Raw genomic sequence first — 288,358 nt, forward strand, 5'->3', positions numbered from 1 at the left:
TGAGAGAGAGAGAGACAGAGCTCGAGAGGGGAAGGGCCAAAGAGAGAGGGAGACACAGAATCTAAAGCAGGCTCCAGGCTCTGAGCTGTCAGCACAGAACCCACGAACCCCAAGATCATGACCTGAGCCGACATCGGACGCTTAACCAACTGAGCCATCCAGGCGCCACAGAATGTTTTAACTTTTTAAAATAATTTTTTTAATCAAAAGAATGAGACTATTTCTTAATCTGCAAAAATTATGTGAACTTCAAATACCAACGTGTATAAATACATTGTTTATCAGCACAGTGTCAGTTCGTTTGTTTATGGATTTTCTGAGGCTACTTATCTGCTGCAACAGTAGATTTGAGTAGCAGCAATGGGGACCAAATGGCCCATGATGTCTGAAATGTTTACTGTCTTGCCTTTTATCTGTAAAAGGTGTGTAAGGTGTGTAAAAGGTGTAAAAGGTGTGCCAGCGACTGGTCTAGAGTTTCACTTTTATTTAACCATCTATCATTAATATCTCTCAAAATCAAGGGAGTCCAAGAACTGTAGGATTCATAGAATTTAACATCATAACTTGCTTCAAATGCAAGATTTTTTTTATATTTTTCAGATACCTCTAGAGAAAAGTGGAGTTTTGTCTTCAGAAATGTATTTTGGGGCTCCTGGGTGGCTCAGTCGGTTAAGCCTCTGACTTTGACTCAGGCACGATCTCGCAGTTTGTGAGTTCGAGCCCCGCATTGGGCTCTGTGCTGACAGCTCACAGCCTGGAGCCTGCTTTGGAATCTGTGTCTCCCTCTCTTCATTCCTCTCCCCTACTTGTGTTTTGTCTCTCAAAAAGTGAATAAATGTTTAAAAAAAAGTTTTAAAAAGAAATGTATTGTGCCAAAGGAGATATAGGACTTAAGAACATAGGGACACCTTGATGGCTCAGTTGGTTGAGCATTCAACTCTTGGCTTCAGCTCAGGTCATAATCTTGTGCTTCATGGGTTCCAGCCCTGCACTGGGCTCTGTGCTGCTGGTGTGGAGCCTGCTTGGGATTCTTTCTCTCTCTCCCTCTCTCTCTCTCTCTCTGTCTGCTCCTCCCCTGCTCTCTCTCTCTATCAAAATAAATAAATAAACTTAATTGTTTTTTAATTTTAAGAACATATATTACCACCTTTAGATGACAAGGAATCCAATAGAAAATCAATAATATGAATATTCTGAAGTCAGAATGTGTTTGCTCTGAAAAATCTGAGTGAAGTCTTCCTCAGTTGAAGGCCCTAAAGGTACGAACACACATATGTCCCCTTACAGTATATGCATTCCCCTGAAAAACTTGTGCTTAAAATCATTAACAGTGAGTTGAATGACTTCCACACAAGGAACAATTGATGTATTTGGTTTCTCTCTATTTTTTTTCATATTATATACAGTATTAGTTATTTCATGTTGCTTTACAGATCATCATAAACTTAGCAACTTGAAACAACACACATTTATTATGTCACCGTTTCTGTGGATCGGGGGTTCCTGCAGAGCTTAGTTGGGTTATCTGCTTCAGGGTCTCAGAAGCCACCATCAAAGCGCTGGCCGGGGCTGCAGTCTTATCTCAAGGTTCGGGTGGGGAAGGATTGGCTTCTTTGCACATGTGATTGTTGGCCAAATTAAATTCCTTGGGACCCATTAGCCTGGGGGCCTCAGTTTCTTATAGACTACTGGCCAGAAGTTGCAATCACTTCCTTGTTACGTGGTCCATTTCTTAGAGAAGCTACAATCACTTCCTGGTTACGTGGTCCATTTCTTAGAGAAACTACAATCACTTCCTTGTTACGTGGTCCTTTCTGTACAGAAGCTGACAACACAGCGGTCTGCTTTCTCAAGCCAGCGGTGGGGACGGTCTTCCAACTAGACATGTTTTCTCCTGTAATGTAATCATGGGAGTGACATTTCATCATCCTTCCCATGTCCTGTTAGTTCATGCAGGGACAGCTTTTGCCCATATTTCAAGGGAGAGGGGTACACAGGGTACAGATACTGGGAACTGGAGCAACTGGGGGCCATCTCAGCCATGGTCCATGACAAACCATTATAGTCTTGTTTCTACAGATGGACCAGGAATGTCTTCAAGGAGAGGTATGCAAATGGGAGACTTATGAAAGAAAGGGCCCAAAGAGATCTATTCATCTTCGTGTTCACTTTGGTAACTTTTTTTTCCAGTGTTTAATGATTAAAAAAAACCAAAAACCAAAAACCAACCAAACAAAAAAAATATTGTTGAAGCTTGCCTGGCTGACCTGAATTTGACCTCCTTAGTTTTCTCTGCCCACCACTGGGCATCCCTCTCTCCCATACTAATGCTGACTGACAAACAGCAGCCCTTCTGGCTCTCTCACCATAGTCGGACTCCCTTAAGGTCGGAGACTTCTGCTTGATCACTGCAGTGCTACGTGGTACAAAATAGACTCTCAGTAAGGGCTTCCTGAGTGTGTAAATGCATGAACGAATCAATGATTCAAACTTCACATGACTTTTCCCCTTTGATTCAACTCTTACAATAACCTGGCATGATACAAATAGTAATTTCTTCATATATTTATTTCGTATATTCTTCATGTAAATTGATATGTCTTTTTCCCCAAACATTGCATACTTAAAACATAGAGCATCCATAGGTTTCTCAAGGCCAGAATTTAAAACCAGTGTTTTTAATTTAAATTCCTCATTTTTCCTCTTAGAGCTGCAACATGATTCTTGACCTTGTCTTTGAAATGTTGACCAACTGACCTTGATTCTAAGGACAATGTATGCCAAAGCACATGTGTTCCCCTAAAGTGTGGTATAAAGCAGCAGGCAGGGCCACAGGGCATCAGGCCAGAGAGTTCTTTGATGGAGGTGGAGGGTGGGAAGGGTGGACGCACTTCTTTTTTACTTTTTATTTTTTATTTTTTTTTTAGTCAGAATCCAGAATGTTCTGAAATGTACTAAAAATAAATTTATTTAGGCAGCCCCTTTGCTGGGATAAGGAATGCTGGGGTTTTTTTTGTTTTTTTTTTTAAAGAACTTGGGAGGAATGTTTTGGTGAACTTGTATACTGTACCATAAATATTTTTGCTAAAATTATAGAATTGTCTGTTTCCTTTCAAATTGCATCAGGACCCAAGCAAGAGCGATGAGTTTTTAATGTGGAAATTTCGTGCACACGTTTCAGCTTCTTCCTTTTCTTCTTCAACTTTGCCAAGTCTCATTTCTGTTTAGTAAAGATTGATTTATTGGTGCTTTTTTGGCCTACCTGATGTGTTATGCAATTTCTCAGCAAATGCAGGGACACAACCATCAGTTTGCAAACTTGTTTAGTTGTAGCCAAAAAGAGGTTTATTAGGATTCAGTCTGATTTATTTACTATGCTAAATGGTTTTTGCATGGCCTAAAGGCTGATCTTCTCTTTGCCTCCATTATTTCTTCAAAATAAAAGAAAAGAGAGAGAGAGAGAGAGAAAGAGAGAGAGAGAGAAAAGAAAAAGAAAAAATTTAGTCAGACACAGTGAAACATGTTCTGTTCCTCAGGGTACAGAGAAAAGATTCTCTGCTCTGCTGCTGTTCGGAAAATGATAGAAATTGTTGCTTTGGATGGCCTTAGAGAAGAAACTCCGGAAGCTTGATTTGTTTTCCCCCCCAATAAAACATCAGTGAGGCAGAAAAGAGAACCCAGCAGGATAATCTGTGAAAATGAATATGCTCCTCTTGGTGACCGTAAATGGCAGAGGAAGGTGTTGAGAGGCACTGTTGCTTTTAAGTGGAAAACGCAGTGACCAGGGTCACCATGCCTGGCCACCACACTGTGGTTTACCCTCTGTGGAGACACTTCAGATGTGGTTTCAATCCCATTGAGTGTAATTGACATGAATGTTTGTTGGGTGAACGGCCCCATAATACCTCCAGCCTCTCCTTCTCTCTGGGCATCGCCAAGAATGGGCTTCAGTTCAGCACAGAATGAGTTCGCTCCAAGTTCTCATCAAACATAATTTCCACTTGTTTTCAAACTGATAAATCCGGAAAGGAGCCTGTGCTGTTCACTTTGGTTTCCTGAGATGACTGTTCAGCTACATATGTCTTTGCTTTGCATCTGCACAACTCGAGCTGGATTTATCATCCAAAGTATCATCTCATGTTCAATAGCACATGTTTGAGTGAGTCAGGAACCTCCTCATACTGTTGAGCAAGAAGGAATTTTAAGTTATTGAATCATGAAAATGGGTAAAGCCCCTCAGGGATGGCTGCTATGGGCTGAATTACGTACCCCCCTACCCCAAATTCATATGTTGGGGCCTACCTTCAGTATGTCTGAATGTGACTGTATTTGGATAGAGGGTCTTTAAAGAAGTAATTAAGGTTAAATGAGATCACTGAAGTGAGCCCTAATCCAACCTGACTCCTGTACTTATAAGAAGAAGAGATTAGGACACAGAAAACACGGACCAAGGGATGACCACGTGAGGACACAGAGAGAAGATGGTCATCTACAAGCCAATGAGACAGGTCTTGGAGGAAACCAATTCTCCAACACCTTGATCTTGGAGTTCCAGTCCCCAGAACTGTGGGAAAATGAATTTCTGTTCTTTAAGTCACCCAGTCTGTAGTAATTTGTTACGGAAACACCAGCAAACTAATACAGGGAGTTTCTCTTCTAGTGAAGTCACCCTCTTCAGGCAAAATTACTCTTTCTGGGTGGAATTCAAGTTAGATATCAGCTGATGTGGCACGTGGCTTCTCTTTTCTATGGCATGGTTTATTTGTGCAAGTGATTTGATATGTTAACTCACATGGTTTCCCTTGACTCTCTGTATTTATTCCGGCATCAGGACTGTGTACTGACTCCTCTATGGGTATAAGAAAACGTCACAGGAGGCCTAGAGGACAGTTTTCTTTGAGGAGATTATATTGATGAAAATAAGAACAATTTGGATGTAAAAGAACCATTGTTTTACTGCCTACGTTGATAGGCTTAAATCACATTACTTAAAAGCCCTTTCTCTTCAGTGAAGAGGACTATTTAATACAGTAGAAAAAGTATTAAACTGGAAGCAGGCAATACATGTTAAATGGCTTCAAACTTATGAAGGTCACAAAGTGCTACACGTGAGTGTAGTCTGATCTTTGGAATTCACCTTGAGTCATAAGTGGGGCTGGTCTTAGCCACTGCCATTTTTCAGCTAACGAGACAAAGACTCAAAGAATTTAAGAGATTTGCAAATAAAGTACTTAAACACCGAATTCAGGAATTCTGATCTGGAAGTGTATCCATTTTCTATTCCTCCACACTGAACCCTGTAGATTTAGTACATTCAATGAAGAAATGAGTGAAAAGCATATATCATGTATCTGTCACATCGAAAATAGTCAGCAATGTTACATGAGATTAATATTGATATTGTAGCCCAAACCTCAATTAGGAAGCAAGATATGTGTAAATGATTGGTCAGTTTTAGTTCATTTACCACTTAATGAGGAATCTTAAATCTAATATTTCCTTTCTTAGGCATTCTTGATGAGAATTATTGAAAATGCAGTACTCTGTTTTATTAAATCGTATAGTGATATATGTATATATATATATATATAATTTGTATTTTATTATATTTATTAGTCATTATAAATTTCATTTTAAAATTTGCATAACAGGATAGACCATTTTGGAAAAGTATGAGCTGTTTGGAACCTATTCTGACCTAGAGTTCTACCTGAATTAAGCCTCTTTGATTTAAGAAAATTAGCAAATGCTGTGCAGGCATTTTGAAGTCAATGAAGTTTAAGATTAATTTTTCCATTTAATGGGAATGTACTGAGAACTTATTATGTTCCTGGCCCCAAGATATGCAACAGTAAACTGTGTAACAAAAATAATATTTCAGGAAGTTGAATGTGGAGCCGTGAGAAATATGTATGGAAGGAAGAGATAAGGAGAATTCATTATGAGGCCCTGTGTAATTTAGTTTTGATAGGAGTGTGATCATAATAACATTTTATTGACATTTGAGGAAAGTTTCTTATAGACAGCATAAAATTGTGTCATATTTGCAAATCCATTCTAACAGTTTCTGTCTTTTAAGTGCTATATTTAGACATTTACATTTAATGCAATGGTAGATACACAGTTGTTGATATTCGAGTAAGTCTAACGTTAGTTTTACATTTTTCTGTTTCTGCCCTCTGTTCTCTCTCCCTGCTTTCCCTTTCTTACTTTCTGTTAGGTTATTTGAATCCTCCCCATTTTTTGTATTCCATTTTAATGTATCTGCTGAGATTTTGATTATACCTTTTGTATGGTTATTTTAACGATTATTCTAGGGATTACAGTTACAGACTTGACTTGTGTCCATGTACTTATAATCAAAATTCTACTTTAAGTTGAACATGGAAACCTTATTACCCAAAAGGTTTTTTGATATAGTTGTTATATGTTACCTGCACATACTTCAAAAACCCCATTGGACATTGTTATGATTTTGTTTTCAACTATTAAACCTATTTTAAAGAACTCAAGAAGATCATGTACTTTCTTGATTGCCTCCACCCTCTTGGGATCACAGTGTACTAATCAAAGAGAAAAATTCTTATTATTTTTACCCAGACATTTACCATTTCTGTTGCTGTTCCTTCATATTCCTGATGTTCCAAAGTTCCCTCTGGTATCAGTTCCCTGTAGTCTAAATAACTTAATTTAGCAATTATTTTAGAATAGACAACACATCTCTTAGTTTTCCTTCATCTGAGAATGCCTTTATTTCACCTTCATTATTAAGGACATTTTTGCGGAATAAAGATTCAGGGTTGAAAATTATTTTTTTCTGTCATCATTTAAAAAAAACATTTTGCTCTTTCTTTCTGGTCTTTATTGTATCTGATGAGAAATCTGCAGGAATAGAATCATTGTTCCTCATAGATAATGTACACTTTTGCTCTGAATTCTTTCAAGGTTTTGTTTTTGCTTTAGTTTTAAGTAGCTTAATTATGATGAATGTGGGCCTGAGTTTCTTTCTTTACACGTATCCTTTGGAGAGTCAAATCACCTTCTGGAAACTGTGGGCTTATTTTTGCCAAATTGGGAAAGTTTTAGCCTGACTTCTTTAAATGTATTTTTTCCAGCATTACCTTCTTTCTCTTTCTGATAAGCTGAGGACACGAATATTAGAGGATGTTATTGTCCTACATTTTCTCAAACGGTTTATTCTCTGATGTTCAGATTGGATATTTCTTATTGGTTTATTTTCAAATTCATTGACTCTTCCCTCTGTCATTTCCAAACTGCCATTGAACCCATCCACTGAGTTGTGTTTATTTTTAGTTTTTTGTTTTTTTAATTTCAGTTCTTGGTTCTTCTTTATATCTTCTATTTATTCACTAAGACGTTCTATTTCTATTTGTTTCAGAGTGTTTACAATTGCTTATTAGAGCATTGTACAATTGGCTTAAAATATCTTTCACATAATTCCAGTGTCAGTGCTATGTTAATTATCTGCACCTGTCAGTTATCTGTTCCTATTGTGAGTTGAGATTTTCCTAATTGGAATATGCTGAGTTATTTTGAATTATGTGCTATAGATTTTGAATAGTATATAATGAGATTCTGTGTCTTTTTCTAATTCTATGGAAAATGTTGATATTTTTGTTTTCGTAAGAAATTAACCTTGTTAGCTTCAAGCTAGAAATTATTTTTTTAAATGATTGATTGATTGATTGATTGATTTAGAGAAAGGGAGTGCAAGAGAAGGAGGGACAGAGAGAAAGGGAGAGAGAGAATACCAGGCAGGCTCCATGCTGTCAGCACAGAGCCTGACACAGGGCTCAATCCCATGAACTGTGGGATCATGACCTGAGACAAAATGAAGAGTTGGATGCTTAACTGAATGAGCCACCCAGGTGCCCGACAAGCTGAAAATTCTAACCCACCTTCTATAGGCTGTGGTTCCAAAGTGAATTTGTTTTTCAAAGTCTTTAAAGTGCCATTTGGGCCTGTCCCATGTGTGCCATGGCTTGCTGTTGGTTCAGTTCCCAGAGTGCCCTAGGACTAGCATAAGATCTACGAAAACAAGCCATGGTTATCCCAAACAGTTCACAGTTTAATGGAGTCGCTTTCCTGAACTTTAACCTATCCACCGTCTCTACTCTCATCCTTTCTACTTTGTTTTTGTTTTTTGTTTCTTTGTTTGTTTTGTTTTTGCTTTCCTCTGAGGCTCACCTTTTTATTCCTCCAACCAGAAAAGCTGGAGCTTTAATATCTCTATCCCTTCATGTACTTTCTTGATTGCCTCCACCCTCTTGGGATCACAGTGTACTAATCAAAGAGAAAATTCCCTTCTCCTAGAATTTTGGTTCTTTCTGGCCTCACCATTACTGAAGATACTGAATTGTTTCAGGGCTGAAATGTACAAGTATGAAGAAAAGGTGAAATAAAACCAGAGAGCGATTTCTGTACTTTCTCACGGTCAGTTCTCTTTCCTGGAGGCAGGCCTGGAGGGCATCTTCTCTAGCTTTTCTGTCTGTGCCAAAGCCCACTCTGGTGTCTATGCCCAATTTCATTCAGGTTGGAGGACTGTAAGAAGACTGTTTGTAAATTCACAATAAGTTCAACGGTGTATTGAACTCTTGTTCTCCACACCACCCCAATTTACCTTCTACTGACTTCGCGTAGTTTTCAGATAGCTGCTGCATATGATCTGTTCAAGTTTTGCATCTATAGTAAATATAAGAGACAAACAAACAAACAAAAAGAAACAGAGTGTTGTGTACTTACTCCATCTTACCGGGAACCAGAAACTTAGTAGAGATTTAAATGGATTTCTAATTATCTTGTGTTTGGAGGTGACTGATGTATTGTTGTATGAAATCTGTACAACGGAGCAGCTTTGTTTGTACAGGTCACATAAATATTGGTGATCACGACATATATCACTTGGTTATCAGACATAAGATAGGGCAGGCATTGTCAGTAGCATAGCTGTATAATCTCAGCTTTTCTTGACACTATAAACACCTGAGATTTTCTACTCAAAGGCTATATTTAGCTTGGGCACAAGGCAAGCTAGAAGTGTCAGAGAAATGAAGGTCCCCAGAATGAGACTTCAAACAATGACAGAAGTTATTGGGTGGCCAGTTCAGAGGTATTCTAAACCAGTCTCCTAGAGTTCTTCAGCAGGACTGGACTCACCTGCTTATAGTGAGAACAAGCTTAATCATGTACCCTTGATTGGTTTTCCTTTTCCTGCCTTACTCTTTCCCCTACTAGAGTTTGATAGCAACACCTCCCAAGCCACGTTTACTCAAAACTTTTTCGTAGGAAGCCTGATTTCCAAGACATCCAAACTATGACCAACTTGAATAGGCTTTTTAAAGGAAAATTTCTGTATAAATTCAAATGATTTTTGGTTACAATATCATAAATAGCTCAGGTAAAATAAGTGGGTAGTCTTCAAGGAACATGGGGAAATACTTTACAGATCTTAAGAAGCTTCAGTGACATTGGAGATTTTATAGATAATTAAAATATAAAATAATTCTGCTCTTATCAGAAACAATGTATCAGGAATCAATCCTGATATATTTATACCCTGATATATATCCTGGTATACGTCAATATAGCAATATACTGATTAATAAACTATTTCTCATAGATGTATCCATAATGGAATTCTCATTTGGCACAAAAGAATACCAGATTTGATTCTAGACCAGTGGCAACCTGGTTACAAAGTAGCTTTGTGTGATGGAGACTCTGAAGATTTAGGAATCAGATACCCTTTGTTGTCTGCCTTTGGGCATAGTCTTTGTTTCCATGGGATTCATTCTATTCCTTCATATACCCAAGGTGTTGGAATTAAACAAAATTTTGTGGTGTTTGACTGATGGATTTCTACTGGGTTTATGCATGGATTTCTAACAGCAAACTGCTGAAATTATTGGGTATGTCAATGTCTGTGACTACCAGCAATTCACAAGCTCTAGGATTCCAAAGCACCTTACCATTCTATTATTCTGGCTATCCAAGATGAAGAGGAATTACTGTGCAAGGTTATCCCAAGATAAGCATTAGGTCAGAATATTATAGATCAAAGTACACATAAGGAATAAGATTATAGGCATAAGACCAAGTCTAAGAGAAAGTAGGAAGCAAAAACAAATCACATGTAAAAGTTGTAAAATATCTTCTTGCAAACATTCCCTTTGGTTTATTTAAGGTGATTTTGCAGAAAAAGGCTGTAAAGCATGTGACAGTTTATAAATGACTCAACCACAGGCAATTTCCACATATAATTTATTCTTTTGCTAATGAGTGAATAGTGAGTAAAGCCGTTGAAGCGATCACATCTGTTAAATATTCTAGGTGCCAGAGCAGAGAATAAGAAAATAAGAGTGTTAATTTTTTTAACATTTATTTATTTTGAGAGAGAGAGAAACAGAGAGAGAGAGAAAATGAATGGGGGAGGGGCAGAGAGACAGTTGTTGAGTTGTGGGAGTTGTTGAGCAAAAGGGCGATAAGAAGGGAACAGGTGTGTTAAGTTTGAGAGCAAGAGAGAAGGCCAGTGTGGCTGATCATGGTGGCCAATGTGAAAATTCATAGAACATGGGGTCAGAGAGTAGGCAGGCACTAGGTCACGATGGTGGGACCTTGTAATTCAAGGTTTTATTCTGATTCCTATTGGAGAACATTTGCAGCATTTTCAGGCAAGGATGGAAATGATCAAATATTTAAAAGCTCACTGTAAATACTGTATGAATTGAGTATCTACTCTATGTGAGCCATTGTCTTAGCTTCTTGGAATGCAAAGATGAATTAAGAGGTTCACGGTTGAGGGGGCAAAGCAGAGGTGTGATCATACAATTACAATTTAGAATAAAGACATTTTAAAGCATGTAAATAATTACCTCTAAAATAAATCCCTTCTTCAATGATTTGTGTGTGTGTCACCCATATCCCTAACACAAGAATCCTCTTTTTTTTAAGCTTATTTATTTATTTTTTGAGAGAGACAGAGAAAGACAGAGAGAGAGAGCATGAGTGGGGAAGGGGCAGAGAGAGCGAGAGAGAGAATCCCAAGGAGGCTCTGTGCTATGAGTATGGAGCCTGATGCAGGGCTTGAACCCACAAACCTTAAGATCAAGACCAGAGACGAGATCAAGAGTTGGACACTCAACTGACTGAGCTGCCCAGGCACCCCTAGAATCATCTTTACTTTTTTAAATACTCTGCACTAGATTACAATAGAATCTTGTTTGGGATTTAGGGAGAAGATAAGAAAACAAACAGCAAGAAATTAAGGTCTCACATTCATTCATTCCTTTTTCTTCCCCTCCGAAGCATGAGCATGGAAATTTCAAAGTTCATTTCATCCTAGGTGAAATAACAGCACTAGTAGAAATAGTAACAGTAGTAGAAGAAATCATAATAATATCAATCACCCGTTGTTCATTTGTATCATGCTGTTTATATGATGTTTTTGTGCATATCCATTTTAGTTATCCTTTTCTTTCCAACACCACATGGCAGAACAATAAAAGCAGACATTTTACCTTCTCTTCTGTTAATGAAAATATACACAATGAAAGGCAACTTGTAAAAAGACAACCCAGGGTAAGAAATACATGTTGCTTTGTAAGATGCTAAGCACATATATAGCTATATACTGTATAGTATATCTGAAATACAATTTCATGAGACAGTACTTTCCCTTACAAAGCACTCTCCTATTTTATATCTATTCCATATTATGACATTCTATTCCACTTTTAAAATGCTGATCACAACCAACTAAATTGATAGGTTGCATCCCACAGTATGAAAAACTTTAGATCAAGTGTTTGCTTAAGATCACACAGCTAGTAAATTGCGTGTTTGAGGTTTAAATTTGTGTCTCTGCGTTCCCCATCTGATTCTCTTTCCACATAACTAACCTCTCTGGTTCTTCATTTTATCCACTCTGATCCAACCAGCAGACTTTTGCCATGTTTATCTTCCTAAGATACAATAAAACATTTCAGTTCTTTTCTTTTTTTTAAATTTTTTTTTTTTAACATTTATTTGTTTTTGAGACAGAGAGACAGAGCATGGTTGGGGGAGGCGGGGGGAGGGGCAGAAAGAGAAGGAGACAGAATCTGAAGCAGTCTCCAGGCTCTGAGCTGTCAGCACAGAGCCGGACGTGGGGCTCAAACTCACTAATCCTGAGATCATGAGCTGAGCAGAAGTCAGATGCTCAAAGGACTGAGCCACTCAGGCACTCCCATCAGTTCTTTTCTTTAAAAAAAACAAAAACAAAACAAGCAAAAATGACTTTAGTGGGACCACCCTGCCTATTAGATGCAGATATACAGAACTTCTAGAAGTAGAATAGAACCCATGTTCTTCCCCTTGAGTCTATAGATTTCTAGCAGGTTTGTGAAAGAGCTTCCTGGCATCAGTGATCCTTCTCCCCTGAATTTTATGCCTGCTCTCAAACATCCCTCATGCCTGTATGATGCATTATGTACAACATGTTTCTTGGCATTCTCTAAAGACATCAAACACGTTCCTACCTCAGGCACATTATTTGTAGTGTTCCTGTTGCTGGAAATATTTCATTATCACATACCATCAAACACCCCCATAGACTAGTAATTATCTACCTCTCAGCTTTCTCTGTGAAATAGAAGTTATTTGCTTGGTTTAAAGTTACAACTAATATATTTCAGAACATGAAATTACACTGGGCCAGTGGTAGCACAGAAGTGTGAATACATAAGCTAGGTCATTGAATGAGTGTAAGTTCATCAAGGTAAACAGAGTAAGTTTTCCCTTTAAGTGCCTGGTTGTTCCAGAACATGAGAAATGATAGTGAGGGACAAAGCACAAATGGATATAAGAAGCCGGAAAAAGTTTGCAGAAAGGGCATTTTTATTTGCTTTGGTTTATAAGACCTGCAAATACTGAGTCTGAAAAGAAATACTAAAAATGTGTTAGAACTTTCCAAAATTGGCTCTGGTTAACGGGTTTATTTAAGAGAAGGGAAAAAAACTGGTGAACTCTTTATTGTCAAACAATTATATTAAAGCAATATTCAAACTGTTTTACTCAGTTTAAATGGATAAATTGTTCTTAGAGCTCTTAACAAGCAGGTGTTATAAGTTGAATTTACTTTTCTAGTTTTATTCAGATATAATTGACCTACATCACCACATAAGTTTGTACCTATGTTTTCTTCTAGGAGTTTTATGTTGGCAGGTCTTACATTTAAGTCTTTAATTCAATTCGAGTTAGTTTTTTGATAATTTTTTTATTGTCTGTGTAATCTGCCCAGATAGCAGAGATTCCATATCTTATAATAATTATGTGATTTGTCTCCACTTCATCTTTCCTTTAATTATCTTTTATAACATCCTTCCTTGTGATAAAGTTCTTTATAATCATGTTTCTTTGCCATATTATTTTTAGAATAGCTTAATGTCATTTTATTGTAAATAAATAACCAATTATTTTTTTTTCTCAGGCCCTGATAAGCCTATTGCAATTAAGTGCCAAACTTTTTGAGTTAATGCGTTTAATTTTGTCTCCCCAAGATCAGACCCTAAAAGTAGGGAACAAAGTCAAGACATCTTTCACACCTAAAACTCTCTTTAGGACTTCTTAGAGGACTCCTGGAAAATCACAGTAGTTTGTTCCTTCATCTTCTAAAGAGAGATGCTAGCAATAATTACGATTGTCTCAGATGCCCTATGCTTCTTAATTAACTCAACGCTATTATAAAAGCTGCACAGGAACAACTGTCAGATTAGAGGGGATGTTCGGCCTTTTCTAGATTAAGCCAACGTAGCTGAAATGCAATTATTCTGTGTGTGTATCTCTGTATTTATCTTTATCTATCAATCACCACATATATAATACGTATTATGGTAAAGCTCTATATGTTCTTCAGTGCTTTCTCTGTTCCTAAAATATTCTTTTTTTTATCCATCACCTATTTCACCCATCCCCCACCCACCTCCCCTCTGGTAACCATTGGTTTGTTCTCTAGAGTTTAGAGTTGGTTTCTTGGTTTGCCTCTTTCTCTCTTTCTTCCCCTGTGCTCATTTGTTCTGTTTCTTAAATTCCCATATCCTGTTCATAATATATTCTTATCCTCAAGGATATCGATTCCTCTCCATAAAATGTTTTAGAACATACTCCAATAGAATTTGATGTCCACCATTATATTTTTGTTTACTGTAGTAAATTAACCACAGCCTTTCATCTCAGTATCAAATTGCTTTTTGTTTTCCTGTGGTGCTTGCCTGAAGTCTCTGCTACAGAAATTTGTGTCTTCAAAAGGGGAATCTCACAGTCCTGTAAAGAGATTATCTGAACTTTTGATATGTCTAAGAACGCACTCTTGGTTAGGTTTCTAAGCTAACATCGCTTAGACAATTTTCAGAAGGCTTTAGTAGGCTGAGTCAGGATTTCCAGTGTTCTTTTTAGTCCAGAAGCAGACATACTTCATGAAAGCAGATGATTCACTCCCAATGTCCAACCCGTGAATATATTACATAGAACATAATGAACTAATAAGAAAAGCTTACTTGTTTAAATGGAATATAATTTAGCACCATTTTTTAATATTCTTCTGTATCATTCTCTGGATATCAACTTAGCAGGCATTTGTAAGCTGAAATAAAACATTTTTAAGTGGTGTTACACCTCACTGTCTCTCATAATTCAGGAACCAATACTTTTACTGAGCTTCATAAAAATCTGTCCTCCTTTGTACCAGGTCACAATTGGACAAATGAATTGTGCAACCAGGATCACATAGAAGTGCCATGTTTGAGAATGAGTCTCATTTATTCAGGTCTTACAAGCCTAGTATTCAGGAATAAGAATTGACTTTATGTGTGGAACCAATGCCTGTAAAATTTTTCCAGGAACACGGACTCAGGCTTGGCTCACAGGTAAGAAAGGAACCACTTCCTGGAAGGTCAGGAACTTTAGAAGAATTTGCAGACTAAAAGAAGAGAGAAACCCACCCACATTCATAAGTACTATGAGTGACATTTGGTAAAGCGAATGCCTTGGGCTTGGTTTCCTGGCCTCAGGATAGAGAAGTAAATGAGAGAGGCTTTTGAAAAGTCTAATCGAGATTCCTTGTGAAAATTTCCCAAACAGAAGTAAATTCTCTGGCAATCATGTTTACTCAATCCTATAAGATTGTAGATTTTCATAGTAAATTCAGGGAGAGTTACATGGTTAGTTTATGCTCTTGTTGCCGGTCAAAGGTAACAAAACTAGCCTTTCTTGGTCAGAAGAATGAGTTTTGAAGCTTGTTTATGATCACAAGAGCCGGATGGACAAGGGGGAACACTAGAAAAATAATCTAAATAATCAAAAATAATCCAAGACGTAAAAATAGGCCAAAGAGATTACTGGGAATCCTTTCAGAGAAGTGCTAGGCTTTCTATTGTCTGCATATTTTGTAGAGGCAAACAGGAAGACATAGATTTTTGTCCAGTAAAGACACAAATGATTTCTGACGAGTGAAATGATAATCCCCAAAGGTATATTGCCCTGTATGGCATTAACCAGTTTTGTCTCTGATTCAACAATCCTATCTTAACTTTCTTTTATTAAATTTTACATACCTAGGTGTGCACAAATGCACATGTACCCACACACGTGTCTGTACTTTCAATCAATTACAACATCCATTTATGTTACCCATTAGATAATAATGAATACATTAGTTAATAATGAGGTAATGTTAAATAAAGTCTTTGGCCTCTGTTGATATTTGGCCCTTGTTTAGTGAATGAAGAATGACTGCATGTCAATAGAATTAACTCACTTTTTTACATATGAAGTTGACTTTTTGTTCTTATTAGAATAAAGGCTTTATGTCATAGATAAAGGAGTAGAGATAGTGTCACTTACTGGTACCAGGAAACAAGTTCCCGGTAAGTAATGGAAGGTAAGTAAAGGAAGAAGAGACGAGAGAGTAACTAGGATTCAGTACAGATGGAGGGCTTTCTCCAGCTGCCCAATACCATTCCAATAGAAAAGCAATAAAAACAAGCATTGTTTGTTTTTACATGAATAAACCGGAAAAACATACAGGAGCTCACGGGACCAGCAGCCACCCTGAATTTAAAGATCATATGGAGTAAGAATGAGAGAATGCCAAGCCGGAGAGCTATGAATTGAAATATTACAGTTTAAGTTGTGAATATGGCAAAACTAGAGGTCAATCTTGAAAGTGAGGAAGTTGTTGAAAGAGTAAAGGTGAAGTAAACGAAGCTACAAATTTAAGGAAATACAAAGCCAGCATGTTGAATATAACGTTTACACTGATATGCACATCATCTACTAAAAGTTGGGCCTAGGGGCGCCTGGGTGGCTCAGTCAGTTAAGCGTCTGACTTCAGCTCAGGTCATGATCTCACAGCTTGTGGGTTCAAGACCCATGTCCGGCTCTGTGCTGACAGCTCAGAGCCTGGAGACTGCTTTGGATTCTGTGTCTCCCTCTCTCTCTCTGCCCTTCCCCCACTCACACTCTGTCACTCTCTCTCTCTCTCTCAAAAAATAAACATTAAAAAAATAAATAAATAAAAAATAAAAGTTGGACCTATAGGATCTACAAAAAGTAAGATGTCTACAAGTAATCCACAAAAAGAAAGTGAATGATTTTATTAGTAAAGAACTCGATACATGTTCATAAAAAAAGTTGAGAGGAATATAGATGAATAATTTGATTCCTAAAAGAAAAGAAAGTGTTTGCTTTGTTTTGCTTGTTTTCAAGAATAGATAAGAATAGACAGAAAGTCTCAGGATGAGACAAAACTTACCCACACTTTGGACTGTGTGAGTCACATGCTGTGTGAATGAATAAAAACCAAGCGCTAGATGGGACTCAGTAAAAAGTGGGGTTCACAGGAGAAATCCCGGTTTCAGTTAGGTTCAAAAAGAGGATGGAGCAGATTGTAAAGATGTAGATATTATGAGGTAGTTTGTTTATAATGAAACAGGGGCTTTAGAATTTAGGAGGTCCTACAAATTACATGGTTTAAATCCTTAGTCTTCATTTGCCAGCCAGTGAAAATACTTTACCCCTGAGCCTTGTTTATCTATTCACAAAGAAAAGGGTGATAATAACGTTCACTCCATGTAAAATACTAACCCAGCACTTGACATGTGATTAATGCTGTGTAATTGTTATGTAGTATTTATACTGTGCAAAGGACATCAGTAGGGGGCCACCTAGCCAATGAGAAACATAGAGCCAAATGAGGACAAGAATATAAAAGAGAATGGATGGCTGAAGTGTCATGCATTGGAGGAAAAGGAAATATTTTAAGAAATGGATAACATGGACCAGAATTGGGCAATGCCACTGAGGATGTGATGAAGTAGGAGGTTGGAAGAAATATTTTCAAGACAGAAGCAATAGGATTTGGCAAGTAGTTGGGTGTAGTTATGGGGAAGAGTGGAGATACAGATGTCCAGGCTGTAAGCCTCTGTGCCCAGAAAGGTAATTCCATTGACAAAATGAATAAATTGAAGAGGAAGCTCGATCTGGGAAAGGGACATGGAGATTCAGGCATTACTTCTACTTCCATTTAAAATATAATGACTTGGTTTCATTAGTCAACACTCAAGAGAAGATATCCTGTGGTCTCAGAAGATATCTTGTGGGTAGCTGGAAACGTGAGACCAGAGATTAAGGGTTGTGGCAGAGACTGGCTAAATGTTCACCTGTTCCACTTATTCCTCCCACATAGGCAGGAAGATTATGCTTCCCAGTCTTCCTTGCATTATGTTTGTAGCCAGGTGACCAGTTTGACAAAAGAATTGGGGCAGAACTGAGGCACACCATTTCCAGGCATGTCCTTAACATATGTGCATCATTCTACTTCTTTCTCTTTCCCTGCCTTTTGTATGACTGGAAGTGAAGTGAATTGGGTTGGCCGAGCCAGATGAGCAAAGAGCCCATATCCCTGAATGGCATCAGGGACAGAGATACCTTCAGGATGGTGTCTATGATATAAACAAACAAGCAAGCAAACTTTTAGTTCTTTAAGCCAATGATATTTGGGGGTTTATTTCTACTTGCCCTACAATGACTAATAACATAGCCAAGATTGGAGATCTACATAACCATTTTCTAATCAACTGCATTTGCTCCCAAATAAAAATGTATGCACTGGCTGCATCTGAATTACTTGGGGCTGGGAAGGGGGTGCTTTCGAAATGCATATTCCTGAACCTAAACTAGACCTGCTGGTTTAGAAGCTGGTTTAGTGAGGGGCCCCAGAAATTTTATTTTTAACAAACAGCCATTTTTTTTTCTGAAGTTAACAAACAACCTATCTAGGAAGATAACGGAAGACATGAACTGGGATAGATTATTGAGAGTGAAAGAGAGAAGATGCGGGTGGCGGTGGGGGACAGGGGGAGTTAAGCAAGGGCCAAGATGAAGAATTTGGTAAATAACTGCATCTATGCAACGGAAGGAGAAAAATCAACCAGAAATAATGAAAAAAATAATAATTCCTATTATAATAAAGAAGGCAATAAGGAAAGCACAAGAGAAGAGAATTTCAAGGACTCATGGGTGGTCCACAATGTCAAGTATTTTACAGCAGTGCTTCTCAAACATTAATGTGTATATGAATCACCAGAGTCTCGTAAACCCCAGACTCTAATTCAGTAGGTCTGAAGTGCGGCCAGAGATTCTGCATTCCTACCAAGCTTCCCAGATGATACGGATGTCACAGGTCCACACACTATATACTTTGAGTAGCAAGACTTTACAGAAATTGATAGAGCCTAACAAAGAATAAGCCATTGGATTTCTTTTATTATGTTTTTTTAAATTTTTTTGATGTTTATTTATTTTTGAGAGAGACAGAGAGAGAGAGAAAGAGGGACAGATCATAAGCAGGGGAGAGGCAGAGTGAGAGGGAGACACAGAATCCGAAACAGGCTCCAGGCTCTGAGCTGTCAGCACAGAGCCCGAGGTGGGGCCCAAAATCATGAATCATGAGATCATGACCTGAGCCAAAGTCGGACGCTCACCTGACTGAGCCACCCCGGCGCCCCAAGCCATTGGATTTTCTAACTAGAATGTCAACAGTGACTTTTAGCAAAGAGGTTTTTAAGATGGTAAGGGAAGAAGCCAGATGGCATGTCTTTAAGGAGTGTGTAGGTAATAGCAAAATGGAGATATTTATTTTAGACTATGCTTTCTTTAAAATAGAGGCTAATGAGAAGAGAAGCAAAAGAATCATACAAAGGTGGGAAGTTTCTGAACAGGATCATTATTTAATATAAAGAATATTGTGGGCTGAGAAAGTAGTACTTGCTGATAAAAAGTAAATAAAATATATATTTGCCATCTACTGCTTAGGAAGATATAGATCCAATTTTACTTCTCCTTATTTTATTTTTATTTTTTTACTTTTATTTTTTTTAATTTACATCCAAGTTAGTTAGCACATAGTGCAACAATGATTTCAGGAGTAGATTCCTTAATGCCCCTTACCCATTGAGCCCATCCCCCCTCCCAAAACCCCTCCAGTAACCCTCTGTTTGTTCTCCATATTTAAGAGTCTCTTCTGTTTTGTCGCCCTCCCTGTTTTATATTATTTTTGCTTCTTTACCTTATGTTCATCTGTTTTGTATCTTAAAGTCCTTATATGAGTGGAGTCATATGATATTTGTCTTTCTCTGATTGACTAATTTCATTTAGCATAATAAAAAATCAATAGTACTTCCCCTATATTATGAAGACCTTAAAATGTATAGCTATTATTATCTTATTCCCATCTTACATATCATTCTTTTTATTACTTTATTTCTACATTGCTTTCTTTGCCAACTAAATTATTTGTTGATGTTTTATATGAACATTGTCTAGATTTCCCCACATGTTTACCAATTCCTTTCCTCACGTACCTTCTAAACAACTAATTTTTTTTTCCATTAAGGTTTGAGAAGTTCTAAATGAGACACAAGATGCTACATTTCTGTTACCTTTTGAGTAATGTTCATGCTGCTGGCTCTGGTCAAAGAGATAGTTTGCAGCAAGGATGGTGGTTCGTTTCATGTTGTTTACCGGTAATAAGTAATTTTGAGTTTTGAGTTTCAATGTCTGAAAATGTCTTTATTTTATGTCATCTTGAAGTTTGTGTTTAGTATGACTTACAGTCTAAGGTAAAGCATTATTTTTAAAAATGTTTTATTTATTTTTGAGAGAGAGGGTGTTAGCATGAGTGAAGGAGGGGTGGGGTGGGGAACAAGAGATCTGAGGCAAGCTCTGCACTGACAGCAGTGAGCCCAATGTGGGGCTTGAACTCATGAACTGTGAGATCAGGACCTGAGCTGAAGTCACACCCAACCAACTGAGCCACCAAGGTGCCCCAAGAGTTATTTTTTTCTTTTGTTTGAGAGATATGCTTCTGATTTCTGAGTTCATGTGTTTTCGTTAAGAAATTTTCTATTCCTATAATTGGGCTTCTTTTGCAGGCAACCTGTCCTGTTTTTTTTCCTCTTGATGTGTTTAAAATGTTCTCTTTGTCTTTGAAGTTGTATAGTTTCTTTAGTAATGGTTTGTGAGTTTTTAAAAAAATACTGCTTCAAATGTATATTTGACTCCGTAATCTAAGGATTTGAGTCTTCAAACAATTCTTGAATTTTCTTAGTTACTTTCTCTGTGAATATTTCCTACCCCATGTTTTCCCTATTCTCTCCTGGAATGCCTTTTAAACACGTGATAGATCTTCTCCATGCTTAACCTTTCTTTCTCATTTTATAGATTTCTCATCTCTGTATAGCATTCTGAATAATTTCTTTTTTTAAATTTTTTTAATGTTTATTCATGTTTTGAGAGAGAGCAAGAGAGAGAGGGAGAGAGAATGAGTGGGGGAGGGGCAGAGAGAGAGGGAGACACAGAATGCAAAGCAGGCTCCATGCTCTGAGCTGTCAGCACAGAGCCCAACATGGGGCTGGAACTCAGGAACTGTGAGATCATGACCTGGCCAAAGTCAGATGGTTAACCAACTGAGCCACCCAGGTGCTCCTGAATAATTTCTTGATGTATGCCTTCCAGTTCACTAATTCTCTCTCCAGCTATGCTTTATTTTCTACTTATTATTTATACTGAGTTTAATTCTGGTGCCTTTATAACTATGGTTTCCATTGATACATATCTTCCAAGGTTGTTGTTGTTGTTGTTGTTGTTGTTTTAACACTGTACTGTTGTTTCATATATTCTGGCCCACTTTTTAATTACATTATTCTAAATGCATTTATTTTTAAGTCTGCTTCCAAAAATTCCCCTATTGAATATTTTTGACTGTCTAACATATGGTTTGGTCAAGATCTTGTTTATGGTAGCTTGTTTTCTTGAGCAGTACTTCTGAAATTTTAATCTATATTTGAATCATATGTACATATTTTAAATTGCATGTTTGGGTTCAACCCGTCTAGAGTAAGGCCTGAGATTCTTCATTTTTAACAAGTTTCCAAATGATTTTGATGCTGTTGGCCCACCAGCCCATCTTTGCACAGGAAGTCTTAAAAGTATTTTCTTATCATCTTATATATACTTCTGTCTAAGGGGGATTTCTGGGGAGGAAAACTGGGCCTAATATGTGTGTATGCATGTGCATATGCTGAGTTTTTTGACTTGTGATCTTCAGGACCATTCAAGTAGTATAAATTTGCATGCCAAATCTTCATCAGAGCTGTACTATTGTTATGAGTTCTCAGAAGAGAGTTTTCTCCCTCCTTCCCCTCTAATCCAGAGCCAAAACAAAACCAAGATTTGTGTCATATCGCTCAGCTAGTGAGCAGATATCTTCTATTGTACTCCCTCATTAAAGGTGTAATCTTTCAAAAATCTGGATTTTATTTGAAGATGTTAAGTCCAACTTCCCACCTTGTGTGGGTCCACGACCTTCTCTCTTTTTCACTTTATTCACTAAACTCAAATTCTCAGGACAGTTAAACAGTAAGTGGCAGCTTATTTATGGTTCTACCTTTCTCTTCATTTCTTGACCTTTGGGAATGTTTCTTATATTTTCCCTAGTATTTCTAGGTGTTTCATATTGAAGCATATTTCAAGATATGTAGTTTACAGTGTTTTGGAATATAAATCTGTTAAATATTTAGAAGGACCTCTAAACAGAATGCTTAGAATTTCTTTTTTAATGACTAATATTAACAGTTGAAGTACTAAGAATCTAGAAAGCCTCAATTTTAAAAGACTCCCAAATAGGTGAAATTTTATTTTATTTAGAATTTTCTCAACTAAATTCCACCATTATTACACTGAACTTTTCCCTTTTTAACCAGTTGTGTTGGCGTAGTATAGACACAGCCTGAATCATCATGAAGGACGGGAATTGGGTTTTAATCTATAAAAAGCTAAAAAAAAAAAAAAAAAGAGAGAGATGTGATGCCATGGAGACCGATGATTTTTTTTTCTCTTTCCTAGGAAAGATTCAGAACCAAAGTGATGAACAAATTCAATTTCAGATTACTAAACCAAAGTACAGGTACGTCAAGTGTGGGCATTGGCAAATGTGTTTGGCTCTGATAAGTAAGACACCTTCGGAGAGATTATTCCCCTAGTGCTTAATTCCAATTTTGAGATAATGAACTGGCTAGGAAAACAATTGTGTAGGCACTTTCTGTCTCTCAGATGCTTTAGATTTAGTTCTTTAAATTGCTCTACAAAATATAAAACACAATATAAGCAGCAAAGTGCTCCCCCACCACGAACTTGAAATACCCTGAGCAGTGATTAATGTAAAATATGCTGGGATCCAAGGACCATCAAAAATAAAAATGATGGGTCCAAGTGGTCTAGAAGCTTGGAAGAATAAAAAGACTCTAGAGATTCATGCCTCAGATTTTCTTCCAGAATGTCCAGTGTTGTGCTCAGAAGAGGCGTTAGACCCAGGGAAGATTCAAGCAATCTTCAGTAACAAAACAGAATCAAAAGGCAGGGTGAGCTACTCTCTAATACACAAGGGAAAATAATATGAGGGAGGCCAAGCTGTGGGTGATAATATTAAGTATAGCAAGAGTAATATAGTCTTAGATAATTGTTTATTGATGCCTGAAGTCCAGTGATAAAGTGGTGGGTGGAGATAATAAAGCATAGTAGTTAAATATGCAGGCTCCAGAGACAGTGTAAGCAGCTTCAAATTCCACCTTTACCACTTATTGGGGATGTGGTCTTGAACAATTAATTTTCTTTGCTAAGCCTCGGTTTCTTCATCTGTACGGGAAAGGTAACAAACCTCTTAAGATAGTTGACATCGTTATGTTGAGATCATAATGTAAAATGCCTGGCACCACACCAGACATTTAGTATGTGCTGGAAAAATAATGATGGTGACGGTGATGGTGGTAGTGTTAGTGATGATGGTGGCCAAGAGTTGACCTGGGGTCTGGACAAGAAAGCTGGGGATTGGATACGGCTTATCTAGTTGATTGTTTATCCACTTATTAATCATTCACCAGGCATTTAATACACACCAGATATTGTTCTAGGTATCTGGAATTTGGGAATGCTAACCAGAAGACAAAGAATAATGCACACTTTCACAGACAGGTCAATGGGACTAAGAAGTAAGACTACAAATGAGAGGTTCCATAACTAACCACAGCTCATCACCAGCATAAACTACTCAATTCACCAACAATAAGACCACTTCTGGATGACCCCAGTTGTTTAGACTGAATCCACTGATACATTTCCCCACTTATCACGGCTGACTTAAATATGAACAAGTTGTCAGTGATGGCAGCAATCTATGGCAATAAGAAGTATTACTGAAACATGATAGGCTATGCTTAATTCCGAATTACCCCCATCTTCCACCAGGAGCTTGACTCTTTCTGATATTCCGGTACAAAACAAAGTGCTTGGAGTCCAATGCTTACATTTGAGTGCTGATTTGACCACATCATAGTTTGTAGAAACTTTAGCATGTGAATCCTCCTCTCTGATCTTCAGTCCCTTCATTGTATTCAGGATTGTAAAGTTAAATGAGTTCATGGGAACGCATACAGCATAGGAGATAATAGTGGGTGTGTTGGGTATTTCCAGGTCCTGTCTCGACCATGCTTCACCCAACCCATATAGAGACTGCATCAAAGAGTTCCATTGCCTCTGACTTCTGGTTGAATTTGCCTAAGTGGAGGCACTGGGTAGGTGGGAAGAGAGTGATAGCAGACTACTTATCCCTTAATACACCCCACATGATTTGTATTCCTGTAAAGCAGTTCATAACTACCTTCAGAAGTCCACTTAGAATAGTTGGCTCTGTAACTTATGGTCAATTCTACCTCCCACCCATCCTTAAAGATGCAACCTGTCACTAGTCTCAGACATTAAAGCATCTCTTATCATTGGTTCTAACCCTGCCTACACCACTGTAATAATCCCTTTATGAAACTCACTTAGAACTTCCCAATTTGTTCGTGCCTCCTGTTTCCTTCCAGGATTGCGATCTATTTCTGGACTCTGCTTTTTCAGTGTGGATTCAAATTTGCTCCCATCTCTTACCAGCCCTATGAACTTTGGCAAATTAGTTAACCTTTCAATCTCCAGATCTCTTGTTTTGAGGTCTGGATTGTTGCAGAGATTGTGTGGACCATAATCAGCATTGAATACATGATAATGATTGACGAGCATAAAATATTCTGTCAAATCTCAACTACTATACACACAGAAGATGTCATTAGTTAATGATGATGGTTTTATAAGTTAATGACAATGACCTAGCTTGGTGCCCCATTTACTGTTATGGGGGAGCTAAGAAAGCACTATTTTGCACAAGAAAATAATATCACACTTTAAAAGAAATTAAAACTGACATAGGATTCTTTAGTAGCCAGCCTTCAAGATGACCTCCAGCGATTCTCATCTGCTAGCATCCATGCTTTTATACGGTTCCCTCTCATGTTGAATAAGGCTTGCCTGCAAAATCAATAGGCTATTACAGAAATGATAGTGTGTGGATTCTGAGCCTGCGTCGTGAAAGACATGTGTCTTCTTGGATTACTCATTCTGGGGAATGTCAGCTGCCATGTCATGAGGATACACAAACAACCCTGTGAAGAAATCCATGTGGCAAGAAGTGACATCTCCTGCTAACAGCCAGTATAAGCCAGGCAGCACCCAAGTGAGCCATCCCCAAAGCGAATTACTTCAGCCTCGGGCAAGCCATCCAATGACCGCAGACGCTATGACATCTTGACTGTCACCTCATGGGAGACTCTAAACCAGAATCACCCAAGCCATTCCTAAGTTCCTGACCTGCCAGAACTATGTGAGGGGATATATATTTATTAGTATGTTTAAACCACTATGTTTTGAGGCAATTTTTTACTCAGCAATAGATAGCTGATTAATTCCCCTGCATCCCAACATATCTATTGAATACTGAGGAATCTGCGACTTAAAAAAGCTAAGCCCTAAACTTCTTGATAATCATTAATTTAAATATTTGAATCTCAAGGGAGTCAATACAATCTACCACCCTAATGAGAAAAAGGCAGCATTGTTTTTCATTCTGACTTCTGAGTGATAGGCCACTTCATCTTGGTCTGAGTTTAGTCCAGCTCTAAACAGAAAACAGCTTCCACTATTATGCTGGAGATCTCATTGTAGAATGTAATCACTCTTGGACACCAGCAAAGTTGCTTGATGAGTTCAATATTGTTTTTTACCTTTGCCTATGTTCTCTATCATGTTAATACTGCTCTCATTTTATTGCGCCATATAATAATTTTCATTAATGTTTAAACTTTTCGATGATTTAAGATTAAACTTCTACTCTTGTCACACTCTCTCTTACATACAGGTTGGACAAAGCCTATTTATTTGGCCTCTTTAATTTATCCTTTAATCTCCATTCATAAATCAGTTGGCTGGCCTTCTTTGCTGGTTATTCCTGTTCTTTGAACTCATTCCAATTGTATCAGGAAAAAAGGAGTTCCCTACTAAGCAATGTGGTTTGACCACTACAGTATCTCAGCAATGCACTGAATACATGCTGGCAATACCATTCATTTGTCGGGGCAAAGTAACTCCTAAGAATGGGAAATACTGGTTTTCTTTTCTTTTTCTTTCTTTGTTTTAAATCTATCGCCTGCTATCGAATGTGTTCCAGTAAAATATGCCGTGGCCACCAAAGATTCAAGATAGTGAAACTAGAACTCAAGATTATTATTTTGGACCAGTGAAAAATTAAAAGTGGAAGGTGAAAGGTAAACCATTTCCCTATGATTACACATTTTAATTTTTCAAGTTCTTCCCTATGGATTTTTTCTTCCAAACATTGAATTCAGAGCTATTTTCCTCAAGAAAAAAAAATCCTTCTGATAATATTGTCAAAAATTCCAAGTGCTTAGCCCATACCTACATACATGGTCTTTGCACTATCCCATAAATATGTATTTTTCAGATCTTTCACTTGGTTTGGTTTGATTTGGAATATCACAGCTGAATGATAAAGTGATCTGTATTTCAGGGGCCTTGAGTTTTAATATTGTCATTTCCACTAACAAGTTCTTATCTTGGAGGATATCATTCACCTTCTGTGTCTTTCAACAAATCTATAACCAAAATGGCAATATCACTCACTCTCCCTTTCTCAAGGAATTGTAGGGTAACCTAAGATATTTTATCTATAAGTACTCTAAGTATAATCACTTCACAGTTTTCAAAGTCTTGAATAAGTCTATGAAGTTGAAATAAAATGCAATTACACACATAGGCCACTTACATTACAACAGAGACAAATGAGATTAGAATCATATCAAGAGAAAATAAAGATTAGCACACATGTTCAGGTACATTAATTCCGTGTGTTTTAACCATGAATGTTTATGTTAGGCTTCAAGACTAGACCAAAGTGCCCAAACTCATATCCCTATCACAATCGAGAATATGATTTCATGTAAAAAGAGGCACAGCATGTCCAAGGAGTTGGAAAAACATGACTCTGTGAGGTGGGCATTCATTTCAAAGTCAAATATCTACATCAACAATCTTAAGGACATTGTTCTTCAGTTTGGAAATCCTTCCTGACATGTGCAAAAGGAGATCTCTTTTGCATGCTAAGCTGACTCAGTGGTTTCACGGTGATCCTTGTTGCATGCAGACAGTACATGAGATGTCTGCCACTCAGTGAGGGCTCACAGATCCTCTATAGAAATCTGTTGGCTTCTCTGGGTTCACTGTCTTATACTGAGAGATGAGAGTCATGCTATAGGCAAGATAGATTTTTGAACTGGTAATCTCATGAGACAGTGCACCCATAGACCTTTACATCTTGCCTGAGACAAAGTAAGGTCCTGATGTATCATGATAAGAGTAATTAATTTTCTCATGTAAGTGCATCCTTTCTAAAAACATTGAAAACAGTTAACTCCTAGGAAGCATCATTTTTAATAGGGCCAATAGGATCCTCCCCATAGTATAATCCCTGAAACTGTTCTTTTAAAATCCCTTCCATCAACCACCTTCATCTACTTCTTTGGTTTGCCCCAAAGCAAAGAAGGAACACGACATTAATACTCATGGACTCTTACCTTTATATGTTATCTTTTAAAACGCACATGTTCAGGTTAGCTTCTCAAAGGATAAAGCCAAGTCAGAAACACAAGGGAATAAGTAGACAAAGCAAAAGGAAGAGGAAAACAAAAAAGCCTGAAGTGTAGGTAGGTCTGAAGATAAAACGAAACCAGATGGAGATTTATGCCTTTTTTTCGCTGTTTTACTGAATGGAGCAGATAATCAGAAACATTTCCTCAGTGTTGGTTTTCTAATCTCCCTGTCACCTTCAACCAAGATATGAAGCCAGACAGAGGTTCTTCGCTCTTCTTGTCTTCTGTCACCCTTTGCTTTAGAGAAACATACACTTTGATGAGCGTGCTCTAAAATGATCCCTGAAAGAAGCTGAGTAAATATTTTCAAGATAAGCCTGGAGGTCTTACTGTCTCTAAATCATCAACAGGCAAAAAGAGAGAGAGAGATAGGGAGAGGCAGTTTCCTATTCAAACATGTTGCTTAAGAGCTAATGGGAGTATTATTATGATTGATAGACCAGAATCTTTGTCTTCAGGAACACTTAATGGGATAGGAACTGACCAATATTTACATTGGAGGTGAAGCCACATTTTATTTCATCTGGGGTCAAATAGCACCGAATGAGAAATACATTCCTCAGATGGATGCAGCCTTCACTTCACCCCAACCTGGGTGTCTGAGAGTCCCATGAAATCTTGCAACCAATCTCCATTTAGAATACTCCCAAGCTTCCCATTTCAGCAATGAAGGAGGATCACTAGGCTGCTTCTGTTCTAAAGCGGGTGAGTAACAAACTGTAAGGTGCGTAAAGCATGTAAGTTTTCAAACTCTGAAAACTTTAAACGCTATACACAGCTCCTTCACTGCATGAGTGCACCATGCCTAGAAAACAAACCGGTCTCCACACAAATCAAAATAGTGGGCTGAATAGTTCAGATGTACAGAAATCACAGGAATGCGGGTCTGTTTAATGATGGGGATTGGAGGGAAGAAGTGTTATTTACACAATTATTCCAATCAATAAGCAGAAAATGATTTTTGATCTTCTGATAGTTAGAACAGGGATGTTGCATATCCATAGCTCTGTGAGTGCATCCTTTTCCTTTCTGGTTTGTGGTACTTCATTAAATTAAAGAGAATTGAAGAGAAGCAGGCAATCCTTGAGGTTAAAGAGAAAGAGCATTCCAATGTGAACTTTGGAAGACCTCTCAAGGTCAAATCCGTGCTTTTGGCTTGATAACCAATAGCCTTAAGCAAAAGAGAATGGCAGCTAATGCTGGACTAACGATATTTTTGTGTGGACTTGGGGACTGAAGACTGGCACCACACTGTTGCCTATACTCCTCCTTAAATTCCTTGTTTCCCATTCTTCTTTAACAGGACTCCAGTCAGGGTGTTGCCTTTCCAATTCCGCCAAATCTGCTTTTACCATAATCGTCAGTGACTTCTCTTCGAAAATCAAATGATCATTCATTTGATACAGTTGGCCACACCCTTCCCTTTGGTTTTCAGAACACGTACTTACCTAACTCTCCTCCTATCTTTCTAGGATTTCCCAATATCTTCGCTTGTTCTTCTTCATCTCCAGCTTCTAAATACAGGCATGCTTAAGGGTCCAGTTTGGGGACCGCTTTTCAATCTACTACCCCCGCCCTCAGAAATGCTGATGATGCATAAGTTTATATCCCAGCCAAGACTTCTCCCTGGGAATCTAGACTGATCCTTCCAAGTGCCTATCTGAAATATCCCCTGGGACACATAATAGAAATCTCAAACTAAGAATGTCCAGTGTTAAACTTCTGACGTGCTATCCAAAATCTTTCCTAATTCAATGAATGACGATTCTTCCCCCTCTCATCGCTCAGCCAAATATCTTGGCATCATCCTTGACTCCTCTCTCCCTCCTATGTATTGCATCTAATGGCAAATCTTGTTGATTTGACTACAAACTGTGCACCAGCTGTGACTGTTTCTCAACATCTCTATGGCAAGCACTGTGACCATCCACCTTTACCTTTCCATTTTCAGCAAGAGGCCTCTGTCTTCCTAATCTCCCTGATTTGTCAACAGCCAAAAACATCTTTGAAAAATATATTAGATGGTGTTTCTCCTCTGGACAAAACTTCTGGTGCCTTTCCATATCACTGAATAAAAGCCAAAGTCCTACTGAGAGCCACTCCTCTCCCTCATCCTCTTCTTGCTCATTCACCCCAGTGACACTGCCTTCTGGTTCTTCCTTGAATATTCCAGGCACACTCATGCCTCAGAGCTTTTGCATTTATCGTTTCTTCAGCTTAGAACATTCTTCCAGGTGTCTGCATGGCCTTCTCTCATCTTCTCGAAATCCTTGTTCAAGGGTCCCGTCTCAATGAGGATGCCTGTTTAGAATTTTACCCCAAATGTCCACACTGGCCATCTTTACCCCATTCCCCATATTGATCTTACTCCATAGCACTGATCTTAAATTTAAATGTGGTTTAAATGCACTCATTTGTTTTGTGTATTATTTACCTTCTTCCACTAGAATCCGTGCTCCCTGTGGACACAGATTGCTGCTTGCTTTGCTCAGGATGGCACCTCCCAGTATGAAGAAGGTGCTCAACCATATTTGCTGAAGGGATGAGTAAAAGTAAAATTGAGATTTTGTTTGTCAGTGTTTCCCTCCCAATTTCTATCACGATCTGGTCCCTTTATTACTCTGTCTCTTCACACATTTTCCTGTCTTAGAGCACCTTCCAAGGTCGGGCACTTCAACGTCTTATATATCACAGCAGAAATCTCTACCTGTCATTCTTTCCAACAAATCTCATGGCCTCACCCTCTTCCCCAAAGGCCAAGAAATCCATCCATGTTTAGTTGTTATTAACTGATGACATTGAATGTGTAGTCCTTCCTGCAGGAATTGATATTTTAAGGGTGATTCCTAGGAGATTTAAAGTCCCATAATCCAAAGTATGTCTATAATTATGAATGCAATTCTTAAATGGAAAAACAAAGAAACAGCCTTCCGAAGGGGAACATTCTATAGTTTTCCTTCAGATCACTTGTATTGTTACCACAAGAACTGAAAACTTAAACCAGGTTTCTATGGTAAAATCCCAACTTTTAATAAAGGTTGGCCAGATGCCTTATCCAGAGGATACTTTTATAAAAATTATCAGTGTTTTACCTGTTCTGCTCCAGTGCAGGCTGCGGTATTTAACCATCTCCTGCAGCAGAGAAGCTCATGTATCACAGTGCATCTGAATTCAGTGTTCTACACAGATTTCTTCTGGTTAAGTAGTTACCATAATGCAAACTTGAACATGCCCTTTAACAGATGAGGAGGCTCATTCCCCCCATTTTATCTGCAGCCAAAATGATTTAAATATTAAACAGGAGGATCTTGCCACTCATAAGACTGATAAATCCCTTTAGGTCCATAAAATTCCAGAAGGGCTTTCCATCAGGATTAGAGCTAAGGCTTTTCTTACATGGAATTTGCTTTAGAGAAGTTGCCTAACCTAAGCTGAAAGTACTTTGAACAGGCAGGCGTGGAGTAAAGATCTTACCCTTTTCCCCAATGTCAAATGGAATCTCTGTAGCCTTTTCCTTGTGCTCACAGGCCAGTGTGACCTTTTTCAGCCTAGTGTTCATGATGCCCACCCTGAGGCCTGTATACTGTGCCCTGTTTGCTCTAGGGGACAGGTTATCATGTGGCTTCCAACTCTTTTGAGTAGAAGCTCTTAATTTTACACTTTGCAACCCCATAGGGTCTGGAGGCAGACTCACCAATCTCCTAAGACCACAAGACCACTTCTGAGCAATACTCCTTTACCCTCTATATAAATCACTATTTCTTTAGGACACAGCTATTCATCTATAGGAGGCTCTGCCCCTCTTCAGGACATTTTGTATCTACTTACTTGTCACTTCATGCACTAAATGCAGTCTTGCTTTTCCATCCCATGAGCCTTCATTATCCTATGAAACTTGGATATTCATCCATACGAGTAGCTCGTTCAACAGTAGCCTCACAGTGCTCCAACCTCCTTAATATTCTAACAATTTCCATGTTCTTCAGAGCCCCCCCTTCATCACAGCATTTTGAGATGTTTCTCCTAAAACAGCTCTATTAACTCCAATGTTTTAAACATTAATACTATTCTTCCTCTCAACCCTCAATCTTCACTTGTGATTTTAATTCAACAAACACTGACTAAACATAAACTACATAGCCCTTGGGTATAAAACAGTGTACCAAAGCCAAATTGTCCTTGCTTTCATGGAGCACATTTTCTAGTGGAAGAAAGCAGAGATACCTGAAATAATAATATCTAATGTCTTTGTAAAATGGTGTAATTATAAACCTAGAGAAGTAAGAAGAGAGTAAAGAGTAGACTTACAGCAGGGGACCTAAATACAGTTTGGGATGGAAGGGAACACTTCTTAGATAAAGTCACTATTGAATTGATCACAGGATGAGTGAGAGTTAACCAGATAGAAATTATTTGGCAGAGGGAGAAAGTAAGAGGGTGAGAGGGTAAGGGTTCTTCTCTCAGAGAACAACGGTGATGAGGCTTCAATCATCTGGAACATCACAATCACTGAGGAGGGGAAATGGTGTACTAACACATGAGCCCTCTTCTACCACCCCTCATACCTTGTGTAGATATGAGGTTCCATAGATTATCACTTTCCTTCAGGCTGATGAACATCACTTAACACTTCTTGTGATGCAGTTTTGCTGGCAATGAATTCTGTCACCTCTCCTATCTAGAAAATCTTCATGTTAAAAATATTAAGGGCATTTGGGTGGCTCTGTCAGTTAAGCACCCAACTCCTGATTTTGGCTCAGGTCATGATCTCACCGTTTGTGAGATTGAGCCCTGCATTGACAGCATGGATCCTGGGAGCCTGCCCCTCTCCTGCTTGTTGGCTCGCTCTCTCTCTTTCTCTCTCTCAAAATTAATTAATTAATTAATTAATTAATTAACAGACTTTAAAGAGTATTATTTGGGGTGACTGGGTGGCTCAGTCGGTTGAGCATCCGACTTTGGCTCAGGTCATGATCTCGCAGCTCGTGAGCTTGAGCCCCACATCAGGCTCTGTGCTGACAGCCAGGAGCCTAGAGCCTGGAGCCTGCTTCCGGTTTTGTGTCTTCCTCTCTCTCTCCCCCTCCCCTGCTCGCATTCTGTCTCTCTCTCAAAAATCAATAAACATTTAAAAAATTTTTTGAAGAAGAGTATTATTTTACAAAACATAAGACTTCAGATTAAAAGATTTTTGTGTGTTTTTATTGTTCTTTCAACACTTGAAAGATGGCATTTCTTTGTCTCCTGGTTTTCAGTGTTTCTGCTGAGAAGTCAGCAGTCTTTCTTGCCTCCTATATATAATGCACCCCTATATACAATGAACGTTTGTGTCTCACCACATTTTTTTTTAGCAATTTATGATGTGTCTTGCTATGATTTGTCCTTTGTTTATTCTGCCTGGGTTTTACTGAACTTCCTGAATCTGTTAGCAAACTTGGAAGAACTTCCATCTTTATCTCTGCAAATGCTAACCTATTTTTTCTCTTTTCGGTGCTCTGATTACAAGGACACTAGATTCCTTGATATTATCCTATGGGTCACTGAGCCATATAGCAGAAATTTACTTTCTCTCTCTCTCTCTCTTTGTGCTTCATTTTAGATAGATTTTATTGCTCTCAGGTTCACTGGATTTTTTTTTTTAAGTCAGGGCAATATTTATTATGCAAAAGCTAAACAAAATGCAACAAAAACAAAGCAATACTTTGCTGTATCTCTGGAATCTTAAAATCAAATCACTCACTCAATTCATTCTATCACTTTTTTTTACTCCAACTCTATGTATTATTCTTTAGTATTAATCTTCTTCTGACATTTGCACCCATATGTACTGTGTGTAAATCCTACTCTATGCATTAGAGAATGTTATAAAGATCATAGTTATTTAGTTTGATTTTGTCTCTTTTTTACTTTGCCCCTTATATTTTCATTATCCAACACTTGCAAAATACAGAACATAAAAAGAAAAATCACAAACTGACTACTGGAGACTACTCACTTGGAACATTTTTTTAAAATATACATAAGGTAAAATTTACCATTTTAACCATGTTTAAGTATAAAGTTCAGTGGCTTAAAGTACATTCACTTTATTTTGCAACCGTCACCATCATCCATCTCTAGAACTTTGTCATCATCTTCAACTGAAATTCTGTATCCATTAAATATGAACTCCCCATTGCTTCCTCCCCCAGACCCTAGCAACCACCATTCTGCTTTCTGTCTCTATGAATCTGACTAGTCCAGGTACCTCATGTAAGTGGAACCGTACAACATTTGTCCTTTTGTGAGTAGCTGATTTCATTTAGCACAATATCCTCAAGGTTCATCCAAGTTGTAGCAAGTTTCAGGATTTCCTTCCTTGTTAAGAATGAAAAATACTGATTGTAGATATATGCCATCTTTTGTTACTCCATTTATCCATCAGTAGACACTTGGGTTGCTTCCTTCTTTAGCTAGCGTGAATAATGCTGCTATGAACATGAGTATATGAACATCTACTTGAGTCCCTACTTTTATTTCTTTTGGGTATATACCCAAAAGTGGAATGCTAGGTCACCTGATAATTCTATATTTAACGTTTGGAAGAATCAAGGACACTGATCTTTTCTTCTGCAGTGTCTAACCAGCTATGCAATCTATCCAGTGCTTTTTCATTCCAATATTATATTTTATACTTCTATAATTTCCATGTTTCTTTTTTATATAATTTTCATTTCGCTACTGAGACTTCCTTTGTTGTTTTCATGTTTTCTTTAACCTTTTTAACATGTCTATAATGTTCTTTTAAACATCTTGTTTTCTAATTCCATTATCTTATTTCTGAGTCTATAGTTATCAATTTTTATTTTGCTTAGGGTCACATTTATCTGCTCTTTTGCAGGTCTAGTTCTTTTTATTATGATGTCCCTTGCTGTGGTTTTCTTTTTGATTATTTGGCCTGTAGCTTGTTGAGTTTCTTGTATTTGTTACTTTATAATTTTCAGCAAATTTGGGAACATTTTACCATTAATGTATAATGAACACGTGGATATCAAGTTCTTTAGCATTTGGATTTTGTTCCCTCTTTGTTGAGTTTTGTTCTGGTGAAGAGCTAATTTGCTTTCATATCGGTTTGAGCATTTAAAAATTTTTTTTAAATTTAGTATTTATTTATTTTTGAGAGAAAGAGAGAGAGAGAGCAAGCAGGAGAGGGGCAGAGAGCAGGAGACACAGAATCCCAAGCTGTCAGCAGAGAGGCTGGCATGGGGCTTGAACTCACAAGCTATGAGATCATGACCTGAGTCAAAGTCGACACTTAACTGACGGAGCCACCCAGGCGCTCCTCAATTTGAGTATTGTAAAATGTGTTTTCAGATTTTGTTAGGGTGTATCTAGCTATGCCCTTCTCCTATGTGTGGATTCAAATCTACTGAATGTTAATTCTATTAAACAAGATTTATTCATTCTAGATGGTAGGAAATTAAAGATTTCCCAGACCTGCCCAAGCTCTGATCATTGCCTAGCTCATAGCTCTACAAAGACTTGTCTTTATTCAGGAGTTGTTCTTTTCAGAGGCTCATGGAATATCATCTCACACACGCACAGCTCAGTGTTCACCAAATCCTCAATGGGATCCCATTGGTTTTTAGATTTTTTGATGTTTACTTATTTTTGAGAGAGAGAGAGAGACAGAGATAGAAAGAGCGTGACTGAGGGAGGGGCAGAGAGAGAGGGAGACCCAGAATTTGAAGCAGGCTCCAGGCTCTGAGCTGTCAGCACAGAGCCCGACGCAGGGCTGGAACCCATGAACCATGAGATCATGACCTGAGCTGAAGTCAGACGCTTAACTGATTGAGCCACCCAGGTGCCCACCCCCCCCCCCACATGGATGTTTTCCTATATGGGTCTTCCCGAATCCTGTACCCACAAATTGCAGCTATGCATCAGTAACCCTGAGCTCCATCTCTCTCTTCAATTCAGCAAGACCATTGTTCACTGATGGGGCTTCCTTCCTGCACTGCAGGGCAGAAAATGCCTCTATGCAGAAAGCTGGAGCAATCATGGCATATGCACCTCATTCGTTTCCCTTCTGTCAGGGATCAGAGAACTGCACTCCATGATCCAACATCGAAAAACAGTAATTTCATATATTTTGTCTGGTTTTATGGTTGTTTATAATGGGAGGATTAATGCAGTGCAGTTATTCCATCATGGCCAGAAGCTGGAATCTCTCCTTTATTTTTTCTTCCTTGGTTTCTGTTGTCAGCTTTATAATTCCACCCTCTTCTCAAATGTTCTTCAGGGTGTTATCTTTGGCCTTCTCCTCATTCGATTCACTCTCTAGGATGATCTCATCTGCTCCATGGCTTCAATTATCATTAATATGCTAAGGACCCCTTAAATCTATATCTTCTGCCAAGCTTCTCTTCCCGAAGATCCCGGATATTATATTCAATTGCCTATTGGACCATACCAATTAGAAGGACTAAGACACCGCCAAGCCAATGTCCAAAACTGAATTCATCATCTCTCTCCATAACGGTCTTTCTTCCTGTATCGCCTCTTGCAGTGAACAGACACACCATCCACCAGGCCCTCAAACCAGAAATCTGGGGTTTATCCCAGCTGCTTGTTTCTCTCTAATCCTTTATATCCGATCAGTTACCAAGTCTCAGGAATTCGACTTCTTAAAGGTTTCTCAAAACCATTTCCTTCTCTCTAGCCTCAATGCGCTCTCTTAACCCAGATCCTCCTAATTTCTTCCATACATCACTGCAAAATTCTCCTATAAGTTCATTCTTACACAGCAGTCACTACATGCTAAGTGCTGTTTTAAGCATGCTTACATACATCAAGTATGAATCCTTATAAAAACAGTATAAAGTAAGTGCTATTATTAATACAGAAGGCAAAAGGGGAACAGAGAGACCTTCCCCAAGGGTTACACAGCTGTCACATGGCAGAGCTGGGATGTAAATATAGGCAGTCTACCTCCAGAGTCTTTGGTTTAACCACTGGTCTACACTGCTTCTCACACTGATTTCCTACCTCTGTATCCAAAATATATAAGAGACCCACACTTTTCTCAAATGGGAATTTGATCATTCCTTTCTTCTAATTAAAATCGTTCAGTATATTTCATCTCCAAGGTACAAAAACACTAAATTCTCCACGTATTCTACCCTTATCTAATAATGAGAATGTCTTCTTTTTCCATGCATTTTTCTTCCCTCCAGTTAGTTAACCTCTTTTCATTATAAAGTGACAGTTTTGGTGTCTTCTTTTTGAGAACATATTTCCTCACATCTTTTCCCTTACTCATGTCAGGGCTTCAAGTTCACACTTCATGTTCCCTTAACACTGTGGCTTTCTTGATATCTTACTATTTATCTCCCTATTTAAATCACCTGCTAGACTTGGAGTTCTCTAAGGGCAGGGACAAGGTCTTTTCCTCCTGTGTTCTGGCCCCCATGCTAGCCAAGCATCTGACACAGTCTGAAGTCCATTAAGTACTTCAGTGGATGACTGAGTGAACAAAAAAATGCATAAAACCAGCTGCACTCATCCTAACTCAAACTTCTATGAAGACTTTAATGTTGACACTAAGAGAAAGCTAGAAACCATAAAAGGAGACCGCTTTCAATGAAAATAATGAATCATCCACAGTTGAATTGCTTTTAGATTTGAAAATGCCACCCTCCTGACCTTCAGTGTATTTGAATGGCATTGTATCATTAATTCTTCGCAGAAAAGCATCTGTAATGACAGAAATCTTTGAAGTAACAATTATGATTTTAGTAGCAAATCATCTTTAAACACGCAGGAAGAGGACGACAGAGGTGGTTCCAAAGCCAGAAGCTACATGGTGATTTATCTCTTTAACGGAGAGATTTGGGAAGCAACCACTGAAATATTTCTAGTAACATGGACGTTACCTACCTTCATCTATCTCAAAAAGATTTTAAAACCCCGGTGTAGAATTCCAAGTCATGGTGTAACTATTCGGCCTTAGATAAAAGTTAAATCACTATGATTTAGTTATACAGCTTCTCTCTTCTGTGTGATGCCCCACCCACACTCCTCCACACTCCTCCATGCCATCCCACGACTTCAGCCCTGTGACTGTATCACTTCCATATTCTCTGTCCTTATCTGTGTATTCAGGACAGCTCTGAAATTCATCTGGCTAACAAACTCACAAAGTTTTAAATTAAACCCTTATTTTCTGTCTCAGAAGATAAAAGGAGATTCAGGACTGTAAATTCTATTTAGACATATTGTTTTTATAAGGGAAATTCAGCCAGCAGGTAACAAAAATAACTTTGCCTCTGCTTACCTCTCCTGCATACCCACATTCCTTTCCCACACTTCCTTTGTTTTTTGTGAAGAAACATGGAAGAAGAAAGATATCTGCTAGGAAACTGATTAATCCTGTTTTTTTTTTTCCCCCACAGTGGTATCTATTCCCACCAATTTCCTACCATTTATAATAATTTGTTATTAATACTAATCTTGTGATCCTCAGGCTGTGACAGCAACTGCATGGGGGGATAAATAGATTTTATTTCTAAAATTTTATAGTTCAGTGTAATTTACTGGCAAAGCTTGTTTCCTCTGAAAATCTTGGTCATCTCTACTCTGTCTCCACCAGCTAGACACAAAGAAGCTGTCCATTGCTCTCTTCCAAGCATTGGCTTTGCTTTTCTGCACGTTTGTGGACATGGTGAACTAGTGTGGTAAATACGCTGCTTGGCAGTGTGCCTGACTTCTGTAGTCTCTCCTCCTTTTCTAAGAATGTGTGTGATAATGAGATGATTACAGGTATGAAACGTCAAATAATAATAATAAACCTTGTCCAACAAAGTAGGATGAAGGGTGACATTTTACTATCCCTTTATGTGAGGATTCCATAAACATAGTTTTTATTAACTTCAAAGCTGATATCTCCACCATTACAGTGAAAATATCTGTTGGCCTTTTGGGTTTATAGACAGCCTAATGAATAAATACAAGTATGTAAAAATCTGCCCTTGTTTTTGACACTGGGCAGGTAGTTATTTCACAAGATGAGTAGGTATGTCTCCTGTGATTTTTTTTTTCATGTAATCATTCCCTCAGAAAATTATGCTATAGCTTTAATAAAGAGATAGTTGTTCTATCAACGGGTTCTCACTCTTTATTTCTCTTGTTAAAGGAACTCTCCCTTGTAGCAATGGAAACTGAGTTCATGTTTAGAAACCTGCTCAAGATTGTCCCTCCTCTGCTCTAAGGAGTAAGAACTAGGCTTTATCTAGTAATTTTTTTTTTTTTAGTGCATTTATATTTTATTTTCAGAGCTACTGTGAGCAATTCAGAGCTACTTTGGGTCAGTAATTTTAAAACCAAACAAAACCCAGCTTCCATGATTCATACATACATTATTATATTTTAAATAGTTGTGTGTGTGTGTGTGTGTGTGTGTGTGTGTGTCTGTTAAACAGAGGAGTTTTTGCTCAGGATCAGAAGTGTCCCCATGGATGTACATGTCTGGGGCTGAAAGTCAGGGGGCCTGAGTGCTCATGACAGCTCTGTTCCTTTTTGGTGTGACGCTGAGATAATCTCTTCTATTCCATCTCATGCAGTGTCTGTTCTATAAAGTAAGGGGGTTGGCTACTTCCCTTCCAGCTACCAAGTTCTTTTAGACACAACCCTTCATGCACAATCCTTGTAAAATGTTGGCAGATGATATGTTTAAGGCACAGGTATCATGTGATATGCCCAAAGTATATAACACAGGAACATTATATGTCTTAAGTCATACTCAGTATGTTGCATCAAATCCTTAAAACAAAGTTTATCTAGCCTCACCTTACTCCTTCTATTTGAACCCATAATTATAGGATTCTAAGCTGTGGAGTTAACTTACTCCCAGCCCTCATTTTGGTCACAAGGTGTAATCTAATCCTCTCAAACTGTGGAATACTAAAAATCACACTAAGGCTGAAAAATGCCAAAACAAACATGTTTTTAACAGATTCAGGGAAAGCAGAAATAAAGTGGTGTTTTCCCCAGGAAATTGTCTGCACTGTCCAAAGCCAGTTACAGCAGGTTTTTTTGGCCTGGCCTTTGACCATTGAATGGAACCACTTTACTCAAAAGGCAATTCCGAAGTGGCTTGGGGGCCTGGGGGGTGGGGTGGGGTGGGGGCTGGGAGACAGGGAGCACTTCTCATGGGTCTGCCTTCCTGAGGTTCCAAGCCAGTTCCCTTCCAAGGAGTCCCTTAAAGGATGTTTCCTAGTTGAGTTGGCCGATTTAAAATCTGTTGTTTTAACAACCACACCTCTTCTCCCCAGGGTCAAGTGCCTGGTTGGAAGAAGGGAAGACCTACGTAATCTATTTTATTCCCTGGTTCATTCCTGCATCAAGTTGGTAAGTGAGCTAAAAGTGATTTGGTGCCTAAATATCCAGGGGTGTTTATATAGGACGCTATCATTCACACAATGAACAAACCTCAACCAGAAGATCGTTTTCCATGTGCTTGCGTGGGCATGGAACATACAAGTTCTTCTGAGTGTTGGCAGAGCAGATTTAAATATATAGATATAGATATAGATATAGATATAGATTTGGAAAAATATTTTGTAAAAAAAATACACTTGATGAGAAACATAAAGATAAAAAATGCAATTATATACGCAAGTTCAATAATGGAACCCTGGTCCTGCATATGCTTTATTTATTCTGCGGATAATTCAGAGTATGTTTTGTGGCTCAGTCAGTTAGGCGTCCAACTTCGGCTCAGGTCATGATGATGGGGTCCGTGGGTTCGAGCCTGGCGTCAGGCTCTGCGCTGACAGCTCAGAGCCTGGAGCCTGCTTCGGATTCTGGGTCTCCTTCTCTCTGCCCCTCCTCTGCTCACGCTCTTTCTCAAAAATAAACATTAAAAAAGTTTTTTGGTTTTTTTTTTAATGCTGCTTTGCTTCCATCTGCTCCCCTAATCACTAGGGACCTCTTATTCCTCCTCTACCCCACCCAGCCTCTCCTATGGCAACATACAGCTGGTATGTGCTCAGCGAATACAAATCTATTTTAACGTTAACCTAATGTGGAAGGTAACTCTATGGCCCCAAAATATGTATCTTGTGGGCATGATCAGCTTTTGAATTGTCTTCTCTTTGGCACTTTTCCCCATCAATATTCCTTTCTATTCATATGAGTAAATGATCATTGGCGTGTGAAAGTGTGCGCGTGTACTTTTTTGTGTGCATAAGGGTTGATAGCACTGTTCAAGAGTCCAGCACTGGGAAAGCACACATTTAACACTAGAGTAAGCATTTAAGGCTATCCACGAGAAATGGACGTGCAAAATCAATCCTCCAAGGGGATTTACACTTTTCTCAACTGCCACACCTAGAAGGCATCCCAGAGATATTCAGATAATTGAATGAGTGAAAAATTGTCCAAATGAATGGTTGAATGAATGAATTCTGTAGCAGCTGATGGTAGATTGTTTTGGTGTTCACCTTCCAGAATGTGCCTACCTAGCTTGGAGTCCTTTTGCTATGAATGCTAGTATCCTGGAAAGAGACCTCAGAGGTAACAATTTGCAGGCAATTTCATTTGTTCTTGCTGTTTGGGAAATGGAAAGCAGAGAAAAACAACCCATTCAGTTCCTTTCTGCTAACAGAAGAGAGGGAAAGTGATGAACTGAGGCCATGTAAAGCTTTCCTTGGACACATGCAAATATCTGAATGAAGTGGAAAATTGAAGAGCTCAAACTTATACTAACAAGTGTGATTCACTTATCTCAATAAGTTAAGTATCACTGAAAATCTAAACAACCTGTGCATTGAACTTGAGCCTAGAGGATACTGAGACACAATTTTGAGTGCATTAGCCTATGATCCTGTGCTTTTCTTTCCTTTCTTTCTTTTTCTTTTTATTTTCTGCCTGCTCTTCTGCCTTATCAACTGAATACATCAACACACATTGTACTTGCCAAATAGGAAGTTATCAAGAGAGAAGCTGCCATTCCCGTTAGTTGCAGAATACCCCATTCAGGCTCAGGTCCCCTAAACTGGCCAAGCAGGCTTTCTCCTGGCAGGCTAACAGAACTTCCAGTATACCTCTGCCTCTTGGCTCGCTCAGAACTTCCACTCCCAGGAAGGAAATAACCACACTCTTTGCAAAAGATTAAGATGCCCATTTTACTAGGTAAAAAATACATCTGTATGCCATAATCATCGTTGTCATAGAAAAATGTAATAAGAATAATCATATTTTCTTTAATTCATCCATTGAACTCATGTTCTTGGATGAGTCCAGGGAAGGCAAAGCAGAAAAGAAAACTAGGTTTATTGGAGAGATTGTTGGGGAGGGTAGGTTTGTTTTATTTTTATTCTCTTCCAATTTTGGTAAGGAAATAAGCAATTGTTGTCTGAAACGTTAAATGACATGATGTTTTAATCTCAATCGTTTTTGATAAATAACTTGCTGCTGAGGATAGAGGTTGCTGGAAGACAGAATCAGTTTTCTGTTGACCAAGAACTTGTTGAATAAGGTCTCGGCCTTGATGTGGGTTGGATCATGTTTTGAGTCTGAAGTTAAATTGCCTTTTTCCTACCTTAAAAAAAAATACTGATTTAAGGGGACTGATGTTGTGTCGTCACTATTCAAGTGCTTAAAATAAATGGTTAGAAATCTGGAAGAGCCGTTGAGCGTTGCCTATGCTGGTATGGTACACAGGAAGGAGCTGGTTATAGGTTGTCTATGTACATGGAAATGAGAGCAAGGTTTCTCCAAAATCGAGCCAAACTGAATTGCCCACAGCCCTGTTTCAATACTAAATAGCAGATGTTTTCTGTTATTACTTTTGTCACATACTTAATATTCCTAATAAGTAGAGGGTAGTTTGGAAGCTCCTTTTGGATCAGGGAAATGGAGAACTCTACCTCTTGCTGCTAATAATCAGCCTCTAAAACTTCAGGGTGAGGAAAGATGGTAAATTCATACATGGTGTATATAATGTATACAACAGTATGGAAGATGGCCTGCTTAATTGTTCCAGGGAAGTGACCCTATTTTTCCCCAGCGATCCATGTACTGGTCATTATACAGCTGATGTCCTCAAGTAGTATCATAATCAAGTGCTCATCTTTGCAGGTAAATATGGTGCCACCAACTGTAATAGCAGAACTCCACACAATGAACTAATCTCTGATTAAAGATTAACTTTAGGAGACAAATTCATGCCACCTAAACTGGGCCCAACTTTACCCAATGACAAGCTTTTTTTTGGAACGATGTATTGTGGTTGATTAAACTTTATGAATCTGGAATCTTATAAGAAATTAATTGGGACAGAGTGAAAGCATAGTAATGACTCAAAATAAATCTTCTTCATATTTGAAAACATAAACAAGAACAAGGCACTATCTATAAATTCATCTTAAGTGGTAGAGTTTCATGTTGGGGAGGGTGTGGATAATATAATATAATGATATTATTCCTGGTTTTACATATATATTCCCCAGCTTAAAAATATATGCATAGGAAGCATTCATTATGGTGAGCGTATTAAAAAATTAGAGTTGCTTCATCAGATAGTCAAAAGAACAGATTGTTCCCTTTTCTTCCTGGAGAGTTAGGTGCCTTTATTCTTACTGATTCTAAGAAATTAGAAACAAGTGTCAAATCCAGTTTGAAGAAGGTAGATGTGCTCAAACAGAACAATTGCCTTTGGATTAGTTAGCATTGGCTACCACAGGTTTAAAAAGGCCAGCCTTCAAAACCACTAGCAAGAGAGCATTCCATTTAATCTAATTTCGATTTGAGAAGAAGCAGGAAACCAATGAATTTTAGAAATTTAGGACTCTCAACATTTTACCAAGGCTGAGCTTAAATGATATATGATTGTATTGTCATCATAGTCAATACAAACAGGAATTCCAAAGTCACTAATTTACTCCATGAGACTCTTCTGTGATCAACTGAGACCCAATCAACAAGGGATATTGCATAACGTATTTAAAAACACACCTTGACTTAGTTTTATAAGTTGCCTTAACTAAATGAATTGTCGCTGAGTTGTTCAGGTATACGAGTTTGAAAACTGCCAGGAGAGAGAGAGAGAGAGAGAGAGAGAGAGAGAGAGATGAACATTATAGAACCACACACTGAGAACAGGCACAGCAGATGTATAATAACAAGTACTAGTTAGGGAAGTGTTCATAGATTTGTGGCCTTCTTTGGTGAACCACAGAAGAGAACAGTAACACTGTGGCATGTAATCTACAGTGGCTTCAACAAACACAATTCATAGAAAACGTTCTCAAAGGGGTGCCTGGGTGGCTCAGTCAGTTAAGCATCCAGCTTCGGCTCAGGTCATGATCTCACAGTTCGTGGGTTCAAGCCCCACGTTCGGCTCTGTGCTGACAGCTCAGAGCCTAGAACCTGCTTCAGATTCTGCATCACCCTCTCTCTGCCCCTTCCCCACTTGCTCTCTCTCTCTCTCTCTCTCTCAAAAATAAATAAAATTAAAAGAAAAAGAAAGGGTTCTCAGAATTTGGTCTCACTGAATAACCCCATGATTGGCCCTCAAGAATTCGGCAAAAACACTGCTAACATTGCCAGGGAAACATAGCTATATTCTGAGGACAAAGAGTTAGGTCCACCATGAAAATACCTCATGTAGTAATTAAAGCATGATTTTTAGAGAACCAGGTTTAGGTTCCAATGTCGGCTCTACATATGTTAAGTAGAATGGATTTTGGTCAAGTCACCAAATCTTACTGATCTTCAATTTCTGTATTTGCTCAATGAAGAGGGTCACTGTTCCTGGCTTACAGCGTTATAATGAGGGTTGAGTGAAATGCGTAAAGCACTGAGCAAAGAATAATGTGTACTCAGTCATCTGTAGCTATTATGATTCTTGCTCCCAAGATTCCTGGAATAGAATGTGGCTGGTTTAAAACAAAACAAAACAAAACAAAACAAAACAAAAAAAGTAAGAGGAAAGGTCTCATTCTGTGGAATGGAAAAAAATTGAGATTTTAGTTCATGATGACTCATTGACCACCAGGGAACCGCTTACAACTTATCTGGATGTTGGCAATGAAAACCATGTCTGTCTTGTCAACCCAACAAATTGCATTTGGGATGAGCTGATGTGAAAGTAGACACTGTAACCTTGGGGTAGAAAGTCTTCACTCGGTTTAGGGTAAGTCTGAGAAGGCAGATTCATTTAACGGTCTATTTTACTACCTAAATGCCAGCGATAAAAATAAATATGCAAACCAAAATAAAAGCATTTAATGTGTGGGCTTTTATCATCATGTTTAATGACACGTATATAATGTGTGTGGAGTTATCACTCCCATAGTTTGCCAGTGAACCAAAGAAAATCTTACTGACTTAGCTTAAGATGACTTGCTTTTGTGACCCATTCTTCATTTATTTATTTACTTTTTAATTCTGCTTTGTTACAAATGTAAGTGAAGACAGCTCAGAAATCTGTGGGTTTACGGTCATGGATATAGCATCAAAATCATTTTCAAAGTGAAGGCTGAGAGGGTCATCTGATTCAAAAGATGAGGTGTTTGAACCTTTCTTTGTATAGCAAGCCCCAAGTTTTATATTCAGCTGTAGGTGTATTTGTCGAAGGGGACTGCAGAAGTAATTTCTTTTCCCTTCGTCTTCCATCCACCCCTGACTCTCCACATTGTAAAATGAATTATGCATTGTACAAATGATCAGGTCACATTGAGATGCCAGTTCCAAAGAAAACTGCCAACTGTCTTTATGGGAAGGATAGAACCAAGATCCATATGCAATTTTCTGTGAAACTTGAAGATTCTGTGTGAACTGAGATTTCATCTTCAGACACAAAGCATTTCTGTGTCATCAGTTATCACTTTCTTAGAGCAAAGAACAGGAGAAGATTTTCTCAGAAAATGTCAAAAGGATCATGGAAAGTGATGAGAGCCAACAGTAAACCCCAGGGAGCTCCTATCTGAAGAAGAACATCTATAGGAGAGAACAGTCTGATGTACGGGATATCAGAATGAACAGAAAGAGACTAAACCAGAGTATATTCATGGAAAGATGCAGTACATTGTACATACAGAGAATCTCCCAAAATACGATGAAACTCTTGTCTGGAGTGAAAAGGAGTCTGAGCTGGTTTGACTATGGCCTGAATGCAGTAAATCTATGTTAAATTCAATAAATCCTTCACAAAATAATTACACAAGGCACAGACGATCTGATTTGATCTTATCAATTTAGAACTTTGACCTATGTTATTATGAAATGCAGTTCGATGACATGCTATAACCATGATCTTTTTTACTCTAGCTGAGAGTTAAATATTTTCCAAATTATATGTAAAGGCAAGTAGAAAATATATGATGGGAGATTCTGAGGAGACATTTCTGTCATAGAAGCACATGAGTGGCACTACCTTTAGATTTGGACAAGACTAGCCAGCCACTGTGCCAACATCATACTTTAGAGGATGCCATTTTATCCTTGGTCTGGATGCACCAGGGAGCAAAGGTTGAGTAAAGGGATAAGTCCCCATGGAAACAATGCTTCTCTTCTAGACTCTATTCCAGGGCTACAGAACCATGGAATTTCCTGCGCAAATAGCCTCCTGAGGCCAGTCCTCCTGAGGCCATCACCATATGTATACCACTAGTTCCAAGGAATTGACAAAGGTATCTATTGGGGAAGGCAAAAGATGTTGGGGGGTCTGGAAAGATCTTATACCTCATGGGTGAATATCGACATACCTTCCTGCAAGTCTTTTCATGGTTTTGGTCAGAACCAAAAGCCATTAGAAACGTGAGTTGCTGGCCCAGGCCCTGAGGGCTGGCATTTCTTCACTGTCGTATGCCAACCAGGAACCTCAAAGCCTTTGAAAATTCTAAATTCAGACTTGGATCTTCAAGGCTTGAAGAAGCTGTATTTGTCAAGATAGTTGAATAGAGAATTTTCATTTAATCATTTTTAGGTTAGCTTGTAATTTAAGTAGTGAGACATATGGTATGTGGCTCTCTATTTTAACTCTTGCCCTATATCCTGCAAATGTTAAGTAACTGCCTTCTGCTTGTTTGTATTTGTCTTTGATCCGAGATAATTGGTTGTCGGTGCATTCAGAGGAATGCTAGACCAACCTGAAGGCTTAGAGGGGCGAGGACAAACCAAATACCAAAGTACCCGTGAGGACTAAGGGTCCTTCTCTATATCTCTCAAGGAAAATACCAGAGAAAAGATAATTTGTCCTTCAAGGATGCTTCTAGTTACTGGCGCAGCAATTTTCTCCAGGCCTGTGTCTCTATATGTATGTATGTATATCTATAGATGTAAGAGCGTCTACTGATGAGAGGAATCAAACAAATGTACATATTCCCCATGACATTTTTTCGTCTCATCCCTGAACCAAGAGAATGGTATTTTGGCTGGTATCCTCTTCACCAATTTAGTGCCAATGTTCATGGAAACTAGTTAATGTTGCAGGTGGCGGAAAATACCTTAAAGAATTTAAGGGATGTTTTTCCTGACTTTTCACACTATACCTAAGCATTTCAAAGTGCACTTTGTATTTCAGGTTAGACGTTTACATACCTTTCTCCCATAAAAGTCTTGAAATCTGCATGTGTGATGATAATCATCCTTGAAGTCGGCTTCTGAAATGAGCAATAGAGTCAAGGGATGCCTTATAACAATACTGGTAAATGGTTTTTCCTTTGAGCACTACATATTGTCTTTAGGCTTGCTCTGGCCAAGGAAGATTTAACTCGCTAACTCCCTTCTCGTGGTGTGTTTTCAGTTTGCAAGTGAAAGGAGCAGCAGTGAACTTGCCTGAGCATCTATTAATATTTTCAAAGCCCAGGACCTCCGTTCTTGCGTTTTATCACATTGTCAGTGCACAGTACGCTCCAGACGGACATTGTTTATGAGGCATGTGACTTGTCCTGCTCTTGTGCAGCCCCATAGAGGAGTGAGCATTAGTTTTGTAGCATGAATAATGGAACCAATAGTAGCATTGGAAATCTTGCCATCACTGGCTTGTACTGGATGGTAACAGACGATTTCGTTGCTTGTCAAATCACAATCCATGCATGTCCTGCCTCTGATAACTCTGAGATTCAACGGCAAAGTGTGGCGAGAGAGCAAGTGACCCTCTGACATTCGAGATAATAGTACTGACAGATTCATTTTTGCCTTGAGGAACGAATTCTGAATTTCGTGTTTCTTGATTTGTCCAAAGTGACCTTATTGTCTTCTCCTTTGCCAAAGCGGAGAGGGGTTCTCATCTTGATTCCTCCGTTTACCCCCAAAAGATAGTCTTTTTTAAAATTCTAGTATAATTCACTAGGGGTGCAGGGTCATATGCGTTTCAGGTGTACAGTATAGTGATTCAACAATTCTATACATTACTCGGTGTTCATCATAATAATTGTACTCTTAATATCATTTGCCTGTTTCGCCCAGCTCCCCAGCACCTAACCACCAGTTTGTTCTCTGTATTGAAGAGTCTGTTTGTCTCTTTGTTTCCTTATTTTGTTTCATAAGTTCCACATAAGAGTGAAATCATATGTTATTTGTCTTTCTCTGACTTATTTTAGTTAGCATTATACATTCTAGATTCATCCATGTTATTACAAATGGCAAGATTTCATTATTTTTTATAACTGAATAATATTATATATATACACATATATATATATATACACATATATATATCTCACATCTTTAAGATAGCTGACTTTTGATAAATAGAGATTCTGCCAAAACTCAGTCCCATGTATGAGATGAATTGGAAAATCCTTTTCTCAGAAACCTTATTAAGGGAAATCATTGAAATATTAAAGGGCTTTACAAAAAAATAAGTGGAGCAGGGCCCCTGGGTGGCTAAGTTGGTTAAGTGTCTGACTCTTGGTTTTGGTTCAGGTCATGATCTCACAGTTCATGAGTTCAAGCCCCATATCAGGCTCTGCACTGACAGTGAGGAGCCTGCTTGAGATTCTCTCTCTCTCTTTCTCCCTGCCCCTTCCCTGCTGACTCTCAAAAAATAAACAAACTAAAAGTTTTAAAACAAAATAAGCAGAGTATAGATTAATGTGTTTTACTCTTTTTTTTTTCTGTCTCAACTAGACTAACTTTCAGTTCTGTAAGGAAAGTGTTTGTCTTCTACGTCTGAAACCTTGTAAAATGTTTGCTGAATGTTTGTTGAATAAACCATTTAATTTTTGGCCAGATCAATAGAAGCTGATTGGGGTGCCTGGATGGCTCAGTCAGTTGAGCATCTGACTCTTGATTTCAGCTCAGGTCATGATCTCAGGGTCATGGCATCAAGCCCCACATTGGACTCTGTGCTGAGAGTGGAACCTGCTTGATATTCTCTCTCTCTCTCTCTCTCTCTCTCTCTCTCTATCTCTCCTTCTGCCCTTCTCCCCTGCTCACATGCACTCTCTCTCTAAAAAAATTAAAAATAAATAAAAAATAAAATAGAAGCAGATCATTAGTACCAGGTGTTGGCAAACATTTTTCTTCAAGGGCCAGGTAGTAAGTATCTTAGGTTTTATGGTCTCTGTCACAACTATTCAATTCTACAACACTACCTCAAAAGCAGCCATCAGTCATATGTAAACAATATGTAAACAAATAGAGCTATGTTTCAATAAAATGTTATTTACACAAACAGCTATTTGGCCTACAGACTGTAGTTTACAGACCCCTGATCTATACATACATAAAACTCTTTCTAAAGGAATTTCATCTGAAAATGGGCCAAAGTCAGATGCAAAAATAAGAAGCTATGTTTTATTGTATCACTGTATCCATTCAAAGTGAAATTTCCAGTCTGGATATTTATTGGCACATAAATAATCTTTTACTCAATTATTTATCAAGAAGACAAAAAGGAAGGAAGGAAGGAAGGAAGGAAGGAAGGAAGGAAGGAAAGAAGGGAGGGAGGGAAGGAGGGAAGAAGGAAAAAAAATCCTATCAACAAAATCAATTTTGTTGTAAATTACTTCTACTTCCTGGGAGTATATTTGCACAGGTGAGTTGGAAGATATAGACAGAATAGAGGCGTAGCTGTTCATACTTAAACCATTTTTTAAAGTTACATTACAAAAGAAAATGTATTGGTGTAGTCAACTAGTTGTGTTCATCCAAATGCCATTGTAGAGCAACTTCTTCATATATGATATTAATGCCATCAATATAACGTGATTCTTGGTAATAGAATATTACATGAAGGAACACAGGAGTGATCCTGAGGTGAAGAGAATATTTTATTTAAAAAAGGAGAAGAAGAAGAGAAAGAAGAAGAAGAAGGAGTAAGAGGAGAAGAAGGAGAAGAAGGAGGAGGAGGCAGAGGAGGAGGAGGAGAAGGAGGAGAGAAAGAAGAGGGAGAAGAGAGAAAGGAAGGAAGACTGTTGTTCCCAAGTAAGAACAAACTGTTCAAAAATATTGAGAAAGTAACCTCATACATGTTGTTCAATGGTTTAATACATCAGAACAGTAGGGACTGCTGAAAGGTAAAGTAAACTGAATAGGTAAAGCAAGTATGAAAGTTTCCCTGTGAATCACATGTTTACTTAGAGCAATTGCCATTTGAAATGGTTTATGATCTCTAGGATTTAAAAGATCTGTGTGAATGGATGTCATCCAGATGACATCCATCTGCTGATGAAACAATATGAGCTTTTCAGATGGAAATGTGTTTTACCCCTTGTTGAACTGGAAAGGGAAGAACATCAATACAAAATTCCATTTTCTTTCTTAGATACCAACTCGCAAATGGGCTTCTTTACCTTTGGACAGGAGTAGCTTTGCTAAAGAAATTCCAGTTTGAGAATAATTGGAGGCCAAAGAACATTTCAATGTTGTCTGCTTAAGAAACAAAACCCTCCAGGGGCACCTGGGTGGCTCAGTCAATTAAGCATCCAACTTCGGCTCAGGTCATGATCTCCTGGTTCATGGGTTTGAGCCCCGTGTGGGGCTCTGTGCTGACAGCTCAGAGCCTGAAGCCTGCTTTGGATTCTGTGTCTCCCTCTCTCTCTGCCCCTTCCCTGCTCATGATTTGTCTCTCTCTGTCTCTTCACAACAACAGCAACAAAAAACAAATGTTAAAAAAAAATGAAGCTCTTCAGTTGAAAGAAAGTTTGACAATGAAGGTTGAAGAGGTAACCAACTGGCAGTGGCATAAGCTTCAAAGCAGAATCATGATTGGGGTGCCTGGGTGGCTCGGTCGGTTGAGCATCCAACTTAGGCTCAGGTCGTGATCTCGTGATTGATGAGTTTGAGCCCTGCATCAGGCTGTGTGCTGACAGCTCAGAGCCTGGAGCCTGCTTGGGATTCTGTCTCTCTCTGTCTCTCTCTCTCTCTCTGCCCCTCCCCAGCTCATGCTCTGTCTCTCTGTCTAAAAAATAAAATAAACATTAAAAAAATTGTTTTTTTAAGTTTAAAGCAGAATCATGAATCCCAGTTAATTGTGCCATCTTCTCTTCTAGAACAAAACTTAAATCTGTGTAATATGGAAAAAGCGTTCTTATCCCAACAAAATTTTTTTCATATTATTATTATGTGTCTCTCAAGGTTTCTAGGTATAACTATATAACTGTATAACTGTAGTATATATCTCCCCGGTGTGAGAGATACATCTTTAACCAAAAGAATAGTCTGATGAAACTCCCCATATCATGCCTATGTATATCCTCTAAAACTGAAAACTGGACCTCATTTTGGTTACAATTTTTTAAAATCAGTTCTTTATGAATATTGAGAGCTCAGCTACCGTTCTTCATTAATTTACTGATTTTAATAAATCATTTTAAAGCAATCTGAACCTCATAGAAATAAGATATTTACTGATATGTTATTAGTCCCTTGTCATACTTAATTGAGGAATTTATTTATGTCTTGCCAAGTCAATTGGAAAGTCCAGGGACCTGAGTATGCTACTTTACCCCTTGACAGTTCTTGAAATAATGTTGCATTTCAAGTGCCTTCATCAGAGTGGAAAAGTAAGATGTGCTGAGAGAGACAGAGAGAGAGAGAGAATGAAGTGGCCAAGCCAAAGCTCTTTTTTCTTTTTCTCTTTTTTTCTTTTTCTTTTCCTTTTTCTTTTTCTTTTCCTTTTCCTTTTCCTTTTCCTTTTCCTTTTCCTTTTTTTTTCTTTTTCTTTTTCTTTTTCTCAGCTGGACTCTGAAATATCCACAAATTGTCCTATTCCTTTATCCATATGAACTTTAAAGGTTGACCTTATAAAGGTGGAGAATTACAGACACCACCAGGAATCAAGGAATAAATTGAATGGTGTCTGGGCGATGTACACACACTTAAAAGGAACATGTCACAATAGGAAGAAAATAAAGAGCTTTCTTATAGGCATTTCTATTTTAAAATAATGCCTCCCTGCACCATATGATGAAAGATCTTCAGAGCACATAAAGTTAGTCATAATGGAAACTCCTTAATTGAATGGCATGGAAAATGGCCTCGGGCTGCCAGAGAAGAGACAGGGTTATCACATGCTATCAGAACTACATCACTGTCAATTTATCTAAAATTCTGAATTCAGAGCTGACTTTAATTCTCATAAACCACGTTTGAAAACACACTCAAGAATTAGTACAAATCATCGTATTGAAATAAAAACGTACCATTCATAAAAGCAATCAAGTGCACAATAGTCACAATACAAAGGGGTTTTTTGTTTCTTATTTCTTTTAAGCAGTCAGTTCCTTTGGGGTGGGTGGGTATTGCCATGAAATCCATACAAAATTAACATATGCAAATTTATTTTGTAGACTAGGTGCAGATGTAAAACACTCCCGGGGCAGTAATGGAAATCTTAGATTCTTGAATTAACAGTTACCTGTGATCCAAAAGTTTAAATATTTTTCTAAATTTTTAATGGTTAATTGTAATTATTTTTATCATCTCTCTGCAAGTTCTGAAGAGTCTGACTGGAAAGAACTCTGTCCTAGCCATTGACACATTCAAGCAATGAGTCCCACTACCAAATTTCATGCTCCAGTTAAAAAAAGAAAAGAAAAGAAGGAAAAAAATACATATACATACATATATATATATATATATATATATATATATATATATGTAAAGACACACACACTCACAGAGTCAGAGCCGTATACATCCTAGCACATAGACTAAGGAAAATAGAACATTCTAGGTTGTATGTGTGAAGAGAAATATATGATGCATGCTGAGAAGCTACTGCATCCTCAGAAAACTTGACATGACATAACACTTATTATATTTATTATTTCAATAATGAAATGTTGCAATATATTGCCTCACCCTGAGAACACACTGTTTTGTGAGCCCTATATACTGGGTCCTGAGGACAACTGAAAGCAGAGATTTGGCCCAGCACAGTACTGCACTGGTCCTCGGACTTTGTCATTTCACATAAACGGAATAGAGTAACATAAAAGATGAGGAATTGCCCTTCATTGTCACTATGACAAGAAAGACTTTTAAAGAGCATGTATGGTGTCTGCAATGATGATGGAGTTTTCCAAAGTCTGTTGGCTTTTAAGGTGCTTTCCATATACTACGAGTGGGAAGTATTGTCTGAAATGAGTGTGTGTGTGTGTGTGTGTGTGTGTGTGTGTGCGGGGGGAATCAGGAGGGTTACTATTTCATCATAATAATTATTATATTTCATATAATAATCACGAAAGCATTTGAAAAAGGCTTTCAATATTGTCAACCCAGAAATGGTGACCTTTTTGTTTGTTTGGTCATAGAATATAATACCAATAAAATGCTAATCTAACAATTCACCAGTTGTTGAAATCTCACTGTATTCTTCCCCTCACAATGGCCGCTAAATATTCATCTAGATGATTCCATGACTAATTCGGTAATAAATGAGTCACTATCATTCAGTGCAGCAAAGGACTTAGGAGTCTGGTCTCCAGAGTGAAAGTCACTCCTACAATATGGCTTACCCTTCATTTGAGTTTATCTCATGTAAGACATTGAAAAAGGTTTTTTGTTTTTTGTTTTTGACATTGAAAATGTTTTAATATCACAATTTCCTGTCTCTAAAGTTGGTTTAACAAAAATAGCTAGTTCATGAGGTTATTTTGAAGATTCAATGTGATAATGCCTGTAACGTACTTGATGATGCTCAATACATGTTAACCATTCTTTGTTGTTTGTAATACTGTCACCATCATCCTCATTACCATTCAGCACAAATGATGTCGTTCATATACATCTCTGACTGCAAATACATTTTCTTATGTTGAAATCTGGCTCCTTGAGATTTTTTCCCCAAGTCTAATATAGTCCCCATTGTATACATACATACATACATATATACATACATACAGCCAATTCTCTACATGGCTAAGTTCAGTTATTAACATGTCCCCAGGACAGCTTCTCTGTTTTTGCTCTGCTCTGAGCCAACCCCGGAACTTAAATGCAGCAGCAGTGGGTTAAGCATCCAACTCTTGATTTTAGCTCAGGTCATGATCTCACAGTTCGTGGATTGAACCCCAGGTCGGGCTCTGTGCTGACAGCATGGAGCCTGCTTGGGATTCTGTCTCCCGCCCCCCCACACACAATAAATAAACTTAAATAAATAAATAAATAAATAAATAAATGCAGAGAGTGACAGAGGGAGATAGGGACAGAGGAGAGAGGATAGAATGAGGAGAGGGAGACCTTTTCTTTTATTATTCTGTTATACTGCCTAAATCTGCCCATATTCTTCAAATATTCTTTAACCTATATGACTCTCTCACTACTCTGTTACTCTTTCCTGATAGTGCTATGGTTTTTCTGCATCTGGTTAAGAGAGAGCTTCCCTATATGGAAACAGTGATTATAGATATCCTAAAGCGTCTAAAAAATTATTACACAAGGTGGAAAAGAGTCTAATGAGAGAGGAATCTGTCCTGAAACCTGCTCATTGTTATCCAACCCATGGAAGTGTTTCTTTTTCACCTATTCTCTGTGTATGTGTGTTTAACTTAAATTATTAAACTTATTTGCTATGAAAATTTAATGGGAACTTATGCAAGGGTTTGTTCATGGGAAATTATTTTTAATGTTAGAGGTTCGAGTTCTCAAAGTGGACAGGTGTTGAAATGTAGATGCAGATAAGTAAATGGGTAATGTGGTTGAATCTGGTGAGCACTGAGGCTGATAGACATAGCATGTGTTTAAAATAAAGAGGAACATCAAAGTTCCCATATAATTTATTGGTTCAATTCAGTGGTCAAGAACATTCCAAGAATGATATCAAGGAAAAATAAAGAAATTTTAATTTCTGTTACTTAAGGTGGCAAACTTTTTTTTGATGTCAAAAGTTGTTTTCAGTTATTAGAATACAAAACATTTTGGAGATATAAATTAGGCGATATTGAATAATCAGATTCCCATTTACAAGAGAAATTATATAATGTAATACTTCCTGAGTAGTTTTACACTCAACAATTATTGCTCAGTTAAAAAGCAAGGTTTAAAACCACTGTTTATAATATAATATAATTTTATTTAAGATTACTGTTAATAATTATATTATAAATATATTTGTATATAAATATATGCTTGTGTGTTAAAAATTAGAGGAGTGTACCAAACTGTTAGTTATAGTTGCCTCTGAGAAGCTGTTTATAGAAGCTTTTACATTCTGTGCTATATTTTTCTGTAATGTTTGAATAGTAAGTATATAATGAGTGTATTGCTTTTGAAATGATTACTTTATAATCAGAAGGGGAAAGAGCTAAAACATGAAATGCATGATTAGCCTAGACTTGTAAAAAATGATTCTTTTTTTCCAATTAACTTAGCATTTATCAAAGGAGTAGTAACCTAAATGCTGAAATATATTATTACCTACAGGCCAAATCTATTAACCATTAAGCTATTTATACTCATCCAAAATGGTTGACCGTGAAATTGTACTATTCAATCAGAAAACAAACATACCCAAAAAAAGATCATGGTCTATGTACAGCTTACATATTTTGAAACCTATTTAACCATCTCAAAGCCGACTTGCCCGGGAAATAAAAAGTCACCTCCAAGGCTTGGACTTTCAACTGTCGAGCTCTGCCAGGGGAAATATCCCAGGCAACCGAAAGATATGAGAACACCTAGTCTCCAAGCAACTTGAGTTCCCTTTAGCACGTAGCTTCATAAAACTTAATGAGAACTAGCTATCTCCTCCACTTTGGGAGACACTAAGTTCATGGAGAACAGGGTGTTCTGGTTTTTGCACTATGTGAATGAAGAGGTCATAAAGCTATGTGACTCTGAGCAACTGCCTGAATCAAACATTGCAGTTCAAAGGAAACTTCTGGTTACTCCACTCTATGGCTATATGGTTGAATGAATAACGAGACTGATAGCCTACCAGCTCCTATGAAACAACTTCATTAGTCTGAAATTCTACTGATGCACATGCCCTGAAGACTACCATCCATTGGAAGGATATGGCATAATGCTGAAGTTGGCAAGATCACAGACTCGGGAGCTGGACAGCCCAGAATTCCTGGCCTGTGTGTGACATTAAGTCACTCAAATTCTCTGTACCTAAGTGTTCTCATATATTAATGGGAACAGTAACAGTAGCTATTTCATGAGTTGCTTTGAAGGTTAAATGAGCTAATGTTTGTAAACACCACAGAACCTGGAACAAAATAAGAATGGGATAAGGGTTTGTTCAATTAACAACAGCAAAACTATCCGTGCTGTTTTAGGCATTGCTCTGGATCCTGAGAATTAGATCCATCCCTCAGTTTTCAAATAGGGCTATCTAAAAAATTCAGATGAAGCTCTGTAGACATACAAATGAGGAAACAATTAGCCCTATCAGGGCTATTCAGTAGAGATAGACTGGGATTCACAGCATGAGTGGGAGATTTTTTGGCCCAGAAAAGTAAAGGAGGGGCATTTCAGTCAGAACAATAAACATGTACTAACACATAGAAACAACATATACATGCCGGGACATGTGAAGTCTCCTTCTATACTTTAGCAGAGATCTCTGGAACATAGACAAAATGGAGGTGTTCAAAACTGCTGACTTCATGATATCTTCAGTGGTTGCAATTTATTATGTGGTAATGCACAGCCATTGAAGCTTTTCTTAAGCAAGAAAATGGCAGAAGCAGATTTGTGGTAAAGAAAAATAATTCTGACGCCACACACACACACACAAATGCGCTCGTCGGTGAGGACAGGAGTCAGAAAGAACGTGGTTCTGGGGGCATGGGAGAGCCTGTCCTAACACAGAGAAAGAGAATGGCAATGCCATGAAAATATTCTTGAAAATATTCTTGAGAGCCTGTCCTAACACAGAGACAGAGAGTGGCAATCCCATGAAAACATTCTTGAGACAATTTGGAGGAAGAGCCGATGAAACATCGTGAGTGACTGAGTGTAAGGGAAAGGGAAGCATCAAACATAATGCTCCATTTCTAGGGTGTGCAATTTGGAGATGAGTGATTTCAATTAGGGAGCAGGGCAGAAGTGGGACAGAAAGGGAGGCAAGAATTACCTTCACTTTAGATGTTGACCTGGGGTTGCCTAGACAAGCTTATCTCTTGGAGAAGTCGAACAGAAAGGGGGAAAGGTCATTTTAAACCGAAGAGAAAGGTCAAGTGAGGAAACATGGGTTCAGGAGTCACCGTACACATAGTTGATGGAAACCATAAGAAGGAATGAAATGAATCAGGGAAATGAATGAACAAATCAATCAATCAAGAATGAAATGAATCTATCCAAATTCTACCCATTTGGGTAGAATGTGAAGAGACATGGAAGAATTTCAAGGAAAACCATCTAAGGAGTGGGCCAAGGTTGCTAGAGCAAACTAAAAGAAAAGCTACAGGTTAGTAGGAGATTCAGAATAAAGGCTATTCCTATTTATTTATTTTTGCATGTATTCAATCTGTTTATTCATTCATTCAATAGATATTTGTTGACCAACCTTTGTGTTCCAAGACATGGGAATGCAAGAAGGGGAGAAGCTGTGTGAGGGAAACAGACCAACTTCTTGTGAGCATGGAGTTTTAAGTCTATTATTAAGACTGAGTACAATTACCACACACACAAAAAAAATGTAACCCGAATGCATTTAGAAAATGTACATTTTTTCTAAGAAGGGAAAATATCAGTGCTATGAAAACACAGTCGGGGGGATCAAGAGAAGTCTTGATGATTGAATCGAGATGTGAGTGAGGTCCTCCACTTTGGGTTGCTGGGGGAGGTAGCATGTTCCAGCCAGGGTGCTCAGTGTGCATGAGGCTCTATGCTCCTCTCTCTGACTATAGAGGAAATGGAAAACAGGTATAAGCTATTCCCATTTCTCATGTCTTTCTCCAAGTTCTGGCTTCTATGCAAGTACAGGTCTATATTTTTGTTTACGACGACACATTCTGTGCTAAGAAGAGGAAAACATATCAGACGGGTCATTGTAAAGGATAGATTTTAGTTTTCATGCAGGCCATGCCTCCATCTCACAGAGTAAATTCTGAAGGAAAGCCCTTGAAATCAGTATTCTCCATTCCAACGCCCAGGGCTAGAATCCTGTGTCTCTGGTTATTAACGGCCAAGAGCCGTCTTGTTTTCCTCAGGGCAGCGAGACAGGTGCATCTGCTCGAAGGACATCAAAATTCAGACCCGCACTCCGTGTGGCCCCTGGAGATCACAGCCTCTGCCTGATGAGTTTGTCACACGGGTCTTCAAGAAGAGGCAGCCATCCATATTGCAAATCTAGGAGTGCTTAGCACTCAGGGAAGGGTAAAGAGATTCTTTCCACTAAGCGTGTAATCATGTGCCCCTCAAAACCAGGGTTATTCTTCCATATCACAGAGATTCTTTGCAAGAGAAAGGAATAAACAACCTGTGCTTTCAAATGGAATAAATAAAATCCAGAAATATCGAATGGCACAAATAAAATTACAGATAACAAATGACAAATTGCCCTCTCCACGAACTCCAGCGTGGTGGTCATCCAAATCCCCTACAGACGTTATGGCCAATCTTGTCCAACACCAGGTTTTGGAAAGTCTAAGGAATCTTGTTTTGAAAAAAGAATTCCAAGATTGCAAAAGGAGAGCAAACATTAGAGATCAAAAGTAAAACAAATGAATACTATCTCGGAAAATGAAATCAGAGGTATGTAATTAGCATTGACAGAGGCTGGCTAAATTCATTTCCACAAACCGCCTCAATCCTTCATTACAGACTTGGATTTTCTATCAAAACAGCAATCTGCCTTCAAGGTCATAGTCATACTTTCAGGTAACACTTTATTTTTTTTTATTTTTTTAATGTTTATTTATTTTTGAGACAGATAGAGACAGAGCATGAAGGGGGGGGGGGGTGGTCAGAGAGAGAGGGAGACACAGAATATGAAACAAGCTCCAGGCTCTGAGTGGTCAGCACAGAGCCCGACGCGGAGCTCGAACTCACGACCGTGAGATCATGACCTGAGCTGAAGTCAGATGCTTAACTGACTGAGCCACCCAGGCGCCCCTCAGGTAACACTTCAAAAAAAAAACTGACTGTAGATTAACACCCTTTTCACCAGACAAAAACACATTTTGCTCAGTGGCTGCAACTCTTCAAACTGTGTCCTGTGTTTACAACTTCTTCCTATTCCACTGTTTTGTCTTCCTTCTTTAAAATTTTTTTTTTTTAACCTTTATTTATTTTTGAGACAGAGAGAGACAGAGCATGAACGGGGGAGGGTCAGAGAGAGGGAGACATAGAATCGGAAACAGGCTCCAGGCTCCGAGCTGTCAGCACAGAGCCCGACGCGGGGCTCGAACTCACGGACCGTGAGATCACGACCTGAGCCGAAGTCGGCCGCTTAACCGACTGAGCCACCCAGGTGCCCCTTGTCTTCCTTCTTATTACACATCATGCATTACTCTGTGCTTCTGCTGGTTGAATAACAGTCCACAGCTCTGACAAATAATTTGGCGTTCTGATTATGAAATTAAGGGCTGCAGACAGAGAGTAGATGTTAATTTCATGTCACCGATGATACCCTACGTCTTTGTTTCGTCCTGATGATGTTAACTTGTTCATCATTATCAAATCTGGCAAGTACCTACAATTTTCATGGTGAGCATAAAATTATTCATGAGCTCATCACCCAGAGATGAGCACCATAAACATTTAGGTATGATTTTGGAAGAATTTCATACACACACACACACGCACGCATGCGTGCGTAACACAGATATACTGTTTTTGTTATTTTAATTATAGCATAACTCAGATCTGTGCTCTCTTTTTTGCTGATATGAAGAATTGTGAGGACATTTGAATTGTATTTATCCCCCAAACTTAGAGTCTAAAACTGGTGAAATCATTCCCTAAATATAGTTGTTTTGTAAGAGGCAATGCAAGACGGCTAGAATAGATACCTGCATTGCAGCTCTGTCCTATTACTCTTCTTGGAAGCTAGTCTCTATGCTTTTCATGGCAAAAGTGGCCAGCAGCAGCAGATACATTGGAGACGCTGACACTTTCTAAGGCAGAACAGTGACTTGGAAGATGTGGTGTTATATAATAACAGTGTGTCTACACAACCCTTTTTCCCCCGAAGGGAAAATCCCATGTATATTGTCCTATCTACTTAAGGATACATGTTTTGTTTTGTTTTGTTTTTTGTTTTGTTTTGTTTTGTTTTTTACTGTATGTGACTTATTACAAAAGTCTAATGGAGTCAGACTGGTTGTAATTGTGTAGATGCAGCTATCTTTTTCTATGAACTACCAAGGATTTTAGGCATTAAAGCTTGAGATTTCCAGGGGATATGAAATATATGATTTGGGCTGAGTAAAAATGTAAAAAGGATTATGGTTGACACTTGAAAAACATGGGGGTTAGCTGAACGCCTCCAACACAATGAAAATTTTGTATATAGCTTTTGACTCCCCAAAAACTTAACTACTAGTAGCCTCCCCTTGACCTAAGGCCTTCCTGACAGCATACTTAATTAACACATAGTTTGTACGTTATGTGTATTATATACTGTGTTCTTGCAGTGAGGTAAGCTAGAGAAAAGAAAACGTCACTAGGAAAATCTTAAGAAGGAGAAAATACCTTTGCAGTACTATGCTATATTTATCGGAAAAAGAAAAAGTTAAAATCCATGTGTAAGTGAAACTGTGCAATTCAGACCCGTGTTGTTCAAGAGTCAACCGTATTCTGTTTTAAATTGAAAATGCTTGACTCCTAGAAAATGGTGCTCTTTCTTTTAAGCTAGCTTCTCCTCAGGTAATAGAGGATATTAACGAGTTAATTTTTATTTTGGTACATAGATACCTATGCTCGGGGTTCTATTTGCTACCACATTGGAGACTGTGGTAATCATGATTACTTCTGTAGATTAGCAGATAAATTGTATGTATGGCCCAAGGGAAAGAGTTGACGCTCTAATATATATGTGGTCACATAAATAGATATTATCATTTATTGAGCATCTCAGAAATAGGTCATGTGAGCCATATGGTTGTGCTCAGAACACCAGCCACATCCCAAGAGGTGCGAGTAGGACAGAGGAGAATGTGGCCGAACAAGGAGACGTTCTCAGCTACCCTCTGTGGATATTCCAGAGTTCTTCTAATGCCCGTTCCCTCTTAACTTCTCTTCATTAAGTTAAATAAAAAGCATGCCTGGGTTTGGTTTTCCCATAGCAGACCACAGGAGACAACAAGGGGGAAGTTTGGATTAGAAACTGTTAAATTTGTGCAACGGCGTTAGAAATTTCACAATAAGATTTTCACATTTTCATGAACCTTTAAGCACTTCTTGTTTCCCGTAAGGTTAGAGCTGTTCTCTCTTGCTACATGTAGGCACTTCCAGTATGACAGAAAACCAGGAAGTGTAAATGAATCCGAAAGACAAATGGAATACAACTCTCACTGACACAGCTTCATCCAGGGAACTAGGTAGATGTATGAGAGAGTTCTGACTTTATACGATCCCGTGAACTCAATATCTGCCTTAGAATACAAGCATTAAAATACAATGACATGCATAGAATATATAACACCAAGAGTGACCATAATGTAAACCATGGACTTTGAGGGATTATCATGTAGGTTCATAAGTTCTGACAATATACCATTCGGGGGTCAGGGGTGTTCGGGCGGAATGTTGATAATCAGGGAGACTGTGCATGTGTGAGGGTGTGCCATCTATGAGAAATGTTTGTACCTACTTCTCACTTTTGTGGTGAACTTAAAACTGCTCTTAAAAAAAAAAAAAAAAGGTCTTTATATACTATGAAGTGCCTTCCCATCCACGATGGAAAATTTGACTTTGGTGAAGATATGCTTGCATTTGATTTAGAGAAATTTCCTCCTCAAAGAAATAAAGCACTTAATGACATAGATACTGCTAGTATTTATTTTTATCTTTTGCAAATAAACTGAAAATATGAAGATGCATGTTAGCTAAAGTACACATGATCTAAGGACATTTTTTTGACTATTGGATCCTGCCACGGAACAACACACTTATAATCGTTATTCTGGCAAGAAGCAAGAGTTTGACCCATCTTCGAATTTTTCTTTCCCCCTCCTAAATTATAAATTTATACTCCAAGGAAAATATTTCTTTAAAAACCCCACTCTTCTTGTTTCTGTGACGTTGTCATTCTGGCTGGAAGAATTAGGCACTGACACTCAGGATAACCCAAGCCTCTTTGCCCAGGGACCCAGGAAGGCAATGAAAGAAAGTCCTGAGCAATACAGCTCTTAAGTAATACCCTGTTCTCACCAACGTGTTACCATCTCTCATTTTCTTGGGATATAATTTCCTTCAGGTCTGCATGAAGTTGGGAAAGACAAGTTGCCACCAAAAATAAGAGTTTGTGTTTCTATAGCATCTGTTTATGACAGTGTATATAAATAAGAAGAGGTTCCACCCCAGTATAGGACAAAGAAAAAATACATCTCTTTTTATGAGTTGGCTTTCTGAAAATGCAACTAAATGAAAGAATGTGGAGGTGGAACCCAATATAAATGCAATGTCAGAACAAAAAAGAACCACCTACAAAAATCTTTCTTTAAAAAGCATGCATTCCTAAAGAAGATGTACTGCATGTAGGTTCACACATAGATTTACTACCTACCCAAAGTAGCCTTCTGGCAATGGCTCTTGGAGGGGTAATCTTTAAACCCCGAGGTTAGAAAAAAATAAGCGAGTTATGACTCTCAGATACCTGTTGAACACAAGCCGGGTGTGGTAAGGACATGCAGTTCTATTCCCTAGAGTTGCACCTTTGGGGAATGATGTGAGAATCAACATTCAGAAGTAGACGAGATTAATCCCTAAGTAGCTCAGTTGGTAAGAAGTGCATCAGTCATTCTATGCACTCACTCATATTAACATCTTAAGATGTTTTGGTTCTGCATGTAGATACACGTAAAATTTATATATTATATAGACCTATGTGTATAAGCATAGGTGTATGTAGTATCATCTTTAAATGCATGGGGATGCAAATTAGATGGAGTTCCTTTTGATTTGCAAGCTCCTTAGCACAATGCAGGAGAGTGACATCCGTGGCTCTCTGGCATTAAATATTAAAAACATGTTCCAGTTATTGTGAGATACAAAAACACCCATATATATTCCCAAACGTGGGACAGTGGTGCTGCACTGGTTGAGAACTATTCTATGAACACAGGCTGATAGGCAAGTCTCAGAGTTTTCCCTTTTGAGGTCAGGGTCACCTGATGCTGGATTTGCTGGTTACAGCACTGTATCCGTGCCCAGAGTTTTTTTTGTGTGTTTTTTGGTTGGTTTTTTTTTTTTTTTTTTTTTTTTTTGCAGAGAGTTCTTCCCACCATCAGGGATGGGCTTGGCAAGAAACCACCTTCCAACTTTTTCCAACTCAGAATGTTTGTCTTAACCAGTGCCTGAAGGTGATCCACAGTCTTTGAATCTCTGACGTTGATGAACGGAAGTACAAGAAGTCAGACAGAAAAAAAAAAAATCAACTTTGGATATGGTTCAAACTGTAAAGGGCAAACATGTACTATACCTTCAACCTGATAGATAATTCTTCATTTTCAGGTACTATTTTAATTAATGATTTCAAACATTTTAGAAACGTTAGATTTTACTTTCTCTATAACTTTCAAGTATGTTAATGAGATTTAAAAAATGGTTCTAAAGTGTTCTGGGAAAGAGAGGCACAGAAAATTTTAAATTAGGAGCCTATCTAAAATGAGGGAAATTAGATCTGTACTATGTACCAGACACCACGCTGGATGTTTTGTATAATTCTTTTTCTTTTATAGCTTCATACAAGCCCTGCCTGGTAGGTGTTATTGTCACCATTTTGATACCTGAGAATAGTGAGCCAAAGAAAGTTTAAGGAAGTCTAAAAAGTATTAATAAGACATGTATCCCTTTTAGAATGCTTGATTTTAAAATTTAAAATTTAATGTGTTTCTAATTTTAATGGCAATACAAATCTTTATTTTGACACCAATTAAAATGTAACTACATATTCTTCTATCTCATCCTCCTGGAATCCAAAGATAGCCCCCTTATTGAAATTAAATTTATTTCACCTATTTTTCACGACTGCTCTAAGAAGCATGAAAGAGAAATTATATCTGTCGGTTATTCCAGGACTTCTTTGGAGACCCAGACTCCTGCTGTAGGTCCTGTGAGTTAAAGACAGAACGCAATGTAGTCTTCTGGCCCAGATGTAGATATGCCCAGAATACCACATGGGCTCTAACTGTTCGGTAGAAAACCAAAAAAGAAACAAAGACTGCATCTATATGTGGCAGGAGGGTAAACATGGAAACAAGGAAAGGTGGGTGCCTGCCACTTGCTGTCCATTTATCTGTTGGGATCTCCCCTCTCCCCGTCTTCCTGACGCTCTGTGGCTGAAATGGGGGCTCCACAAAATTGAGTGGTTGCACGTTATCTCCCCTGGACCAGCTCATGCTCCTACATTTTGCTTTTCCAAGAAAATGGCCATTGGTCAAACCTTTGATTTTTGTCAGCTTTTATGGAAAAACAAAAAACAAAAAACAACCAATCAGCTGCATTGCTGAAGAGCTAAAGATACAGCTTCTTCTAGGGGTCTTTATCCATTGTCACTCTGCTTGGCAAATGGTCATCACGGTTACTGTCACAGCTGTGGCCATTTCCTCATTCCATTAAGCAAGATATTTCTTCTTTCTTTTCTTTTTCTTGTTAATTGTGTTGTTTGGGGTGGAGTGTCTTTTGTGGAGGACTGCCAAAAGAAAGTGATTTTTACTGGGTCATCTCTTTTAGAAGTACTGATTTAAGCAGATTAAATGGGTATGGAATTAGTTACTGCATGCACCTAAATGTCACCCATGGTAACCAACCGTGGCTCAACCTGCTCACACACCGAAATAAGTCCGATGGCTGGAGTATCAATTCATTAATGACTCTATGCCAAGCTCTGTACAGCTGTGAGGATTATGAGTCTCAAGCAAAAGATATAAGGGTTAATGTATTTTTTCCCACAAGTTCAACGGGCCTATATCAAAGAATACTGAAAAAAAAAAGTCATTTAAACTAAAAATAGAAATGTGTACAAAGGAACTAATTACACATTTCCTAAATATTGTTATCCTTTCTGGTGACCAATATAGCAATTATTTTCAACTTTATAAACATTAACTTCATAAGAACAGGTACACTGCTGGACTTGTCACGCACTTGACCTCCACTTGGGCGGTGTTTGAGAGTTGCTTCTGAATGTGTCTCCTGAGAGTGCACGCATATATTCACCCCTAGGGACTTTTAAACTGACCTCTGACCATATCCCCCATACTCACGGTGCTTTCTTGATTTAAACAAATGAATGACAGTTGCATAACTCATAAGTTGCCACCAAGGGACTTGAGGGCCAGAAAAATGCACACGTGGGAAGGAAGAGTTAACACACAAGTTAGGTAATGCAGAAGTTTTTTCACGGAAGCCTGCACTTTGCTGACGAAACAAAACAGTAAGATCAGTGATTCACAACACACTGAAAAAGAGTCAATATGGATCAATATCAATTCAGATAAGTCTCCAATAGGGGTGTATCACTTCTGCCATTTGATACAGTCGCACAAATAGTAATCCTGTACAGCGTAGCACAGCTATTAGTATTGATCAGATTCAAAAAAGTCCTGGTTGAAAGCTCGGCTCACCCTGGAACGAGTTAATTTTGAGGAAGTTTCTTAAAGTCTCTCCAATTCGAAAATCTCTCTGATTATGCAAAAATGACGGTGGCCACGCCTACCTCAAGGATTTTGTTACGGATTAAATGAGATCATACACGCTGAATGTCAAACGCTCACGATAATGTGTGGTGCATCGCAAAGTTGCTTTCATTGCTGTTGTTGGCATTATGTTTTAAAAAGTTATTTGACTAAATACAACACAAGCAAAAACAAATCTAATTCCCGCTGCAGACCAACTCAGTAAAAATATTTTGTTTCGTCTTGTTTAAATCTTCATCTACCTGAGCGACAACCTAACATTTTTGGCATTGCACACAAATTTATTGCCGTGGAAACGGTCTGAGAAACAAAGGTGAAGCAGTTTACTTAAGTCCCTGAAAGCAATAATTTCTGATTCCTTTTTCATGATGTTCCTTCAAACTTCAAAATCACCCAAACTCAAGCAACTATTATAGTTTGACACAGCACACAAGGAACTAACTTCACATCGCCATTTCCCAAACACGGTTTTCTCTTTGCTGCAACATCAGCACTCATTTACTATTTAAGTTGTTTTTATAAAAATGCCAACATGATTCCCTTCTCAGGGATTTCACTACTTAACAAAGAGAAAATAGTCAGAACTCCCCAAAATTCAGAAGCCTGTTATTGACCGTGCTTTTCCAAAATCACTGGGGCCCTTTTCAAAAGCCATGTTTTGATGAAAGTATTCACAAGTTTCAAAGGTTGTCCAGAATTATCCAGAACAATTTAAGCTTTCCTGTAATTCTTTAAAAGGAAGACGTAAAGTTAACAACAAGACTGCCAAATGCTGGGTTAGTGGCCTTGAGGACTAATTTTCCTTGCCATTAAAAATATTTATCTTTGGTTACTTACACTAAATCATTGTCTGATGACTAGAGGGGATGGAGACTACTTAGCTAACACAGATCTTTACTCTGAGACACTGTGAGTGGGGACTTACCACACACTTTAGATTCCTTTGGTTGTAATTAGCAGAGACACGGTTCTTATTCGCTAATGACCCAAAGGACTTTTTTTCTCCCAATTGTCTCTAGCTTAATGCAGATAGTTTAGGAATTGCCTTAAAGGTCTTGGGGTAAATTGCTTACTAATTATGGATCCTAAATGAAACTAAGGGTTAGTAGAAACCTTAGGTAACGGCACTAACTCTATAGATTTAATGAATCCCTGTTCCATTTGCGGGTGAAGGAGTACGTGATTGCACGAGTGAAGCTCTTTCATGCAAGGTTGTCACAGGGCAGAGTGTGACAGAGGGAAGTGTTTAAGGTAAAATGGAAAATAACGCAGGTGTGTGTCTGTGTGAGGATGTGTAAAGGGCTAAGCATTGGAAAGCCCAGGTGATGCTCCCCAGGAGCAGTCAGACAAAAGTGGTTTTTAGGCAGTGGTGGGCATCAGCACCCAGCTCAGTCCTAGTGATCACTTTTGACAGGATCTGAATAGAAAGGCTCATTGGAGCTGGAAACGCTTGCCATAAATCTGGGATATTATTAATGCCATAGTTTCCATCTCATCTCTATAAAGTTATACCCTTGCCGTCAAAGTTTACAGTCTGAAGACTATAGTTCCTACAGGCTGTTCCAGATTGGTAAAACAAGAGAGAAGAAAGATTATGACTGGCTAGGCCTTATGTGGAATAAAGAAGAATTTCTAGGGGGCACCTGGCTGGCACAGTCAGTTAAGCATCCAACTCTTGATCTCAGCTCAGGTCATGGTTTTAACAGTTCGTGAGTTGAAACCTCACGTTGGGCTCTGCTCTGATGACACAGAGCCTGCTTGGAATTTTGCCTCTCCTTCTCTCTGCCCCTTCCCCACTTGTGTGCATGCTCTCTTTCTAAATAAATAAATTAGATTAGAAAAAAAGAAATTCTAAAGGTATTTTCTCCTTCCTAGGCCCCTAAGGAACTAACTTGTCACAAATAGTATTCTAGAAGTCCCTTCCAGAGTCCCAGGGAGATGTTTGTCTGCCTGGAATTTCAGATGATTACATAAAACATGCATTTATCCATTTTACTCCTTTAGACAAGAAATCTCAATCCATTCCATAGCTCTCCAAGAATCCATATTTCCTAGTTTTTTTTTTCCTTTTTAAAAAAATCATTCTACTCTTTACTCATTAGGTTCTATTTCTTCTTCAAACTGAATTTTCAAACAAACTTAAAATAGCCAGTGGAGCAGGACTAGTTATACAGAATTATGAGGTTGGTTAACCTTTTCTTTGTCTCTCTTTCAAGTCACCTGCTGTGATATCTTCAGCTTCAAAAGCATTTGCTGATGATTGTTATAGATCTTTGGGAATGTAAATATTATAGTTTGTGCAGAAAAACATAGAAGTGGCAAGGAAGGGAATCATGGTGGGCAACCAGGCAAAAAAAATCTCCAGGAGATAGATTTTCCACTGATGGAGAGGAGATGGAAGTTTCTCAGGATCCCAGGTCAGCGAGGGATTAATGTGTCCATTAGAAAAAGTGTTCATGGCAAGCATAGTAGATCAATGGCACTGACCAATTTGCCTGCCTAGAAGTTGTTTCTTTGGTGGCATATGAAAGGGGGTAGCCTAGAAGGAAGTACCTTCTCTCTGCCCCTTCCTACTCATAGGAAGGGTTTGCCATAGAGACAGCCTCTCAGCAGGCTTCACAGCGGATCATCCTGGTTTATGTCTATCTTCTTGGTGAGTTTGACTATTGGACATGGACGTGAGTAGTAGCTCGAGGGGCTTAGGTGCTAAATCCAACCCAGTCGATAAAATTCATAAAACATGTATACTTCTGCAAGTGGGCCAGCACATTGGCAAATCATAGAAAGCTCACAGGACATAGATAGAAAGAAATTTTGTAGGTGACCAGAGTTAGTTGCCTTACATCACGTTCACTCTTTGTATCATACACTCAAGTTGCATGGTGAAAATATGGCTGGAATATATAGAATATGTGGATTCTAGCATTGCACGATTCTATGGAGCTGGAAGCATGAGGAAATCCTGAAGTGAAAGCAAATGTGCCTTGCATAAGTCAGAACGAATTAAACTGGCCATGCTTCCATCTAATGAATACATCAAAATGCCTGTTTCTGGCTGCCGTGTACATCAGCTGTGGGCAGTGATTAATTCCTGGCCTCTGCTACTTCTACTCATGCCATAGAGGAGGAGGGATAGCATCTTTACCCACTGCAAAGTAAGACATACATAACAAGGCTAACAAAGCACCGTGGGTCAAGTTGCAGCAGGAATGATGGCAAGTACATGGGAATGAGTCAATGCGGGATTAGAACAAAGAATGTAATTCATGGAAACCTCTCAAATGTACATGTCAGGATGTGCTGAACAGTCGACTTGAGTGGATTTGTAGCAGCATGTGAAGGTGATTTACATAAATGTGAACTCATGCCCATAAAACAAATGGAACTTGCAAATTTGCAGCCCTGTACATCATGGAAGATGTACCCAGAAGCAGACACCATTTCTAGTAAACTAAAACCATGACTTCTTTTGACTACTGTTAAACATTTAGTGAACTCCAATCATGCACGGCTAAGACAAGACTGGATGAGCCAGCCTCTCTAGTGGAGTTGCCTAAGGGTCAAGTCCATGCCCCCTGCCATCTGAGTGAAAAGATTCTGCTGTTGCAAATGAGGGTGGTAACCTGAGTCAACTCAACTGGAAGAGTTTTAGGAACATGCAAGCGTTACTCTGAATCTATCTGCCTTCTAGCAGCCTATTTGATGTGTTCACCTATTAATGTCTTGCTCACACCTCAAATTCAGTGAGTATCCCCCACCCATCCAACCAGCCCTCTCTCCTGACTCCTGTTTCCTAATTCAGCCACGCTGTGACCAACCTTTGATGCTTCCTGCCACCTTCTCCCCTGCCATAATTTTAAAAAATTGCCAAATCATGTACATTCTTCTTCTGAAGCATCTCTGGAATTGACTGATTCCTTTCCATTCTCAAGTTCAAGCACTCATTACCTGTCATCCAAACAGAGCCATCAACTCATAACCAGCTCCTATCCTCACCTCTTACTCCTCCAGTCAAGTCTATGTATTTGACATTTCATCTTCCTAAAAGTCTTTATAGCTACACCATTCTCTTACTCAGAAAACTTCAGTGGTCACTCCCAGCCTTCTATTTCAAATAAAATCATCTAAAACCCTTAAGCTACTTTCCAATCATATTCCCCATTAATGTCTCAAAGAAGCTACACCCTAGACCAAGGCTTCTCAACTTTGCCTCTATTCACATATTGGACTGGAAAATTCTTTGTTGTGGGACCTGTTCTGTTCATTGTAAGATGGTTATCAGCATCTCTGTCTTCTACCCACTAAGATGCCAGTGGCACTCCCTGCCAAGTTGTAACAACCAAAAATGTCTCTAGATATTGTGCAAAGTTCCTGGGGAACAAAATCCCTGCCCCAGACAAGACGGGTCTCCTTGGTTAGCAAGATACATCTTAGGCTTTCCATGTCTTTGTGTGTATTTGCAGTGGTTGGGAGGTATGTTGGGATGTCCTCCCTACCACCTTTATTCAACTCATACCCTCATTTAAGGTTTATCTAGAAAAATTCCTGTCATCAAAGTCTTGTCTCTGTCTTAACCAGGCTCCCTGAATTGAGGTATTTTCCTTTGCCTTTGGATGACAATAGCAATTTATGTGTTTCTTAAACCATGCATCTTATTTTGACTGTTTTCCTTGAATTTAGCTGCTAACAACATACGCAGAAGCATATTTTTGACCCACTAGCTAAACGTATAAATATTAATGGCATGACTTATATAAGCTACTCTCTATTCTGTTGGAACTTTACTTCCCTAGGTGTTGTTTGGGTTTGTTTTCTTTGGCGTTTTTTTTTTAATTTTATTTTTTGCCTCTAACAAATCTATTTGTAGGGGTGCCTGGGAGTCTCAGTTGATTGAGTGTCCCACTCTTGATTTCGGCTCTGATTGTGATCCCAGGGTCATGGGATTGACCCCCTGCTGGGCTCCAAGTGGAGTATGGAGTCTGCTTAGGATTCTCTCTCTCTCCCTCTGGCTCCCTCCCTGGCTCACAACACACATGCATGCATTTTTTCTTTCTCTCTAAGCGCGCGCGCACACACACACACACACACTTATTGTAGCTTTTTGTATGAAATTTTTCCAGTATGTAAATACTACAAATAACAATCTTTATGTAATTATCTCAACATCACTGACAAATGCATTAATGTGATGTTTTCTTAACAAATGAAACAGAAAATAAATCAGAGCATCTTTACAGAGAGAAAAGGAAAAAAACAAAAAACTGGAGTCACCTGGACCTTAGAAACTATCTGGTCCTTCCTCTGCCCCTTTACCTGAAGAAACTGGAATCTTGGAAGGTAAATGTCCCAAAATGGGAGAACTAGTCGATTACAGACAAGACAAGTACCCTGAGCTCCTGCTCAGAATTTAATGCACTAGGCTAGTTGTGCCTTATGTGAGGCCCTTGGGGCAGCATCTTGTGCAGCACTTAAGAACTTGTTTGAGGGGTGCCTGGGTAGCTCAGTCAAGCTTCAGACTCTTAATTTCAGCTCAGGTCATGATCTCACAGTTTCTGGGATGGAGCCCTGTTGTCTGCACAGAGCCTGCTTGTGATTCTCCCTCTCCCTCTCTCTCTGCCCCTCCCCTGCTCTCTCTCTCTCTCTCTCTCTCTCTCTCTCTCCATCTCTCTCTCAAAATAAATAAATAAACCTAAAAAAATAATAAACTTGTTAGGAATGCAAATTCTGGGCCCCACCCCAAGCCTACTGACTTAGAAACTCTGGGGTGGGGCCCATCTATGTTAGGTCTAGTGCCTAAGTTCTCAAACTCCTATGCATAAGAATGACTCAGAAGTTCTGTTTAAATACAAGTGGTCCTTTACCACACGCAATGTTGGATGAAAGGTAAGCTGTTATGGGCTCTCAAGACCGAACTGTGAAAGGCAGCTGTGCTCAATATCAAATTAACAACTTGACCTATTTCCTGGAATTTACAACTTAATACAGATTCCTCTGTTGACATAGTACAAATTTCATTCTACTTGAATCACTGTAATGTCTGTTTCATCTTCACGAAGAGAGCATAACGGATTTGCATCAAACTTAAGATAAAAACCCACTAGACTGCATTCAGCTCTGATTTTTATCATGTACAATAGGGCGCAGACATTCCGAGCATAGGGATATGAGAGAAGGGAAGTGTAAGCATGTTAAGTTTTTGTCTTATTGAGAAAATTGATATAAATGCAAACAAATCCTAAGCATTTGTGGAATGGTTTATTTCTTTTAAGTTTATTTATTTATTTTTAGAGAGACAGATTGAGAGAGAGAGAGAGAGAGAGAAAAGCAAGCAGGCTCTGCACTGTCAGCACAGAGCCGGACATGGGGCTCAAACCCACAAACCGTGTGATGACAACCTGAGCTGAAATCAAGAGTTGGATGCTCAGGCAACTGAGCTACCCAGGCACCCCCAGAATGACTTGTTTAAATACAACTATTGAATATATAAGGACAACCACTAAAACAAAATAACTAGAATATATATTTATAAGCCAACAGAAGAAAAAGTAAACACAAATATATCAATACAGGAAAGGACAGGAAAGAGAGAGGAGCACGGAAAACAGAAAACATGAGTATACATAATAATGACAAATAGTCTCCTCTTCAGACATATAAAAAATTACATAGAAAGATAGAGAGTGGGGGGTGCCTGGGTGGCTCTGTTGGTTAAGTGTCCAACTCTTGACTTCCACTTAGGTCATGGTCTCAAGGTTGTTGAGCTCAAGCCCTACATCAGGCTCTGTACTGACAGTGTGGAGCCTGATTTGGATTCTCTCTCTTTCCCTCTCTCTTTTTCTCTCTGTCTTTCCCCCCCCCCACCCCAAAATAAATAAACTTTAAAAAAATAAAGAGACTGCAAGGAGAAAAAAAACATATACTGGGTAAATAGCAACAAATCACACACACACACACACACACACACACACACACACACTAAAACATCATTGTCATATTAGTGTTTGAGCAAAAAAGAGGATTATTATATTTGATAAAGTGACAATCCACCAATAAGTCTGAACAATCATTAACATGAATACACCTAACAATAGATCACTGAGACATACAGGAAGAAAGTGCCATTGGAAATACAAGTAGAAATGGACTATTTCCCCATCATTATGGAGACTTACACTTATTTCAGTAATCAAGGGATTACACAGATGAAAAGTATTTAAAGGTATGGAATATTTGTATTATATAATACTTTGAATTGTAAAATGATGTAATTAACAGGCATATAAATGCACAGAATTTGTACCTGATGAAGAACAGATATACTTTCATTTCAAATAGTCATGGCATATTTACAAAAATTTGCCATTATATTAAAAAAAAATTTAATGTTTATTTTTGAGAGAGAGAGAAACAGAGAGAGAGTGTGAACAGGGGAGGGGCAGAGAGAGAGGGAGACACAGAATCCGAAGCAGGATCCAGGCTCTGAGCTGTCAGCACAGAGCCCGATGTAGGGCTCGAACCCATGAACTGTGGGATCATGACCTGAGCCGAAGTCGGACACCCAACTGACTGAGCCACCCAGGCACCCCCCTTTATATTTAAAAGAAAAATAATATATCACATGTTTTCTGAACATGATTGAATAAAGTTAGAAATTAAAAACAAAACAAAACAAAACAAAAAAAGAAAGAACCTCCTCCCATAAGAACAAAACAATGCAAAGAGATCAACAAATATCCAACTGGACATTTAAAAAGATTCTTTTTGAAAATCTTTGAGTTAACACAAACTACTTAAAATTTTTTAAAAATACAAGAATGCTACATACCCCAAAACCTATGGGCTTTGGCAAAAGTGGCAACCAGATGATATTTTATAAACTGATGCACACATTATAAAACAAAGATAAAAAGAATGGTAAAAAATGAACCATGTGTTCAATTCAACAGTCTTGAGTAAGACCTAAAATGATGATACATTTTCATCGGCAAATTGTGGAAATTATAAATAAATTAGCAAAAAGTGAGAATCACCCATAATCCCACTATTATTATTCTTTCCTTTCTTGTAGCTGTAACACACATAACAAACAATAAATAACTCAGGCTAACTGATCCAAATTGTGGCATGCTCTCATGGTTTCTGGGCTGGATTTCCCCTTTGATCTCAATATCACCAGACAGACTCTTTTAAAGTGAGGACTCTGGGAGTAAAGGGAGTGCCTTCGGTTCTACACGTGCATGTGCAGGTGGTGTGTGGGTGTGGGTTTGTGGGTGTGTGGGTGTGCACGTGGTTGGGTGTGGATGATGGGCAAAATGTGCTTCCTCCTAAGTCCCTGTCAAGAATACAGCTTTTCTTTTGAAAGAATTCATCAAAGGAAAATAAACGGTTCGTTTTAGCAGATTTTCCAAAAAGATTTCAGTGACACGAAAATTTTGTGATTTGGCTTGCAAAATGATGTGATGAAAGCCGAGAGAGAGAGAGAAATACATATATCTAATCTATAAGGAAGTGATGGGAAAAGAATTCCTTGGAATCCAATGAGGGGAAATCGCTTTGGACACTGAGATTATGTAGAGGAGGTTTTCTTATATGATCAACCCTGACAGAAACGTCACCAATTCTCTGTAAAAGAGCAAGGCCACTCTAGTTTGGCTACAAGTTCCAGGAAGAGCCAACTCCTTTGGCCAGTGACGCCATTTTGTTCAGCAGAAGGCCTCTGGGGTGCCTAATACGGTTCTTGTTTGGGCATTGACCCTACTAGGAGGTATGCCAGGAGACTACAGTCTTCTCTCACAAAGAACGAGAATAAAAAATAACTAGCATGTCCTAACAAGCTGTGAAATCCTATTCTTCTTGCCCCCTGAATAGAGTCCAATGCCCCAAGATAAAGGAAATCCACTCTGTAATCTGATAGGTTTGTTACTGAGCATTTTGCCAAGAACAACGCCTTCCCTTCACGTAGTGCCAGGGTCCAGGTGCATAAACTCCAACCTTATAAACTCCAATACAAAAAAAAAAAAAAAAAAAAAAAAAAAACACACACCAAAAAAAAAAAAAAAAACCACCAAAAAATAATAATAAAACACTTTGGAATTTAGTACATATGATATTACATGACAGGTAATGCAACGGGTTTTCTCAGCAAGGGTGGAGGAAAGCATGCTTACGTCTCTTGCACAGACACTGCATTGGAGGTCTTTTGGCTTGATTGCTAAGGTCAGAGCACAAATATAGAAATCTAAAATTAGTGTACTGTAATTGTTCTCATTCTCCCTCACCCCACTGCAAGCTCTTTGAAAAGAGTACCTTTGAGTCTCCAACACACATCATACTTTTAGGTACTGGATGCTTGGTGAATGTTTCCAAAATGAGAAAAGGTGATTTTCTTCTTCTTTTTCTTTCTTTTTTCTTCCTTTTTTTTTTGGGTGGGGGGGGGGCAGAGGAAGCATGGGGGAGACATGAACAAATGTTTTGAATTTGGAGTAAAGACCACCTGTATTAGAAATTAAAAGGGGGGCACCTCGTGGTTCTGTCAGTTGAACGTACAACTCTTGATTTTTGGCTCAGGTCACGATCCCAGGGATGTGGGATCAAGCCCCGAGTTGGCTCTGCACCTAGTATGGAGCTGCTTGGGATTCTCTCTCTTTCTCTCTCTCCCTTTGCACCTCTCCCTCACTCTCACTCTCACTCTCTCTCTCTAAAATAAAAAAGGGGTACCTGGGTGGCTCAGTCAGTTAAACGTCAGACTCTGGATCTCCACTCAGGTCATGATCTCACAGTTCGTGGGTTTGAGCCCTGCCTTGGGCTCTGCTGTTTACAGCACAGAGCCTGCTTGGGATCTTCTTTCTCCCTCTCTCTCTCTGCCTTCCCTCATGTATGTGCATGCTCTCTCCTTCTCAAAAAGAAATAAATAAACATTTTTTTAAAAAGTAAAATAAATAAAAGGAATAAATAATGAAAAGAAAAAAAGAAAAGAAAAATTGCTACTACAAATACGAAACCAATATATAAATAGTCCTTTATGGGGCGCCTGGGTGGCGCAGTCGGTTAAGCGTCCGACTTCAGCCAGGTCACGATCTCGCGGTCCGTGAGTTCGAGCCCCGCGTCAGGCTCTGGGCTGATGGCTCGGAGCCTGGAGCCTGTTTCCGATTCTGTGTCTCCCTCTCTCTGTGACCCTCCCCCGTTCATGCTCTGTCTCTCTCTGTCTCAAAAATAAATAAACGTTAAAAAAAAAAAATTATAAAGCACTCTTACAAAAACTATATCCTTTTAAATCTCACAAAATTCAGTCTTTGTTCTTATTTTCCAATGAGCAAACCAAGGCTCAAAGCTCGAAAGTGACTTGAATCTAGAATTCCAAACTTTTGTACCTAGAAGCAGGTAACAACCACTCAGAGGAAGTTCCTCGAACACAGCTTTAAATACCTGTTTGGCTCTGAGTTCAGATGGATTGTGCCCGGCTATTAGCTGCTGTCATTGGTGTTGACTTGTTTTTGCTTTCCCCCCACAACAACCCACAACTAGAATTCAACTCCTCTTTGAGTTTATCCACAAGAATTGAAAAATCCATTATAAGCAACGTGGACTTTGCAGAAAGTTTCACATGGGAGGCTAAGTCTGGGTTTTTAGCACACACCCCACAGAAGACAGCATCTAACTTATCTTTCAGGTCCTATTTCTTGAGTATTTTTTTCTCTTACCCCCACCTTCACTGGGAGTGTCCAGTGAGATTTGACTTTTTTTTACCTCCTGAAACCATTCAGATGCGAACCAGAACAAAGGACCATGTGGTTAGGAAAACGCTCCTTGTTAGAAATGGGCAACTTTGTAACTGCACAGACTTCTTTTTATCTGATATGATAACTATGATGGACAGAGTCATAACCTCCTGTGAGTAGTTGTTACGTACCTCTAGGTACAAGAGTCTGGGAATTCCAGACTCGTTAAAGTAAACATTTCCAACTTTAGATTTTCAAGCAAGTTCTTCAGCTCCGTATTTTTGGCAATCATGGAGCTGGTTTCAGCAGGCATTTATTTAAAGAAAAAATTTTTTAATATAATTTATTGTCAAATTGGCTAACGTACAGCGTGTAAAGTGTGCTCTTGGCTTTGAGGGTAGATTCCCGTGGTTCATCGCTTACAGACAACACCCAGTGCTCATCCCAACAAGTGCCCCCCTCAATCCCCTTCACCCTTTTTCCCCTGTCCCCCATGCTCCCCCACCCCATCCACCCTCAGTTTGTTCTCCATATTTAGGAGTCTCTTATGGTTTGCCTCCCTCGCTCTCTGTTTGTAACTATTATTTCTCTCCTTCCCTTCCCCCCTGGTCTTCTGTTAAGTTTCTCAAGATCCACACATGAGTGAAAACATATGGTATCTGTCTTTCTCTGACTGACTTATTTCACTTAGCATAATACCTTCAGTTCCATCCATGTTGCTGCAAATGGCAGGATTTCATTCTTTTTCATCGCCAAGTAGTATTCCATTGTATATATAAACCACATCTTCTTTATCCATTCATCAATTGATAGACATTTAGGCTCTTTCCACAATTTGGCTATTGTTGAAAGCACTGCTATAAACATTGGGGTACACGTGTCCCTATGCATCAGCACTCCTGTATCCTTTGGATAAATTCCTAGTAGTGTTATTGCTGGGTCATAGGGTAGTTCTATTTTTAATTTTTTGAGGAACCTCCACACTGTTTTCCCGAGTGGCTACACCAATTTGCATTTCCACCAACAGGCAAAAGGGTTTCCGTTGGAAAAAAAGACAGTCTATAGTAAATGGTGCTGGGAGAACTGGACAGCAACATGCAGAAGAATGAAACTAGATCACTTTTTTACACCATACCCAAAAATAAACTCAACATGGATGAAAAACCTAAACGTGAGACAGGAAACCATCAAAACCTTAGAGGAGAAAGCAGGCAGCAACTCCTTTGACCTCAGCTGCAGCAATTTCTTACTCAACACATTTCCAAAGGCAAGGGAATTAAAAGCAAAAATGAACTATTGGGACCTCATCAAGGTAAAAAGCTTCTGCACTGCAAAGGAAACAATCAACAAAACTAAAAGGCAACCGATGCAATGGGAAAAGATATTTGCAAATGGTATATTGGATAAAGGGTTAGTATCCAAAATCTATAAAGAACTTACCAAACTCAACACCCGAAAAACAAATCATCCAGTGAAGAAATCAGCAGGCATTTAAACAGCATGGCCAGACTGGTTTTACAAATGGCACTAGCCAAGGGGCGCCTGGGTGGCTCACTCGGTTGAGCATGACCTACACCCAGGTCATGATCTCCCCTGCTCATGGGTTCAAGCCCCGCATCGGGCTCTGTGCTTACAGCTCAGAGCCTGGAGCCGGCTTCGGATTCTATGTCTCCCTCTCTCTCTCTCCTTCCCACCACTCATGTTCTGTCTCTCTCTCTCTCTCTCTCTCTCTCTCTCTCTCTCAAAAATAAACATTAAAAAAATTGAAAAACAAAACAAAACAAAAAGCAGTAGCTCCAACCTGCCACCTTGTTTACCTGCAGTCTGCTGTCTCTCCAAAAGGGGGAAATTCTTTCCTAGTTTATTCATATAAAAGACTTATTTGCCTTGCAGAAAGCCTCAGCATAGGACCACACACTATGTAAAATGGTGAGAGGGGTTACACACAGTCCTGCCAATCAAGAGAACAGACAAGGCATATTCTCAGACAACAAATAAGGCTGGACTCTTGTTTATCGGACACACCTTGTACCTTTGCGTTTTCCATTTTAAGTAAATTCCATATTGCACACGGCTTCATGCAAATCACTAGCAGGAAATAGCAACCTAAACACTTTCCAAATCATGCCAGCAGGAAGGTTCAGGATGGCCTTGTTTCAGTACAGAAAGAGTAAGGAGCAGAGGGAACTTTTTCTTCCAGCAAATTTAATCCATTAGCCCATCAGAAGGGGTAAAAAGAACTCTAGTTCTGACCCTCTGTCCTAGGTGAATATTGCAAATAGCACCAATGATTGAGGTACTTGTATCTCCTTCCTCCACCTCTTTATTGTGAAAGGAGCTGTTTTTACAAGTAGCAACAGGATTAAAAAAAATGAAGAAGACGAAGAAAGAGAGGAAGAATTTTGTTAGCGAGCTTCTCCACTAATTGCTTTATTTGGCATTCTCCTGTCCACTTCTTTTTATTATCCTACAAAATGGTCATAAACTTATAGAATGCTTTAGACTAGCGGATGCCTGAAGGCAGAGCAGTTTCTGTCGGCCCTGGTGAGCCCAGAGGGCCTAATGTGCACAAATGTGCACAGACACTCGAAATGGACCCGCTTTTAAAAGACTTCACATTCAGATGTCAAGCATGAGCTGGGGGAAAGGTCGAAATTCAGAAGAAAGCCTCGTTCCCTTATCTTGGCAAATCTGGGCTCACTTCAGTTAAACCTTACATGAAGACTCCTGTTTGAATAGTTGAAGTTAGTCTCGAAATAGAAGGGAGAAGTGAGCTGTAGACTGAGGCCAAAGTACATACTGTATCATCGAACACAGTTTTTTCAATAATTACATCCTCGTGCGCTTTTTATTTTTGCTTCTTGAATAAAGTCACTCAGATGAAATTAAGGAGAAGGTGCTCCGATGCTTCTTTCGGTTTCTATGGCAACTCTGGGGCATCTCATGCAGCTGCCTCATTGACTAAGTGCGCCAGAGTGATGCAGGCTGCAACTTTAGGCTGATCCTGGAAAAGGCGGGGACGAATGTTGATATTCAGGCCACCAAAAGAGCTTAAGGCAGGACGGAAGAAAATCTCTGAATTGTTGATTCGACTTTCCCTCAATGATTGCCATCTGAGAGCGCTTTTGCCAAGAGTGTTTTGTTAGGGATGTGTATACACTTGCCTTTGACACCTCGCTGTTGGTAAATAATCTGTTTTTATGGGTCTGTGTCTAAACGCCTAATCCAGCCATTTATAGATTTTGAAAGAAACTCTTACAAGCCATTTAGTGGAACGCTCTCCAGGCTCAAATAAAAGGTTGCTTAACTAGCAATTTCGATGTAGAAGTATAGTAGCAAAGATGTGGAAACCAAAAGCCAAACTAAACTACACAGCGTGACTTTGGTTCACTTGTTTCTTAACCAGGAGTGAAGTCAGACACTTGCCCAAGGGGTGTTTTCTGCGCATGCGTCAGGATTGGGGCTGCGCTAAGGCAGGTGCTTGCCCAGATCTACTAACCTCAGCGGGGACTGGGGTTAGAGCCGTCGTTCAGCACGAAGAAGTGGAAGAACAGCATCCTTGGGGGCAAAGTTTCGACAAAAGCAACCTCAACAATTCCCAGTAAGCTGTTGCAAACATATTTGAATCCATGGCGACATCCCTGAAAAAATATTCATCGAAGTGAAGATTTCTGTATGTCGAGGGCAAGAACTGTGTCGTTGTCCAGCGCCTAATGCATCGGGAGCACTCGGTAACTGGCAGCTGTTGTTATTATACATACATTGCTTATGTTGCAAACTCAACTACTTTTCACAGTTGCAGGACAAAATGAATAACCATCTGCACTGCTCATTTTCTAAACTATGATCTAATGAAGACAAAGGCCACATAGAAAACTTCGAATAACCAGCACCAGGTAATAACTCCTCCATAAATGTTTGGTCAAGTTGAACGGAATTTTCTAGAAGTCAAAACCTTTAACAGCCTCAACCTCTTGGAACATAATCTCAAACCTGAAATTAAAAAAAAAAGTCTCTCAAAACAAGGACAGAAATCATAAAATCCCTTTATTCAAGCCAGACTTTTGTGTCTCAGCTCACCTTTCTGGTTTGCCGGGCATTCTGACCTCAGTCGTACAGTCCTTACAGTGGATTATCTTAGTCCTGGACACAGTGGATGGGAAACAAAAGCGTAAATGATGCGAGGGGACTCTGGCAACGGACAGAACCGCAGCTGATGATTTAATGGACAAAATTTAAAAGCACATCCCGCCAGACAGAGCAGCACCTATTAGCCTGTTTCCTTGGAAACATTAAATAATACATCTCAATTTTTTTAATAAGCAGGGAATTGTATAGTCTTTTAGAAAGCCCTTCCTCCAAAACAATGAATGCCCTGAAGGCAACAACTTGCAGTTATTTGGAGAGAGCCATTTAGGTGTAATTATTCATCATTATTATTCTTATTAGTAACAATCCTGTGTTGAATTTTAAACTCCTCCCCTTCCACATTCTTCTTAATGGCTCTCTCCTTTCCTTTCCCAGCATCCTACTCCACTAGCTTCCAAACTAGATGACTGACTCATCCCAGTGTGCCCAGAAAGTTTCCAGTTTTAGCACTGTGATGCCTGCATCCAGGGAAGCCCCTCTGTCCGCCACCCCCATCCCCCGCCCTGGGAAACCAGGACAATTGGTCACCCTATTCAAGAAGCAGGTACTGTGGTAGAATTATTGACTCATGGCTTACAGGTGTTACCTTGTAATTATGTAATTTTTAAAGTTATTATAATAATCCTCATATAGTGGCTCAAATCATCAGGTCACTAGAGTCCTTGAGCTGAATTATTTTGGAAAAAGAAAAAGTCTTTTTTTTTTTTTTTTAAATAAGCTGATCATGGAGCTGGTTCTTAAAGTACATGGAGCTAGCCTTCATTTATTTACGTATGTATTTATTTAAATTTGGGAAGCAAATCTGACTGACTTAATCTGCTTTGCCAGCTCTAAAATGGAAATTTCTAGAGGGAACTTTGTTTTCTTCTTTGCAAGTAGGATCTGGGGAGCTGCTGCTTCAGCAGGCCAGGATTTGGAGGTTTCGTTTGTCACTGAAAAGAAGACCTAAGCAGAAAGAAAGACTCTGAAATCCCACCTCTGCCTTTTCTTTTGGTATATATATTTAACTAAAAAAATTTTTTTTTTTTTTTTAAGTAGAGGTGAGGCACACATAGCATTCAGCTCGCTGCCTGGAGTTACCATTATATATCTTGCTTAGTGAGGCCAGTCACCAAGAGGATCTTGTTACACCTTTGGCTCCCTGAGTGGGAAGAAAGCACAGTGTCTATAATGTGGTAGGGTGCCCGTAGCTTGGTTAGTACCAGAGTTTTGTGGTTTCGCCTGGAGACAGGACCGAGCAATTCCTAGTTAATGGAAACTAATCTGAAGTTTGAAATTTACCCAGATCCCACAACCAATGTTTAAATTTGTTGTTCCTCTACCCTTTGTGAATTGTTCTATCTCTCCAAGAACTGGATGAGAAATGGAGGAGCAGGTTATGAAGGAGGTGGAAATCCTGGGCTCATGTGTCCCTTGTGGAGAAAAGGAATGCATTTTCATCACCTAGGAACATAGAAACTAAGAAGCAGAAAGGCCTTGGGTTAAATGGTGAAACTTGTGCCAAGAATGCCTCCAAATGGAAAAGCATAGAGTAGTGATAAAACAAAAACCAAAAAAAAAAAAAAAAAGCGCACAGCCCAGTGCTCAATGGCCTCAGTTTACATCTCAGCTCTAATACCTACTTGCTGTGTGTGCTTGAACAAGGCACTCAACCTCCCTGGGCCTGGTTCCTTGTTTCTTAAATGAGGATAATACCACTGCCTACTCCATAGAGTTGCTGTAAGGATTAAATTATTTCATACTTACGAAGAATCTAGAACCATGCTTGAAACACGGTAAGTGCCCTGTGAGTATTTGTTAAAGAAAAAATATTAAGGAGCAACCCGTATTTCAGACTGCAGATTTCCTCAGTATTTCCAATCATGAAGAAACAGTTAAGTTATTCCAAATCTGCTGGAAGAAGTGGCATTTTCTCTGAGACTGCCTATCCCTGGTAACTTTGTGTCCTGAAACAGTATATAGGTTAGTGGATTAAACTGAGTTGGGAGGCGGTTAAAACCTGAATTCAAATACCATCTCAGCAATTCATTAGCTTTAAATCCAGCCTCAGTTTCCTCTATAACCAAGGTTGGTAAATTACAGGCCATGGGCCACATCTGGCCCACCAGTCACTAGTCAAGTTTTATTGAAACACATCCACATCATTTATTTTCATATTATCTGTGATCGCTTTTGCACTACAAGAGCCGAGTTGCATTGTTGACACAGATTCTCTGTTCTGCAAGGCCCAAAATATTTACCGTCTGGCCCTCTACAGAACAATTTTACCAACTCCTGATTTACAATACAGGAATAATAGTATCCTAATCGGCCGGGGTTGGGGGTGGGGGGGGCGGACAGTGAGATAACATAGAAGGCAGAACCCTACACATGGTTCAGGCTCCATAAAGGGTAACTATCATCATTAAACAGAGAGTCAAAAGCTAAAGCTTATGAATTTGTCAGTTTTATCTGCTCCTTTGTTTTCCATCCTCTCTCTACCTACGACATTCTGTCCAAAAACAAAATACGAGCTTGACTTCCTCTAACTTGGATTAAGTTCATCTGCCACTCCACCACACCTCCCTGTTTGGGCAATTTCTATGGCTCTATTCTTCCCAAAGGTCAGGATTTATGTCCTATTGTTTGGAAACATTTGCTTCCGATCTCAGCAATTCTACAGCAATCACACAGGAAGCCCACAGACTCTTGCAAGAATTTGTCCTCGATTTTTAATTTTTTATTTAGAAATAATAAAATAAGACATAATATATAAAAATATGTACAATCCATGGTTTGTGCAGTACAATAGGAAGACTTTTAGATACAAAAAGACGGCAAATGGGAAAATAATAGTGATCACGATTGTCAAAGGCCGGGATTGTTCAACTCGCCAGAGCCCAGAGCTGAAACCCAACAGAACTAGAAAAAGAGATTCTAGTCAGGAGTTGGGAGGTGCCTATAGAACACTTTTATTTTTCACCTTAACATTTATTAGACCCAGAGTGAAAAAGAACTCACTCTGCTTCTCAGAACAAGCTTCTTGCCCTTACTGAGCGGCTTATTATAAAACATGAACTGACATTTGTTATTTGCGAGGGTAACATGATTTGGGGGGACGGAGTGCATCAAACAGACATCAAGGTTTGGGATGGAAGTTTATAGGGAAGAAAGGAAATGAGGAGAAAAAAAATAACGCATTAATAGGTGTGTGTGTGTGTTTTTTTTAAGGTAAAACAGACTTTCTCCGGGAATTTGGAAATGGCTACAGTGCTATAGCGACATCCTTACAATGTCTGATTCAAGTATACTTCTTAGAGGGATAGAAAACTATTCTATTCTCAATAGTCAAAATAGAATTCACTTTGTCTATCTTTTATTTAAAAAATAGGATAGCCAGGAATCTATGCCTCCTCCCAAAAATATAATGCCCATCCAGACACGAGCAAAAATTCTTTAAAAGGGAGCAATTCCTAAGTAAATTCAACGGGGGTTTGCTTGCAATAGAGAAGCAACACCTAGCTGGGAACAGACCCCAGATATTCACGGCAAATCTCCTCTGTCTTCATTCTAATGACATATGTGCACTAATTACGGAAAGGAGACCCAGTCAATAAGGACAAATGTTTTGAAGGTAAAATGCAACAAGACATGTTGTGCATTACCTGTGTCTTGGCTCTTGACAAAAAAAAAAAAAAAAAAAAATTGCCATTTAAAGCTTGTAATTGTTAAAAATACTAATAACTACAAAAAGCTTTCAAATGAACAGTCCATGCTGAAATAAATAACAGAACATAGCAACACGAACCTTATAAGGCTGGTAAATATTTGCTAAAACCATGCTAACCGGTAGCATATAGGTACTCGCTCTCAGAAATTACGGAAATTATACTTTCTATGGCAATTTTTTTCCCTTTACAGACTTCTATTTACATTTGGCTTTAAATATGAAAATATCTGATAAACTTTATAAAATGTACACTTTAAAAACATAGCTTCTGCAAAATTTTCTTGGAAAAGAAAAAAAAAAACAAACCAAAAACAAAAACAAACCTGTGCACCAGAAATGTTAGATTTTTTTTTCCTTTTTTTCAGAAAGAAGTTGAAAGATTTCCCTCCCTCATCCTTGCCCCCAGACCCACCCCCTTTCAAATATCTCAAGTGTTTTTAAGTGGCAGCACTGTGTGTTTGGGAGGAACCTTCTCAGTGGTCACCCCCATTCTCCATCGCATCTTCCTTTCATTTACATATCACCGAATACTCTTTGGTTTGATTATTTTCCTTTGCAACATATCAAAATAGCAGCAGCTGGAGCCCTCAGTATTCACTCACTGTCAACAGCCAAATTGTTCCCTCTTCTGTCAATCGTTTTGTCCCATCAACCCCAATTCCTCCAACTCTCTAAACAACTTTCCAAACCTGCCTTTACATTTGGATTTAAAATAGCATCCACTTGCTTGACATCTCTGTCTTGGTTTCAGTGAAAAGAACACCAGTTTTCAAACCCATCGACTTTGAAGGCTGAGAACAGCAGAATCTGTCATATTATTGCAGGCACGGCTTTCAGAGATGGCTGTTCAAGAACCAGAGACTATCACACACATCAATTTACAAAATACAGGATTCCAGAACAAGCTGTTTTTTAATGGCATACAGGGATATAATACCGTAAGAGAGTTGATTTTGAGACTCCAATTAAAAAGAAAAGTCAGCACCCCCCACCCCCCCCAGAATTCACACATAAGGAACTTTAAGCCAAAAAAAGAGTTCCATTATTGAGTTAGAGCAAGAGGGAAAGAATAAAAGAGTTTCGATCAGCCAGGCAGGAGAGACTTCTCGAAAACAATGTGTCCTTAGTAACCTGCTCTCAGGATCCACAGGCTAGAAGGATCAGCTCAGATCCAACCCCAGGTGTGCATATATAAAGGAGAAGTAAACCTTGGAGTTCATTATCTCCTCTACTTGTGGCCGCCTTACATTTTCTATGGCTCTTGTTGACCCTAAAATACTGCGATATTTTCATTCCTACCCTCTACCACTAAAAAGAAAGTAACTCTCCTCTCCCTCCTGAATACTTGAGTCAGAAGTGGCTGGTCCACATCTCGCTGGCTCCCCCTTTGGCATCTGCAGCTTCCCAGACACGAGGGGACTTGCTCCACACAGACCGATCGGAAGAACCAGCCTAGAGGTCAGCTGTGGCATCTTCTCAAAGGCAAAGTCAAGCTGGAAGTGTCCTGACAGTTGGGGCAACGAATTCAGCCACAAGGGTTTAACCTTATTTATCTTTCATGTTGGATGGCTCAGCCTTGAGGATGCCAACGAACTCCAACCTAGGAATACATTTTGGAATGTGCAAAAAAGGGGAAACCCAGAAAAATCTAAGAGCACTTCGCCATCTCGCACCTTATGCATTAGCCTGGCCAGCCCTACCTCGCAGGAAAGAAAAGATATTTAATATTGTGTATGTGTGAATTTTACTTCCCCTTTCTTCTTTCTCCTATCACACACAAGTCGCATGAAAGAACAAAACTGAAAAAGCACTACACTTACTAGACTCTGTGTGGATGATGTTCTATTTTCTGAGTAAGGTGAAAAAGGAAAGGGCAGTTCAAGGTCTTGCTGAGGTTCAAAGTTACTGTCTCTTGATTTCAAGGCAGCCACGGGGCTTTTTATCCCTTTTTGTATAAGCTCCACTGTGCAAAAATGTGCATTATCTTTGGTATTTATTTTAGGTAGTCTAACTTAAAATTTGAGATAACCCATTAACATCATGGAAGAAAAAAAAAAACAAAACAAACAAACCCAGAGGCTACCATTTGGCTAGTGTTACATAATGCCCTTATGTAACCAAAGAGAGAGAGAGAGAGAGAGAGAGAGAGAGAGAGGAAGAGAGAGAGAGAAAATCAATTCTAGCAAACAAATTACTGGCCTCAAAAAAATCAGGCTCTCGTTTTGGCAGCTCTTGGCAAACACTTGCCACTTTGAAGCACATATCATGAGCTTTCAACAAAGTTCAACACTGACTTTTAAATTACACGAAAGAAAAACTACACAACAACAAAAATACAATTTGTGTTCATGTAGTTAGCAGCTTTTCAAAAATTAAGGCAGAGTCTTGCCTTTGTTATGCCATTAAAAACATTCTTGTTCCCTAAAGAGAAGCATTCTGGATTAGTCAAATACCCAACCAAGGCTTGCCTGCAAGTTCAAGTTTTGTAAAAACACAAAACAATACATAAAGACCCCATAACTTATTCTACAACATGTATGTGCCATTGGGTCACGGGGGTGGGGGGGGGAGGGGTGGGGAGGGGGAGGCATGTTGAGTGCTTTATGTTCATCTCCGAGCTTACAGTCTTTCTCTGAAACCATTGTACTAGCCTCAGTCCCTTGTGGCCACTTGCCTTGACCCACCTCTTCACCAGTACCGTCGTCTGAATAACTGTTTTGGGCCTTTGACCAACAGACTGTAGTTTAAATATTCCAGAGAAGGAAGCAGTCATATCTCCGACTCTCGCCGTAAGGGCCTGGGCTCTAGAGGTACACTTGCCTGGTTGTGAAGGTCTATGTCAGGGGGTGTGTCTGTACTAGTGCTTTCCGGGACTCCGTTTTCACTGTCATCTTCCTCTTTGCTTGTGAGGGCAACTTCGTTTTCATAGCAAAATGAATTAGCATTTGAGAGGATATATTTCTTTTCTGCTAAGTCTCTGGCACTACAAAGGGGAGTGTTGGGCACTTCATAAGTCTTGTGGAACCTTGAGTAGTCCACTTTGTAATAGTGCTTCTCTTCAAAGAGTACAGGCTCATAGCGGTGGCCCCAAAGGATTTCATTGGCCAGATATGAGCTACGGCACTGTGTTGTCATGGCTGTGGCTTCCACCATGCCTTCCAGTATCACAACAATTTCAAAGTCTGCATTGTCAATGTCCTGTTTACTCAAATCATACAAAGGACTATCTTCATCTATTTCATGGACTATAGTGATGGGGGACACCAGAAATATACGATCAATTCCACTGTCAAACCCAACGTTGATATCTATTTGATCCAGGGGGATGTACTCCCCTTCAGAAGTGATTCTGGATTTGAGCAGCTGTGCTCTCACGTGAGCTTCCACCAAATGGCTTTTCCGAAGATTGCCCACCCGCCACATCAAACACAGTTTGCCGTCTCTCATGGCGATCACGGCATTGTGACTGAAGACAAGAGTCTCGTTTCTCTTCTTTGGCTTTGCCATCTTTGCCATGACTGCGCCAATGATAAACGCATCGATGATGCAGCCCACAATGGACTGGAACACCACCATAAACACCGCAATTGGGCATTCGTCCGTGACACACCTGAAGCCATAGCCGATGGTTGTCTGGGTCTCGATGGAGAAGAGGAAGGCAGCTGTGAAGCTGTTGACCTCCGACACACAAGCTTTGCTCTCTTTAGATGCATCCAGGTCCCCATGGAGCAAAGCTATCAACCAAAACACGCAGCCAAAAAACAGCCACGAGAGAACGAAAGCCAGACAGAAGATAACCAGCATCCATCTCCAGCGAATGTCCACACATGTGGTAAAGATATCTGCAAGGTACCGTTGTCCCTTCTCACCCACATTGATGAACTGAACATTACAGTGGCCGTCTTTCTTCACAAAGCGGCTCCTGCACTGTTGTCGAGTGTGGACTTTACTCTTCCCATTCCCAAAGCCATTTGCAACCGCCATGGTGGCCAACTTCATCCCGTCTTCTTCCGAAGAGACAATGCTGTAGCGGTTGGTTCGCACACTGCCCATCGCTTCTGCTGTGGACTCCAGTGCTTCTGCTTTGGAAAACAGTCTGAGTTTTTGCAAAACCCTTTGGAGAAACAGTTTTGAATGTTCAGTGAGGACGCACACACAAAAAAATAAGGAGAGATGGGGGTGTCCGGGAGCCTTGAGGTTCTACCAAGGTCTGTCTACTGACATGCAGCACTACCTTAGTAACTCAGCTGACATCCAGGGTACATGTCCTGAAAAAAACCAAACAGACAGACAAAAGACATTATTCATTAGAAAACAAGTCATTATCGAAGGGTTCTACTCCCTAAGGCAACATGTCCTAGCAGGATACGGTCAGATATAGAGAAATACACTCTGCATTGAATAACGAGTTTTCATTTCTTCGTACCCTGGAAAATATCTGTATTATATAAACAAAGTCAATAAACATAGAAGACTTAGTTGTTTGGAACAGCCTTTCAACCAACATTTCAGGTCCTTTTCTCCCTATTTTTTTTCCAGCAAGCTAGGAGATTCTATTTTACAGATAACCTCTCTTGTTCTCTCTCTTGCCTTCTCTACATGCTAGGGTCCCGAGTTATTAAGCAGGAGAAAGGTTTGCTAAGCCCAAAGTTTGTCGCCAGGTTTTGGGAACTCAAAATGTCTAGAGAACATTTCATATAAATGCAGAACATTAATATTAATTTGAGTTGCAGGCGCATTATGGGAGAATATGGGAGCCCTTGATGACACGGTGGAAAGCAGAAGGCACAGACTATTTTGTTTAAATGATAAAACTGAGTAGACAGCCCTTATGATGATCTGAAATCGGTCCCAATTTCTGGAGACTGTTTGGGCTTGCTGCATCACTTCACACGCTGCAAGCAGCCACTTTGCAGAAATGCCTGATAACATCTCTGTTAGTGCAAGTGATTCTGACTTGAAGGCGTAGGTTTGCTCTGGGGGATAAAGAGCGAGTCTGTTGCCTAGCAATGAGTCCTGAAATTCTCTGGAGATGGGACTGCCATGTGTAATGACAGGCTAGGAAGTAAGCACCTTTGTGCCAAAGGACCAGGTCTTTAGCGAATTGAGATAAGGCAGGAACTCATTTCATGTGGGTCCAATTCTGGGTCTTCCCAAACAGAGACAACTTTGTAGGAGTGGAGCATAATTGTCAGTTTACTTTCACTTCGAGCGCTCTTGTTTGCTATATGTTCCCATGGAGAAGGCACTCACCTTTACCTAATGTGAACAAATAGTAGTTTTTCAGTTTTTTCCTCTTGCCTTATCCTAACCTAGGTAAAAACTATCTATTTAACTTCCCATCTTCACTCCAAAGAAAACTATTTTTTTCCTTGACCAACAAACAAACAGAAGTGTAAGATAAAGTCTAACATGTTTTCTTCGCCAAATAGAAATTAACAAAACTAATATGGCATATAAAACCCAAAAGCGATCCTCCACTTGTCAAACAACCCAATCGATCTCCTGCAATAAAGGGGGACAATGAAAACCAGATGGCAAGGAGCAGAAATTTGCTGAAGCCCTGATCATGAGGACTCCACTTTTTCTTTCCCCCCTCCAAACCACATTAAGATTAAGTGGTTAACAGAACCAATCTCAGCCAAGCCAACTGCAAAAAAAAAATAAAGCCGTTCATGTATCTTGTTTTGGTACACCCCCCTAAAGAGAGGCAAGGTGTATTGTCTTTGAAAATGCCTCGTTACAGGCTTTTCGCTTCTCCCTCCTTATCCAAGTTATTATGCAAGAATGTGCCCCAACACATTTTTCCTGAGATTAGTCATCTGTGAAAATTGCAATGTGTGTTACATTTTGGCAGCTTTTGATACCTAAATGATGCCCGATTTGAAAGTGCCTTTGAATTACTTTATAAAAAGAAGTTACTGTGCCTTCCCAGTCTTCCACCTGCTTCAATGTTTTGTCTGCTTCCCTACGAAGTTTGTACTTGGACAAAAGGAACAAGCCTCCTGTTCCTCAGGGTTCTAGGTCCTGGACATGGAAAGAATTGTTTTAACAGTGATGTCAGATTACTGGGCTCATGTGAAATTGCCAAGGATTTCTACACAAACCCAGATAGGGATAATAATATAGCGGCAGATACAGGTGTACTTTCCAAAAAAGGGGGATGGGGAGAAAGCTCACTTAAATAGTGCTTGTATCCTTGAGCTCTGAATGACTTCAGAATCTTATATTATAAGTTGACAGCAAGAAATTCCCTTTTCATGATTCAAAACAAGCCTTCCATCTGAGTTACCATTAGGGACCACGAGTAGACAGTTTCAAATTTCTTCTGACTTATTTCTTCACTCTTTCCAGATTAAAGCATAACAACCATATGAAATCTAAAGACTGAATTACGATCTTCCAAAAATCCTGACCCCGGGACATTAGTTCGAATTCCACAAAACACAATACCAGCTTCCTACGGATAGCTTTCTGCATTTAGAACTTGAAAACAGCCTGCATTGAGCGACTATTATTGTCTTATTTCCACTGTTAATGACAGAATTTGTTCCACATGCAGAGCATCATTTAGAAATTTTACCCTTCTGCCTGCAAAGGAGAAAAAAGATGGTTTGTTTTGTTTTGTTTTGTTTTTTGTTTTTTGGCAAAATGGAAGATTTTGTCACTTCGAATAGATATGCTCCAAAACAGATTTCTGGGTGTATATGTGTCTACACACATTATGTATATTCAGAGTTTTGGGAAACTGATCACAGAGCAAAACTCTAAACCTGCCACAGTTTGCTAGGGTGATTGTCTTAATATTTCATTGTGATGAATGTCCTTTTTACTGACCTACTCACATGCCCAACTGACTTTACGCAAGCAGAAAACTTCCTTGCCTGCTTTTCTCTCACTGAAAATCACCGATTCATGAGTGTCTAGAAAAAAAACTTTCATTAGGAACAGGGCTTTCGTGCAACTTTATTGTAGACATACGTTCAAAATTATTGTGTGAGAAACATTCAATCAAGAGTAGAGGAGATCACTAAGTGATGTGACTCCTTGAGGGGTAAGACTCAGGAGAATCCATAGCTGATTTGATGTGTAAATTCCCCTCTGAGCCAAAATATTTCAGGCCCTGATGTAAATTTAATAGATACAAATAATCATTTTACCCAGGCTATAACCAATGAGGTAGAAAGTATTTCTGGGAAATTGAAAGGCTACATGTGGTGGTGTTCATGTTAAGACTATTTATAGGCTGAGCCAAAATTAAGCATAAGCAATGGAAAAAAATAGTTCAGCCGTTTCAATCTTAGGTAGATGTTAAAGAGAGAGAGCACTACAGATAAATTCAAGGTCAAGGAGATAACACTGTATAAATGAGTGAATCTGAATCGTTTTTACCATATGGGAAATACTTCCAAGATGGGTTATAAAAAACAGGAAAAATATAATTATGAAGAATAAATGTGTCCCATAATAAGGTCCCGGTGAACAGTGGACAAGAAAGTTTCTAACTAAGGACAGGAAATAAGGATAGGTAAAGAAAGTGTGCTGGGCTGAAAGAAAGGTCTGCTAATGAGTGTTTAGAGCAGTTATTCCCCAGCTGACGCCATATAGACCAGCCTGAGTGTGCTCAGGGCACATGTTGCTATGTGAGCACAACTGCTGGCAAAGCAGCCTCTTGGAAGCTCAGTAAACAGAAGGGAGGGGGAGGGGAAGTAGGGGAAGGGCAGAGGGATATGCATTTATCTATGTGAGCACTCTACCCTTTATGCTCGGCAATGCACGTAGCATCATTCAGCATTTGCAAATGCTGAGAAATATACACATTTGGTGAGATAAAACCTGCAACAGTCTGTCAGTTCAGGTAAAAATGTGGCCCATCTTTCATGCTACGGAAAAGTTATTCAAGGACTCTACAGCTAACCAGAGATTCTACAGCTGGAGCATCTAAAGGTAGCAGAAATACTGTGTGTCCTTAAAAAAAAAAAAAAAAAAAAAAAGTCAAATTCACAAGCGTTTAGAGCAAATATTCCTATGGATGCCAATAACATTAAAGAAAGTGCCACCAAAACCTGAGGGGGAGGGGTTAAAGCAAAGTTAAATGACCTTGACCCCAACGTTGACCCCTCTCACCATCCTGGAAGTAATAGCTCTTACTCCTGAGCCTGGAGACTTTTCAGATATTGGCAAATATAAATTAACCACTCAGGGGTGGGGGAGGAGGGGAGCTGAGAAAAAGCTAATAAGTGTACAGGTAATATATAGCAGACACAGGGCAGTGGTTAGTGAGAGGAAATCTGACAGCCTTTTGATTATTAATGTGAAAAGAAAGTAAGTGGTAAAAGTCAATATGCATTCTTTCATACCTAAAACACGTTTTCAATGCCTTGTTTCCTAACAGGTAAATTCTGAGCTTATGAAAATCCCCAGGATTCACAGCGGTATCCTAGTTACCATCCTACTGGTAGGCTTATCCAGACACAGACATTAAACTGCCCTTTTCCTATCTCGATTTTTTTTTTTTTCAACTGTCATGACAAGTCTATGTTATGATGCAATCCTTTTGCAGAATCGAGTCATTTTGACCACTGTGCTTTCCTGAAATCACCCTGTCTTCAACTTAGGTATTAACACTATTATTACTAAGAATAATACGTTGCTTAGGACAGAGTGACATATGATGTGAAAGTTTTGCTGTCTTCGGGCTCAAATCCAACGCGGGCTTGCGCTCTCTTTCCCCAGCAAAGCAACTTTGAGAGACGCTCGCTCTGTTTGGAACTCGACGCTACACTTGAAGCAATGACAAAGGGAAAAAAACAAAAACAAAAACAAAAACAAACCGCCAAGGCTCAAGACTACTGCTGAGTCCCAAGTTTGCCAAGGTTTGAGACCAGTGTTCTAGAAGCACTCCCCACCCCCCGCCTTTTTTTTTTTTTTTTTTTTTTCCCTTAGAGCGAGAATCGAACACAGGCTCCCTGGCCCATGTCTCCAAACTCAGTATCTCGCTACAGCTGGTGCATTGGAAGTTATGAGCACACACAGATGCTGCAGAGAAATCTGTTTCTATTGCTCAACTGTTCCAAGCATGTCTCAGTATTTTTAGCTCTGGGGATGTTCTGGTGCGCACACAAACTCCATAGGCATGATCTGGGACTCCGCAGCGTGGGTAAGCGCTACAGCAGCGTGACAGCTGGGCACCTCTGGAGCAGCGGGGCAGGGTAGGGTCGGCGACGGCGGCCCGAGTCCACTCCCCCGGACACACAGGCAGCGGGAGACAAGGAGGGAAGAAAACACACAGCAGCCCTTACCTGTTGCTGGCGCAGGAGCATGGGGACATGGAGTGGAAGTGGGGGGTACAGAGGCATGTAAGATCCAGTAGTTTGTAAAAGCGAGTGAGCCAAAGCAAACCAGAATCCCCAAGACCCAGCTTGCCGGCGCCGAGTGAGACTGTGCGCTGGCCAGGGCTCTAGTGCGCTCTGCAATAGCCTGGGCTCTTTTGAGATACCGGCCCGCCTGGCTCCGCCCTCCGGCCTCTGCCGGCCAATCGCGGCGCGCCTGGCCGCACGGCCGGCCCCGGGAATCGCGGCAGGGAGGGGAGGATGCTACACCCGCGACCCGCGGCGCTGCCAGCGAGGAGAACCTGCCGCCGCTTCCTCCCCCTCCGCCCTCCGAGCCGGGTCGGGGAGTCCGGCCCCGGCCGGGGGAGGAGGAAGTTGCGCCCCAGCTGGGACAGCAGCAGGTGGGCAGCTCCGCGGCCGGGCTTTTGCGGCCGCCTAATTGCAGCCTGGCCTTGGGATGAGCTTCCTTAGCCGTCTCCGAGCCCCACACTTCCCTTTTCCTCTGCTCGGTGGCTGCCGTGCCGTGTGCGTCCTCCTCGAGGGGCCCGCGAGGTGCCAGGGCCGGGCGAACCGTTTGCAGGCGGGGAGGATTGCATTGCGTTGCAGCCCAGGCGCACCTCCCTGTCCCCTTGCTCCCACCTACGGCCCCACGCCCCCCGAATTCCCCGGCGGAGGAGCCGCGAATGCAATGGGGGAAAGGGACCGGGACGGCGCGCAGAACCCGGCTGGATTTTAGACGCGCACAACTTTTGCAACTGCAGAGCCGCTTGGCTCTTTCTGCTCCCGGCTGTTCGTGAATTACTTACAAAGCGCCTAGACTTCTCTGCAGGGTGAACGACTCGTTCCCTCTCGCATTGTCCGCCCTCAGTCTCTTTCTCCACCGCCGCCCGGCACGCTCTACTGATCTAAAATCAGAGCAATTAGAGTAATGAATTCTCTGGAACAGCAACTCCTACAGACACTCAGCTCTGCCCTCGCATCAGCGCCTCCCAGCCCTCATTCCCAGCAACCAGGCAAGAGCATGTAGACCCTTTAAAAACCTATGTCAACTTCAGTGTTAACCGCGTCTGGATCCTGCGGCTTTACAGCTTAGTCCGTGTGTACGTGTGTCTGGCTGTCGGTGTGTGTGTGTCTCTGTGTGTGTGTCAATTGAGTAAGTGCATGTAACTCTGATTACTTGGGCGTCCTAACGAAGCTTTGCTCTTAAAGGACACAGTATATTTAGGAGTCTTCCTTACACGGAGTTTGAAATTCCTGTGTGTGTGTGTAATGTTTATTTCCTCAAGCGACCAAATGCGTCCTTCGTGCAGTTGGTTGAAACCTCTAAAAGGCCTCCTAGAGTCGCCAAACTACTTGCACAGTCTAGCTCGTCGTATTCAGGGCGGCACGGACTGGTGGATTTGTGTGCGTAGGGGAGGTGAAACTTGACAATTCAAGGAAAGGGTCTGCGCCGGTACCCACCTCCTAGCCTCATTCCCTCACTTGGCCCCTAGGAGGTGCTGGTGAAATATGCTAGGTTTTGCAGATGCGTACTTAACCCTGCTTTAGCAAGGGTGCCGCCTGTCCTGGCGCTGAGCGAGAGACTGAAATTAAGAGTGTGAAATAAGTTGTGCGTGCGGCGTATCTGCCTGCGCTGAGAGCCAAACGTCTTGCCGTTCCGTCCCACTTGCTGAGATTGTACAGTACTCCAAACCCTGTGACCGTCTTGCCTTGTATGCGGGAGTAATACTTCACCCGGGGTGGGGGTGGGGTGGGTGGCGGTAGGGGTGTGTGTGTCCACTTTAATATTTATTAAGTAATGTATTACTTTGGAACAGCTTGCATTAACTCTGCCAAATAGATGGATGTGTAGAAACCCAGGCTGCAGCCCAAAGCTAAAAACGTGGAGATAGACAAGCTAACTCTGTGTAGCCAGAGGAAGGACAATGACTGACATCTCACCCCACCACAATAAGCTGCTTCTGAAATATGTTTCTTCATGGATTTCTTCTAAGAAACAGTTGGGAGAGGTCCAATCAACCCCTTAAAACAATTAAGACTAAAGGGAAAGAGGAAATTAATCATTTATGTGTATGTCCTTTATTATGATTCAGTCTGTGCATCTGTAGATAGCTAAGAATTTTCCAGCCCATGTGAATTCGGAGAGGCAGCATTTTTATTTCTAGGTAATGAGCTCTTTTTGAAAGTCAGTCACCCAGAAAGGGGTGCCATTTTCCTGGCATGTGGATTGAAATTGTTTTATTTTAATACTCTAACTGAATAAACTGAATATAATCATAGGCCAAGATAGTTTCATATAATAGAAGAATCTTTAAAGAAATGAACACGAAGTTATAAGATTATGGTTGTTGTGTAAATTTTGTCATGGAGGGGGAAAATAAATAGACGTACCTTAATCTTTCTCATCAGCATCACTCTTACCCACCATGGGCTGATATGCAGCCAGGCTTATTTCTTGAAGTTAAAGAAAAATTGATTCTTGTAATACGCAGATTCCCAGCCTAAATAGAGGTTTTACCTTAATTATTTAGCTAAATAAGGAAACATGAAGGATTAAATTTTGTAAGTAAATGCCACTTTGTAAATGCATGAGGGCACTAACCCCACTGCTTTGTGTTATAAAGGGAAAAAAAATTAAGTGTGCATTTTAATTAATAAGTGACTTGTCACTATGCCCCTATTAGGAAAATTCTAGTGTTCCAAAGCTTTCAGGACTTTTTGGAGTGATGCATGGTACAGATTTCTCTAGTCAGAGTGTATCTTTTTTTGGCTGAATCAGTCCTTATTTAGCAAAAATCCCCATTAGTTTTGGACACCAATGCAGTTGGGTGTTGGGATCCATCTGTGGATTAAATTTTTCCAAGGAAATGACAGTTATGCCCTTACTGATTCCCTCCACAGTAACCACCTATAATATTAGAGCCAAATATTAGTCACAATCCAGATCTGCAGTTAGATTATGAAGGGTTGTGTGACGCAGAAGGGATTGTTCCGCTAGGAACACAGATCTTTCCTTTGCACTTATATAAATATCTCTAGCAATTAGATATATTTTCAGACTTCTGTTAACCAGGTATTCAGTCCAATTTTACAATGATGAGAAGTGAAAAACTCCTTTCATTTGCATCCACTGTGTGTCGAGAACCCCTTAGTAATCTTCAAAGTAATAATTGATAGCAAGAAATAATAAATAAATGTCAGGTGAACTTAAAGCGTAGACCAGATGAGTTTGCAATCTCCTGCAATGAGGACAAGCCATTGGCAATGGTATTTTTTTAACGTTTATTTATTTATTTTGAGAGAGAGAGAGAGAGTGCTGTATGAGAGCTGGAGAGGGGCAGAGAGAGAATCCCAAGCAGGCTCTGTGCTGTCAGCTTAGGACGAAACATGGGGCTCGAACTCACGAACTTGACTGGAGCCAAGATCAAGAGTTAGATGATGGGGCACCTGGGTAGCTCAGTTGGTTAAGCATCTGACTTCGGCTCAGGTCATGATCTCACAGTTCATGAGTTCAAGCCCTGTGTCGGGCTCTGTGCTGACAGCTCAGAGCTTGGAACCTGCTTCCGATTCTGTGTCTCCCTGTCTCTCTGTCCCTCCCCTGCTTGCTCTCTGTCTCTCAAAAATAAACGTTAATTTTTTTTTTAAAGTGTCAGATGCTTAACTGACTGAGCCACCCAGGTGCTCCCAGAAATTGTGTTTTAAGGCACCAAATGTAATCTTATCTATGGGAAAACAGCTTTGGCAATTTCGATTACATATTGGTAAGAGTTAATGTTCATATTAAGTTCACTAAATGTATTTGTTGAGTATATACTTTGTATTTTAGCTATATGCAGAGTGGTAGGGGAGACTTAAGAGCCCTGGGAGGGACAGTTTCTTCCCTCTGGGAATTCACAATGAGAGTCTCTCATTAGAAGACAAACCATGCACAAGCAAAATCAAATGGCCCAATGACAGGATAAGGCAGCCTATGGTTGAAGTGGTAAAATAGATCATGCAAGAAAAAAAAATTCTGAAGAGTTTCTGTGGAATCAATTGGAATTTATGGGGAAGTTCAGGATCGAAGACTTAGTATGTATGATATACTACCATGGAGAGTTGTGTTAAGGATGCTAAGAGCCTACTAGACGATAGGATTGTCTTTTCATTCAGTTTATGTCCTAAAACGACTGGTTGGCTCCCAGATCTGTCCATAGACATGCAATCCTATGTATAAATTATAAGCTGCTTCTAAGAATGCTACATGTCTCTGCCTACACAGACACTGTTTCTTCTAAAGCAGTGGGATTTATTCCACAAGCCTTATTTGCCATTTGTTACCACTGTAACGCACGGTGAGGATGCCTTTTTTTCCTGGCATCCCTGGGAATGCAGTGTATCGCATAATGGCTTTTCTAATTAATTGAAATTTGTTTGTGGTGGGAACTATTTTCTCTGATATACTGTAAGCCTTTGACTGCTCCTGTCCCACTATAAACATTTCTAGTGTAGCATATTTTGTTCCTCTCCTGCTATTCCAAATAGTTGTCCCTATATTTTTCCACCTAAGAGCTTTTCAAAATCCACTCTCATGTCTTTTTTGTCTTTATATCCTCATTGCTTTGCACGTGGCCAAGGAAATAAGTCAGTTTCAATAAATGTCAGTTGATAGATGGAATGCAGTATTTTTGAGTATACTACGACTTTTGAATAATGATTCAGTATCATTATAATAAACATAAGCAATTTCATTTTTACCTGCAACAGAGGGGGACAATCGGGGTACAGTAAGAGCAATGTCATCTACATTAAATGACTCTAGACTAAGCTTATTTAAGTCTTCTGCTTGTTTTTTTCTTTCCCCTCTTTTCCACCAAGGACAGCCTTCACTTCTCATTTTTTCTTCTGTCAAATACATCAGGCTGCCATCATGCTCTATCTAATTTGTTGATTCTAATGTGCACGGTACTGAGAACTTATATAACCAGGGTTGCTTAGAAATATATGCAAAGTGAAAACAAACATATTCTAAAAGGCTTAAAGTAGATATATATTTTTGAAATAGTATGAGCAGATCCCAAACTTGGAGTTACCTTGTTTTGGTCAGTTTCCTTTTTGGGTAAAAAAGCTTCAGGATATGGATTTATGACATCTATTTTAGCCTCTCAGAGTGTTTAAATGCTTTAGTCCCGTATTTACTGTGTAATGAAGAGTCGAGGAAGACCTCCGGGTAAGGGAGGTACCTTTGTGTCTGCAAATATGCACATGTTTATACATATAGGTACAATAAAACCATACAGTCATTTATTGAGAAATCATTTGAGTGCTTACTGTTTCCATTAATATGATCTTTATTTTCCACCAAATATTTTTAAACCAGCAGTACTAAGTGGGAATTTTTTTTTTTTTAATTCACACTTCCAGTGCAGCTGAATTATTATTTAGTAAATTACTCTCTTCTGTCATGCTCTGGACGACTTAATGTATTTCATGTGGGTGAGACAGTTACACTCTGAAAATACCATATCCTCATCCTCAGGCCAGACCCTACATTACACAGGCTCTTAGTACAGTCATTACGATGACCACTGTATCTGTGTTGTCTGTGACACATCAGCTCCCTTAAAGGTAATGAACCTAAAGCCTCAGTTCATTCTCTGTTAACACGGACGGCAGCTCCTTAGATCAGGGAGCCCTGCCATCGGATGGCAGCTTCTTAGATCAAGGAACCCGGCCATAAGATGCCTGCACCTTGGCTTTTTCCAGAACTAACAACAACAAAAAACAATTTCAGACAACCAAAGTTAGTCACGATTATAGACATTTAAAGAATGTGCCACAAGCTATAAAGAAAACACAAAACACAGTTTGAGTAAAGCCAATGATACTGCAGTGTTACTTCTGAAAGAAAGGGTATATACCAGAACGTCTAGATTTGGGGATATAGGCTTTAACAGTTTGTGCGTGTGGGGTTCTCAAGTGTATGAGTGTATATGAGTGTGTTTTTTGGTGTTTTTTTTTTTAACTGTCAAAGAAATTGTGGAAAATGTACCAGAGAAGCATTAAAAATATAGAAGAATGAAGGAAAACATGAAAAATAAATCCATATTCTCAGGGCACCTGGGTGGCTCAGTTGGTTAAGCATCCAACTTCGGCTTAGGTCATGATCTCACACCTCCTGAGTTCAAGCCCCGCGTCGGGCTCTGTACTGACAGCTGTCCTGCTTCGGATTCTGTGTCTCCCTCTCTCTCTGCCCCTCCCCCACTCATGCTCTGACACTCTCTCTCAAAAATGAATAAACATTAAAAAAAAGTTAAATCCATATTCTCACCATTATGAATACTTTGGTATATATCTTCCCCTTTTTCCTTTTTTCCATTTTTGTATCTTTATATTTTTATAATTTTAAGATCAATTGTGTCATGCTTTTTGATACATGAGTTTCTTACTTTTTATACTTCTTTGTCATGTGATGAAAATTCACTGGAAAGCATATATTTTAATGTTTACATGTATTTCATGTCCGTAATATGTGCGAATCATACTTTAATGAGCCATCACCTATTCTTATACCTTTGTATTCATTTTCATTTTTGTTTTATACTCGTGTAACGATGCATTAACTTCTCACATAGATTGTTTATCTTCATCTTTTGTTAGGTTTCCAAATGTGGAATGACTAGGTCAAAGGGTATGATCTCTTGAAACGTTTTTTTGTTTGTTTGTTTGTTTGTTTGTTTTTTTAATTGCAACTCTTTCAAGGCAAATCCTGAATATGTTGAATGTCAGGGATGTTCTGCATTATGTGACCTTGGTGATGGTGACGGCATTGCACGGTGGTGAGAGTTTGGGCTTTGGGTCAGCCTGATGTGTGTTTGCAACATTGATCCAGCTAGCTGTAAAAGGCTGCTATAAGGATGAGAAATAAGACACATAAAATGCTTGCCACACGATGAACACTTAGCCGATGGAATTATTGACACTACTTGAGACTGCTGCTACTAATGATGATAAGGTTAATAAATAGAATGAATTAATTGGGGGGAAATAAGATGATTAAAGAGATATTTAGATGTAATAACCCTTTAAATAGCATTACAATCTTTTGCAGGGCCTGATTAAGTACGCAAATCATAAATGAAGAGAGAAGCGTCTGAGGACTTTAGGAACATTTTATAGCTGTGTCGGCATATGGGTTGCTGTTAGAGGGAGAAAACCGAAGCGGATTTTCTAGGTGATGGTCAGCATTTGAATAAATTAATGAAAAAAGAGATATTGGTATTGAACATTAAATTCAGGCCAGATTTTAGACCCTTAAGACAAGCATGAAGAGTGACACTTTATTCGTTAGACGGGGAGGGATCTGCCGATGACTGAACAGAAGGCTAAGAGATGTGAGCAGGACTGTTAGAACGTTATTCGGACTGTGATTTCTTCATCTGTTGCCTCTGGCTGCATTCCTGCCATGTGATCTTTTCTTCTGGATTTCTCCTCATGTGATTTCCCAAATCCCAATTTTAATGTATAAGGAAATAGAGATGGAGAAATTATGTGTCAAGGAAGTTCCTCATGTGAGTGGAGGCTGTTGATAACAGATTCTAAGTCTGCTGATTTCAGACTCAAGGTTTCTTCCTCTCCTTTCTGCAGAATATAACTTTTCACAGCAATCGTGCTCAGACAAATCTAGAAATCAAAGAATAGGGCTGATAATTTTTGCTGCTAGTTACTAACTCCCCCCAAATTATTCTTACGCTGAATATAGTGTATAAAGATTGGCCTTTCAACTCCTCACACAAGACCTATTTCCAAATGTTTGGCTCAATTTCTGTGCTTCGCTATGGGAGACTTTCTTCCATTTTAAAAATAAATTTGATCAGTATCTGAGGATACGATCGATCTTTTCCTCTTTCATTGACTAGTTCATGTTCTGCAGGCGTATATCCCCCATTGATTTTAATTCCAGGCCCTTGGTAAATGTGTCTTTTAATATTCAAAGCCCTATGCACAAGTTGCAAATAAGTAACTTGTATCACAACTATGCAAAATTAAAATGCTATACTCCAATGTCACCAATAACATTAATGACTAATGATCACAGGAAAAATAACAATGATAGCCCTATATGGTTACTAAAACAAAATGCAAGTTACATTACTGCCCATCTTGTAGGTGCTTACTTAGATATTTTAATGTACTAACTAGGATCAAATCCAACTATTTCTTCTCCTCCATTCAGATTTGAGCTTCCCCCGGTCCATTCTAAATGTTAAAGAAATCCAGATGAATGATCCCTGTAAACGAGCATTTCAGAAAATTGTCTCTCTGGTTAGTAACAGAGAAACTCTGAATTTACTACACAGACTTCAATTCTGTCTGTGTTTCAGCTTCTGGTCTTATCAGCAAAGAAAATCTCTTTTTAAAACTTGTATTTACACTAAATCTATTCTGTTACATGGTTTGAATAACTGAATCACCAAATTTTAGCAAGGCAGGAACTGACACTATAAATAATGCTTTCTTGTAAGCTCATTGTCATTTTCCTGCATGTAAATTGAAATACGTGCAGACTCTCTTCTATACCTGTTAGGTCAACTTGGGGAAAGAAAATCATTTAAGAAAGCTAGCTTTCACATTTACTGAGATTAAATCTCTTATGTATGTTAACACACACCGTGATGCTTTCCAAAAAGAAAAATCCTTGAAAAATAATGATGTGTTTCCCCTTTGGGCAAAGCTTAAAACCCATTTTATACAAAAATGTTGTGCCCCCTTAGTACTGGATTAACTGAAAGGAGGAAGGTACTTAATAAATTAGTGGGCACAAAGCAAATTCAAAGTATATAAACATGAAAACACATGCACACTCGGAGTTCTATGTCTTGACCTCATGGTGTCATATCTAAAGACCTTACAAGAGGCTGAAGACGGCCACATTTTGATTTGTAGTTTCTTAGTTCTGACAAAAGATCTATAGTCGGCATTGAGACTCCATTTCTGAGTAGCTTGCTTTCGTGATTCTGATTGTATGGTGTTTAAGAGTTCGGTTATATTTTACAATTTGCAATTTTAAAAAAGTATCATCTACTCACCCATTGCACACATGTTTCTTATGCATTAAAATACGAAACATTCAAAGCAGATAGTGGTGACTCTCAGTATTTTCCAAAAAAAGAATAATCTATAAAGCTCTGAGGCTAAACAGCTTCAGTCTCTCTGGAAAACACTAGCAAAGTACACATAACAGAAGCAGTTCCCTTGGAGCAGCGGCCGATGAAAGTGCTATTTGTGTGTCCTGGCAGAACTTATCTGAACATCTACTTGGTCAAAGCATCATTTAGCACCAAAGACCGTCATCAATGCTATATCCATAGTATCAAAATCCAGGCAGTATAGTGGAAATGTATGCAAGTCTCCTCGATCCTGGGCTCACAATGAGTCGGCGCTCTTCCCTAAGTGAATTAAGCACACACATTAATTCACTCCTCTCTATGTTCTATCTTCTTCCCTCATGCATTGCTCGCCTTGTTCCTTTTTCCTCTCCGTGGTCCATACATTATTTCAAATCCTACAAAAAAAGAGGACCCAGACATAGCCAGTGATCCAGGCAGAGCAGTTAGAATTGTATTATTAGCCTTCTTTAGCATTTGGTTCGTCTCTGGACATGCAGTTCAGGATCTACCTCCACAGGCTCCATTAAAAAGCATAGCCCATCAAAGCAACGTGCCGGAAAAGCATCAAGCACAGTGCATAGAAAACCGACCCATGCCCTGCAGGTAACAGAGTCCGGTCGGCCAAAAATAAAACAAAGAAAATAAAAATCGTTTTGGAAATTATTTTTCCATAAGGGAAAGCAGTTCTCTGTGAGTTGACTTACAGGTCATGGACACAACACCAAAAGGTGAAAGAACAGAAAAAAAAAGAAAAAAGTTAGACCCCCTAGGCATGGACAGGTGTCCTGTTCTTTCTCCTGTCTCCTGAACCCTCTTCGGAGTCTCCACCAGAAGGATCTGCAGCCTGTTTCGAGCAACATAGGGACTGGTGATCTCTCGGGCAAGGTTTCACCCCTAACTCCACTGAAGACCCCCTCAGACCAAGAAAGATTTTCTCACAGGAGAGTTTGAGAGAGTCTATGAGTTCATGCTCGAAGTAAATTTCATAATTTCCTCTCTGTGCAAATACCAGGGTATTTATTTCTCTTACGTAATTTCCAGGGAGTCCGTTATGTGACCCGACTTCTATTCTGTTGGTCTACTGAGGGACCTTACCGTCAAACAGTCACCCTTGGTGAGAACGTACCCAAGGACTGATATACGACTGCAAAGGAACTTAACAATTCCTGGAAGGAAAAGGGTTAAGAGCCAGTAAAAACAGCATAAATTTACACATGACCTAGTACGATTACACTTTCATTCTCTTCCTTGCAAGGAACAACAATGGCAACATCCATAACTAATGCTTCTGGTCTAAAAAACCTTCTCCCTAAAGGAGTGGTTTTCACCCACTGCAGATGATCTCAACAACCTGTGGTTAGAAAGGATCTCTAGACAGAGAGATGTACTTGCTGGTGATTTTTCTTTCAAAAGGAGCTAAAAGGTTCATTACATCTTGGAAAAATAATCTCAACTATTGGTCTGAAGGGAGCAGTCTTGTGCGATTGGTTTGTGATGGTCCAATTCTGGCTGACAAGTTCTAGAATTAGATTGGTTTGTCCCAATCTTAACCTAACTGCTAGGAAGGGGGATGGCTTAAATAGCCAAAGGACTTGGCTTTGGACACAATTATGAGCAGAGAAAAGCCACTGGAGTGGTTTTAAGTTAAAACAAAAACAAAACAACAACAATAAGAAAACAAAAAAAAAACAAAACAAAAAACAAAACTGGTCCTGGAGAAAAACAGAGGACATGCCTTTGTTTTCCATTAGGGATGAGATCAAATGCTACAGTCCTCTCTGGCCTAAGCCCGCAGTGGAGGCTTCCCTAGATGAGCAAACTGGTTGCAAACTGAGCTCCCTGTAGGGGATCCAGGTGGGGTAATAGTGAGCAGAGCTGAACCGCAGCCCTTCCCTTCCCCACCCCCAGATCCTGTAATCACCACCACCCTCTCCCACCCCTGCAACAGTCCCCTTTCCTTTTTTCCCCTTTCTCCTCTAGGAATTTTCCATTAGCTGGAGAGCAAGGACATCAGTTGTCACACTGATGGGAAAAGTTGCACTTTTGCCCTTGACCACGGCTGCATCTGGGCGGCCTTGTATTTGCCCGTGGAGCCCACAGATACTGGAGCAGTATGCAACAGCTGCTCTGTCCAGGTCCTACCGATGTCACCTTGTTCTTTTCCTCCCCTCCCCTCCTCCTTCCTTGTGGTTTGCACACAGATGTCTCAGGGAAGACCTTCATGATGCTTCCTGGCAAACACCTCAAATACCTTAGATCAGCACATATCTTGGAAGAACTGGTCTTGGGGACTTTTCAAGACTGTTAATTGTATTAGAAGTGCTAATGAAAGACTCAATTAAAATGAAAAAGGTAGCAAAACCTTCTCAGTTTCAGGAAAAACTGAGACATTTTGAGATAGCATCATTGGGAGATTTTTTTCCTTTAATATCAATTTTTCAAAAACAAAAAAAAAAAAAACCAAAAAACCTCAATCTCTTGTGTGGAATAACTTCCCTGGCTCCAGATGGGGCCAACTCTGAAGTGAATTCTCCCAAACATACCCCCCTTTTTTTGTTCATGTACAGGGCTGAGCATTCTTGATGGGAGACTACCCACATCAAGAAAATGAACCAGAGCAAAGATATGTGATGTATACACAAATGCCCTGATATTACAAGACCCATAGAAAATACAACTTTCTCTTTTCCTGAACCCCAGGCCTTTCTGATATTTAAATTAAGAAATGTCAACCTTTCCACTGTTCTAGAACAGGGGATCTGTAAGCTACAGACCACAGGCCAAATCTGCCTCATCATCTATATAGCTCCTGAGCTAAGAATGATTTAAATTTCTTAACTGTAGGGGGAAGAATCGAAGGAATAATAATATTGTGTGACACTGGAATATTTTTTAAAAATGCAAATTTCTCTATCCATAAGTAAAGTTGTATTGGAGCATAGCCACACTTGTTTGCTTACAGATTGTTTCTGACTGTTGCTTTTGTGCTACAAAGGGAGACACAGAGCCCACATGTGAGCCACATACTGATTATCTGGCTCCTTACAGAAAAAGCTTGCTGACCGCTGCTCCAGAATAATGCTACGGGCTTTAGGCTGAATTGAGTAAAAAGGGTGTAAAAGCCATCCCTCAACTCTAGTACTAACAGGCTGAATACATTTATTGTATTGTAGGATTTATTTAACTGTGGGTGCTCCTTGTTAAAGTGGAGAGATTTATTTTTAGGATCAACCATATATGTATGGTGAAATATGTAGTCGAATAATAAATATTTTTTTGTTTAACCTAATGATAGTTGACAAATGTCAACTTACATGTCAAAACTAAGTGTCTTCCAAGTAGACTCAAAATAAAATTAAGGTTACTGTTAATAGCAATCCTTTAAAAATCAACGAATGGGGGGGCACCTGGTCGGCTCAGTCGGTTAAGTGTCTGACTTAGGCTCAGGTCATAATCTCGCAGTTTGTGAGTTCAAGCCCCGCGTCGTAGGGCTCTGTGCTGACAGCTCAGAGCTTGGAGCCTGCTTCAGATTCAGATTCTGTATCTCCCTCTCTCTATTCCTGCCCCGCTTGCACTCTGCCTCCCTCCCTCTCTCTCTCTCTCTCTCTCTTTCTCAAAACCAAATAAAGATTAAAAGAAAATTTTAAAAAAAATCAATGAATGTCAAAACTGCTTCCATGGAGATTGATTTTTGCAAATCCACCGCTAACCTGTTTTATGCTTGCTGATCCATAGGGGACCAGAGAGTCTGTGAAACTATCAGACATGTATTTCCCTTTGTGTTGCTTCAACAAATCTTGAATTTGACCTCGTTAGCAACTGCTAAGTGTTGCACGTAAGAGTATTTAGTGATGGGCACCTGGGTGGCTCGGTTGGTTAAGCATCTGACTCTCCATTTTGGCCAGGTCATGATCTCATGGTTCGTGGGTTCAAGGTTTGCACCAGGCTCTGTGATGACAGCACGGAGCCTGTTTTAAATTCTCTCACCCTCTCTCTCTCTCTGCCCCTGCTCTGCTCATGCTCTCTTGCTCTCTCACAATAAATAAATAAACTTAAAAAGAGTGTTTAGCGATTGAAAAATATAAAAAACAATAAATAATAGAAGAAAGTGGGTTATTTGCAAAAAAAGTTGTGTCATGGAAAATGTTTAAAGACTGAACTTTGAATGCAGATTGTATTATATGATTCCATTTTGTTGAGAAAAGAAACTCTTGATGTTTAAATCAGTTCTTAGATCTGCACCGCTGTCTATATTTGTCTTCAGCGCTAGGATTGGGGTATGACAAGGACTACACACATCAAATGTGAACTTTAAGAGGCACAAAAGAAAAACCAGTGATCAAGATAAGTAATAGTTCAATTCATAATTTGTTTAAATGAGAAATAATGCAAAATAACCCATAATGAGCAAAATAGGCCAAAATTATTGTATAAATTCAGGTTTGCTATAGTTGCCTGCAATGGAAAAATTCAATATATCAATATATTAAGAAATGGAGACCTATTTCTCCTTCATGTAAAATCATTTGGAGATGGGTATCCTACAGATGGTATGCTGGGGGCCCCGTGCCATTTTTGATGGGTCAGGCTCCCGTATCTCAGCTTTAACGTCATATATATATGTACATATCATATACGTATAAGATAATATAGTTCTTAACATAATATTATATCATATGTAAAATTTAACAATGACCTAGTAGATGTGGTTATAATTTATTTTTATTGTCTTACGTTTGTGTATTGGCATTTTCTCATTTTTCTCTAAATATTTATTATTTCATAATCAAGAACAAAACCTAATGCATGATATAATTTTGAGACTAAAAAGAAGATGCCATTCCTTTTTTATTAAAATTTTGTCTTTATTAAGGCCAAGATGTCAATTTGATCTTTCATTTGCTGAGGTGACTACAAAGAATATTGGGTAAATGCTCTTCGAGTGCATGCAGACTTTGAAATCCTATTTCTATACTCATTAGGGAAAAAAATTTTTTTATCTGTCTAGAAACACAACTAAATCAATCATTCATATAACATTTTGTTCATTAGCTGTTAAATAAGTGAATGCAGAAAGAGTTCTAAACCAAACCAATATAAGTTCACTGCTGAGGCTAGGCGAGATTTCCTTCCTGGGTTTAACGAGAAAAAAGTATGAAGCAGAATGCACATTTTCAACATAATTCAGTGTGCACCTTTTGTCCCCCGAGCCTCACAGAATGCAAATTCTGGTAAATTCCTTGGAGGAATGAAGTACAAAGTCACCAAGAATAGTTCCTACTAAAAATTTCTAAGAATTAATAGAAGTTTGGTCTTTTCTCCCTGAACACCACTAGACATGCCTGGAAGCCTAATTTGAGCCTATTCTATAAGAGTTCTGTCGGTTTGTTTTAGTATCAGAAGCTCAGTATTAAATAAATAGGGCTTTAGACTTCTGCCCATTTGAGTACTTCCTTTAAAAAGGAGAGAGGTGGGAACACATTCTATCGTTAACTCTCCTGCCCCTGGTTTGACATCATACTACTACTAATAAAAAGTGCTAACTCCACACATTGACCCTGAAAACCAGATTCTAGGATGTGAAAATCGTCCTGAAAATATTGATTCTCAGGGAGCTTGTTGCTGATAGATTTGTCATCTGACATTAATTTTTCTTAATGTAATTAGATAGTAGCATAATGGCTATGCTTCCATAGAGAACAATTAGCCATTCAAAACATGTGGTGTGGATAAAAATTTCCGAATTGCCTCCAGGAATCAATTAAAGGAAAACACAACAGGGAGAAAAAACAAATATGGTAATGATGGGATTTAAAAACTAATAAATTATTGCATTTCCTAAGAAATTGCAGGAAGAAAATTAAGGGAGAAATAAAGCCAGCCCATTGATTTCAATGGAATTGTGAGCTTCAGAATCTATTCTAATGAAATGGTAATGGTAATACTAATTCTGTCAAACAATACAGGATTCCCTCAAATCCTTTATATTTAGTTTAAATATCTTTTTATTAAAAAAAAGATTCTAGTGATCTTTGGGGTTAAATATTGTTCACCAAAAATTTGTGACTAAAAATGAATTATCTTATTTCATCCTGTTTTTATTCTACAAACTTGGAAGAGGGGGTTGAACAAGAGTTTCTTTAAGGTTCTGTCCAAAGTTACTTTTCTGTGATCTCTTTGGTCAAACTCAAATGGCGGACATTTTATCTGATGCTATTGGCCCTCTTAACTTTGTCTACTAGAAATAAAATAGTTATAATCTGTTTTCAAAATTTCCGCATGAATGTAAGTCCTCTGAAAGTCATATAACCTAAATGATTAAGATGTAAACAGAATTAAATATGAGTTATTACCTTAGTTCTCCATGACCTGGGTGGTTTCAGTCTGTGACATTCAATATGACATCATTATATATTTCTTCTGTTTGTTTTTGCATAGTTGTTTTAATCTAATGAACTCTGAAGATTGATAGAAAGGTGCGGTTAATATTATTACTATTATTATCATCATTATCATTGTAATTTCCATTTTGGGCAATACTAAGTAAAGACCACCCCTTTCTTTCTTCGTGGCCAACAACTGTATGTGAGTTTAGAAACAATAATGTCCTGTCTTTGCAACACAATATTCTTGGGGCCCTTGGGTGGCACCATTGGTTAAGCATCTGACTTTTTTTTTTTTACTTTTCTTTTTTCTTCTGTCTTCTTTTCTCTTCTTTTTTCTTTTCCTTTTTTCTTTTTTTTTCCTTTTTATTAATTTAAATTCAAGTTAGTTAACATACAGTGTAGTCTTGGCTTCAGGAGTAGAACCCAGTGATTCAGCTCTTAAATATGACACCCAGTGCTCATCCTGAAAAGTGCCTTCCTTAATGCCCATCCCCCATTTAACTCTTCCCTCCCTACATCTCCCCTCCAGCAACCCTCAGTTTGTTCTCTTTATTTAAGAGTCTCTTATGGTTTGCCTGTGTCTGACTCTTGATCTCAGCTCAGGTCTTGATCTCAGGGTCAACATAATGTTCTTATAGGATTATGAATTTCCTTCATATAGGCTCCTGGAAGAACTAATTAGATGGCAGCTATCATTGCAAATATACAAATATATATATATATATATATATATATATATATAGTGCATTTGATGCTTTCCAAGAGTTTTTCATTTGTAAGTATTTGTAAGTAAGCATACTAACAAGTTTTTGTGAGCCTCTCTCTTGTTTATATGTTGATAGTCAACAAATGTACTATAGTTACCTGATAAACAGCAACTTTACTATAAACTAAATGTAAATACAACCCTCACGCAAATATTACAATTGAACTTACAATGACAATGACAAAATATGCATCAGAGTTTTGTTTACATCATAAATGCCTCTTTTTCAGTACTTTTAAGAATATACATTGAACATTTTTCATTAATCACTATAATAATGCATGCCTTAAGATACACCCAAACATAGCTTCACAAATGTTAACGTGTTCACTGAAAAACCATTACTGGACTTGAATCCATCACCCTCTTTCTTTACAACACTTTTAGTGAAAAGCGAACTTCTCTAGCTTTTTTATTCTATTGACTGATCGAAAATCGCCATATTAGGTTTCAGCATCACTTAACTACATGCTCTCTAATAGCAAATTTTAAAAACACGAAAAGTAAATTTAAAAATCAAATTTAGGGGCGCCTGGGTAGCTCAGTCAGTTAAGCGTCCAACTTCAGCTCAGGTCATGATCTCTCCTGCTTGCGGGTTCAGGCCCCACATCTGGCTCTGTGCTGACAGTTTAGAGCCTGGAGCCTGCTTCGAATTCTGTGTCTCCCTCTCTCTCCGCCCCTCCCTTGCTCTCTCTCTCTCTCTGTCTCTAAAAAATAAATAAACATTAAAAAGAAATCAAATTTAAAAGGAATTTGTTGTAAAAAGATATCAAAGAAGATCTCAAACCACAGCAGGACCAAATCCATTAAGATCTGTCCCCTCCTCCCCAAAAAAGAGTGAACATGGAAAGAGTTCATTGAAAGGAAATCAATAGCAATCGAGAATAGATACAGGGGATGGGCCTGACTTTAACCGAAAAGACCAGTTTTAACATTGTACCCAAATACATGAGAAAAAAAAAAAAATCAAATCCACAGATGGAAAAAAAAACAAAAACAAAAACAAAACAACAGTGAAACTATCATGCAAACAAACAAACGTTTGATTAAAAATTGTGTTCCTCAGCACAAACCCACAGCAGCCAGGTGACCACAGCTCTGGAAAAACCTCAGCTTAAAGCAGCCCCTGGTTCTCTAGCTCAAGTGCTCAACACAGCCTATTTCACTGCACTTTAATACCGCATCCTAAAAAGCTTGTGAAATAGTACACAGACCCAGGGGCCAGGATGGAGTCCCAACACACTTTACACATCTGCCTTCCACAGTTGGTTGTAATCTAGGACCAAACAGAGAGGGAGGGAGAGCTAGCATAATGAGTCACAGGGTTTCTCCTCTTTGGTATACTTATGTGGTCAAATGTTCTTCCTGAGCCAGAGTGGTGATCTAGCCACTTCTTTCTAGATCTTCACAATTAATGTTTCCACGGCAGATAAAATTGATCTCTTTCATTAAATTGTGTGAGTCCAACTGTCACAAAAATGAGACATGTTCATTTGGAAAGCTGGGTTTTTGGTGGTTTTTTGTTTGTTTGTTTTTTGGGAGGTGGGGGGAGCTGGATTTTTAAAAACCTGCTTAATTCTTGGGAATTCCGTTTCATGACAAATGTGCTAGATGACAAAAAACACACCTGCTGGCTGTTGTGACTTTACACATGTAGTCACAGGACTCCAAGGGACTTTGGGAGCACCTGGCAACCCTGGTCCATCACATGCCCGGGCTCTCAGGGTAGGACTGGAGCCATTTTCAGCTCCACTCGAACCTCACATACATGCTTCACTGTCAGCTGATTCCCCTGCTTGTCATCACAGTGAAAGAAATGGAAGCAGAGAGAAGGGTATGTCTTCAGCCTTCAGGTCTCTGCCTGAAATGCGCGTCTCTATCTCCACCTGGGCGCGCAGGTTTCCCTCCTGTGAATGTAGCTAGGATGCCTCCCTCCCTCCATTTGTAGCCTGGGCGCCTTCCCTTCTCATCTATTCAAGGCCTCTTCTTCTTTATTTATCCCCTCTCTCCTACATTGTCTATTTTTTCCTCTCGATGGGATCGTCCCCATCTGCTCATAAACATGCTGAACTACCTCCCGCTAACAAAAGAAAGAAAACTACAAAGAAGAAAATTGGGGAGGAAAACAAAACAAAACAAAAAACAGAAAGCTTCCCTTGACCTTGCATATTTCTCCAGCCGTTACTTCATGTATCTCCTCCCCTTTTTATCAAAACTTGTCGAAAGGTGTCCCTGTCTTCTCAGCCCCAAATTCTCTGTTGAATCTCCCCGAGTTGGGCACCGCCCCCGCCCCAGGCGTGCTTTCCCGGGTCAACTCTGTTTTCTCACACTTTCTCCAAGTAGTACTTGACAGGGCATCACTCGGTCACTTGTTCCACTTGGCTAAGTAACCACTCATCTCTGTCTTTTCTCCTACCTCACGGACAGCTCCTTCTGGTCTCCCTTTAATGCTTTTCTTGTTTGTTTCAATCTCCCGATGTTGCAGCCTCCCACCTGCCTCTTCACTCAATTCCTGGGGGACCTCGTGCAAGCCTGTACTTTTAAATAGCTATCTCTGCAGAGGGCTTCCAAATTTCCCCCCTCAGGCCTTGACCTTCTCCCACAGCTCCAAACCCACATATACAGTTTCCTACTCTTTTCCCCACTTGGGTGTATCCAGTAAGGCATTTGAAACATATTGCGGTCAAAACTGAACTCTTAAGTTTTGTTTTTCCCCTGGACTCTCACACTTGTTTCTGCTTCAGGGCCTCTGACCTGGCTCTGTTTCCCCAAGCATCCATGTGCTTTATCTTCTAAACTCTTCTAGATTTCTGAGGACACGTTACCTCCGCGGAGAGGCCTTCCCTGACTACCCTTGCTAAAATGGCACCTATCCCTGTCTGCACGGGTATATTCCTTTACTTTCTTTTCCCATCAACTTAACTGTGCCTGGCATTGAAATATGTTTGGTTTTTTTGTTTGTTTGTTCATGTGTTTGTTTTACCTTCTGTCTCTCTTCCTAGGTTGGAAGTTCCTAGAAAGATAATTTTTTTCCTGTTTAGTTCATCATTACTTTTACAATGTCTAGGAAGGACCAGACATGAAGTAGATGTTCAATATGCGAATACATGAATTAATGAATGTTAGAAAAATGACGTACTGTAAATGAAATTTAAAAAAAATTTTTTAATGTTTATTTATTATTGAGAGACAGAGAGACAGAGCATGAGCAGAGGAGGGGCAGAGAGAGAGGGAGACACAGAATCCGAAGCAGGCTCCAGGCTCCAAGCTGTCAGCACAGAGCCCAATGCAGAGCTCCAACCCACGAACCGTGAGATCATGACCTGAGCCAAAGTTGGATGCTCAACCAGCTGAGCCATCCAGGTGCCCCTGTAAATGAAAATTTTTATCTCACTAACTGCATTAATTCTAGTCCTAGTGAATAAATAGGTAGATGATAGGTATAGATAGATAGATACATGATAGATAGATAGATATCTATAGATATTTATAGATAGATAGATGATGATAGATAGATAGATAGATAATGATAGATGATAGATAGGTGATACATAGATGAATAGATTAATAATGATAGATATTGATAGACAGATAGAGGAAAGGAGAAAGGGAGGCAAGGAAAGGAGGGAAAAGTAAAACTAGTCAAAAAATGAGGCCATGGTTTAGAAAGAGAATTATTGTTCATTGCAAAGAACTCTGGGTAAGATGTACAAACAGAAGATAGGGCTCATGTATGGGTTCTGCTACTTAATAATCACATGATTGTAGGTAAGATATTTCATTTAGCATTTGAATGATAACGTTGGGAAAAGAGGTACACGGGAGATTTTTCCCTTTTAAAATTCTGTGTGCTACATCTGTAATTTACAGTGACATTATACCTCTCAGTGAGGCAGCATCACAATGTCTTAACAGTGATACAGATTTGACTATGAAGAATGGAGACTTTTTTTTTAGACAATAAAAATAGAGATGGGCACCATGTACTGGCCATTTGCTCTGGGCTAAGTATTGTCTTGGGTACTTTTGGATGCAATGACTCATTAATTGTCACAACAGTTGTAAGAAATGAGTACTTTTACCCCTATTTAATAGATAAGGAAACTGAGTTTGAGTACTTTGTGCGAAGGCACACTGCTAGAAATCCAGAGAGCTGGGACTAAAATCCAGACCAGTCAACCTCCCGGATTTCAGTCTAAGTTAAATGAGAGAGTGTAATAGAGAGAGAGATGCAAAGAGACTACCTTACAGAGAATAGAGACAGACACAGAGACAGAGAAATTAATAGGTATAAAGAAGACCAAGAAACAGGTGAAGAAAAAAATCAATACTAGCACAGCAATACATCTGTGAGCATTTGTTAAACTCTCTTGTCTCTCTCTCTCTCTCTCATTCTACACACACACACACACACACACACACACTACTTATAATAAGAGATTTTTGGAACATTTTTTTACCAATAGCTTCATCCTTGATAAAAGCTGTAGCCCCGATCAAACACTGATAATATAAATCAGTGGCCATAAAATTTCTGAATTTGTTACAAAATATATTATTTAATCCCAAGTAGATAGTACTCTGGGATGGTGGCCAGTCCTGTCTTTCTCTGTTCTTCACATCAGGTTGGTGACATAGTAGAATTTAGAAATTTAAAAAAAAAAAAATCATTTAAACAAATATCACAACTCTTTGAAAAGCATAAAGCTCATGAGATTATAACACATATTTTACAAAGCAAATCTTTACTTATTATAAAAATTGTGTTTATTAAGCTGTTTCTATATAGGCATGAATGTGACTATTCTAATATAGTATTGGTGATTGATGCCTAAATTCTGGTTGCTTTCTCTTACTAAGGGATTCCTGAATTAATAATTAGATTATCAATGGACAGGATCCAGACTTCCGTGTTTATATTTGTAGATCAAGAATGGCAACCTAAATGAGCTTTAATTCCATCTTCTAAATACGTAATTCACACTGAGGTAGCAAAGGGAAAATCCAGTATGGGATCCATACCTAGACCACTGTTGTTTTCCAGTGTATGTTAGTTTCTGATGTGAGTGGTGCCCATTACATTTTGTTTATAGCCCTTATTGGCAAGGTGCTTCCCAACTTAATTTTCCAAATACCCTTCCATAGTAGTGGGGAGAAAATAAAAATTTAAAAGATTTACTTCATGGAAAAAAAAAAAAAAAATGTGTTCTCTTGTGACCACAAGGTGGCACAATGGTGACCAAGAATATTCAACATCCTAATAGAATTGCAATTACCAGAGGCTTTTACATAATTGCTGTTATTAATACTGTGCCTCATTATCATTATGGTATTTCAGAAGACCAATGTGTCACCTTAGCGGTTGGTGAAAAGATAAAGTGCTTTTATTTATTTTTTATCATGCTCCTTCTGCCTGCTAAATCATTAATATTTTGCTTTCTCCCAAACCCCAACCCCAGAAAGGACAAGTAGGTGTGTAGATCCTTCATTTAATAATTGTCCAAAGCTTTAAAACAAGGAATAATGACTTAGATAAGGTACATATCTGGAGAAGGATAAACAAAACTAGATATTTTTTTTGATGTATGTGACGTTGTTTTTGAGCTTGTTTAAATCATTCTATGACCATTCTAATATCTATTTGTAATACAGGAATACAAAAGCCATTCTAGAAACTTCAGTTTACAGTGAAAGTTCAGATCTGTTATTTGCAAATGGGTTTTTCCCTGGTCTGACATCAGACATGATCTTGGGAAGAACACCCAGGATATTCCAATGTGCTGCCCACCTATTTTATGATTGTTTGGTATTGAGATTAGACCATCTCTCCTCATGCTCGGGGGACTCAGAGTCCACTGGTGCCTGGAAAGCGAGATGCTGCAATCATACAATTATATAATCAAACAATTATATTTATATAATTGTATATATACAATTATATACTATCATCAAACAATTATATTTATATAATTGTATGTATACATTTATATAATTGTATGTATACAATTATATACTATCATCAAACAATTATAGTTATCATGAGGGTATAGAAGAGCAGCCACTTTTTCCCAGCTGAAAACAACACAGGCTGGCCAGATACAGTTGTTCGACTGTTCACTGCATAAATCACCATCTGAAGAAGCACCTGAGTAGCGATACAAAGGGTTAGTAGCATCCTTCACTGAAATTTTTTTCCTCAACTTCCATAGATCAAGTGTCTTGGCATTTCACAACATTTAATAGCATATTTGATGTCCTTTGTGAATTTGTCATAAATTTAGGTGGCCCTCATGAGAATTTTAGTGTTCTACTTTAGTTATCACATTTTTCATGCTGCTACTTGCTTCCTGCCATTGCAATTATGAAGCAATATTTTGCCTTTTAAAAAAAAAGACTTGCATCATTTTTAAATGCCTTAAATTTTGCTGCTAAAACAGATCCAATTTCAGAAAAAGACAGTAATATCAGACCTGAAAACGAAGTTCGACAAATATTATTGTAGGTGAATTGTCAGTGTATTATCATGGGAAGTAAAAAGGCACATCCCAATTACACATTCAAGCAGGATTTTATAAGAAGTAGAAAATAACATGAAAACTAGAACTTGCCTATAAAATTCAGTTAGTAATCACGAGAATAGGAAAGTTTGCAGTAAATTACTTATGCTGTTGAAAGCATAAAAAGCCAACAAGAAATTTAAAAAGAATCAGGGTGATGGGGCACCTGGGTGGCCCAGTCAGTTAGGCATCCGACTTCGTCTCAGGTCATGATCTTGTGGTCCATGGGTTTGAGCCCTGTGTCGGGCTCTGTGCTGACAGCTCAGAGACTGGGGCCTGCTTCAGATTCTGTGTCTCCCTCTTTGCCCTCCACTGCTCTGTCTCCCACTCTCTCTCTCTCTCTCTCAAAAATAAACAAACAAAAAGAATCAGTGTGGGAAGTAGGGAAAATCACAATTTGAGGCCACAAGGAACCGTGGGGTAACAAAAAGTAACATCCCTGCCATTAGTGTTGAGAAACAGTGGACCAGAGAGGGTGAGTAACACCCTCAAATCCCACAGCTAATTAGTGGCAATGCTGGGACGAAAATCAATTACTCCCGGAGGCAGGAAGAAAATACATCCAGAATGTTATTTGGACATCAAAAAGAAAGCATGGCTGTTTCAAAAAAAAAAAAAAATGGGGGGATAATACAGCATAATTATCCTACAGCTACTAATGCTTTTGCTTTCAAATCCCTTTGAAAGATGCTATTATTACTGATTTATATGAAGGAAAACAGGGAATATTAGTTTATTGAGCAACTCCTATGTGCCAGGTAGTTTTATCTATGCCTGTATATACATACATATTTATGTACATGCATGTATGTGTGTGTGAATATGCTGGTACACACTTCACAATTGGCCCACAAGATAGATATTATTATCTGCATTTACACTTCTAAAGAAATTGATGTTCAGTGACAACTGAGAAATTGCCCAAGTTCACATGACTGGCAAGGGTTTTTTTTGTTTGTTTTTTAGGGTTTATTTATTTTTGAGAGAGAGGGACAGTGTGAACAGGGGAGGGGAAGAGAGGGAGGTGGACAGAGAATCCGAAGCAGGCTCCAGGGTCTGAGCTGTCAGCACAGAGCCCAATGTGGGGCTCGAACTCCCAAACCTTGAGATCATGACCTGAGCTTAACCAAATGAGCCACCAACCAAGTCAGACGCTTAACCAACTGAGCCACCCAGGTGCCCCTGGACACACTTGTAATTTGAACCCACTTCTGTCTGACGTGAAGTCTATGGCCATCCTACTACTGTATGTCTTACCTTAAAGAAAAAGAATGGTTTTTCCTTCATCCCAGATGAATTGCACACATGTCTTTTCTGGCACAAGAAGTGTGGTTCGCAGTCTTCTGGGTGCTTTGCAGACTCATGGGGCCCAGCACCTTGTAAGTCAGCAGTTTTTCCGGGTTCAGTTAGCTGCGGCTTGATTGGTCGTGATGGGTTGTTGCTGGATAATGATCCTGCTTCTCTTAGAACCCCTTTACTTTGCCGGAACATGTTGAGAAGTTTGAACACAATCATGATATTATGTTATAAAATGGTTAAACAGTGGTTGAAACTGCGTAAATGCAATGTCTCCTAGGTAGCTTATACTGCAGAGTATCCTGTATGATACAGCCTGATGTCTCCTTCATTTAGTACTGTCACTAAGCCTTCGGTGTATGTGAGTAGAGTGGCATTTTCATTCTCAGAGCACCATTGTACTGAATCCTGATGCTTCACACAACGGGGAGGAAGTGTGGTTTACTTAATCCGAAGTGGTTTTGCTAAGAGAGTACGCAAATAATTTATATTGGGATGAGAATAATTTATATTCCTTCTACCAAATTCCAAATGACAGTTTTTAATTTTTTTTCTTTTCTCTTGCTTTTTTTTTTTTTTATTGGCTTAAGTCAATGTCAAAGGTCAAGGAATGTAAATTAATTGACAGAACACGAAAGGAGATGAGTTTGCTGCTGGCCACAATAGCACGCACTTTACTAGCACTCACGACGTGCCAGACGTTGCCGTAAGCATTTTACAGATTTTAGTGCACTTAACCGTTGCAGCGACGGTGCGGTGGTTTCTATTCTGTTCCTCACTTCGCAGCTGAGAAAACTGGGGCACAGGGAGATTAAGTCAATTGCCCAAAGTCACCCAGCAGGAAAACAGTAGAAATGAGACCTAAACCTAGGCAGTCCGTTTCTGAAGGCTCCACTCTTCATGACAGCTTAATATGGCAAGGAAAACTCTAGGTAGGGCAACGAAGAATCAGAAATGCTAAGTCGTTTGCTCTAAGTTGCACAATTTATAAGATGAGCAATTGAGCAATTGCCGTCAGCCCAGATCTGTGTCTCCCCCTCACGTTGGCCTCCTTTCCTTGAAGGGCCTGCCTCAAAACCTCAGTGTCGGATGGCTCAGTCCATTAAGCATCCAGCTCCTGACTTCAGAGTTCCTGGGATCCAGCCCCACTTCGGGCCCTGCGCTGACAGTGCAGAGTCTGCGATTTTCTCTCTCCCTCTCTCTGCCCCTCTCTCACTCTCTCTCTCTCAAAAATAAAGAAAAACAACCCACAGCAGTGTCCATTTAATGGGCGATAAATCCCATGCCACATTGTGTTTGTTTATTCCCTAAGGGCAGCCCCGCCAGAGGACTAAATGTTCCTGCTTCCAAGGCAAAAGGCCTGGTGACTGTGGATTAGTGCACGGGGATGTGCATTAGCAGTGCCCTGGAAAGCGGTGAGCCCTTTTACTGCAATCATTTTTGTTTACATCTTGGAGAAGATCATCCTTACTCATCATGGCTCTTATCAGCTGTTTCCCACATAATTTTTTTCCTTGCTCACTCTCTTGTCTCTCTAAATAATCAATGACCAACTAACAGTTCATTTCAGAAGCCCTTCTAGAAAATAACGGGCTTCTTTTTTAACAAAGTGTGTTGAGACGATCGTTTTTCCCATTTAATGATTACATAATGAAAACAACTCAACCTCAGCGTCAGAACTGCTCATTGCCCATTCAGAAGAGCCTTGGGCATTGATGGTTGTGTCTTCTTCCTCTGCGGCCCCTCCATGGCCGTGTCTCTTTGGGCAGATAACCTCTCTAATGCTGGAGGTTATGCAAAATAGAATTTGATGAAACGAGTTGATATCTCTCTGATGCCCCAAAAGTTGCTGATTGTGGAACTGGCAACGGGCAGCTGTGTCCTTAACCTGTCCCCTATAGCTGGCCTCCCTTTCCCACACAAACTGGTATCAGATGGAACCAACAGGTAGCAGAATAAATAATTGATCGATAACATGTGTTTCTAATTCAAACAAAGAGCCTTTACCCACAGTACATAGTGCATGTGACTCAAGTATTTTATGTGGAATTTGTAAGTTTCTGATCACTTTCTGTAAAGAAGTTTTCACAGGGTCAAACCTCTTGGGGCTCTGTTCTGTCCCAAGTTCAAGTTACTTAGATAGTGATTAAGGATGTTTTATAGGCCCCTGTGGTAAATGATAGCGTAGAGGAAAAGCATTCCTTGGCCATGTAATTTAGCAAGACTTAATCTGTTTGGATTTTCATCCACTGGGCTTGCTGAAAACTTTAAATGATTAACCTGTTTCTCTGCAGCCTACAGAGGCTCCAAAGTTAGCATCCAGGGCCTGAGTTCAGTGATTACGCAGCCCGGGTTGCCTTTTTTTTTTTTTTTTTGGAAGCTCCTTAGTCTCAGTCCAGCTCCTTTTTCTTAGGATGACAGATAGACTCTAGATGCAGCATTCTTTCACTGTGCAGTATTTATCAAATAGCATAAATCAATGAGACCAAACAACAAGAGGGCAATAGTTTATTTAACTCAGTTTATTTAAAAATATCCACCAGGTACTCAGCAACTACGAGTCCGTTGAACATCAAAACGTGTAGCCTTGTCAACTTAAACCTTCGGTCTCTGCACAAAAGATCCCAAACCACAGGCATCGCCATTCCCGAGGAAAGGGGGCAGCACAGGGTGATATGATAGGATAGATACTGCTTGCCCTCTGCCAAATTCACAGCCCAAGTCCTAAAAGGATTGTGTTAAATTGCTTAAGAAAAGTAGGAGCCATGCAAGACGAACTTGGGAATCCTCTTGGTTCTAAGTGGTTTCTTACCGAAGAAATGCTCCAAAGCAATGCAGACCAATGATGGTTTCCTGGCACCCGTGATTTTTGCCTCTTCGGGAAAATAGAGGCCCTCGCTTGCTCTCTGCCCACAGATTTATCTGAACTGAATCTCAGTTACCAGCTTTCATGTTCAAAGGCCTCATGCCCAGGAGAATTTCTGCAGAGAATTTGCCAAACACCTCCCTGCGGTTTAATCTGTCCGTCTTGTCTGTGTCATTATCCTTCCTTGTATATTCTGTATGTGGCACCCCAAGTTCTTTTTTCTGGAATATAGGTCACGCTGCTGATTTCAAAATGAAAGTGAGAGAGGAAAGAAAGGCCACACCAAATTTAGAATTGAGGGAGGGCTCTGTGATTTATAGGGTACCAAGGGTGTGTAGGGTGGTTTCTGGGAACGCACAGGTGAAGCTTACCTTACATTAAAAAAAAAAAAAAAGAAAGAAAGAAAGCAGAGGGGCTTATCCACATACCTTCCAGAACATTCAAGCAGAAGAATCAGAGCTTGTAATGAATGGAACCAATAGACTATTTTAAGCCAAAATAAAATTTGGTGCCTCATTATTTAGGCCCAGAGAGTGGCCCAAAGAATCTGCTTGACACATATCCTGGCCAACTCAGAAGTCATGAAATACAAAGATCCAAAGTAAGGGTCTAGATTCCTTGGTCTGTATTTAGAGTCCACTTGAATAAGTTGATGCAGTTTGGTCTCACTAGGAGCCTGAGAAGGGTTATTAGCAGAGTTTTGCTTTTTTTTCCCCAAGCTGTACTTGTGCTTGCTTGCCTGAGTCTCTGTGGATTTCGGTCACTTGCCCTAGTGAAAGTCTTACTGATATAAGTCCGGGGGGAGGGAAGGAAGAAGATAAAGGGCGGCCCCAGAGCGGTCCTAGTCAATCTTCTTATCAAGGTCACTCAGCCGTCAGTGTCTCAGAGGGCTTTCCAGGCCCAAAGTAATTCTTTTGTGTTTGTTTTACAATATACTGGCATTTCCTCAAACGCCCAGAAAATATGTGCTTTCCACAGAGACTGACTCCATCAGATGGAGTTCAAGTTGAACTCCATCAAGTACAAGTTGGACCCAAGTGATCCCTTTATGCGTACTCTCCTATGTTTTCCCTCTCACCGTTCGGTTAGAAACCATTTATTTCCACTCATGCAGAAGAAGTCCGGAGATCTGCAATCTTGGGCTGCCTCTTTCCTACTTTCCTGACGTCCCTTTAAGGGGCGTCTGTGAGGTCTAGGGGAGAAGGATTGATGCAGGGAGTAAAAGGACGTGTGCCACCTCAGACCCAGCAAAAGAGCTTTCTTAAAGGTCACATTCAAGGAACTCTACTGACATCTCCTGGGCCAGATCCATGCCAAGTAAGTATTACCCCCCACCCCCACACCCCCGCCTGCCACCCCTTAGCTGCAAGGGAGACTGGGAAGCATAGTTGCAATTTTTTTTTTTTTTTTTTTTTTTTTAGTCTGGCAAGTTGCTGTCCCATTTGGGAACTGGTTAGTTAGGAAGAAGCAGAGAATGAGATAGATATTTGATGCTATGGAAATTAAAAATATCCACCCCACTGTTTTGTTGTGGGGGCTAAGTGTACATGTGCAAAGCATAAGGTGCTTGATAAGCCGGTGGTACATGAAACAGCATTTCCTTCTCTCTCCCAGATCTCCTTCCCTCTTCAAGGGCCAAGTTCACAGGTGGGGCACACAGCAGAGAATGCCTTGACGCCATAGTGTGTTTCCCGTCTAATTAAGTCCACTGAATACTTTCATCTTGAGGGACAGAATAGCTGCCATAAGAAAGAATATTTGACCTACTTCTCATCATGGACAGAGCTTTTGAAACTAGAATGCCATTTTGCATGGAGCCTTCTTGCAAAGCTTACGGAAACACAACTGCTAATTCGGATATAGCTGTTCTACAAGCTGTTAAAAACCCATAAAAATGTTTATAGTTCTGCCTATGTTCTAATTCTGTAAGAGAGCATCTCCTTTTTTTTTTTTTTTTTTTTTTGGTGCTCTGCACCCAACGCTGACCACATCGGCAGAGTTTGTACTAATCTGAAATACAGGCATATGCACACAATTTTTGCATTACTTTGAGATCTTTATTATTAAGTAACTCGTTGGGGCATCAAAGTATGTTATAAATCTAAACAGAAAATTAGGGACAAATGTTACATGTGAATGCGTATTTTACATTTTATTCTGGGTAGGAGGTCTTAATGGTGGAGACAGAGCACAGCAGAATGTACTCATTGATACGTCTATTCTGATACTAACAAAACCAGAATCATGTCTATTCTGATACTAACCAAACCAGAATCATGGCTAGGCAGAGCCTAGGAAGCAAGGCAAAATGAAGTGAAACTAGATGTGTGTGAAAGGAGCTTAAAAAGTCAGGGGAAGGGCATTTGGATTTGTCGTGGTGCTGGTTGTTTGCTACTTGGTAGACCATAGTACTCTAATTTAGCTGAGTAATCGCGGCTACAAATCCAAATCTGCAATGCATGTGTCATTTTAAAAATGGGTTTTGCATTTCTGAAGCCAAATAGGAAAAAAATTGCATTCTTTAGATCTCTGATATTAAGCTTCAGGACAGTTTTACAACTTGGGACCTGAGCAAAACTCTTAATCCATAAAACAACAGGAATAAAAGATTTGCACATGTGCATTTAGAAAGTAACTTCATTGCTCATAGTCAAAAGAAAAAGAGGAAAAGGAAGGGAGGATGGAAAAAAGAAAAACGAAGAAGAAAAAAAAGAAAAACACTTCACATACCTACCTATTTTACTTTTATTGGTAAGCACAGACTATATGATTCAGTTCAATTTACTTGTGTGCTTTAATTTAAATGGAGAGAGGGGGATAGGGAGCTTTTCCAGAGAAAGCAAAAACTGTGTGTGTACATATATTTAAATAAAATAAACAAAGAAACACTGGGGCATATACTTATTGTCAGCTCAGCAGCAATGTAAAAAAAAGAAAGAAAGAAAGAAAACAAACAGATAACTCTGGATGCAGCTAATAACTGTTTGATTTAAATTTTTTTTAATGTTTATTTATTTTTGAGAGAGACAGAGACAGAATGTGAATGGGTTGGGGCAGAGAGAGAGGGAGGCACAGAATCTGAAGCAGGGTGCCGGCTCTGAGCTGTCAGCACAGAGCCTGATGCAGGGCTCGAACTCGCGAGCTGTGAGATCATGACCTGAGCCGAAGTCGGACGCTCAACCGACTGAACCACCCAGGCACCCTTTAACTGTTCGATTCAGAAAGCTTAAAGTGTCTTTTTACTCATAAGGGATTGGGCTTAAAGTAACCATGATTAACATCTTTTAACACAGAAACAGAGCATACAAATTTATCTCATGTCCTAAAATTTAAGAAATTCCATAGCACTTAGCTTATCCATTTAATAATATGCATAAACATCACATTAATTCTATTTCACAAAATCTTCTATCTACATGATTGTTCCAAGTTCAAAGGAAGAGTTTCTTAAAATCTAGAATTCAAGTCATGTATGTCTTGTAAAGTGACCAAGACAGGAAGCATACCTAACTGCTTCTGGGCACACATAAGTATCTTTCCCCTGCCCTCCCTCCATTATGCTCCCCACCCCCCCATGCCACACACACACACAAAAAAAATGGCTCCATCTTCCAAGAGAAGACGAGAGGTGGACAAAGGAAGCCCCTTATCGTTCATTGCCTTATTTCTGCTCTTCTACATAAAGCCCTTTCTTTGTTGCAGTCAACCAAGGCATTTAAGAGAGAAATACTGCTCTGAATCATGTCCACTCTTCTTCTGCTTTATCAGTGAGAAACAAAACAAAACAAAACAAAACAAACCAACTTCTAGCACTCAACGATCATCACCTGGGTAAGTGGCAGGTGTCTATTTCTCACCGCCACCGCGTCTTTCTCTGCTGATACCAAGACACTACGAGGGGCAAACATCAAACCTGCCAGGTGACTTCAGTTAAATATCTTAACGTTACAATCTACTGGATGCATTTCTCGCATACCTTGGTTGGATGACAAGATGCTTTTATGGGAAACTACTATCGATGTAAAAAATTTGTTATTTATGCTGGCTGCCCATCTTCCTATTTTTATTTATTCCAGTACCCTACCTTTGTTCTCCATTACTGAATACCATACCTCCTATTGAAGATACAACTATATGGTGTAATAAAAGGAGATGAAATTTAAACTAATCAAGTAGGCTCTTAATAGCATCCCTAATACAAAATTTGCTAGCAAAAAAAAAAGAGTTTAAACAATTGGGTACTATGTCATGTTTAGATGATCTTTCACCAGATTTAACATGTTCTTCTTATCCCCTATCACCATGGCACATAGCTATAACATCCCTTAAAAGCCCTTGTATAACTACTCGCCTCGAGGTGACTGGCTACAGAGTAAAATGATTGGGTGGGAGCCCTCGTGATCACAATTTGAACTACATTTGGGATTCTACAGAGATTCTATTTAAAGTCAAGACAGCTTTGTGATAAGGTGCTTCCTTACACTCATCCGTGGCCGAGGTGGTGGTCTCTTCTGGGTTTTCACAACTGCTGACAATGGCAACCGCGCTAAATGACCTTCTTCTGACCTTGGTGTCTGACGTGCCGGGTCCTCGGACCGGAGGGGTTTTTTCCATGTTGTGGAGCTGCTGGTCTTTCCAGTCCAGTTGTTTGGCACTGCAGAAGGGGGCATAGACTTCCACGCTCCCCTCAAACTGTAAGCAGTTCACCTTGTAATACTTTCTCTTAACTTCCAGGACGTCATTGAACCTGTGGCCCCAGAGAATTTCTCGGGGAACGTAGGAACTTCTGGATTGGTGGGAAGTCCCCGTGGAATCACCAGTATAGATAAATGTCACCAAAATCTCAAAGTTATCTTTGGCCACTGCTTTTCGGTCAAGGGCATACAGAGGGCTCTCATGGTCAATTTCATGAACAATAGTTACTGGTGTGACAAGAATGATCTGATCATTAACCAACTTTAGGTCTTTAAAGGCCATCGTCATCCGCCCTTCGCTGTCTTCTGTGTAGCGGAGAAGTTGGGCTCTCACTGTGCCTTCTACCACGTGGTTTGGTCGGAAATCACCAATGCGCCACATGAGGCAAAGTTTCCCGTCTCTCATCCCTATGAGTGCAAAATAGCTAAACCGAATGGTTTGGGCTCTCTTTCGAGCGGTTGCCATTTTGGCTAAGGCGGCTCCAATGATGAAGGTATTTATGATGCAGCTCAAGATGGACTGAAGGATCACCATGAGTACGGCCACAGAGCATTCTTCAGTGACACAGCGGTAACCGTAACCTATGGTGGTCTGGGTTTCCAGGGAGAATAAAAATGCCGCGGTGAAGGAATGGACGTTGTCAACACAAGGTGTGATGTCTGGATCATTTAACAGATCACCGTGATGAAAGGCAATGAGCCAGAAGATAGAGCCAAATATCAACCAGGAGAGAATATAGGATAAAGAAAATATCACAAACATGTGGCGCCACTTGGTATCTACCAGGGTGGTGAAAATGTCAACCACGTAGCTCCCCCATTCTCCAAAAATGTGCTTGAAGTACACATTACAGCTGCCATCTTTGTGGAGCAGACGTCTTCTGGCTCTTCTCTTCTCAGCTACGATGTGCTCTGGGGGGTAGCCTGGGTATTTGGGGTCCACGTTTACAATCGGATAGCTGCTGCCGTAATAGCTCATCCTTCCCTATGTCCTTCAAGCATCCAGGTGGATTTCGTAATAGTAATAGTTCTATTCCTATCTGTTGATTTAAGTTTTCAGTTAAGATCTGCAAAAAAGAAAATTAAATACACTTCAGCTTTAGATTTTAATTTCCATCTTTGTAGCAATTTGCCAAATTTGAAGCAATTTCATGCCGTCTGAAATGGTGAAGGCTTCATTTGAACGGCAGAGACATTCAGTATTGATTACTCCTTTCAGTTTAGAATTCAGTTCAGTCATTATAGGAACAAAATATGTAATTAGAGAAAATAACATTTTTATATATGCACAAGGCTTGGGTAAACACTATGATTATCCCAAATGAAGACTCACTACCTTTTCTGACCTGATATAAACAAAAGTCTTGGGTTGTTTTTTTTTTTTTTTTTCGCTCTTCTGACATGAGGGCACTTAGAAAACAAAGCCATCTATAATGTAAAAAGGCAAAACACAATTCACATATTTGAATAGCAGCCTTAACAGCCTTCTGTTTAAGTCAGATGGTTTTTCTTCTTCCTTTTTCTTAATGTTTTTATTTATTTTTAAAACAGAAGGAGAGAGAGGGCACGCAAGGCAGGGGAGGGGCAGAGAAGGGAGACAGGATCTGAAGCAGGCTTTGCCCTGAGAGCAGAGAGCCCAGTTCAGGCTCCAGCTCAGAAAGTGTGAGATCATGGCCTGAGCCTAAGTCAGACGCTTAATCGACTGAGCCACTCAGGCACCCCCAGATGGGTTTTCTAAAAAGGACGCAATGAAGCATCACCACCTTCATGCTAACGTGTAACTTACATACTCGTTGCTGCAGACTTTCACCTCCAGCGACTGCTGCCTCCCTTCTCTTCCACGGAGGTTTTGCTTCCTTGTATACTTCCCAGGACAGAACAGAACTGACAGGGATGCTATTTCAGATTCAAGTCCTTTCCCCTAACCCCTTTAGTTTTAAGAGGAGGAAAAAAAAAAAAATTTCTTAACCCCAGAGGAGTTAAAACCACGCCCAGGTAAGCTTTCAATAAGGTATAAAATTGCTTCTGCTTTTGTCTCATGACATCCATCCTTTTTTTTTTTTTCCTCTTCTTTTTTTGGACACTGCAATCTCTTCTCTTTCCCTCTCAAAAGAAGCCAAAAATTTGCCAAAGTTCTAATCTTGTTTCCCTCTTAAAGGGAGCTTACTACAATTGGACCCTTCTCTCCAGCTCTGACATGTATTTCTGATGTTTTCACAGCCATCTGTAAGCAAAATCATTTTTCCCCCTCCCAATTCAATCTTTAAAAGATCAGGGTAGAACATACAGTTCTTATCGCTTTTAGCATCCGTGGAATAGGCCAGTGGTTTTCCCAGCTCAAGTCTGAAAGTAAGTTTTAAAACTTCAGTGTTAAATGGCCTTTAGCTACTTCTATGCCAGAAAAAAAAAAAAGTCACTGCAGCCCAATTTAATGGTGTATTAATTATTAGAATATGCTTTCCCCATAATCTGCCTGTGCCAGTTGGGGGCAGGGAGGATAAGGGGGAGAAAAGATTCCCACTAGAGAATCCAGCCACTGCTGTATAGAAAATGCAGTGAGAGTAAACACTATTGCGGACATCGAGACCCCTCCCCGTGAAACCAATGAAGGAAATTAATCACTAGCTACTTATCCAACACCTTCCCTGCAAAAGGGAGCAAAGAGTTAACTTCCTTCCAGTCAATAGGAATCATTTTTCTTCTTCTCCAGGGATCAGGCCCACTGGACAATAAACACTTTGTTTCGGGGACCACTGTGAGGATGAACTCTGTTTTCAGCCAAAACATCCTGTAAAGCATGTACACATTTCTCTCCGTCCATCCCCATGCCCCCAGCCTGAGCCTTCTGCCCACTTGTCCTCCAGATATGTTTTGAGTCATAATATCCCCTCCTTTATCCCCAATCGGGTTTTTGGAGAGATGATTGCCTAATCTCAGGATGTGACCCAGGGCTGACAAAATGCTTACCGGAATGTTGAACATAAAATATTTCCACAAATTTTGTTCACAACACATACCTAGGTTCCTGTGTGATTTGTTAACTGAGTGACACTTTCCTAACAGAAGAAAGCTGCCGAAGGTTCCTCCGTCTCCATTCTCTCAGCTGATCACCGGAGGCATGAGAATGGGACCAATTCTAATCAAAGGCACGTATGATTGGAAATTAAAAAGTCGATTTGGAGATAGAATCGCTTCCTTGTTAAAGGCCCCCAACCCAGCTCCTTTGAAAGGGAACCGCACACCCTGTGGAAGTCTGAGAATAAGAAAACGCAGTTCATAAATCAAGAGCTACTGTGTGACTCTGCTCTTTTCTACTGCCAAGAGAAAAAAAAGAAAAGGTTTTTATTTGAAATGGCATGCAGTTTGAATTCCAGCAGTGCCAACGACTGTTACAAACAAGCTATTTTAAAAACACCTTCAACAGCATGCTAATTGGTGAATGAATTTTCAATTAATACAAGCTGTAAGGGAGCAAATTTGATGATGTGCAAAATTTATTTCTAAATAATGGAATCGTTTCAGGGAGACAAGTTACAGCTGTGAGAGTTCTGCCCTAAACCCACCGTGCCCTGTGCCCCTGCCATGGCCCACCATGTTGAATTGATCATTTATTCCAACTTATCCAGAGAAAAGCCTTCAGATTCTGTTTAGATGCCTGCATTTGATTCGTTGACTGGCCAACCATGTGCATGATACATTTTCTAAAAGAGATGGTCTTTTACACTAAATGCCAGATTATAAATAAACTAGTTTAATGAGTCTTAACCATTTCTCAGATTACCCAATGGCAAAGAATTTTATGGATGACCTTTCGTCAAAATGACTTGACAAAAATGTTTATTAATCTCTTGTCTCATATGTTGTGTTAATTTGAGCACTTTCCCAATTTTTTACCATTAAATAATAGAGGCTAAGACTTGTGGGTTGGCTGGACATTCTATGTGTAACATGCACGTTTCTTAGGATGAAAACCCAGCTTTGAAAATGCCTCCATGCATTCATAATCATCTCATCACCTTCCATTCCGTCACGAAAAATCATTTGCGATGTACCTATTTCTGTATGTCTTTTTGCATGTTCTTGCCCTCTAGCAACCAATGGTGACTGTATCACTGGATGTGAAATTCCATTTTTTATTAAAAATGGGAATTTGAGCACTGTAATGACAAAATTGTGGAATACAAAGTTCAGAAGGAAGTGCTGAATCTGGGGTCCCCCTTCGGTGCCAGTTTCAAATTATTTGCCAGGTGACTAATGACAAAGGCAGGAAAAAAAAAAAAGACTGCAATTTCTTTGTCGTGCACGGAGTTCTCCTATAGGAGCAGCTAGAGTTAAGGGGCAAGGCAGGTCAGGATGCTGGGCTGTTTCCTGAGAATGCTGTCGAAGTCATTACAATTTTCTCCACACCACAGAGACGACCCAGAGAAAGTTCGAGGGGTCAGCAGACCCGATCCTGACAGCGACTGTTTTCAAACCCCATTCATTGTGTTACGTTCAGACATAAAAAAAAAAAAAAAAAAAAAAGCTTTGTAATTTACTTTGATGAGGGGGATCTGCTTTTAGCCCTTAGTATTCTAGATCTTTATACGAATTCGGGGAGAAACCATTACTGATTTAGCAAATTTCAAATGGGCTATCCACATGACAGGGAGTATTTGCAACAGCACAAGTGAGCATCCTCCCTATCTGACCCCATTTCTTGATACGCAGAAGGACCTCAGTCAGATGCACCCATTGTGAAGGGATCCCTCTGCCATTTTGCCAGTCTCTCAAATTCAGCAATCTACCAAGCAGACTGCTCTCATTGATAGTTCTTCACACTTAAACTTTTCCTCAGCATGGTGACGATGCAACAAAATGGTTAAAACTTTCTAATCCCATGTCACTTTGAAAATAAAATTCAGGGACGCCTGGGTGGCTCAGTCAGTTCAGCGTCTGACTTCAGCTCAGGTCGTGATCTCACAGCTTGGGAGTTCAAGCCCCGTGTCAGGCTCTGTGCTGACAGCTTGATGCCTAGAGCCTGCTTGGGATTCTGTGTCTCCCTCGCTCTCTGCCCCTCCCCCACTCATGCTCTATCTCCCTCTTTCTCAAAAATAAATAAACATTAGAAAAGTAAATTAAAGGGGCTCCTGGGTGGCTCAGTTGGTTAAGCATCCACCTTCGGCTCAGGTCGTGATCTCACTGTTTGTGGGTTTGAGCCCCGCGTCGGGCTCTGTGCTGATAGCTCAGAGCCTAGAGCCAGCTTCAGATTCTGTGTCTCCCTCTCTCTCTCTGCCCCTCCCCCACTCATGCTCTGTCTCTCTCAAAAATAAGCAAAAAAAATTAATTAATTAAAAAAATAAAGTAAAATTCAATCTTACCTTTAGCATCTACTTAATAAAAATATTTTAATAGTGACATGAATTGTCATTGTATAATTTGAGATACGCCACAGAGAATGTTCTAAATATCTCTGGCGAAATTCAATTATTAATGCCCCTGGCCTTTGATATTCACAAGTAACTTCTGGAGCACGTACACCATTTACGCGAGGTCATCGGTAATCAAGTTACTTTCCTGGCGACTATTAGATGAGATAAATTTTAGTGGACACATGAGAGCTGATGAGGCAGAGAGTAGAAAGGGTGGCCTAGATTCTGTGTGCAGGTCATTGTCTTTAGAGACTGGCTTGAGGGCAGCTCTGTGGCGTGTGAAGGGGGCCAGAGCAAGAACCTGTGGTCAGAAGGCACTTGTGGGTGGGCCCTGGCCGCTGAGGAGGAAAGAAGGACGGAGTTCATGGGATAGGACAGAACCCAAACCAGTTAGGTTATTTTGCTCAAAACCTATTCCACAATGTATTGCCTTGGAATTATGCTAGAGCCTGGTCTTGCCTGGAATCCTCCAAAGACATTCAGACACAATTAGGTGGAGCTCTTCATTCAGCCATTGAACACCTGCTTCGCCCAGAACCCACTAGATACTGCCCAGACTTCTCCAAATACTCCCTGTCTCCCAAATTTCAAACAGTTTCTCCTTTGTTGACATTCCATGGCCTTCTCCTGTTTCTCCTCAGCTGCTATCATCCCCAGAGCAGGTCTCGGATTGAGCTCCAGCCTTTAACCCCTCTGTTCAAACTTCTGCCGTCTAACTTCTCAGTGATGAAAGACTTTACCTCTTTCCTGATAGAACTCTACAATCTCTCCTGAATCAATTTAAGAAAGTCTTGTGCCAGTTTAAGACAAGAAAGGGGGTTCTGCTATGCTACGAGCAAACAACCGGACTGAATCCTGGAGCTGGGAGGGAGAAACAGAAACCAGGTGTTACAACATTGCTGGTAACTTTATCTGGATGGCCTCTTTCTAGCCCATTTTTTTCTTATGTAATATCTACAACCTAATCATAAATCTGCCATATCCAAAAATGATGCTCTGTTTTGTAAAGAAGTAGGGAAGTCTGGAATTATGTTTCCCCATTTTCTGGATGTCAAGATCATACAAAAGCAGTAAGAATTATAACTGCAGGGCTGCCTTGGTAGCTCAGTTGGTTAGGCATCCGACTCTCGGTTTCGGCTCAGGTCATGATCTTGCCGTTTGTGAGTTTGAGCCCCATGTCAGGTTCCAAGTTGACAATGAGGAGCCTACTTGGGATTCTCTCTCTCTCTCTCTCTCTCTCTCTCTCTCTCTCTCTCTCTCTCTTTCCCTCTCTCTGTGTCCCTCCCCCACACATGTTCTCTCCCTCTCTCAAAATAAATAAATAAATTTTAGGGGCTCCTGGATGGCTCAGTCGGTTGAGCGTCTGACTTCAGCTCAGGTCATGATCTCATGGTCCGTGAGTTCGAGCCCCGCATCAGACTCTGTACTGACAGCTCAGAGCCTGGAGCCTGCTTCACATTCTGTGTCTCCCCCTCTCTTTGCCCCTCCCCCACTCAGTCTCTGTCTCTATCAAAAAATGAATAAACGTTAAAAAAATTAAACAAAAATAAACTTTAAAAAAAAATTAAAAAGAAAAATTATAATTCCAAATTATTTTGCCTTAAAAATGAATGATCTTAATAAGCAATAGTCTGAAATACAATGTTTTTTGGTCTTGTAGAGAAATCCTGAATTGAGAGACAGACTTCCAATTCCAGGTCTGTCCCCAGTATCTGGAGTGGTTCATGAAAGTAACTTTTCTCAGAACCTCAGTGCCCTCGTGCATGATACGGGGATAAGAACACCTATGTGACTGAGTTATTGTGAGTTTGATCGAGATAGTGAATGGGAAGCCATATTTCACTGTGCCAACCTCATGGTAATTACTAAATAATTATTGTTTGAATGTGAATCTTGTGAAGACTCAGTTTCCCTCTCAGTAAAATATCAGAACATCTGCTTGAACCCTATCAAGGAGCTTTCCACTTGCCTGACCGAAGGGTTGACAATGTGGCTCCCAGCAGATACTTCTATTTTAAATTCAGGGGTGGCACCACTGTTTCCTACTACTGAGCTACAGGGGCCAATTCTCCCATCTTTCTAGCTGCCCAAAGCGCCAGCGACTGGATCGTATTCCTTTCCTTTTCACAACTGTCACCAAATGGGAAATCCCCTACTCCTTGTCCTCAACACAGGTGCACGCACACATACCCCTACCCCACAACACACATACACACTTCCATATACATGCATGCACATACTTTCAACTCAATGATAAAAATGCATTGCTTAAAAAAAAAAAAAAATCGTGCTGCTATTCCCTCTGAGCAACCAAGCTAAAGGAAACAAGACTGACAAGCTTAGCAAAGTCAACAGATTAAAGAAATCCATTAGGTAGTTATCATGTGGATTTTTTGTCTTAAAAGGTATGGGCATGTTTTACTAAAATAGTTCTGAAGGTTTCTCTTGTTCTTATCATGATAATCAGCCCATCCCTGTCTTGGTTGGACGCCAGCCTGGGTTGCTCAGAAGGGTGCTCCTTTGAGCTGCAGAAGCTGGATGTCATGAGATCTTACGTCCCTTTAAGAGAATGCAGTCCAACCTTCATGTGTCAGGTTCCCCAGTGGCGTCTAAAGGTCTCCAATGGGAATTTGTTGCTGATTGTTTTCATTCTTGTCTTGTCTTTTATTCATTTTTTTTTCAATTACACTCCTACTGTGTGCCAGACCCACCCACTTTTAGGAATTAGCGAGAGTCCCACTTACGCGGAAGGCGCATTTGAGGATTGGCAAAAGGAAGCACTAACTCAGAGAGAATGGCCCGCAGCAAGGAGAGAGGGCGCAGTTTAACCCGGGCGATCAGAGAGTGTTTGGTGCCCACTTGGCATCCAAGTGAGAATGTGCTCTTCACTTCTCCTGCCTGTGGCCTTCAGTAAGAAAGTTCTCGACTCAGGCCTCGTTCTCTGTTGTATTTTGTTTGTTTGAGACACAGTCACTATCTAGTCGTTAAGGCTTTCGCTATTTACAGGTGTAATCTGGCTGCTGCACCCTTTGCTCTAAGCTAATTTTAAGAACCGGTTCTCAGAAGAACCTATCATTACAGGAACGCATCTGCATTTTATCGCTAAAGTCAGGCTTTCCTGATCGGGTAAAAACCTGGTTTTACCAGGTCTACATAACAGCCTTCTAACTCATCTCTTGCCACCTTTATCCAGAGTGATAGTTCTCACCTAAAATGTAAATCAAATACTCCTTCTCCTGCTACCATGGATCCAGTCGAAGCTCCATATTATGGTCCTGCAGTAGCTCTGTTAAAGGACAAGAGCATGGGGATCAAAGACTTAGATTCTGATCATGGTTCCACATCTCAGCTGCATGATACCAGCATCTTACAGATATCTTTCAGCTTCCTTTTCTTTATTTGAAACATAGGGACAATCGGTGACTCTCAAAACGCTTTTCATAAGGAAAAAATGGCGTAATGTAAAAGATCACAATGGTTAGCATCTTGGAAGCTGTCTTTATTTGTAGTCTCTGTTTACCCCTTAATTTGAATGCCTATTTCTCCTCTGTTTCTTATAATAGCTTACAATACTGGGTCTTTTTCTACTCTGGGATAGATGGATATCTGAACTACAATATGAAAAAATGAATACGACTAAATAAGAAGAAGGAGAAAAAGAGTTTTCCGGGCAGAGGAACAGCATTTGCAAAGAGTCTGTGACTCAAGGACGCACAGGGCATGCTTTCCAAAGAACTGAAATCAAGGAGAGAGGGAGCTGAAGCTGGAAATGAAAGTGATTGAAGTATCTTAACTAACAGTACAGCATAACAAGGTTTCTATTTTTAAAAAGACCACTCTGGGGCGCCTGGGTGGCTCAGTCGGTTAAGCGCCCGACTTCAGCTCAGGTCACGATCTCATGGTCCATGCGTCCCGCGTCGGGCTCTGGGCTGATGGCTCAGAGCCTGGAGCCTGCTTCGGATTTTGTGTCTCCCTCTCTCTCTGCCCCTCCCACGTTCATGCTCTGTCTCTCTCTGTCTCAAAAATAAATAAATGTTAAAAAAAAAAAAATTAAAAAAAAAAAAAAAAAAGACCACTCTGGCTGTCCAATGGAAAATTGGCTGGAGAAATTTAAAAGCAGGCATGGGGAGTGAACCAGGAAAGTATTTCAATGATCAAGTAAGAGGTGACGGTGGTCAGGATTAGGACGCTGCCAGTGGAAGTGGCAGAAGCCACTTATCACCACAGTGTTTCTTTACCAGCGCCTGGAGCAGAGTCACATGACCCTGGAGGGACCAATCAGAACTTCACAAACAAGTCTTTGACTCTTGAGGAAGTGATTGATACAAGGGTACTGGACCCTATTATTTGAGGCAACGTCAGGGAGTCAAGAAGCCAGCCGTGAGGTGGCGCGTCTAAGTTTCTCTACAGAAGGGTACAAGTCGCAACTCGTAGTGAGACGGTCCCTCAGGTAAGATGCCCATTTTGCCTTGCTTCTTGCTTTGGCTCATATCAGGTTTTCTCTTTTCATACAAAGAGGCAAGAGTATGGTCTAATCAGTCTCCCTTACTCCTATCACATAAACCAGCAGCAAGTCCTATGGGCTCGCCTCCAAAATAGATCTTGGGGTGCCTGTGTGGCTCAGTCAGTTAAGTAACTGACTCTTGATTTCGGCTCAGGTCATGATCTTAAGGTCATGGGGTTGAGTTCAGTGTCGGGCCCCATGCTGACAGTACAGGGCCTGCTTGAGATTCTCTCTCTCCGTGTCTCTCTTTGCACATGCTCTCCCACTCTCCCACTCTCTCTCTCTCCCACTCTCTCTCTCTCTTACTTTCTTCAGTAAAGTTCTTCTTCCCCTCTCCCACTCTCTCTTGCACATTCTCCCTCTCTCTCTCTCAAAATAAATAAATAAACTTAAAGAAAGAACAAAGTAGATCTTAAATCTAATCAGATCTCCTGGTAGTCCAAACCACCATATCTTCAGTGGACCACTAAGAGATCTTCTTTGCCTGCCTTTGCACTTTAATCTACTCTTTTTGAAAATAAAATCAAAACATGTCACTCCCCTGCTTAAAACCCTCCAGCACCTTTCCACCCTTCCCATTGCAATTAGAGTAGTTTGCACAATCTGTGTTATATACACAGCATATACCTCTGACTCTGCCCACCTCTTGAAATTACTTCCTACCATTCTCCTTCCCACTGTTCACTCCCTAACATCACCGTGTCTCCCTCTTTCACTGACACAAAGGTCCACAAGTTATAGCCTAAGGGCCAAATCGGGCTCACCTCTCGCTTTCATAAAATTTTATTGGAACACATTCAGACCATTGTTTGTAAAATGGTCTACAGCTACTTAGTGTCATGCTACCACTGCTGACTTGAGTAGCTGCAACAGACACACATGATTCACGGAGCCAATATTTTTATTATCTGACTCGTTACAGAAAAAGTCTGCCAAGTTCCACTCTAACACCCAAGGATGCTCTGCCTCAGGGCCTTTGTACCTCCTTTTCTGCCTGTGTGACGTCTTATTTATCATCACTGAAGTCTCATCTTTAATGTCACCTTTTCAGAGGGGCCGTATCTGATGAGGATGTGAACTAAAATCCTCCCCCACATCATTCTTTTTTGTGTTGTTAGCATGATTTTCACGTCAAAACACTCGCCACCAGTGATGGATTACATGCTTGTTGGCTGGAGTGCCCCATGGAATAGACTGTAAGCTCCATGAAAAAAAGATCCTCTTGTCTTCTTTGCCCCTGTATCCCCAGCAGCTAGGGTAACATGTGGCATGCAGGTATTCACCAATTATACATCGAAGGAATGAACTAATAACTAATTGAACAATATACTATCCTTAAGGAGATTTTAGTTCTAGTAAAAGAATCAGCATTCTTAGAAGTGTAGACCATCAGCGCTGGTAATTCTGCAAACATCAGCTCTCAGTTCCTTCCACTTACCTGGCCTCTCCCCTGTCCTAGCTGCCAGTTCACACATAGTTTTTTTAAAAAAAAATCACACTGTTTATTTAGGTTAGCAGCTTCCCTAGAACTGTGGATTTCAGTATGATAATGCCCGCAGCTATGCTGCAGAACTCTGGAACTCTGGAGTCGGGGGAAAAAAAAAAAAAAGAAAGAAATCAAGCTTGGCACTAAAAAGTGTTTAATAAAATTTGTTAAAGCCATGATCGAATTATTAGAAATGTGGTTCCCCTTACACGGATGCCTGTTATTATACTGTCATTTTAAAGATATGCTCAAATATAATATATATTATATATTTAATTTGAACTATTTCTGGAGGTAATTTGGCAGATGCGACAATAGTCTACGAATTTCATGCAGCCACTGATCCGGCAACTCCATCTGTAGCAATTTATCCTAAAGAAATGATCATGGGTGAGCATAGAGACATGGCTAATTTGTACAACTATTTGTAGTAGCAAATTTTGGCCAGGGTCTCACCATCTAATAAATGTGGGATTGTTTCATAGGTAATGGTACAATCATAACATTACTCGTTACTTTTAATGTGCCCATTAAAAGCGATGGAAGAGAACGAGAGAAAAAAATGTGAAACATATTGTCTGGTAGAAAAAATAAAACAGGGCTTAAAAAAAAATCCAGGGCTGTAAAACAGCTTGTATGATAGTATTATATATATATGTGTGTGTGTGTGTGTGTGTGTGTGTGTGTGTGTGTATACACACACACACACACACACACACACACATATATTTAAATATATTTAAAACAGAGAACAGACAGTATGATATGCAACAAAATGTTAATTGTGGCCCTCTCTGTTTGGTATGATTATTTTTTCTCCTCCTGTTTCTTCTATTTGCTTATTTACATTTTACAGGGAACACACATTACTTTAACCAAAAAAAAAAAAAAAAAAGAAAGAAAAAGAAAAAGAAAAGAGAGATAGGTATTTTCAGTTGGTAGTTTGAAGTGTATCAATTCTGAGGCTTCACAAAGGGAAAGCAAACCAATAGCAATCTAAAAGCATTTATTAGGGCCTTTAAAAGGCAGCTATAAATAGCCCAGGGAGGCAGACAGTCCTACAGACGTTTAAAGTCAGACATTGATGCTGTAATTTTTGCTGGAACAATTCACAGAAACAAATATAGTGACATTTAATTCATCTAAGTAAAACCAGATCTCATTTAAAACAAGGAGGGGGGATGGAGGGGGAGTCGGGTCAGATTTGGCCACTGGAGACTGATTGCAGAAATCATGAAAGCAGTTGGTAACAAATCAGGGATACATAAAGCAGAGGTAAAATTAAACAGGCATCAAATACAATCCTCCCTCTCAGTGCCCCCTTTTCTCCCTTCCCCATTCCAAAACATATTAAACCGTTAATACCTTCATTTCTTGGCTTGGGATACCAAAGTCTGTTTTAGGCATCTCTCTTTTATCTTAATATTTTCAATAACTTTGGAAAGAAAATGTTAAAAGTTGTGCTATTTTGCAACTTTACTACTTTAAGGCCTATGTTGTTAGATTTTAAGACCCAAGGAAACGGTCCTTGGAAATGGATGAATTTGAGAAGGGCAGTTAGGCATTTATGATGTAGATTTGCCTAACTAGACAGCCCTGGCCGGTGCTTAAGAATTCATTTTCATGAACTCCAAAACCTCATTAAGACACGTCGGCCAGCAGTACAACACAGAGTCTTTCTGCAAGTGTAATCTACCACCACCCAGCTTGCACAGACCTGGGGGAGCACCTTACACCTTCAGAGCCTTGGGCTTCACCCCAATCATTTGGACTCCCTTCCCTCCCCCCTCCCCATCACCACTTGATCCTTCTACATCCTCAAGATAGAGATCTACCACCTTTCAAGAATTGAGACACTGGGTTTTGACAGGCCTGAGACTGAGTTCAGATGTCTGCTTGATCATTAGTGACACTGTGCATTTGTGCATAAATGACTCGACCTCGTCAAGCCACGATATACCCATCTGAAAAATGCAAATCATAGGACTTCTATGAAGATTAAATGAAGCTGTGTTCCCAAATCTCCTTTCACGGGGCTGGTACTTAATAAATATTTAATTGCAATGCTTGTAGCTATGACTATAGTTCAATCAAGTATAGATCTAGAGGAGAGAGAGAGAGAGAGAGAGAGACTGCCATTTTTTGAATGATAAATTACTATTAGATTGGCAATTTCCCAGGCTTGTTTGAAAGTTGCCTTCTAGCACCCAATTGTCTCGACATCACCTTTAGGGAGACAAGACAGAGCTGCCCAGAAAAACCACAAGTATCATTAAGAATAGATGTCATTATGTACTACCCACTCACCTTGCTTTCTAAATGCCAGCACCTCTGACCGAACTTTCATAGCTCCCGTATAGTTTGATTCGGGAGCCACTTTGGTGGAACCTAACGGTGCATTCCAAAACAAATGTAATCTATGGAAAACATATGTGCTGTGACTTTTGACCTTCTTCGAGTTTGGTGTTTATGGTATTCCAACAGAATACCCGGTCCTATCACTCTGTTGGTATTTTCCAATTTTGTGAGAACTGCCTGCAAATTGCCCTCTTTGGAAATTTACAGAGAATCTATTTATTAACCTATTCAATCTGCTGGGGATCACTGAAGTCACACATGTGATTTTGCTAGTAGACCAGGAACTCCCTGGATAGTGTCTACAACTTTAACCTTTAAATGATTGAGTTTCCACTTTAAGCGGTCAAAATGAAAACTCAGGACATCTTCGTTGGGGAGAAACATAAGGCAACTGTTACCGGTTCGGATCTTAATTTCCATTGTCCCTTGTGGATGCCGATAAATTGGGAAGGTCTTTAAAATACAGGACAAAAGATCTCCCTGGGAAGATCCAGATAGATAGCCAATTGAGGTAATACCTTAAGCCGTGTGTTGCCTATCACACGAGATTAGCTTTATCAGCCTTTTCAAGGGCACTTGGCAAAAAAGCATTGCCACTTACTACCGATAATAAACGACTTAAGTAGCTGATGGAAATCAGTGCCTTTGACAGACTCTCAAATTTTCACGCATTTCATCTTCTATACTTTCTCCATCGGTTATAGTCCTGTCTCCACGGCAGTGGTATAGAAGCAGAATGAAGCTGGAAGGTTTGATGCTGTTATCTATGAATGCCTATACAAACAGAGGTGACCCAAATTAGCAATACTTCTCTTAGAAAGGAAAAGTGATACTATTCTCAGTGTATTCATTGTGATGGACACTAGGGAGTTTAGTGTGGGCCAGACAGGGACGTTTTCCCCCTCAACCTCATGGCAAACTATTTAAGCCTTCATTGTAAGAGACTGTTTCACTTAGCTAAATATATCAATGCCTACAGTGAGCTAGAAAAGATCGTGGAAACAGCCTTTGTGTATTCTTCGATTCGATTAACATTTAACTAATCTGAGGCATTGTGCGAGCTATCACTGAGGATCATGAAGACTATTACTGCCCTGGAGGAGCTCCATCTTGCCAAGTATACCACAGACATTTTGTCAAGGCAACCCGCCGGAGAGTGGAGGCATCTGTGGTAGATTAGTAACGACATGGCATGATGCTGTAGCTGCAAAAGAAAGGTGGTTGGGTTTGAGACCTTTCCTAGCATTTAAGGTGCAGAGGTGCTTCCCCAGCATTCTGCTTTGGTGGTCAGTTCTTGATTTTGTAGGCTAATGAAGGAAGATGGTGCTATAGATAAGCCACAGAAGGAAAGCAATGAGAAATCGATTTGCATTTGGCTTGGAATAAATCATATGCTTTGGAAAGAATGCCCCATTTCGGTACTTTGCAGGCTATTAAAATGATTTTTCTGTTCCCTGGATTCAAGCTATCAGACAGGCAGGATGTAATCAAGGGGAACATTCTGGGCAGTTGAGCAAAAGGCAGTTTAGGAATTTTTATTTTTAATTTCTTGGGCTAATTCATCCAGCAGATAATCTGCCTATGGAAATTTAAGTGGTGCTTGGCTTGAACAAATAGATTTCCCACATCCAAATCAAAATTCATTCTGAGCCAAGAATGTACACAGCATAGCTATATGTGAAAAGGTTTCCAATATATTCTGAAAGTTCAACAATTTTTAGCTACTGATTTTATTAAAAATTATTCATACCATTGTAACGGTAGCCGACATGGCCTCCCTTTATTTGAGACTGATTGGAGGAGGGGATGGAAAAGAACGCTTTCTCTGGTAATGTGATTACCTTTTGCTTCAACTTTATAAAAATGCCACTTTGCACCCATGTCTGGTAGATAACATTTCTGAAAAACTCATTCAACAGATGAGCCTTGGCAATGCTGCAGAAGTTTAAAATCTTAATGGAAAGAATATGCTATGAACTAAAATAGCTTTTTCCATTCATAGAGTTTAGGAGCAGAGGAAGAAATATTGGCTTTTTAACCAAGAAATGTAAACATCGTTGGCATCTGAACTTCCAAATTTTATGTAACTTTCCAGTAGAAATATAGATTGGATGCCCTCATTGAACAAAAAAAATGACAAACCCATCCTCAAAGACAGATTTTCAACAACTTAGGAAAATGTCCGTGCCAGCTTCCATATCCACAAGCATTTAAGAACGGAAACATAACAAGCTGAGGGAATATTTGTCCTGTTAATCATTCATATTTGACCAAATGGCACTGAAATGTTGTGAAAACCAAAGACTCCACCTCTTCCTCTCCAGCACCACCAACCTAGAACTTGCACTTGTGTTCTTGGGTTCCTGGTACCAGGCTTGGCTTGGCAACACGCTATCTATGCATGTGCCGTTAAGCAAAACAGATCCCCACTTCCTCTCCCCAGCCGTGCTGTTCATGACCTCTATCCTGGTCATTTGAACCAAAGAACACTCCTTGCAGGGCAACAACACATTGGGATTTGTGACCTTGCCTGTCTGTGGGCATATTTCCCTAGTCCCTTTCCCCAAGGAGCTTTTACTGTCAGTTCAATAGAACAGCGCTAATAAAAATCTCCACAATCTAAAGAGCAATAGCCAGGAAGTCAAAGGAGTACCACCAAGGAGCTTAGTGTGGTGCAACCTTGAAGATCCCACCCACAGGCAATCTGTGATGCCAATCAAGGTCTCTCTATGTGCTCCCTGCTCCTACTTGTAGTCACATCTTCCTTCCACTCTTTTCAGCTCAATGCTGAATGAAGCCTCAATGCTGTGTCCCTCTCCCCTAATCCTAATAGCAATCCTGAAAAGCAAGTTTTACTATATCTTTTATGTTTTGCAAGTTAACAAACTAAGGCTTAGAGAAATGAAGTTGTCTGCTAAAGAAGCAGGCTTCAGCCCAAGTCTCCGTAACTGGATTATCAATGGTGCATAAAAGTTAATGTCATGCTCTTGGATATGCATATTTTTGTATCTAAGGCTCGAAACAGATCTTCTAGAATTAAGGAAATTGTGTGCTATTCCTGTAGCTCCAAACACCAGGGTTATAGGGAAATAATTTCAGCATCAGTGGTTGTTTTCAAGCTTTCTTAAGATATATCTACCCACTCTACTGGTAAGAGCAGTCGTTGATGTGCACACCAGTATACACAAGCATAAGTGACTTTCAACCAGCAAAACCCCACCTAATTGAGCCATTAAGAAGTGTCAGCAAGGAAAGAGGCCAAAGGAAACTCAGAGCTGGGTTGGGGGTGTTGGGGAATGCTGTCAATGAGGGCTTATTGGGCGCTGCCTTTTCATGGAGAGGAATGTTTCCAATTGTGAGATTACACAGCCAATGGGTGGGCTTGAGGGAAGGCTTGTTGGCTTTGGACGCCCTTTGGAATGAAGCCAGTGTTTGAACACAAAGGGAAAAAACAATCCAGTGTGGATGATGTCACCGAGCATCCTGAGGAAAGCAGCAAGGATAAAGCTTCCTACTGCTTGGATCCAAAGAACACAGACTTATTTTGGTATGAATTCCTTGTGCAGCCAGTAGCTTGACTCTTACAGAGGAATCAGTTCTAATCATAAAGACTCAGTGCTGGAGAGAGAGCGTGTGTGTGTCAGTCTGGTTCCTGATCTGTGAGCTAGAAAATCCACACCCCCACCCCTCCCCTCCCTCCACCCATGCTCTAGATTGTTCATGAATCCCTGTAAGTTGGGCAAAGGCCATTTTCCACAGGGGGAGACAGAACATGGGCCTGCTCAAGGTCACTCTCAAACTGTGATCAGAAATCTACCTTCTCATATAGTAATGGTGATTATTAGATATGGGGAGGTGGGTGTAGGGAAGAGGGACCCAAAACACAAGGGGCTTTTTGTCAGTGGTAGCCCAGCAACAGTAAAACAAAGAGAAATTCATGCCATAACCAATGACTGAGGACAGCCTATTTGTCAGGTCACATCAGAGAGATGAGAGTACGTATTGTAAATATTTTTTAAATGGTCTGTGTATTTGATATCTGGACATCCTAAAAAGAAAAGAAACAAAAACAAAAACAAAAACACAACATTCCAGCTCGGGGAGAGACTGCCCCTCCCAGGGTTAGCCAATTCTTAGAGACAGCGAGGGACCCAGCCTGGAACATGCTTCTGATATAAAAACTAACTAATGCAGAGCCATATCTCCTCCATCTGTCCCGTAGACCCAAGGAGGCAATATTCTTCTGCCTTAGCCATCCCAGGACCAGGTATCGAGCAGCTAAGGACCACTCCCATAGCCCAAAGCCCACCAAAATTATTTAAATTAGCCAATGCAAAACTCTTTGGCCTGTCCTGCCTTGCCTTTTCCACCCAAACCCCTATAAAGGTCATGGATCAGATCTTCCTATCACTCCTGTCTTCTGATCACCCTGGTGTCTTTCCCATGTGGCCCCGTGCAGTGTGTTGTGCCTCCTGTTTTGAGGGCCTGTGAGTATCACAAACTGTTTCCCTCAGCCTCAATGCCATCTGCTCTTGTGGCCACACCTGACTGACCATCTCATAAAAGGATGCAAAACCATCTAAAATTGGGATTGGGAAAAGACACGTTTCCATCGTCATTGCAAAAAATACTCCACAAGGGTAAAGAGTATATTGCCATTACAGTCCAGAATGTTTTAGGTAGAAGTAGTTAGTGCCTTTCACTGTGGAGAAGTACCTGGTAACATTGCAAGTGAATGACAGCATGTGCCGTGTCTTCCAGTCTCGAGAGTGTCAGCCAAGGCCGAGCAAGCAGCGGATTGTGGAATAAGCGGTCATAGCTTCTTGCTCTCAGCACGCGGGCCCAGGAAGCTGAGAGGGTCGCCCCAAATGGCTGTGAACATTTATGGAGGGAGAAGATGGCAATGTCTTTCTAAGTATCAAATCTGATATATGCAGATATACCCAGTATAATGGCCAGACTCCTAAGGTCAAAGCTAAGGAGTGGGGGGACACTGGGTGTGGTTGGAAGCAAGCCTAGTGATGCAATTGCAGAAGAAGAGAAGTTCAGCAGAGCTGCTGGAAGACAGTAAAGAGAGAAAAGAGTTACAGTTAATCAGCTTAACAGACACCCAGTGAGAAGCCAAGGGACAATAAGGAAGGGAAAAAACAGAGGTAGTGAATTGAAGAGAAATGAGAACAGGCATCATGTACATACTCAGACAGGTGAACACTCCACATGAAAGAGTAATTTGGCTCTAGGTGTGGAGCTAGGGTTCGGGATCTGGGCTCCAGATTGAGAACAGATAAGGGTCAGATACAATCCTGAGCCTGAAAGGAGACACATCTTAAGTGCCAGGCACTTTATGTCCATGAAGCTAATTTTCCCCCAAATTCTGACAACCAGTGATCAGCATCATTCCCATTTTCAGGATGCAGAACTGAAGCTTAACTTGGTGGGTAGATTTAGTCAGGGTCACACAGAGAGTAAATGCTGGGGGGAGGAAAAAAAAATACAAGAAATTTTTAAGTTTTTAATTTTAAATTTTTAAGTTTTAAGCCTTAATGAGAGGAGGAACTGTTAGAAACAGAATCAGGATGAAGTAGGTCTTTGGACCTCATCTCAGGGGGAAAAAAGAGAAAATTCAGTCACAACGACTGGGCACAGGTTCAGAGCAGAGCCAATTGCAAGAGGTGCAGGCTAAGTCCCATTAGGTGTGTTTTAGAGCCACTTAGGTGCTCTATGGATTGACCCGTTTCAAGATGGGAAGCAGAGGGGCCCGCTTGTAAGGTCAATGCCCTTAGCTCTAGGGATTGGAGTCACTGACAGCAGGGAAACTTAGGCAAATGATTTCCCTCAAAGCTGATCAATCTCAAGCCCAGAAGCCAGCAAAGATGAGCAGTAGGAAAGCATAAACGAGCTTAAAAGTATATCTTTCCCAGAAAATCAAGGCAAAGATTCAACAAAAAAGTTTTTCATCTACACAGAATTCCCGGTGAAAATTGCAAACGTTTGTTCACTTGGAGATATTTCCCTTCTGCAGTGTCATGTTTGACTCGGGATATCTTACTTTTTAAGAGAAGTCACTATCATGCTGAAGAAGTGGAACACAGGAAGAAGTGAAGGAGAAGAAAATATCAGAGAAAATATACACTTGCATGTTCAGAACCTTTGCCGAGTACCAACTACACCCCCTGTACTGTGAAGCAGATGTGCTGAGACCATTTCAACATGTCCCTGCTCCATACTTGGAGCCTACTTCATAGGCTTGAATGCAGAGATGGGACATCTCTATCCATCAGGAAAGAAAGGAGCTGGCTGTGTGAAACCACAGGGGGTTGGAGGGGGATCTGGGTATGAGATTTATAGGGAAGCAGGTCTAATATTCACAACAAGAAAAATATTTTTAGTGTTTATTTATTTATTTTGAGAGAGAGAGAGAGAGAGAGAGAGAGCAGGGGAGGGAAGCAGAATGGGGTGGGGAGAGAGAGATAGAGGGAGAGAATCCCAAGCAGGCTCTGCCTGTCAGCACAGAGCACACTGGGGGACTTTGATCCCACCAATCATGAGATCATGACTTGAGTGTAAATTAAAAGTCAGATGCTTAACTGACTGAGTCACCCAGGCACCCCAAGAAGAATATTTTTGTTGTTAGTATCTCTAAAAATTGAGTGAAAATTAGGACTTGAATTTGGATGATCAGCTTGAAGAATATATAGACATTTCCTGAATTTGTTGAGAGGTTCAATTACATAACTCTGAGGGTTTCTTTTGTTCACGAAGATTTAAAGATTTGCTGTTAGGTTATTTTTCATTAGCTAGTTAATAACCTCTACTCCAATACTATGAGATGAATGGTGGTAAAAGACTTCCCAAGAAGATGAAAAATAAAGTGTCAGAAAGACCTCATCATCCCATTAAAGACACTTGAGTCCTCTAATTTTTTTTAGTTATTATAAGCCATATTGTCATGACAATAGGAAAGATCATACCCATGTTTTTTGTTCATGCACTGACTTTCTTATTTTAGCTGTTTTTATTTTCATTGTGTTTTCTAATAAATATTTATTTACTTTGGGAGAGTGTGAGAGAGAGGGAGAGAGAGTGTGTGCCTGTGAGCATGTGCAGGGGAGGGGCAGAGACAGAGAGAATCCCAAGTAGGCTCTGTGCAGTCAGCACAGAGCCTGATGAGGGGCTCAGTCCCACAAACCATGAGATCATGATCTGAGCCAAAATCAAGAGTTGGAGGCTTAACCAACTGAGCCACCCGGGCGTCCCTAGTTTCATTTTGTATTTCTCTGTGTGCCCTAAACTTAAAAACAAACAAACAAACAAACAAACAGAAACTCAAACTCAGGCTGGATCATGGATTTTTCTTAGCAAAAATTTAGAAAAAAACCCAGGTTAACAGCTGACAGGGAAGTTTCCAAGGGCCAGAGTTGCTCCTGGATCAATTTACTCTTGTGTTCCAGGGTGCCCCTTAGTCCCACTGTGAGGTTGGGCAGACCATCTCTTTTAGATGAATCAAATTCAGGTTTTGATGGTCTGGTCTCAGAAGGACCTTATCAGGTTCTGATCATAACCTATCATTCTAGATATATTACTCATGTAATGCAAACAAAATAGCGTCTTTGCCTTAATCATTTAGATTTGAGTTATGGAGTCAGACTGATTTCTCTTTGAATCTCATCTCATGTACCTAGCGAAATTAAGAGCAGTGATTTTACCTCTGATCCCCGTCGCTTTCAAAAGGGTGATTAAGAGAATTAAATCAGATAGCATTGGAAAATAGTAGGCGTCCCATAAATGCCAGCAGTTTTCACCTGAAGCTTATCACTTGGACAGACTAGGAGCTTTGCCTCGGCTGATTCGAAGCAGCCACTGTGACGTTGAGAGAGGCAGATGTTTTGATTTTAAGAGATCAAAGTGTGAAATATTGATTCGCCTTTATTAAACTATGTATACACAAAAGAATGTCCTGGCCCCATCTCTCTGTTGTTGACCCTCATTGCCCCCCCATGCCAGCCCCACATATCTTCCTTGACCTCCCCTGCCTAGGTGCCCTGCAGAGATTGGGCTCATCAGAGAGGTGAGGCCCGGGGATGGAATGCAGATGTCTGAGAGCCAAAAGGTTCCATACTGCTGGTCAGAAAACCATGTCAGAAGCAGGTCGAGGCTGGTGAAGATTGCCCGGACTACCTCCAATATTGCAACAGTAGTCTGCCTTCCTGATTACAAAACTGCAATTGGCTGGGGTTTTCTCAAGGCTGAGAACAAGAACTATGTTCGTTGGAGTGGAGCCATTTGAGATGCTATGCTGAGCTTAGCTATTAACCCACTATCACATTTGCATCAGTTTCCCTCCTCTCCAACACGGAGCTAGAAACCATGGTCTCCACGCAGTATGCCCTCCCTATGTGCCAGATGGCATATCAAATGAGATTCAGTGATATCTGACAGACACACATTATTAAAGGCTTCTGAAAAGGAGGCAGAGAGAAGCTAAGTAAATTGGGAGGGTCACACTTCTGCTAAGCAGCCAGTTTGGGCTCTACCTTCAGGATTATGGGCTTTCAGAACCTCCGGGGATATCGTCCCCAGCTCCCTCGGAATGCTCAGAATTATGTCAAGCCTCAGAAAAACAAATCAAAGAAGGGGCAGAGGAAAAGGCTTTTAAAAGAAAAGCTTAAGGAGTTTCATCAATAAGATATACGTATGTTTAAACCCATGGCCCTGCATCTCTGCAGGCTTAGAATTTCCAGGTAGACAAACCGCATTATCTCAGCCTCTGTTCCTTCCACCAGTGACACGGAAAGCCGAAGGCATGGAATGTAACAGATGTTATTTACTCCATAGCAACGGTCCAGATTGCAAATCGTAAGACAACAATGAGTAGTAGAAAAACAGTAAAAGTTAGAAAACCCAGGCCTCTTATACCTCATCAGACTTCACTGTTTGAGAAGCTTATTCTTTATCAGAGTTAACTTGTTTGCAGCTTTTTTTTTTTTCTAATGAGTCTTTCCAGCATTTCCATCTATATATTTTTAGGTGTAAGGACACAATGAATTACAAATCAAAGACAGCGTATTTTAACACACAGTTTCAAATTCTACAGGCCACTTCGTTGTCACTTTGGAACAGTGGTAGAGTGACAAAGACATACAGAAGAGATGGTTTTATGAATGACTGTTTCCACAGGAAATTAAAGACTCATCGTTTTCCACTTTGTCCCACGTCAATAAGTAATGTTCAGCTGGCTAAGTCATCACGCTTTTAGTCTCTCTCTCTCTGAATGTTACTTCCCTTAACTGATCTATAAATGGCCCTCACATTCTTAATCTGTTTGGTGCAGCACTCCCCAGAGATTATACGGGAGAAAAAAGAAAAGAAAAAAGACGATTCCCAGCCATGGAACATACAGCAAAAAAAGAGTGAAAAGAAACCTCCTAAAGGCACCTATTAGCAGACACACACGCAAAAAAGAAGCAACTCAAGATCAGGCAAGCAGTCAGTTGAGGCTTAGGTCAGTCTGCCACCCACACGATGGTCTTACCTCAGTTACAGATAATGAAGGTCAGACCCAAACCTGGTGTCCTTTTCATCTCCTGAGAACAGTGCAGCTACCCATCTCAGGCTCGCTTCTCTTTGCTCCTTCCTGCTCTCTCTGGAGCCGTCAGCACCTACCGCCATGGAGATGAGAAACCCCACAGGAGAATCTCGCTCTTTTTTGCCTTTCCGGACACATTCACCACACACAAAGGCCAGCGAGTTCTCAGCTCACTCTAGTGAATCGACACTTTCTTTAACCGGTTCCCATGCCTACACGTAGTAGACAGTCTTGCCAATGGTGGCTTACAGAAAACAAGGATCAAGAAGAAATACCCTTCCTCTGCTGCCCATCTACATCTTTGTCTTTTGATCAGACCTTTGTGAGCTGGTTCAACAGCAAGGATCTCCCCCAAATCGCAAAATGGCCCGAGACTGCCCCTAAACCGAAGGCTGGATTTTCTCTATCACCTCCAGGACTCTTACAGCTTCTTCCAAGGGTGTTCTTTGTGGGTGTAGATGTTCTCTCGTCGCGGTAAAGATTTTTCTGTGCAAACACACACCCTGTCTATGTAATCCTACACCTAAAGCAAACAGCCTCTTGCCCAACATCATTTCATTTGGGTTCCAAGGAAGTGTGTGCCCCTAGAAGACCACTGACATCCTCAGTAGTGGTTCCAAGGACAAAGTGTAAATCTTTTTCTGAGCAACCTGTTTTGTTTTCTGGCGTGTTGGTTTGCTTCTTGTACGTCTAGGATAAGGGAGGGAATACGCTTCTTACTCAATGTCCACTTTTGCCTATAGAGAAGACTTATAATTGGGAACGAGCTAGTCATGAAAATGCGGACATTTACAAGAAATCGAGTGAATACTGGTGCTGTTTCCGGAGACGATGGAACTGAGAGAGAAGGAATTTTGAGGTTGAGGTTTTCTTGTGGTAATTGGAGATGCTCTCTGGCAACCAAATGAAAATGGCGGGTAGACAATACATTACTCTGGAGTTGAGGGGAGACATCCAGAATGGAGATCTAAGATTGGAAGTTATCAGTATGTATATAGCCGTGAACATGGGTGAGACCGGACAAGAGGTGAGAATAGTTAGAAAAGAAAGGGGTTCCAGTGATTAAGCTCTGGGGCAGCCTCTCCGAATTGAAGTTGGGAAGATTAAGAAGATCATACAAAGGAGACTGAGAAGGTGAACTGTTTGAAGTAAAAGGAAACCTTGAGATGTGGTCTGAGGTGAAGACAATGTAATAAGAACAAGGGAATCAATTATCTGGGTCAGAGATTAATGATGGTGAGAATGAGAACTAAGAGGTGACCCTTAGTGGGCTGCCTGAGTGGCTTAGCCAATTGAGCGTCTGACTCTTGATTTCAGCTCAGGTCATGATCCCAGGGTTGTGTGATGGAGCCCTACATTGGGCTCTGTGCTGAGCATGCATCCTGCTTAAGATTTTTCCTCTCTCTACCTCTTTCCTTCTCCCCTACTCACTCTTTCTCAAAAAAAAAAAAAAAAAAAGAGTTGACCATTGGATGTAGCAATGTGATGTCACTGGTGACTCTGATGAAAGACGTCTCACTAGCATTCTGGAGCCAAATGCTTGATTAGACGAGGAACAAGTGGAAACAGGACGGGAGGCAGTGGAGACTTGTATGTATCCCATCTGGAGCAGAAAAATGCTGTGATGGATAGGAAGGAGGGTAGGGGGGATTCATTTTTCAGGAGGAGTTTCTATTTTCTCTTGGAATATGGGAGATGTTAGTTATAATAAGATGTTGCCAACTTATTGGCTTTTTAATAAATTAAATGTCCTACCATTAGTCCTGTGTGTCATTTCCATTATAAGTTAAGTATTTTGAGGAGACTTGAAGAAGGTGTCCAACCTGTTTGATCTCAGAGTTTCATTACAAAACCATAGGGAGAGAAGAGAATACTATTATTAGATCAGTAACTGGGTCTGCTTTGTGCAGGATATAATACTAACCACCAATTCCACCTAACTGGATGAAAAGCAAATAATTTAATCAGGTGTTTTCTTTCAATATTTTCTTTCTTATTTTTTCCTACATTCTGTAAAATACTTTGCTTAATTTCATCTTAAATAAAAACTGTTTTTATAATGGTGTAAAATGATATAAATAAACCGCAGGAAATATAAGCCCCACATTAATAACTATTCAGTAAACATTAACCAAAATAATCCTAACATTGATCTACAGCTTATCGTAGTTTAATCCTACTTGTTCGCCTAGAACATCACTTGGTATGCAGTTTATGCTTCATACTTTATTCTTTAAAAAATTAATGCGTTCTTCTAAGATGATGTGGTACATAATGGAATATTACTCAACCATAAAAAAGGATGAAATCTTGCCATGTGCAAGGACATGGACAGAGCTAGAGAGTAGAATGCTAAGCTAAATAAAGCAGTCAGAGAAAGGGAAATACCATATGATTTCAGTCATATGTGGAATTTAAGGAACAATGAGGATAGGGTGAAAAAAGAGAGAGAAGGGCCAACCAAGAAACAGACTAGAACAAACTAATGGTTACCCGAGGGGAGGTGGGTGGGGAGTGGGTTAAATAAGTGATGGGGATGACGGGGGGGCTCTTGTCCTGATGAGTACAGGGTGATGTATGGAAGCACTGAATCACTATATTGTCCATCTGAAACTAATATTACACTGTATGTTAACTAACTGGAATTTAAATAAAAACTTAAAAAAAATTAATGGATGAGTAACAAGAAATCTGCTATTAGAACAATTTTCCGTAAGAGTCACATTTGTTTTAAGGCTACATTATGAAACTGTGTCCTTTATAAACTATTCAAACTTCTGAGAAGAGAAGAGAAAATATAAGACATATAAATTGAGTCTACTTAAACTGACAGACTAATAGGTTAATAATAGATTTAATTTTATATGCATATAGTTTTTATATAGCTTTATATAACACTCTTGAAGAGGGTCATAGACTGCCCTCAACAGAATTATTTTAAATGTGTAGAATACCCTGGAACCGGGTTTCTCAGCCTTGACATTTGAGCCAGGTAATTCTTTGTTGTGGGAGGATGTTCTGCGCTTACAGTGTGTTTAGCAACATTCCTAAACTGTGTCCACTAGATGCCAATATGACTCCAACGCCCAGTGTGAGAGTTAACAATGTGTCTAGACATCGTCAGATGTCCCCTGGGGTGGGGGGGAACCAACTCTGGGTTGAGTGAGAATCACTGTCTTAGACTCAAAGAACCGGGTAGATGAGTTTTACTCTTAGTTAATGGAATCTCTAAGAGAATATGCACTCAAAAAAACATGTGATTGTCATTTCTTTCACAAAATGTAACAGATGTGAATGCTTTAAGGAGAAGGTACATGTATAAAATGTGTATGAAAGGATGCAGTGTTTTTTTTGTTTTGTTTTTTTTTTAAATTTTTTTTTTCAACGTTTTTTATTTATTTTTGGGACAGAGAGAGACAGAGCATGAACGGGGGAGGGGCAGAGAGAGAGGGAGACACAGAATCGGAAACAGGCTCCAGGCTCCGAGCCATCAGCCCAGAGCCTGACGCGGGGCTCGAACTCACGGACCGCGAGATCGTGACCTGGCTGAAGTCGGACGCTTAACCGACTGCGCCACCCAGGCGCCCCTGGATGCAGTGTTTTTTAACATCGACTTTAATAAGGGTCTGACGTAACACTTGTGAAAATACATGTTCACAAGAAGAAAGGCGGACTTCAGGAAAATGGGTAGGAATAAAGCACATTTCACAGAAGAATGAGTGCTAACATTGGCGTACAGAAAATCGTACTAAGATTGGTTCAATTTGTTACCTTTAAAGTAAGAGGCAACATACTGATTAGAGCTGAGATTTGGAACACTCTGTTGATTAGAAACTGTCTCTAGCTACTTTGTTAGGCACTCTGTGCCTCAGTACCCTCATCTGTAAATGAGAGATAACAAACATATCTATTTCGTGTAGCTCTCAGGAGATGTAAATAAGTTAATATTTGTAAAGCACTTTAAAAGTATCAGACAATAATATCTGTCGTCACTATGTTGTTACCTAACAGCCCGATTGGGGACGTATGAAGAGAGAGGCATGTGGGTTGGTGGATGAGTGCAGGTTTCTGGCTGATGACAAATCAAATAAAATACGGAAAGCTTTGGAGGAAGCTGCATGGCTGAAGGAATGGGCAGAGAAGTTATAGGGAAGCTTAAAGACGTGCAAATGAGAGGCTTTGGTCTTGGAGAAAACCATGCTGGAGCAGCGAACTAATGATAATCATGATAATCCATATGATGATCTGACTAATTCAGTAAGGAGATCTGAAATAGGGAAGAAAAAGTCTGACTTTTATGTGATCCATTATAGACCGTAGGTAAAGGACAGAATGGTTTGTTTTAAATGGGCTTTCCATACTCAGTGGGCAACTGTAGGCTGTTTCCTACAGCCTCAGCCCCTGCTGCAACCATGCCTTCAGATAGACCCAAACACTTTTCACAGGTGCCATTTTTGCTCGCCTGAGGGCTTCTTGTTATTCTAACTCTCGCTACCATAGGATACAAAGTGCTTGAAGTCCTTGATGCTAAATAGTGTGTTCCTCTCCCACTACTTATGATCCTAAAATTACATGAAACCCATTGACTTACTTTCTTCTCTTTGGCCAAACTGTGCTAAAGTCAAGCATCCTAACAGTTTTGGAATCAGAAATAAATCGGTGTAAGCTGGTTAGCATGTACTTCCTCTCAAATTAGCGATAATAATTTATTTTTTTTTTTAAAAACTGAACATGAGGTTTAATAAGGTTTATGTTTGGGTCATTTTTTTTTTTTCTGAATTTGAAGGAATTATTTTTCCAGCTGGTTGTTGTATCAGCTACAAAACACACATGTTAGCCAGCAAAGACCCCCTGAGAATTTCCAAAATGCCTGCGTCAAATACTGTCAGGAGTATTCGACTCAAAATATGAATCTTCGAGAAGGCATTGACGCAACAAGAAATCATTGCTCGAGTCCTTCCAAATCCCCTCAAGTTGGCCTTCAGTCTCAGGGCATTTTCATTGACAGGGACCTCACTGAGCCCACACATTTTCTGTTCCTGTTTTATGATGATTCATTGCTGCCAATGAGGAAGTCCTTCCTTAAGCTCAGATAAAAATGTGTCTCCCTGTAGCTTTCCCAAGACTTTCCGGTCCTCATGCTGTGCCTCAGAAAAACAAGTCTTGTACCACTTCCAAGGGCAAGTTCTTCAGACAATATAAGATAAGAATCTTATAGTTGCTTCTTTCTAATTCAGTCTTCACCTCTTGGAGTGAAAAATCTCCAAAGCCTCCAATTATTGCTGATCTGCATAGTGATTATTTAATTTGTCACCTTTGAAAGTGTAAAAGGTAGGGACAAATGCTAAAACGATGAGTCACTAGGCCTGTCGACCAGGACTGCTGAGACATTTAGTCAACTTACTCATGAGCGGTGATGTGCTGGTAAATTTTAATAGGCTCTCTGAGGGGGGAAAAAAAAAGTACAGACTGGTAGAGTTTGCCAATTTCTGTAGTATATATACTCCAACCATGTGATGTCGTAGAATGTGAAGTTGGTAAGAGGTGGGCACCATTGGCTCTCCTGAGTCGGTATGAGCTGCTCCCACAGAGCACTGTGTGATGACCCAGGTTTTAGTATCTGTTCTGCATCCTGGTTCCTCTCCTCTGAAGGTCTCTTTTACTATGTGGCATATTTTAATTCATAATTACTGAAGTGTGTTGTTCTGACCAGCCCAGAATCAGTCCAGATTCGGCCCAGGATCACTCCAGACTCCACCCGAAATTCTACTTCAAAGCTCTAATTCCATCAGAATGCAACATCAAAGTGTCTATGAATGGGGGGAATATACCATGTCACAGAGCAACCCTCTGGCTTCTAATATTTGGGTCAGAACAGACAAATTGGCGTTTGCCCTGGAAATGAAGCAAAGTACTGGAAGGAAATAAAGCTGAAAATAAAATCAACTGCAAAGTTGATATATTAGGGCACATTCTCATTCAATTATATATACACCATTAAGCAATTATTATATACCACTAAGCCTAATTATATACACCACTAAATTGTTTTGTTAATGGAATGGAAAAAAAAAAAAACTGGATTAAAAACTGCCGGCTTGTTAAGAGGGATACTGCAAAACATGATTTAAAGTTTTAAATGTTTCCCTATAATTCAGCAAGCATGTATTAAGTCCTTAGCATGCATTAAGGAAACTCTATAAATATTCAACTTAAAACTCTACAGTGAATAAACTTGTTTTCATGGTTAGCCTTTTTTTCACTCTTGGATAGGCTCCTACTTTCTTAAAAGCCATGGGTATGTTTGTTTTTGTTCTTCAGTGAATCCACTCTGCAGTAGTTACTTGTGAGTCACATTTCCCCAAGGGTGTAATTTACACCCTTACTCTATTCATCCTGCATGCAACTGGTTGGGACAAATGGTGTTAGCACTGAATAAGCATTAGCAGGAAAAATAAAACTGCTTATTTGGCTCCATCACGGGATCTGCAAGAGTCAGAAATCCATCGGGAAGGAGGGGAAGGGAAAGGAACAGTTTTGTACCGGAGGGATGGGAAGCAGTCCAGGATGATTCCAAGGAAAGAATGAAGCTGCGATTGAGCCTATAGGTGGGTCACAAGAAGCTTGGGACTGGGTTCGCTGGTTGAGCGAAGGGTAGTGGGGAGAGGAGATGGAATTAGAGATTTAAAGAGAATGGAAAAACATTTGAAATAGGTACAGTAGGGAAGTTGAAACATACGTTATGTGGGGTTGTATTGAGGGTCCCCGTTCTCGTTGACATTTGTCAAGAATGTAATATCAGGGGTGCCTGGGTGGCTGGGTCAGTGAAGCATCCAACTCTTGATTTCGACTCAGGTCATGACCTCGCAGTTTGTGAGTTTGAGCCCCGCATCGGGCTCTGCCCTGACTGTGTATTCTCATTTTCTCTCTCTCTCTCTCTCTCTCTCTCTCTCTCTCTCTCTCTCTCTCCCCCCTCCCTCCCTCAAAAATATATAAATGAACTTTAAAAAAAAGAATCTAATATCATATGTGTATTCACAATACACAAAAAGTGTTTTGGATGCTCCCAATAGATTATCCTACTTCCCTGTAATGACCTGCTTCTCTAATTTCTAATGAAACCCACCAAACACAACAAACGCTTTTTGACTGAAGAATTTTAACAAGGTTAACTCATTCCCTTCTTTGTTTCCCGATTGGCCACTGAATGGCGTTTGTGACAAAAACAGTGAAATTTCCACAGGTATTTGCCCTGAAAACAATGGTGGGAGACGCCACCTCTGCCTCAAATAAATCCTAGATGTCAGTGAGGGGACAGGAGCGCAGAGGCAATGCGATCCACACTGTCCTAGTGAGGAATTCCAAAAGTTAGTCAAGGAACCAACCCCACTGAGGTCATGTCTCATTTGGGATTAAGTGGCTAACCCTGAATCTGTGATCATATTAAGAAAAATGCACAGCGGCGCCTGGGTGGCTCAGTGGGTAGAGCGTCCAACTGCGGCTCAGGTCATGATCTCACAGTTTGTGAGTTCAAGCCCCATGTCGGGCTCTGTGCTGACAGCTCAGAGCCTGGAGCCTGCTTCCGATTCTGTGTCTTCCTCTCTCTCTGCTCCTCCCTCACTCATGCTATCTCTCTCTCTCTCTCAAAAATAAATAAACATTAAATTTTTTTTAATTAAAAAAAAGAAAAAAAAAAAAGAAAAGTGCACATAAAATGCCCGGGAATTACTCCTTTGTTTGATTCAGAAATGAAATGTGCACACGTCATGTCTGCAAAATGAACATTTCACTGTGGCAGGTGCCTTCCTTTGATGGTGATGGGATGTAAGAGAGAACAGGCAATGTGCTACCTTCTTCGGCTGGCTGTGCCGTGGGCCTTCCTGTACCTCTGGGGTTACGTATATACATATAGTTTTGTCTACAGTCTAAAAAGCAACATTTATATCCAAAAATCTTAACCGAGTTACTAGCTATAACCTGCCCAACCAGTGGAGGCCGTTGAGAATGCAAAGGTCAAAACCATCCCTGATTGTCTCATGCCAACTCATCTCAGCTCTGAGGGACTTGGTTTTTAATACAGCAGAAGGTGTACATCACTTGAGTTATGAAAACAACTGCCTTCATTCCCCATATGAAGGTAGGATGTAACGCACCTACTGTCTTGTAACCGGGCTGATCTGCTACCTAGTACCATCTGAAGACTTAACAACTTGCCAGCAATTTCCAAGTATTTGCTTGAAATGTTCCGTGTCCTCGCGTAAGGTATAAAAAAGACTGTTCACTGGAAATACGAACATCTATTTTGATATAATAATATCAAATACATTAATATGTATTTATTTTATTGTTACAAGATATAATAATAGGGTAACCATTTTACAGGAACGATGTTTTAATTCTGAAGCAGCCCATATGGCGGGTGCTAATGTTGCTAGCAATTTTTAAATAAGCAAACTTAAGTATGTTAAAAGACTCTCCTCAGAGTCCCATGAGGAGTAAAACTTACTGGCAGGATTAGAATCGAAATCTTGTAATATCAAAGACTACACACTTTGCAGTTAATAAAGGCAAAATCGACCTTCTCCAGGATAGAGAGCCAGTTTGAACCAACCACAGGAAATGTCCATTACACCTGAGTAGTTCCCCAGAGAAAATTATCACCCAAACCAGACTGTATGCAAGAGACTCCCAAGCAGTAGGACACTTGCTGTAATGACTTAGAAGTAAGATTGAGTAATACAAATGCCAAATCATCACAGATCTGAGCTAGGCCAAAGGGATCTTGACCCGTGCTTGAACCAACTGTAACAATTTTTCTGGCTTTCAGAATTATTGCCACTACACTTAGTACCCAGTGGCCCTAAATGATTTTCTAAATGTGGGCAAAGCTCGTCTTGCCATTTAAAGGTTTCTGTATAGAAATTATAATAGAGATTGTGGAAATAAACAAAGACTACCCAAAAGAGAACAAGCAAGGGAGTCAGCCATCATCACTTGGGTTTGGCAGAGACCCAAAGAGAAGCAAGAAAGCAGGGAAGTTTTATAGTGAAAAAAGGGAAAGCTTCAGGTATGATCAGAGGCTATTGACCTGGGAAGCTGGAATAAAGCTAACTAGAAATGGGAATTCTCTGTGATTGGTTGGGTTCTCACTTAGAAGCAGGGAGAAGAATTGGGAATTTGGAAGTCAATGACCAAGTCTTGACCATTTGGGGCTCACTGTTCCAGACTGGGGTTTGTCACCTATTTGTTATAAAGGCTATGGGTCAGAGTTGTATTGTCCTAATGGTCTTGGCCACTGTCCATTTGTATATCCAGCCTCCCAAAACAAACACCACAATATGGTGGTAAATAAAATGTGGGGCACTACTTGAATAAATATGCTTCTTGAAACTATTGCCTCCTCACCAGTACTTATAAATTGGATCATCTATGAATAAAACTCCCCAAATAAAGTATTCAGACTCCTCCATTAGAGGACTCAAAAGAGAAACATGCATTTAATCACTCATTTTTTTTAGGGTAGCTTGGCTTTCTTAGAAATCTAATTATCTATTAGCTAATATATTAAAACCGGATTGATTTAATTATAACTGAATCACTCTGATCTTAATGAAAGCTATTTTAACAAATACTCAGTGATAATGATTTTTTCTGTGGAGAAATTAAATGACCTTGCAGTATAGGATCTTGAGATCCAACACCTCCTCCCACCTCTCAGGACTGGTAACTCTAGTCTGATGGATGCATCATGTTCTTGGACACATGACAGTTTACCCACTTTTTTTTGTTTTTAGCTTTTATTTATTTTTGAGAGAGAGACAGAGACAAAGACAAGAGAGGGAGATACAGAATCTGAAGCAGGCCCCAGGCTCTGAGCTGTCAGCACAGAGTCTGGTGCGGGGCTTGAACTCACGAACTGCGAGATCGTGACCTGAGCCGAAGGGGGACATTTAACCAACCGAGCCACCCAGGTGTTCCTACATTTTACCCACTTTGTATTTACTTTCAAGTGTGACTCTATTTTAATAGTCCAAATTTATTTGAAACCTTGGGGGTGGGGGGCACAGTGTATAATATATTTCAGCCTTGTTATATCGACTAAGTCAAATTTGTTTTAGCCACAAAAAGTAAGGTAGATGCATTTTACCATTTTCCCCACCTTTTCTGTTGGCTCTATTTCTCTGGTCTTACATCAGTGGCTAAGAAAGGGCCATGGATGGGTGTGGTAATTTGAATATTTTGCCAGCCCATTCTTTCGGTCTAGATGGCGTCTGTGTATACAATGCACACTTTTGCTAAGTGCGAACAATGCAAGTTCTTTCGATTTCTGCCACGTTTTCAAAATCACAAATGCCAACACTCACTAATCAATCGTCTTTTCAGCTTGTGGATGTCTCCTTTCGCAGAAAGATTCATTTGACAGTCTCACCATTCCGCCCTTCCCTGTTTGAAAATATTGCAATCCCTGCCCTGAAAATAAGGACCAAAAAAAGACAAGCCTGGCCAAAATAGCTGAGTCAGTTATTCCATGCAGACGCTCCTTGAAGGTTACTTTTATTTTCACTTTGATTTTTTCCAAAGCCTTAAGTAAATGCAAATGTTACTATTGTTCTTTCTCTTTAGGCTAGGAAATCTGGAAAATATAGAGGAAGCTTCAGAACACACGGCTGTCTGGGGCGCAAGAGAAATTATGGAAGAAAATCTGAGTCATGAGGCTGTGGCGTCAATACCCAAGTACCCAAACTTTCTCCATGTTTGTAGGATAGCTATTTCTCAGAATACTTCATGTCTTTCACCTTTCTTCAACCCACAGCTACTTGTTCCTTTCATTTTGCCCTTTTTCTTTGTCCTTTCCTTTCCTCTTGGTGAAATATGGTCTTCCACTTTGTTTATTATCAGCAGTAAGGTTGCCTGCTTACTGACAAATCATCAAATTCCGATAGTTGCAACAAATTACAAAAGAAAGGTGGGGCTGTGCCTTTTCGAAGGGGTGAAAGATTCAAAGCAAGAAGTAGAAAAACTAAGTGCTTCCTTCTAGTATTATCTAACCATTTTATAATGGCCAACATAAACTAAAAGCACAGTAATAGGATGAATTATCATACTTTTTTTTTTTTTTTTAATATAAAAGGAGGCTCCTGGGTGACTCAGTCGATTAAGTGTCAAACTTCAGCTCAGGTCATTCATGATCTCGCAGTTCGTGGATTCAAGCCCTTTTTCGGGCTCTGTGCTGACAGCTCAGAGCCTGGAGCCTGCTTTGGATTCCGTGTCTCCCTCTCTCTCTCTGCCCTTCTCCCACTTATGCTCTCTCTCTCTCTCTCTCTCTCTCTCAAAAATAAATAAACAGTAAAAAAAAATGGTAAATAAAAGAAAGAATTGTAAGAAAAAGAAAGGAAGGTCATCCTTCATTTCATTGTATTTCTCTCCTCTTTTCTGAGGCAAGTGTGGAGTGTCTCATTTTTCTGCCATCATTGTCTGTTATGGGTTGAGTTGTCTCCTCCCAAAAAGGTATTTTGAAGTGCTAACCTCTGGCACCTGTGATTGTGATCTTACTTGAGGTAGGGACTTTGCAGATGTGGTCAAGTTAAAATGAGGTCATTAGCGTGGGCCCTAGTCCAATATAACTGGTGTCCTTCTGAGAAGAAGGACCATACAAACAGAGAGAAGAGCGCCATGTGAAGACAGAGGTAGACGTTGGGGTAGCATTGCCATAAGAAAGGAGCCTCGGGCTACCACAAGATGAGGAAGCAAAGAAGGTTCCTCCCCTAGAGGCTGTGGCAGGAGGGTAACCTTGATTTTAAGACGTCCAGCTTCCCAAACTGTGAGAGAATAAATTTTTGTTTTATTTTTTTTAATGTTTATTTATTTTTGAGACAGAGAGAGACAGAGCGTGAGCATGGGAGGGGCAGAAAGAGGGGGAGACACAGAATCCAGAGTAGGCTCCAGGCTCTGAACTGTCAGCACAGAGCCCAATGCGGGGCTCGAACCCATGGATGCCAGATTATGACCCGAACCAAAGTTGGACGCTTAACCAACGGAGCCACCCAGGTGCCCCATATGTTTTTGTTTTAAACCACCCTGTTACAGCAGCCTGAAAAAACTCATGCAATTTCCATACTTGCATTTGAAAGGTTATTTTACACCTTTTAGGATTTTCCTCCATCTGTTCCTTTGTCTCTGAGCGACCTTCTACCACCTTCCAACCTTCACATTGATGGACTAGTAAGTCACTCAATTCTTTCTGACCATAAAACCAGCTGCCCGACATAACTCAGGTTCTGAGTTTGTTTTCCAGCAATGTCATTGTCGATATGAAGCTTACTCTCTGGTTGAGAGGTGATGGAAGTCTTAAAAAGTTGCTCTTCAACTTGACGTGACACCTACAGATCACTAGCCATCTATTTCCTGGGGGGATGAGTCTGCTTATGCAGTTTCTTCCATCATGGTGAATACACAGGTTAAAGGGAACAAGAGCATTTTTGAAAGATATCGTTTAAGTCATTTTGATTCTATATGAAAACTGAGACTTATAAAACAATTAAAACGAAGTCCCAAACATTAGCAACCTGCTATGCTTCACCTAAATGTGTTTTTAGAAAGACATTTTAGGATTCTTTTATTTATGGCATAGACCAAATTTTAGACTTTTTGGTATTGTAGAAAACCTGTTTTCCTGGCCCTAGGAATGAGGCTTTGCTTAAACAGTACAAGTGGCCAGCCCTCCTACCTGCCTCAAATTACCCTCTCACCCTGGCCATTGTAGTACTTGACATATTAATGTTATTCACTCTGCAAGCCTAGCACCCAAAAGTCTCAAATTAAACGTAAATATTACATGAGAGGGTAAAATAAGGGAGAAGTGTCTCTTCATCGAGTATGATTCAAGAGTATAGGCTAAAATCAAGCAAAGAGGGGCACTTGGGTGGCTCGGTTGGTTAAGCATCTGACTTCGGCTCAGGTCATGATCTCATGGTCTGTGAGTTCGAGCCCCACGTCAGGCTCTGTGCTGACAGCTCAGAGGCCTGGAGCCTGCTTCGAATACTGTGTCTCCTTCTCTCTCTGCCCCTCCCCCCGCCCCACGCTCTGTCTCTGTCTCTGTCTCTGTCTCTCTCTCCCTCCCTCAAAAAATAAATAAACATTTAAAAAAATTTTTAAAAAGAAATAAAATCAAGCAAAGAAGTCCCTATGTGTCTCATAAAGCCCTACATAGGTAATAACAGCAAACTAAAAACCTACCAGGAGTAATAACAAAGAACTAGGCCAGTAACCAATAGCACAGATAAAATTAAAGCATCAGAAGGAGGAAGTATGTGTGCACGCACATGCATGTATGTGTGTGTGTGTGTGTGTGTGTGTGTGTGCGCGTGCGTTGGGGGACAGGAAAGGGTACTGCTGGGAAAGAGGGCTCCAAATAAAATAATGCATATTTATAATTTGTTTACAGTGTGTCCTATCAAGGAACGAATTCTATTCTGTATCATTTCTAAGCCTAATATTTTATTCTTTGCCTCAAAGAAATACATGCTCTTTGTTAGGCCTTCCTCTGCTTCCTATATTAAAGGCAGGTAACAGGTTGTTTGCAAATTTACGATTTCTAAGGCATGATGCCAATCCACAAGAAGTTAGTAAGGTATTTAGATGACAAGATAGAACAAACAGAAAATTACCGCTTAAAGTGTATTCGTATTCCAGTTTTACTTTGGTTAACAGTCAGATGAGTGGGAAAGGATCATGGATAAAGGTCAAGTAAGTAGATGAGGAAACAGGGACTCCTGGGTGGTTTAGTCAGTTAAGCGTCCAACTCTTGATTTTGGCTCAGGTCATGATCTCATGGTGTGTGGGTTTGAGCCCCATTGTCAGCTCAGAGCCTGCTTGGGATTCTCTCTCTCTCTCTCTCTCTCTCTCCCCCATCTCTCAGCCCCTCCCCTGCTCATGCTAGCTCTCTCTCTCTCTCAAAATAAATAAATCAGCTTAAAAAAAAAAAAGAAGAGAAAACAGAAACTACCAAGGTATAAAAGGGGGCAGGCTTCTTGTTGGTTTAATTCAAATTCATCTGGTAAGGTGCCATGCAAAAAGTAGATTTGGCTAGCGCTTTGAGAGAAATGCCTGGGTAAATGAGAGTCAAAGGGAAAAGATTTATGTTCTCCAGATGGAAGCAAAGAACCCAGCATTTTTGTAAAGCAAGAAAGCTGGATTCATAAAAGGGAAGTGGTGGCCGAGAACGCCAAAACATTATGTTGGGACCCAAATGGCAAAGCTTTTACCTGCCTAGCTAAGGACTCTGAATCCTGTCATTTGTTCGTTTTCTTTTTTTAGTAGCCATATGTCTCCTAAAGAATATTTCCAAACAAGGTTATGGTTACATTTCTGGCAATCGAGGCAAATAGCAATAGGTGACACTGCCATTTTTCAGGTGTTCTGCTTGAGAAATTTAGCAAAATTATGCAATACTTTGCACATTCCTGATCACCTAAGTGGATGAATCACAGTTTATTGAAGAGAGATTCTAGAATTTGACAATTCAAAATGACTGCCACAGACTCGTAGGTATCTTTAGCATATTAATACGCTAAAAGCTCCCAGTGAGTTCAGCTCAATCTGTAAGTAGGGTTATGTACCTAAATTAGGTCCATAATTCAGCTCAGAAAGAAAAAAGACCTAGGAAAATAACCTTCAAGTGTTTTCATTAACCTCAATTACCCATATAATGTGTGCATTTTTATCCAGCCAAAGTGTAACAAAGATGATCTGTTTTCTACCAGCCAAAAGTTGGGGAGAAGGCACACAGTGTTTTTAGGTAGACTTTCCCCCTTATCTTAGAGCTTTCAAGCCTAGAATTTTCTTTCAAGGGAAAAAAAAAAAAAAGAACAATTACCCCATTCAACTATAAAATCACTGTGATCAGCCTTTCCACCTTTCCACCGCTGACCCTTCTGACAGAAGCAGAAATAGCAGGTTCTGCCTGGCTTGAGTTGCCCTGTTTTACCAGCACAAATACTTTGGCAGGAAGATAAGTACGTGATTAAATGCAAGGTGGAGCCTAAAAATATAAATGCCGAGCAAATGATTGAACAGCTTTTTTTTTTTTGCGGTGCAATGAGACAGCTGAGGCTGAACCGAAGCGGCCACCACCGGTTCCCCTCAAGATGTCCTGGCCATAAACATCAGTGCATCAGGGCTAGACCCAGCTATGGGAGCAGTTATTGCGAAGGTCATGATGTGTTAGCGTATCATCTTTCGCCTTTGTCTCAAGAGTGTTGTAACTAGAGATTCTGAACAGAGTTAGTCAGAGCCCTGTGTTCTCTGTAAATACTGGAGTAACTAGCTTTTAATCTTTTTATGGACATGCAGAGTTGGTAAACAGAGATATGGAAACCGTCCGAAATAATGTTACATGCACTTATAAGTCTAGTTTATAGCTAAATATTTCCCCTTCTTCCCGGCAAGTTAAGCTGATTTATTAGTGTGCCCTCTGGTTATAGACTACCCCAATTATGGAAACCCTGTGGTTTTTACACCTTAGTAACATAAGGGCTTTTTAAGTTTTTGGTTTTTGTTTTTCTCACTGTCTCCCTCAAGTTAGGAATCCCACCTTTGGGAACTAATGAGAAAATAAGCAAAAAAAAAAAATTTTATATATATATATATAATATATATTATATATATATATATATGGCTTTGAGTGATTGTTTCTCTTCAAACTTCAGGAACCTGGGGCACACAGAGAATTAAACTGAAGGCAGGCAGCCACTGCCCCCTTCCTGGTAGTTAAAACTCATGTACAAATTATGGAAGACTCTTAATTCCATCTAAAACCAAAAACTCAGGTGGCCAGTTGATGTGGCTTAAAGACCCCAATTTTTGTTGCAGAACACCTCCTATCTAACCCTTTCTCCCATAAACAAAGTCAAATAAATGAGACAGGGATGACCCTTCGCGTACAACATAGCACCTGGCATGTGGGAGATAGTGAACAAGTATTCTCTACTTTTGTAGGTCCAAGAAGAGGAAAAACAGGGGAATCAAGGAGAAATTGACTTAACTTGCCTGTTCATACCTGTACACTCCATATGGCGACCTAAGACCAACTTTCATATATTTTGGTGAACACAGGCTGAAAAACGTTTTTCTTGAGTTTCAAAATTGAATTTATAGATTTTTTTGTTTTTAAACTGAGGGCTTTTAAATTACTGAGCCATATTTAGATATGTAAATTTTATGTAATTCCAGCCATGGGACTAAATTTGGCCATTGGACAAAGCTATCGTGACACCATTGCCACAATCACATAAACAGACAACAAATAAAATGGTAGTGACAAAGTCCATGCCTCTCTGTTTTAACTGAAATTGCTAGGTAGAAAAAAAATCACTTGGCTTCATTTGGTTTCTTTTCAATGGCAGCTACTAACTAATTCGGACACAGCCAAGGTATACCATCCAGTTGACCCACAAGTTAGAAATCGTCGTCTCATCCAGGTTTAGAAAAAATGCTGCATTCAAGAAAGGTGATCGCTTCCTTTCTGTTTTCAAATAGAGGGCCGAATTTATTGAATGAGGGGGAATTAGCTCTTGCAATACAATTCAATTCCCTGGGAACGTCAACATTTCTAAAGTGCCCGTCTACTATGCGCTGGTTGACTTTCACAAGAGCCCGACATCATAGCTACCATTGACCCAAATGGAAAAAAAACCCCAGAACTTCTATAGTGGTGATGTGCGTTGGCCTAGACCACTGGTTTTCAAACCTTCATATCTATCAGAATCACCTGGAGGGTGTGTGAGGAAGAGGTATGTTGGACTCCATTCCCAGAGTTGCTTATTCAGTGGGTTTGAGGTGGAGCCTGAGCATTTGCATTTTGCACAAATTCCCAGGTGATTCTGATGCTGCTGGTCCCGGACCACACTTTGAGAACCACTACAAGACACACACAGCAGCTTAGATTAAAACCCAGGTCTGTCTGACATTGAAATGCAAACCGATGCCGCACTGAGGAGATACCTGTTATCCTATTAGGATTTCTCCAGTGCAGAGATAGAAAAGGGAAGAAGGCACTCGTACAGGAAAGAGAAATGGATCTGGAGTCAGACTCCACAGTCTGAGTTCCCCTGCCGGCCGCCCACCGGCACACCACTTAATTCACCTGATCCTTACTATTTCCATCGCTATAAGAAAAATTCTGTATTACTCCCACTGCTCTTGCAGAGGTGTTTTGAAGACACAATACGATCATTGCTGTATAAGTGTTTTCTATGCTTTGCATTCTACCGCAGTGTTGTTTTGTTATATTCATTAGGAATAAAATAAAATTAAAAAAAGAATAAAGATGAACGAAACAAGAAAGACAAAAACATGCCAGTGAATGATCTGGTCTTCGGTTTAAAAGCTGAGACTACGTAAAAGGAAGTGCCAAACACAACAAAGAAGTTTATTAGAACCTTCAGGAGTTCAGTGATCTTTGAGATGAAGGCAGGAACAGTTTTAAGGGTAGGGCAGCTATTAAATTTTCTCTAATAGTCTTTTTTTCAACTTAAAAAGTAAACATCCTATTTCTTCACGCGACAGTCTTAAGATGAATACTAAAAATGATTAATAAGTAATGTAATTATTAATCATTTTCTTGTTATATCAGTATACTATGTTATTTGATTCTTAATAGTTGGTGCAATTATTTTTAACTAGTACAAGTTTATGTTAACAGCTTTCTTAGGATGTGTGGTTTTCTTCCTTTCATAGAATACTGAAAATATTTTATTTTTACAAATACAATTTGATTATGTTGATGGTTGGCTTCTGATGCTCTTTCTGAAAATACACATTTGATTTCATTTGTAATACATAGCCGAACCAATTGAAATACAGGATTTACTATTCAGTAAATGATAAACACAGATGGCTTCATCACTGTTAATCTTTACTGAGGAATTTTAATACAAGAGTAATAACTAAGACTGTTTCTTCCTTCTCCATGAAAACTCTCATTGTAAATATTTGCATATCAAGAGCAGTAATTTCTAACAAAGTTAATATTTACAAGCACAAAGAAAAAGGGGCCATTTTATCTTGGATTAATTAAGGAGAAACTTTTTACTCTAAACTGATAAATCTCTCAAGACCCACCAGGCTCTACTTTTATCTACATCTTTACCCTCAAGCAAATGGCTTATTTGATCTTAGCTCAATATTCGTTATTAAAGCCAACAGACTTTCATATGTCATTAGGGCCATTAAGAATGGCTGCATTTTCTCCCATCAATGAAATACTGTTTTCCTTAGATTGTATATTATCCTTGCTCAATGAAATGAAATCCTTATTGATTTATGGTGCTAAAGTTCTGTTTGTGTTTATTAGCTTTTGATGAAAATGACAAATCCCTCTATTGGTGTGTGTAGGGTTTTGCCCGTTAAATAGAGTGCAGATATCTTCTGTTCTGTTTCTGATTTGCTTCTTTTTATTCTTTAAATGCCTTGACAGTTTAATCTAAAAATCTTGACAGAGAAAGAAGAGTTTAATGCCTAGCATGCAAAATAGAATACTTCAATCAATAATTAGAGAGTAGAGAGTGGGGTCTCATTGGTAGGGTTTGATTTTATTTTGTCATCTCAAGGTCTGAGCATTTCTCAGGCTTTCCCTCTGTGTTGTGTACAGAGGTTTCTTGAATGCTGGGGGTACCCTCCAAAGTATGTATTAATATAATTTAGCATTCCTAATAATCACACAGCTATGAATTTATGGAAAATTGAGGTTCTTTAAAGGGCACAGATTAGTAGTAAAAACAGATACCGGGGAGAAAGACTGCCTGGTCCAAAATCGGCTTTGCCATTTACTAGTTATGAGGTCTTGGAAACACTACATGGCCTCTCGGTGACCCTGTTTTCTTATATGTAAAAATGAAGTTTATCATGGGGATGGAAGATTAATATCTGTGAAGCACTTACTATGGTGCATAGCATATCATCTTTCAATAAAAATCAACCAGTATATTGAAAATATTATTTCTGCAGTAAAGTGACACATGTTCCTGTTATCGGCAGTGGAAACATCGCATACATTTCCCCATGTGGTCTCCTATCATTTGTAAAAGATTCAGCAAAAATGCCTTCTACTCCTAACTCTGGTAACAGAACGTTTGGGTCGTGGAAACAATGAGGCCACCTCATCATTGTGACACAATCGTTGAGATACAGAGAAAATGTGAAGTCCCTGAATTATACAAAATCTGCCTATCTAGACAGCATCAAAGAAAGAGAAAATGAGGCAAAAGACAAAGTTGAGAGGGTGAGTCAACCATACTCTAGTAAAGAGAGAGCAGGGACAATCTTCACACGATGGTGCTGATTAAAAAGCAGTTTTCATGGGCACCAGGTTAGGTGTCTGTGTGACTCTTGGCTTTGGCTCAAATCATGATCTCACAGTTGGTGAGTTAGAGCCCCGTGTCTAGCTCGGACAGTTCCACCGACAGCACAGAGAATCCTGCTTGGGATTCTGTCTCCCTCTCTCTCTCTGCCCTGCTTCAGCTCGTGTGTGGGTGCGCTAACCCCACCCCTCAGAAAGAAATAAACTTTAAAAAAATAAATAAGTAAATAAATGAATAAAAAGTAGTTTTCATAGTACAGTTTTGGCATAACATTTTGAGGCTATTTCCAAACTTTAATGCTTGTTTAAAAATTAATAGTCAATGAATTTTGCTACGGGTTTTTCATGTGTCCCACTTTCTCAGCTTAAAAGGAGGATTAGTAATGCTGAATCAGGACACACATTGTCTCTGTGGGGAAATGGTTGGTGACTTAAATGAACAGGTATCATCTCATGAATGAAAGGGTTTGGGTTAGTGTAGAGATTTGGTTGCTATCCATTCAGCACCACTACACCTACTTGAGTGAAATAAGGCAAAGACCAGGGGATCTAAATTTACTAAGATATCTAGAATGAACTTATTCCCAGTGTTTACTTTTAAAAGTAGAGGTAATCTAACATCACACAGCCCAAGCGAGACTCGGAAAGCCACTAAACGGTTAGCACTTCCAAAGCTTGTTCATGTGCATTAATCTCACTTTTTGCTTGTAAAAGAGGCAAATCAGTTCTGTTATAACACCTACCAGCGTTAATTAAGACTCTCTTCCATCACACAGTTAGCTATTTGGAGGCCGGAACTACATCTCAATCATTTAATTTACATTCTGAATGGCAGGTGTCAGAGGCGGTAGGTTTGGATTGTATTAGTTTAGTGAAACTGGGACTACATGTTCCAGAATTCCATTTCCTTTATACTTCCGGATTAGCCTGGAGCCTGGAAGATATTTTGCATGAGATCTGTGAGGTGGAAGGAAACCAAGAGCCATGTTCTTTTTCCATCAGAAGGTTGGCATAGGGCATGAGGTACTGTGGGTGCTCACACAGGTTGTCACTGATCTGCCAGCTCATGTTATTGGCAGGGGACAGCAGATCATCCCCAAATTTCTGGAACTCTCCTCCTTCAGTTTCTATAGTTTCATGTTACATGAGAGAGGGTACCAGCTTCTCTTGCTGGCCACCCTCATTTTCTCATCGGAGGCTCACGTGCTGAGAGATGGATGTGAGCTCCATTTCATCCTGGTGGCTCCCAGCTAATTTTCACTGCTTCTCATTTGTCTTCCTTTACTTCATAATGCATCTGTCTTTCTAACTGCCTGCCTCATGGCTTCAGGCTCCAGCATCGGATAAATACACACACACACACACACACACACACACACACACACACTTTTTTAAAAAAAAATTTTTTTTCAACGTTTTTTATTTTATTTTTGGGACAGAGAGAGACAGAGCATGAACGGGGGAGGCGCAGAGAGAGAGGGAGACACAGAATTGGAAACAGGCTCCAGGCTCCGAGCCATCAGCCCAGAGCCTGACGCGGGGCTCGAACTCACGGACCGCGAGATCATGACCTGGCTGAAGTTGGACGCTTAACCGACTGCGCCACCCAGGCGCCCCCCCCACACACACACTTAATAAGCTCAATTATCAGGGTTTGATTACAGAAGCAGAACCACTAGGAAAATTTGTATTTATTTTATAGATGAGGAAGCTGATGATACAGAATTAATTACTGGCAAGTAATTATGGGGAGACTGAAGACTTCTGGTGTTGAGCCCAATGTACCACTGCACCATAATGTCTCTTTAGTCTATCCACTCAACCCCTGGTATGTAGGGTGAATTCCCAATACCATCTTAAGCTCGTCATTAAGATGTGAAAAGAAATTGTGACCACCTACTCCATAAACAGAGTGACACTGAGTTAACATCCATGCAATTTAGAACAATAAAGCACAGGAAATGGACAACTTCGGAAGACAGTAGAACCCTGTTAGGCAGTTACCAAGTTCTATGGGTTAGAGACCGTTCCCTTTATGGAAAAAACCTACCTTGCATCCAAACCAAAGACTTCTCTATAAGGGAGAAAAACATCACTAATTAGTTTGTCCGCCCTCCTCTCTGTTCTCCACATTCCCTATTAAATCCTGCCCCTTTCCTAGAATCAGTCCCAGGTAATAGGGAGCTAGTTCAGTCTTAGGACTATAGTCCTGAGTGATTTGGGGGAGAAGGGTGGGCCCTATAATCCTTCGCATGCAAGCTACTACCTAGGTCATACATACCCACTTTTTACTCCATTTATTTCCGCTCTGCCTTCACCCTCACCTGAAAACTCTATGTGCCAACCACAGAACGTCTCACATTCTTCCAAACATGTCAAGTTCTTTATAAATCAAGCAGACATTTCTTCTTTCAGCTAAAACACATACATTACATGCACCATGAAGCTTCTCTCAATTCCCCAGGCACAGTTGACTTTTCTGCCTGTGTCTTTTTTGCTAGGTTTTGACTTTACCATTGGCAACCAACTGATCGGTCTATCTTTATATACCCGGTGCCCAGTGGAATGAGCACTGCACGCTAACTTAGAAGAATGGAGGTGCCATTTGTTCAGTTCAAGACACCAAAGTGTAACCGATGACAACATTCTGCCCATTGAATGGCAACGGGGTTACCAAACGCTATTATTTTGATGCCTAAAATAACCATCCACAATACGGTACTAATGATATGGCGATTACCATGGTATTCATTTGTGTATAATTAAGAGAGTCTCTTACTTTTCTCACGCACACAAAAAGAAGCATGGTGACTCTGAACAGCTTATGTCTACAGGACACAACCTGGACTTCCACTCGACTCCTCGGTCTGCTCAGGCTGTACTCCTGTGCCTCCGCTGCACAAGCTCCTCCAACAGATCATAACCAAATTTCACGCGCAAATGGAGAAATGATGCCCACTGTCTACACCAGCAAAGAACGGGAATGATTTGATGCAGTTGTGCAGGAGACGCACACACAAAACAATCTTTCTATAGCAATATAATGCATGGAAACCTTGTCCGGATTTCCATCGTACTTAACTCCTGTGAGTGTAAAACACAGTGCATTCCGCCTCTGTTTGGTTTTGTTCAGGTCTGCTGGTTTGTGATTTTGCTTTGCTTAGTTTTAGTTCTCTGAAAGTTCTTTTTTAGCTTTTCAACTCCTAATGCAAATGGTGTGATCTTATCATCAGCTCAATATTGTTATCGAATACAGCCAAATAAAACGTTAGTCATAAGGAAATAAAACCACCTTCTATTCCGACAAAGCCTAAATTTAAATATGTGTAACGTTTCTCCAATTAGTCACACCACTTTCTCCTTGAGTGTTCTCTAACCACCCACAAGTTGGCTCAATTCTGACCTAAACAAAAGCCAAGTTAAGCATACGAAAGGAACATGTTTCTTGCTGCGACAATCCTGCTGTATGGCTCATAGTCTTTAATATTCTGGCACCTTCTCAATGGTAGTTGCCAGACCAGGGAAGGATTTTACTGAACCATCTATAAATAGAACTCAGTAGTACATTACCAGAGCACTAGAAGGTCAGTTAATAACCTAATATCTCATCAATGATGTTTGAGCATGTCATTCAGATAAGTGCTAGTCGGCACGAGCTATTCAGCTCTTGTACAGCAGAATCGATATGCCAGCTTCTCTCTAGGAGAGCCCTGGATCAGAGATCTACTGAAAAATTTTTGTGGCCCAGCCACTATGCTAGGTGCCTTGTTTTGTGAGGTTATTTTGGATTATTTTCCCAAAGTAGAGACAGAATGTCCTGAATTACCCATTGTTTGGAAAAGTCTCACATGAGATGTGAAGAGCACATAGTTGTGAAAAGACTGGCCAAGTTTGTGGGTGAGTAGATATTTTTCTGGGGCAGAGCCAACTAACTAATCAAGTAGTAACCTAACCCAAGAATTTGGTCTCACAAAAATCATCCTTTAATAGTACTTCTCAAAAATTTTCCATTAAAAGAAAAACCTGAAGAAAAAAAACCATAAGAGAAATGAGTATGTTCCCCTTATCCTTACCCCAAATCCTAGGGGATCTGAGAATATAATACAAAAGATTCAGCTCAAGCTCACAATGTTCTAGTCTTATTATTTTTCTTCAAAATCTATGCTAGTTTTCAAAACTGATATAAATCTCAGAATAACCTGAATTACAAAAATAATTATTTAAACTGCTTATCAGTTAAATTATTTAATTCCCCTTGTTCTCCTTTGAAATTCTTGAGTTAAACTAATGCTTCAAAAAAGTACGTTACGTTTACCTTGTGGCTTCTCCATAGTTCCTGGCACATCATTACTACCATGAACATAGTCATTTGGAAATAGGACTCAGACACATGAAAAATAAACTGCATGAAAATATAGGAGACAATATACAATAGTTGGAAAATATGGTGTAGACTGTGAAGTCAATTGAAGAAGAGACAATGCCAATGGAAGGACAGGCAATGGATATCTTTTAAAGTAACTTATTCTTTGCCTCCATTGAGAGAAATTACTTTGTCTTTGACTAAACTGCGTGTTAAAAAGCTGCAGCATTGAAAATACTGCATGAAATTAATGGGTACTTCTATAACCAAATGATGGCGTTTTTAGGCATATCTATTCTGTGAAATTTAAAATGGAGTAACTAACAAAGTCTGGTTGTTAATCTTTTTACAGAAACTGAAGCTTCAAACTCTCATAATGCCTGTATGACAAAATACAATCCGGGTGAAAATGCTCTATGTCACTTTGAAGGTTAATTTTCTACATCAGCATGGCTAAGTTATGCTGTCAAGTTGTTTGGCCAATCATCACTCCGGATGTTTTTGTGAAGATATTTGTCAGATGTGATTAGCACTTACAATAAGTAGACTTTCAGCAAAGCACACGACCCTCCAAAATACGTGTGGCCCACATCCAAGCAGTGGAAAGGATTAAGAGTCAAATTTGAGGCTTCCCAGAGGAGAAGCAATTCTACCTCAAGACTGCAATATAAGAAACTCTGTCTAAATTGCCTGCCCACTGGTTTAACCTGCACGTTTTGGACTCAAGACTACAATATCAACTCTTGCCTTCATTTCCAACCTGCCCCCTAACCTGCAGATTTCAGACTTGCCAGCCCTCCCGGTCACATGACCCACTCTTTAGAGTAAGTCTCGTTTTCTCTCTCGCCTGCTTTGTATACCCTATTGGTTCTGTTTTTCTGGAGAACCCTGACTAATACAGTTACCAAACTTAGGGAAAGGAAGATGACAAATGTAAGGCGATGAAAAAGTTTGTAAAACGGCTCATAGTAAAAACAACATCCATGTCTAACATTCTGCATTCTAGAAGCACACCCTGAACAACACGCACAGGCCCCAAACGAGGCTTAAGTAGCCCTATTGCTTTCCTGAGAAAAAGTTCAATGGGTTGATGTGCTAATCCTATCTTATTTTATTATGGTACTAGGCCATTGAATTGCCCTTAATTATGTACAGACCTGCCTTCTTCTGCCAGGCTGAGGACAGAGACCAAGGTTTTGTTATCTTTGTATCCAGACTGAATAAAAGATTATTGATTGCATGTGAACATGGTTCTAATTTAAAACGGAATATAGTGAAAACTTAAAAGTCACCATAATAAAATACGCTTTGGGTCCCAGGTAACTAGAAAAAGTTGCATTTCAAAGGGAAAAGCCTCTTTAAAATGCTATGCACATTTTGTGTCTGAATCCTTGATTTCAGAGTAGAAAACCCTGGAGGAAAACAGTTGATCCCATCTTTTTTTGTGCAAGAGCAGCTATAAGAAAAATTAAGTCACCCGCTCCTTACATTTAATAACCACAAAGTCCAGGGTACATGCGGCCTAAAGAATAAAAGTGAGAATTCTCCTCCAAGTCTGCTGAGGCTAGCCAGCTAAGATAGCAGGATGCAACTGCCTCTACATGGGAATGTTTCAGTGTGATGCCTTTCAGAGAGTAGACAAGCCTGAGTTCTTGGGCCTAGAAACCATGAACAAAAATAACTTATCTGAGTTTATTTCAATGCTAATAGATGCTGTGGATGAAATGTGTGTGTCCTATCAAAACCCATACATCGAATCCTAATCCCTAATGTGACGGTATTAGGAGGTAGAGCTTTGGGGGAGGTGATTAGGTCATAAGAGTGAAGCTCTCATGAATGGGATCAGTGCTTTACAAAAGAGACCCCAGAAAGCTCTCTTGCCTCCTCTGCCATGTGAGGATCCAGTGAGAAGATGGCCCTCCATGAACCAGAAAATGGGTCTCACTGGACACTGAATATGCTGGCACCTTGATACTAAACTTCCAGCCTCCAGGGCTGTGAGAAATAAATGTTTGTTGCTTAAGCTGCCAAATCTGTAGTATTTTTTTTTTTTTGGTAGTATTTTTGATACAGCAGCCAGATTCGATTAAGACAAAATGCATCTCAGAAGTACCGTCTGTTTAGAGCCCTTATTCCCATGGTTCCAACAAAGGAACCATTTGAAGATGCTAAGACTGATGGATGGCCTATGGTCATTATTTGCTAAAATCTAAGAGAAGAGCACATCCTAATCAGGGGAGAGGCATTTGGAGAAAGCCTTCAATACTGTTTTCTGCCCAAGAAAAGTCCTTTTGCTTTGGAGCCCGCTGTCTATTGGCAACAGCTGGGATGGGCCAACGAAGGCGTGGTTTCTGTCGTGATGAGATCGAACGTTTCTTACAAGTCTCATTTGGTGAGCAGGTCTTTGGCCTCAGCACAGTCTTCATGTGAAGATACCTTTTCAGGGGCGCCTGGGTGGCTCAGTTGGCTGCGCATCTGACTTTGGCCCAGGTCATAATCTCATGGGTTGTGAGTTCGAGCCCCACATCAGATTCTGTGCTGACAGTTCTGTGCTTCTGATTCTGTGTCCCTCTCTCGCTCTGCTCCTCCCCTGCTCTCTCTCTTTCTCTCTCAAGAATAAATAAACATTCAAAAAAATTTAAAAAAAAGATACCTTTTCATTATTCCATTGGTCAAACTAGAGGGGCCATGTCTTCATTTACCCTCATCCCCACTTGTGTATTTTCTTCATCCACATCACCTGCCTACCATCTACAATACTCTTCCTCACTGTCTTTATAGCTATTAAAATTTACACCTCCCCTGCTCTTTTATAACATCTCAAAACACCATCTCTTGACACACTTAGCTTGCAGAATCCTCTCCATTTTGGAAAAAAATTCTGGCACATCTCCATGACCTCATCTACTACTACCCTTCCCCTTGCAACTTTGCTTCAGCCATGCTGGTCTCCTTGCCATCTCTCAGACGTGCCAGGCACACTCGGAGTCTTGCACTGGCTCTTCCATTTACCTGAATTGCTCTTCTCCAAGGTATCCATATTGCTCACTTTCTCACCACCTCCAGGTCTTTGATCAAATATCACCTACTTGGTGAAGTTCTCCTTGACACTTGTATTTAAAAATGCAAACCTGTGATAGGCAGGTTTGAAGATGGCTCCCTATGATCCCTGCCTCCTGGAGTTCATGTTCTTGTGAAATCCCCTCCCCCTGAGTGTTGGCTGGAATAAGTGACTCACTTCTAATAAATAGAATTTGGCCAAACCGAGGGGATGTCACTTTCAAGATTAGGTTTGAAAAAGACTCTGTCTCTGTCTTGTTTACTTGCTGCTTGCTCTAATGGAAACCAGCTGCCATGTTTTGGATATTTTATGGAGAGGCCCACATGGCAAGGAACTCAGGAAGGACTCTCGCCAACAACTGGTGGAGAACGGAGGCCCCCCCCCTCCAACTCCCCCAAAAGAACCAATCCTGCCAAGTACCATGTGATTGAGCTTGGAAGAGAATCTTCCCCCATGCAAGGCTTGAGATGGTTAGTCCCAATAGACACTTTGACTGCAGCATGTGTTCCAGAGGACCCAGATCAACCTGGATTCCTGACCTAGAACGTTGGGAGATGACAAATGATTGTTGCTCTGAGACACAGTTGTGGGGGAAATTTGTTACACGGCAATAGATAACAAATACAATATTCTCACTCCTCCACCATCGTTCCCCAGTAATTCCTTCATCCATCATGTTTTCCTCTGTACTGCTTATTGTCACTAACATGATTTTAATTTTACTTATCGATAGTCTCCCCCAACATCTACTAAAATGTGAGACTCATAAAGGTAGGAATTTTTGTGTTTTTCTTTTCATCAGAATGTCCTTTTCATCAATATATGTCTAATCAATGCCTGGCACAGAGTAGTCAGTCAATACATTTTTGTTGACTGCATGACCTATTATGCATTGACAAATCATCTGTTTTTCCTCCTTCACTTGTCTTAAATTCCCAAAGAAAGTGGTTTCACTGCAATAAACAATCTCCCACGCAACGCTTAGGCTTTAGGACTGTTTTGTCACTTACTAAATATTTGCTGAGAGAATCAATCAATGAATAAATCAGAGAAAAACACCTCTTACTAAGTGCAGCACTAAGCAAATCAGGGAAATGACAGGATGACCCATCATCTCGATGTCAGTGTCTCACAGGGGCTAAGGGGTTCAGACTATGATGGTAGAAAAAAGAGAAGAAAAGAAAAAGAGAGAGGGAGAATTCTGGAATTTCCTTTTCCACAAACAAAATGTAGGTCATTGCCCTCCAAAGAAAATTAACTTATTTCTTTCCCATTATCCCCCCAAAAAGAAAAACAATTTACTCGTGGAAAAAGCAGATAAAATTTCCTCCATTCTGGAAGAACTGTTTTTACCAATGTGACGTTATTTTGTGTGCCTAGAAAAGAAGAGCAGTGCCAGGCACCACTTTATAAAAAGAATCAGGGTAGATTCTTAAGGGCTAAGCCTTCAGTCACATAGAGTAATGGAGCTATGATGATAGGCTCCCACTTGGTTTGTTAAAACCAATATCCACGGACAAAACATCACTCACGGGTTCATAGGAAGAGGCTATTGGCAACCTGTGTGTCCTCAGATACATCCACACCAATGAACACACATGAGAGATCTTTTGGGGGCATTTCCTCTTTGTCCTTTGTATCAAGCCTATTGGCTCTCAATATCATTGGGATTAGAAAAGGTAGGGTACTGTGTGGTAATGTGAAGTAGACACATTATGCCAAGTTAGGTTTGAGGGCCAGCGTTCCTAGAACAGGAAAGTAGCGTAGGATATTTGATGATACATTCATATGGGACAAAAGCTGCACAGTTTGTTCAGATGATGAGTTTTACAGATTCAAAAGAGGTTCACCTACATATATGGGTTGTTTTGATACCAAATATTTACTCTACATACCGTTTATATGTCTATCGTTTTCCCCAAAATTACGCTTTTGGTCGATTTCTAATTCTCAACTAGTTGATATCCAAGCCTTCACTTGGACTCACCACTATGTATAATGGATAGTATATGTATGTATACTATGTATACATATGCATGGGAGTATACGTCTACACATACATATGTATAATGTGTGTATATGTATAACAGAAGACACATCGTTTTCAATGTCCTTGAAGATTCTTGTTCTCTTGCAAGTCAAAATATGCTTACTTAGGAAAGTGCGTTAAAATAGTATACTGAGTACCCCTCCCACTAGGGTCTTTTCTTCCGGTTTCAAATGTGGTCCTGGTCTTGTTTTGTGTGCGACTAATGCCTTGGATTTACCACACTTCTCATGTTCTAAAAATAATCACAAGCAGGAGTTACATCTACCAGTTACTTTCATTCCCTCACTGTATCTTCCTCCTTCTCTTTCACTGTCTCTGTATCTGTCTGTCTGTCTCTCTTCCTCCCTCTTTCTCTTCTTCTGCTGATTTGAATGCACTTGAACTCTAGACCCTGTTCACTTTTAAATGATCTGGCTTCATTTCAAGAACTTCTTAAATGGCATTCTGCAAACCAGCTGTGCTTTAGGTTCTTCATACGACTCTACTGGTTAAAATCTGACATAAGGAGTGGTTGGCCTACAATTTCCAAAGTAAAGTGGCAAAAACACATTATTCTTTCTTCCTAAGGCTCTGACTCTTTACCAGCTGTAACAGTATTCAGCAGAAATACTCCAGTTCTATTTCCCCAAGGACCTTTCAGTTCCTATGACCATCTAAGAGTTTGATGCACCTGATCAAAATCCACCTGGTTGGTAGAAAAGTTCTTGCCTACCACCCGTATCCACCACCAACAGAAACAATTCGATTATATGTGATAGAGAATTCGTAGTATCCAGAGGACAAAGATCAATGTCCACACGTCTCTAAATAAGTGCTCAGAGACACAACTTTCTAAGATTTTAATGCACAAGGAGAGGGGCGGGAAGCTTTAGAGAGACGACAGTAAACACGACAACAGAAAATTCTCTATTTCTAATTTATGTTGAAAGGAACCTAAAAATGGTCGCCTAGCTTTTCAGTGTGTAAAACTTGCTACCCTTGATCTCAGGGTCATGAATTCAAGCCCCACACTGGGCACAGAGCTTACTTCAAAAAAATTGGCTTCACACAAGCAATTGGCAAAAAGGAGGATTTTAAAATAAGTCTCAGCATGCATGTTTTTGTTTCCTCTCATATCATTATTTACAATTCTCAGAAAAAATTAACCTATTTTTCTTTAAGCTTTTTGAGGGGGTGTGTAAAAGCACATTTCAATGTTGGAAGCTATCTCTCCATAAATGTATATACTTTTGCACAGGATGCAATCATTTGCTTTTGAAAGAAATTATAGAATTCTCCATCTGGTATTGAATATGGAATATGATAAAGTCCCTTTTAGATATATACATGTATAGTGTCACGTAAAAGCTGTTTAATAAACCCTGTAAAGACCAGTTTGAGAGTATTTTTGACCAAAGCCTCAAAAGAACTCAAAGAATATGACACAATGACTCCTACTTATTAAAGCACTTGCATAGGAAAACAAATTATCTTAATTGCATTTAACTCAACATTGACATTGACATTGCTGGGCATGGAGCATTGCTTGCCCCATACAGAAGCCAGCATGAGCAAAGCATAGGCTGAATGACTTTGTATAATAACAAAAACTGAGCAAATGCTTACCTTTATTCACTGTCCCCACAGAGGATCTATGAGCTGGGTGCTCCCAGCTGAGCAATGGTAAAAATGTCCTTTAGTTAATAATAAAGGAAAGAAAAAATCCAGATACCAAGAACCTGAGTTAACCATTGACACAGGTTTGTTCCTACAATTCCACCTGAGAATCGACATAGGTAGCCCTTGGCATCTTATAAAGCAGGCGATAGCCAGTCAGCTGAGACAGAGGTTAGTTACCTCACCACCCCTGTCCCTCTGGGGGAGGTACAGCGTGAAGGGCATTCAAGCATACCCTGACTAAGTTTTCATGAGGTCAGGGATATAAAGGAGGAAGAATTTCCTGGGCCAGAAATACGTTCAACAAATATTTACAAACAGGGTTGTTGAGACCTAACCTATGGAAACGCTCCTGCCCGGAGGGGGAGAAGAACAAAGAAAGTTGTTACCAGAACTCTTTGTCTACCTCTTAGTAGGTGAGGGTTGAGATCAAATGCCAATGAAAACTGAGACAGGACAGTTAAAAATAGCTAAGCATCCATTCATTCCTTTAATGATTAGTTACCACGTGCAGCACAATTCCAAAGAACCAGCATGAGCATGTGCAGCATGGTTCCAAAGAACCAGTTGAATAAGCCCTGATAAATGGAAGACAGAGATTGAAGCCAGAGGGTGTTCCCTCCCCCAAAACCAAGGATCAGAGCTTAGGACAGAAACGATTAATAAAAAACACAAGCTGTGGGTCAATGCACAAGGTTCAGTCTGATAGTTACTCTGTCCCAGCAACAGATCCTAAGACATTAAATGAAATGGCGAGTGGTCATGTGGTCAGGTTGGCTGACCATAAGTCAGAAAATCGAATAAGTGAAGAGGTGGCTTTAAAAGGGTAGAGTCAGGAGAAAGGTCCAGAAAAATGTGAAAGGAAGCCACAAGAAACTAAAGAAATAACATCTTAAGCTCTTGCAAACCTGAGAGAGTTATGCCCACGAGAGCTCAAAAGGAAGATTGTGTAGACAAGGAATTAATATATTTCTTTACTCTGAAGAGCATCAGTAGCTAGGGGATCTAGGAGGCCCCATCCAGTTTGGTTAGCCCTCCAAATTTAAGGGGCCATTTCCGGGGTCTGACCACAGTTGCCACTTTGAGTTTGTTTGGTTTTTGTTTCCATATTTATTTATTAATTTATTTAACGTTTATTTATTCTTTGAGAGAGAGTGAGAGCTGGGGAGGGGCAGACAGAGAGAGAGAGAGAGAGAGGAGAAGAGAGAGACAAAAAGAGACAGAGAGAGAGAGAGAGAGAGAGAGAGAGAGAGAGAATCCTGACCAGCCTCCACACTGCCAGCCTAGAGCCAATGCAAGGCTCGAACTCACAAACTGTGAGATCAGGACCTGAGCCAAAATCCAGAGTCAGATGCTTAACCGACTGAGCCACCCAGGTGCCCCTGTTTCCATTTCTAAAAGCGGAAACACTTGAGGGACATAAGATATGGATTTTAATGTTATTGCTGTCAGTTACTAGCTTTGTGATCTTGGGAACTACTTTCCCTCTCTGTATCCCACTTGTCTCATCTGTAAGATGAAGATAATAAAAATAAATAGAAGACCTACCTTAGATCTTGACCTGAGGATCCTGATAGGAGCACTTAATTTGCAATCTGCTGCACAGAACCAGGCAGAAGAGTGAATCCTCTAAGGGACCTATCTTTTCAATTACCAGTGAATATTAGAGAGGCATTGGACACCAAGTTGCCTCTTTTGCAAAGCAATTTGAATGCTAGGGGAAATAGGACATTTCCATACTAATCGAGGCCACTTCCATTGTGGTTTAGCCATAGTAAGTCTGACTTGGTCATTCGGTGAGTATTTTATCACTTACTCTGCTTACCTCCTTCCTTGTTTGAAAGCTGAGCTCCCTTTGTTAGCATTCCATCTGAAAGGACTTTTACAAGAACAGCATGATACACATAACACCCTCTGCTCTGCAATGACCATTTCAGGAAAGGTGGCTTTGTTTGGGTGAATGTTTGGATTGATCTAAGAAGATGAGACATCTAAACACAGCCTAAAAAAGACTGCAGAGAAGAGCAGGACAGAAGGCAAGATAGAGAAATTGGATGGTTTCCCAACTCCAACTGAGTCAGAAAATCACAGCGTGGCTTCATTCCTTTGTTTGAAGTAAATTCCCAGAACATCAGACACACCCATACTCACATGTAACTAGAAAAACACTTTCTAAAGCCAGATGAAAATGATATCTGGGTTGGCTTTTTGGTTGCATGTCTATGCCTCCTACATCCACCTTAACTGAAAATGAATTTCACTGAAGGTCAGCTTTGGTGAACTGTAATCCTCTCTGAAACAGAGAGAGACACTGAGGCAAATCAAAGGGGCTGGTTGTTGTAAGATTTGTCAAGTAATAACATGATGAAAGAATTCATTAATAAAGTATAAAAACTTTAAGTGATGCATAATTCTCTTTGTCAATACCATGTACTTGAATGTTGTTCAACAATTTTAGTAATGGTCTAAAGAGAAGTTAGAGGGGCACCTGGGTGGCTCAGTCAGTGAAGCATCCAACTTCAGCTCAGGTCATGATCTCATGGTTCCTGAGTTCAAGCCCCATGTTGGGTTCCACATTGACAGTGTGGAGCCTGCTTGGGACTCTCTCTTTCTCTCTCTCTCTGCCTCTCCCCTACTCTCTCTCTTTGTCTCTCTGTCAAAATAAATAAATAAACCTTAAAAAAAAGAAGTTAGATTATACGAAGAGGCTGTTTACTATGTAGAATTGAGGTATTACTAATCTAGCTCTCTCATTGGCAAATTGTTTTTGTTTGGTCAGCCTGATGCCTGTTTTTGTAAGGCCTGCAAGCTAAGAATAATTTTTACATGTTTAAATGGTGAGGGGGAAATTAAAAGAAGAAGAATATTTTGTGATGTTTGAAAATTATATGAAATTCAGATTTCAGTATCCGTAAATAGTCATTGGAATACAGCCACATTCATTCATTTACGTATTGTCTAGGCTGCTTTTACTCTCCAATAGTAGAGTCCAGTCCCTCAGAGCCTCAACAGAGCCCATGTAGCTCTCAAAAACTAAAATACAGTTTCTGGCCCTTTACAGAAAAATGTTTGCCAATCTCCGAGCTAGCTAAACTGTACAATTCCCTAGTCTCCAATGACAATGTTCCTCTTTTCTGATTAACGATTAATGCATGGTTAACTCCAAATCAACTCTATAAGTTAAAATCTTATCTGTCTTTTGTACAATCCAGCAATTATGTCCCTGGATCTTTACTCAAAAGAGCTAAAAACTTACACTTCCACAAAAACCTACACATTGGCATTTAGAGCAGCTTTATTCATAGTTGTCAAAACTTGGAAGCAACCACAATGTTCTTTAGTTGGTGAATGGATAAGTAAACTGTGGTTAAAGAATGGAAGAGCTGGGGCATCTGGGGGGCTCTGTCAGTTAAGCCTGCGAATCTTGATATCGGCTCAGGTCATGATCTCACAGTTCATGAGAGTTCAACGCGAAGTCAGCTTGGGATTCTCTCTCTCCCTCTCCCTCTCTGCCCCTCCCCTGTTTGTGCATGCATTCTCTCTCTCTCTCTGTCTCTCTCTCTCTCTCTCTCTCAAAACAAATAAGTAAACTTAAAAAAATTAAAATAAAAAAATAAAGCATGAAGAAAATTTAAATGCATATTACTAAGTGAAAGAAGCCAGTCTGAAAAGGCTCCACACTGTATGATTCCAACTATGTGACATTCTGGAAAAGGCAAAACTATGGAGATAGCAGCAAGATTTGGGGGACAGTAGCATGGACACACGAATAGGCAGACCACAGAGAACTTTTAAAGCAGTGAAAACACTCTATATGGTTTCATAATGAAGAATACATGCCATTATGCATTTGTCCAAACTCATAGAATAAACAACACCAAGAATGAACCCTAAGTTAAACTATGGATGTTGGGTGACTATGATGTGTCAGTGTAGGTTCCTTCTTGATTAAAAAATAAATGGGGGCGCCTGGGTGGCGCAGTCGGTTAAGCGTCCGACTTCAGCCAGGTCACGATCTCGCGGTCTGTGAGTTCGAGCCCTGCGTCAGGCTCTGGTCTGATGGCTCGGAGCCTGGAGCCTGTTTCCGATTCTGTGTCTCCCTCTCTCTCTGCCCCTCCCCCGTTCATGCTCTGTCTCTCTCTGTCCCAAAAATAAATAAAAAACGTTGAAAAAAAAATTTTTAAAAATAAATGAACTATTCTGGTGAGTGATCTGGTGATGGAGGAAGTTATGTATGTGTGGGGGCAGGGACTAGATGAGAAATCTGTACCTTCTCTCAATTTTACTATAAACCTACAACTGCTGTAAAGGGATAAAAATCTTTTTAAAAAATCCTATCTTTCCTTCAAGTTTCCTTTTACCAACTCTTCCTCTGCTTACTGTAAACATCAACTTATAATTTATTTTAAAAATAATTTTAAGAAAGAACAAACTTTGTTCAATGTTTATTCATTTTTGAAAGAGAGAGACAGAGAGACAGAGAGAGACAGAGCATGAGCAGGAGAGGGGCAGAGAGAGAGGGAGGCACAGAATCTGAAGCAGACTCCAGGCTCTGAGCTGTCAGCACAGAACCCCATGTGGGGCTCGAACCCACAGACTGTGAGATCACGCCCTGAGCTAAAGTCGGCCATTTAACCGACTGAGCCACCCAGGCGCAAAATTTTAAAGAAAGAACAAACTTTTTAAAGGCACTGTCCCCTTCAATTTATATATTACAGTCCTTTGTTGCACCCCTCATTTCATTTACTGAATTTTAAATACTTGTGGGTAAGGATTGACTGAGTCTTATCCATCTTTGTTTTATTATTTTTTAATTATTTTTATTTTAGAAAAAGAGAGCCTGAGTGAGAGAGACAAGCAGAGGAGGCAGAGGGAGAGAGAGAGAATCCCAAGCAGGCTGCAGACTATCAGTACAGAGCCCAAAGTGGGGCTCAAATTCACAAACCTTGAGAACATGACCTAAGAGTTGGGAGGTTTAACCGACTGAGCCACCCAGGCGACTCAAGAGAGAAAATCTTAAGCAGACTCCACACTCAGCATGGAGCCCAACGCAGGGCTCAATCTCGTGACTCTGGGATCATGACTTGAGCTGAAATCAAGGGTCTGACGCTCAGCCGATGAAGCCACCCAGGCACCTTATCCACCTTTCAATCCAACAAAATATCTAACAGAAAGCCGTGACACAGTACATGGTAAACAATGAATGCTTTTCTTAAACAAGTATGCCTTATCTGTTTGTTGACACTTACCAGGTCTTACGAGCTTCCCAGTCATTCCTTGTCCATTTCCCACCTGTTCAGAAGCCCAAGGCCACGTGCTGTCCAGAGACTCTACCTACCATCATCATTCCTAGAAAAGTGCCTGTGTTTATTTTTTTCTCTTCGTCGTCCCAACTCTCAAATTTTTATTCCATGTGTCTCATATGTCACTTGCAGGAGTCTGACGTACTGTGTTCCAAGCCCTCCAGAATAAACATGTTAAGAGGCAGAGGACAAGGGGGGAAAAAAACCTGAATTTGCTCTTAAGGAGCAATCCAGTTCAGCATTTTTAGAAGATGATGGACCCTATTTCCACAAACGATTTAAATAAAACTGATGACGTTAACTGCATCAAAAGGACTTGATACACTGAATCATGCAAACAGGTTAAAAGCTGCATTATCCTGGGGCGCCCGGTGCCTCAGTCGGTAAAGGATCCGACTTCAGCTCAGGTCATGATGTCACAGTTGGTGGGTTCAAGTCCCGCTTGGGGCTATGTGCTGACCACTCGGAACCTGGAGCCTGCTTCAGATTCTGTGTCTCCTTCTCTCTCTCTGCCCCTCCCCTGCTTGCTCTCTCTCTCTCTCAAAAATAAATAAACATTAAAAAAAAAAAAGCTGCATTATCCTTCTGAGGGGCGGGAACAGGGAGAAATGGGACAAATGCCTTTAAAAAATCTCTCCTGGCTGTTTAAGTTACATATGTTTATCGGAGATAATATGAGTAAAAGTGCAAAGAAAGCAATCAAAATCACTCAGGAGCCTCAGTGTCCTTTGGTGAAATGATTTGCCTTCTTCTCCCGTATTGTTTTAAGATAAAATTGAGATTCAAATTGTATTAGCAATTTTGAACCATGTTTTTTAACCTTGGTCAAGGAGCTCTTGTCTTAATGGAAAAGAATGCATTCCTAACCTTGGAATTCCCAACATCCAAGGATATGCAAGTGAAGCAGGCCTTCCGGAGCGTGGGTGCCGGCCTCCCAGTACTCCCCAGTCACACCCACATTTACGGGTATGGTTTATACCACGCTGTGGGCATTAGCTGAAACCATGCCCGGAGAGAGCTTTATAAACTGTCAAGCAAGCGCAGATGTGATGCCACATTTGAAGGTGTGCCCAAACATTAGGTAGATCCTAATCCCGTGCAAGAATCCTGTGGGCTTGTGCGTTGAGAGGCTGTGGCTGTCCTCACGGAAGCATGCCTTCCGAGGGAATGAGAGCTGCATCAGAGGCGGCTGAACGGATTTCAAAAGGCGCCTTCATTTCAGAGGCAATTTTGCTCTTACTAATTTTGTCTTGGTCTATCCAAGGAGAGATTTGAGATAATTACCTGAATGCTTCAAGCTCCAAATCCCCTAACTTCCTTACCGCACCGACCACTTCATTAGGAAATATTTGAGGGAGTCTCCTTTACCTGCAGAATGACTTCACATCTTCGCTTTTCCTACTGGAGGCGAACTCCAATCCCGCTCTCCCTGTGCCCTTTTGTCCTCTGTCAAACTTCAGGAATGAATTATAAGGAGGAAGGTTCTTGTTGTCTCATTCCCTTCCAAGACATTTTTTTTCCCCTAATGCTTTCCTTCCCCCCAAAATAAGAATTACAAGTGATATTTCCTTTGACAGCTGGTAACTAATCCCACCTTAGCAGGAAGGAGAACAGGAAGCCAGCAAAGGAATTTTCCATTCCGATGTCCCTTTTAATTTTTTTTTCCACATCAGGTACTTTTCAAAATCTAGACGTTTCCAGTGAGTCTGTATATCTTCTTGTTTTGTCTACCAGCCTCGCGTGTCTTTTAACTTCTTCTGCGCCGATGAAAAGCCTGACTGCGGTGATGTTTGTAATTGGAGGAGGGAGAATTAGAGAGCTCTTGAAACTCCAAGGGGAATAGAACTGAAATGGGATTCCTTTGCTTATGCAAAAGGGGTTCTTCCTTTTGTAGAGATAAAGTTCCCACAAACCACAAATCAAAATGCCTCATAGTGTAAAGAGAGCTACAACTTTGACTTCTGAAATAAGTCTCTGCTCAACTATCTCGCCTGCCAGACTGCCTTCCTCCCTTCCTTCCTGCCCTTCCATTTTTCCTTCCTTCTTCCCTCTTCCTTCTTCCTCTCTCCATGCCTTCTTCCCTCCTGCCCTCGCCCCTTCATCTCTTCCTTTCTTTTCTGTTTAAAGCGTTCTGTGCATTTTACCAGGCTCCACGCCTTCCAGAATGTATATAACAAGAAGCAGAAGAAAAAGGAGAGTCAACTTGAACTTGTTTTTTCAAGGAACAATCCAGTTCAGCATTTTCTTTTTAAAAAATTTTTTTAATGTTTATTTATTTTTGAGACAGAGAGAGACAGAGCATGAACGGGGGAGGGTCAGAGAGAGAGGGAGACACAGAATCTGAAGCAGGCTCCAGGCTCTGAGCTGTCAGCACAGAGCCCGACGCGGGGCTCGAACTCACGGACAGTGAGATCATGACCTGAGATGAAGTCGGACGCTTAACCGACTGAGCCACCCAGGTGCCCCCAGTTTAGCATTTTCATAAGACAAGGCACAATAGTCCAATGAGTGCTTTTTTTTAAATGAGGAAATTATAGTTTCTTAAGGGTGATTTGTACAAAATGTGAAATAAATATATTCACGTAACTTGGTATCAGTTCAAAGGACACGATTTGATTAAGATGATGTCCACAGCAACATGGTAAAGTCTGTAAAAGTAACACAGCTTTGTGTTCTGAAATTATTTTTTTCTGAAATTTTTAAAAAGTTTCCACAAGCCTGTTTTTACTGAAGCGATAATAATTAGAATCTAAATAAAAGCAACAACGGGCCCCTGGGTGGCTCTGTCAGTTAAGCGTTGGACTCTTGATATCATCTTGGGTCAAGATCTCACGGTTGGTCAGTTCAAGCCCCAATCAGGCTCCAGGCTCTCAGGAGGAAAGCTTCTTGGGATTCTCTCTCTCCCTCTCTCCCTGCCCATTTCTTTTTCTCACTTACCCAGTGGGTGAACTGAGGAAGGTACAAGCCTCTTATATTAACTGCTCAAAGCCCCACATCTAGTCAATAATGGCCCCAAGATATGAACCCACACAGTCTGGCTACGGAACCAGAGCTTTTAACCACTTGTTTTTGCCTAGCTATCAGCCGAGCCAATCTTTCCTTGGTTTAACAAATATATTGTCTTGTGTAGACATCAACAAGGAGCCCTGGACCGAATTGCAGCAGCCCCAGATGAAAGCAAAGTCATTTCAAATTACAGCAGCTAGAGATCAGTATTTGCATCTCTAGTTCTAAATAAAGTCAGCTGGGACACCTGGGTGTCAGTCGGTTAAGTGTCCAGTTTCAGCTCAGGTCATGATCTCACGATTCATGGGTTCAAACCTCACACCGGGCTCTGTGCTGACGGCTCCAAACCTGGAGCCTGCTTCGGATTCTCTCTCTCTCTCTGTCTCTCTCTTTCTCTCTCTCTCTCTCAAGAATGGATAAAAGTTAAAATAAATAAATAGAAAAAGAAAGAAAGAAAGTTAATACAATAAGCAAATACAACTGAATTATAATGAAAATCTCAAAATCTGAAGTTTAGATTCTCTTTTTGACAGATTTAAAGGCCAATGTAAGGCAAATAGATCAGGCAAATTTATATCTTAGCATAAGATTTTGTAGGATTATTTAGTGTGTGCTTAGTGTTTTCACCCAGCTCAGAATGATTCCTGTGTGTAAGGAACCTCCCACCCCGCCTCAAGTACTCAGCTGCAGATTGCCCCTGCCTGAGCTCTAGACTCCCCAAGAACTCTGATGTGAAGTTCACTGCCATCTCCTTCCAGGTCCTTTCAAACCCTGACCACCTTTCCTTTGAGTTTCATACTACACCTTGTATTCCTATGATAAAGTCCACTCTCAGCTTATTTTACCTATTTCCTTAAGTAAGCCCAAATTCCTAGGACCTTTGGATTGCTCACATAGTAAAAAATAAAGACCACTACGTTACAACTCCTTGAGGGGCGCCTGTGTGGCTCAGTTGGTTAAACGTCTGACTTCGGCTCGGGTCATGATCTCACAGTTCCTAAGTTGGAGCCCTGTGTCAGGCTCTGTGCTGACAGCTTGGAGCCTCGAGCCTGCTTCCAGTTCTGTGTCTCCCTCTCTCTGCCCCTCCCCTGCTCACGTTCTCTCTCTCTCAAAAATGAATAAACGATAAAAAAATTTTTTTTAATTGCAACTCCTTGAATTTTTTCACTGAGTCTTACACCTGTTATATAATCAAACAGATACAGAATTAGAATTTCTGCATTTTTCTAGAAGAGATAAAAAGGCAGGGAAGGAGGGCAGAAGGGAAGGAGAAGATAGGAAAGCATCCTCATCTTTTAGAATAGAATTTAGGTCTAGATATTTATATCTATCTATATTTATATATAGATAAAAATGTATCTATATATTTTTATTTCTATATCTGTATATATTTATATATAATATATTATATATTTTAAAATTTGACTTAAATCTACCTGCATTTATATACAGATATATAAATATAAAATATTATATATTTTTAAAATTTGATTTAACACACATTTGCTGAGTCCCAAAGAATGGGCGTGTAGTGTTCATAACACTACAGTTATGAACTCAAATGAGAAGGAGTTATTAGTCTAGTAGGAAAATAGAACACATGTGGAAACGTCAAGAGCAAAACTGCTGGACTTTAAGCAATGTGGATGCTTAAAAGCACAAACCCGGGACCCTGGGAGGCTCAGTGGGTCGAGCTTCGGACATCAGCTAAGGCATGATCTCACAGTTAGGTGAGTTCGAGCCCCCGCAGCAGGCTCTATGCTGACAGCTCGGAGCCTGGAGCCCGCTTCGGATTCTGTGTCTCCCTCTCTCTCTGCCCCTCCCCCCCCCCCAAATATAACTAAACTTCAAAAAAAAAAAAAAGCACAAACCAGTTGGTATGGGATCAAAGTAAGGACAATCCAATGCACTGGCAGAGCTCAGCAAAAGCTGCACGCGAGTGGTAATTTCATGAGGAGCCAGTGGGCTTTCAAGAGGTCAGAAAGGGTATGCGTGGATTCTGAGCCTAAAGGGAAACACGAGCAAAGACAGAACAGAGAAACTATTGGCGAAACAACAGCGTTGCAGGTTGATGTGGTTTGGGGCACCTCTACAGAAGCAAAGTCTGAAAGAAGCCGTGCCAGATCCTGGAGGAACTTCCTCATCCACTGAGGATGCTGTGTTTGGTGGGGATGCACTGCAGAACCACTAGAAGCCAGAGTCAGAACGGGAATCTGCCCACGAGTGTGATGGAAAAGGACAGTTGGGCCAGGCGGTGGCGTAAGAAAAGGGGGAGGAGCAAGACAGGGGTCACTTATGAACCAGAGCCGAAGTCAGTGAGTAGAGAGAGAGTTGGGCAAATGTAAATGGAAGAAAAATGCCTTTGTGTTATTTAGCAGCTGATAAAATGAAGCAATAAGGGAGAAAAGAGCCAAAGATAATTCTTTTTTTAAAAAAAATTTTAATGGTTTTTTTTTTATTTTTGAGAGAGAGAGAAAGAGCGTGAGTGGGGGCAGGGCAGAGAGAGAGGAGACACAGAATCTGAAGCAGGCTCCAGGCTCTGAGCTGTCAGCACAGAGTCGGACGTGGGGCTCGAACCCAACAACTGTGCAATCATGACCTGAGCTGAAGTCAGACGCTTTACCAACTGAGGCACCCGGGTGCCCCAAGAGTCAAAGATAATTCTGAGTTTTCATTATGTGAGTACATGGGAGGAATTTTTCTGAAGATTCCTTACTTCTTAATAAGAAGAGTATTTTTCAGTGGTATCAACTTAGTACAAGCAGCCAATGCAGGGGCAACATAACTAGAGAAAAAGTCAGGAAATTGGGACCTGCCTCTGCATTGACAACTAACCACAGGTGTGATTTTCTAGTAAGCAAGGAAGAGCTGGACCATCACTAGGATTTCTTCTAGGTATACAATTGTATTATTCCCTGGGTCCACATTAAAATGAAGCTTCATAAATAAGAACAGGGATTATGCTTTTTTTTCATTGTTCTATACTACAAAGTCAATGTCTAACAGCGGTATTTAAACTGTAATATGCCCTCAATAAATACATGCTGAATAAATGAGTGAGTCAACAAAAGATTGTTTATAACAAAGTGAAAGGACTGATTGATTCGTATCTTCTGTTTTTGTTTTTTAAACTCAAAGTAGCCATTTGGAGGGTTTTTTTTTTAAGTTACTTATTTTTTTTTTTCAACGTTTTTTATTTATTTTTGGGACAGAGAGAGAGCATGAACGGGGGAGGGGCAGAGAGAGAGGGAGACACAGAATCGGAAACAGGCTCCAGGCTCCGAGCCATCAGCCCAGAGCCTGACGCGGGGCTCGAACTCACGGACCGCGAGATCGTGACCTGGCTGAAGTCGGACGCTTAACCGACTGCGCCACCCAGGCGCCCCTTAAGTTACTTATTTAGAGAGACAGAGAGACAGAGAGACAGAGAGAGAGCATGAGCAGGAAGGGGAGAGAGAGAGGGAGAGGAAGGATCCCAAGCAGGCTCCGAGCTATCAGCACAGAGCCCAACGTGGGGGGCTTGAACCCGTGAACCGTGAGATCATGGCCTGAGCAGAAATCAAGAGTCAGATGCTCAGCCAACTGAGCCACCCAGGTGCCCCTAGAGTTTTAGCCTAAGTAGTGGAGCTGGATTTGACATCAAAAGATTATAGTCACACTTCTATAATCTTCCAAGTTATTTGCTATTGCTCACATGTAAATGTTCCCAGCAATGCCTACTCTTCAAAATGGAAAATCTCTGTACCTTTCTGTATATCTCTTATTCCCATTGCCATCTCCACAGGTTGCTAATACTATATAAAATAGAGATCTACCTAGTGAAGGCTGAAATGGAAGGAGTTACTTTCAAATTTCACCGGTTTGGAAATCTTGCATTTGGTTGTGGATTTCTATTGTGCAGTTTGAAGATAAAATAGATCTTGAATTTTTTTTCTCTACAATAAATTGGCTGACTGTATTTACAATGCCCAGTTATTTCAGTCCCTTGTAAATCACAATCCAGCTTAGAAAGCAACATATTTCACATCTCAGCTATTGCTTTGACTCACAAGGACAAAGAATGAAGGAACCAAAACTTAGCAGAAGTGGGTAGACAAACCTTTGCTCACAATTATTCTAGAAACTGTATTCACAATTTCTCCTTTCCTGATCTACAGCTTCAAAAGCAGTTTGTTAATTCTCTCCCTCACCCCAAAACCGCACATTACCAAATACCTGAGTATTTAACACTACGTACACAAAATACCTTAGATGGTAGATCGTTTATTTCTTTTTTAAAAATTTTTTAATGTTTATTTTTGAGAAAGAGAGAGAGAGAGAGATGGAGACAGAGCATGAACAGCGGAGGGGCAGAGAGAGGGAAACACAGAATCTGAAGCAAGCTTCAGGCCCTGAGCTGTCCAGCACAGAGCCTGATTGTGGGGCTGGAATCCATGAACCATGAGATCATGACCTGAGCCAAAGTCAGATGCTAAACTGACTAAGCCACCCAGTCCCCCCCATAGATTGCTTATTTCTAATTAAGGATGTTTGAACGTTGTATCTAATAACCTATATACTATCTCATCCCCATCTGAACCCACTACTATTTTTCCTTATCTAAAATTTAATAATATAATGAACTGGATATGCAACAGTTCAGTCTATGTTATAGACTTAAACTATAGTAAGATAAAATAGAACCTTCATAAGATAAAAGAATACCTTCTAAGGTTATATTTAATATTATCCCAAAAAAAGTACATGCCAAGTATTCATTTGAATAATTTGTAAATTACAGAAGGTGTTTCACAGTGAATTTCACTAAAGTTAAACAAAGATGTAATTACATGGTTTTATTTTATTAGCCACAGCGTATTTTATTAAGTTCAGTGTTAGAGAGCGTTATATTCCTAATAGTGAATTCAGGATGGGGTTTAAATAAATCTGTTCTCTTCTCTTATGCAAACTGATATCTCTACGAGGTGGGGTTTGGTAGAAGGAACAAATGTCACTGTGTGTGCACGTGTGTGTGCGTGTCTGTCTGCTTTAATGGAAAAGCTAAGAAACTAATGAAGTAACATTCCTATTGGTTACGGGAATAGAATGTTCTCAAGTGGGTGAGATGGCTAGGCTCTCTTAAAAATGGGAAATAAGAATGTTAGCACTACATTTCCGATTACCGAACCCATCTATTTTATTTCTACTGCCCACAGAGCAGAAAGGCATACATTGTTCCAGCATGGGAGAATATGCAACATTGACCTTCTCCTTCCCCTTGAACCAATTTTCACAAAATAGAACCCAGTGAAAGAAAACACAGGGATCCCCAAATGCATATTGAAAAGTAATCCATTTTTCACTCATCAGATAACAACACTTAATGACTTGGGTAACCCAACTTCACTCTCCAATGGCCTTAATGAAAAGGCCAGTTCATTCCATTAGGAAATCAGTGAGATGAATTGTAATGAAAAACTGTGACTCTTTGCCAGGATTTAGCAAAGGCCATGAATAGCCCAGCTTAAAAGTTGAATTTCTTGTTTTCCTTCCTGTGTGGCTCTCTTTGAAAGGACAAGAAAATGGTCCATTTGGTCTTTGGAAAACCCATCTCAGGGCGTGAGATACTGCCAACTGGTTAGGTTATCTTAGGTAAATGAAGTCACGGGAGCATTAGGAATAAAATGACCAGAGGGCAAATTTGCAAGTGAAAACAAAGTGACATGTTTAGGTTTTCTGACTAATGTAGTGAGGGTAGCGAGCAGATCGTATTCCATAGGAAATAGCACCTTTGGGACACAGAGTCCTGGCACATTGAAGTGTTTTCTGCCTCACCCCCATTTCCATCACCCATGAGTTCTCTTCGACATAATAGTTCTGCTATTATTTCTTAAAAATCACCATGCTATGCATGATCTAGGAAAAAAAGAAAAAGAAAAGGACTTACAGGGAAAGTGGCAGGGGGGTGCATAATACTCCAAAGTTTTGTCAACAATACATTCAAAAAAGAAATTTAAAAAGAAAATAGGACCCTAACAGAAGGGGTGGAACAGTTTTGCACTTGGTCAGTAGTAAGGAATGCATAAATACTACAGGAAATATGGCACTTTGTCTTGAGAAAGGCCTGAGGTTGACTGGTGGATGTGGGCATCAGAAGAAGTGTTTACAGCTTGTGAGTTACTGCAAAGTGGTAGAAGGAAGATTATCTGAAATCTGATGGGAAGTTATAATATCAGGGGTGGGTGGATGAGCTCCTAACACATGTGGTACATGGAGGTGACTGCAGGTGTCCAAGGACTGTGCAGATGGATTTTGTGTCTTCCTGTGTGGCTCAGGTAAGGTGCAGGTATAGCAGTTTTCATTCACCTAGAGTTTCTTGAGGACAAAATCACGTATGGGCAAACACAAAGCTTGCTCAAATGATGCGTTATGCTCAAGCCACCCATGTTACATTCAAATTGTCCCCTTGTATATCAAGTGCACTGGAACTGACTTACATTTGCCAAACAGGTGTTAGAGCAGAACTGACTGTATATTCTCAGGTTATACTCATTTAATACTGAAACAGTCAAATGAAGAGTTAAATTTTTTCTTAATCTTCTGGAGATTTCTAGACAGGTGTCCAGTGTTGGGTTGACATATTATATCATTCTACCTCTATATTCATTACCTAGCCCTAATAATACCATTTACCTGCTCATATTAGAGGACCATAATTATGGTAGAATTCCAGGAATTGATCGGGGGCTTCCTTTCTTCTTGCATGATGGAATGCCTTATTGATTGGATTATGTTACCTCGTAGCTCATCTTCCACCTTCTATCCTAGTTGTATTTTTTTTTTTTATGCTTCTATTTGTTCCGGATCTTAATCACAGTATTCCATAGCATACCAACTTATTATTGCTACATTCCGAAAATTTATCTAGCAACGTCTTATCCTCGAAATGTTCTTTTCTTGTTTCATTTAAAGTTGGATTTTGTTGTTACTGTTTGGTTTTTCTGTTGTTGTTGTCGGTCCAATTCTGTGACACTAATCCACTTACATGAAATAGCCAAAGCAAAGGCTTTTCAATATATCTCATCTGGTTTTTCAATAACGTGCAGAGTTCAGGAGCTTCTCCGTCTAGGAATCTTACTCACTCTTTGGAAACGATTTTACAAGGATCCAATGTAAATATGAAATAACAGGAACACCCACACCATGCTTGGCCCCTTTTTCATCATGTTTTTAATGCTAATCCAAGAAAACAGCCTATAAAATATGCACACACGTATGCACATTGCAGACCTTCTTGTAAACATCCCTTCTGTGATTAAATTGATTCCTGAGGAATTGGTTAAGACAAGCAGTACCAAAGGTCACTTTCAAAACTTCCTGTGCCCCTGAGAATGTTTTGTGTTAATAATATGCATTAGTTTTACAGCCACTTAAGAAGACCCTGTTTATGTCAAACCAGAAACAGAGGGCCGAGATTAAAACTAGGGGTAAATCCTATCACTCCAATACCATCACATGAAGGCAGACTTCTGGAAACAAAAGAAAGCTGAGTTTTAAAAGATTCACTCAAAGTCTCAATTTCTTGACAATTTATCCCAAAGCCTCTGTACAAACAGAAAGTAACAGAAAACTGTGCCATCCAGGGACAGAGGCCATCTATTGATCTGGACAGGATGATAGATGAGAAACACAGGAAAGAGCCAGACTTGGGATCACAATTAAAAAAAAAAGCAAAGCCAAACAGAGGAGTTGGATTCTCAACACTAATAAACTTGCTAAATAGGATTCTTTTGCCATTGTAAAAATAGAAAGTAGGAATCTTAGAGAACTTTTTAAACTTCTTCACATTTAGGGAAATATGTTTCTTAATTTTCTCAAATACAAATAAGCAAATAAATATCTATCAATCAACCACAGGCCCTTTTTGGGCAACTTTGTTTGAATCACCAAATGGGGAGACCATGTGAGAACACTATTTGCTTTCTAGAGTTAAAAGAAAATGAGCAGGTGTTTCATACAGGGAACATGATTTCATTGATGGTGTTAAACCCTCTTACCTAAATTTCTTTGACGACAAACGTTTCCATTTCCCTTTTAGAGCCAATATGTTTTGCTTTCTCAGAGTAGCACAACACAATTCCATAAACCATAGATGGCTGGTGAGTCACTTTTTTTTTTTTCCCTAGAGATCAGAGATTATCAGAGCTTGAAATTTGAATGCTGTGTAACTGCCCCAACTCTCCGACACTGCTCACGAAGTTTCTGAAGTTTTAAGCAAACAAGGAAAACATATTTAAAAAAAAAATTGGCTTCTTTTGAAAGTGGGAACTCAAGTTACCAACGTCCTGCCCTTATTGGGTTACTGTTGTCATAGTCTACATGGGAGGCTCCTCTCATATGATTGTAATTACCAACATAACCAAGCTATTAGAGTATGGCATCAGGGCCTGCCTGTCACAGTGCCTAAGGTGATTTATCTTGAAAAGGAGACAGAGGGCTGCAGATGAATGAACCATAGGAAACTGATTTGTGCAACGTATTCAGCACGGCAACATGGTCTCAAATCCGCTCATTTGGCCCAGCTCAGGTATCAGTAACTGGAGAAGAGCAGAGAACGGCAATCAGTTGAAATTACTCCTGTCTGACCAGTTCTAAGCTTGTGACAGGTGACGTGCTGCACAGTTAGTTCCTAGGGGAGAGGAGACAAGAAATAGAAGTGTGGCGGTGGGAAGAGCCAACTGAAACTCCCAAATGTAAGTCGAAATTATTTGAGTATAAAGGAAAAGCATAAGGAAACTGCATATGGGGTGCCTGGGTGGCTTAGTCTGTTAAGCTTCCAACTCTGGCCCAGGTCGTGATCTCATGGTTTGTGAGTTTGAGTCCCATGTCGGGCTCTGTGCTGACAGCTCAAGACCCTGGAGCCTGCTTCGGATTCTGTGTCTCCTTCTCTCTCTGCCCCTCTCCCGCTCATGCTCTGTCTCTCAAAAATAAATAAACATTATAAAAAAGAAAAGAAATAGCATATAACTGTTGCAGAAAATATATCCAGGACTTCTCATCGTTTCTACTCCAGCAAGTTTTTATTATTTTTTATTTGTTTAACTAGACATAGATGCTGTTGTTAATTGCTACTTTCCTTACACTCAGCTTCAGGTGGATACTGCTAACACGCAGGCTCTTCTGAGCTCTGTTTTGGATACTGTGATTATCTTGAATGACTTGCTTGAATAAACTACCTGAAATCTGGTGATGATCCACCTACTGGCTGGTCTCCTGGCACTTTGCCACTTGTCCAGATAGAGTGTGGCTTTTCTATTCTTTTTCCATTACTATATTTGAGGTGCTTGCCTCTCTTTCAACTAGGTTCATCCCATAGCCAAGCTAACTCCTCAGTGCAAGTCCATTATTGGTTTTCTGTACTTCCATTTGGACCCATGAAAGGGAAATCCCAGCATGACTGGGGAACACAGTGTGGGTGCCTGAAGCATAGCCAGTGCTCTGCATATATCAGGAAGACAATGTGTTAATGAATTGACTTGGCAAAGTCAAATCACTGAATCATCTGAACACACAGACCAGGTAGTGCTAGGAGAGCACCAAACTCCATGCATCACGCTATAATGGAAAGCAGATTGCTACCAGTTCCCTCAAATTAGTCAGGGATGGACAAAATAATACTACGAATTGCAAAATGATTCTACTAATAACCATTTCCCAGCATGCCTCTGTGAAGAAAAAAGTATATAGAGGAAACCAGGTATTTGACGTCTGGGGTATGTGATTATGTTAGGCGGTTCTGACTCATTCTGCTTGATATGTTGACTGAACTTTCCCATCATTCAATTGGTTATCCTAGAAAAACATTTTAAATATATATGTGTGTGTGTGTGTGTGTATATATATATATATATATATACACACACATATATATACACATATATATACACATACATACACATATATATACACATACACATATATATGTATATATATGTATATATATGTATATATATGTATGTACATAGAATATAAATATAAGATATAAATATATCTTATATATACGTATATATGTACATACATATATATGTAAGATATAAAAATAAAACTCTTGGGGGGATGATTTCTGAAATAAAATAAATGGCAATTTCTGGGTCATTTCATTGCATCTCATCAACGAGTTGACACTTGTTTCAGAGGTTATCATTATGAGATGGTAGGAACTAACAAGGTATGGGAAATACTAAATGATTATTAAATCACATTAAATTTGATTGTACATTGTTGAAGAGAAGACACAACTTGGTTCTATAGTCTGAAAAACACTGGTCTTAAAATTGAGAGATCTAACTTGTGGTCTCAACTTTGCCACTTACTAATCTGTGACCTTGAGATGTCACTTAACTTCCCTTAGGCTCAGTTTTTTCTTCTACAAAATTAAGATGACTAAAAGTCAAACCTAAGGTTCTTTCCAGCTTAGAAATTCCATGATTCTTGGATAATTTTTGTCATATTCGTGTATCTATCTATCTATACATACATATATACTTTAAAGGTGTATTTATGTTTGAAAGAGAGAGGGAGCACAAGCAGGGGACAGACAGAGAGAGAGGGAAACAGAGAATCCAAAGCAGGCTCTGTGCTGCCAGTGGAGAGCCCGATGTGGGGCTCAAACTCATGAAACTTGAGATCATGACCTGAGCCAAATCAGATGCTTAACCAACTGAGCCACCGAGGCACCCCATCACATGCCTATATTTTAACTGCAATTTTCTGTTCTATGAGAATAAGCTAGAACTTTAGATACATCCTCCTTTGCTCTTTCTAACATACAACCCAACTATCATATGGTTTTTAATTTACTGATTTGAATGAAATAAGCTGAAGTATTTCACCTTAAAGGTGACTGTATGATACGTAATTCTGGTATATTCAGTAATGGTGCTGGCTTATGACATGCTAATCAGTCCTATCTCTAAAAATGGAGCTACAAATACATACACTGTAATTCAGGCATAGAATTTTCCTCTACAACAAATAGTGTGGTTTCTTGATGAAGTGAATTAGAAATGTCTTGTGTTTGTGTACAAATGGTTTCGAGCAGAGTACACAATCTATACGTGGAGGCTGTGCCCTTCATTTGTCCCATGGGATGCTGATTAGTGGTATTATTAGGAGCTATGGAAAAAATGTGGGCTCTTCTTAAATATGAAGCAGGATCCTGTCATAGAAACACATCCATTCTGGCACCTGGCCCCTAGTAATTTTTGTTCCTGATCCTTTAGTATTTGTTGGTTTGGTCAGGGGACAAAGGAAAGTTGTTCCATAACAACCAGATGGAAAACCATAAGCTCAGTGAAACCCAAGAATTGTTTGAACTCATGCCACAGGCAGCAGCAAAGGTAACCGTGCCAAAATGGGTCAAAATTCCCCAAACCACAGAAGGGTCAACCGTGTGCTGTAGCGGGGGTCAAAATATACATCATATTGTCACCCATCCAACTTTGAAAAGGCAGCACCTGTCATGTATGGGGAAGGAATCGGTCACTAGACTATAGAGTCACAGGAAGTGACTATTCTTCTCTCTTATTGGTCAAACAGGGAGCCCTTCTTTAGGGAGCAGAATTCTCCTCTTCAGAGCTAATTCTCACAATTACACTAATTCCATGCTAATGGCACTAATTCTAATAATGAGAACTCACCCGTTAAGCCTAGCTAACCAAGGAAAACAATAACCTATCCCGCCACGGTTCTTCTAGTCTTCACCTCAGTTAGAGAACCATTGATGAATCATGAATCCTTCCTTATACATTTGAATTGCACTTGCTCTAGGAATTTTCTGAGGAAGACCTCATATCATGACAAAGGAATAGAAAAAGAGGTTTGTTCTGCATGTCCTGATTTTTCCCCAGAATAGATACAAATCCATGACTGCCATCTAGTTAAAAGAGAATCAATGCAGGGAGAAAAAAAAAAAAAAAAAAACTCACCAGGAAACAACCATTTTGATCTATTTCTAGCAGCTTTCTCCTATGTAGCATTTACTAAAGGTCAGGCACTATGTTAGGCACTTCAAGTATGTTATCTCATTTAATCCTTACAACCTCATGAGTCAACACGAAATTATCGCTCCTATTTTACAAATAAAAATTTGAGCCTGGAAAAAGTTGACTTCAAAGTCACATGGCTGGTGAGGGTCCCGGGTTCTCTTCATCACTGGCCTTTTTCCTGACATGTGCTTTTGCACATGGTCCTTGGGGCAGAGGCAAACCTGTCCGTCTCTTTCATCTAAAGGAGAAATTTCCCCTTGAATTACAACAGGTTTCTTCTGGGTATTCTACAAAAAGGAAAATGCACGTTGGGAAAGCCCAGCCATAATTGGATGTTGCAATTCCCTTGAAAGTAAATAGGAAGTAGCATATGCCAAGCCTTTTCAGCACACATCTTCACCAAGAGTGGGCTAATATGTTGTTAGTCACTTTTCTTCCTTGAACTCTTGCTACTTCATTAAAAAATATCTGTCTTCCTCTGACTGTGAGAATAGGGCTTACATTGTCACAGAAGTGATTTTCAAGGTCGTCATGAGAAAACACCACGCTCCCTCAAACCAGGCACACTACTGGAGGTCAGATGGGGCACTTCATTCATTTCCTGAAATTACTTAAGCCCTTGAAACTGATACTGATCTGCAAGTTCCTGGATGTTCTAAACATCCAAACCACAATGGATTATGGAAAGAGAAGGTCTCAAACTGGTTCTATGGCATTACCCTAGTAGGATTTTCATTTCCTATTATAAATTTTTTTAATGTTTATTTATTTTTGAGAGATACAAAGACAGAGTGTGAACGGGGGTGGGGCAGAGAGAGAGGGAGACACAGAATCCGAAGCAGGCTCCAGGCTCTAAGCTGTCAGCACAGAGCTCTACACGGGGCTTGAACCCATCAACCGTGAGCTCATGACCTGAGATGAAGTCGGACGCCCACCCGACTGAGCCACCCAGGCGCCCCATTCATCTATTATAATGAGCAAGTTGAAATTCAAGAATTTGACAAAATCTCAGTGAAGACAAAGAATTGTAAAGCTGAACAGGATATGATGATCCTCGCTTTAAAATCTACAGGAGATACCCAGCTTCATTCATTCCTTAACTATACGTTAATGTTCAACAACCCTTTTTAGTGACTTCCCCTAGAGGTTCACTTCCATTCAAAGGATGTCTGCTCCACATTTTAAATCTCACTAAAATGTTTCCTTTAACTTTCTCTTTTCCAAGGTATGCCTTTTCACGTTATTATAATCATGGGTAAAATGATGACATTTTGTGGAAAAAATCAGGGTATATGGTCCAGTGGAATATGTTTCTGATTTACGAGTTTATTTACAAATAAACACAATTTGATTATCCTTTTAATGAATTGCTTTTATTGAAAAGCATATAAAGGCACCCAGGCAGACTGCCATAGAAAACCTGATTTGCGTGGTCCGGGGTCACTTTTCCTAATCATTAAACAAAAATAACAGCCACCACCATGAAAACCCTTAAAGACTTAGCAACGTGAATATTGCAACAGTAAAAAATAAATCAACAGACATTTTTAAATAAATAAGTAAACAAATAAAGTAACTTATTATCATCTTGAAAGTAAGGCACACATTTGGCATTTACGTTACAAGTCAAAGTAATTATTTAAGTTCAATAAGCACTGATTTTTATCATTACCCATTAGTTATAATACTTTGAAACCCACACATCAAGGTTGTTTTAAAAATACAAAGGGACTCTCGTATACGAACCCATTAAAACACACAAGAGCCACTTGGAAATTATTGATGAAAGAGCAGACCTAGGCTGGCTGACTAGTGACTATGTCCCCAACGTGGCCACAAAAAGAAGTTCCTGCTCAAACCTCAGAACACGCCTCTTCCCCTTAAGTAACTTACCGATTGATGCATTCTTCGGAAGTCTGAGGTGGGAGGAAGGGGAGTGTGAGAGGCGTGGAAAGTGTGAGTAGAAGAGGGAGGGCTTCTCTCAGGTAGGGGCCAGAGGCAGGGGCCCTCAACCCTGTCCAGGCTTAGAATGACCTGGGAGCATTTTACCCCTCCCCAAACCAATTAATCAGAGTCTCTGGGGACCGTGTTTGATGCTAGGTATTTATATAGCACAGCAAGGCTGACAGCCAATGGTTCATAGGTGACCAGTGAGAAACGTTCTGTATACACTGAGGCCAAACATGTTCGAGATCCTCAGACACAGTGGTTCTTAAACTCAGGTGCATCAGAATCTCTTGGAAGACTTGTTCAAACACAGATTGCTGAGCCCCACCCCCAGAGTTTCTGATTCAGTAGGTCTGTGACCACCAGGCCCCACATTTGAATTTTTAACAAGTTCCAGGTGACGCTGATAATTGCTGATCTGGGACCACACTTTGGCAGCCAATCGGCTGAGGCCACCACCCTTCCCCAGCCAATCAGCTAAGGCCATGATCCCTATAAAACCTTTGTGCTTTTGAAACTCTCTCTCTCTCTCCGGTGTCTCACCGCTGCGTCAGTGCAGGTAGGAGATTGAGCTCAAGCTAGCTCGAATAAAGGCTCTTTGCTTTTGCATCGGACTCGGCTCCCTGGTGGTCTTTGGGGATCACGAATTCTGGGCATAACATTGATTGAGTGATTGCAAATTCTGTCTATACAATCTATTATTCTATTATTCAGGATCATCAGAGTGGAATGTCAGAAAACCAAAGACAGAATTTTGTCCCAAGCTACCACCACTCTGCAGGCATAATCTGGTTTCACCCCAGCTGCCTTCCAATTTTGTTCTCTACTGATATACAGTACTTTGACCAATGACATTCCAGGAAGATGGGTTCCACAAGTCAGCAAGTGCAATAAAAATCTGGGGAAGAAGAAACCATGGAGGACCAAGGAAACAGAATCTGCTCTAACCTAGAAAGCTGTCCTCTTTCTCCCTTTCCTTTTCAAATTAATTTTTCCATCTTGTTTTTCAATGTTATGCCCAGAATTCATGATCCCCAAAGACCACCAGGGAGCTGGGTCCGATGCAAAAGCAAAGAGTCTTTATTCAAGCTAGCTCGAGCTCAATCCCCTACCTGCACCGACGCAGCAGTGAGATGCCGGAAAGAGAGCTAATTTCAAAAGCACAAAGGCTTTATAGGGATCTAGGGGCAGTTGGTGGGGTCATGGTCGTGGCCTTAGCCAATTGGCTGGGGAAGGGTCAGAGTCCCGTTGGGCAGGTTGCCGGGCATGGTTTGAACCGGAAGTTTGAACAGGTGAGTGGGAAGTTACTCAAGGGGAGGAGGCGTGGTCTGAGGTTTGAGTGGGAATTTCTTTCTGTGGTTTTCCCGGAAAGGGGGCCATGTCGGGGTTGTAGTCACTCAAGATGGAGGACACAGAGCAAAATGGAGTCGGCCGGCCTAGGTCCGCTCTTTCATTCACTACCCCTGCTCAATGCTCCCTCTAAACTCCCCAGACTCCTGGCTGAGGTCTAGACAGAATCGTAATGCATGCACACACACGTACACAGCCGTGGCCAGCGAGGCAGGAACATCCACACCTTAAATTTGACAAGCATAATAAGAAGAGGAAATTATGGAGGCACATGGCAGTGTATTAAACCGCGCCCATTTCCAGAGGGCAAGGTTTTGGTGCTTCTTACCCCCACTTATACCACCATATTAACTTAGACTGCCAGAGACCAAAACTCATGGGACCCTTGAACATCAAAGGCCATTAGCGCCACACCACCTACTGGTTCCTGGTTTTGCATTTCACGTCTCAGCCGCTCAGTCTTACTCATGCCTTGCTTGCAGGGACATTCACATCCATAGTATGAAAATGGATTTGTTCGTTTGTCTAACTGAGAAAGTTTAAGGTCTAGAACAGCTAGATATACTTTACTGGTGAGGTACTAAAGGCCCATGCATCTTTAATAAATCCCCCCCTTCCCAGAAAATGTGTCCTTCCATAGCACATTGTCCAAGGCACTATGATCAGACTCGTAACTACAAATTATGATTATTTATATGCACCGCCCCCTTCCCCGCCATACTGTGAACTTCTCAATGTCTCCTCATTTCGGCAGCCACCACCCACACTCCTGTGTCCCTCTAACTCTTCATGGTGACTTCCTGGCATTTCCTATCGACTTTTTAAATAAATGTCAAAGTGAATGAATAAATGACCTTTGATTGTCCTTCATGTGAATGAATGCCTTGCCCCTCAAGAAAAATATGGCACATGTTATTTTGCAACTAGTCTGTACCACAAAGTAGGTAGGCATCCCGAGATACGAATTACTTCCTCAGTCTGACCTTATTGACTCTTTCTACTGTACAGTGAAGGAAAGGCAGCAGGCTTCCTGTTTGCTCACAGCAAACCTTCCTGCCTTTTACTGCATTTTGGAGCTGGCTCTTAATTTCTCGATGATTCTCTTCACACAGAAATGCAGCTTCGTACGTTGGCAAGGCTGCACTGCCATGGGAGAATCCGCATTTTCTAGCCTGTTCGAAATGGCCTTTGTTCTTTGTCAACCCTGTCCAAAATTAAGGTGTTCTGGAGAAATCTGCAGTTGATCTTGGGACTCAGGCAGAAACCAGAATGGCATCAAAATCACTGCTTGTTCACAGTGATTGGATACCTTTGAAGAATATATTTTATAAATAAGTGACCCCATTTTCTTTAGAATAGAGGCTCGTATATCTTAACATGTCCCGCCGTAGCCGTGATTTGTGGTAGGACTGAAATGATTGAATTGGGTAGTCTAGATTTTCAAAGTCAGACATTCCCACCTTCACAGGAATTTCTGGGGAAGAAAAATGCGTCACAGGTCAGAGGGCTTGGGGTAAGAAGCGGCAGCCCACAGATCCAGTTTCCGAGTTCCCACTACGGGTATGATATCCAGCAACAAGAGCCTTGCCTCTGGAGAAGAAATAGGCCTTCCAGAGAGTCAGCTGGAAAAGAGAAACAAAACCGCCAGCCGAAATGGGCTTCACCCCCTTGAAGCTTACATAACCATTGTTTTTAAGTCTTTTGACATCAGTGGGTAGAGGGGCACTTTGAAGCTACATTTAATATTTTCTCCAAGTACAAAAGAAAATTTAATCGCCAAGTTATAAATCAAGGCTAAGGTATTGCCAAATGGCTGTGAGAATAATATAAAAAGGGTTTCGTTTGTCTGTTTGCTTTTTGTTTTTGTTGTGTTTTGTTTTGTTTTAGCTTCTGCACACGCATGGTCTGGCAGGTCCGGCAGTGAAAATTTAAAGAACACATCTCATATCTGAAGAAGTCTGCCCTTGGCAAGGTAAAGGCAACACCTGACTGATATATTGGCTTCCCACTGAGGTGTTGCATTTAAGCAAAAAAGTTTCACGCATTTGCCTCAGGTAAGTGAGTCTCACTGACTGAGAGGGAGCCATGAATCCCGGGGCTTACAACTCCAGAAATCTTCTGCAAAGAAACACATTTAGAAGTTTAAGAGAGGTAGACTACCCGAGCTGTTTCTTACCAGCACATTACCAGGTCTTTTGCAGTATTTGTATGCAAATACATCCAGACAAAAGATGTTATTGTCTGGGAGACTTTGGAGGAATCGGGTTCCATCACCTGGAGGCTAGTGGTGGTCAACCTACAGAAAGCAAACAATAGTTCCCAGACCTCGCTCACTTGGGTTGGTGTATTATGCTTGATTCCTTCAATGCTATTCTACTCATGTCCTTTTAATTCCTTTTGCAAAAGTCATTTGCCATAGACGGGATTGAAATGTCGCACCGTGGGCATTCCCCAAGCATAGTAAACGCTGTGGGTTGATATATAAATGGAAATTTACCAACTCATATGAAGGGTCTCTTGGGGAGACAGAATTTGAATGTAAATTCAGATAAATTTAGGTTTATAATTAGGAATGGTCTGGATTCGGTTCGGAGTTTTGAGATAGAATATGTAGGCTCTGCTTCTGTTGACTTAAATTATCCAGAAACCTTTATTTTCCAAATACATTTTTCCTCCTTTATTCATTGTCCTTAGGAATTAGCTATTTAAAATTATCTACTTTGCTCAGATGTATATAGGAACCTACTTCTAATAACCTGATTAATAAGCTCCTTTATTAGATAATAACTTTGAAAATCATTACAACAAAGAATGAGCTCCCAAGTCCAGTAATTTGAAAATACTGTTAGACATATACTCAATATAATAGTTCTAGTATTTCTAGAAGGATGCAGCTCTCATTTTAAAACATAATACAATTTTTAGCTTAAAATAAAATGATGGGTCTGGTCTGGCACGTAAGAAGGCTGGAAATTGTCACACCATCCTAACAACAGATACAAAACTGATCAAAGATCAACAACTCTTCTTAGCTCTGCCAAGGAAAATTGCTACCACCGAAACTGGAGACACAAACCAGGAAACACAGAGAGTCACGAGTTATCAGAGCAGAAACCTCCATGAAAACCAGAGCCAGGGTAGAAAAATCTATACTGTCACTGACAATTGCTGGACACTTATGTGGACAAGTCCGAGAGATAAAAACAAAACAAAACAAAAACTCCAGGGGACTGCATGTTATCTCTTTAAGATTCTGATTTCAATTCCTTTAGACATATACCCAGAAGTGGGATTTCTGGATCATATGATAGTTCTATTTTTAATTTTTTGAGACACTGCCATACTGCTTTTTCATACTGCATGTACCAATTTACATTCCCATTAACAGTAAACAAGACTCTTCCACATCATCACCACATCCTTGCCAACACTTGTTATCTTTTGTGTTTTGGGTAATCGACATCCTAACAGGTATGAAGTGATATGTCGCTGTACTGGTCTCAAAGGTGTATCTTATTCTCTTACTGATCACGACGTTCGGTCCTCTTTGACTGATGATCCGAAACCACGGGAAGAGGCATCAGTAAGGTTTTGAAAAGCAATTACCTATGCTGGCTTCTTTGCCAGTCAAGAGACCAGGGAACATGAATGTTTACTTTACGTCAAAACCATCAAGTCAGAAATTCAGCCGAAATTCACTTAGAGAGCTCTCATGTATGGTTGCAGAATCCAAAATGCAGTTTCGCAATACCAGACTACTCCTTCAGAGTAAAACCCAACCTGTGATTTGAGCTAACATTGACTCGCTGCCTAGACTGAGAAAGGCCCTGGGCTAGAAACCTTACAAATATGATTTCTTTTATCTCCCTAGCTTCTAACCCCCATTCCACGGATGGGAAAACTGAGGCTCAGAATTTAAAGCAATCTATGTAAATTCACATGGATAAGGAGTAGTACTGGACTTAGAATTCAAACTGACATGCATATGATTTGAAATCTATGTCCTCCCCCCCAGAACAGATCAAAACATGAACCCGATTCATAGATATTCTAGCAAGGAAACTGAATTAGACGTCAGGACACTTGTGGAGCACCTGGGTGGCTCGGTCAGTTGAGCAGCCAACTTCGGCTCAGGTCACGATCTCATGGTTCATGAGTTTGAATCCTGCATTGGGCTCACTGCTGTCAGCACAGAGCCTGCTTTGGATCCTCTGTCCCCATCTCTCTGCCCCTACCCCACTCATACTCTCTCTCTCTCTCTCTCTCAAAAATAAATAAATCATTTTTTTTAATTAGAAAAAATAAAAGAGGTCAGGACACTTGTTCCCAGCACACAGCTTGACCAATTATGTTACCTGGATAAGCCATCTCCTCTCTCTGAGCCTCAGTTTTCTCACGTGTGAAATGAAAAGCTCTAAAATGATCTTTAATGACAGTATAGCTCAACACGAAATAAGTGATTATAAAAAAATAAATTAGCATTAAATAATCCCTATTAACATTCATTTTGGAGACAATATGAAAGGCAAATACTTAATGACAGAAGCATCTAGACCAAAGCTGACAGCATTAACAATAGAAAAAAAAAATCCTTTACTGTTGTTACAAATCATTTAAGTTTAAAATTTTGACTTACCTTTTCACAGGCTCACAATGTCTTGAGTTAGCTGCCTCTTAAGCTTCTCTTGCTACTTCTGATTCAGCCTAAGCAAAACACCTTTCCTGCTTTGGCCAGTTTCTATTATCTCCTTTTATCAGGATCTTGGTTTGATATCCAGCCCAGTCAGTCCATGAGGACACAGATATCAATGAAATTCTGACGCCAATATTATGTTGTGTTCGTAAACTTTCTTCCCTTCAGCCAAACCACATGGTCACCAAATATTTGAGGAGAAACTCATGTTGGACAGAAGCATTTGAGAAAAACCTGAGAGCAGTGTATGCTTCATCACTGGCTCTCTCTGGAGATTCATACCCTTTTCACCCACACAGGCTGGGGACAGTTGTGTAACTCATAGAGAGCCTATGGTTCACTTCGAGCCTCAGTTCACTTACAAGTTGAAGTGTGTGGATAATCCAGAATCCCAGATTCACTGGAGACTAACAGACTATGTTTTTTCACACCCTCATGCCTCTGACAAATCTCATAATGTCCTCTACCATTTCACAATCCTAGAAAACTTTGATCCATATTTTTGTCCTTGGTTTAATCATCCACCTTCTCTGGAAGGATTGTCCCTATATCATGGCTGCTAGTTATGGGCCGACTATTTGTTCCTAAGGTATTTTTATTTTAACACCTGCTGTATTAGAATGTAATCATATCTTTACAGATTTGTCTTTGCTCATAGAGCAGAACTTCAGTGATAAGACCCATGGCTAATCTTTCTCTAAGTCTTTCAGAGAACCTATCAAAGTACCTAGTATAGAAGAGACCCAAATAAAGCATGCTTGGAGTTAATTAATGCATCAAAATACTAATTAAGCATAGATCCCTCTACTTAGTAAAACCTTGAAAGACAAAGAGGTAATTTGCTCTTAATCTCTAAGCAATGTTGTATGATCCATCCAATGTATATTTATGGAGCACCTACTATATGTCTCATGCTCTTTTAGGGTCTGTGAATATAATCAAAAAAAATGGATGCAACTCCTGCTGTGTGAAGTATTCCATTAGAACAGAATAGAGACAAGTGGCACAAGAAAAGTCGGGTGTAGTAGATGAGGAATCCTGTGAAAAAAGCAGGAAGAAAATTCTGGATGTGTAAGGGAAGGTAGCTACTTTATATAGGGCAAAATAAGAATGCAGGAGGAGGAAAAAAAGGAGGAGGAGGAGGAGGAGAGCAGCCGAAGTAGCCTCAACAAATAGCAAGTACCATTTGATTTGGCTGATGGATTTATAATTAACCAAGCAATCACACATACATTTTCTGGAATTCAGGGAAGGCGATTTATTAGATTTGCTGATAACGTGTCTTTCTCCTTGTAGCTCCTGGATATAACATACTTCACTTCACTCTTAACCTATAAGGGTAGCCAACTAGGACCAGAGTGAGAGAGAGAGAGAGAGAGAGAGATCTTTCCCCATTAGAGACTGACAGGCCAGCGGATCCCTTTGCATTTTAGAAAACCACATGTTCTTGCAGTTTCATTGGTTCTGTGTAGGGATCTTTATCCTGCGAAGCTCTGATCTCAAAGCAGAACTCATGTCCCTTCCCCGATAGTGACACCATGTAGCAGTAGCAAACTGTCAGGCAATTTTCTGGCCAGAAAATTTGGTTGATGTTTTAATTGTTCTGAATAGCCTATTATTTGATCGGCAACAGTTGGTTATACTGCCTCACACCTGTGCAGCTGCACATGTATAGGGTGAGGGGTGGGGTGTAGGGGCGCAGGGGCGGGGGTAGGGGTGGAGGGTGGGGAAACAGCTGCATAATTGGTCTGTAAAGTGGTGCAGACAGATATCGTAACATTCAGCAAGGACAACAAGGTATTGAGAGAATGGAAAACTCTAGTAGATGCAGTTAAATACTTAAAAGCCGGTAGCATATTATTAATGTCTTCTGAGGGAGAACGGAGTTGAAAACCTCAAGGAAGCTACCGAAGAGAATGCTAACGTGCAGGAAAACTCCGATTTCTTCTCTTGGGTGTCCATGGAGCCTTCCGTGACATAGAGAATGATCACTGGTCATGTTTCTCAAACTCTGTTCTGAAGACAGAGTTTTTCTTCCTCAGGCTAACCAAGGCACTCTGGCACAACACTCGAATTGTTCTTTTCCCAGTTTGCAAGATGAACGCCTACAACAAAACTCAGTTTGTTCATGGAAACACCTCAATTTTAGCTTGCTTGCTTGCTTGCTTTCTCCCCTTGAAATATAATCTGCATCCAATTTTCTGTGTTCTTTTAAAAATCTCTGAACGTAGATTTTTGCTTACAAATTATAAAGGTTTATCAGTAAGAGACAATTATTTTTCCTCTCTATGTTAGAAGTAACCAATTAAAAGGAATATTTGGCAGGGGGAAACAACCTCATTCATACAGCCACAGTAAAATATCTAAGAATTTTCTTAACATCTACTGTATGTGATGAGTGTGTCACTGAATCTAAGAAAGGGGGCTTCTGGAGACAGACTTTGGTTCTGACTTTGGACCTACGGTGAACAGTGACAAATGTATAAGGGAAGGTATAAGGGAAATGTGTAATAGATGTATAAGGGAAGGTAGCTACTTTATATAGAGAAAGATGAGAATGAAGAAGGAAAGAGGAAGAAAAGTAGAAGGAGGAGGAGGAGAGCAGCCGAAGTAGCAGCAACAAATAGCAAGTACCATTTGATTTGGCTGATGGATTTATAATTAACCAAGCAATCACACATACATTTTCTGGAATCCAGGGAAAGCGATTTATTCACCTATGGTAAACAGGGACAAATTACCCTCCTTGTTCCTCAGTGTCACCCCTGTTAAATGGGGACAACGACAAACTTCTCTCTTTTAATCTTAGAAGTTAAAAGTCCTTAGAGCAATGCCTTGCACACGATTAATTTTCACTAAACATTGTCTATTTTTACATGATATGAGGGGTGGCAAAATTCCACTGAGAAATATCAAAGAAGAATTAAATAAATGAGGATGTACCTTATGCTCCAGGCTGGGAAGGATGCTTCTTATGACAATGTATTCTCATGTTATTCCATCAGTAGTACATCCTTCTGTTCTGAATTCACGTTAACAGCAATTCTTGCTGGAAATCGACCACATGGCCCTATAATGCAACCAAGAGAATAAACTTATGAGAATGTCTAAGGAAAATAAAACGGGAGATGAGAGTAATGCAAATAAGTCTCATTACCGGGTGTTACAATGTTACAGTCAGAGTAATGAAGTCACCGGTGAAGAAGCCAGAGCAAGCCAAATTTAAAACATTAGGTTTGCCAGAGGAAGATGCTAAAATGGGAAAAAGCAAAATATTGGATGAAGGTCACAGCACAAACAAATGAGGAAAGAAGGTACTATTCAATAAAAATAAATAAATAAATAAATAAATAAATAAATAAATAAATAAATAAAAATGGAAAGGCGCCTGGGTGGCTCACTCAGTCCGTTAAGCCTCTGACTTCAGCTCAGGTCATGATGTCACGGTTCATGAGTTCGAGCCCCGTGTTGGGCTCTGTGCTGACAGCTCAGAGCCTGGAGCCTGCTTCGGATTCTGTCTCCCTCTCTTCTCTGTGCCTTCCCCACTTGCACTCTGTGTGTGTCTGTCTCTCTCAAAAAATAAACATTAAAAAAATGTTTTTAATGGAATAATTGGCCAGCTATTTGGAAAACCAATCAATTTTACAGCCTATCTTCATACCTTACAGCCAAATAACACCAAGGGAAATTTTTAATTTTTTTTTTTTTAACGTTTATTTATTTTTGAGACAGAGACAGAGCATGAACGGGGGAGGGGCAGAGAGAGAGGGAGACACAGAATCAGAAGCAGGCTCCAGGCTCTGAGCCATCGGCCCAGACCCCGACGCGGGGCTCGAACTCACGGACCGCGAGATCGTGACCTGAGCTAAAGTCGGACGCTTAACCGACCAAGCCACCCAGGCGCCCCAAGGGAAATTTTTAAAAATTAAACCATAAGGAAGTCAAAAGAAAATGTATTTATTTAGTCACCAGATACAGAAAGAATATTTAACTAATGAGGGAACTGTGCCTTCATTATCACTGTCATAGGTAGTACTTATTAAACATTTACTAGGTGTTCAGCAATGCATAAAGTGCTTTATGTTCTTTTCTCTTTATTCTTTACTCTTATTGACTCTGGTTTAGAAATATGGAAGATGAGGCATAGGAAAGTTAAGTAAGGTTACACAGCCCGGAAGTGGCAGTGAATGAATTGGGGCGGTCTGATTCTAGAACCCTGTGCTCTCAGATTTTTACCATCTAAAATAGATCTAACGGAATAAAATTGGAGAGGAAAAGACAAAATGGAGAGAAACAGAGAGGCAGGGAGAGAGAGAGAGAGAGAGAGCGCAAGCGAGCAAATGGGCCAAGATATAAATGAAACCTTTGTCATAAAGTAAAAGCAAAGGGACAGTAAACTTGTAAAGAAGTTGAACTTCCCTCATCAGTCACACCCACAAAACCAAGACACCGAATTACCTCTTTTTCTTTTAAACAGAAAATCCGCACTGCTTTCTTTCTTTGTCTATCCAAAGGATCATATTTAGAACTAGTAAGATCTCGGGGAGGCATCAATTAGGCATTGCCAAACTGTGTTCCAGAGATGGAACACCAATTCCCCCTTGCCACAAGTGGCAAAAGAATAGGAAGCCTTCAAAGTATTTGTAGCCTTTGACCTAGAAATTCCACTTCCAGGAACCTACTCTAAGGGCAATTGTGGAAAGGCAAGAGAGAGTTTTCATCATAGAGATGTTTGTTGAAAAAATTTTTCTTAGAGTAGGGAAATGTGGGGAATGATCTAAATGCCCCGCAATAAGAAAACGGTTGGGTAAATGAAGGTATATCTAGGAGATATACTATATTATATTACTGTATTATATACTATAGCAGAGGGGTCAGCAAATTCCTGCTGTGAGCTGAGTCCAGCCCACTGCCTGTTTTTTTTTCCTGCCTCTGTCAATAAAGTTTTATTGGAACATAGCCATGTTTCCATTTACATGAAATGGCTTTCGTGATGCAAGGACAGAGGTGAACAACTGCTATAGAGACTCTATGGCCTGTGGTGCCTAAAATATTTATTATGTGGCCCTTCACAGGCAAAGTCTGCTGATGCCTGTTGTACCCAGCCAGCGAGGTTATGTTTACACAGAGTTTGTAACGATGAGGTTAAATGTGCAACTAGCACTCTTAAATGAAAAAGAAATTTTATTCATTCCAATCTATTCACACAATATTTAATTACCAGTGGCGATGCTAATAATAATAACGTTCTGATCCAAAACACCGTGCATTGCTATGTCACAACAGTCCATCTGAAAATTGAGTGGATCTGTACCATGATTTTCGACTCTTGTGAACTGAAATAGCTTTTTTTGTGTGTGGCAAATTCTTTCCTAGTACTAGTAATTCCTGCAAAGTGCATCATATCTCTTTGCCTCTATACAACTCGTGCTGCACAAACATTAATCTGTGATAATTTATGAAAGTTCAGTCCCCGAAGGCAAGCGAGGCCGCTGCCAATGATGATGTCATCTGCTATCTGTCTTCCCCTTAAAGGCCAACTCCCCTCCTCCCCCCAGCTGACTTCTTGATCCAATGACCATACTTTTTCACAGTACATCAAAATGTGGAATTAGCTGACTGACCTATTGGGTAACCCTCGCCTGGAAAATTAGGTCAGTATACTGTTATATCTGTTTTTAGGATCTTAGGATTTTGCAGAGATGAGGGTAGGCCTTGCCTAACTCCTCCGCCTTTGAAAACAAGCAGTGCCTTCCAGTTAATAAATCACCAGGAAGGGGATGACAGCACAGAAATCTGTGTTCACGTCTCTCAGTTGTTTTTGTCTGGTTCAGAAATCATTAGCACCTGATAGTGGTTTCAATGCTCTCCCCAGTGGTAAGGGCAATTCCCAGGCCAGGTTTCTGTCAGACAAGAGACAATCTATGGAGACCATACCTCGGAAGCACAGAGGCTTGCAAACACTCAGGGAGCATACCTCAGGACCTTAGAGACAGAGTCACTCATGTGAGTTTCATAGTTTGAAGTCATACGAGAGCAGAACTTCCAACAAGGGTAAGGAATTACTGTTTTGTTTTGTTTTTTTTTTTTTTTTTTTTTTTTTAATTTAGAGAAGATAGGATCATGCCAAAGAGTAAATTGATCAAGTTCTAGAGCTTCTATTGAAGAATTGCTGATTTCAAGGGGTATACATAGTGTTTACAATTATTTCCATTTGCTGAACTAGGGAATGGAAAATCAAACTTGGCTGTAAATTCAAATACAACTTCTGATACGAAATGCACCCATCATCTTTGGAAAAGATGTGATATTATATTTACCCAGGCAATCGGTATGTCTCAGACATTGTTCTTTTTTCCAAATACAAGGGGGAAATACACAAATGGACAATACCGAATGTTTAGCCGTTTTTGTGGCTTGCCTGCTCATTTTTCTAAAAATAAGCCCCCAATCTATCCTTCCTTTGTTTAAATATTTTGGTGACTTAGTATGCTACAAATGTTCCAACACATATGGCGAATCCAGTTAATAATTTACAATCCCGGTTCTTAAGAAACCCAAAGTCCAAGAAGAGTAATAAGTAACTGACACAGAGAAAGGGAGGGCTTCACAAACAAAATGTAAAAGAAGAGGTGGGGAAGACTTTACACAGGTAACAAGGTGGTTCTTGAGGATAAAGAGGAATTCCTTGGGCAGACAGTGTGAGAAACCTGCTTTCAGGTAGGAGGAAACTATTTACGAAAGCACGGAAGCATGAACAGCTTTGAGCAGTGGGATTCCATGAGGAGGTGAGAAAGGGTCCAAGGAAAGTCTAGAGGTAGACACTACGCTCCCCAGGCCTTACCTACAGGTTGTGGAAAAAGTTTTCTAACATTCTAGAAGTATCAACCAGGCAACAGTGTAGAGGGTGGCTCTGAAAGTTCAGAGGGAGAAGAAACATAGAGGCCAGTAGGATACGACTGCAGTAACAGAGAAGAGAAATGATATTGTCCGTGGATGTGTGGAGCAGAGGAACCGTGCTGAGAGATGTTGAGAACACTGTACGAGAGGAATATAGTGATAGGTACATATGTGAGTTTACAGTTTTTAGTACCCACACTTAACAAGACAAACACATGAATTTTAATAATATTTAACCCTATAGTCAAAAATATTATCATTTTGACATAAAATCAATATAACACTTTTCCTGACACAATCTACATTCTTTTTTCTTTTTTTTTTTTTTTTTGGTACTCTTTTGAAACCCAGTATGTATTTTAAATTTACGGCACATCTCAATTTTGGTAAACTGTATTCCAAGCGCTTAACTGCCATATGGGTTTGTGGCTGCCATTTTGAAGAGTGCAGGTAAATAAGAATAATAATAAAAGAACAAGAGCTACCATTTAATGAGCTACCATTTATCTTATATAGAGGTAAGGATCATAATTATCTATTATTTCACACACACTTAAACAATCCTGTGGAGTAAGATTTTTTTTAATTTTAAAAAAATCTTAGAGAGGTTAAATAACTTGACCAAAGCCACTGGCAAGTGACAAAATTTGAACCAAGGTCTATAGGGTGGTATAGCCCAGACTCTTAACCACAAGCTATCCTGCCTTCAAAGCAAAGTGCAAGAGGAATTGAGGTTGATTCTAACATGAAAAACCCAATGGATAATCAGACCACTCATGGCTATGTTGTTGGAGGAGTCATAGGTATGGAGAGTAAGATAGTGAGCCCGATTTCAGAATTGTTGACTGAAAAAAATGCAGTTTTCTCCTGTTATATATTTGCTCTCCGTTACACCAAACTAACGTGAAAAGTTTCAGAGTACAGATATAGTTGCTTTGTCCTAGACTAGTATCTGGCAGGCATTTGGTTGGTACTCGATAAATATTAAATGGATAAATGAATGAATGGTTGGATGGATGGATGGATGGATGGATGGATGGATAGATGGATAGTTGAGTGGATGGATGGATGGATGAACATCCTTAAGAAGATATTAATAAAGCAATATAGTGACAATTTCAGATATGAGATAAAGATTCAGGAGTGACCATATTTAGGAGAGAGTCAAACATGAGACATTGACTAAAAACCCACATGAATAAAATGGAAAATAAGAAGGAAACAAAGAGGAGAATAACCTGAAAAATATCAACGTTTAAATGAGTTTTGGAGGAAGAGGAGACAGAGAAGTAAACTAAGAAAGAAAAGCCAGAGAAGTAGAGGAAATCAAATAAAAAATATTATTTTGCGAAATTCAAGAGAGGTAAGAGTTTCAGAAGAAGGGACTATAAATCAGCATCAAATAGGGAGTTGATGCCAAATATGGAGCAGTTAAGGTGAGTTCACCTTGTTTAACAAGGTGGAGTTCATTGATTGCCTTCATAACAGTAGTTCTGTTAGAATAGAGGGAACAAAAAACAGGTTACATCAAGTTGAACAATGAAGGATGGCCCCCGGTGGAGAGAAGGAATGAAGATGCCTGGCTATGCATTGCTTATAATAATGACTTTCTGGGAGGAAAAACAAAACAAAACAAAACAAAACTTCCAAGACAAGTTAAATAAATGATGGCAGACCCTTGTCAGTGAGTAGGTACCATTGCAAGCCACCACTTGGGGACAGGAGATTTCTAAGCTGCAGAGTACATCAGTAAAATGGGCTGAGAGAGCCACGAAAAGGTGAGGGAGAGGCAGCTTGGCACTTGTCTGTGCTACAATTCCCACATGTACCTGTCAGCCTGTCTTGGGCTTGTGAGTCCTCCCCTCCCCCACCCCGTACCTCCTGAGATACCCACAGGCCTGCTGGTCTGGATGCTGACCCCCATGCAGACTCCCCATGTTGGGGTGCCTTTGGCTCAAGACTCTTTCAGTTCTCCAGAACTTTCCTGATGACCTAATACCAGTATCGTTTATAAAAGCACAGGTAAACCTTTCTCTCCTCCCAAACCAGTTTGGGGCCATAGAATGTTTACCAGGTCCTTTCTACCTCACTTCCATTTCTGCTCTGCCCTCCATGGTGGCGTTGGGACTTTGGGGACACACATCCCAGTTCCCCTCTATTCTCAGATCATAGAATTTAGAGTCTCTCCTCTTTTATCACTGTTTTTTTTTTTAATTTTTTTTGTTTATTTATTTTTGAGAGAGAGAGAGAGAGACAGAGTGTGAATATGCGAGGGGCAGAGAGAGAGGGAGATACAGAATCGAAGCAGCCTCCAGGCTCTGAGCTGTCAGCACAGAGCCTGACGTGGGGCTCGAACCCACGAACTGTGAGATCATGACCTGAGCTGAAGTCGGACACTTACCCGACTGAGCCACCCAGGTGCCCTTTGTCACTGGGTTTAACTCAAAAGGTACCGAACACAAGCCTGATCATTTCCAACTCTGCTTTTAACTCACCCCTGTGAATCCTAGTCATGGTGACCTTGGACACTGCCCACAGTTGTGGCATAACTCTTTCCAGACCCCTGAAACACCCATGAGCTCAATACTTTTCTTTCTAATATTTCTAGTGCCTCTACCATGAGTCATGAAAGCCTGTTTTATTTATTTATTTTTTAATTTTTTTAACGTTTACTTATTTTTGTGTGTGTGTGTGAGGGAGAGAGACAGAGCACAAGGGAGGAGCAGAAAGAGAGGGAGACCCAGAATCCGAAGCAGGCTCCAGGCTCTGAGCTGTCGGCACAGGACTTGAACTCGCAAACTGCAAGATCATGACCTGAGCTGAAGTCAGGTGCTTAACTGCCTGAGCCACCCAGGCGCCCCATGACGGTCTGTTTTAAAATTCTGTCTTCATTTCTGCAGCATAAAACCCAGGTGAAGACTACTAATCCTGGTATGTGTCGTATCCTTTGGTGGTGGTGGGGAGCGGGGCCACTGGGAGAAGGCACTGTAATAAGCAGGAGCCAGAGGGTGTCGAGGGTGTGCACGGTGAGAAACACATGTGTTATACGTTCAAGATAATATCCAGCTGCACCACTGAATACTATACGGCCACTAAGGCTAACCCTGAAAATTAAAATGCAGTGTCACTGAATGATCTTCGAGGCAGACCATGTTAAAAATGTAACATTCGCCTTGTGAAACAGTGTGAACACTAAAGGTACATTTTATGCTTTTAGAGTACTTTTTTAGGGGTGCCTGGGTGGCTCAGTCAGTTAAGCATCTGACTCTTGGTTTCGGCTCAGGTCATGATCTCACTCAAGGTTTGTGAGTTCGAGCCCGTGTCGAGGCTGCCAGGGTGGAGCCTGCTTGGGATTTTCTCTCTCCCTCACTCTGCCCCTCTCCCTCCCCCTCTCATGCTCTCTCTGTCTCTCTCTCTGTGTCAATAAATAAAGAAACTTAAAAAGTATTAAAGTACTTTTTAAAAAAGAATATTCTTTTAAGTAATCTCTACACCCAATGTGGGGCTCAAACCTACAACCCCGAGATCAAGAGTCCCACACTTCACCGTCTGAGCCAGCCAGGTGCCCCTTAAAGTACTTTTATGAACAGAAACATGTTAGAAATATACACAAGTTGATTATTATCATCTTTAGCTATTGATATTATGGTTCTGCCTTCTCTTTTCTTCCCTACTGTATTTTCTAATTTTATATAAGGAGGATGTATCTCTTTTGGAAACAAACAAACAAAAAACCTTAGTTCTCATTTTCTCAAAGCTGTGGAGGGTAGGAGAGTGATAGGCAGTACCTGGATGGACATGTGAGGTCAAAGGTGGCTTTTGTTTGGAATGGCAGAAATTTGCTCATGTTTATAACCGAAGGGAAGGAGCCCATAGAGAAGGAAAGGCTGAAGACATGGAAAGGAGGAGGTCATTGTTGGGGCAAGGTCTTAGAGGGAAACAGAGGGAACTGAATCCAGCAACAAAACAAGGATTACCACAATTTTGAACAGGAACACTTCTTCCGTTATGAAAAAAAGACGCACGTGTGTATCTAAACATTTATAGGAAAGCAGAAACGGGCTCCGAGAGGATGGGGAGACCACATAAGAGTTCACTTTCCAGGGAACAATCAGTACTGCTTTCACACATTCGCTTATGTGGAACTCTCTTCATGCTCCCCTCCGCCCACTACCCTCCAGACCCATCTCCAACCCACCTATGTACAGAGCCCCTGCAATGTCTCCAGGGGGCCCCGCCTGCCCCTGGATGATTACACCCCAGAATCTTCTGGGAGCCTGTCAAAAATACATGCTCCCAGGATCCCATGCCTGGAGTGTCTAATTCTATAGTTCAGACTAGCTCTTCCTCAACTTTTGACACGCACACAGAGGGCCCCGGGAGCTTACTGAAAATGCAGATTCTGATTCAGTGGGTCTAGGATGGGGCTGGAAGCCATACATTTCCAACAAGTTTCCAGCCAACGCCAAGGCTGAGACCACGCTAAGAAGCAAGGGGCTAGAGTAGGGCTAAGAAAGCTGTATTTTATTTTCCAAACAATTTCAAGGCAACCAGTCCAGGAACGCTTCACTGATAGACATTTAGGAACTACCACTCACCACTCTCCTGGCTGTTAGCATCTGCTCTCCTGTTTGCTTGTTTGTTTTTTATAATGTTCATTCATTTATTTATTTTGCGAGGGAGAGAGAGTGTGCAAGCGAGGGAGGGGCAGACAGAGAGGGACAGAGAGAATCCCAAGCAGACTCCATACTCAGCGCAGAGCCTGACGTGGGGCTCGATCCCACGAACTGTGAGATCATGACTGAGTTGAAATGAAGAGTCAGATGCTTAACCGACTGAGCCACCCAGGCGCCCCTGCTGTCCTATTTTATCACAGTTATTTATTTTTGTGTATGCTTGGCTTGTATCTTAGATTTCACTAAACCGCACTTAGATCACTAAACCGCAAAATCAGTAGAAGGAACAGTGACATTTAATTCCCCTTTGCACCCCTCCATTTAGTAGAGTGTCCTGCAGAATGGACACCCAGTAATGTATATTAAAGAAAGAGAACGAATAGTGTCGCAGCTTTAATCCTGACATATCATAAAAAAGTGATTCCGAAGTTGCTGCTGTAATAAATGCACAGTGAGAAGGAAGAACGATCTCCATTTTTGAGATTTCGTCTGAATGTTAACATATACAGTTTCCATGAAGTATGACGGGATACACACTGAAATCCACTGCTGGTCGTCACTGGTGATGCCTCCCTGTTTCTCTGCTATATTTATTATTCATCTGGCCTTGGGTTTGCTTTAATTACCAGGTGTCTTGTTTCCTTTCTGCTCACACCTGATTTCAGGATGTGGCGGTCAAATGCCCTCCTTTCAAGTTCCCTACATCACACCGTACCCTGTTTTGAACACCTGAAGTATATAAAATCTAAGGTTAACATGGATTTTATGTTGTCCTTTGGGGCAGGAAAATATAAAACCCGAGCTCCAGGAACGGCTTACTTCCTGTTTTTATTGGTCATAAAGGTTTCATAGTGGGAGCAGGTGGCAGAGGCACACAGAATGGACCAACTCTTGGCAAGCCTCTTGCCTAGATGGGAGGGCAACTGCCCTTTCCATACCGAAACCCTATTAGAACACCTGCACAGAAGATCCACTCCGGGCCCCAGCCCCATTTGAAGTGTGCAACTCAATGATCTTTAGTAAATGTACCCAACTGAAGATCAGTCGCTATCATCCTAATTTAGAACATTTCTATCACCCCAGTGAGATCCCCCTGCCCCTTTACAGTTAATCCTTGTTTCTGCCCCAGCCCCAAGTAACCACTTGTTTTCATGTCTCTGTGTATTTGCATTTTCTGGATATTTCACGTACGTGGAGTTATACCGCGTGTGGTCTTTCATGTCTGGCTTATTTCACTTAGCATGATGCTTTCAAGGTTCATCCACGTTGTGGCCTGTATTTTATCTTATTATTGCCAAACTGTATTCCATGATATGGGAACATCATATTCTATTTATTCTTTCACTGGTTAATGAACATTTGAATGGTTTCCAGTTTTTGCCTCTCGTGAATAATGTTGCGGTGAACATACATGCACATGCTTTTTGTGTGGCCGTAAGTTCTCATTTCTATTGGGTCGAAACCTAGGAGTAGAAATTCTAGCTTCTATGAGAAATTTATGTTGAACTTCTTAAGAAACTGTCAGACTCTTTTCCAAAGGGCTGAACCATTTTACATTTCCAGCAGTGACGTGTGAGATTTCCTGATTCTCTATATTTACTCTTGTCTGGTTTATTTTTATTTTTATTTTTATTTTTATTATCACCATCTTATAGGTGTGAAAGAGTATCTCACTATGGCTTAAACTTGCATTTCCCCATTGACTAATGATATCGAGAATCTTTTCACGCGCTTAGTACCCCTTCCTATATTTTCTTGGTGCACCGTTTCAGTTGATTTGGTGTCTTATTAAGGTAAACATGGGCTTAAGGCTTCTTTCTCCACACTGGCCTCACTTATGCAAGTCATGACCATGGAAAACTCTCAAAGACCAAGCACCCTGCAAACAGACAAGGACTTAATAATAGTAGATAAAGCAATAGATACATTTTTAGGAAATTCAAGCTTCATTTTACAGTGTATAATAAAAATGCTTCACTGCCCTGAAAGTTTTCCATTAATTAAGTTGCAACTAACACAGTTCATTTTTCTTTTCTTTTTTTTTTTTTTTACTTTCTTTGCCCCCCGTCCCCCCCCCCCCCCCCCCCCGCCTCAAATAAGTCAGTATTGCTGTAAACCTAAACCTCACGGAAGGCTATTATAGCATCGGGAACAGATGGTGAAGATTTCCATAAAACAGAAAGGGAAACAGACTTGTCTGAAGTGAGGTAAGTAAACACAGAGCGCATGAATGGTGAGAACTGAAATCGAGTGTTAAGTACAAATTAAAAATAGAAAGCATCACTGCGAAACTTGTTTGGGGGAAAAAAAAAACATGATCTTTTTAGAATACGGCTATTAAAAAGCATGCATGAGCCCCGTGTTATTGCTATTTATCTTTGGAACACAGCCATAGCAATTACTGGGGACATTAAGGAAAACATTTGCCAGCAGCAAAACAGAATAGAAGAGATCATCTAGATAATTTAGTAACAATTTCAAATTTTATGGGGGAATGCCTTTTGTTTTGTCAATATGAAAATTAGGAAAAAAACATGTTTACATGAATCAATTAAGGAGATAATTATTCTCTTCTCCAATTCCCTTTCAATGTGTGTTCACAATTGCTAAAAGGAAGCCAGACAATAGCCACTTCTCTGTGTTTCTTCTATTAATAGAAAGGATGGATGGAAAAATCAGCATCGTTGCCTCTCCTGTAGGTTACCATCGTTGGGTTGAGCCAGAAGACTCCGGCTTTGTTTGTTGCTATTGTTGTGGCTTTTGTCCTGTATTTGTTTTTCTCACTTAATATCCATATTTTGAAGGAAATAAAAAAAAGACTTAAGATTTATTCAAACTCCCATTTCCTCTTCACAAAATAGAATAGGGGGGAGAACTTGAACTCTTTTCTGGAAGATGGAAGGAAACTGTTTTGTGTGTGTGTGTGTTTTTTTTTTATCTTTGGGGTCACGCGTTGTTTTCGCCACAGAACTTCAAAGTGTCGCCCCCTGTGTGGATGTTCTTAATCGCTCACAATGAATATGACGTAGAAGAAAAGGCAGGAGGAAGCATACATGTTGAATTTACTCACAATTGTGTCTGCAAAGTAGAACAGGGTCTCATATACTGTCTATACAGTAGGCAATGCATAAAGATTTGTCGGCTGATTATATGACTAAATGAGAGACAGTTGAAGATAAATTATTCTTAAAAAACTTGAATAAGTTAGCTCTTTGACCAGATGGACAGTGTTTAATATTTAAAAATAAATCATTGGGAGAGAAAAAGAGAACAGTACATCCCAAATTCTGAACATTTAACTAGAAGACATACAAAATCCCTTCAATGTAACCGATCTCTGTGCTATGATTTAAGGCCTTTCATGCTCCCAGACAACTGTCAATTAGACAGCAGTTTTATGGGGCATCTGAGTGGCTCAGTCGGTTAAGTGTCCGACCTCGGCTCAGGTCACAATCTCGGGGTTCGTGGGTTTGAGCCCCACCTTGGGCTCTGTGCTGACAGCTCAGAGCCTGGAGCCTGCTTTGGATTCTGTGTCTCCCTCTCTCTCTTTCCCTCCCCCACTTGCCCTCTATCTCCTTCTCACAAATAAATAAACAGCAAAAAATAAATTTTAGACAGAAGTTTTGTACACATCTTGCACATCTCGCCTCCGATCCCCAGCCTTATCTCTACACACACTGGAGAAAATATGGTGCTTTATAGCAGCCGACGTACAATAAGGAGGAGACAACATGCAGAGGAAAAGCAACGGACAACTTGAAATGTGTCTGTGTCTTCCAAGAATCATATCCCCTTTCCCCAAATCCATCCCTGTCTGCAAAGCAATTATTGGTATACACAGTACGTTACATTAGATACAATTATAAGTTATATGTGTATAATTATATACATATAATTAAATATAATTATAAAAGTTTATAGATTATTTTGGCCCACTGTCAAATAATAGCTAACAAGGATACAAATGAATCTTTAAGTGATTCAGAGCTAACAACATGCCCAGTATTCTGTGAAATTAGATTTCCTAAAGCTCTGATCATCTAGTCAGCTACTAATATTCATGGGATAGCCATTCGTAGATGACCAATATTTAATTGTATTAAGAGTGAGAAGAAGTAGTGATTCATTCTAATTCCAGGAGCAAACAATTTTTCTGCATATCAGTTTGACCTTGAATTCATATCAAGACTTTTCTGTAGTACCTGGCAAGACTTTTCTGTAATTATTTAATTAGGTCAGTGTTAAGGACAAGCACATAATTGATGTCAGAAATGAAAATATATATATATTTTTTAATATAATAAGGGGCACCTGGGTGGCTCAGTGGTTAAGTGCCCGACTTGGGCTCAGGTCATGATCTCGTGGTCCCTGAGTTCAAGCCCCGCATCGGGCTCTGTGCTGACAGCTCAGAGCCTACAGCCTGCTTCAGATTCTGGGTCTCCCTCTTTCTCAGTCCCTCCCCCACTCATGCTGTCTCTCTCTGTCTCTCAAAAATAAATAAATATTTACAAATGTTTAAATAAAAATAAAAATACAATAAAGGGGTAATAGCAACAATTTTAGAGTTTCTTTTTTAATCACCAAGTGATTATCCCTTGGACAATCACAGGTTTTACAGAATAACGATACATGTCACATGTGGACAGCATTACAGTGTTGTCTACTATTATTATTTGTGGGCTTTCCAATGCAAAAGGTACTTTCATATATATCATCTCACAGAATAATATATACCTCCCTGTATAATTATGAGAATTATTATACTCATACTCTCATATTTATATGAGAGTACAATATATTTGTATCTATACTTACAACTTTTTAATGACTTATATGAGAGTATAATATATTTATATATTATACAATACAAATACAATATATTTATATCTCTAAACTCTCATAATTATACATCATATAATTATTATTAGTTGTGAGGTCTCCAATGTACTCCAACTACTTTAGTATACATGATCTCACAGAATAACGTATACCTCGCTGTGTCATGATGAGACCGACTGTACCCACTTACAGATTATAGAACTTAGACATGGCTCAATCAGGCAAGAAAATACTGCTAGTAAGTCAGGGAGCAAAGGTTTAAACCTTGCTTGACTGGATTCTGGACGCCACACACTTTTGAGATATATCTTTTAGTTTCACAGGTAGGAGGGTCCTTAAGAAGACACTTTAGATGAACAATTCAATACTAATCAGTCATGTTGTGGGAAACGTTTACATAAAACAAATTACATCTCTAAGGGGTACAATTGAAGAAACATTTCTTGCAGATGTGCCTTTTCGTGAAAACCCCTTAGCTGTTAACAGAAGGTTTTGAGACCAAAAACCAAGAGAGAAAGACAGTGAGACTTTAATATTTTCATGTCCCAGACCAAACGTGCCAATTCCTTTGTTTATATCAGCATATTGTTCTCCTCTCATAATATGTAAATAAAAAGGGGACTGGCAGGCATATAGGAAATAGGGATGACTCATTTAGTCTTGAACCTCAGACATGCTATAAAGACCTTGAAATTCCAAATAGTTCAGTTCATTTATTTTTGCCTTATTGGAGGCCACATTCTTGGCCACACCACTCTCACCTGTGAGTGAGAATTATGTGAGCTGTGAGACCAAACTCACTTTCTCGGACAGATGTTATCGTCACCATAACCTGGAAGGTTCAATTCCAGACCTTTATTTTAGATATCCGCCCCCCCCCCCCCCAAAACCGGGTCAACAAAGAAAGTGAGGACGGCACAGCAAGGGCTGGGAACAGCTTGAAGAGTGAGACGTTGGCTTTAAGACATGAGTCTCTGCTATAGCTTGGAATATAAGGTAAAGTCCATCCAAGAATTTTCAGGTAAAAGAACCCCCTTCATCCTTGAGCCAAGGAACACACAGTTGGCAGTGGGGCAGAGTAGGATGGGGCAGAGACTTTTTGGCCAAACAGCCCTAACCTGGGATCCCAGTTCTCCTACCTTGTGACTAGTTAATTAATCTGAGCAAGATCCCAGAAAGTAACTGTAAATATCAGATGGAAATATTCTTGGTGCAGTAGCTGTCATATTATCAACAAACGTATTTTCAACAGGAAAGGGGTCCTTTTCCTTTCTATGTAAAAACCAGATATAAAATAAAACTTCAAGTGTGATACATTTGAAAAGGAAAGGGAAAGGAGACAAGGAAAGAAGAATAGAAGAGGCAGTTGCTATAGCATGGAAGTTGGTGTCTCAGGGATCTCATGCTTATCTACATACTGTAAACATTTGGACTGAAATCCAGGGGTCTTATCAAAGCCAACAGAGCCACATGGTCTGGTCTCTGCTTCTACCTTACTTCATTTTCTACCACTCATCCTCACTGTCGGAGCCCCTTGCCTTCTCTGGGGAGAGGATATCCCTTCGGACAGTAAGTTCAGGGACTCCTCTATCCAGAAAACTCTGCTTTCACTTATCCACATGGCCTCTCTCTGACTAAATCTACATCGGCCCTCTGGTCGCAGAATATCTCTTGAGGACAACTTTCCTGATCACCCATTTATTTATTTTTTTAATATGAAATTTATTGCCAAATTGGTTTCCATACAACGCCCAGTGCTCATCCCAACAGGTGCCCTCCTCAGTGCCCATCACCCAAAAGTCAAAATCTCTGACCTCACTGGCGGTGCTTATCTCTCTTCTTGTCGCAGGTTTTCGTTTGTTTTTTTGTTTTTTTGTTTTTAAAAATTTTTTTTAACGTTTATTTATTTTTGAGACAGAGAGAGACAGAGCATGAACGGGGGAGGGTCAGAGAGAGGGAGACGCAGAATCTGAAACAGGCTTCAGGCTCTGAGCTGTCAGCACAGAGCCCGATGCGGGGCTCGAACTCACAGACCGCGAGATGATGACCTGAGCTGAAGTCGGACGCTTAACCGACTGAGCCACCCAGGCGCCCCTTTTTTTTTTTTTTTTTTTTTGCAGGTTTTCAAAAGCATTTATAGTGGCCTGGTGTTATATTTTTATATCACATATTTATTTGTTCGCTTGTTTGTTATCTGTTTCCACCCCAGCCCCTCAACGTTACCCTAATAGGCAAACACTGAACAAGAGCACTGTTTTGTTCGATTCTGCATCTCTAGACCTGAGCACAAAGCCTTGCACATAGTAGACACTCGATATATATTTGTTCAGTGAATGAACAAATACCCACCTCTTCACTTCAGACTCAAAGCTAGCAAGAGTGTGCATTTCATCAAGACTACACAATACACTATAATGACATATAAGTGAATTCCACACATGTAATCCATATTGAAACACTACCTTGAAAGTGACTTCATGTAAACATAAAGGAATACAGTGACTTTTACTTGGCCATGGGATCCTGTCACAAAACTGACATTGTGTTTCCATGTTGAAGGCCTTCCTGTGTGGTCACCAGCTTCTATGTTATCAGCCCACAGGAGTCTACACCTTTTTCCTTTGAGTCACTTCCTATAAGCTGCCTACTTGATTACGGTAATTAAAGAAAATGTCTTCCTATGTGAACTAAGGTGAGAAAGAACAATCAAAAGCAGTAAAATGGTGAGAACATTTCTTTGAGCAAAAGCAATTTCCCCTTTGAAAGAGCTCACCTATTATGATCTTTGTGGAGGCATCTATTTTCAGTCTATTACTTCTCCATGATGATGAAGAAATTCATCTCAGGGAACTAAAATACCAGGATAAGTCATAATGACCGTGATTTGTGGTCTTTGACAATCAAAATGCATAAGATATAATGTCATCAGGATAAACTCAGAATAGTAACTTCCAAGGAACTAGTAAGTTTCTTTAGGAGGAAGATGGTTCTCTTCCCCATTTATTGCATTATATTAGCAGCACAAACTATGAATAGATTTCCCAAGGTTCCTAAATCTATTTCTTGGTGGGACTTAGCTTATAATCTCCTGAGGACCCTACATCCAGAAATGTATATAATTTCCAAATGGTTCTATTTTCTCAGAATCATGTTCAGTCATTCCACACACATTTTGAGCCTTTTATATGTGTATGCCACTGCATGTTGTGAAGTTGTAATTCTAGTGGAATAAGCGATTTTTAAAATTTTTCTCATGTTTATTTATTTTTTTGAGACAGAGAGAGACACACACACAAGCCCGAGCAGAGGAGAGGCAGAGACAGAGGGAGACACAGAATCCAAAGTAGGCTCCAGGCTCTGAGCTATCAGCACAGAGCCCGACGTGGGGCTCAAACCCAGAAGCCGTGAGATCATGACCTGAGCTGAAGTTGGACACTCAACTAACTGAGCCACCCAAGTGCCCCATTTTTTTAAAAAAATATTTTCATGTTTATTTACGACTTTTGAAAGCCTATGACAAGCAAAGCACCATGTCAAGTGCAATTGGAGAAACAAGTATGATTGAGTCATGGTCTGTCACTGCAAAAAGTACGCAACATAAGTTGCCTGGACTGTCAGGGAATTTGTCCTCTAGAGAGGGAGGACAAGCAGGTGATAAAAGTCAGTGAATGTCCCAGAGAAAAGGGCTAGAAAACTAGGGAAAGGGGCAGGAGATGGCACTTAAAGATGTGTTGGTAAGTGGTTTATCTTGGTCATCATCCCAATTATCGATTGGAGGGAAAGAAATTCCTTTTATCCTTTGATCCTACTAAGCTCACATCAGTATAAACCATAAATCACTCTAGCTACTATTTCTAGCTAGATAAAAATGTAGTCAGCCATGAAAAACTTGCCTTGCGCACACAAATCAATGAGGCTACTTAACAGTAGACATATGTGTGATACATTCATTATGTAAGGGTTTGTATGGGAGGCTAGTGGTCCATACAAAGTGTTCTCTACTTTTGTGGCCCATCAGTAACAAAAGTGCCTATAAATGAGGTGCACTACTGGACTGTGAAGAGAGCCAATTTTTCCACTTAGTCAAATTGATGTTTTGCTCTTCTCAGAGGGATTAAACTTGAAAGTACCTTGAAAGATAGTGATACTGAAAAATACGTCTCCATCCCCATTTCTTTGTGACAAAAAGGGGAGAGGCACCTTGGTTGCACTCCTTATCTCAGTGAGTCACAAGGAGTATAAAATCTGATTTCCTAGTATCTAATCGCCCCTTAACGGGGCGGGGGGGGGGGGGAAATCCTAGAATAAGTAGAGCAAGCATGCTGTTTTTCATCTGACTTGGTCCATTTGGGATGTTATCCCCAACATACCATAGACTGGGTGGCTTAAACAACAAATGTTCATTTCTCACAGTTCTGGAGGCTGGGAAGTCCAAGATCAAGGCGCTGGCATATTCAGTGTCTAGTAAGAATCCATGTCCTGGTTCATAAAGGGCTATCTTCTCACATAGATGTAATCATTACATCTGAAAGACAGGCTTAAATCACGACTATTCCAGCAACCAGGATGATGGTCACCCAAATGACGGGTGAGAGAGGGAATTCTACTTTTGACAATCAAACAAAAGGAGCATCAAATCTAACCTGTCTTTGTCTCTTGGAAGCTAAGCTCTGGAAATATTACCTAGCTCAGCCAATCAGAGTCTGTGACCTGCATTTGAACCTTAAGTGGAAAACAGAAGGAAGTGCAGGTAGGAAGTCAGAAAATTTTCAGTGTAATATGGGGATTCCAACGGCAGAGCAGTGAATGTCCAGATACAGTGCAGTTCAGCAAAGCACTAGCCAATGTCCAGGGGTTAAGCACCAATGGCAGCAATAACAAAGGTCAGTTGGTGAACAGTGATATCCTGAAGTCCAGGGAGGACATCTTGGAGGGACCTTTCCTTCCTTGACTTCTGCTTCAGCCTGGTTCTCCAGCTTGAACCTGAGAGATATTACAGATCCACTGAACTACAATTTTCTCCTTAAATTAGCCAGAATTGGTTTGTTCATTTCTGTTTTAACTAAGAACTCTGACTAGAACTAGTAAATATTATTTTCCTTAGACAACAACAATGACAATGACAATGATTTTACTTGGATGATGATCACCACTTTAACATGAACACTTTAGTTACTAACTAGGGATCACATTCACAACATCATAGCATTCTCTTAAAAAAAATCTCTCAGTACATCTTTTGATTGTTAAATGCTTTCTAAAAATAGCCAAGAATTTTGTAATCCAAATCTTTTCCCTTTCCAGTCTCTTGAAAAAATCAATAGGGGCATTCATATAAGTTCTATGAAAAAAGAGCCTGAGATATTTTAAGAAGTCACATACTTCCCAGTTGAAAGAAAATAATCCAGGCTTTTGAGGTCCCTGTCAAATTATTTACCTCATTTTTAGATGTCGCAGCTGAAGTATTGAAATAAATATTCATTTGAGCGATTACAGATTGTGAATATTAACTGCTCTATACATCAAGTTATAATGGAGATTTATAATTATGGTTAATGGAGTTCAGAATTGCTAGAGGCCTAGAGAAGGGGATAAATGTAAAGAATGCTAGAAATCCAAGGAATATTTGTTGGGATGGAGGTGTATAAAGCATTCACTAAATTTTTCTAATTTAGGAGAACATGAAATGAGAGCACATGGTCCCTTTCTATGAACTGCAGGTACCTTAATAACAAAGCAAAAGTCACAATTTTATACCCAGAAGCAATTGCCAGAATGCTTCAGTTGGACCAGGAAGAATCAGAACTTATTTCTATGAATTCGATCTATGGGCAAATCCATCACCTAATATTGCTGCAGCAAACATGAAGGGAGCTGGAAGAGTATATGAGCAGGCTCTGTTTTTGAGGAGAGTAACACTAAAAAGCCCTGGACTTCATTTTGGACACCTTCAGATGCATCATGATGATTCAGATGACGATTTAGGACCCACGTCAACCTTTTGGCTTCTGCCTTGGGAATAGCTACTGAAGATGTGGGATTAAGAGCTGCCAAGCCACAATCCTGGATACACTGCTTACACTGCTGCCATCACATATCATATCCAGCTCAAGGGAGAAAGCCTGGACTATAAGATGAGATTGCTCTGAGATCAGGGGTGGAAGACAAGGATGTAAAGAGCATTTGGGGCCACTTGTTCCTTCCCAACCCATCGCAGCTACATAAATGACATTTGTTCAAGAGCCCGGTGTTAAGAGTGCTGAGTTTTGGGGCGCCTGGATGGCTCAGTCGGTCGAGTGTCCGACTCTTGATTTTGGCTCAGGTCACAATCCCAGGGTCGTTGGACAGAGCCCCACATCAGGCTCTGCATTGACTCTCTCTCTCTCTCTCTCTCCCTCTGCCCATCCCCCCCCAACTTGTGCTCGCTCTCTCTCTCAAAAATAAATGAATAAATAAATAAATAAATAAGTAAAATAACGAATGAATAAATAAATAAATAAATAAAACCTTTTCAGATTGCTGAGTTTGGCCCATGAGGAGAGTTAAAGAAAAAGTGGAAGAAATCATTTTCTAACCTATTTGTTCCTTAGCTAACTTAAACTCCATTTGAAACAGCTAGTTGGTGGTTACCACGTAATCACATACCTTTCTGGACATAACTGATAGTCACAAAATTTAAGTAGTTTAACCCTTTCCTGTCATTTCAATGAGCAAGAGACAAAGGGGTATGGTAGGAAGAATACTGGATTAGAATACAGAGACCTGCACCACTGTCCTTGCTCTGCCTGATCCTGGCCAGGTGGGTTGGGTCACCTTTTCTCTTCTCTTTGCATTAGTGTCCACACTGATAAAACAAAGTGTTTATTTTTCTCAAAATGAGTCCTACTGCTATGTTTTCCTGTATATCCTCTATATGTATTCTCAAAGATTCTTCCTATATGTTTATTTTTATTGACCTATTTCCACTAGACTATGGCCCCTTGAAATCAGAAATTATGTCTATCTCCTTCCTCCCAGATATTCAGGAACTCTCACCAAGCATGCAAACGGTACTCAAATTTTATGAAATAAATGAACAGATTAAAGAATGAAAACTATATTCTAAATAGAAACATATATATTTTTTCTTTACCTTTAAAAGATACTTTATTGATCATTTCCTCTTATTTAGGTTCTTCCGGAAGCTGACTCTGAGACATGGGTTAGACTTCAAGTAGTTTATTTGGAATGTGATCCCAGGAAAAACAAAGTGCCAAAGTGAAATGCAAAGGCAAGGGGCCACTAACAGAGTGTTATCAAGACAGTTATCACTGTGGGTTATGGAGCTTGATCCAACTGGGAAAGTATAGAAAGCAGTAGGAAGCATGTACCTAGAATTACCCATCTGAAGAGCAAAGGACCTGGGATATTTGCATACTAATGCTTACCAGTCATTGGTCAAGGGATGAATAGCCTGAGTGACCAAAGAAAGCCTCCTTAAACAGATGAAAGTGCTGGCAGGTGGAAGACAGACCGGCACGCACTGATATAGGAATGGCCAAGTGGTGTACCTCAACAGGGTCTCTACCACAGTCTCAAAACATTCTCTCTCTTATGCCTTCCCATACAGTCCTATTCTAGCAGTTATTTCCCTATATACCATTACCCATTTACTTATCTTTATCCTTCACTGGCCTATCATCTCCGTTAAGGCAAAGAACATGGCTTCTTTAAAACTGTATCCTCAATACCTAACATAGCATAACTCAATTCTACTTGGAGAATGAATAATGAATCCATAAGAAGGGCATAATACCAACAATTGCAGAAGGTTGTCCAAGAAGCAACTTAGATAATGTACACAAAGGCGTGGTGAGAAGTGTCGAGTGCTATCCATATCTGATAAGTGTTATATGGGGAACAGTGAATACCATCCCCAAATTAACGATGCAAGCTAAGAGACTTTTATCCTTCCACATCTGTACATCTTATTTATCTGGGAGTAGGTCAAGATTTCACCAAGATGTCAGCATGCTGGAGAAAAAAAAAATGGAGTACAGCAGTGAAGAATTAAGGGACAGCCTCTGCCTGGTGGGGTCCTCCTGGTTGATAAATATATGAAAATCTGGAACTTGTGTAACTATGTCTCCTGGATAACACAAGAGAGTGAACTGGGCCAGAGGTGAACTCGGAGAGAGAGAAAAGAACACTTTATCTACGGATACTTCCTTCAAACACCAACTCCTTTCATTTGAAAATAGTGAGAATAAAGTAAAATAGGAGGCCAAGGGAATTGAGGCTCTGATGTTGTTTGGATCCTTAACAAGCTTCTTTATGAAACCAAAGGCCAAAGAACAGGCCAGTGTTTTTCTCAGTGATATGAAAAGAATCATTCCCCAGTTTTTTTGTTTTGTTTTGTTTTGAGTTTTTTTTTTTTTTTTTTTTTGACCACCAAGAGTTGAATTCTTTCCATTTCCCACACCAGAATTAAGAAACCTCTCAAATTCTCATCCCACTCCAAATGAGCTAGAAGCTGATTGCAAATGGTCAGGAGCTGAGAACGCTCTGACAGACAGTAAGATTTATAAGTAATAGTCTCCTTTACTAAGACAGAATGGTTTTTTTTTTTTAACATAGAAATGTAATTTTACACAGTTTTTGGAGAATCCATAAAGACCAGCTCTATTAGACCATGAACCAGGATCAGCTGGTACTCAGTTCACTGGGGGCAACGCTCAGTCATAGACACCTTTCTCATGAAACTGCCTGAGTTGTACGTGGCACAAATTCAGAGCCACTTCAGCCTTCCTTGACATGAAGCATTAATCAAGGCCATCCATCTTGGGCCAACCTAGCTACTTTTACCATATGGGAATTTCAGGGAGAAGCTAAATCCTCAATCCTTCCTTTTGCTGCCAAAGCAGTTTTGTTTTTCTCACACACATTTCCACATAGCTCTACCCAGCCCTCAGGATTTCATTACACCTATGGTTATGAAAAGGTCAAGTCCCCAGAGAGCTCAGACCCCAGTTTAATGAAAATGCAATTGCTTTCCTCATGAAGAACAGTAGAAGGATACCTGGGTGAATCTTAGGCACCTCTCTAGGGAATCTCTCAGATCAACAGGTACCATCCCTAACTAAAGGCAGAAATCTGAATAAATTCCAAACACGATGGTTACCTGAGATAAAAATTCCAGTCTGGGTACGTCACCATACAAATATATGCCATGGATAAAAATTCACTGGGCACATCACCATACAAACGTATGTCATAATTATTGCCAACTTCAATTAATGAGGAATTCTGGAGCGAGAGTATTGGGACAGATATTTAAACTTTACAAAGCTATATAATTGTCCACGTTGGTACAGCCTACCAGTGGACAACCTAGAATTCAAAGATAGGTATTATGTAAGGTCACAGTCTTTCTCCTAGAACAGAGCACTCAATGGTTTTTCTTCACAGAATCTTTAATATAAAGAAGGTTTTAATCGCTCCAAAAGAGTCTGGACCACAAAACCCTTAGCCATTCTCTTCCTACCACGATTTCATTACTCAGCTGGGCAGTCATCTGCTGGTTAAAAAATGGGTTCTATAACCTTGTGTCCTGGGTGTCTGCAAGGAAGCCATTTTGCTACATTGCAAACAAGCAATTGTTTTCCTATGGAAAATGCTGCACAATGAGACCCTGAGCTGACAAAGGGGAACCCACTGAAAGCAAGAACCATTTCAAGTGTTGTGACACGAACAGAGTTAGAAACAGACCTACTCGTATCAAAACTTTATTTTAAAGAACAACAGGATATAAAGGAAGCACATTCTATTTTCATAGCAATGGTGACACACAAGGTAAGAACAGTTCCTATTCTGCTTCCGATCACGTGTGTCTGCCCTGCAAAGGGAGAGGTGGTTGGGTTTGACTTGTTTAGTTTCAAAATTCGCAGAGGTTTTGCTTCGTCTTTTGAGACCAGGAACCATACCCCTAGTTCTCCTTTCTATGCCATTGTTCTTAGTTTCTCCAACTCCAGGTAGATAACGCCTATGTTACAGGAAAGACAACTGGAACCAAGCAACACGCCCTAGGTAAATAATGATAAAAACTCCTCTAGATCAGGGCAACCTCACAAGACTAAAAGTTGGAATTAGCTAGCCCATTAGGCAAAACCAACCTCAAGTTAGTGTTTCTCTTATTCCACAAGTCTTATGTGAGGTTCATTTCTGTAGTGAGCAGAAATCAAAAAGGGCTATGTCGAACACGTAGCTTCACCCTGACAGATTTCTCATCTCAGCAGGTAAAGATGTCATGAGAGAGAAGTCACGTGGTGAGAAATCAGCATGACTGTCCATTGATGTTTAGCAGCCTAGGAAAGAATAAAATACTTAGCTCTGAAAAGAAAGTTGCTTGGGCTGTACTGAGACCTGGCAGCCCTCTTCGGTCATACAGTGACCGTGACAGGGTACAGGATCTCTGGGCTGCCTCACCGGACAGTACAGCTGCTTTGCATTTCTATGTAGAATATCTGGGCGTCTCTCGCCCCTTCCCCTAACATTCTAAGATCCTGTACTCTGAGCTGCATTGTGAAATCAGATCTGCTGCCGATGAGGACATACCAACCTGAGGTACAAGTGAGGCTGCACATAACTCAGGAGATTGCCAGTTTTAAATTGCTGTCTTATGTGGAGTCTCAAAGTTCCTTTCTTTTTTAATTTTTTGTTAACGTTTATTCATTATTGAGAGACAGAGAGAGACAGAGCATGAGGATGGGTGGGGCAGAGAGAGGAGGAGACAGAATCTGAAGCGGGCTCCAGGCTCCGAGCTGTCAGCACAGAGCAGGGCTCGAACTCACAAACCGCGAGATCATGACCCGAGCTGAAGTCGGATGCCTAACCGACTGAGCCACCCAGGCGCCCCTCGAAGTTTCTTCATAAATGTGTAAGATGTACTTTATTAGATGTAAAGTAAAAAGAAAAAAAAAAGATACTTTCTCTCACATAATAGAATATCACTAAACAAGAAAGAGGGGGTTCCTGGGTGGCTCATTGATTAAGCATCTGATTCGATCTCAGTTCAGGTCTTGCTCTCAGGATCGTGAGTTCAAGCTCCGTGTTGGGCTCCATACTGGCTGTGAAACCTACTTAAAAAACAACAACAACAACAACAACAAACAAAAAACCTGAAAAGCGACACAGAACAACAAAACAACAGCAACGACAACAAACAAGAAAAAGTGCCTCAGTCATTTTCTGTAGCTGTATCTCTATCTGCTTACAAATTGAAAATATGATTGAAAGACACAACTCTAAAAGGCCGTGCTGAGGGCTAAGTATCGGCTAAAGGCAATGAAACAACAGACAGAGCTGGAAATCCCTGGGTATTTTTAAATCTGTTCAATTTGGGGTCAAGTGGATATTGAGGACCCGGCTTTCAGAAAAGTGGTTTTTTCTGCCAAAAATTACACTTCTTGTCTGGCTTGCTACTATCCTTCTCGGGAGCATTTACGGCAGACTGATCATATTCTGAGTGATTCCCAAATGTTTAGGCTTTTAGTGCGGCATGTAAATTTCTACGACTACCTCTAGTGATGAAAGTATGGTGCCATTTCTATCAGACAAATTCACCACCCTGGTGGCCACATCTTTTATACAGTGACAGTGTTACCCTGACAGGATACACCAAAGGCTTATCCTTCAAAATTACGGCAAAACAAAACAAAACAAAACACACTTCAAAATGACCCATAATTAGCCATTGTTTTAGATATGAACCAGCTTGGGCAGTGATAAAATGGATTGATCCAGACTGTTCCCTGGATCTTTTCATTGCGCAGTTTTTTTAAAAACCTCAGAAGTCAGCCAGTCCAAATACTTTATTCTACATGTGAGGGGATCAATACCACATAGGTTACCTCCTTGCTCGAGGTCAAAGAGGAAATGTCACCTATGGGTGAGCTACCTTTTATCCACATGGGTCCCATCAAAAGTCAAATATGACATAAGACCCAACTGGAAGAGTGACGACACATGCATTTATATTGCACAGACCTACCATTTTTCTCCTTTGGTCCTTCAGTAGAATTTGTCAACATAGTATCAGCTACTGTGAGCTTCGTACTAATCCCTCAATTCTCTAATTCAGGGGGAAGAGACTGAAACAATGGTTTCTCAACTCCAAGTTGGAAGTGGATGTGTAGTAAATAAAAACAGAATCTGCAAAATATTAAAGATCAAGAGGATACCAAGCCCTCTGGCATGAATACCTACAAGTAGCTTCCTAAACTCCATTTTAAGAATCCTAGAGTGGAATTTGAGACTCGAGAGACGTGTCTTATGAGGAAATATTGTTCTGGAAGGTGTTAGGAAGAAGCCAAGTTATCAGAAAGCGGTGCCAGAAAGAATCATATCGAAGAAATGGAGGGCTGAATACATTTGCACAAGAGGGAATTTTGTTATCTACAGTAACTACAGGGATCAGCACCCAGCTATTTCAAACCAGCCTATGGCTAATTTTTCTAGGCCAATCATAATTAAATTGTAAAGCACTTAATATTAAAACTTGACAGACAAAACTGATGTGAGGAAATTAATCCGAAGCTTTATGAAAGTCAAAAAAGATCACATTCATCTTAACATCCTTCGGCAACTGGGTCTGTCAGTCAGTCACATGTGATTAGCATCATGCCGTTACAGGAACTTAGAACTGGCAGAAACTCAGAGATTAGTCTGGAGGCTTTGAACTTATTCAGTGCAAAGTGACGAGGAAAATGCCATATCTGTCAATGGAGCTGCTGTTGAACAGGGCTTGGGAATTACTGCACTAAGTTAGGGAACAAGGCAACTTTATAAAAGAGAATTAATTATGCCGTGATTCATAGTCACTGGCGGTGCTATAAATACTTTTATGGAAGTGTTTTTCTTTTCCTTTTTCCTTCCCCCTTTTCCAAAAAGGCTGCGTGGATGAACACTGCTTCCAGGACTCACATAATTGCACCTAAAGTCATAGAAAGTTACAGCTGGAGGAACGCTGAGAGTTTGCCCAAGATCCTTCACCAGCATTTTACAGGTGAGGCGTTTGGAGCTCCAGAGAGATTAAGATTTCTGGAGGTCACCGAGTTAGTGTCTGGCAGGATCCACGCTGGACCCTCAGTCTCCCGAATCCCAGACCAGAAGGCATTCCACCACACCTTGACGTTTTGCAGCATGGGCAAGGGCAGCGCCCTGGACAGGGCACTGTTTCCTACAATTAGACCTCAGCCCTGGGCTGTATATAGCCAGAGGACCTGAAGAAATGTCTCTTCCCAGAGCTCACTGGTATTTCTGAGCATTACTTTAATGAGAGGGTATTTTTAGCTCTTATTCTGCCAGAAGCATTCTTCTTGCTCATTTTCAGAGCTGCTGGGTTCAAGCTTGGAGGCCAGAATAACTTAGGTTATTTTTTTTTAATTAAAAAATTCAATTCGATAATCCTTTAGCAAATGCTTTTAAATGCATAAGGCATCAAACTGAGTGCTTTGTGGATAGAGACATGAATAAAAAGGATCTCTGTTTCCAAGTAGCTTACAAGCTATGGCGGAATGGAGAGCCACAGGCTTCATCAAGGAAGGTGATGGTAGGGACATGTTACAAATGACAAGAAGTGGGACACCTGGGTTGGCTCAGCCGATTAAGTATCCGACTTCGGCTCGGGTCATGATCTCACAGTTTGTGGATTCGAGCCCCATGTTTGGCTCTGTGCTGACAGCTTGGAGCCTGCAGCCTGCTTTGGATTCTGTCTCTCTCTCTCTCTCTCTCTCTCTCTCTCTCTCTGCCCCTTCCCCACTCATACTGTTTCTCTTTTTCTCAAAAATAAATAAACACAGAAAGAAAGAAAGAAAGAAAGAAAGAAAGAAAGAAAGAAAGAAAGAAAGAGAAACAAATGACAAGATGAAAAAAAACCCACTAGCATCAGACCTCACTAAGAGACTTAGTTTCCAGGGGTTGCTTACTAGTAAGTCCCACTTACTAGTTACGGGACAATGAAAACGTTACGTCTGTGCGTTGTGTCCCAATGTATTCTTCTGTAAAATGGGGTAACCAGTCCCTACTCTCTAGGGTTCTCAAGAAGGTTCAATGAATTAATGCCTGAAAAGCACTTGCCGGGATGCATGGTAAAAAATGCAATGATTGGTTATTATTGCTATTATTATTTGCCTACAACTAGAACGAAACATTTCTCACCCATAGCCACCTTAATGCTCTGCCCTGAAGGGTCACCCATGCTCCTCGATTTAGAAGGCCTGGATTAGAAAGAAGGTTACCAACCAGCCCTGTCAAGAGTTGCCTAAGGAGACATGACTAAATGTAATAGGGTGTCCTGATGGGATCCTGGAATCCTGGGATCCTGGGATCCTAATGTAAAGGACATTAGGAGAAAGGAAAAAAAAAAACATCTAAATGAAGTATAAACTTTAGTTAATAAAAAAGTGTCGTTTTGTTTCATTAATTGTGACAAATGTAATAACTGTGACCAATGTTAATAATAGGGATGACTGGGCGTGTGGTATCCAAGAAGCATCCATACTATAGTCATGATTTTTCTGTAAATCTAAGATTATTCTAAAAATAAAAGTTAATTAAAAAAAAAGATGTAACTTTTGACAGAGAAAGAATTGTTCCTGGACAGACTTATATTATCTTCACTAAGTTGTTGGTGTGGCGTATGCTTACCAAAGGAAACATTCTGGAGTACTCTTTAAACCGTTCTTTATTAAATCAGGGGCATTTTAACATGGAGAAAAACACATAAAAAATATTTTTAACCATATCTCATTGCAGCAAACTATTTGAGTACTCCCTTTATACTTTTTTTCAGAAGATTCTTTTATTTCACTGCTCTTAATTACATCCAGTTGCATTGGCCCTATCAAGTTGCTTTTAATAGCAACTTCTAGTAAACAGAGCTGCAGAGAAAAATCTTGGTCGGTACAGGTCACTAGGATAGGGGTGGAAGTCATAGGTATGGGATGCTTGTGTGCCCGGGTCGTAGAAACTCATGGGGGCCAGTGACTGGGGGGTGTGGGGGTAGAGAGAAAGGGGGAGCAGAAAATACATCTCAACTCTGTTAGATCAGTGGCTCTCAACTGGGGGCAACTGCCTATCCCCTGGAGGTTTCTGGAAATGTCTGAAGACATTTCCTATTGTCTCAATTGGGGATGACCAGGGGATGGGGTGCTACTGGAATCCAGTGGATAGAGGCTAGAGATACTGCTAAACATCCTTCAGTGCACAGAGCAGCCCTTCCTCCAACGAAGAACTCACATCTCATCCCAGATGGGAGGAGGGCCAAGCTTTAAAAAGTCTGCATTAGATAGAAGAGGGAAAAGAATTTTTCCTTCCATTTCTTATTCCCCAAGACGACTAACAATGATCTGAATTTATAACATTCTTATATTGTTTTGAATTCTACTAACGGAGAGCTACTAACCCATCACGAGGGAACATGCACGTAGACGTGCGTGTGAGGTCCCCTTGGGCTGGACCTCACATCCTCCTGGCCCATCTTTTGCTAAGATTGTGCCACAGCAACAGCTGCTAGCTGCCAACCGTGTGATCTGACAGCCTCTTGCTGCAGCTCCAATGAGCGTCTCTCCCTTTCTGCCCCGGGCCTCTCTGACACCCACACGGTGGGATAATTACAAGAACCTTCCGGGTGCTCCTCCGTGTGCATCCTGGTGGCTCTGAGGAATTACTGTCCCGTGGGTCAACGCTTGAATTCAGGAGGATGGAAACGAGTCAATAAAAGTCTTCATCTTCCTTCTTTCCGATGGATAATTCGAAATCCCATTAAACCCAGTTCTTCAGAGGAGCCCCACAGGGACAGGCAATCAAACTGTCAGCTCAGTGGAGACCAGCGGGATAGCTCCCATTAACTGTCTCCCCTGCCATCCTTGAGGTACTTCCTCCAGTCCTCCAACCCTCCTGCTTGAGATTTCTTCTCAAAATAATCGACCCACACACAGCCCTGGCCTCGGGCTTTTCTTTCTGAGGAACCTATATTAACAACTTGCTCTTAAAGATCTTTGTCAAAGATTTGCCTCTTGAGTAGTATATATGCATTAGCCTGGGCCTCCCAGAGTCTCTCAGCCCTAATTTCACGTAATTATGATAATCATAAATACGAACAGACACCAAAGCAGTGATTGATGGTAGCCTTCCTCGCAGAAAAGGAATCTGATGCTCGGAGAGATTGAAACCTGGAGAAACTCCTTCTGGAAAGCGAGGATGTGACCCCAGTCAACCTGAGCTCAAAGTGCCCACCACACGCCGTGGCTCTAAGTTTGCCTAGAGGCAGTGCAACGTCCAGGTACAATGTTTGAGAACAAAACATGTTATTCTGAAAACCACCTTATTATGGTTTCCTAGCCCACTGAACTTGTCACGAATGGCACACGATGTTTCATCGGGCAAGATACTGAAGCCTGTGTCAAAACTGCGAGTCTGACTCACGCACAGGTAGTTAACTATTGATAATGACTACACTGTCTGCAGCAGTTGTAGGGGACCGAAGTGGGTCTAAGCGAGAAGAAGACAATATAGAGAAAACCGTGTATGCGCGTCTAATGTGCGTGTGTCTCGGGGAGAGACAGACAGAGACAGAGACAGTGAGAGAAAAAAGAGACAAGGAGAGCAGTTGAGAGAGACAGAAACAGGGAGAGACTTTGACCCTCCACCCCTAAAGCCAAAAGCCAAAAACCGAATTATGATCAGTTTTTGTAGCTCATTGTTTCATATTTTCAAAACTGTCTCACTCCGTTCGTGTGAACATTCGAGAGCTCCCTGCAGCTGCGGATTCCAAGCCAGCTTCACAGTGAGAGTGACTGTATGCAAAGGAAACAGCTTCGACTTTACAAAATTATGACATGTCAATGCCCTCACTTTACCTCCTTTCGTATTATGAAGGCGGATGAGGGAGGTTGTCTACAAATAATGATGCTGTTGAAGTTCTGTTTGCCTTTCTTTAAATATTTTATTTTTGAGAGAGAGAGAGAGAGAGAGAGTGCGAGCGAGTGGGGGAGGGGCAGAGAGAGAAGGAGACACAGAATCCGAAGCGGGCTCCAGGCTGTCAGCTCTCAATACAGAGTCCCACGCGGGGCTCAAACCCGTGAACTGCGAGATCATGACCTGAGCCGAAGTCGGATGCTCAACTGCCTGAGCCACCCAGGTGCCCCTTATTTGCCTCTTTTTTTTTTTTTTTCCTGAAATGACCATAGTCTTTAAATCAGAAAAGCCAAATTTTAAGTTCTCTCAATTGCTTATACTGTAGGCCTAAGTAATAGTAACAGTGGACATAGTTGTTGTTGTTGTTGTTCTTTTTTTTTTTTTTAATTTTTAACGTTTATTTATTTTTGAGACAGAGAGAGAGACAGAGCATGAGCAGGGGAGGGGCAGAGAGAGAGGGAGACACAGAATCTGAAACAGGCTCCAGGCTCCGAGCCGTCAGCCCAGAGTCCGACGCGGGGCTCGAACTCACGGACCGCGAGATCGTGACCTGAGCCGAAGTTGGATGCCCAACCGACTGAGCCACCCAGGCGCCCCTGTTGTTGTTCTTATACTTGTAGTAGCTGTACTAATTACAACAAACATTTATTGACCATATATTATGTGTTGGGCATTCTGTTAAGTGCGTTAAATGTTATATGGGTGACCTCATTTAAATTCCTGCAATAATACTATGTGGTAAATACTATTATTATCACTATTTATTAAGTGATTTATTAGATGAAATCAAAGGTAGAGAGGTTAACTCATCCAAAATCACACGGCCAACATTTGGAAGATGCAGGAGCCTAATCAATCTCCTTGCCCCTAATTGTCTCGTATTCTCCCTCCTACAGAAAAGTGAGCTCCAGTTTTCCTTCCCATGAAATGGAACTGGTTTTACTTTCTCTGTGTAGGTGGTGTTTGGTAGGAGTATTTTGATTTTGATTTTTATCATTATTATTTTTATGGAGTGGGGAGAGGGGAGGAATACTACCAGATACCTGACAGGAAACTGTTCCTTGAAACCCGTAAGCTACACGGGTAGTTTTGGAACATGTTTTGTAGCAGATAAAAATGCCAGTGTAAGATATAGGTGAAGCATAGAAGATTATGGTCAAATTAACAACTTTCTACTACGTTGGGGAAAAATTAACTACCCAGCATGGCCGAAAGTCCCCTGGCTCCTGTGTTTCTACTTCATCTACTATGAATGGCCTTTTGCTTATTACTCCATTCTAGGTTTACTGGCCTTTTTGACGTTTTGGAAATATTTCAATCTTAGCCACAGCTTGAGAGCCTCACATTCGGGATTATTGGACTCTTTCCCAACAAAGGGTTGGAAAAGTTTTAGTAAAGTCAGATTGGTTGAAAATACTGATGTGCACTCTCTAGGCCCTAGAGGGTGCCAAGGGGTAGCCTGGGCAGAGCTTGGATGTGGGGACTGGGGTCCACATCGGGGGAGGCCGCCAGGGGTGTGAAGACAAGGGGAGTTGGGCCCATGGATGAGCTCATGCAGTGGAGGGCCCAGGAAGTGGCCCCATGTGGCCCACATGCCAGTGAAGAACGCCAAGGCGGCCAGGCATTCTAAATTCAAAGCAGGGCCCTCCAGGTTGTTGGGCAAGTTTATTGGTCAAGGTAGAAGGATAGAAAATATTAGATTGCCAGTTTGTTAGCTCAATTTATGATTTGCAAGTATCTAGGTAGAGGGCATATGGAATGCCACCTGTACTGTCATCCTGGAGCCCAAAACATGTTAGAGGAGGGCCTACTTGCTATCAGTGCTTCTTCTCAATCTTTGCAAAGTAGGTTCCTTTTTTATCTTTCACCTATCTGATGACTGTTGTCTTCAGAAAGGCCATCTCTGACTCCCTTGCCCTACATAGCTTTTCCAGCACAAGCCAGCCCCTCTATTTCTCTCCTCCATTTTATCCATGGCACTTACATATTTGCTTTCTTCTTTATGAGACCTCCCTGCCGGAATGTATGCTCTCTGGAAGGGTGTTGCTTTCACTTCTTCACTGTTGCATTCTTAGTGCCTCGAAACACAAAATAACTATGCCCTAAATACCTGTTGGATGAGAGAATAATGGAATATAGAATATAATGGATAAATGGACCAAGAAAAGGTCTTGATTTCTATGCACTTTTATCTTAATAATAATAAACACAGCTGTATTGTGTCTGGTGCTTTCGTAACGTCCGTGCACAATCCTCTCCCATTTCCTTTGGAGCCAGCTAATGGTAAAGCGAACACCACCGAGCAGTTACTGTGAGAAAGGAACAGGAGAGAGAGGTCGCAGATATAGGAAAAATTAGTGTGTTTCACATTAAACAAAATTGCAACCCTAACTATTTTATCCCCCCTTCTTCTAGCCCCTTGTGGATCCAAGGCAAAGAAGCTGTGGCAAAGAAGTCAAACCTAATTTCCTCTTGGCCCCACTAGATGATATGACGGTCAAGGTGCAGAATTTCTTACGTTACTAATCTGAAGTTCCTTTTCTGAGAAAATATACACATTGTCTGAGGTCTTAAAATAGTTTAGGTATTGTAATCACTCCATAATTATTGGATGTTATTTTAAATGCCTAAAATTATACTTGTAAGATTTAATATTGATATTCCTACGAATTACATTTTGGTAAATACGTATCTTTTGAAGGGAGAGAGATTTGGGATTTGGGATAAGTCTGATCATCTGTTTTTGTCTTCGTTGATATAAAAATCTTCCATTTCAAATCTCTGTAAAAGCATACACATGGAGCAAATGACTCATTAATTTATCCTACAGTCAAAATTAAAGCAGTACATAATTGCCAAATCTTCAATTCTTATAAAACAGACCTCTGAATATATACTAATTATCTTCTGTGGAAAGGAAATTCACTGAGATTCAGTTAAGACTGCTTCACACTCAGTAAGTGAAGTCTATTGTGTTACATACACCAGCTTACGCATGCTCCCTCCTTCCCTCCAACCCACTCAGCTCCCCTTTCTTCTCCTTTTCAACTGCTGACCTGAGTTAGTAGCCAAACATAATAATACAGTGTTTGATCCTCTGTAAACCCATAAAATTATAAACCAGCAACCACCGGGATGTTGGCAGAATTTCTGTGGACAGCAACCAGCATGGTGCTTTTTTCTTTCTGAAATCAAGCAGTACATTATACTTGTTGATACAACAGTGAGGAAGGTAATGCCTTCCATCATCTCCTGGCCCCTACCTAACTCCTCTAGCCACTTGGGATGGGGTGAGACAATTCATCTATTTAAAAGATTAAAGTCTCCAGGTGCCTGGGGGGCTCAGTCGGTTAAGCATCCGACTCTTGATCTCAGCTTAGATCTTCATCTCGGGGTCATGAGTTCAAATCCCACATTGGGCTGTGTGCTGGGTGTGGAGCCTACTTACTAAATAAACAAATAAATAAATGAAGTATTAAGGCCTTCTCTCTTTTGACTTTTATTATTTAAAGTTGCTTCCTTTCATTCATTTTTAAATTCATTCTGTCTACTCCTATTAAGCACTGATGGAGTTGTATAGCACTATGCTAAGTACTACAGAGGATTAACATACAAATAAAACACATGCCTTCAAGAATAAAAAAAAAATCTAATAGAAACTTGAAACTGCAATGGGGATTAGGAACTCTCTTTTCACTACAACAGAAATATTTGAGTCATCCTATAGGTGAACCCTAAGGAAAGAAAGGAAAATCCCCAGGTTCCAGAAATAAAGAAACAACTCAAGCTAGAGAGATAAGCGTATGAATGAATGACCCAGGAACCTCAGGAACTGTCAGAACAGAGCTAGACCGTAGAGACTAGGGACTGATATTTTCATTCACATACAGGAACAGAAGGGGCTGCATTGAGCTTGAGTTGGATTGAGATTTAGAACTGAAGTCCTTACATCAGGTGGAGACTGGTCTAGCTTTGACCCTTCTTCAAAGGGTGAGCTAGGGTAAGTCCATTCACCAGCCTGTCTATGTGGCAATGAGAATGTACATCTCTGCCCGTGGAAGGAGAAGATAAAGTCTTCTGTTGGAAATCAAACATCTCAGGCTAACACCACATACCGACATGGAGCAAAATGTATGTTACCTACATGGTGCTTATATCCCCGAGATGAGAAATCAGTGTGAAAGCAGATCACTTGGCCCTCGAAACCCTGGGAACAAAGTGGAGAGCAAACTCAAAGCACACAGTTTCACTGAGAAAAAAGACATCCACCTCCGTCAAAGACGCCCTCACAATCACAATGGTACACTGCACAGTTTTTCAGGTAGGATAAGGAGACAGAAGGGTTTGTATTGAAGACTTGAAATGACAGGATAATGTAAAAATAACATAAGTACGTGTCAAATAATTAAGGATATAAAATGACAATATGAGAAAAATAGGCAGAATTAGGGAGGAGGGAAAGATCACAATTAAAATATGCAATCAAAGAAGGAACAAGTATCATTGGACAAAATGAAGCTGTTGTTGAAATGAGAACCAGTACTCTGGAAAGTAAATGAGGAAATTATCCAGAATGTAGCACAAAGAGACAGGGAAATTAGAATACAAGACATCAAGAGAGAAAATAGGATAGAATAAGAAAGGATAAAAACGTCTAATAAGAATTACAAAAGGAGACACTAGAGATAATAGAAAATAAAAGACATGTAAAAGGAGTAGTTTGAAAATTTTCCAGAATTGCTGAGAATTGCTGATTGAATCCTTACATTTTAAAAGCAGACTCTGACCTATGGTTCTCAAAAGAGATTCAGAGAGTTCTGAGTCCAGTAGTGGAATGGACTAATATTCCTGCAGATAACAATTACAAATTGAACAAAATATAAAAAGAACTTTGAAGGCATTGCAGATGGATGGAAAAGAGTACAGAGAGCCATCGGATCTTTGAAAGAAGGAAATCACATGGGGTAAGACCCCCCATTAACAGAGCACCGGACATTCCCCATTGTAGGAGTCCAAAAAAGCTAGGACTCATCACACTGTATCCAAGAATTAATTCAAGGTAAAGTATGGACATGAATGTAAAAAGTAAATCCCAAACAGCTCTAGAAGGAGGCATAGGAAATTATCTTCTCTACCTTGGAGTAGACGACCCAGGATGCAAAAAAACATTTACTGTGAAAAGAAAAATAATAATTGACCAATTGGACTTCACCAAAAGAAAAACATGTTCTCTTCAGACAGCACCAGGAAAAAAAAAATGAAAAGGCAAGCCACAGCTCAGGAGAAAACACTTATAATTCATTTATATGACAGAAAGCACTATACACAGAATATACAAGGAACTGTTTACATCTATACAGATTTTTTTCTATTCTGTCTTATGTTAGTATTGGTGGTCTGTGTCTTCCAAGGAATTTTTCCCTTTCATTTAAGTTGTCAGATTTATTGCCATCAAGGTGTCCATGATTTTCCTTTGCTTTCAACAACTGTACAACAGAATTTTCTAGAGCACATAAGGATACTCTATGCTGGACCCACCCAAACTGAATATTATGTGTGGTGTCATAGTTAGTTTTAATAACGTTCAAAGGTGTGAAACCACACATTATATGTTCTGTGGCCACAATTAAACCAAATGAAAGCAATAATAAAATATGTAGAGATTCAGAACAATCAAAATATTTGGTAATTAATTAATCAATGGTCTTCTAAGTAGCCCATGAATCCAATTAAAAAACAAAAAAGAGAAAGGACATTAGAAAATATCTTGAACTGATTGTCAATAAAACATAACAAAAATCGACAGGTGTAGCTAAAGAAGTTCTTGGAGAGGAATGAATACCTTGAAATACTTAAAATCAATGTATAAACATTAAAATGTTTAAAATCAATCATCTGGCTTCGAGCCTAAGAATCTAGAAAATCAAGGGGCACCTGGCTGGCTCAGTCAGTAGAGCGTGCAACTCTTGATCTTGGGATTGTGAGTTTGAGCCCCACATTGGCAGTAAAGATTACTTAAAAATACAGTCTTCAAAAAAAAGAATCTAAGAAAACAAGGACAAATACAACACCAGGTAAGTGGAATAAAGGAAATAACTAATATAAGGATAAAGATCAATGAAATAGAAAAAGAGAGAAAATACACAAATCCAAAAGTTGGCTCTTTGAAAAATGTAATAGAATCAATAAACCTCTACTAACCATATATCTATTAAAAAACTGATATCTTAATAAAAAATATTGCCATAAAGAAATCTCCAGGCTTAAGTCATTTTACTTATCAATTTTGAATAGAGAATGATTCTATGTTCATCCATGGGAAGACTCAAGATTGTTAAAATGTCAATTTTCCACTGACTTGATTCATAGATTTCAATGCTATCCCAACATACATCCCAGTAGATTTTTCTGAGAAACTGAAAAACTGATTCTAAAATTTATATGGGCATGAAAAGAACCTAGAAAAATAAACAATAAAGGGGGGTGGTGAGGAAAAAATAGAAAAAAATAAGTCCAAATATTTAAATAACCTCATTTTACATTATTCTTTAAAGCTACAATGATTCAATGTGTTATTGGCACGAGGACAAATCAATTAACAGAACAGAAAGTCCAAACAGATCCATATACACAGTTGACTGATTTTTCTACAAAAAAGCCCAGGTAATTCATTGGAGGAAAAATGCTCCTTCCCATGAATTATGCTGAAACAATCAACTATCTATGTAAAAGGAGAAAGAGAGAGAGAGAGAGGCCTAAGCCTTCCTTCACATCAGATACAAAAATAACTCAAAATTGATCACATATGGTCTTATGGTTACGTCCTCCACAGATACTGTCTTTTGTCACCTTCTAATGCTGACCTACCATTCATCTCTATCTCATGACATTTCATGCCTTATAAAACTATTCTATCACCCACTAGATACACTATGCATTTCTTGCCCTGCTCTATTTAAAAACCTTTCCTTCCCTTCACTATCTTCCAATTTCCTTGGGCAGACCAAGCAACCTTCTCTATTCCCATAGTATTTTTGTGAATATTTTAAACTGTAGTACTCATCACACTCTATCTTAATCACTGCTTCTCTGCTTCTCTTTTCTGATAGAATTTGAGCTTACCATAAGCAAAATCTAAATCTTACTTACAATGACAATCCTGAGTATAGTGCAGGGGGCATAATCAGTACCCAAAACGTGCCGCACAAGTTAATTACAGAAGAATGAATTAGGAAACAGAAATCCTTTTATTGTCCTTCTGGAGGCATCTCATCCTCAGAGTCAAAAATGTCTCTTTGCCATTAACTTTGAAGATCAGAATCACTGAGATGTTTTCATGGATGAAGGTCTTTAGAAGTTTACTTTTATCATGGAGAGGAGAAGGCAATTAACATCTATTTTACCTTCTATAGGCAAGTCATTGTGCTAGATGACTGACATACATTAATCGCATTTAATCCTTAACCACCGGTTCAGATATTAGTAGTTTCAAAATTGTTGAGTGAATTAGATTAGGTTTGGCCTTAAGTAACAGAAGGTGAAATAGTGGGTTGAATAATGTTCAGCTCAAGATCCATCAGTCTTGCTACAATACAGTTCTCTACACCTTTGTCCAAGATAATTGGTCCAGTCCAGAAGGAAGGAAAAGGGAAGAGAAAAAGAATAGGGCCCTTCCTTAGGAATGCAAACTGGTGCGGCCACTCTGGAAAACAGTATGGAGGTCCCTCAGAAAATTAAAAATAGAACTACCCTACGACCCAGCAATTGCACTACTAGGTATTTATCCAAAGGATACAGGAGTGCTGATTCGAAGGGGAACATGCACCCCAATGTTTATAGCAGCACTATCAACAATAGCAAAAGTATGGAAAGAGCCCAAGCGTCCTCGATAGATCAATGGATAAAGAAGATGTGGTATTTATATACAATGGAGTATTACTCGGCAATCAAAAAGAATGAAATCCTGCCATTTGCAACAATGTGGATGGAACTAGACTGTATTATGTTAAGCAAAATAAGCCAGTCAGAGAAAGACAAATATCATATCATTTCACTCATATGCGGACTTTAAGATAAAAACAGATGAACATAAGGGAAGGGAAGCAAAAATAATATAAAAATAGGGAAGGAGACAAACCATGAGTCTCTTAAATACAGAGAATAAACGGTGGGTTGCTGGTGGGGTGTTGGGTTGGGGGTTAGGCTAAATGGGCAAGGCGCATTAAGGAGGGCACTTGTTGAGATGAGCACCGGGTGTTACATGTAAGTGATAAGTCACTAAATTCTATACCCGAAATCATTATTATACCATATGTTAACTAACCTGGATTTAAAAGTAAGTAAGTAAGTAAGTAAGTAAATAAATAAATAAATAAATACTGAGATAGCAAGTGACTTCAAAAGTAAAAAAAAAAAAAAGGGTTCCCTCCTTCTGGAGGCCACATTAATTGTGCCCACTGGGACACGTTAACTGCAAGGAAATCTTGGAAAAGTAGTGTTTTCTAGATGTGCGTGAGCCTAGAAAAAACAATCAGCATATGCATGGACATTTTATTTATTTCTATAGAAGAAGGAAAAAAAAACCCCACTATATTTTGAGTGGTTAAATTATAGTATTTGCCCTGATAAAGCCAGGATTCAAATACTTATCTGTCAGACCTGAGGACACACGCTTCAAAGCTAGTTGCCCTCCGTGGTCTTCACGAGTCTCATCTGCTCAAAGTCATCTCATTTTGCCAAGACCTTTCCTTTTTTGTTGAATAGTGAATATTTATTTTAATCTGTATGTTTCATATCCGTGGACACTTAGCACATGAGAATATTCATGAGGTCACAGATGCGGAAAGCCCAAAGTGTTTGATGTCTGAAAAACCTTGAGTTAATTTTACAAACATTTTTCCTCTTTAAAGCATGAGATCTCTCATTGCTAAATTTTTGAAAGTCACAAAATTAAAGAATCCGACAGTTTAAAGGCCAGTACCACAAGTGGTCTCCCTGAGGATGAGAGAAACTGGTAATTGGCTAAGAAATCCACATGAAACTTAAGTAATTCAGATTTTATTGTGAAACTTTCATCTTTTTGTGAATTCCTCACTGCAAATTAAAATAGTGAGATGCTCATCGTTCTCATCTGTGCTGCTCTAAATCACTAGTTAGAAAAATTAACATCAAAAAAGCAAAATCTGGTCAAAATTCCCCCACACCAGGAATTCCATTTGTGGGTGAAACACATACAACCTGCAAAACTATCTTGTTTCTTAGATTTAGAGGTCCTTGAAATTCGTGCAGGAAAGGTGTTAGACCAGTTTATCAGTGTCGACACAAAGAAATAGTGGTTCCATGTGCGAACAGACCCACTGACACGGCTTAGATTGCAAACAAAATGGAGCTTGTGGCCAAGGATCTTGTTCTGGTAGTCATGTTACTTAAAACAAGCTGTCTGGGAAGGATGATAGAATAGATAACCAGCTTTCGCCTGTCTGTATCCCTCTGTCCGTTGGCTTGTTTATTTCTTTGAGGGGTGACCCACATGAGAAGTATCTTAATATCTCATACAGCGTAGAAGAAAACAAAAGGAGCTTAAGAAGCCAGTCAACATGCAAATACTACTTTTAACTTTACCTGTGGTTAAGACTAGGATTTTGACCAATTCTACAGGCTATCACAGGGACGTGCGATTTTTAATTGTTTACCCTTGTTGTCATCAGAATAACGTACTTCCAATATGACTATGTCCTAATTCCCAGAACTGCTAAATATGTTAAATTAACGGCAAAGGAAAATTGAGATAGCAAATAGGATTAAAGTTGTGCATCAGTTCATTACCCCAGGTTATCCAAATGTGCTTACTATGATCCAAATGCCCTGAAATATGGAAGTGGAAGGCAGAAGAGTCAGCATCAGAGTGATATGATGTGAAAGAGACTTGACCCACCATTGCTGGCTTTGAAAAATGGAAGGAAGCCATGAATCTAGAGACGTAGGTAGCCTCTAGAAGCTAAAAAGGCAAGAAGTCAGATGATCCCCCATAGTCGCCAGAAAAGAACTCAGCCCTGCCAACAACTTGATTTTAGCCCAGTGGAATCCATTTCAGACTTGTGACCTCCAGACTTGTAAGATAATAAATTTGTGTTGTTTTAAGCCACCGAGTTTATGGTAATTTGTTACAGCAGCATTAGGAAATTAATAAATCCCCTTAGTGTTTTTATCAATCCTTGGACATACTTTCATCTAGGACGGAAATATTTCTTCTTGTGACTGCAAATCCTTTCAAAGTTTTAGAAGACTCGGGGCGCCTGGGTGGCTCAGTTGGTTAAGCGTCCCACTCTTGATTTTAGCTCAGGTCATGATTTCACAGTTCGTGAGTTCAAGCCTTGCATCAGGCTCTGTGCTGACAGCATGGAGCCTGCTTGGGATTTTCTTTCTACCTCTCCCCTACTTGTGCTCACTTGTGTGTGCTCCCTCCCTCTCTCTCTCTCTCTCTCTCTCTTAAAATAAATAAATAAACTTATTAAAAAAAAGTTCTAGAAAACTCCTCATTCCAGTGCACTTGTTATCTGTCACATATGTGTAGCCCATTCCTGAAAGATAGGATGTTCTTAACCAAGAGTCACTTCTCATTTCTCTGTGTTACTTCAAATGAACAAATTATTGCTTGTTAATATTTTACAGCTAAGTGAAAATACCAATTCGTTTCCAGAATCTCAACGTGCAGAGGGTACAGTTCTTTTGAATTATGAATCAGAAAACAAAACTGGAAGAGACTGAGCCCACCGACTTGCTATTGTTTTGATGCTCTCTTTTTATGCTTTCAATATCAACTTTAATTACTAGCTGAAACTCAGCTGGATTTGAAAGTTTATAGTAGCTGGTAACTAAGTCGCAGGTGAGTATTTCTGACTATTGACACCAAATTGAAATTGCCGAGTGGAAGATAGATTTTATACAGTTAAGCTGACGAATCCCCAGTGCCTCCAAGAGTGTTCGGGACATGGTAGACACTGAATAAATGTTTGCTGAGCTAAATAAATGAAAGATGACCCTTTGTCTCTGGAGATCTGGTGATTCATTGATCATCACTGAGTTGAAGAGATAAAACAGTTGGAGGTACTTAAGACAGAAGCCACAGAAAATAGGTACGAGAACCAGAGTCCAATACAAGCACACAGAAGAAGAATCCCCCCTCCAAAGGGCACTTTATCTAAGACTGATATATTTAATGAAGAAGCAAGCATGGTACTCTCCTGCCCTTCCTAGTAGTAACGTCTCTTTGGGGGAACATGTCAGCAGACCCTATTTGACTGGACTTCCAAAACTTTCCAGTTTGGAAAAGAGATACTGTGGAGTAAGTCTGTAGTGCGATTTCCGTACAGTAAAATTCGCTCTCTGTGACACACAGTTCTATGGGATTCGATGCACAGCAATGTCGGTCCCCCTCCACTTCCCTCACATTGCCCCTTTATAGTTACTTCCTTGCCACTTGCAACCCCAGGCAACCACTGACCTGTTCTTCTTATAATTTTGCCTTTTCCCTAGACTGTCGTATCAATCGCATCACACAGCGCATAAGAAGGCTTTTGGGTCTCGCGCCTTTCACCTTGGAAACTGGATTGGAGTTGCATCCCTGTTACTTAGCAAGTCAACTTAATGGCACGAATGCACCAGTTTGCTTACCCAGTCACTAAATCAGAAACCTCTGGATTCCATCCAGGTTTTGGCAATTGTGAAGAAAGCTGCTATCATCATTCATGTATAGGTTTTTATGGAAACCTAAATTTTCATTTTTCTTGAGAAAATAGGGAGCAAGATGGCTGGGTCATACAGGGAGTGGATGCTTCACTTTATAAGCAACTATCACAATTTTTCCCAAAGCGATGGTATCATTTTGCATTCCTACTGGCACTGAAGGCTTGCTGCTATAGTTCAACAGCCTCACCGTGCCTTGATAATATCCGTTTTTGTGCGTCTCTTTCTTTGTTGTTTTCACCATTCTAATAGGCAAAGTGGTGAGGTTACTTCTTTTGGGGATTCCAAATAAAAAATAATGTCGACGATTCTGACATACCTTTGCAAGATCATCCAGGCGTGGATTCTGAAAGCATAGCTCAAAGACATGCCTCAAATGACTAGTTCCAACTCCCTGATTATGGTTGCAGTTTTATCCTAAACTGTATCCCAGGACACAGACTTTTAGAAGTACTTGCTCGTTTTAGTGACAAGTTCAAATAGCACTCAACTGATGATCAAAATCAAGGATTTGATTCTTGAATGGTCAAGGACCATCTGTCTGCCCTGCCCTCTGGCATAGCCCCTGAGCCCAGCCTTCTCAGCATCCTTTTGTTATCAGGGGTATTAGGAAGGCCTGTCAGCTCTCCTTGGGAAAACGAATCCATTATTTGGAAAAATGAGCTCAAAGTTACCTTTCCATTCATTATGGCATTTTTTTAATATATAAAGAACAGCAATGTTCAAAATGAGAATGGTTGAAGGTTTTAAGAAAATGGAACATTTTTAAGCGCCAAGCCTGATCACTAGGCATTTAGGGCATTTAAATTTCCATCCAACACAATTCACGTAATACTACACAGTCAATGCCACATGAATTACCCTTCAGTTCTTTTTCTCTTCTAAGGCCTATCTCAATTAAGTCGTTTTCCCCCAGCTTTGAACTTTTAAGGCAAAAGAGGAAGATAAAAATCTGTGGGTTACTTTTGTAACAAGTTATGTTCTTTCTCAATGAATTTTCCATGACATCTGTTTAGGAAAATCTCAGAATATACCAAAATGAGATAATGATGGGGTTTTATATTTATCAAAGGCTGCTTTACCCCCACGCACAAGTAAGCTAAGTGTCCACTGCACGGAAGGACACTTTGGCATGCCCAGAGGCACAGTCAGCGAAAGGGGGGAAACCAAGAAAGGGAAGCTGGTTCTGGTGAAAAAGACCTCCCTGCATCCTCCCCCAAAAACTGGATCCATCTGAACTTGGCATTTGCGACATTGCTATCAACGTGGACAGACACCGCTCTCCTGTGGACAGGCAATGGGGGTAGACAAGCTCCCTCATGCTCTTGATATTTACTTGCCTTACTTGTTCTGCTTCCAGGTTGGACTTGAAAACAAATGTTAGGAAAGTTCTTGAAGATGAGGTAGTTTTGGAGGGGGGCTCATGATGCAGAAGGAGGAGACTTTCCTTTTGACTCTTTCATGGTTGGCCCCAACCTTTTAAGTCAAGGGTGCACCCTGGGAAAAAATAAGAGCTGTGATCAGATGTGTGATTTGCGCCCTAGATGTTTTCAATTGCCACGTGATTTATGATTGTGATTATTAAGAGGGATAACGTCCATTTCCACCTTCACGGTCACCACAGCAGGAAATTGTTTGATCTTAACTGTCAGTTCTCCGGAAATGCAGGTTATAATAGTGGCCACCAGTCATATGTTGAGATATTCACCTCTGCTTAGGAAGAGATTATCTCTAAGATTAACTTCAGGCTATATTTTTGTCCAATGCCTCTTGAGAATAAAGTTCCTTTTTTTTCCCCCTCAACCTCTTCTTCACAGTATTAGTGAAGGGATTCCCTGGGTGCTGACCTGTGCTTAATTCTGTAATCCTCTAAATGTTCTCATATACTCCCTCACCCTTATGGTTCTCCTTCTAGTAATGCCCAACATTTATTTAGGTCTATGCCTCAAGCTTGGCATATTACCTTTAACTCCATCTTGAATTTCTATCTGCCTATTAGACCATAGATCTGTGTCTTGCTAGCACCACAGATATGTGCAAAACTGGACTCTCCATCCTCTGCCATTAAACCATTGCTTCCTTCTGATTCACCTCTTCCTGTTCAGGATGCTCCATCTTTCTAGATACTCAGAGACCCAGGCAATGTCCTATCTTTTGAACCTCTCTTACCTTCTACCTCAAGAAATGTCTTTATGCTATGTAGCTTCACACGCAATTTATTTTCCTCTACTCGTTTCCTTTCTGAGCACTCAACATCCTCAAGTGATATTTCACACATTGGGGCATCAAGAGCCTCCCTTAAGTAAGTTCTTCCCTCTTCCCATCCCAGCCAAACTAATGGTTACCAGACTAACTGACATAAAATTCTACTTTAACAGGCTATTTTTCCATCCAATAAACCAAATGTCTCCATGTGAATGTCCAGTAAAGTCCAATGTCCTAAGATGTTTTCCTCAAGGCTCAGTGAAGGTTGACCTGTATTTCTTTTTTTAATTGGGGTATAGTTGAAACACAATATTACAACTTATTTTGGGTGTACAGCCTAGTGACTCAACAACTCTATATGTTATGCTATGATCATCATGCGTGTGGCTACTATCTGTCACCATACAACACTATTACAGTACCATTGACTATATTCCCTAAGCTGTACCTTTGACCCCCTAACTTGTATTTATCAAGACCTGTACTTGTATCTGGCCATTTCCTTATACACACCCTACATGCTACTAAATGTTTTCTCTCAAATCCCCGGAATGGCTTATCTTTGGATACCACACCTTTGTCCATATTCTCTCCATCTCCAATTATTGTTCAATATATTCACCTATTGAAATCTAATCTTTCTTGTTTGAATTTGTTCTCAACTTCAGTGTACAGGAGGATAAACCCAAATGATGATCACAAAATTATATTTCCTTGGCCAATCTCAGAATTTTGACTGAATAGATCTATGACAGAACTTAGGAATCTATATTTTTAACAAGTTCACCCAAATTAATTCTCATACAGATAATCCTGGGACCAAAAACTGTGAGAAGTACTATAAGGCCCTGTGGGGGAAAAAACAAAACAAAACCCAGAATATATAAAGCCCTCTCTGATGGCTCTTGCTGAAAATATTTTACTTTCATTGGAATACATCAAGCATCTTGACTTATCTGTAGAAGAGTGGGTCTTTTGTCATAAGGCAGCCTGTATTAGCACACTTATTCCATTACTAGTTCTGGCTTTGGGCAAATCACTTAATGTCTCAGACCCCTTTCTCACATGCAGAATGAGTCAAACGATAGCATCCACCTAAGAGCATTGCTTTGACTTATGAGAAGCAGTGGGCCAGGTTCTGGCATAGAGTATATAATTATGTATCAGCTAGCATCGTATTTCTGCCATGGTTCCTAGATCACAATGACTTCTTGTGGCTTTAGATTCTGGTCCCAGCCTCCATTTTCACCCACTGCCAGCCATTAGGTTTATATGAACTGGGCCTTTCTCTTTAATAGATCAGAAGTCCCTTAAAAACAGTGATTACAGGAGCACCTGGGTGGCTCAGTCGGTTAAGTGTCCAACTCTGGATTTTGGCTCAGGTCATGATCTCGTGGTTTGTGACACTGAGCCCTGTGTCAGGCTCCATGGTGACAGTTTAGGATTCTCTCTCCCTCCCCCTCTCTCTCTGCCTTTCCTCTGCTCATGCCTCTCTCTCTCAAAATAAAGAAATAAACTTAAAAAAAAAAGCAGTGATTATATTTATAGGGTGAACATGGCGGGGGGGGGGAGCTGCTCAATAATGATGTTACTTTACTCTGCTTATATCACACACTTATTAGGTCTCTGAGTAGAGCAAATGCTCAATAAATGTTCTGTATGGGTTAATTCAGAAGTTCTGTGAAAATGAGCTACCTAAGCATATTTTGAGCAAGTTAAAATACAAGTGCATGTTACAGACTCTTAAAACTGCACGTATCACAGTTACTGTGATAGTAGCACAGTTTTCCTCTGGTCAGTTGGTGGCAGAGCTGGGACTGAAACACAAGTCTCTAGACTCTGGTCCCAGTATCTCTGCCCGCCGCCCCCCCCCCCCGTTAGAGGTGCTATCTGGCCGAGACCAAAAGTCAATTTGAAAAATTTGTAAAAAGTCCTGTAAAGATGTTCCTACACAGAACAGAATGTGCACATTTACTATTCTGGGTAATGAATTGAGTTCTGGTAGAGGTGAGTAGACACACGGGTTCCCTGTAAACTGCCTTTATGGAAAGTTACACAAAGCCAAGCATCCAGATTACAGCTTAAAACGAAGGATGTTTTAAGGATTATTAGAGTCAGGTCTTTACTCCTTTAAAATTCAGACTGCTTAGTCAATAGAGTAGCAGACTTTTAGCCTTGACATGCTGTGTCCTACTTTTCTAGTAGTACAGGAAGTGGAATCAGAAAAAGAAACTCTACAGGGCCCATGAGCTGGCAAACAAACAAAATGACTCTATGTCTAGAAATGGGTTTCAAACTCTAAAGTCCTTGGTCCATCCAGGATATCTTGTGTCTGTAATGTCAAAACTAATATGAGAAAAGAAGGGAGACAAAGCCCAGAAGTCTGGCAGCTGCCTATTTCCTATTTGAAGCTATGATCACTCCTATCTGTGTGATTAAAACAAATGTTTGAGAACTCACAGTGATATCTCATTGATCAGACACTACTAAGCAAATATTGACACCAAAACATGACAAAATAGTCCCATGATCTAGCCATGACAAGCCTTCAAAATTATTGATTCAATCCCACAATAGTTCCCAATTTTACTCTTACAATGTAATATTGGATATCCAGCCAAAGTTCCTTTTCCATTATTTTTAAAAAATCAAACACTTCATACTTCCTTGAGTGGTTATCCCACAATTGCCCATACTTGTACTTAGATTTTCCTTGTAGAGTGCCTACTTTTTAAAAAAATTAGCTTTCTCCAATATTCTTACTTATTTGACCTTCTTCTAACATGGTATAATATTTTCATTTAATATTACAACCTTTGTTTTTGCATGGTTGCCTTTTCCACCAAAGACAGATGTGGATTATGACATCATAAAACATAGCAATCAGCGCTGAGATTCTGTTACAAATATACACAGCTTGCTTCCCCCCACCTCCCCTTACCTGTCTCCTTGAAAAGGGTAAGAGAGAAAGCAGGGAATCAATGCCCTTACCTCTTCTGGAACAGGCGATTCTTATCATCTCAGGCCTTTGGGAAGGTTTTTCAGCAAATAGGGATCATCACCTTGACTCTCCTTACTGGGGGAAATCTAGGAGGTAGAAGAATCCCATCAAGAAATACTTAATTAGAAAAAAAAAAAAAAGAAAGAAAGAAAAGAAAAGAAAAAACAATTAGCAAATGGAAGGGGCACCTGGTTAGCTCAGTCGGTTAATCATCTGACTTGATTTTGGCTCAGGTCATGATCTCACGTTTCATGGGTGAGGGCCCCACACTGGGCTCCATGCTGACAGTGAGCAGCCTGCTTGGGATTCTCTCTCTCTCTCTCTGACCCTCCCCCACTCATGCTTGCTCTCTCTCAAAAAGAAAAAGACAAATGGGAAAAAGGCTGCCTTCTCTGGCAAAGAGTCATTTTTTTCTCATTCCTTCCTCAATAATTTTTTGATTACCCTTTATGTACAAATCCCTGTGTTCATAAAACTTACATTCTTTGGGTGATTTATCTGCCAGAGTCCCAGCAAGAAAAAATGCCACACTCAATTTATGGTAATTTGAGGAAGGAATTATTAGCAAAGTTGTAGTGAAGGCTCAGAGAAAATACACACACACACACACACACACACTCACAGGGTGGTGCCCCATGACTAGTAGCATCCATGAGAGGGATGAGGGAAGAGACTGAATCCTGGTAGTAGTGTCATGTAGAAGGACAGCCAGAACAAGAGGATGATATTTGGGGTTGAAGGATGAGAGGTGGAGGCAATCTAAACCGAGCCCATGAAGAAGGCACTCAGGGACAGATAAAGTGACCTCACTCCTCTCTTCACTCTGGCTGTGGCCTCCCAATGGCTGAACACAACTGGATTTTGGAAGGCTTGGTAGAATTTATACAGGTCAGCCTCCCAGGGCACAGAGTAACGTGGAGAAAGAAGGATGGAAAATGATTTCAGAGAAGTGATCCCCATGATAATTGGCCCAAGTGGCAACACTCACTGTGTCTACCCACTCTCACTGAAACTAAAACTTCATTTTGCTTTAAGGAGAATAGTAAAGTCAGACACCCAGTTTAGGCTTGTCAATAGAGTACTCTGTATATTTTGCATTTTGCAGGGATGTGGCATATTCTATTTTTGTATTATGTGCTGGTTTCTATGGTAGGATCTGCTAACATACATACATACATACATACATACATAAAAGGAGGGGGGAGAACAATGCCTAAAGTCTGTATTGTATGAACTAAAAAAAATGCTCTGATGTGAATACTTAACCTTTAGGGACCTAAAAATGAATAGTTTGGTGGACAGACTCTAAGTAGGCCTCATGAATCTTGCCTTTGTAAAATCTGCTTCCCTTGAGTTCGGGCAGGAACAGGGACTTGCTTCCAACCACAGAAAATGCAGGGGATGGCTGTCACTCCTTTGATTGTGTCAGTTACATGACAAAGGCAATGATGTCACCCCCACGATTCCATTCTATAAAACTGCCCTGCTAGTGGACTCATGCTAAAGAATTTTTCTCTTGCAGGCTTTGGTGGAGGAGTTTTGTGAAAGGGCCACATGGCAAGGGACAGTGGCGATCTCTTGGAGTTAAGAGCAGCCCTGGAAAATAGCCAGTGGGCAGCAAAGGACCTCAATCCTCCAAGCACAAGGAGATGAATTCTGCCAACAACCTGAGTGGGTTCGATGGTGGACCCATCCCTAATCAAGCCTCCAGATGAGAACTCAGCTCTGTGTGACACGTTGATTGTAGCTTTTCAGAGGACCCAGCAAAGAAAGTCATGCCCAGACTCCTGAGCCACAGAACCTGTGAGATAATGTATGTTGTTTTAAGCCACAAAGATTGTGGCAATTTGTTATGCAGCGATAGAAAACGAATCTAGATATTTCACTTTTCCATATTGTGTTATTAACTCCTTCTAATACTCTCCCAAATTCCCTACAACTCGGGCCTTTTGGCTCAGTCATTATTTTCGACAAAATCTATATAGGATTTACCATTTATAAGCTGTTCTCATAAGTATCAAATCAACTATTCATCGATATAAGCCAATGTTATTGGTCTCAAATAAGAGACGAGGAAATGGAGACTGTGCGGGGTAAATCGGCTTACACAAGGCTAACCAACAAAAAAAAAAAATGGCAAATTTTGATTTTGATCCCAGGACCTTCACTATAAATCCCAGATTATTCTACTTTACTACTTCGTCTTCCTTAATTTATTCTTAGATAATTAAAACAAAGTGCCAATGAGCCATACTTGCTGGTCTTTACAAGGACCAGTTATGTTAACTGTTCCCCATGATGGCAAACTGCCTTTCCTTTACCTCAAAAACTCATGTGTTCCTGGGCCCGAGACTTAAAAGGTATGGCAACAGGAATAATCCCATGGAAAATTCAAAGGCTTCCCTCTGCTAATCATGCCTCAGTAGCAGCATCCTTATCTAAAATCAGGTTTTAAATTGCAGATAGGAGTGTTATTATCATCAGCAGCAAAGGCGTAAGGCCAACGTTTTAAAACACACGTTTTACGAAGTCTACCCAGGCTTAATTTTTTTTCTTTATTTTTTAAAAAATTTTTGTCAATGTTTATTTATTTTTGAGAGACAGAGTATGAGCAGGGAAGGGGAAGAGAGAGAGGGAGACACAGAATCTGAAGCAGACTCCAGGCTCCACTCTGTGAGCACAGAGTCTGACACGGGGCTCGAACCCACGAACCGTGAGATCATGACCTGAGCCAAAGTCAGATGCTTAACCGACTGAGCCACCCAGGCTCCCCCAATTTTTTTTTCTTTAAATAGCTGAAAATAAAAAGCTTTCGGCAAACCATTTTATGATCAGCCTCAAATTCTAAACCTTAGTAGTAACCAAGCAGATGTTAATATTAACAAATAGATATTTAAAAAACTGTCTGTGTCGAAAGAAATACTTGGAAGTGAGGCAAAGGACTTACAATTTACCTCTTTGTGAATGGCCAATGGTGGAATTCTATCTGTGAGGTCTGTTGCTGGTTTGATCCAACAGCCAACAAATGGGGCATAAGGCAATCTCTTTTGAAATGGAGCAGAGCATTTCCTACAGTGGAGATCAAAGGCACTAGTACAAAAAGTCACCAAAGGGGGCACCTGTAATAATATAAATGAATGATTAAAATGGTCCCGCCCTTGTGTTTCATATTAGCTTGAACAGTGGTCATTAACATTTTCCCCCACATTTGTCTCTTGACTTAAACCTATTAGTATCATTGAAGCTTAAGAATAATTTTATAACAAATAAAGGATTGTTTAATGTTTGCCAAGCATTTAATAAGCTTCTAGAAAATATCCCGTGTTAGTTCAGCTCAGAATTTGGCCCAAGATGAGAGGGTTTTCTATGATTGTTGGTTGCTTATGTTTCTGAACCTGCATTTTAAATGACAGCAGGTTTGGAAATCAATGTGATTCAACCTCGGAATGCTCTTGCTATGTGTCTGCGTGTCTTTTATCAGGGCCCTTGATTAGAAGGAGAAGAGAAAGGAGTCTTTTTTGTTCCATTTCTCCCTGTTATTATATTCATTAGGAATCTTTCCCTTTCTTTCCGCCAATTAGGACCTGTCCCAATATGGCGGGACCTCCAGAGTACTGCTGCTGTCTCACATGCATGACTCTTTCCAGCAATCATTTGGCTTGAAATTCAATCCCCCCCCCCCACTTTTTTTCCCCTAAGGAAACACAGTTCCACTTAATTCCACAGCATTTTATTTAGAGTTTGTAGGACTTAAGGATTTATTATCAAGAGAAAATGAGAATGGTTCCATTTTCACTTTAACTTAAACAAACAGCCTCACTGGGTGCCCAAATCCTTGAAATAATTAGCCCTTGCTTGTTCTACAGGGAAGCTTCTTAGGGAGTGTGAGTTCAGATGGATAAAGCAAGAGATTGACAGTATGGACTTGGATTCTAATCCTGACTCCACCACTTAACTAGCTCTATGGGTTTCGATATATCAAGTAACCTTTTCAAGTCTATTCCTAATCTGTAATAGAATCATACTCATCATGGCTTCTTGAGACCAATAAAAGGGTTGGAAGAATAGTAACCAAGGCCTTATCCCACCATCTGGAACATGAGAAGTTACTTAAAAGTGCTATTATTTCAGGACTGAAAACTGCATACTTTCCTCCGATTGCCTTTTTCTTAAGATTTCATTTTAAGTAATCTCCACACCCAAAGTGGGGCTCGAACTCACAATCCCAAAATCAAGAGTCACATACTCCACCAACGAGCCAGCTGGGCACCCCTGATTGCCTTTGTTACTTACTCCATCAATTCTCTTTGATTTGCTCTCATTATTGTTTGACTAGCTCCATGCAGACATGTGGGATTCTGTCTACGAAGTATCAAAGGAGACAAAACCAGTTGAAAAAATACCAGCTTATTCTGCTCATCTATTTGCTTTGAAATGTAGGTATATCTTTACTGGTCTCCCCGCATTTACCTTCAAAATAACATTGAGGGTTGCTATCAGAGTAGAGCGGCAAGCTGATATAAAACTTTGTTCATTCTTTTATTTAAAGATTTTTTTTTATTTTTTTAATGTTTATTTATTTTTGAGACAATATGAGAGACAAAATGCAAGCAGCAGAGGGGCAGACAGAGCGAGACACAGAATCTGAAGCAGCCTCCAGGCTCTGAGCTGTCAGCGCAGATCTTGACGCAGGGCTCGAGCTCACAACCGTGAGATCATGACCCGAGCCGAAGTCGAAGGCTTAACCGACTGAGCCACTCAGGCGCCCCAATTTTTGTTTTATTTTAAGTAATCTCTGTACCCCTGAGATCAAGAGTCACATGCTCTTCTAACTGAGCCAGCCAGGCACCCCTAACTGTGTTCACTCTTGAAGAGTGTTTTCCAAAAAGCCTCTGGTACATAAAGCATTCAGTGCATTTTTGTTCATGAAATCAATAAATAACTGAAATGGTCGCATTTAATTAATCATTATGATGACTAGAACATTAAATCATTACATCTTTCATTAAAATTATTTTACATCAATTAGTCATGTACTTTTAAATTAGGTTCTTTAGCTTTCTATTTTTATTTTTCAAAGGTCAACAAGTTGGCAATATAAGGACGTTTTTGCTGTCACCATTGCAATTTAGGGAGAAGTAGCATCTCTGTCATATTGTTTCTTCTAATGAATGAATTTATTACACTTTTCAATTCATTTAGATCTTATTTATTATCTTTCAATAAAATTAAAAATTTTTCTCTTGGACATGATTTTATTTATTCTTAGGACTTTTATACTTTTTGCTTAAATCATAATCTATGTTAAGTATACTTTTGATTTTGGAATAATTTTAGATTTACAGAAAAATTGCAGAGATAGTACAGAGAGTTCTCATAAACCCCTCACCAATTTCAATTGCCCCTAAAGTTATCATCTTACATTACTGTGGTATCTTTGTCAAAAATAAGAAATCGACATGGGAACATTACTCTTAACTAGACTCCAGACTTTATTCAGATTTCAGCAGTTGTTTTTATTCTATTAATGTTCTTGTTCTGTTCCAGGATCTCATCCAGGATAACACATTGGTTGTCATGTCTCCTCTGGTCTATGATAGTTTCTCAGCTTTTCCTCTTTTTTTATGACCTTATTAGTTTTGAAGAGAATTGGTTAAGCATTTTGTAGAGTGTTCTAGAGTTTAGGTTTATCCAATGGTTTGTTTTTTGTTTTCTTTTCATAACTGAACCTGAGCTATGGAGTTTAGAAAGGATACCACAGAGATAATAAGTACCTTTATCATCACTTAATGTTACTGGGTCTACAGATTTCACATAACATCACCATAACGTTAACCCTGATCATCTGGCCAAGGAAGTATTAAGTTAATATTTTTCTCTCCTGGACTCTATTCTTTAGAAATGAGTTTAGGGGCACCTGGATGGCTCAGTCTGTGGAGTGTTCAACACTTGACTTCAGTTCAGGTCAGGATCTCAAGGTTTGTGGGTTTGAGCCTGACATCAGCTGTCAGTGCAGAGCCTGCTTGGGATTCTCTCTACCTTTCTCTCTAGCCCTCCCCACCTCTCAAAATAAATAAATAATTAAGAAAAAAAAGGAATCTGTAAGATTCACCTCCTAGAGGGCAGGCATATCTACATGTGATATCTGGAATTATTTTATAAGGAAAATTTTGTCTTTTCTCCATTTATTTTTTTTTTCCCATGATTTATTTACACCAGATTCATGTACATTTATTTTATACTCTGGGATATAATTCAACACTATGTTTTAGATTTTGTGGCTCAAGTCATTCCAACTTTGGCCATTAACTACTTAATCATTGGCTTTTCAAGTTGTTTTAATAGGTGTATAGTTATATATTACTGAGATTTAATTTGCATTTCACTAATAGCTAATGAGGACAAACATCCTTTCCTGTGTTTATTTTCTATCCGTACTCCTTTTTGATAAAATTTCTCTTCATTTTATTTGCACATTTTCTAATTGAATTTTTTTTTCTTTTTTAATGTTGGGGTTTGAAAGTTCTTTATATATTCTATATACAAGTCCTATGTCCGATGTTGTTACTTGAAAATATTTTCTCCTAGTCTTTAGATTAAATTTTCATCCTCTTAACATTGTCGGGGCACCTGGGTGGCTCAGTTGGTTAAATGTCCGACTAAAACTCAGGTCATGATCTTGAGGTTGGTGAGTTAGAGCCCCCGCATCAGGGTCTGTGCTGACAGCTCAGAGCCTGGAGGCTGCTTCAGATTCTGTGTCTCCCTCTCTCTCTGACCCTCCCCCACTCACAATCTATCTCTCTCACAAATAAAAACTAAACATTAAAAATTAAAAAAAAAACCCTATATTAAAACAATAACATTGTCTTTCACAGAACAAAGAAATTAATTTTGATGAAGTCCAATATAATTATTTTCTTGTATGGATCATGCTTTTGGTGTCATGTCTCAGAACTCCTCATTTAGCCTTAGGTTCTAAAATTTTTCTGTTTTATTCTCAAAGTTTTATAGTTTCACATTATAATCCATGAACTTTGAATTAATTTTTCTGTAAGTATAGATTTATACTGACATTTATTTATTTGCCTTTCTTTGTTTGTTTCAGCACCATTTGTTGAAAAGACCATATTCTTGTATTGTTGTAAACTTACATTAAGTCTTAACTTTGGGTAGGATGATCCCTCTCAGTTTATTCTTTTTCAAAATTATGTTTAGCTATTCTTGGGTCTGTGCTTTGCATATAAATTTTAGAATGAGCTTCTCCAAATCTGCAAAAAAACATTATTGGAGTTTTGACATGAATTGCATTAGCTTAATAGATCAAATTGGGGAGAATTGGTGTTTTTATTTTTACTATGTTGAGATTTTCTGTCCTTGACATGATTGTCTCACCATATATTTAGATGTTCAGTGTTTTATAATTTTCAGCATGCATTTAACATTTTCAATGATTTATAGTTTTCAGGTCCTATACATATATTGCTAGATTTTTCAAAATTTCTTTTTTTTTTTGACTGATTGTAAATAGACTTGTATTTAATTTTGATTTTCATATATATTCACTGCAAATATATAGAAAAACAGTTTTTTGTGCTGTTTTGTATCCTGTGATCTTACAAAACTTATTATTAATTCTAAAAGTTTTGTGGGGTTGCTTTGGGGTTTTGTTTGTTTGGTTTTTGTTTTTTGCATATCCTTTGGTATTTTCTATGTGTACAATCTTGTCATTTGGAAATAGGTACAGTTTTAATTTTCCCTCTCCAATCCATATACCTTTTCTTTTTCTTGTCTTATTGCACTGGATAGAACTTCAGCATTCTGTTGAATAAGAACGGTTAGAGCAAACATTCTCACCTGGTTCCTGATCTTAGGAAAGCTCATTCACCATTAAGTATGATGAAAGCTCTTCATATTTTTGTGCATGCTCTTTAGAAAATTGAGGCTATTCTCCCTCTATTTCTTGTTTCTGGAGAATATATGTATATTGTCTTTTAATCTCCCAATTGATATGATCATGTAACTTTTCTTCTTTAACTTATTGATAGAGATCAAATATATGACAAAATTTAATACTCATTTATTATAGATGTATATTATATGTAAATACACATTAATTAAAAAGAGAATATATAGATTATCCCAAAGCAAGAAATAGAAAACATCCTCAAAAAAAAAAAAAAAAGAAATTAGTATGTATACATCTAACAATATATGTATAGGACCTAAAATTTACACACCACTGAAAACGGTTATGTTAAATGTACACTTAAAACATAAAATACTGACCAAAAAAAAGAACATCTAAATAAATGGAGAGGCAACGATGTCAACAACAGGAAGACTCAACATAGTAAAAATGCCAATTCTCCCCAATTTGATCTATAGGATTAATGCATGGATTTGAGAATATTTAATTAGCATAGTATAACTGGAATGAGCCCCAACTGACCATGGCACATAATTCTTTTTATATTTTGCTGGATTCAAGTTGTTAAATTTTTCTTTAGGAATTTTAGGTCTAAGCTCACATGAGATACTGCCTATAGTTTTGTTTTGTTTTGTTTTTTTCACTTGTCCTGTGTCTAGCTGTGATATCAAGGTAATTTTGGCTTCATTAAATGAGTCCTAAAGTTCTTTTTTATCTTTTGTTTCTTGGGAGAGTTTGTGAAGAATCACACTAACTCTTCTTTTTTTTTTTTTTTTTTTAAATTTTTTTTCAACGTTTTTTATTTATTTTTGGGACAGAGAGAGACAGAGCATGAACGGGGGAGGGGCAGAGAGAGAGGGAGACACAGAATCCGAAACAGGCTCCAGGCTCCGAGCCATCAGCCCAGAGCCCGACGCGGGGCTCGAACTCACGGACCGCGAGATCGTGACCTGGCTGAAGTCGGACGCTTAACCGACTGCGCCACCCAGGCGCCCCCTAACTCTTCTTTAATTGTTTGAGAGAACTCTAAATATTCTAGTGACCTGTATCTTAGTCCTAAAACTCTGATTCATAATAACATGGGATCAGGAACACTGAGGAAAGGTATAGTGACTTTATTCAACGGTTATTTTCAGGTTATCAAAACTCTTCAATCATGAAGCCTTAAAGGGATGTCAATATGTGGAGATTTGAGTAAAGAGATAAAATTCAGGGACAACTGCTTCAGCAAGTAAATTCTCCTGAATTCGGAAAACCCAAATAATTAATCTGTGGGCCGAATTCCATGTTCACATATTTTCTATTTCAAATGTAGATTAAATATAACACTTGGGAGATTACAAAGAAGGGAACTTGGCTCAGAGAAAGCTGCTGCATTAAGTCAACATTCCTTCGTAGATTGAAACTTGGTTCACGTTCTGAGTAACGCACCCGAGACAACATAGGTCATTGTGAGACTTCCTAAGATCAGATCTTCTGCATGATACATTCCCCCAAAGTGAATAATGGTTGGAGTCCAGAGCCAGATTTTTCAAGGATGACTTTTTCTAACACATCATAAAAATGCAACCCCATCTTCTTCCTTACCTTGAATACTTTTCTTGCCACATACACAGCTTTATTTTCAATATATTGCTTTCTTGACTACTCCTCTGAGTGAGCTCTCTCACCAAGATCAATATGCCTATAGCATGAAAAGGAGAAAAAAAGGTGTTGGAAGAAGATAGTAAACCTGTCCCAATGAGGTACTTGCTGGCTAGCTCTTGGAGACAGCTGTACATAAGATTGTACTACCAGCACATACACTGAAAAGTACTGATATGAGCCCAGAAACACATTCTTCCCCAACTAAGATCTGAGATCCCATGGGTGATGTGCAGAAGGTAAGAAATGGTTTGTATCAATAATGAACAGGCAGCCCACACATTAAAATCAGTTTTCAAAATAGACATGTCTTGCATACTGCAAGAATTATAAGACTATTCTTAAGCTAATCCTTGGTTTCTTTTAGAAGGCCAAAGAGTTTAGAGAATTGTATATGAAAGACACAGAAAGATATATATAGATATATATATATATAGATATATAGATATATATATATCTATATATATATACAAGTATATATACAAGTATATATATATATATATATATACTTGTTCCTGATCAAGGAACAAGATAGATAGTCTATAGATACATCGATAGAATAGATAGGATAGATAAGTGTAATATCCTAGATAACATCTTAAACCTTGGAAGTATAATGCCTATGTTTGGCTTGGTTTTGTTTTGTTTTTGTTTTCCAAAACTTACAGCAATGGTTCTGAACCAAGGGCAATTTCCTCTCAGGGGCCACTTGGCAATGTCTATAGATATTCGTTATTATATGTGTGGGGGAGGGAACTACTGGCATCTAGTGGGTAAAGGCCAAGGATGCTACTAAACATCCCACAACGCACATGACATCCATCCCCTCAGTATAAAGAATTATCTGACCCAACATGTCAATAGAGCCAAGGTTGAGAAACCTTGATTTAGAATAATAAACTGGTCAGGCATACCAATGAACTTTTAGGAAGTCTTAGGTTTATCATTGAGTTTATTTGGGAGAAAATATCAGATACCAGCATCTAAAAAAAAGGACATTATTGCCACCTCATTTCTTTAACAAATCAGTCAATGCATTCCAGTGGTTCCCATGGCCACGCCATAAAATATATGCTTGTTTATTTCATTCCTGGATGAGGGAGAATAAGAACATTGCAAGTTGTCTCAATAATTTCCAGAGGATCTCAATAACTAGGACATTATACCCCAAGTCTGAGAAAAATCAACTAACATTTCAGGAAATTTCCCTTCTTTGGCAAAACTGAAAGGCTGCAAACAAATTCACTTTCAAATTGATATTTAAAGGCATTTTATGAGTCTTTTGGATGTCTCTCCAAGTCTTGCTGTAGTTGCTGTGTTGAAAAGTTGTAAACTTAGTTGCAATAAAATAGACATTATTTTTAATTGTTTCCTCTCAGCATTATCACATATATGGGGGGGGGGGGGGAGCAGTGAGGAAAGTGAGTATTTACAGTTCCAAACAGCTTTCATACTGTCATCAGTCTATATCCCAAAGTGTTTCTGCACTGAAAGAAAATATATTAGCAGAGAAATATGAGGGAAGAAACACTAAAAAGTACCAGATGGTCTTGAAACCTTGGAACAGATCATTTGTATCCTTTGTAACTTTGTTGCTTCCAGGTATTATTATCCATGTGGACTATTAGACCAGAAGAGTTAGTCTCCAACTCTGAAGGTCAGTGTTAACCTTACCACGTCCAGGACATCTGAACATTGAAGCTCCATAAAGAATAGTTCCGAGAACTCATCCCATTATTTGATTTGCTTTTCCAAAATTAAAATTTGGATAATAATAACAAAAAAAGCAGAACATGCCAATCGTTATAAATTAGCCTAAAAAAAAAGAAAACCGGGGCTACTTGAAACTAGGTATCTGGGGATGCTGAACACAATCCAAGATCAGCCAACTCTCCCTGTGTACAATACTTTGTAACCAATCTTCTAGCTGTTTCTTTTTAACAATTAGTTCTCCTGATTCCACTTAGACTTTTGGTGCCCCAAAGGCGTAGGTCGAATTTACTTAATAACCAAGTCACTCTACTTTTTATTTCATTGACTCTATAACAATAGAAATTGTATGAATGCTCCATTATCAGCCACTGCAGCCACACTGGCAGTGTTGGATTAAGAACTCAAGTGTAAGCACAAAAAAAAAAAAAAAAAAAAAAAAAAAAGAACTTTTACTGCCATAAGGTTATTGGAAATTGGAGCTATTCAGGGGTCTAAAACTATGAGACTTGCTATCATGTCTTTTCTGTTTTCATTTAAAAAAACTACTAGGAAAAAATGGCATAAACAAATATAGTAGACAAATAATTGCCTGTTTTTGGCATGGTTACTTATTTCTTTACATTTGTTTTATTGTTAAAAATGATACCCTGTTCCTTGTTTTCCTTCTAAGCGATGTCAAGTACAGATAATGACACACGTTTACAATATGTGAAAAGCATTTTACAATGATTGGTCTCTTTTCATTCAGGTTTCAAAATAGGGTATCAAACCAAATCCTTTCAAGGTTCAGGGAAAAGTCAGGTTTATTCAAGGATCGTAAAAGTTTTTCATGACTGAAACATGAAGGAATATGAAAGTGAATTTCTGTGTTAGAATTTTTCAAAATCAGAAAGATCATATTCACAGTTATTATCATTCACTTATTTCTATGGGACCTTTCCTATATAATTTGTATCCCGGTTACTGATCTCAAACCAACTAAAAACTAGCATACATTTTGTAAGAACCCTTCATATTGGAGGCAAAAAAAAAAAAAAAAAAAAAACCTAATAATTACTTTGTAGCATGAACTCCATTAAAAGATATGTCAACTTGACCCCCACCCCATGCATGATCTGTAACATCTCCCTCAAAAATGTGTCTTTGGTCTCAAGGTACAGCCACAAGGAGTACCAGGTTGAGTGTATGTGAATCATCCATCCAAAACACATTTCACTCCTGGAAAAAGAATCAAAATCACACGTGAGCTATTTGGGGACATGCCACCATCTCTGTGCAAGTAAAATAGCACATCAATCTTATATGGAAACAGATGACACTAGTAAAGCCTTTTCTTGCAGGAACATGCTAAACAGAGGAGAACAGGTCACGACCTGCATTCAGCAAGTTAAAAAGAAAAATTAAACACGTTGGGACATGCTCGATTGTATCAGAGACATTGGACAGAATTCACCCACTTTTAAGGTTGTAATGAGATAATCAGTAAATTCGCTTATAACAAGCCATCCTGCAGAAAAGAAAGAATTAATGCAATGTCAATATAAACTGTCCTAGGAAAATTAAAAACAGGGAAACCATATAACCAAAGGAAAAGAGAATAGGCACACCAAAGTGCTACGGTGTCTTTGCCACACTAAAAATGTATCAGGAGGACAGGTGTCCCTCATTTTCATTCAGTGATAATTAGTTCTTATTGTAGTTTCCATAATGGACTTTTATTAAGCACCTACTACATTCTAGACACTTGAATAATCCATCTCGCTAAATTGTCCTCTCCACCCTGCCAATTAGGCATCATCACACAAATGAGGAGGCTAAGGATCGACCCGCTAAACGTATCAGGATGAGTCTGTGGTTAGAATTGCAGGACTATTTTTCTTTCCACTATTCCACAGCTACCTTCAAACAGGTTAAAATTTACCTTGTTAAGTTCCTTGTATTCTTCTTGGAGGAAAAAAATTCCTGTATCATTACTGAGCTTGTGTGTGCATGGAGAAAACTGTGACCCCCAAGATGAATATCTTCTGGTGGTTGATATTAACAAATTAAATATAAACCTCACCCACACAGACACCGATGCAAATGGAAGACAGTTAACCCTGGTGAGGCCCCACTAGATAGATACTCTGCTTCCCCAAATCCTTTTAATTTCTGTTTGGAGAGATTCAGAAATCTGTCGAAGAGAAAGCTATTAATAATTTGTACCCAGGTCCACCTTATTCCAAAATCTTTTCTCCTCTACCACAACTTGCACGTTGTAAAACTATAAGATGGACGGACTGACTCCTGGATGTACTTTTCTGGTAAAGATCCTAACTTGCATTTCGTACACCATCCAATTTTTTAGCTGTCTCCTTGGATTTTAGAAGCCTGCTATTCCTTTATTCAATCCATGGTATTGAACCACGGAAATCTTACAAAACGTTTTCCCATTTGTGGAAATGTTGAGGATTTCAACACCTAACCTTCATCTAATTGTAGATGGGGTTATGGGATATGATTACAAAATATTAAGAAGAAAAGGAATTTCTTTGGGTTTACCCATTATTCTCCTGTAGAACTTTTTCGTCCCCCCAAATCCAATAACAGGACTTAGTCTTTCTTAGTGAAAGCCCCATTACACATCTGGTACTTGTTCTTTACCAAGGAACATCCATTAAGAGTAACAAGGATGGGACTCAGTGTCCTCTAGGAAAAATTCTGGAGGCAGTATCACTGCTTCCTCAGGTTCGTATTTTTAAAGGCAATAACATGCCACTTGAAGCAAAATATCATGAAAAACTTTCAACTTGTTGTCTTCTTAAAGTTAAAGAGATATCAAGACAATCATTAAAAGAGAGTCAGGCTCATCAGTGCATATAGCTATGGTTTAAAATTCTAATGAAAACAATATCATGTTGGATAAGTTAATATTAACCTCATACATGGTTTTGATCTATGTCTAAATAAAAATAAAAGGCCTCTAGAAAAAAAATTTCACCCAGAATTAATAGCTCTCCTAAAACATTTTTAATTTTTTCCATCGGGTCACTTCCAAGAAAAACTATGCAGGATTTCCAAGTAATGAAGAACCAAACTAGGTAAGTTCTATTCACAGAATTTCAGAAGACTACCAGAGGGAATAAAAAGTGCTCTTAAATTTCAAAGACACAAGTTTTTTCTCCACCAACTCTGGCACATTTCATGACCTTATAACTGAGGTCGTGCCAGAAGATGATCCACCCGAATGCAGAATGAATGATCACCATGGCTTTGCAGTGTCCGTAGTATTTTGCTTTGTTTTTGTTTGTTTATGACAAAGGTTATATGTCAATAATAAAGACTAGGGTTTTTGTATGGCTATTTTTTTAATCTAGACTCTGTTACCTTGACAAGAATAAATGCTCAAGCAGTAAATCATTTCCCTTCTCATTTATATTCTTTAGAGAATTAAAGGCATTTGTTTCACAAGAAGAATGTTCTTTGATTCTCTCTCATAAGCTCAAATGTTGGGAATAAGCAAGGCTCATTCAGGGGTGCCGGGGTGGCTCAGTCAGTTAAGTGTCTGGCTCTTGATTTTGGCTCAAATCAAGAACTCATGGTTTGTGAGCTCGAGCCCTGCATCAGGCTCTGTGTTCACAGCAAGGAGCCTGCTTGGGATTCTCTCTCTCCCTCTCTGTCTGACTCTCTCCCTCAAAATAAATAAGTAAACATTTTAAAAAAAGAAATGTCCATATAAATACATAATGGAATTCCCTATTTCTAAACCTGTCTTTCACCCTCCTCCACCACACATGCAATTGGTGTCATTGTTACAACTAACATAGTTTCAGATGGAGATGAAGTCAGAGGCTTTTCTTCATAAGCAGGGAATCAACACAGTTTCCAGGCAGTTTTCAGTTTAATCCACAAGTGCCTGGGGTAAAGGAAGACAGGTAGCCAACTGTAGGGTTCAGTGGAGTCAAGCCAGATGTTATGAGCCCTTCTTTGTCATCAGCTGTGTTCCATTCACTTCCATTAAGTCAAACATATAGGCTATACTTTGACCTTCCAGGGAATTTAGGCCATCTCAAATGTAGCTAAAGGATTAAATCTCCTTACGTGCATATATTCCTAGAGTAAAATAAACTATTAGACTTCTGTTTATATTGATTCCTATTGCATTCTAGAGTCTCGCTGCCCCAAGTCACCACATTGTTCTCTTGTTCATGCAGACTCACCACTCTCCTCCTGCACCTTGGTTGGGATGAGTGGAACTCTGGCAATCACTGGCAGAAATTCATAGGGCAGAAAGGAAAAAACAGATGGTCAAATCTCCTGAATGGTTGATTCCTTTCTCTTTCAGGGTATTGATTGACAAGGTTGTCATAGGAACATCCCAGACCCCAAATAATCTCTTTTATGAAGCATGTGGGGGCCAAATGATACTAAGTGGTACTATGCTATTATAAATTAATAAGAAAGGGTCCCAGGAACTGATACATGCCCACATGATGGCCAAATCCCAAGACTCAATCTAGGATCATAGAGTCTGGAATTTAAAAAAAATTGCATGGGCTTCAGAGGATATCAGTATCTCTACCTTCTCATTTCTTTTAATTTTTTTAAAGTTTTTATTTTTTGGGAGAAAGAGCATAAGCAGGGGAGGGGCAGAGAGAGAGGTGGAAGGAGGATCCAAAGCGGGCTCTGCACTGACAGAAGTGAGCCCAATGCAGGGCTCGAACTCATGAACCACGAGACCATGACCTGAGCTAATGTGACACACTCAACAGACTGAGCCACCCAGGTGTCCCATCTCCCACTTATTTCTATCCTTCTGATTATTAAACTTGTCCATGGTAAAGTCTTCCAAGAGTCACCTAAATTTTGTCAGGAACAAAGGCCAGGGTGGTAATAATCAAAACTGAATGCTCAGTATTTAAATGTTTCTGTACTGACAAATTTTTCCCCCAAAGTAGTATTCTTTTTCAAAATAATAGGCTTTATTTTTATAGCATTTGTAGATGCTCAGCAAAACTGAGAGGAAAGCATGGTGAGTGTCCCTATACCCCCTGTCCCCACACAAGCATGGCCTCCCCCACTACAGTATCCCCACCAGCACAGTACATTTATAATCAGCGAATCTGCACTGACATAGTCATCATCCAAAGTCCATAGTTCACATTTGGGTCTATCCTTGGTACGTATGTTTTAGTGGTTTTGACAAATTGGTATCTACCATTGTAATATCATGCAGAATAGTTTCAGTGCCTCAACTAACTCTTCTGGTTAAGCCTTCATGGATTTATTTAGTCTTTTTTATGCAAGTCTTCTGCTCCTACATGTTAAACCCTCTGCTAGACCCTGAGAATCTTCAAAACTATACATTTTTTAAAAAAATCTAATAGACTTTCTTGGAGTTTTTTTTCTCTCTTTTCTTGCTTCTTACTAAATAAAAGCAGAAAGGAGAAAGCAGGCAGTACTTTCAAAACCCTAGTTGGAAATATTCTCAACTAGATCGTCCAGAAACTGAGGTAATATTTGTTTGTTGTTTTGGGTTGCTAAGTTTTGTAGTCATTTGTTACACAGCAATACATAACCAACACATATATTAATATCAAGAGTGGGACATTGCCAAAATACAAAGTCACAATTTGGGAGTAGCTTTGGAACTGGGCAGTGGGCTTTGAGAAAAGTGTTAGTGACAGGCTGAGCACCTTCAAGAAACTGCCAATAGATGTCTGGTGGTCATTCATAAAACTTCAGGTGACGGCTGGCAGGCAAAGGTGAATATTATTAGAAACTAGAAGATCTTTGTTATATGATGGCTGAAAGTTTAGTAACACTGTTAGCAAAAGTTATACGAAAAGTAGAATATGTATCCAATAAACTGGGTGATCAATAAGGATGTATATATTGTATATATGTTTGTTTCCTTAAATAAATAATAGAAATACTAATTGTTTTATGTGGTGGAAGGAATCTGTAAGTCTAGGAGGAAAATGAAAGGACAGCTTCTGGGGCATATCTTCTTCTTCTTCTTCAAAATACTCACTGGCTCACATTGAGGTGTTCCTCTCTGAGACAGAGTGTTACTTCTCCATTCTGTCGAACTTTGACATGTGCATCATGGATATGTGACTTGCCAACGAATTAGGAGCAGCAGAGGCATGGATCGCTTCCAGGCGGAAGTTTGAAGAGCTATGGTGAAATGTCTCAGATGGCTACCCCATCAGCCTGGGCCTGGCAATGACGAGTTCCAAAGTCAACCAGAACTGGAAGTATCTTGTGAGCAAGAAATAAACCTTTGTGGTTATAAGCCACCGTTGTTTGTAACTGCTTTGTAAACTGGCCTTGCCTGACTGGTACAGCTTCAGACATGGGCTAGACTTGAAGGAAATGGGGACTCTGACCCAGAGGCCAGTGGAAGAGGGCACTACAGATAGATGTCATGGCAGAGGCAGGGGCCATGCGAGGATTGTGGCTATCTAAAATGTAACAGGGAAATGGGTTAGGAAAGAAGCTGAGTATAAAGGAGAAAATTAGACTCCCAGGGTCATTAACCCCGTGTTAAGAAAATTTGCCCACCTGTTAGGATACGGAGTCATTAAATTATGAGGGGAGGAGAGATATGCCCAAATTTTATGTTAAAGAGCCAACAAGGACAGTATTATACAAGACAAAGTTAAGATGTGGGAAACAGGGAAGGAGGCCATTATTATAAAGAAGATCTGTTGCACGCATAACCAAAAAAAAAAAAAAATGGAGAGCAGTGAAAAGACTGAAGTGATATTGAGGAAAAAGCAAGAGAATTTAGTGACTAGGCTGATGTATTTGTGACATCGTTATAGGGATGTAAAGTTCAACATGTACTGGCTTGTGTTAGATTAGATTGTTATTCAGAAACACTCACTCCACTCTTCCCCAATCTCTATGGGAGGACTATATTTCTCCACCACACCAGCATGTAACTTACAATAATAGGGTGCAAGCTCCAAGCCTAGGCTTTGAGAAGCTTCCTTTATTCTTTGTCATGCTCTTTGGAACCTCCCATCTTCCTGTTGGAGAGCATTCCCCATTCATTCTACTGGTCCCACTAGATGAGAACGCATGAAACTAACCTGATCTGAATCTGTGGCTGGAACCCTAGGTCCTGCTGATCCCAGCCAAGACCAGCAGAGTCCCCCAACCCCACCTAGCTGCCATGCAGACATGTAAGTGAGACACGAATGCTTACAGATACACGCTGCCGGGTTCTTGTGTTGTTTTCTAGCAAAAGTTGACTGATACGGCAATGCTCTCAAATCTCTAAAAATCTGAAACATCAATAAATTACTATCCCCAATTCTGTGTTCATTTAAAAAACAGTTGACCACAAAGGTCCATCTTTTCTTTAAGTAGTAAAAGATCAACGGAAGAGATTTCTTAAATATTCTGGTGGACATATTTTTATTTTAGGGCTTATTTTTAATCATTTATCATCGTGTAACTATGAAGCAAGACATAGTTGTCATTGTTCAAACTTCCCATCAAAGAGGAGAATATGGATTTTTTTTTATTACTGATTGGGAAGTTGACTGGTTTTCACTGGAAGCAGCAGCACAAAGCTATGTAAAAAATAAATATGCAAACATCAGTCTCACTTAGTCTTTAAGAGACCAGCTTAGGTCAATCAGTTGTGTTTCTGGGTCAAGGTCCTAGTCCAAAATCCACTCAGCTAAGGCCTTTTGCATTTTCAACCTTTTCATCCTTTTTAAAATGCTATTTATTGTTGGCTTTCTTCTCAGTTTGAAATAATGCATGCAGTGTTTTTATTAGGACAAATAGCAGTAAATAAAAGCATGATAAGGTATAGGGTGAGAGTTTATTTGCAAACTTTCAGAAGTAGTTTACTTTAATATCCAAGATACATGGAAGACTGCAGCCCAGGCAGTGAGGACACATGATAATAAACTGTAATAAAAATCACTGAAATATTTACCAAGATATATTCTCGTGTTTGGATTAAACCATACATCAGGAGATTGGAACTTTCCTTTTTTTTTTTTTTTTTTTTTATCAAATGACTGCAAAGTGGATATTAGCCTTGGTTTGTTTCTGAAATATTTTGTTTGGGTTTTATCACTTTTTGAACGTAAATGGGCTCGGGAGACAGTAAGGTGAACCACTGTAGCATATAACTGAAGTCTAATGAAATGATACCCAGACCATCCAAGATTGCTAGAGAATGCCAATTGATTGGAATGAGCAAAATCTTTTTCAAACTGGTTATCACAGTATGGCGAGATTTGCCCATGGAGTGTGAGAAAGCCTCAATTTGGTGCAAACTCCTGTTTAGGAGTTATCCTTGGAGTTTGTGGGCTAGTATCACCAATATATTGGCCCCCTAGTGCTTGGTTTCTTTGAGTCTATTTTTAATTATGCAAGTAATATAACATCACTAAAGGAAAGGTAAAAGAGATCCTACCATTTGAACCCCATTCCTGTCTTCATTTCTGTGTGTCTTTTCCAGGATCATAAAAGAGCCAAACCACAAAAGAGCAAGGTAGTAGTATCTGCCATGCACCTCTTCAGTTTTGATGTCCCAGCCAAAATGGAAAGAATGAAAGAAGTCCTGCTCAGACTTTACACATATGAAAATCTTTTTTTCAAGATTTTCCAAGAATTTTAGAGTATAGCAGAAATAGGGGCATCCGGGTGGCTCTGCTGGTTAAGCATCTGACTCTTGGTTTGGGCTCATGTCATGACCTCACGGTTCTTGGGATTGAGCCCCAGGTTGGGCTCTGTGCTGACAGCATGGAGCCTGCTTGGGATTCTTCCCCCCCCCCCCCCCCGCCCCTCCCCTGCTCTCTCTGTCTCTGTCTCTCTCTCAAAATAAGTAGATATTTTAAAAATGTACAGCAGAAATAAACCACAATCATATAAAAGCTATATGCATTAAGATGTCCATTATGATATGAATTATAAAACTATAAAATTCTGAAATGGTAATGTGGATGTAATCCAATGTCCCACGATAGGAAGATGGTTAAGGAAGTTAAAGTACATCTCTATTAAGAAAAATCATGCTATGATTCATGCTATGATGAGTAATTACGAAGTGCCTGGTAAAACTTGGTTTGCATTAGCTCAGGTAAGTCTCGTGACGCCAACAGCAAGTGTTTTCTTCTTTTTAGAGAGAAGAGTTGGAGGTTTTAAATAACCTCCTCAAGGTTATCAAACTACAAGTCACAAAGGCGTGATTACAAACCTAATTGTTTGATTTCTCAGCCCAAATGCCTTAATAAGTAACTTACATAGTCGTAAACGTAGCATGAATACAATTTTGTGTCCTGCATTCCCTACTTCATGTTGAGTGCTCTTTTCCCACATGAGAACATAGTCTGTTACCATTATTTTCATAGCATGATTTTTCTTAATATAGATGCACTTTAACTTCCTTAACCATCTTCCTGTCGCGGGACATTGGATTACATCCACATTACCGTTTCAGAATTTTATAGTTTTATAGTTCATATCGTAATGGACATCTTAATGCATATAGCTTTTATATGATTGTGGTTTATTTCTGTTGTACATTTTTAAAATATCTACTTATTTTGAGAGAGAGACAGAGACAGAGAGAGCAGGGGAGGGGCAGAGAGAGAGAGAGAGAGAGAGAGAGAGAGAGAGGGAGAATCCCAAGCAGACTCCATGCTGTCAGTACAGAGCCCAACCTGGGGCTCAATCCCAAGAACCGTGAGGTCATGACATGAGCCCAAACCAAGAGTCAGATGCTTAACCAGCAGAGCCACCCGGGTGCCCCTATTTCTGCTATACTCTAAAATTCTTGGAAAATCTTGAAAAAAAGATTTTCATGTGTAAAGTCTGAGCAGGACTTCTTTCGTTCTTTCCATTTTGGCTGGGACATCAAAACTGAAGAGGTGCATGGCAGATACTACTACCTTGCAGAGTGAGGACTCTCTGTAGAGAGAGATTATCATTTAGACATGACCTACAAAGGGGTCATGCTAAAGGCAGGTCAGCTGCCCGTAACCTATCACCTACCTACCTTCTCTTATATAACAAACATTAAGAATGCATTTGGCAGATTCATAATGTTTTAGAGAAGTTTAAGTCTGGAATTTCTCCTTCCCTCCTCTATGCATTCTTAAGCAACTTCAGGCCAAGTGAGGAAACTCTGATCTGGATTTTTGAGGAATTTGAAAAACAAAGAGGCTGGCTCTCAGCTGAAAAGTCTAAACATGAGAGGTATCCCACACAGGCAGCCAGTTGGGGCCTTGCTCAAGGCAGTGAACAGTATCATGGGTAGTTTACGCTAGGTTATGCGGAGAACTCATAAAATACCCCAAGGCAGAAAGACCAGCATTTAGGTATCTGCCTCCAGCATAGAGTCCTGGTCCCAGATTACAATTTTACCAACTGATAGATAACTTTTAAGCCCTGATTTCTCCTCTCTGATTCCAAATCACCAAGGAGGGGCCAGGAAACTACGTGATGAGTAAGGAAAAAAGGATGGAAGAAAAGATGGAAAATAATGGAGTAGCCACCTTCCCTACTATAGGTTAGCCAGGGGAGAAGCTTAAGATAGGATTACATAACAAAGGATTTTGCATTTTTCTTTTGTTTCTGAAGCTCAACTTGGACTTTTGTACACCTGCGAATGAGTTTGCAAGAAGTTTTTGTCCAGAGGCGAGGAAGGAAGGTTCAGTACAGAACTTTAACAGACTGTTGTGAAAGAAAAATACAACTATTTCAGAATTTCACATCTCTGAACTCAGCTCATTCAATCAACACATATACAAAATTTCAAGCCGCATTCCATAACATTTTTACAAACTTATAGTATCATCAGCAATGAAAGAAAATCAGTTCCATAATGCCCTTGCCAGCTGTCACAATTTTCTTTTGATGTTTACTATAATTTAATAGGTGAAAAGTGACCTCAATGTAATGATTTAATTAGCACAATTCAACATTTTTCATTTGTATATTATTTATATTTGTTCACTCGAATTAGCTATAACATTGACCAGTCTATCTAATATATATAAGAAGTTAATTCTTTTCTTATTAACTTGCACGCAACATGAAGAAAAGAGACAGACTCCTTCTCCTGTTTGATGCAACTATTGTGGTAATCAGTAATTTGTCTTTCAATATAAAATAATGTTTTACATATGAAACTTTAAAAATGTATCAAAATTCCAACTGTCAACTTTTTCCTTTTAATTTCTCTCCTCTGGATTTTTAGTCAGGGGGGAGGGAGAGTATTTTTTTCTTGATTCTTTTGTCATGGGATCTCCAATGTTTAAATATTTGACTGTTTCTCCCATCTGGAGTTCATTTGTATAAGGCTCAGAATCTGATAAGCATGAGTTGAGTCTAACAAGTTGGCTGGGGAAAAAACTGTTGTTTGTATGGATATATCACTTTCAACAATATTCATATTCTAGTTTAAAGCACGGCAATTGGTCTCACTCTCTAGTAAAAACTGAAGAGAACTTTATAATAAATTTTCTTACAGAAAGAATCCAGAATTTCCCATTTACAAATATCAAGCTGCCCTAAGATCAACTCTTTGTTTTCCTGCCACAGTGTCCCCCGCAAGTCCCCCCTCCCAGAATTTACACACCATCCATTGTCAAGGACGCAAACTGCCTTACAGTTTGTTAATGTCCAAGAAAGGCCATCACCTCTGAATCATTTTTTCCCCAAACATAAATCCTTGGGCCAGCAAAGAAAAGTGGTATTTTTCCATCTCCATAATTCCTGTTATTTTAAGTCTATTCCTTTAACCAAAGTGGCTTTGTGTTTCTTTTTCCTTGATAACTCACAGGTTCAAATGTAAAATTTATTATTACAAGGAACAATTATGAGGTTCAAAGCATAGTGTGTGCATTCCATGCTCCTAGCTTCTGGTACTGATATACGGAATGAAATGCTTGTGGTTGTCTACTCGCATGAAGTGGATAGCTTCCAACCATTGGTGGTGAAAGGCTTAATGAATATCTGCCTTCGTCAGACCCAACGGGGACCTAGCATCATGGGAGGCTGCCCAAGTGCCATATTGCAGGCATCTCAAAAACAAACTTTGGGCCATTAACTTATTCATTCCAGTCCCTCTTCAACGTCAACGATGGCAACCACCGAAAGGTTTTGCTGATTTTCTTAGTTTGGACATTATTTTAGATTTTAAGATTTCAGGATTTCTTCTCCAAAACACTGAAGTAGGAAAACCACTGACCTTTTTTAACTGACACCTTTGGCTTTTACTTCTTCAGTGAAGCATGTTTATTAATATTTTGATAACCCACTACTAGGGATCTTCCTTACTCAATAAGATAGGACGTTTATACAGCAAAGCACAAAACCATTACAGGAAATTCTTAATAATTGCTGACTTTTTCCTCACAGTCTCTGTTTACTTTTTTATAAGGCCAGGACATAATAGTTCCCTTTTCTGTAGTCCTATAGCATATTTATATTCTTATAGAAAAAAGTAGTATTCTAGGTATATGTATACATGTTTGTCTCCCCTAGGATACTGAGAGCTTTTTAAGGACAAGAATTTATCCTTTGATCTCCATTTGCCTGGCACCTAACACAAAGTCTGATATTTGGTGAGTACTCAACAATTTACTTGTATAAATTATTAACGTCTTATCTATGATACTTTAAACCCATCACTATTTTTAAATCATTTGCACATCAATATCATGCTAGAAACAGTGCATTTATTGCTAAATGTTCAATAACTATCAATAATAGTTCACAGAACCCTAAACAATGCTACAAAACATAGTTCAGCTGGCTTTTGATGTACTCATATACACAAATCTGTCTTCTTTGGTGTGACATTGGCTGCACCAAAATCCATTCCCTTTTTCCACTGGAAACACGCAACAAGAATATGTTTCCTATCGCCCTTTGCAATTGGATGTGGCCATGTGACTTAATTCTGGCCAACAGAATGAGGGCAAAAACGATGTTGACCATTTTCCAGCCTAGCTCGTAACAAAAATCAAACAAGTGATCCCTGCTCTCTTTTCCCATCTTTTCCTGAAATGAGAAGGGTCTGAGAATCTATAATAGAGTAGAATTACAATATGGAAGGAACTTGAGTCCTTGAATGACTACATGTAAAGCTGCCGGACCGGAAGTAGCCACTACGGGACCATGATATGAGCTAGAAATAAGTCATCATAGTGCTAAAGCTCTGAGATTACAGGGTTTGTCTATTATAGTACCTAATATTACCTGACTGTTTTTGAAATTGGTATTTTGAAGTGGGATGTTAACATGGCATAAAGCTGAAATCTGTGGCACTGGCTTCCTGGTCAGTCAGCAAAAAGAAACAAGATGAAGCTGGAAAGATGGCAGTCCAGTCTGTGGTATTCCATGGAAAAAACATATGGTAGAATGGAAGTACCTAGAAAGGCAGACTATGCCTCATGCAACTATTAAGCTTATAGTTCTTATACAAAAGATTCATAAGAATGAGAGTTAACAGTGTCTGTTTCCAACTATTGGCTCTCTTGGCAATCTATAACAAGAAAGAAATGAGGACAGATAAAAACTAGCTTGTTTTGAAGCAGAAATCGAGGTGAATGGAGTAGACAGAGATCAGCAACATTTAGGGGTGGATAATCTGCTTCTGCACACCAGGTAATAGAGATAAAGTGAAGAAGGCTCTGAATGACAAAAACACAGCAAGATTCTTAGGAAATACACACATGCACAACCGTAAGATAAAGATCAGATCAAGGGAATGGCCTTCAAACATGTTCTTTCTGATAGCGTGGAGAAGGCTGAGTCTGGCTTAAAGGGAAGTAGAGAAGGAAGCAAATGAATAAATCAGACTCGGAGAAATTGCTATGAAGATACTTCAAATGCAGTTACTAGCAATTGGAATTGTCTAGAAACAAACAGTTAAAAGGCATATTAATTGTGGATAAAACTGTATCACTAAAGATACCATGAGTCTGGGCTAAAAAGATTTGACTTCTTGAGTTTTAACATTAATTCTGGGTCAGGGTGCCCGGGTGGCTCAGTTGGTTAAGCATCTGACTCTTGATCTCTGCTCATGAGATCAAACTCCACATCTGGCTCTGTGCTGACAGCTCAGAGCCCACTTGGGATTCTCTCCCTCCCTCTCTCTGCCCCTCCTCTGCTCACATTCTTTCTCTCTCAAAATAAATAAATAAACTTTAAAAAATAAATAAATAAAAAAGATTAGTGTTGGGTCCCCTAACTTTCACCAGGGCCAAGTGCAGTCCCCAGTACCTACTTCATTTGGGTCATGGGGGACTGTGGATGAAGAAAGAGCTCCCAGAGGCCTTGAGCAGGAACCATCAAGAACAATGGAGAGAGGAGGTCCTAGAGAGCACAATTCGGGATAAATGAAGAACTTTCCCGACCCAAAGAGCAGACCCTTCATAACATGTGTCTAGAAGTTGTCAAAATTGCTATGGGCTGGTAACAGATAATGTGTATCTCATTGTTTTGTTTTGTTTTCAAACAAGAGTTTAAAATGCAGTTTTCCTGTATGTATATATCACCACTGGATATTGAGTGTGTGTAAGGTAGTTCATAAGTTCAAGAAACCTCCTTCAGTCCTGATTTAGAGGCCTGAACATCACTCAGGGATTTGGACATTGAGCTTGATGCAATGATTGGTGGTGACCTTGGTTCTTCTACCTTCGGTAAGGACAAATTTATTCCACGTGTAGTGGGAGGATGAAATGAATGCTTGGTGACTTAGAGTTGGACTGGACAGAGTTTGAGTAGCTCTTCATCAAGTACATTTCCTTTCTTTCCCAGTCACATAGGCTACATTTCCCATCTTCCATTTTTCTTAGGTGCAGCCACATTACAGAGTGCTGCTAATGGAATACGGGTGGAAATAATGTTCACCATTTCCAGGTCTTACCCATAAAATGGTACATATAAGAAACTTGCTCTTTTCCCACTTGTCAACTGAATGGAGAAGGCCATGAAACCCTGTAGGAGGGCAGATCCAGAAAACGGAAGTAGCCTGGGTCCCTGAATAGTCACTTGGAAGAATGACCCACCAATAACACCTGATGTGAGTAAGAAATAAACCTGTCTTTAGCCTTCAAGGTTTGTTTTGCTTTGGGCTTTTGGCCACAGCCTGTGTCAGGCAGGATGATGATGCCATTCAAAGTCATCCACCTCCTAATCCCTGGAAATGGGTGAATATATTAGAATACATGGCAGAGGGAAATTAAGGTTGCAGATGGAATTTAGGTTGTCAGCTGGCCTCAGATAGAGGGACGATCCTGGATTATGTGGGTGGGCCCAGGGTAGTCACAGGAGTCCTGAAATATGGAAGAGAGAGGAGGAGAAGAAGTCAGAAGGATGCAGTGTTAGAACCTGACTCCCAGTTGCTGGCTTTGAACATGGAAGAAGGGATCCAAACCAAGGGATGGAGGTGGTCTCCAGAATTGGGGAGGGGGGGGGGAAGAGGGTAGGGAAAAAAACAAGGAAATGGATTCTCCCTTAGAGCATCTAGAAGGGAACACAGTGCTGACAACTTCTTGATGTTAGCCCAATGAAACCCATTTTAGACTTCTAACCTACAGATCTATATAAGATAATAAATTTGTATTATTTAAGGCACTGAGCTTGTGGTAATTTGCTACAGGATCAGTAGAAAACTAATGCACAGTCACTAACATTGCATTATTAAGTTTGAATTAAGCAACATTGAAAAAATTCCTCATGCGTCTCCTCCCATCACCCTATCCAAACCTACTCTCAGATTGTTCATGCATCCATGTATAAGAACCTAAATAGCATAAAATATACACCTCCCAGAAAGATTTGAACTTTAGAGGTGAACAAAGTATTATAGTTAATGCATAAATCTCTATGAGACGAACACCAGTTCTGGCCTGCAGAATGAAAACGTGGCGCTCTCTTAGTTTACGTTCCAATGTCCCTTTTCCTGATTTCAGGTGACTATTTGTTAAAGAGCAAGAAAGCTACTGAAGTGGGGAAGTGAACTCTAAGCTACACCAAAGACTAGTTACCTGACTTAAAAAAAATTACTTTACCTCTCTAGCTTGGTTTTCTTCTGCCAAAATGAAAAGGATTCAGTTGGGCTAATGAAGTTTCAGATCCCTTTTTGTTCGAAGCTGTTATGTATCAAATGAGTCTTTATTTCTCTAATGGCCCCCATGCAAATTAATTCTTTAGTAAATATGAATTTTTGCATATTTGAATCTTTCCCACGGTAGTCGTTCCTATGACCAATGTACAACTAAACAAGAAGAAAAGTGAAAAGAGTGGTTATGTCAGAATAACCACTTGGGAATTACGACACTTTCTCCACCTCATTGTGAAGTGGTTTGGAGACGTGGGATAACTTTCTTTTTTGACTAAGGGAGAAATTGACCAAAGGATCTTAAATGTTTAAAGTTTCATCAGCAGACATCGCATGTAGTTGGAATCCCACAAATGTGGGGCAATAGGAAAGATGGAGAAAGGGGAAGGGTTCTGAAAAGAAAGTGGAACACAAAATCTCCATTACCAGGGAGATGAGACTACTCTCTCTGCTTCGTTGACAGTCATAAAATTTTGAAGAGGAATTCTGTTTCACAGCTGTACAAAGAGAACTGAAATGCTGCTCTGGCCAATGACTGAGAAGCAGCTGTTCATTCCCCACGTCGATTATGCAGGAGGAATTGGCTCGGCACTGAAGCAAAAGGGGTTTAATTCAAAGAAAAATTGCCAAAGGCAGGGGGACACAATGGAAGAGAAAACTAGAAGAAATCACAAAATCCGGTTTTCTGAAAGTTGAAAAATGATCACAATTTTCTCTGCCTAGTGTGCCATCTGAAGGCAGAAAGCTGTCCCAGTCAATCTGTTACAGGGTCTTGGGGGGAACGTTCTGATGACAATCTCATTTCTTGTACGTTTCTCCTCCAGGTGTCTACACATATGTATTGTGTGCATAACTGATACGTTCTTTTTCACACTTCCCTTAACAGTGTTTCCCACTGTGCAGTAGGCCAACATGAACAGAAAGCTAGAGCAGAGACACTGTGGGTCCTGAATGCTCTGCCCCTGATGAAGGAAGTTTCCATGAAAGCCAAAAGACTCAACATATGCAACTTTCGAATCACATTTACAAAGACTTCCCTTTTATCAGAATTCCTGATTAAAACTCACAGACCAAGAATACCACTCGATAGTTCTTTGGCCCTCTGCAGTATATCGGAACCCCACACAGCTGGATGTAAGAGATCTTTCACCGAGGGCCACGAGCATGAGGATACAGGTAGATCTCGTCAGTCCCAGTGGTCATTTATGGGACCTTTGTAGCCGATGCTCAGGTAGCAGCCCCCCTCGCCCAGCTATTTTTGACCTGCCTGCTTACTTCCTACCAAAGGAAAGCGTTTTGATTCTGTCCAAATTCAAAAACCAAACTCAAAATTCATGGGTTAAAGTGAATTTGTAAACAGATGGGACAGACATGTTAATACACTGATTGGAAACATGCTACTTAAATTCAGACGAGTTAAACAGGATGCCCTTTTGTCACTGACCAAATTGTTAAATTGGTGCCTTGGCAGGAGCCTTTGGTACATCTCTGAAGATTCCCTGGGTCCAAACCTCTGTGGTATTCAAACAAACAGAGTAAATATTTTCCTTGCCGTTTACATCCCAGATCTAAATATTTCCAAGGACGTCAAACTCACTTTTCTCCACCGCTCCCTGCAGGGTCTGTGTAGACTTTGGCTGCCAAAGAACCCGGCTGAAGTTGCCTTGCCTGGGAGGGGCTCCATCCCTGAAGACAGGCAAAGCTCAGAGCAGTCAGCCAGGAGCCGTGTCTCCCAGCTGCACCGCAGAGGGAGCTCCCACAGTGGCAGGTGTTCTATCTGTTGATTTCCACAGACGGCGGGGGGGAGGGACGCTCTGTCCCTGCTGTTTGCTGCCTTCCCTTGAACATCTGCCTTTTCCCTTTTACCTATTCCCGAAGAGTGCCAAGCACCTGCCCTGCGAAACCTGTGTTTCCTTTCATTAGCTTTTACTGTGGAAGGTGGTCTCCTGGTTTCTTCACTTTTGGCTTCACGTACATCTGTTACAGGAAGGTGGATTCCTCTGGAGAACCTAGCAGAGTACTAGCAGACTTTCTTCCTCTCTCCCTTATTTTGTTCTGTTGTGTTTTCAGTCCCGAACGAATGTGATTGGAGCTCTCTTAGAGAAAGAAAGCAAAAGGAGAAAGATGTATACAATATGAAGAAAAACAGAGAGGGTGGCAAACCATAAGAGACTCAAACACAGAGAACAAACTGAGGGCTGCTGGTGGGAGGGGGATGGGTTAAATGGGTGATGGCATTAAGGAGGGCACTTTTTGGGGCCCTGGGTGGCTCAGTCAGGCGTCCAACTTTGGCCCAAGTCATGATCCATGAGTTGGAGCCCGGTATTGGGATCTGTGCTGACAGCTTGGAGCCTGAAGCCTGCTTCGGATTCTGTGTCTCCCTCTGTCTCTGTCCCTACCCCACTCGTGCTGTCTCTCTCTCTCTCTCAAAAATAAATTAACATTAAATTTTTTTTTAAAAAGGAGGGCACTTTTGGGGATGCACACTGGGTGTCACATGTGAGAAATGAATCACTGGGTTCTACTCCCGAAGCCAAGCCTACACTGTATGTTAACGAACTTGAATTTAAATGGGGAAAAAAAAAGGAAAAAGAAAGCAAAAATCACGATTGAGTATGATGCCTTATTTTGTCAGCATTTAGTCAGTATTTAGATTATGTAACATCTTGGGGACTTAACATTGCAAGTGTCCCAACACAATGGCAAAAGCAGTGCTCTACTTTTTAAAAATTGTCTCTTTTGTAGTGCTGACAGCAAATTCTCCAACTGCCATAACAAATTCAATTTAACTGAACTCCACCAGGAAATAAAGAATATAGCTGTGGGAATTGATAGCCTTGTTTTTGGACTCAGAAAGGTAATCCAAAGTAGGGGATATGGAGAACTCCCCCTCTTATTTTTTTTTTTTAACTGGTGAAGTTTTTGCTAAATTCACATAAGGAAAAACCACATCGTGAGGGGCTGGAGGATGGGGCCACCAAGAAGTAGGAGCC

At 39.9% G+C, this 288,358-nt stretch overlaps 2 protein-coding genes and 3 long non-coding RNA genes across 14 annotated transcripts; 2 read left to right on the forward strand and 3 right to left on the reverse strand.

The window, feature by feature from the left end:
• Window positions 1-83,457: 83,457 nt before the first annotated feature.
• On the reverse strand, window positions 83,458-95,583 carry KCNJ2 (potassium inwardly rectifying channel subfamily J member 2). 4 transcript variants are annotated; one of them, XM_019466396.2, is made up of 3 exons: window positions 94,842-95,583; window positions 94,608-94,706; window positions 83,458-88,737 (listed from the first exon to the last, which is right to left on the reverse strand). In XM_019466396.2, the coding sequence occupies exon 3, from the start codon at window positions 88,520-88,522 to the stop codon at window positions 87,239-87,241; it is 1,284 nt and encodes a 427-aa protein (XP_019321941.1). In that variant the 5' UTR covers window positions 88,523-88,737; window positions 94,608-94,706; window positions 94,842-95,583; the 3' UTR covers window positions 83,458-87,238. The 4 variants fall into 4 exon arrangements, with proteins under 4 accessions (XP_019321941.1, XP_053749375.1, XP_019321944.1 ...); XM_053893400.1 differs by adding an exon at window positions 91,307-91,392 and having other exon boundaries at window positions 94,608-95,583; XM_019466399.2 differs by lacking the exons at window positions 94,608-94,706; window positions 94,842-95,583 and adding exons at window positions 91,307-91,392; window positions 93,772-93,960.
• Window positions 95,584-96,074: 491 nt separating this feature from the next.
• On the forward strand, window positions 96,075-221,500 carry LOC109277025 (uncharacterized). 2 transcript variants are annotated; one of them, XR_008418909.1, is made up of 3 exons: window positions 96,075-97,562; window positions 204,867-205,033; window positions 221,349-221,500. It is a non-coding gene; the product is annotated as an uncharacterized LOC109277025 (long non-coding RNA). The 2 variants fall into 2 exon arrangements; XR_008418910.1 differs by lacking the exon at window positions 96,075-97,562 and adding an exon at window positions 172,865-173,404.
• Window positions 101,573-118,429, reverse strand: LOC109277024 (uncharacterized). Its single transcript, XR_002084951.2, has 3 exons — window positions 117,917-118,429; window positions 109,304-109,408; window positions 101,573-103,345 (listed from the first exon to the last, which is right to left on the reverse strand). It is a non-coding gene; the product is annotated as an uncharacterized LOC109277024 (long non-coding RNA).
• KCNJ16 (potassium inwardly rectifying channel subfamily J member 16) lies at window positions 122,857-210,751 on the reverse strand. Of its 6 annotated transcripts, none has more exons than XM_019466403.2 (3): window positions 179,297-179,363; window positions 127,302-127,443; window positions 122,857-126,582 (listed from the first exon to the last, which is right to left on the reverse strand). In XM_019466403.2, exon 3 carries the CDS (start codon window positions 126,492-126,494, stop codon window positions 125,235-125,237), a length of 1,260 nt encoding a protein of 419 aa, XP_019321948.2. In that variant the 5' UTR covers window positions 126,495-126,582; window positions 127,302-127,443; window positions 179,297-179,363; the 3' UTR covers window positions 122,857-125,234. The 6 variants fall into 6 exon arrangements, with proteins under 6 accessions (XP_019321948.2, XP_053749377.1, XP_019321947.2 ...); XM_053893402.1 differs by lacking the exon at window positions 179,297-179,363 and adding an exon at window positions 159,225-159,246; XM_019466402.2 differs by lacking the exon at window positions 179,297-179,363 and adding an exon at window positions 148,807-149,313.
• Window positions 221,501-241,935: 20,435 nt separating the features above from the next.
• Window positions 241,936-244,522, forward strand: LOC128774221 (uncharacterized). The gene is made up of 2 exons (XR_008418706.1): window positions 241,936-242,009; window positions 243,459-244,522. It is a non-coding gene; the product is annotated as an uncharacterized LOC128774221 (long non-coding RNA).
• Window positions 244,523-288,358: the final 43,836 nt, after the last annotated feature.

The sequence above is a fragment of the Panthera pardus genome, unplaced genomic scaffold, assembly GCF_024362965.1.
Source record: "Panthera pardus isolate Hobbes unplaced genomic scaffold, ASM2436296v1 HiC_scaffold_3, whole genome shotgun sequence".
In the NCBI taxonomy this organism is placed as follows: domain Eukaryota; kingdom Metazoa; phylum Chordata; class Mammalia; order Carnivora; family Felidae; genus Panthera; species Panthera pardus.

Coding starts and splice junctions, on each gene's coding strand:
- KCNJ2 (XM_019466396.2), bottom strand. CDS start 88,522: ATGGGCAGTGTGCGAACCAACCGCTACAGCATTGTCTCTTCGGAAGAA.
- KCNJ16 (XM_053893403.1), bottom strand. CDS start 126,494: ATGAGCTATTACGGCAGCAGCTATCCGATTGTAAACGTGGACCCCAAA.